The sequence below is a fragment of the Pithys albifrons genome, chromosome 4 (assembly GCF_047495875.1).
Source record: "Pithys albifrons albifrons isolate INPA30051 chromosome 4, PitAlb_v1, whole genome shotgun sequence".
In the NCBI taxonomy this organism is placed as follows: Eukaryota; Metazoa; Chordata; class Aves; order Passeriformes; family Thamnophilidae; genus Pithys; species Pithys albifrons.
In genome coordinates this window covers 79,986,584-80,274,941 of record NC_092461.1, presented here as the reverse complement: position 1 = coordinate 80,274,941, position 288,358 = coordinate 79,986,584, and the positions used below count along the sequence as shown (strand labels likewise).

At 40.4% G+C, this 288,358-nt stretch overlaps 2 protein-coding genes across 26 annotated transcripts; both read left to right on the top strand.

Moving 5' to 3' along the window:
- The first annotated feature begins 20,303 nt into the window (after window positions 1-20,303).
- TMEM200C (transmembrane protein 200C) lies at window positions 20,304-24,863 on the top strand. Its single transcript, XM_071553134.1, has 2 exons — window positions 20,304-20,635; window positions 22,688-24,863. The coding sequence occupies exon 2, from the start codon at window positions 22,730-22,732 to the stop codon at window positions 24,356-24,358; it is 1,629 nt and encodes a 542-aa protein (XP_071409235.1). The 5' UTR covers window positions 20,304-20,635; window positions 22,688-22,729; the 3' UTR covers window positions 24,359-24,863.
- Window positions 24,864-122,195: 97,332 nt separating this feature from the next.
- EPB41L3 (erythrocyte membrane protein band 4.1 like 3) lies at window positions 122,196-270,384 on the top strand. Of its 25 annotated transcripts, none has more exons than XM_071554769.1 (26): window positions 122,196-122,301; window positions 198,396-198,586; window positions 203,736-203,933; window positions 228,254-228,358; window positions 230,605-230,647; window positions 233,581-233,656; window positions 235,524-235,742; window positions 236,038-236,125; window positions 239,664-239,816; window positions 241,764-241,861; window positions 243,183-243,358; window positions 245,471-245,691; window positions 249,102-249,668; window positions 253,684-253,737; window positions 255,577-255,612; window positions 255,780-255,845; window positions 256,318-256,509; window positions 259,856-259,930; window positions 260,350-260,451; window positions 262,440-262,562; window positions 263,069-263,461; window positions 264,475-264,606; window positions 265,036-265,134; window positions 266,154-266,234; window positions 266,501-266,617; window positions 267,856-270,384. In XM_071554769.1, exons 3-25 carry the CDS (start codon window positions 203,880-203,882, stop codon window positions 266,609-266,611), a joined length of 3,264 nt encoding a protein of 1,087 aa, XP_071410870.1. In that variant the 5' UTR covers window positions 122,196-122,301; window positions 198,396-198,586; window positions 203,736-203,879; the 3' UTR covers window positions 266,612-266,617; window positions 267,856-270,384. The 25 variants fall into 25 exon arrangements, with proteins under 25 accessions (XP_071410870.1, XP_071410856.1, XP_071410860.1 ...); XM_071554755.1 differs by lacking the exon at window positions 122,196-122,301 and adding an exon at window positions 167,469-167,609 and having other exon boundaries at window positions 198,375-198,586; XM_071554759.1 differs by lacking the exon at window positions 122,196-122,301 and adding an exon at window positions 167,848-168,043 and having other exon boundaries at window positions 198,375-198,586; window positions 245,525-245,691.
- The last annotated feature ends 17,974 nt before the right edge of the window (window positions 270,385-288,358 follow it).

The window sequence follows — 288,358 nt, the reverse complement described above, 5'->3', positions numbered from 1 at the left end:
CAGAAGCCAGAGGGAGAACGTCTTAACAGTTATGGTGAGGACAGCTCAGAAATATTGACTGAATAATTCTGATGAAACCATCTGTGTACCAAACTCACAACGAAAACAAATGAAAACGGTGAGTAGTTTCTCAATTCTGTTCTAGTCTTCTCGCAAAAGAGAGAATACCAAGGTGGTGATTTTAGTTATTTTGATTCACATGGTATCACTGAGGTAGCTTGATCCTGCAGAAGAATAACAAAATAGAGAAATAGTACAGAGAAAGAAACAAGCTTGCTGAAGAGGCAGATTAAAAGATAAAAACTTGTCTGCCTCATTTATTTATTTAGAGCTATAAAAACTTTCAGAAACACCTTTTTCTTCTGAATTCCATCTCATGAATTAAAATAATAATATGCACTGTAGAAAGGACAGCTCATCACAATTCAGCACATAAATATTCAACAGATATTATGAGGAAAGATAAGCTGAAGGCTGTTCATCTTTCTTCCCTAAGAGCCTGGAGAAAATACAAATTTTGAAGGTTAAAAAGACAAACTAAAAAAGTGTCCTGAAAATGGTAGTAACAGCACTGAAGTCATGAATACTACATAGGATGAAGCACTCAGAAGGTCTTGCTCAGCATGGCACTTGTACATAGGCTTAGGGGTGAATGAGAGGGTGATCACAGGGAATATTCAGAGCTATTCATCCACCTCAGTGCCTCAGATATTGCTCCTGAATGCATGCTTGGTCATAGTAAGGAACTTGAACTTAAGGTATGCAGCTCTTCTCCTGGCCAATTCTCAGTCCACTAGAGAAAATAATCCATAATGAGGATGAGACATGGATTTTTATCCTGTGTGTTCTATGTGGTCTCTTTGATATAGCAGAAGGTACCTAAAAATTTAATTGCCAAGAAGTTTCTTCTCTGGAAACAAGAATAGTTATCTTCCAATCTCCAGTCAATAGTCCTGAAAAAAAAATTATAATTGTGTTGGTTCTTTCTGCAATCCATTGCAGTGGTAACTCTCATTAAACAAAATGGGACTTATTCTAGTTTATTGACATATTGCAACAGTTGCCACTTGTAATGATATCAGGTGATGACTTTTCTCCACAAATGCTTGCTCCTAGTGCACAAACAGAAAAACTATGCATTGGAAGGCAGCAGTGGATCAGCTTATTGAGCAGCCATCTCTGAGATCACCTATCTTAGATGCGGGGATAGCAGTCAGCAGTATGGCTGATACTTTTTTTGCTTTTGCCCATGTAGTTCTTGTTTGAGTGCACAGTTAGCTGGCTTCTCACTCAACTGAAGTTCAAGCAATTACTTCATGTTCTTGTTTTGCTAAATGCCATGAAGTGACAGGTCTCTGCTCCATATGTCCTAGTTCAGCAAACTGGGACCAGTTTATCAATGTGTGCGTGTGACCAAAGCTGTATATTCTAAACCCTCTATGCCATTTCCCAAGAACTGTTAACAATGGACCATTTGCAGTAGCTGCCCAGGGCACACCTGACCTCTCAGGATGTAAGATGCATGTGAAGGAAGCCTGTGAGATAAGAGCTGTGATAACTCCCTTCCAGGAAGTTGTTAGCACCTCCACACCCAGTCTGAGGGGTCATGTCTGCTAATGGGCCATCAATGATTCCAAAATACCCCATGACTCACAGAGTGAGATTACTCATTGTGTAGTTCCCTGCCCTGAAGGAGGTACTGGGCAGTCCCACCTGGACCCGATGGGATATAATCTTGGGGGTTCTGAGACTTGGGGAACCACTCGGTGGAACCAGAGTAGGACCAGAACCTTGACAGCAGGAGACCACCACTCTCGATCAGACTGCGACCACCACTCTTGACCAGACTGCAACCATCATCTGCACCAACAAGTTTTTTACCTCCTTTAACTTTGGACTCAGGGGAACCACATGAGTCTCAGCATCCAGGCTAACAAACCTCATTGTGTTTGTGCCCCAGGGTGCTGGGTTATACTTCTGGGTTTTGTGGGTCAATCCCAATTTCTCTTTGTGCCATTGCATTTATTGTAATTTTTTTTTAAATTGTAACACTGTTTTATAATCTCTCTTGTGATGAATTTGTTTCTCCTGCTGGTTTACCTTTAAATCAGCACAGCATAGCAGGCAATTCAAACAGATCGGCATTATAGCATGAAGGTACTTGGTGCCTACTTTAAGATCTGTGACCTTCCACTGACTTTTTGACGAATATTATTGTATCAGTGGAGAGATATTTATTTTAGAGTTAGCACAAGCTAGAAAAACACTGTGCTCTGTGACATCATATCTACCAACACTGCAGGAGGAGGTATTCTTTACTGTTAAAGTCTGAGCCATGCAAATGTCCTCATGGGGGAAAAGCAGTGATATCAATAATGCTTCATGGCTTATCCTTGAAGATATCTTTTGATCAGAATTTACTGCATCCATGGCTTAAGGCAGAAGTTCCTGAAGGAGTGTAATAAAGCTGTGCTTACAAGGTCTGTGCCACTACTAAATCATCAACTTCTGAAATTCCATTTGCTCATTGCAGCACTCTCCAAGCCTTAGCATTTCAAGGGTATGAGCAGCTTTTTACTAATACAAATTTACCCATTCAGTCTCTGCTATAAGAAAACTACAATAAATTTTATCCTACTCCTGGCTGGCATAATACCAATGGTGACTTTGTCCCTGTCTCTTTAAGATTGTATGTCCTCCATTTAATTTCACTTGCACTTAGATATCTGTAGAAATTATTTCATCAATCCACTTTTATCATTCATGCTATTCAAGAAAATAAAGTAGGTCAATGGTCAGATAAATCTGAGAGAAAAATGAGAAGTATGATCCTTTTCTCCCCTTCTTTCGTTTTCAGTCTCATTTTGGAACTGGATGTTACCAGTCCTTGGAAGGATGCCAAAATTCAATATTGTGCTGATGGGGACATGAATAATGTATAAAGAGACACTTCAAACAGTGTATAAAATTTGAGGCATAAAATGTCTAACAAGGCTAAACCAAAGGCTTTTTAAAAGATACAGCAGAACCAATTGTTCAAGTACTCTTAAGACTGTTCCATCCTATTCAAGCACAGATGCCAATAACAGACATATTTCTTTACAAAAAAAAAAAAAACCTGTTATGACCCCAGTAAACCATAAAGTGGCATTAAAATCTCTGAATCTAGACACACAAAAATGGTAGCCATTAATAAAGGTCACACATACAAAGACATTCTAAAGTTTTGTGGTGGTTACTGTTTTCTTGTTTTGTTTGTTTGGGGTTTTTGTTGGGGATAGAGGTGTCACTGAAAAATAAATTCATGTTGCGTTGGGAGTCCCAAAAGCAAAAGGCCACAAAATAATAGGTGAAACTACTGAGTAAAGCTAGTTATTTTCTTCAAAGTTTTACCCACCCCCCCAAGTCTTTTGTTTCATATGAGTACCAGTTCTACACTCAATCCTGCAGAAGAAACAGAGACTCTTCCTTCTTTATAGCTCCTTACTCCCTTCCACAAACAAATATGGCTAAATGTTACACACCCAAAGGTATGGATGAATGCATGAATTTTTATGTGAAGTCTCTTAAAATTATATGTTTTAAATCTGTTCAATTGTACATATGAATGGGTAACTGAATATCTAGGTTTAAAATTCAGGACCCAGTTTAGAGAAATAATAGATATATCCCCCAAAATGTTTCTTTCTTTTTCCTTTTTGTCTTTTTTTTTCTGGGTGTTTTGTTTTTTGACATTTGTTTGGTTTGGGCTTTTTTTGTTTGATTTGTTTTGTTTGGTTTTTGTGGGTTTTTTTAAGAAGAGGAAGGAAAGGCTCCAAATACTAAAAATTGTCTTATTGGTGTGCTTCAGGAAGAATTATAGACTGTGTTATCCATGAAATGCTTTGGTGACATTCACACTTTTTCCTTTGCTTTGGACTAAGATGACAGGTCTAGAACTTTTCATCAGACTTCCTGAGACAAAATTGTGCATCTCTCCCTGTAAATTAGAGCCACATTGTGAGATACTCAGAGAGGAACATGGTGACTGTAAATGTTAACTTGAGCCTGCCTTTTCCAGAGCTCAGACTTACTTCCACATGAGTGAATGAGAACATGTAGAATAAGAAATAAGAAATAAAGAAAAAAAAAACAAAAAGGAGGTGAGTGGGTTGGGGGATGACACACTCTTCCAGAACCCCAGTAATACATCTATTGCAAGGCGCTGATGCTTGTCCCACATACTCTCACTGTATATATATATACACTCATGGACTCAGCACAGGTGAAGAGATTTAAGGACTGGCCAAACTTATTGCTACACAGGCTAATATCAACTTTCTAGACAGATAAAGGGAAAAAGAAGGGAAAATGTGCTTTGTTGGAATGTCTCAAGCATGTAGTTTCCTGGGACTACCCTTGCTATGGCACAACAGATTGCAGCATCTCTATCTGAAGGCTATGCCCAAAGGCAGAGTGTAGCCATATGAAAATAAATGCAAGTGATATTATAAATATTGTGGCCCTTCACAAGATATCACTCAGATGAAACAGATAGAAATAAAATTTAACACTCCAAAAATGTGAGTTGCGGAACACGTTTTGATGATGGAGTATGACAACAAATTAGGAACCTACGTAGTAATAGCTGCGAACAAGACTGAACATCATCAGAAGATTGTATCATCAGATTCACAGAGCTGTCACTGAGGGTCAGAAGCTGTTTCCTTTATAAACAGTGTCACTCACTATTTCACTATTCAGCTGTTTTCAGTCATTGTAGGCTGAAACTTGGCATTCATATAATCAGCTCAAATGCAAATCTGTCACTAAAAATGACTTAAATGGGTTAGGCCAAATTTAGTACTGGAGCAGTAAAAATAATAATTTAGGTATGGTTACATATTGACTGACAATAGAAATATTACTTCTAACCAAATGAAAATTCAAAAGTTTTAAAGTATAGCAGCCAAAAAGTGTAGAAGGTGGATAAAATCTTCCACACCCCAGTGCATGTTGATATTAGAAAAAAAAAAACAACAAACAAACAAAAAAGACAAGCACATGATTGTTCTTACCCCCATGTAGTAAAAATAAACCTTCAAATTACATCAGAATTGACAGCAAACTGTGATACTTTCCTCCTGTATAGCAAGGGCCAAAATTTTCAGGATTACGGTGTAACTGAAGTCTTAAGGGACTACTTGCAGCAAGGCTCAGGTTAACTGCAGGCAAGGACCCTGCATTAGAGCATGTATTGATTACAAATTCAGGTATTATTCCATGTGATAAAACGAAGCCTAAGGCAAGAGAACAAGTGTATACTAACCTTTGAATCTTCCTGCCTTTTGACAAGGTCAACTCAAACAAAATAGGCTCTATGCTACCAACGTTTCACCATCTGGTTTTTACAGCAACTTAGCCTGCTGCTGGTTTACAAAACATGCAAGCTTGGAGTCTAAGCCTTCTCTCATTTATACCAAGGTAAATTTATATTTGATACAGCGCAGTTGTGAGTGCAACTAAAGTATGTGAGAGCTGAATCGGATGCAGTTGTTTCCTTTTATTTTCATCTGAATACCAGTTAAATCTTTATTCTCTAAACTGCAGCTTTCCCCAATGTGCTTTTCAAAAGCATTTGAGCAGGATGGCAAAAGAAAGTTATTGTCAAGATCTCTTGTAAGATGCACACCTCTTTCCCACCATTGTTTTCAATTACTTTCTTGTTGAAAATAAGAAGCTCCTGAAAATATTTACCAATTTGGGAATAGCATTTGATTTGGACCTTCAAGGAGGGCTTTAGGTTGGAAAAATTATTTATAGTAAATCAAACACTTCTTTTAACTGCTAGCACCCACTTCCATGGCTCTTTCTCACCACATTTTCAACCCCTTTGTAACGCCCTGGAGAGAAAAAAGAAAAAGGTTGGGTTTGGGGTTTTTTTAATTAGTATTGTAAGTTGTGACAGCACAGAGTTCATGACTCACCTCGCCTCACCACCATTGGATTCCCAGTACTCTTTACCATAGTTTTTTTTTTTTAAAAAAAAGGCAATGTTGTCAAAAACAGCTAATAGTATGAGCAAACTCCAGGCATTTCTGAATATGATTTTTTTTTTCCAAAGTTACAGAACCTGTGACAAATGACCACTATGATTAATTGCTCATTTTCAGCCAAGCAAAACATTTGAGCTATAATTAGTTATAAAGGAATAGTCCCATAGAATACTTATTCAGCTGCAAAAAAGGTCCTGTTTACATCACTTGAGACAATAGTCAAACAGAATAATATAAATGGATTGAAGGGCAAATAGATTTTCAGACTGGCATATTGTCCTTGCATCCAGTCCCCCACATATATCAGTTGGTGTCATATCTGATATATTAATAGCAGGCTCATTGTTGCCACATGTTTATTAGTTTTCACAAGTAAGATTCTGTCTTATTAAAATCCACTGTCAGTAAGAGTTGTTTGGATTTAAAGTCTTGCCTTGGGAAATAACCTTTTGTAGTAGTTTTGGCTTTAGTCAGCATAGGTCCCCATTTAGGCCTCAGTTTTTAGCAGGCCTCAAAGGTTGTGACACAGATTAGAGGGGACAGGTATCATCTGACTTAAGCAGCCATAGAGGTATTTCATATCATCTGACATCATCAGGAAGTGTCGGGGAGTATAACAAGCAAGGTGGGAGGAGTCTCTGCGCTCTTCGGTCCATGCTTCTGACCAGGACGGTTCCCGCTCCCTGACTGCTGATATCAGGCCCTGCTGCCGGTCGGCACGTCTGTTTAGCCAGGGACGTGAGCACATTCCTGTTAATTCCTCTTTCCCTCTTGCTGGGAGGTTTCCTTTGGGGAGGGGGTTTGGTTGGCTTGGAGTTTCACCTGTTAGCTGGGGCGACCTCGGTGAGCCTGTTGTTGTTTCCTGTCACTATGTGCTATTTCATATTCTGTGTTAAGCTCTCCTCTTCTTTGTATAAATATAAAAACCTCACTGTGTCTAAAGCCTCGTTTCTGCTGTTTTCCCTCACTCTCCTGCTCTGGGAGTGGACTTTTTGACTGGGTACCAGGCAGTTGGCATTTTGCCAGCTCAAATTATAACACCTTTTATTCAAGCTCTGACCGTGAATGTTCATGTCATGACTTGTTTTTCAAAAATTAAATGGTTTTTACCTCATTTGCAGGCTACTTAATTTTGATTCACTCATTCTTTTAAGAAGTAAGTCCAGCAATTTTTTGCAATAATGTAATGCATTGATTTGTCTGTTGTGCTCAGGGCAAATAGCCACAGCAAGGAAAAAGTTAGAAGGATGATTTTAGAGCTGGGACAGTAATTACCTTCCAATCACCTTCTGAAGATGGATGAGTTTTGCCACTTCTGCTGATACAAAGAACCACAGAAGACAGACGAGGTAAATATCAAGCTTATAATTGTGAATGCTCCAAACTCAGTAATAAAATCTCACATTATTACAGCACGTTCAGGAAGGTATGTTAGCTTAAAGGCTCTACATCACTTCTTGAGTTTTTCTTTCCTCAAAATAAAAAGTATTCTCTTTGAATAAGCAAACAGACACTTTTTTGACCCCAAGCTATTATACTGGAAAACATGAAACAGGTATTTGAAAGAAGAAAACTAGGACTTTAACCTTTTTGTGCAGGCCATTTTCCAGCTGGCATTGACCCTAAGGCTGTGATGTAGACTTGCATTCATTTCAGGGTCACACTCTCAGGCTGTCCCTTGCCTTTGATTGTTCATTTTATGCTTCTCTGTGACACATTCTATAACTTCTGCTTGTCCCACAGAAACAAATGTGTATAAAACCACTGAACAATAAATACCTAGATAAATCCCCTTGATTAAATGGTTATAAATGCTTATATTTAAGTTGGAAGCTGCAAACATGTTTTCGTTCATGGATTAAAAAGATGATTCTTATGCTTATCAGCAATGTGGGGAGTAGCTACTTTTTCTTCACAGGAGGCTAGGTAAGCTGATAAGTGTTTTGGAGATACAAATTATGTTTTTAGAATATGTAAACATTTGCCCAATATAAGCCACTTGCCAAATGGATCACTTTAATCCATTTTTAATTCTCAGATTTAAAGAAGAAAAGCATTATTATTGAGAAAAGTATTAGAAAAAATATTGCCATGCTTTCTGTTTTTCAAGACAGTGTTTTAAGAAAATATTTTGACGCTTCTTTTGAAAGGTTAAACTAGTTTTTCCTAGTTGGTTTACAAGACAAATCCCAGCTATGTCTTGCAAAGCAGTGTGGAACATCTTCACAGAAGGTTTCTATTGCCTTTGTATATTTGTTTCTTACTATGTTTTGTTGTAGTCTGATTGAAAAGTTGCTGCAAATTAGGTTACAAGTGCATTCAGGCTTCCACTTCATGTCTGCAGTTATTTTCATATGAAATGCTGGATAATTTTTCTATGAGTTAGAACTAACAACTACAGCTTTAGAAAAACGTAAGAGTGGCATTAGAAATTGCCAGTCCCATGATATCCTCATTAGATCTATAAATGAAATTCTTCATGCTGATGCACTGAAATGGGTAGACTGTCAGTGGAAGAACAATGTAGAAACTGATCACTTTCCATGTCATGAACTGTCTGCAGCTTCACTGACATCACTTCAACAGAGCATCCCAGCCCATGTTAAAATAAACTCCATGCTACAGTTGCAGAAGATTTAAGATGACTGTAGCAGGATCCTGCAACCCTGTGGGTCTCATAACAGCATGGATGACCCTGGGTTTCCTTGCAGATGAATGTGGCCTGTCAGTGTCAAGGGGTAGAAAAGTTTTAAGCAATCCACAGGTTTGGTTCAACAGGAGCCACAAATTTCAGCTTCTTCTAGAAATTTTGCTTTAAAGTTTCTACTCTTTTCGGTGATTATATCCCACATAAAGGTTCATTTTATATATTATTCATTAATATGTCTACAGTCCACTTGAAATATCCTCAGTTCAGTCTGTTTCGTATTTAAATTTGGTTCATCCCTGGCGGGAGTTTAGAGTGGTGTATAGATCCACATACAACACTTTAAGCTATCCTTTAGGTAACATAAATTACAAAAGGTGTTACAAGAGGTAAACGAACAGCATACAGGTTTTGAGATTCACTTGTCTGAAATACAAAGGCCACCTTCTGTTACATCAATTTCATTGCTCATTGAGGTAGTCCTGAAGATTTACACAGGCATGATTAGGAGCAAAATCCATTCCCTGATTTTTTTCACATCAATTAGAAAGAAGTTGATAAAAGAAATCTCTTACCTCTTCCACTGGCTCCCCAGACTACCCTTCCATAAATGCTAATTATCCATTTATTTCATCATTAACTATAAAATATCTGCACAAAGCTCTGGAGGACAGAAATCCATCACAGAATCTTATCCCCTCGGGATTTAATACTCTCTGTTGTGTTTTCCTTGCTCATAGTATTTTCTGCATCCCTTTTGTCTCAAATATCATACAGGAAAGACATTTGTATTTATTTCCATTGATAAAGAACACAAATCAGCTTAATTTGCTTGCAACACAGCTATGTTTAATGGACTAGTACATTCTAATTTCCAGAATACATCAGCAAGAAAGTGTATCCGAATCAGCCTTGTTCCATTATTCTGTATTTCAATGAAATTAATTGGAAAACCAACTGTTTATGAGCTGTTAGGTGTTACTCCACCTAGATTTCAAATCAGAGTATCGATCCCTTCCATGATCCTTCCGTTTCCTCAGACAATTCCTCAGCATCTTTGCCTTAGTCACTCACAGGCTGATGTGTGAGACAGGGTAACTCTGGGTCCAGAACAGTTCCATGAGCATTGAGGATTAGTGGGTGCAGGTGGGGGCTAGTTATTCAGTTAATTCAATAAATTACACAAAATAAAAACTATTAAGCAATAATTGGTTAAAAAAAATCTTTCTATTTAAGAGGTTTAGATAAGCATGTCCTTTTGGCAATTTTAAACATTCATTGAGTCACTTGTCAGATTCTTGATTTTTTACCTTTTTAGTACTTGGAGGGGAAGGGAAAACAAGACAACAGTTTTTCCCTTCAGGCTATTATGTAAAAGACAATACTGAACTCAGCTGATCAGTTTTCTACTTGATCCCATTTGACATCTCATGTTCTTAGTAAGACTTTACCCACCATTAGTAGTGAGAAACTTTTTAAAAAATGAAAATGAAAACAACCAAAACAAAACACCAAAAACCAATCACAAACCAAAACCAAAAACTCAGCCTCTCTGCTATGTTATATTTGAGGCAGAGAAGCATCAACCACAGAGGGACAAGAAAGGGAGCCAGGGTTTTATCTCAATATTCAGAATGAGGAAGGACATGTTTTCTTGATATACAGAGATCAAATACTTGCACTTGCTGCAAACCAGCATTGCCCTCTGTGCTATGAGGTTCCTCTAGGAAAGGTACAGTCATAGGAGCCTTGGGAACCAGTATGGTTTTGGGAGACAGATAGTGGTGCTCAGATAGAGATCTTGTCACCATGAAGTCCCAAGAAATGAGTTCTTCTTCAAGCAAAGTAACAGATTCTTTCTTTTTGAGATGCAGTTCCTGCTGAGAAAGGGCTTACATACCAAAATCTAAAGTTAAGACAGTTAAGATTTAAATTTTCATTCACCAGGTCATGTTTACCATGTTTACCTTTCAGATGAGGAGAGCATGTCTTGTCTCCTGCTTGATGAATCCTGTAACATGGTCTTCAGCTGGTCCCACCTCAACTTTTGGGATATTTTGTTTTATTTTTACAACTCAGTTAGCCATCATAGTGTGAACATTTCATAATCTTTGTAGGTATTTGAGTCCCCAATATATCACTTAAGCCAGTCAAGAAAGAATAACACTGCCTGCACCTTTATTGCTAAAATCCACTTTATGCACCTTCTTTTTAAAGTTTTATAGTAAGCAAAGTAACTCTGGTAAACTCAGCAGCCTGTGGGTACTGATGGAATGAGAACTCTGAGTGGATGAATAACTGGGATAATCCGAGGAATTTCAGAACCAGAGTAAGTGTCCATAGGCCACACTTCACATTTGGTACTGTTTCTAACTCAGTTCAGAATAATCACCACTTCAAATTAGTCTATGTAACACTTACAGGATCACAGCCTTTTGAATAAGGGCATGCTTAATCTTATACAGATGGTTACCTATGACCTTCTCCATGGCTTTCACAACCTCAGGCATAGTGCCTACTGAGCAACAGTAAATTAGATAGCAAGGTTTCAGAGTGCAGTCAAACCTCTTTTCCCTGTAAACGAAGCACCTCTTATTCTGGTATACAGGCTAAAGGGCTCACCATAAAACTTCAAGGATATGTCTATCCACACCCAAGTGTTCTGCAACTGCTTCTTATTATTGAAGTCACCACTTACAAAGTGATCCACTCAGGAGTTATTTGATGTTCTCAGATTATTTCTCAGTGAAATGCAACAACCTGCCATTCTCCTGAAGTGTTTATCTTACCCATTCTTCTCCCTCAAAAATTTTTGCCTACACTTCAGCACACCCATCAGTCGAATTTCTAAGCAGGACTAAATTTAATTTCTGGCTACAGAGGAAAAACACAGCCAATCTAAAAGGCAGATGCAGAATTCCCTCGAGGATCCATAAGTAAAAAGAGATGCATGAAGTCACTGAAGGGTGTAAATAGCCAGATATTGTGATGTAGAAAGTGTTATGAGATGCAGAATAGAAATTTACAGAAGACACAGAAATCTAGTACTTTGTTGAATTTTCATCATGTCAATGCAAAAATGCTCTAAAGGAAGTAATGTAAACAGTAGAAGTAAGTAGAGGTAAGCAGAGGGGAAAGTCTGAAGTATAAAAATCTGCAACACCAGAAGCTAGAGTTCAAGTTTCTGTATAATCCCTAGGAGGAAGCAGGTAATTGCAGAAAACCACTCCTCTCAAACCGCCGCTCAAACAGAAGACCAGATCTGTCATTCCTCTAGAAGTGATGTAGGCATGTCACAGCATTCCAAAGTTAGGTGAGATAAATTCCACCCACTTGAGATGGAATATGTTATACTTGAGAGAGGAGCTGACATGGCCTTTTGTGGTGAGAACACCGAGGAACAACAAAATTAACAAAGCATGTAAGTGCTCCAACTCTGGTTGAGACCTCACTAGAAGCTCTGATAGAGACAGTTACTTGTTTTGTCCAGTACTGATTTATACCTGCAGGTATTACTTGGAAATACCTGTATAATATTTTCTTCAGCTCTGATTGGTTAGTTAAAAGATAAATAAACTGTTCTTAATGCATCTGTGATCCCCATACTTTTGGCTATGCATAAGTAATAAGCATTCACCAAAAAAAGAACGCATAATAAATGGAGATATGGAGGCTTTTTAACCAGCATACATGAAAGCTTCCTTTCACACCCAAAATATTCAAACAAGCAAAGAGGAAAACGAACACGAAAAGGCTCTTCCCATCCTTCTGTTCAATACCCAAATGTAATAACAAATAAATTTCAAGAAAGCTAAATATTATTTCAGGTTCTGTCTCTTTGAGTGCTTTAGGGTACAATTACCTTATCTGCACTATTAATATCTATAAACAAAATTCAACCAAATAACTCTTTAAAAACAACTAGAGATACAGAACAGACTGAAAATCACCTATGTTCCTCATCACAAGATAAGGCATGCATTTCCTCCGGCCTGGAATATCTGTGTTTTTCAGGAACGCTCAAGTCTATAGAAGCTCCCAAAGCTCCTACCTCACTACATGAACAATACAGTTAGTGCTTGACATTTGGAGCCAAAACTTTGTTGCTTTACTCACATACATAATCCCCCAGCACCTGCAGGTGAGATTTTCCTTTCAGTATCTCTGGTGAAACTTCATAGCAAGTCAATTGTTTTTTCTTCAGATATATAGAATAACTAGGTCATAACCTACCCCAGTGGGAGTGTTGAAAAGACCAGCGCAAGCAACATCATTATAGCCTGAACAATTAAAAGGCAACCTTGGCTTTATCCCTTTAAATTTAAAAAAGAGATTTGTGTGGTAATGAAAGTAAAATAATAGCTAGCAGACATGATGCTGCTAATTCTTTTTCATTTATTCTGCTTCACTCTTTCATGGTAATGTTTCTGGTAGTAAAGAAAGGAAGATTTCTATTGGTTTTCTGCTGTGACTATTCCCTGGTTTGGGCAAAAACATGATGTTTCCTGTAGATCTACTTAATTCTGTAAATTTAGCTTGCTTGTGTCAATGTAAAAAAGTAATTTAGCAAGTTGCACTTTATTTTAATTATAAAATTTGAAACCTTCAAAGTTATAAATCTGGTTGAGAATGATTAGGCATTTGACTAACATAACTGAATGTTGCAACAATAACACTGAAAATCAAAGCAGAGGTACAATATGTGTCATATATACCAAAAGAATAACAATCAAGTCCTCTACATATAGTGCTATGAATTATATTTAATAAGCAATGTCCTACAATCTAAGTCACTACATGTAGTGTAATTACAGAGTTCGAATTCTAGTTCTGAATAGAAGCCTTTTTTACTGTCTACTTTTCGTTCTTAATGCCTATTGATCACTGTTAAAACCCTATTCTATAACTTGAGGGCAAAGTTCACTGTTATTTATGAAAATATCCTTTGTTACTTTTGACAATTAGAACAATTCAAAATACAACTTACGTGTGACTAAAGAGAAAATATATCAGCATACTGATCCAGGCCCTTGGGTCCAGAGCATGGTGTAGCTCAGAGAAGTCTACAACTCACTTTTGTGCCACTCTGAGCTTGAGAAAGGTTTAGCTCCTATCACACATGTGAAACCCACAGGCTGTTCACACCTATGCTGATTAGGAACAGTACCTAGCACATTTAAGATGTGCTTTAAGATGTTCTATTGACTTTACATCAGAGACCCTTTTCTAGAAAGAAGCTGTAGAAGAACTGGCAGAAACAAGTGACAAGATGGCAAAACAAGGGTTCATCCAACAGACTCCTAATATGTTTTCTGTGTTCCTTTATGTTCCCAAGATGTATCATTAAAACTTCAATAAATTTGACCATGACTTTTGAGCAGACCTTATACCACTCTGATGTTGATAGCAATGAAGCATAGAGCTTTAAGGGTGTTCACAACTCACCAGGGCAAACCGTGGTAATAGTCCATAAAAAGTAGTTCTGTTGGGTAAGTACTCTACATTAGCTTATTGTCTTTCCACAATGGTGATTGGATGTCTAGTGTAGAGTAAAAAACTGATTGCACATCATAGAGGAAGGGAAATGACAAAACAGAAAAACAGGTAAAAAATTCGTCTCTTGACAGCATATAAAAAAGATTCTGTTATAGTTCCAATTTATTAAATGCCAAGTTAATCCTTTAATAATGTAGAGCCAAACACCTGCCAAACTACATAAGTATGTAAGTGGAGAGTGCTGGCCTGAGAAAAACCTTCTCTTAAAAAGGAAGTATGCAATCACTGTTTTATTCTCCTGACTGACAGACTGCGCTTTCATGCATATTGCTGCAAGTCATATTATTATTAATTCTAAGTGTGATTATGCTTGCTTGCTTCATTCCAGTGTCTCACAAAACTAGTCAGGAATTTCCTCAACTGATGCTGGCATTGTATATTTTGTATAATGAAAAGACAGCCCTGCTCCCCAGCAGCTGCCTGAGAATATGCTGGAAAGCAGCAGGATGCATCCCCAAGAAACATTGATATAAATAAAATTGTAGAAGATCTGTAAAATAGTCAGGCTATATGTGATGGTGGCCCCTTGTGGTTGACTAACCCAGCTCTTGGACTGGATGGACTTATTCCACCCACTTCATGAATGTCCTATGACCATGTGGAGGAGACAAACTGCTCACCATTCCTCTCTGAGCAATTCTTGATTGAGCTTTTTTTTCATATCGCCAGACCCCTCTCATGTCTGGATTTGCAATGAGCAATGCAGATAACAGGCATGAGCATCTTTCCTCTTGATGAAAAAACCTTTGCACAGAGTTGCAAAAATTCTGGAATCAAGTTTATTTTTGAACATCTACAATTTTAAATTACCAAGGCTAAAAATCTCTATAGTGTCTACTGCCCTAGAAGAAAAAAAGACAGCAGGAGCCATATGTTATTGGTGCATTCTAATGTTCCCCTTCTACAACAAGTGTTTTGGCATGCATGTACTGTACTTTTAATATAGTTTATAATAAAATAAATTTTCAACACTCTGTCCAACATGTCATTATTTCTCATAGACTAGTATCATCCCAGTGACTCCAATTACTGTTTCTGAGGCTTGAAGATGAAATGAGCTATTTTATGAAACCTCACATAATTTGCTGTGGACCTTCAAATAGGCAACAAAAATGTTCAAGAGACATGAAGGTTCTTGTAGTGAAACAGTTGTGCATGGATATCTCATTGCAGCTAAGGTCAAGTTGCTTTGGGATCACCCCTAACAGTAACCAACTGAAGGGAAACGGCTCCCCAGTGAACACTCCACACTCAGCATGGGAGTGAACCAAAAAGCAGTTTATTAATGAAAGAGCAGACCTATAAATGGTCAGTTAGGGGAGGTACTCGGAGCTGGGTGGAAACCCAAAGCGGATTGGGTGTGTCAGCAACCATTAGACATCCAATAAGAACAGAGTCCTGGAAAAAGGACTGAGGGGAGGGCTTTGGAACTTGGGCGTGATTGGTCAAGGGAAGGAGCAGAGTGGTTAACTGACAAACCAAATAGCCAATGAGGAAACACTCTTCAAGTGACAGGAGAACTGACCAATAGGGACTCAGGGATTGAGACAGGCGGAAGGAGCAGATGCATTTCCAGTGGCTCGCCAGCAACAGCAGAGGGATGATTGCCTTGGGAGGGCCTGCACCGGTTTGGACTCCCTGGTGGGCTCTGGATGCTGTTGCACAGCAGCGACTGTGCTGACAGTGCAGGGCAGGGACTACGCCTAGGTGGGGCCATCCTGGCCCTGGAGATTGCCCCAGCACCTCAGTAGCGCCGTAGTTCATGAGGGAAAAACCACAGGGGGAACACAGGGGGAGGGAATGAACGTGGGGTGTGAAAACCACGGAGGGGTACAGAACTTTTCTGAACTTAAAACCATACAGAGAAAATGCATTAACTTTAAACTCCAACAACCAGTCTCCCATGCATGCAGCTTGTAGAGTACAGGGTACCTTTCAGCGCTGTCTTTCTCTGGGGTCCATTTCACAGCATTTTCCCACACGCCTCCATCTAAAAGAGGGGGCAAGGAGGAAAGGAGGAAAGTGGAAGGAGAACAACAAGAAGGAAAGTAGAAGGAGAACAACAAGGAGGAAAGTAGAAGGAGAACAACATAAAAAATTTTAGAAAAAAAGTAATTCCAATTCTTTGGGAGCACTGCACTGGTCTTCTCTTCCAGGTAAATAGTTTGGGAAGTCCTCTTGATTAACCTTTATGTAGTTTTGTGTCCACGAACAACACACACAACTTTTTGCAGTTATCTTGTATCAACAAACCAGAAGTGAAGGCAAATAACATGGCTGAATGGTTCCTGCTTCTTTTAAAACCATCTGAGAAGTCATGCACAGAACATCTAAAAGAAACTGAGTGACATCTACCCCTGAGCACTGTTCACAATCTGTGGGTGCAACCATCACAGACTTCCTGCAATGTCACAACTGATCCAGGGGTGATTCACATTCAGTCTCCTCTATTTTCAAGCCTTTTACAAAATATCAATTAAAAATACATATAATTATAAAGTGGTTGGTGTCACTAATGCCTCAAAAATAAAAAAATCTAATGGAGAATGACAGTAAGAACTGAAGCGAGATAAACCAGTAGTTCCTTGTCCTTTTGTTTCTTTTTCTTTTTGTGAAAAAGCTTGTTCATCTGAAAGCATTCATTCCCTCTACCTTTCAATCACCAGATTTCATGGCTGTGTATTGCCTTCACCCAGGCAAATGTTCCCAGCAATGTGTGTGTCTGCTATAATTAATTTTGAAAGAAGACCAGACATGCAAATTGCCATTCACTCTCAGTGGATTATCTAGACCCAGGCTTCCTACACAATGAAAAGTTGCCTCTGATTCTACCACATATCAAATAAGATTGATGAATCTAATACAAAATGAAGATTCACTGTGTTTGATGTAGGTCTGTAAGGAATTCAAACATTCATTTTCTCAGTGAGGATGATTTCTCTTAGTTCATTCACAGTGCTGCTCTTTTCCTTTGAATAAGCTACCAAATCATCATTAACTATACCAGAGTCTCTACCATTAATCATATTGGAATTTCTACTGTCATGGGAAACAAAGTATATGAGGTTAAGATAAGAATAAAATAAACAGACCACTCACCTTTCTGAGACCAGTGGCCAGATTTGGAGTGATGCTTTTGTGCTTTTCCTAGCTATTGAATACAATGAAGCTATGAATTCCAGCAATAACAAGTCAGGAAACCTTGGCATTTAGCACAATATACTCTGAAGTAAATGTACAGAATGTACATCAGGTTTTTTATTAATGTAACATATTAGCTAATTAAAAATAGCTGAATAAGCTATAATTAAAATGGCTTTTCAGGCTAGAGCTATGGTTGTGACTGGAACTCATTCTGCTAGGAGGGTGTAAGTTGTCAATGACCATTCCATACTTTTCGTACTCTGTGTCTGAGAAATTGCAAACAAAAATCACTGGGTAAACCCCGAAAACTGCAAAATGTCTCTCTTATGCTTTTAATATTACTCTAAAGATAATTTTTCATGTTTATCCTTTTAATCTGGTGCTCAGATTTGAGTAAGAGCCTTCTCTCTCCTTTTTAGGGTCCCTACACTGGGAACCACAGGTCCATGTTTGGAACCCATAGATGTTACAGTATTTCACAGAAGTACACTAAATACTTTAAGTTGTCTTTTGAATTGCTTCTGGACGCTTGGCCTGCTGAAGGCTGAGATATATTAACTTGGCTACGTATCTCCTGGATTAGAGCTGACATGTCCAGCCAGCCAGAGGTGGAACATATTCAAGTGGATATACTAAAATGGATGGCATTGTTGTTTTGGAGCACATCCTGAGAAGGATCAGATGAAGGTTACCATCTTAAGCTCAAACAAACTAACAAAAGCAAGTATATCCTTCAAAAGTAGCAACTTTTATGTAGATATATGGAAAGGAGGGGAGGGGAGGGGAGGGAAGAGGAAGGGGAAGGGAGGGGAGGGGAGTAGAAAGGGAGAAGAAAGAGAGAAAGGCAAAAAGGGAAAGGATAAAAAAGAAAAGGGAGTGGGGAAAGAGAAAGAAAACTCAGCTCTAATAACCATTTTGCAATTCCTAGTATTTACATTCACCACAGTTTAATGATAAATGCACAGTATCATGTGGAAAGTTATAAAAGTAAGGCAGGAGCTGAACCTGTCAGCAGCGCTCAGTAGTCAATGTAAACACACACAGTTACAAATTCACTCAGGCAACCAGTAAATCAGATCATTAGGAAAGCTGCCTTTTGCAGCCACTTCACTTTAGGGAAAACAAAAATCCATATCAAATAAAAATAACCCTAATTAAAAAAAAACTAAAAACTTAAAGCTTCCATTGTACCTTTTAAACAAGAAGATCTACAGGATAGGTAGGTATATGCAGCTTTGCACAACAGCTTGCTCTGAGGGATTCAGCCTGCCATCATACAGCTGGTCCTTACCATATACAGCAAATTAAGATTACATTGATAGCTGCTGCAGAACACCTTCAATAGCTTTTCATCTGAGAACATATTTCTTGTTTGCCAGGATTTGGCCTCACCTACAGCACATTTTGCAAAGAGTAATGTGAAAACTGTGAATGTGATGATAGCCTAATCACTCAAAACTTTAGCAATAAAAATATAGAAAAAGAGGTTGTATAAAGAAGATAGCTAAATAGATTGGTTAGTTTGACAGAAATAGAAAATATGACTCAGATAGGGAAAAGAGCTCTTTGCCCTTTAAAAAAATCACTCTTGTTCTTCTTCTTTCTCTTACAGAGCAGTCTTTTAGGGAGAGTCTGGTGATGCTGCATTATTGATGTGATACAGGTCTCCAGTGGAAACAGATGTGAAACGTTTGGTTTTCTCTGATAGTCGGGGCTGAACACAAAGCAAATTACTGAATGTCAGAAGGCTTGGGTTCATTGAGACTGTTCAAAGCACATGTTTAAAAGAAGTTCTTAAATAATAAATCTTAAATTTCAAGCCTGTTGCATAACCGAAAGTCATATATGTACCAAAAGAAATGTGTCCCAAATGATTTTGCTGAGACAAACTGCAAATGATATTAAAATGCAAATGTGCAGCTTTGGGATTTGCTTGTTCTCAAACCAGGCACTGATGGTTGGAGTGAAAGACACAAAATAGCTTGGTTTGGGTGAACACAAAATTGCTGAACTGCTGAGGCTGGAATATATACCATTTAAAGAACATGTGTAATCTCTCTGATGATTTTCCTAACCCATGTTGGATCCTTTATTTTTTAAAAGCACCATTAGACACCATAAACTTTTTCTTTATTGGACTTTCATTTCTGCCGGCGTGTTTTACTCACAGTCTTGCCACACAGGAGGTCATATAGAGGTAGAGGAAAGCTGGTTTGGGCCAGGCTAGGTCACAGTCCAGCTTCAAAAGAATTGTAAGGCTACTGTACAAAAAAGCAGGTTTTCAGTCTGTCCACCCCAGTGAACCTTGCTATGTACATTAGGGAGGAAACCCAAGCCAGGGGATGAGTTTTCTGTATTAACTGTGATACCAGCCTCAAATTTGCCTTTCCAGATCACAGTGGACCTGTAACATGTCTTGACTAAAGCAATCAGCAGCAATCTGCTCCCCAGAATAAGTGCAGCAGGATGACGGGACATGTTAGGTTATGTCTCACTTAGGTGATACCTTCAATTTAATCGGTTTTCACCAAGTAGCTCCAAAGAGAACGTTGTTTCCTGGTCTCTGCTCAAACTGAGTGATTCCGGGTGACACCACTGATGGATCTCAGCTGCCACTTTGTTCTTCGTCCTCTTGCTTCACCTTTTCACCTGCTTCTTGACTTTGCTCCCAGGCATTCCGGCAAACTTGGGGGGCACAAACACCAAAGGTGAGGGGGCCGAGCCCGAGGCCGCCAAGCCGTCCCTCGTGGCAGCGGACCGACGGCTGTCGTGGCGATGGGGCGGGGCCGGCACGGGCGGGGCGGTCGGGGCGAGGCGGCGGCAGCGGCCGCAGGTGCGCAGGTGGCGGGGGCGGCCGCCCTGCCGCAATTTCCCTGTGTCACGGCTCCTGTCGCTTGGCAACGGCGCCGGGTCCGGCCGGCATCGCGGAGCCGCGCACCGCCCGCAGCGGCGGCCCTGGCACAGGCGGCGGCGGCGGCTCCGGCTCCGCCGCGAGGGCGGGCGCGCTGCCGCGAGGGGCGGCCCCACGGCGGGAAGGATGCGGCACGGCGAGGGGGCAGCGCTCCCGCCGAGCTCCCTGAGGCGGCCGGCCGCGGCGGGGCCGAGGGGGCGCCTGGCGCTCGGCCCAGTCCCGCCGCCCGCCCGCCCGGGGCCGTGAGCGGCGGCGGGGCGGGGATGCCCGCTCGGGCAGGAAAGTTTCTTCCCCGCGGCGGCTCGTCCGCTTCCCGCGCGGACTTCTCCCCGGCCCTCCCCGGTAAGTCACTGCCACCGCTCCGGTCCTCCATCCGCCGGCGACCCCTGAACGACGCCCCCGGAGCGGCCGCCCCGCCCCGCCACGACGGCGGGGAGCTGCGGGGCCGGAGCCAGCGGCGGCCGCCGAGCCTCGGGGGCTGGTGCCGGGGCTCCCGCGGAGCCCGGCGAGCCCCGTGTCTGAACCCTAGCGGGGGAAGGGGTTAGCTCGGGTCCCGTTAGGACTGTTACAGCTGTATTTGGGCTTTGCCGGGCAAGGTCGTGGTGGTGCTTGCGGGCCGGCTCCTGCGGTCTGGGGTGTGGATGGGGAGTCGCTCTCCGTTCGTGCGGGATGTGGCTGCAGCCCCTTGCGGGTCGCAGCCCGGTGGTTTCATGGCACTGCGGCCACTGGCCGTGCCTTCCTTCGCCTGCCGAGCGCTGCTCTCGCCATCGCCGAAAGTAAGTGCCAGGCGATGCCGGACTGGGAGCTTTCCTCGGAGCTGATGACCATCTGTTATCGCCGTGGAGAAGAGACGGGCAGCTGGCTAGTGGGGCAACAGAAAATGAGATAAAGGAATCGGCAATTAAATAATCAAAGCAAAGCATGCTCCGGTAATTGCACTTTTGCATCAACAAAATGCTTTCTCTCTCTTTCTAGTTTCCTTTTTTTTTTTTCATAAATAGTTCAGCGATAGGAAAGAGAAATCTCTGCTCTTTGTTTTGAGCGTACAGTACCTCGGAGAGTAATTTAACAACGTCCTTTCTGACAACACCCATCGTTTTTCTGGGAAAAATACAGAGTAAATGGGACACAGTATTACTGTATACGCAGCAAATCTAGCATTAGAACAGAAAAGAGATGAGATTTAAAGGCTGAACAGGGGAAGAGGAGCAAAGTAATTTTTTTAGATGCTTACTTAATCACCTCTCAGTGCAATTCATTGAACTTTGTGAGTCGTGCTGTCATCTTTTGCCCCCTCAGTGAAAATATTCAGAAAGGGGGGAGGGGATCCTTGGTAGTGTGAAGAAATAGGTTTCAAAAAGAATTGCAACAGTGCAGGAATTGCTCTTCCACGCTGTATTTTAGCTTAGGTCACTGGAACAGAGAGATGACTTCTGATGTTCAAGTAAGACAAAAGCTGCAAATATTCAATGTTTGTCCCTTGCCAGTTTCCTTGCAAGCACTCCTTACGGTTTCCCCAGGTGACTTGCAAGGGTTCACTCCTCCTTTAATAGTATTTGACCTGTCATCTCTTACCTGCCAGCCATCATCTCTCCTTTCTGAGAGCGGGAGGGGGTGGGGCAGTGGGGGATGTATTTACTGGCGTTACATAACGGTTACCTGGAGCATCACACATGTTCCCAAACTAGGGATGCCTACTGGACCACTGGCAGGAGATGAATTTCTGTAATACTGCAGATCAAGTGCAAATGGCTAGGAAAAACTTTCACAGGGCACCACTGGCCAGTGTTCAAATGTTTCCCTTGTGAATTTCGCAGTAATTCCTTTCCCCCTTATTTAAGCAAGACAAGTAATATGTTTATAACACTCCCTCCAGTAATGTGAAAGTAGTGTAATGAAACAAATGGTATCTATAGATCAAATATACTGCCTTCCTGCTTTTATTTCCCTCATCCCCTCAAATCCTGCATGACATCACTAACCATAGTCAGTGTGCAGTGTAACACCACAGCATATTAGGAAGTGGAGCTCAGCATCTTCTGAGCTCAGGTGCTTCGCAAACTCCTTCTGAGACTAGTAAAATAATTTTTTTTGTTCACACTAGCTGATACCACTATCTCTATTATTTACCTGGAGTCTAAAAAAATTAATTAGCTGTTTGGCAAGTGTATAGTGGGGCATGTGGCTGTTTTGATGCTGTTGGTCTGCCTGTCTCTCTCACACACAGGAGCTGTGTGGGCAAGGGAGATCATTGTTGTCTGTTGGTGTCAACTCTTGTCCCACTTGTTCAGAGTTTTAATTAGCAGGAGGAAGGAGGAAGAGCAAACAGAGGCATCTCTTGTGTTGTAGGTCAGCCTGGATCCTCATCCTCTTCTTTTGTCCCTTTCATTGCAGGAACTGGAGTGGCTGTAGGGGGCAGTACGCTGATAGCCAGCCATGATCGCCACTGGAGGCCTCCTGAGGATCTCTGCTAGGAAACAGGACCCCTTGCGACCCCAAAGCCAGGTTCCCAAACACAAACGCAAGGCCAAAAAGAAGCGCAAGAACGACGTGGTGGTGGTGAAAGGCAAGCTCAAGCTGTGCTCACTTTCAGGGCTCATTGCCCTCTGTGGTATCCTGGTACTGCTGGTGGGCATTGCCTTGGCTGTGGTGGGCTACTGGCCTAAGCCCAGCCAGGTGTACAGAGAAGGCAGCTTCAGTGCGGGTCTCACCCCCAAGAACCGCTCCCAGAGCCAGGAAGGGGCACAGGCAGGGATCCATCCAGAATCACCCCCCAGAGCCAATACCTCCACCACTGCTGCCACTGGTGGGTCCCCACAGTCCCCCCCAGCGTCCTCATCCCCCCAGGCCTCAGTGGGTTTCCTTTTCCGTCTTTTCTCAAGCTACTTGCATTCAGACAAGCTGAAGGTGCTGGGCCCTCTCATCATGGGCATTGGCATCTTCCTCTTCATTTGCGCCAATGCGGTATTGCACGAGAACCGCGACAAGAAGACCAAGATCATCAACCTGCGTGACCTCTACTCCACCGTCATCGATGCCCACAGCCTGCGGGCCAAGGATGGAGGCACCCCAGCCTCAGCTCCTCTCAATGGCTTTGTCAGCTATGTGCAGCACCGGGGCCTGGAGCTAAAGCCTGGCAGTGAAGGTCTGGGTGCTGCAGCCATGCTGGCCAAGAGTTCCTGGCCACCAGGATTGGGTATCTCCCTTTCCCCACCGGATCTGGTGTCTTCACCACGACGTTCCTCCTTCTGCCCCCCACCACAGCCACCCAGCCTGGCTGAGGCTGTGTACAGCATCTGCCGGGAGCGTGCTGCCCTTGCTGGCCACACTGTCATCAGCCCTCCCTGCAGCCCACCAGAGAGCTGTGACCACTGCAGCACAGCCAGCTCCATCATTGGCTCCTCGCTGAGTGCTTTTGCCCTCCTGCCCTTAGGGTCAGGCAGCGGAGGGGGAGGATGGCGGAGACCTCCTGGTGAGCGAGGAGCCCAGGAGATCCCTCGGGGGGAGTTTGAACTGAGCCTAACTGACCTCAGCAGCAGCCACATGGAGGGAGGCTGTGGGACAAGAAGGCACAAGCTGGTTCTCAGGAGGCAGAGCACCAGTTGCTTGCCTGATGCCAGGCATCCCCTTTTCCCTGAGCCACCTCGGTCACCAGCTGTCAGCAGGGTCCTGGACTCCAGCCTCTTGGTAAACACATCATCTAACTATTCCAAACCTCTAGATCTGGGGGAATCACCTCGCTCAGCCCCTCCTGCCATCACCAGGATGGACTCCCAGAGCTCCCAGTCTGAGCCTTCCAGCAGCAATAAGGGCTACAGCCACCTGGAGGAGGCTGGCACCTCATTAGAGTCAGTTGCCAACACTGCAGCCAGTAAAATTCAGGATTGTGAGGAGGAACCAGTTGAGAAGACGGACCCCCTCAAGGCTACCAGCAGAGAACAAACAGGGGAACAATCTCAGCAAACTCAAAGACAGTACACAAATAAAGAGAAACTCTTTATGATTTCTAGGTCACATGCTGCATTAGGGCTGGAGGTTGGGGAACTGGAGAGTACTGGCATCTAAATAAAACGAAGGAGGCATGAGGACACCTTGCATCCCTCCACACCTTTCCCCCTTCTTCATCTCCTTGAGGACTTAGGAAACCAATCAATATCCAAAGAGCTGCACTATGTTACCCTTGAAAATTGAATTCCATAAATCCTGTAGATGACTTCAGGAAGAAAAAAGAAAACCCTTTCTGTCTGATCGTGATGGTATGTTTCATGCAAGCCAAATTGTATTAAATATCCATAGTCCAGGAAGTTCTTTGGATCAGATTAATACAATTTCAGATGGTATAGCTGTGCACTTTACTGTTTTGATTTCCAAGTGCCCCTTCTTCTCCTCTGATTTCTTTCTTGCTGATTTGCCACTAGACTGCTTGAAAACTGCAGGCATCTTTTTAAGCTCAAAAGCAACGTGGTCTTCAGAAAGAAAGCTAAGCTCTATCTTTGTTTTGGTTCAATCACTACAAAGTTTGCAAGGCCTTAAGGATGACGTACCTTGACAAAGAATGAGTTTGTTTAAATTCTGGAAAAAAAATAAGTTCAGAAGAGACTGGAGCGGAACAGAGCTCTTATGATTTAGTTAAAACCATTACATTCCTGATCCAAAATACATATTACTATGTGATACTTTATTAAAGTATTATTACACGTGTTGAATAATAGCATTAAAAGGGTTTTTTAATAAAATATTTACAAACAAAACTTCTATAAGAAGTCCTTTATTCTGGTAAGTAATTATGGGTATCAGAAGCTGTTTGGTTTTATACTGTGAAAGATTATAGGGATGCTATGAGGCCAAAGGTATGCTTATACTGTTAAGTTGGTAATTAATAATTTAGGTGTAATTTCAAAGTAGGTACTGGTTCAGTCTCTGAGAAACCACACTGTAATTCCGTTAGCAGATTGTCTCCATTTCTGACAGTGCTCTGTGACAGACAGCTGAAGAAATGTGAGCTTTTGACTTGCTAAGGAAAAAAAAAATTAAAGGTTTGATCTTGTACTCAGATTAGGGAGTTTTGTGAGTAACAGATTAATCTTGAACTACAGGATCTTCTTTCTCGATTTTTCACTTCCTTTATAACTGTTTCATCAAGTGTTTCTGCTGTTATGGTTCCTAATTGTGAATATATGTGCATAATCTTAGTTTTGAAGCATAATGATAGCCCGGTCAGTCTCTTACCAGTTGGTCACATTGAAGTCAGCAGAGGTTTTTTACTGAGTTCATATGGTGAGGATTTCTTCCTGAATGAGAAAAGCATCAGGTTTCCTGAAGAATGCTTTGTCTGTAGGCAGATTTTGGGTAAATTGATGAGCTGTTTCATTTTCATAACTGCAGCATCCAGGCACTCGTGTTTTGCCAAAACAGCTTTATGCATTCAGAAGATTGTGTCAATACTTCAGATTTTAAATATGAATGTGGCATTTCTCTACTATGGGAAGAGAAATCCACATTAAACAAACACAATGTGTAAGCAGACAGAAGTATTTTGGTTGCAATTTTTTTCTTGTGGTTTCATGTTTTAAAATACTTAGTTACATTTTTACTTGCATTACAGTACCTTGTGACATTGAATAAACTACCTCTAAATACAATTGACTTTAGTAATCCCACAAAATTTTGTAATAAATAAGGCTGATTTAAGAGAAAAGAAGAAAATAAAAAGAATAATTTGCCATGTCAGAATCTTGAACCTGGAGAGGCATAAAGTGCCTGTACTTGTTTTCTCGAGCAAGAGAGACATCCAGGTGTCAATATCTTTCCTTCTGTCAGTGGTAATCAGTGCACTGATAATATGAACATCACTGTGGGATTTTTTGCTATCAAACTGCTAGCACACAGCTGGCAAAAATCTGTTGTAAAACTGCCTGGATTGGCATGGGCTGGATTAGGCACTGCAGGAAGTGATGAGAAGGTGGCTTAGCTGGCGCAGACATTTGCACGGAGCTTTCCTTTCAGTCCTCCATGGGCATGTGCTGCATCTCATGTGATTTCCAGAAAGATTTATGAGATGTATCTTAGCAGCATTACCTAGTGCTGATGGAGATGCTAGTTATTGACAGAGCTGAAGACATCCTGTTAGTTATTTTCCACACTAAAACCTTCCATGGAGTTGCAAGGAAAAAGGTGAGATGTGTGAGACTTACTGGGGCATGGAGTCCTTGTGAAGATGTGGCAGGGGTTTGTTTTATTCTGAAAGAGGGTAAAATATGCTTTTAAACATATTCTTTGTAAATGTTTCTTTGGTCATCCAAATATACAGTGTGCTCAGAAAAAAAAAAAAAGGAACTTTATAAAGCCTCTGGTTACTCCTTAGATTGGTTTGAAACAAAAAGACCAGTACTTATTCTAGTGATTAATTTACTGCAAAGCTTTCTGAATGACAAAATTATAACAGAGTTCAGGTTTAGTAAGTAAAATTATAGCTCACTCCTGCTTTGCCAAAAAAGATGTGAAACATCAACTTTCATCAGTTGAGCTGGATTTTTTTAATAACAGTAGCTAGAAGTGATTTATAAGCAGAAAAAGCTACCTCTTTGTCTTTGCAAGTCTTTATTTTTTCAAATTTATTAATTAAAACTATTTGGTGAGCAATTTATGCAGGGATGGAGTTGTAGTCAGAAATTTTTGTTTAAAATTCAACATGGGCAACATGTCTAACACTCCAATGTTGGAAAATGACAGAGATTCAATGCCTGTGCACCAGCTGTGACTGCTGTTAGTGCCATTAGCTTGGAGAGAAACAAAACAGCTAGTAAAGAGCTGGAGCCTTTCCTGGTGATACCCACAGGTGATGTAGGTGCTGCGGTTTGTACTTTGACTGTTTTTTGGTCTCTCTGTGCTGGCTCTAACTGCTTCTCTGGACTGTAAGGCTGCCTCTTACCCATCGTTTGTATATCCTGTCATATACTTAATGCATTTTCCTCTAATCCAGTCTGTTCCTTTTAACCTTCATCTCCAGTTTTCTGCCACCCAGTGCTTCCTGCACAGTCCTTGTCAACAGCCGAGAAGCTGCCTCTGCTTACCAGTATCCACCTGCCTTCTTGTTGCAGAAATAGATGGGCTGACACACTTGTTTATTAAGAAGAAATGTATTAATTTAAATTAATTTTTTAAAATGTATTAATGTTTATTAAGAAGGAATCACTAGTCCCTGTATTTAAAAAGTGATATCCCTGAAGGTATTTTCAGCTGGAATACCTAGCCATAAACTTTTGCTGTGGAAAAATCATATTTTAGTTTAGAAATGTGTATTTTGGTTTCCTTTTTTTTAGCATAGAAGTGCTATAATATTTATATAAAATTTTTAAAGGAAATGTAATTTCTGCCTGAATCTTCAGAATACTCCCATCACTAGGTAGAAAGCCATGTCTGTTCATTATGAGTATAGATGCTCTTTGGAACAGTGTGATGACAGGCAAATGCCTTAATTGTACTTCAGTCGTGCTGCTGTTTGTTACAAAATCCTCAGAACTCTGGAGAAGCTGCTGACGAGATTGTCCTGTAACCTAGTTCTGGCTCAGTTTTCACTGGCTAGCAAAATATTTAAAATCCTTGCATTATCCAGGCTTGCTTGGCTGGACTGATTTACCAAACTCTACAACTGTTTACTTATCAGCTGATCTACTAAACCAGATTTATTACCCTGTATTGTTTAGGGACATTTTAACAGCCTTTTCAAAGACTTGTGCTGTCCAACAGAGAGCAACAGTGCCCGTACAAAAACATTGAATTGGGTAACTGTTAACACAGTTTTACCTCTGCAATCTGAAACAGAGATACTATGGACTGGAGATTTTCATAACAGCCAAAACAGTTGACAGAGAAGTAGCAATATGATCTCAATTAAACACCAATTTTTATTAAAAGCATTAGATGTGGCAGAATGATAAATCTTACTTGATTTCAGTAGGAGGAATACCTTTAATAATGCTTAATGGTTTTTCTTTCTACAAAAAACCCACACAAACTAGAAGTGCTCGGTGACAGTTGACTAGTAAAATCTTAATAGTCAATAAAAGTATAGATTTTGGGGGGCATTTTTCTCTTCTAGAAAAGAACCTTTTCTATCACCTCTCCAAGACTGTCAGTAGCAATAACATAATGCTTTAGCCAGGTCACTTAATTACTGTTTTTCTGTTTGGGCCTACAAACAGCGAACGAGATGCACAGCATGTGCAGGCACAATCTGAGAAAGTAAACAAGGTATCACAGCCACAGGAAAAAAGTCTTCCATGGAAGAGTATACTGTTATTATTTCATTTTAGAGGCCAGACTTTCTATTTACTGCTTCTAAAAGCTCAAAACCAAAAAGTCTAAGTGAGCACACTAAAAATTACCTTCTGCCATTTAGCTTACACTGTAAACATGGAGATAGAGGGAGATCCTGGAGGTCTGACAGACACATGCAGCATCAGGTGAAATGGCATTGCAGTTTGGATGAGGGAACTAGGCTACCAGAAGGGATCTGAGTGGATCACAGGATAATTGAGGAACTGAAGGAGCATGGCTTGTACTTATTCACTGCTTAGTCTTTTATCTACATTTTAATTAGACAGAAACAAACAAGCCACAGTAATACTTTAGAAGTTTTTTTTTATTTTAATCCTTTGTTATTCTTTTAAAAATACATTGCAATGAGAAGAAACTTGTTTGGTGAAAGTATGAAAAGAGACTCAAACTAAACAAATGTCAGAAATCACTATTAAAAACGCGGTCTGTGAGGTTTTCTTCACCTTTCTCTGCACAAAGAAGTTTCAGTCAAAGACTTTTGAGTATTACTTTTTTCCTTTCTCCCCAGGACAGGTTTGGTTCTAGTGAGGATATGTAGCTGATACTCTCATACTAGAACATAGAAACAGGAAGAAATTGTTTGTCTTTAGAGAAGCACCTTGTTCCATGCTAAGCTTTACAGCTAAAGAAAAAAAAGTGCAAGTAAAAAGTGAATATTCAGCATCCAAGTGATTAATATATTGTTTTCATAAAAGTTTAAATGAACTTCAGCTTTGAAGAAAACATAATCCACAAAATCAGAGTATAGTTATTGCCAAACAATGGAAGAATGATCACAATATTTACTGAAATATGTAAATGTATTGAGATGAATCATGGTTCATTTTGTTGGGGTTTTTATTTTTATTTTCTGTTATCTATAAAAGATAACACATTGCAATATTCGCCACTGTATAAGATAATATGATGTAGTATGATCACACAACCTCAGATTACATTTTGTTCATCACTCATAAGACTTGGCATGAACATCTGTGACCTGCCAGAAAGCAGTCTGAGACCATTCCATACAGTTCCCACTTTATTGCCAAAAGCTAAGTCAGCCATTTCTAAAGGAGCAGGACTTCAGAACATAACCATCAGTTCTGGCAACAGTTGGAGCTGCTAAAGGCTGCAAACAGAAATGGCTTGGTACAGCTTGCAGTGCAGCTCCCTTCACACCTCGGAGCAGCACAGAAATCTGTGGCAGGGTCTCAAAAAAACTTCCTGCAAAGACACCTAAGAGTCACCAGAGTCAGCTCCATAAGGATAAATCCCCAATGAGCTAATAGGATACTTTTTCAACACCATACACTAACTAGCCTTCCTCCCTCATTCCTGGAATGTACTTTAGGTCTCTCTGGGGGTTGTAGCATGTTTCTACTTCACTGACTTTACAATCAAAACTCATTTTACAGAAATGCAGTTTGATTTCAGAGTCTAATAGAAACTATTATTTAAAATGCTTATGGAGTCCCTATTAAATTAGCATCAGATGACCTCACAGTCATTAATGTTCTTCTCTCTAACATGGCTGGGTACAAAGCGTGACTGTCTTCCTCTGTAAAAACAAGACACAGAGAGCCACAGAAAAAATGTGCAAAGACCAGATTTTTATTTTTTAAAAGGGAGAAGGGTATAGGTGTCAGTATGCAATGATGACAGCATCTGGTATCATGCCTCTAGGTGATGTTTCCAAACCATGCAAGTAGCCTGCTGTGGAGCTGAGCCTTGAACACTTGTCCTCCAACATGAAATCCATGCTTTTGCACTGGAGGCACTGAAGTGCTAATCTATTTCACTGTCTTTCAGACTCATCATCACAATATTACATGAAATAACTTAGCAAGATTTTCCAGCAGAATATTTAAGGACACAAGTGACACTAGGCAGCTGATGATATTCTGTTTCAAATGAGGAACTTAGAATAGGTAAAGTCTGACACTGCTTATTACTTCACTGGTAACACAGCATAAGGTGATGATAGTAGCAACTCTTTGGGGTTTGGAAACTTAAAATGTCTTCTGGCACTGCTAACATAATTAACACTACAAGCTGCCTTGTGGCTTGAAAATGCAAACAGAACAGTTCTTGCCCTTGTGTTTGTCTTTGCAATGTGTACAGCGTCTGGAGCAGCAGAACTGAAATAAGGATGGGTGCTGAAGCTGCATCTCTCACCATCTCTCACCATAAGCAAGCTATGGAAGGAAGTTGTTTCTTTTAAACCATTAGACTAGGGTTGGTGCCTCTTAATGAAGCGGTTGCACGCTTTAGAGTACTGTTTGGGTCTAAATGCAAAGGAAAGGCAAGGATATCTTCCTAGCAACATTCTTTTGCAAAGATATGCTACCTCTCCTTTCTCACACAAAGGGGAAAACCTAAATAGCAGCTGTGGCATAGTTCTTTGATCAGTGAGCTCCTGGTGCTGCAACAGTCTTGTGACTTGGTAACCATTTGGTTACCATTTGTCACTGTTAATCTGGGAAAAGAGGAGAGTCACATGATAAGCTATGGAAGGTCAGCAGCTTTTAGCCATTACCAGCTTGTTTGTCAGTTGCTAGTACAGTGCCTAATGAGCCTTGGGAGTTATCCAAAGAACAAAAGAAGCTAATAAGAGTGCCGGTTGCATCATCACTGATGTCACCAAGAAGACACTAATGAAGATGGAAAGTGAAGCAACAAGTCACTGAGTTTCTGTTGGACTTTTCCTTGCAGTTTTGGGTTGTCCATTGTGAACAAAAGGAGGAACCACAAAATGTTGCAGTTGCACCAGCAGCAGTCAGTAGCACTTCGCTGCTTCCACCTATAGCTGGCTCTGTCTTCACTCATCACTGCCTCTCTAATAGTTTTCTGCATTTCACTGGCAAGCTGGTCCAGTCCTCTACTCAAAAAACCATTTTGTGCTCACTAATGATTCACCAACAGGTTGAATTCTCATACAGTAAACATTCCTCAACAGCAATGTTTTCTGGCAAACTTTATTAGGTATATATCTGTCATGGTTGAACCCCAGCCAGCAACTAAGTACTACATGAAATGTTGTGTAGAATATCTTGGATTAGTTTACAGCTGTAGATAAATCTCACTGGCAATTTAGGCAGATATGCTCAGATAACACTGCTGCCATAAAAATAATAGAATTATGTGTTTCAGGAAAACTGATAAAGTGAACTCAAATATTTTGTTTAATTCCAGCCTAGAGAAATCATGGGAGACAAGAATCAGATATGAATCAACAACAGATACTTTTCTTAGAATTGCCATTTTAAAATTCAGTTTCTTGTAAGACATGAAATCTGTCCCATCAGTGTTCAGCCATTCAGAGATGCTTTGGTAGATTCAAGATGGCCAAACATTAGGAAATTAAAGCATAAGTTATTCAAATTATTTTAAAATGAGTTGTGAATTTCTCTGAGCAGTTGGAGTACTCAAAAGATGCAGGGGAAATAAAGATTACTCCTTACATATCTTTAGATGTTCCTAAAACATTTCTTCTTTAACACAAGACCAGAATACCCATAGAAATGTGGGGGATGGAGAAGTTTTTTATAAGCAGAAGCTTCAAGTGGCCTGGGTAATACATCCATTTCAAAGACATGCTGATAAATGTTCCATACTATAATGCTGGATTGCCAAATCCTTTTTGCTTCCATTTCTACCACATGAGATGATAGATTATTTGCATTACTCATAGTAAGTGGAAGCAATATCCAGTATGCAGCTTTCTCTTGAAAAATCTGTGTTTGATCAACACAGGGAGTGTAGTTTTCATGACTCTAACATAGCGATTAATGCACTGTTTTTATCATCTTAAAATATAGAAGCACTAGCAGGACTCATTCTATCAAGAAGAGTCTTGAGAATTGCTCTGTTTCTCCTCTGTCAAGGGCTACAACTTAATCAGCTTTTGTTTAATTGAATAATTCTGTTGTGGTAGAGAGTGAAAGCAATTGTTACACGGGCTTGAATCTGCATACTGCAGCAACACAACATAAATAAATCATCCTGGCTATGCACATTGAAGAGATATTACTTCTACATAGCCCAAAGAACTAAGCCAAATGCTAAAAATTGAAATTCTGGTGCAACATGGAGTAACGTATGTACTTAGAGTAAAACAGGTGTCATAGATGGAGATAGCAATGAGGAAGAAGCTGATCTCATTGCAGCAGTGATTTAAAGGTATAGTCATAGTAATCAGAGCTGTGGCAGCTGAAGGCAATGCTAAGAAGCCCACCTGCAGCCCAGGTGCAGCAGCACTTCAGAAGAAGGAGGTCTCCCCACCAGTACCACATCATAAGTTGGGCACATGGGAAAGGGCACAACTTAAGGCAAAGGCGATTCCCATGGCAGGATGTCTTTAGTGCTAAGTTGCTGCTTTAAGGACCCACCACTGTGGCTGGTACCCCTCCAGAGACTGCTGGATCATTGTCTAAAATCACAGCATGGAGACTATCCTTCAGTAAGTGAGGAACAGGGACACTGGTGGCAGCAGAGTCCTCATCATGCCTCCTGCAGAGGAGCCCAGCACCCTCAGGAAAAGGAGCATGGAAAAAGCATTTCATAGAATGGTTTGAGTTAAAGGGTTAAATAGTGTAAGGAAGGGACCTTCAAGATCATCTGGTTTCAATCCCTCAGCCACAGGCAGGGTCGCCGCCTTCTAGACCAGGTTGCTCAGAGCCCTATCCATCATGGCATAGAACACTTCCAGGGGTGGGACATCAACAACTTCTCTGGGCAACCTGTTCCAGTGTTGCACCATCTCACAGTAAAGCATTTCTTCCTAATGGCTGATCTAAACCTGCCATATTTCACTTTAAAGCCATTCCCCTTTGCTCTGTCATTACATGCTCTTGTAAAACACTTCCCCCACCTCCACTACCTCCTCATTCCCCACACCCGTTACGCACATCAGTACTGTCTGATAGGTTTGCATGTCCAAGGTTGGAGCCAGCCTAAGACAGGACAGCCCCTGACACCAAATCCTGCAATTTGCTGCTGCTTCTTTGCCTCATCTTAGTAAACTGAAGACTACAGGGAGAACTTGTGCCCTTTCGATCTTACACCTTCCTTTGTGGATGCTACTTGTTTAAGTGCAAGCCCCTGATGTATGCTTACCAGTACATTTGCTGCAATCCCATTTTGTTCTGGCCCCACTTTCCCTTTACAGTAAGTCAATGGTGCACTTGCTCAGTTATTCTGAGTAGAAATAGCTCCATGCTGCCATTGCAACAGGGACTTTGCAAACCAGAACAAAATGGCCATACAAGCAGCAGACTAACAAGCTGCCAAAGCAAACTAGCCCAGAACCTTTACTTAGTACAAAGAGGTGATGTTGGACATCCTGCCCTGAAGCAGCAGGCTGAGCAAAAGGTTCCAGCTGGGAAAGGCAGTCAGAAACACTGTGGAAGAGGTGGAAGTGTAGAATTCCGTGCCAAACTTGATAATTGGTTTGGGTGACAAATAAACTAAGATTAGCATAGAAAATAAATAGCTGTGGGAAAAGAATTCTCTAGGGAAGGTCTAGTAATGGGGCAATGAATCAACTTTGCAGATTCCTCAAAGGCATGTTCCTGATAAAGAGAAAAGGAAATGCACTTTAATTTTTAGAAGCAAATTTAACTGTGTGTTTCTCCTGGCTAGAAAGGGGTTAGGGAGACCTAATTTTAAACACCAACTTCACTTGCACTACCACCTGGTTTCTATATACAAAAGTATTGGTCAGTCAAGCAATAGCTCCTCTTTTCTGCTCTTAAAAACCAGTATGATGTTGCTGCAAGTCCTGCAGCCATCAAGATGCATGGCAGCACAGGAGTGGGGTGGTGAATAGGGCAAGTCAAGACATATGGTGTGCACATAATGCTCTCAGTGAATATTAAGACATGGAGAGGAAAATAGAAAAATAAAACCCATACTGCCACGAGGGTGTCCATCTCTTATAAGATGAACACTTTTTTGTTAAAGCTTAAGATCCTGGCACTGTGATGTACATTTACATTACTTCTTATGCATTTAAATTTTTTCTTGTGCCAGCAAAACTTAAAATGCCATGAAACACATCTAAAATTATAATTTTAAGACAAGCTTGAGATTTGATTGGGCTTTGACTGATAATATTCCCAAACCTGAAAAATAAATAAATGTATTTATAACTCACATCTACTTTGTGAAGGGTTTCATAATAGTACCTAAAGTGTTTCGGTTATTCAGGCTGAAATGATACTGCTTCAATATAATTTTATTTCAATTATGTTTTATTTGTTTAAAGATAACTTGATTATTTCTGCAAATAATAATTTCAGGGCACTTTTTGTGTGAAATTAGTAGATAGGGTAATTTCAATATCAGCCTCAGAAGCTGTTTAGGGGGTTTAAGTGAAGTCAGTCAAGACTGAAAATGTCTTTTCCACAATGTTAAAGCTGAGAGAAGAAAACCTTGTTGCCATCAGAGCTGCAGAGTCTCCTGGAGCGCCCTCATCCTCCTCCTTTTCTGGCCAAAGTCCCGGCTCAGACTGCATTTCCCACAGGTCACCAAATACAAGGAGATAGCACCCCCTGGGATAAGACTGGAGAATCAAATCCGTAGATTTTACACATATAGAAGAACTAATTATTCTGGGAAGCACTCTCAGATCAAGCTACTCTATTTGAAGCCAAAGCATTAAAAAATATCTGATTGTGCCAAAGAATCTCTACATTTCTCAAAGAAATTCATTTCATTAAACAGAATTCCAGGCAATTATCAATAACAGTCTTAAACATGCTGGAAGTTGGGGTTCTGTTTTGAGCTCAGTAGCCTCAGCTAAGACCTTGGTGTCATCAATCATACTATTTCAGCTGGAATCTGAGCAGGATTTAACCTCAAATCAATTTAATTCTGAAAAATACTTAGGAACCACAGAGCATCCTAAGCTTAGCCCTCTACCTAAATAGCATTTATTGAATAAAACACCAAAAACAAAAACAAACCAACAAAGCACCCTCAAAAGATCTTTAACTTTTATAAAGTGTTTAAGAAAAGATTGGATGTGGCCTTTAATGCTATGGTTTAGTTGACAAGGGGGTGTGTAATGTGTTGACCCTGGCTGGATGCCAGGTACCTACTAAAGCTGCTCTCTTCCTCCTCTCTGCAATTGGACAGAGAGAAAATACAATGAAGGATTCATGAGTTGCCTACTGATCACCATCACAGGCAAAACAGACTCAAAGTAGGGATATTAATTAAATTTATTACTGACAGGATCAGACAAGAAAATGAGAAATAAAACTATCTTCAAAACACCTTCTCCCCCATCCCTCATTCCTTTCAAGTTCTACCTCTTCCCCTCTAAGCAGTGCAGGGAGATGGGGAATGGGGGGGTTACAGTCAGTTGTTGTTTCTGCTGCTATCAGGGAGAGGAGTCCTACCCCTGGCTTCCCATAGGGTCCCTCCCATAGGAGACAGTCCTGCACAAACCCCTCTGCCTTAAGTCTATCCCACTGGCAATAATTGTTCACGAAACTGCTGTCCTGTGGGTCATTTCTCCCCAGGGTGCAGTCCTTCCCGATCAATCTGCTCCAGCATGGGTCCCCCACAGGACCACAAGTCCTACCAGGGAAAGCCTGCTCCAGCATGGCTGCCTCTCTCCATGGGTCAGAAGGTCCCTGCCAGGACCGTGCTAGAACATGAGTCCCCCACAGGGTCACAGCCTCCTTTGGGTACCCAACCACTCTGGCATGGGCTCCTCCACAGGCGGCAGGTGGATCTCTGGACCCTGATGGTCCTCTATGGGCAACAGGGACACAGCTGCTAAACCATGGGCTGCTCCATGGGCTGCAGAGGAACCTCAGCTCTGTTGCCAGGACAACTCCTCCCACTCCTTCTGCACTGACTTTGGTGTCTACAGTGTTCACATGTTCTCACTCTGCTCTTCCCTTGCTGCAGTTTTCATGAGCTCAGTAACTTTCTTTCCCTGCCTTAATGCATTATCACAGAGGGGTTACTATCATTCCTACTTGGCTTGGCCTTGGACAGCAGCAGAAAGCCCATCCTGGAGGTGCCTGGCACTGGCTCCACCGCATACAGGGAAAGCTCCTCCCAGAAGCCACCCCTGTAGCACCCCAACTGCCAAAACTGACAACAGAAACCCAGTCCATAGGCTGGACTCTATGATCTCAGAAGTCTTTTCCAACCTAGTTGATTCTGTGACTTTTGTTTCAGAGCTCAGCAACTTCTTTGGTTCAGAAAGAGGCAAGTCCAACTTCCCATAAACTTTACAAGTGTATTAGAAACTTAGTGCAATCTCCTCTCCCTGACACATTTACTTGACAAATGTGTCACTGTTTAATGCTTATTCAACATTACTTTTTTCTTATTCCACTGCATAAAAGCTGAACCAGGCACCTAACAGCAGATCATAAATGCTGGATTCCCAGCAAAGAAGAATATAAACTATCATATACAGGTGCTCATATCTTTACATTAAGAAACTGAAGGTTCAAAGGCTATCAAACAACCACCAGCAATTTGCTGTTTGGTTTTTGGTTTGTTGTGTTTTGTTTTTTTTCCTTTGTGAAGACAGAATTACTTAAGTGGCATGTCCAGTTTAAGAGTTGTTGTTCCACTTCTGATCCAAGCACTGGCATACCACATCTTGCAACTTGAATAAAAATAATTTTAAATGATGTTTCTGAAAGCAGTTGTCAATCTTTTCAGCTGATCTTAAAAAATCAGTTTCCCAATTTTAAAATTAAAAACCAGTCTACATAGTGGAAAAGAAAAGGCCCGGGGTAGACATTAAACACCTAATTTTTTTTTTTAATGAAGTAATTTATTTCTCTCTCATGAACTTGAAATTTATGCTCTGATTTAATATATAGGCTTTACAGGACTCTCCATATGAGACTTGCTTCATGTTTCTGCTGCACAGGTCAGTAAACCAAATGCGTGGTCAGACGCCAGCTTCAGAGGTGTTAAACCTACACAGTGCCTGGATTTAAGCCCATCTAGAAGTCACTTTTGTGAAGGAAACTGTACAATACAATCACACTAAGTTGCTTAGGATTTATGGGCCCTGAGATATGTCCTGGTTTTAACTCTGAGTAGCCACTTCCACAATAAGAATATTTACTGAACTTTAAAGACATTTTTTCTATTTGTCAAACTTGTCTTGCATTCCTGCAGCTGCTTTAAGTTTCAAGACAATGTGATAAAAAAAGAAATGAAAGATTTCCTAACAGAGAAAAAAAATATCCATAATTTTTTGTCTAATCCATCCTATCATCATTCCAGACTGCCATAAGCAAACCTCTCTCCTGGAAAAGTGACTGCAGCTTTTCAGCTGGGGGTCAGGGTGACAATACAAGAGCATAGGTCTGTACAAAAAACTGCCTCAAGTTTCTTGCCAAGTAGAGGATTCCCCCCCCCTCCCCCTTCCCCCCCCATCAGATATTAAAAGGAACAGCAGCAAGTTTTGGTAAATGTTTCAAATTGAGGGATTATTTCCTTGTACCTGCATGCAAAGAGACACTGCAGGCCTTCTGCCTTAGTAAATAAGACACCATACTATAGAAGCTATGGCCAACTACAGCAGAATACACACATGAAAATAAGATGCTTCAAGAAGGTCAACTTGGCACTCATCCCTAAAGTATCTTGCTCCTAATTTAAGGATCAGGCATTTGATATATCTGAAGCAGAATGATCATAGGGCTCCAGTGTGAAGCTACCCCCTTTCTGCTGGCTCTATTGTGCCAACAGAACAGGCTGGCATCTTTCTGACATGAAGTATAGGTAAAAAAGGAGGTGTCTCTGCTTTCGTCTGCATATGCACAAAGTACAAGACTATAGGAAGGGAAAGGCAGCTGGACTAACCAATATAATCTTTATTTATTTCAGCACACAGTTATAAAGCTCTTGCTCAGTTGAATCTAACCTGCAAAATACATAATATGTAGAAAAAACCCTGCCCCATCTGATGTTTAGTGCTTAAGAGCAACGAGGAACAGTATTTAGAATGAGATAGTTACAGAACAGTTCTTCCTCTGGCTTTGGCATCCTGTTTATTAAAATAGCTAGTTGAGGAAATATCTGATTACAACCAGTCAAGTCACAGGGAGATGCTGTTGTCAAAGCCTCATCTCAGCTTGTTAGGGTAATGCTCATCATTGCAGTGCAATTCATCATTTAGTACTTTTCCAAAGAGAAAAAAAATCACATTTAGTGGGTAATATTTATTGCAAATTCTCTCCAATCCCAGTCTTGTGCCATAACTCAAGTTATACTCAACTAAAACGCAATTTCCTGATTTCTTCTAATTGAGTTATCTTCTACATAAACTACTAGTGCTTATAAAGAAAAATACTTAAAGCAAAAATAATAAGCAAGTTAGAGACCACAAAGAGAAAAAAAAATCAGAGAAAAAGAACAGTGAATGCAGGCATCATAAAGAGTGAATCAAACTCCCTTCTAGACCTAAATTTCACCATGTAATTTCCCTGCAGTCGTCATAAAGAAGGACAATTAATCTGCTCCAGTACTATAAGGACATATTCATTTCAGATACTGTCTCCCACCTGCCTCACATCATAAGTGTCTAATAATCAAATATATTACAATTAATTTGAATAAAAAAATACCAGGGAACAAAAACATGGATCCCCTTCACTAAAGCAGAGCACCAACAAAATCTAAGACCTGTATAAGACTTATTTTATATTCTCCATCACAAAGCTGAAAACACACTGTTATTATTTGAAGAGCATCATGAAAGCTTATTTTGACTTATCATTAGAGACTAAAGAGGTGAATTTGGTAGATATTTGGTTTTAAGTGCTATTCTTAATTGTCAAGATTAATCACAATAATGCAACATAAGTACTTATTTTAACTTAATGTACCACAATAAGTATACTATGTCCCCAAGATAAGTGAAATTAATTACTCTATATCATAACAATAACCCCAAAACAGAATTAAACTTAATTGGAACCTGTACACATTAAAACCTCAAATGTTTATGAGCTCAGGTTCCCCATGCATTTGCTACACTCCAGTGCCATCTGTCTATAAAAAAATAATTAACATTTTCAGTGAGAAGAAATACAGCATGTTGTAAAGTGTGTTTGGTCCTAGGCCATTGAATCCACTTCAGCTCCTATGATGAATGACACTGCTACTCTTTTTCTGAATTAAAATATAAAAAGAAAAAAATTAAGAAACACTGTTTCCTCAGTGTATATTTAAAGCAAAGTTTTGTGAAAAAAATCATCCAGAATGCACTAATACAAAGATAGTCTATGAGGTCTCACTCTTAACTACTCCCCCAAATTAACCTTGAAGTCTTCCTCTAACTGAACAATGTAGCTGCATTTCGAAGACCCTAGAGAAGCTGGGAATAGCTACCCTGGAATTTGCATTTAGAAGACCATTTGGGGACAGCCTTTTGAAAGTCCACAGCCTTCAGTGGAGGGACACAAAAATAAATGCTCTGCCAAACTCTGCAGCACAAGGGATCTAAGACAGACCCCAGTGGGAGTACAAAGCAGGTTCATTAAATGCAGAGCCTTCCCTTTCCTCCTGCACAGTGGCTGGCTGGGGAAGGTTGTGTCCCCCCCCCCTCCCCTCTCCCCGTGAAAAGGGCACAAATACTGTGCTTTGTTCTTTTTTTTTTTTTTCCCCGAAGTCCGGTAACAAGTTTCAAAGCAGCCTGATATTAATTTAACAGAGTGCATCCTAGCTGTTCTGTCTACAGGTGTATTCTTACACACCTTGTAGGAAAGCAAAACGCTGTATGCTTAATGCTACTACTGGTTTTTTTGTGCGTGTGGAGGGAGAGCTGCTTCTTGATCACACACTTTTTCTGAAATGCACGCATTTTCTTCCAGAAAAGGAAAAAAAAAAAAAGAGAGCTTTTACAATACTAAACATCCCTTTTCAATGTGCAATTAGAGCAGAAAAGGGAAGAAAGACATTTTTCGAGCGCCTGGCTGACTCCCTTCCACCCGCTCTGAGGATGCCCGAGGCTGCTGCGAGCGCGGGGCAGAGGCGCCAGTCCCTTCCTGCCGCAGCTGGGCTCTCCAGCGGTGCCATCTACTGGTGTCGCTGCCGCGAGTCTCCGTCGGAACATATCTCCGTGCGGGGAGGGAAGCGGGGCCGCGGGAGGCACAGCTCAACTCGGGCCTCAGCCAAAGAGCAAAGCCAGGAAACGTCAGTCTGGCCAAACTTCAGTTTAGAAAAACACTTTACTCCCTTGTGTCCTCCTCATGGCATTTCACGAAAACAAATCATTAGATATTGAGAAAAGGAGAGGAATAAAATCCAAAAAGATAAGTATTCAGTGTTATACCTTATTTTCTTCCAAAAATACTATTTCCATAAGTCAGGTGAAATAATTTTCTCTTTAAAGTAGCTACTAGGTCAAAGGAAAGCGTGTACTTGACAGAACACATTTACCAGTTCTCGACACGCGGTGAAGGATGGTGTTGTAATCGTGGTTTGGAGTCGCAAGTCAGAGCAACTGTAGGTATTAGGCAAGAAAAGGCATCTTTAGGCAGTACTCAGAGAGGAAGAAGCAGGCAAATGAAGGAGCAAAGTTGAGGCTGCAGGCTCAGGGCGAGGGGTGAAGTAGTGTAAATAGAAATTCAGCCAAGGAAGCAGTGTTCATTTGGGCACCAGAGGTGTTTAGCAACAACTTTGTTATCAACCCACGACTACTGAAGGGTCTGAACCCATAAACCAGGGCACACTTGTCTTTATGGTACATATGCTCACATCCACTTGGGGAGTAGGTTTAGAGCTAGACATTTCTCCATTACAATATTCACTGATATTTTCCTCAGATTTTGACCTCTGTTATGCTAGTCTTCTAAAAAGACTGTTTTCTGGCAAAAATGGATTGACCTGTGACCTCAGCCCAGTGCAGCTCAGCTCCACTGTGGTTAGCTGCCTTCTCCACTGTCACCAAGCGTGGGTTCAGTTCACCAACGACTGCAACAGCTTTATCCCAAACTTGTTGGCTGATCAGGTACATATTCCACTGCTTCAGTTTTATACAAGCTACCATCTGTTATCTTAGCTTTTTCTTGTTCCATTTCCATGCTTTTCAACACATCTGAACTTGCTGGCAACAGACCAAGTACTGACTTTGAGCAGATCTCCCCAGCTGTAAGAAGAGTCCCATCTGTAGCTTCAGGCTCTCCCTTTGCCTCATTGATTTCTTTTTCTTTAATTGCAATTGAGGCCTCAGCAATATTTTCAGATAGTTTATCATCAGTTACTACTGTTGAGGCAAGCTTACAGCTTGCAGCAGTTGCTCCTATTTCAGCCTTTACTACACTATTTGGAAGGTCTTCACTAGGCATTTCTCCCACATCTTCTGTCTGCCTTTCTTGTTCTTTACTCTGTTCTGTACCACTGCAGCTCACATTAATTGAACATTCACAATAGTAGTAACCAGATTCCTGCTTCTTCTTACGCATGGCACAGAGATCAATTTCACTGAAGACCTCTGTGCCAAAGTATCTGTCTTCATATTCTTTATACAGATCTAAACAAATTTTTCTGAAGCCCTAAATATTGAAAGAAAAAGTTGACATTGTATGTATATTACATGTACACAAATACACACACGTTAGAAAGGTGTGTCAAGTGTTATCTAAACAAAACTTAGCAAAGAAAGTATCACCCCACCCCTGATCAGGATAGCAATATCAACTTCATTTGGTAATATTTGATACTGAGAGAAATCAATCATTACAAATTAAAGATACAGGAAGTTTGGCTTTTGCTGAATCCTCCACCTGCCCCACCCTCTGCAAGAAAACAAACAAACAAAACACCCCCCCAAAACTAAAGTTAAAACCCAGATCAATTTAACCTACTGTTATTTAAATGCATCCACATAATTTTAGATATTTCAAACAAGTTCAGTCACCACATCAAGTTCTCCTGAATTGCCTTTAGGAGGGATTCCTTATACTAGAGTTTACTTTGCTCAGTTTTATCCCACTGCTGTCTTTACAGACTGAAAAGTTAGCCCTCCTTCTGGGTGTATGCATTCCACAGCAGTAATTAGTGTTCTAGAGATAGGTTAGAAATAGAGCTCATGTGCCTTCTTCCCTGTGCAAAAAGTAGTATTCAAAAGAAATTTAACTTAGTGACTTACTGTGAAAGCAAGGTCATTTCAGCAAGCCAGAAAAGAAAGCCACAGTAGCTCTTAGCTACCAAGCACTGTCAGTATCCAATGGCCGAACCTTACACCAGTCATGACATATAAATCAAAGTGTATATTCCTATAGGTGTGTTTTCAGATGTTGACATGTTTTTTTCAGACTAAGAATAGTAATTTCCATTGTCATAATCAAAACACAGAAATCATTGTGGTGTATGACTGTCAAGACTAAAAATCAACAGTCTCTCACAGTAATTTCTTTGCAGTTCTCCCCTTCAACATGTTTGCGCAGAGGGATGGGGAAACAGTACAACAATTCTGTGGTTCCTATCACTTTAATCCAGACAGCAAAAGGCTGCCAGTTTACACAAGGAGCTCCCACAAAGCATTTAGCTTATAGGAAACCACATATGTCAGGAGCACACAAGGAGAAGAAGTGAAGGACAGATGAATCGTTAAGCAACAGGGAATAGTTTCCACCTTCTCTTAATCTAATGAGCATGCAAGCTAACAAGGCTCCAAGGAGCTCCTGGCAGCACATTGCCTCAAAGAAGTCTCAATCAGTTTTTCAACCCTGCTCCCAAATGCAAAAAGAAAAAGAAGAAAGAAAGAAAAAGGTCTCTTTACAAGGTTTCTTCCTCATAATGACAGCCTTTTTAGCAGGTGGATATGTATGGTTCATGGTATAGGGGAGTGCGGGAGGCTGGCCAGAAACACGTATAAATAGCATCACAACTAAACACATCAAGCCATTAGACACTGCTGCCCCAGGCCATTAAAATACTTGAGAAAGTTTAACTAAACAAATGGCACACCTTGTTCTGTGCCCCAGAGATACCCATGTGTCAGTCAGAGCCAGGCTGTTCAGGAGCCAGGAGCTGTGTGTCACCTTAACACCACCAGGTTCAAGTTCTGCTGAAATGCAGAGATACACTGCGCATGGGCTGTTTTCTGGGTAATTGGGGACAATAATGGAAACTTGAGTAAGGTCACATTATTGAAGATAACTTATCAAGTAGCCAGAAGAGGCCAGGATTAGGGTTGCCCTTCCATTAAAAGTTCCAAATATTTTAATACAAATGTGTGACTCGGCAGGATTGCTACTCTCTCACCACTCAGGCTAGACCACAGCTATTTGCAGACCTGCACAGAGTGAATCTACTTGAAAAAGCATAAAAAAGAATGAACAAACACCTGCAACTTTACCCCAGAAGCACTTGATCCACACTTTTGCTCTAGTACAAGCAGTGCCCAGCACTAGAGGCTAGCCACCCACCCTGGAGAAGGCTCTTACTACAGTACTGAAGTGGATTCTCCTAAGAGGTGAACTGTTCCCTTTTGGCTCATTGGAAAGACATCAAAAACTCTGAAGATCCCATACGCTATATTTATTCCAGGAGCACACTGCACATTTTGAACCTCATCTTCAAATAGCATTCACTGCTCTTTTGGTAGGTATTCAAGACAAAAAGCACACAAACCAAGCTCTCTCCAGATCCTTGGGATATTTAGACACACATTTAAAGTCAAAGACTTGTAATTTCCCACGATGAAAGTTAGCACTTGTAGAAGTCATTTTAAAGAAAACCAGGTCTTCTTTCCTCACAAATTAGAACAAGGTCTGAAGCTACACCATCAGTATTGTCACATACCTATCTGGTTAACAAAGTATTTTTGAGATGTAAATTACACATATTTTTATCTTTTAAGCTTCAGATAAGAAGCACTTAAATTGCATGAAATACTTAAAAAGCACTCTAAGAAGGAAACAATTATTTATGGTACAAAGAAAGTAATTACAGCCAGTAGATGGCATCATAATAACTAAAGTGATATTTTGTCTTGCTCATACTTTGGCATCTTCTAATGTTTAAGAAGGCTGACTTCTCTCCTGCAGTATTTAGCAACAGAATACTACAGAAGTAGTCTGTCATCCTCCTTTTTATTCCCATTATATTTCAATCTTGAAAAAAGTATATAAGTTGACAGTGTCAACTTACATATCAAGGTATGTGTCATATCTTAAAATACATACACACTAATCTTCCAGTTTGATCTTTGAGGTTAAATCCTATGTCTAAGTTTGAGCCTTACTAACCTCAGGGAGATGGGTACATAGACATAAAGAGTCCACGTGGCCCTCATAACTAACTTAACATATACCCCCACTCCAGTTTCACAGCCCTGGTATTTTAGGACCCAAGGTTTTGAGGTGAAAAGAAATTTGAACAGAAATGAGTGATGTGTGGTAGACAAGGGAAGAGCAGTGAATATTGTCTACCTGAATTTTAGGAGGGTTTCTGTCACTGTTTCCTGGGAAATCTTCATAGAGAAGGCTGATGGATTATTGGCCATTTGAACAGTGAGAAGTATTGAAAACTGGCTGAACCGCCAGGTTCAGGTGGTAGTGATTGGTGACACAAAGTCTAGTTGGAGTCTGGTAGCTATAGGTGTACCCAAGGGGCCAATATTGGATCCAGTACTGTTTAGCATCTTCATTAATGGTCTAGATTTTGGGGTAGAACACACCCTCAGCAACTTCAATGATAACAAAACTGGGAGGAGTGACTGATTCACCAAGGGTCATGCTGCCATCCAAAAGTATCTCAACAGGCTGGAAAAATGGACCCAGAGAAACCTTGTGGAGTTGAACAAGAAGCACAAAGTTCAGCCATTGAGGAGGAACAAACCAAGGCAGTAGTGCAGGCTGAAGGCTGACTGTGAAGCAGTTTAGCAGAAAAGGACCTAGAGGTCCTGGTAGATACCAGGATGACCATGAGCCAGAATGTGTCCTTGCAGTAAAGTCAGCCAGTGGTATCCTGGGCTGCATTAGGAGGAGAGCAAAGGAAATACTTTCTTTCTGCTCAGCATTTTTGAGGCCACACAGCAGTCCATTTCTGGGCTCACCACTCAATTGGTAGTCCAGCAGTCAAAGATCTATACACTTGCATATTTATATAGATGTGTATGCAAGGAGATAGCATACATGGATCATGTTATGCAAAAATAAGCCTAGTTAGTGCTAGAGATCAAAAGAGGATGAGAACATGCAAGAAATTAATTTTTTTTTTAACTTGATAGTAAAAAGAAGTGTGAAACTACTCTGGACAAAAGTCAAAAGTAATTTCTACATACCTACTGCATACTTTATTCTGCTTTAGACATTGCCAATGCCTGCACTCATGAAAATCCCTGTAGGTAGCATAAAAGAAAAAGCCTCCAGCAGAGAATTATCAGTCCTATCCAACTTTGATTGTATCACATATAAAAATAAAAGACAAATATCAAGTCAATATGAAGTACTTGAAGTGCAAAATACAAGGTCATTTTCTTCAGCTATTATAACATTTTTTATTTTCTTTCTGTTGCTTCTCTAGTATTTCAGATTTGTGATATATTGACCTCATAAATATAAGTACTATTCCTGGAAATAGGCAGGACAGTATTCCACTGGGAAATGAGCAATCTAATCAGAGTTGTTTTTTACTTTAATTGTTTGTGATAAATCCCATACAATGCTGCAGTAAAGGTTAGAAAAGCACATCACAAATTTCTAGCATAAATCAAGGCACCAGCCTGACTTTCCAACATGACATTAATCTTGCTCTGAGATAAATATTACTCAGAAGCCAAATATTGCTCAGAAGCCATCCTGCCCTATGGAAACAGCTTGACATGGTTTTTGTGGATCTGACTAGTCGCAGCAGAAGGAAAGCAGTCTGCACTTTACAAGAGAGCCATACAAAATATAAGCAAGCAACGTCATTTCTTCCAGTTGAATGTAAGCAGACAACTGTGTTAACCAACCTATATACAAGCTTTATTAAATAATAGAAGTTATATTCTTCCTGGTTGTAATGATTATTGCCTAAGTATAGATGTTCTGAGAACCTCATCAGAAGGAAAATATTCACTAGAGCAGATCCCCCAAAAAATACTTTTAAACCCATTTACTTACCCTTCTTCTCAATCTTGATGCTTTGGAGAGCTTCAGGAAAGTAAGATGGGGTTTGAAGTCCTTACTTCTCAAAATGTTGAGATTCATTTCCATAAAGCATTCTTTCACAGCTCCTGGTAAAAACACAAAATAAGAAAAAAAATGAATAACAGTTGGGAGGCAAGGAAAAATATTTACAAGGACATTAGACAAAAAGTCACTATGCCCTTCTAGAGCAAGATGCAGTTAAACATACATCAGGTAACCAGTTATCTATCACAGGCAACAAACAAACAAAAAATACACAGAGCTAAAGTTGTATATGATATACAGACATATGTTGCAAACCTGATAATAAATCCAAACTTTGTAACAAAATTCCTTTCAAATTCAGTCTCCTACCACAATGCTGAGTTCAGGAAAGTATATGCCCATGGCAGCCCTACCAGGAAGGAGATGCATCCATCAGTGGCCATATCTGGAGCCTGCGATAGAACAGATTCTCCCCAATTATTGCAAAGAGCAATGTGAGAAGCAAAGTGCTTCCAGCAAAAAAGTGACTAGATTCCCAAAACTGCTACTACTCCACAGCACCCAGAGCAATTCAGGATGGAATATCATGCAAACATAGTACTCCTTCCCCAGATAATGTGATACAAACTGTTTACAATGGTATTGGTTTAAAAACTTTGGTCATATAATTATAAAACTGTAAGGTTGTATTCTGCAAAAGAAGTGTCCGTGAGTAGCTCCAGGATTTATATTCCTCAAGGGCTTTCAGGCAAGGATTGTAAAGACAAGTCAAGCCAAGCTGAACTAGCCATGGTTTTCACAGATTTGAACTGGAGGATGCAGAGTCTCAAGAATAGCAAGGTGAAGTTTGCATGAGGCAGAGCCCTGCAAGTCTGGCAAATGCAGATGATGTCTTGTTCAACAGTTGCGGTTAAGCAGTAAGAAGTAATTCCAAAGTTACACTGAAAGCCTTGGCTAGGGCTACAGTACCCGCCAGCAACTTTTCTTATTGCCAGAGGTCTTTTATCCTTTGGTTGTATAAAGGTGACAAAACTGTGGAAGAAGGAGAGGTGGGGGGGATGCGGGGAATCAATCAACATTTTAAATTGGACAGCTGCAACATTTGTGGCTCTTCTTGTCAGACTTCCCATCTTTACACCTATATTTGTTACTCTTATTTGCTTAGGCACTGAGAGAAGCAGGTTCAATGTTAAAATTGTGTAAAAAAAAGTAGCATATCACATCTGATAAGTGCCTTGTTTGAAGTCACCCTACTTCTGTTTTAATTTTCTACCTCTCAGTAAGTTTAACTACATGTACATTTACAAGTTTGTCGTATGCATTGATATCAAGACCAAGTCTCTGGCTCAGAATTTAGCTAATTAGTACTTCAAAGTGATTCTTCTCATAGTATTTATGAAGGAACAGCAGCTGACGTTGTCTGGTCACTTTGCCAAGGTGTGTAGGGGGATAGACCAATTCAAGGCCATGATAATTGTTCTGGAAACACCACGGCACCTGGACGGGGCATTCCCAGAAACCATTGTAAGTGGGTAATGTGTTACACAAGAAGGGATAAAGAGACCCCAGTGACTTCCCAAAAGTCCTTAACAAAATGAGGAGTCTTCCCAGCAACAGCCTGATGGGATCAATGAAGAATGGAGTGTTATGGAAATAGCATGGCCTTTCTTCACAACGTCCTCCAGGAGCACAGGGAGTTGACCCTTAGGCCCAAAAATTATTATTGACTACAGTCACTAAACTTCCTAATTAAAAGAAAAGGTATAAAAAAGAGATCAGACATGAGCAAAACTGGGGGAGAAGTTTCATCATCTCTGCAGGGGTAGCCGTCAAGCTGTGTTGTCTCCTCCTATACCACTGGACACTGTAGGGGTGACCAATCATTTACTCTGCTCTTCTATGCCTTAGACCTTATAAATTACTGTCTTCACCTTTACCCCATAGATACCATATTTACTATTTGTACTTTGCTACTTTGATACTAATTTTACTTGCCTTACACGTTGTAACTTACCAGGTATGTATCTTACTTTACATTCTTTTTTTGTTATCCTACAACATACTTTGTTGCCGACTCGTTATCCATAGTTTGTTTTAAGGTGTGTGGTTTCTTATCTTAGTGAGTTAAAATGTGTGTTAGTGGGAAGCAGCTATATTCTTTCTTTTTACTTGGTGTTAATGAGTGTGTTTAGATTTCATTCTCATCCTTGTAAATTGGTCTGTCATGGAGGGGGGCGTTGCTTGAGTTTTGTGTCAAGGTCGTTGTGCTGGGTTTGGGTCTTTGGTTATTGGTCAAGTGCAATAATGCAGTTAAATGTTATCACTGGTGATGCAAACTTGTATTAATAAAAGTTATTCCGTGAACTGCTAGTTAGTCTGGTTTGTTTCTGGTGCTGGCAGCGATGTAACTTGTAGGAGAACTTTACAGAGAAGCTCCTCCCTTGCTATTAAGTGCCATCCCCATATCAGGATATCAAAAGTCCTTTACATCACAGTCAATATGTCTAGTGAAAGATCTCTTTAGGTGAGATACAGGCAGACTGTTTTGGGCTTTAAAAGGCTTTGATATTTTGAGGACACATAGCCAATAAAAATATATTAATACAGGTGGGACAAGAAATCTTTGCATTTCTGTCCCTTTTCATATGACACAAGATAACCGCTTTATATATTTTCCATATGGAAAACAAACCAAACAGGATCCAGCTGTCCGAACAAGCATCTAATGCTTTTAAGTGTCCTATGGGATGCCCACCTGGCCTCCAGCTGCTGGTGCAGAAGGGTACAGTCTAGCTGTAGATCCAATGTGAACAGTGAAGATACTTTAGGGCACCTGAAAGTGGTCCTAGGTGATTATGGTTAGGTATGAAACAACCCCTAAAGTGCCTCTGGTACTTCATCAAATAGAACACATTAACATGAAGTATTTCTGCATATGAATAAGTATTCTTGTTCTCATTCCAGTAGGTCAAAACACAGCAAGACCAGGGAATAAAGCACAGCAATTAAGTGTCTAAGCTTGTTCTAGAAGAAAAACAAAATGTCCTTCCCCACACATTACCTGGGCAAATAACACCCTCTGGATGCATAAAAAGAAGCATACTAGAGCTTAACCAAAGAATGCATGGAAATAACATCTCCTCCTGTATACCACCCAACAGTAATCCCACAATATCAGGAAGGACTTATTACTGGAAGATGAAGGTCTTACTGCCATGAGCAGATTTTCATCAGAAAGGCGGATGGTGGAAAAAAAGATCAAAGGCAGCAATCACCTTCAAGAAATCAGTTTAGGAACAAAGTTCCTGGCACAGGCAGGACTGAATTTTCCAGACACTATCTTCTCTAGCTTACTTGATAAATATCCTCAGAAAATTTCAAGGCATCTTAAGCAGTATCTCTTCAAAGAGGATGAGGTCACTAACAACAAGAGAAGCACAGTAGTGCTCAGTATTTACCAAATAATTGCAGTTAATTGATCAAGAAATAGGATAACCCTCCACTTTGAAACTAAAGTTCATGGTGTAGAGGAACAAAAGCAAATGAAGGGCCAGTCATCTGTTCTTATATTTTCTAATGTGAGGAACACTTCAAAAGATTCAAAAACTTCATTAGAGCAAGGAGAACTCTTATACTTGTTGACAATCATCAATAAGGGCATTATGAGGCAGGGACAGCTGGCAGGACTATCTTAACCTTTATCAGGCCCATCATGTTGCTTGAAAAGGTGGCGTTTGAAATCCCCACCTACCTCATGAGCAATAAAAAATATCGACTAAAAGATAAGAAAAAAAATCCCTATTCCTTGTATAACAATTAATTCAATTGCTGTCCTGAGGGAAAGGAGAGGAGACAAAAAAAAAAAAAACAAAACAAAACAAAAAAAAGCTATTTATTTGGAGATATCATTGTAAGGACAGACTTTGATACACATTTACATAATCCCCAGACTCATTAAGTTCTAGAAATGATCAGAAGTTATGAAGAACAGGAAAACACTGGAAGTTACATCTCTCTAAAAAACAAAATCTTTGGTAACAGAGTTAACAGCTTGAAAACTGGCAGTTTTTCTTTCAGTCAAGGAATTATTTCAGGCAGTCAGTGAACAATCATATTGCATTACAAACATGAATACTGACAGAATTTTAATGGGGATTGCAATCAAAATTTTTCTCTGCTGATTAGGAAAGAGGCTCAGATCAAAAGCTCGACATCAGGCTTCCAGAACCCTGGAACATTACCCAGCCAGAGAACATGGAGGATCTGCCACTCACTGCTGTAATGGCTTTTAGAGTTAATGTGGCTCCAGTATGATATTTAAGAAGAGCATCATAGCATACATTCTGCAGAGACACAATTAAACATTTCTGCTGGTGATAACATCACATGATAAAGATTGACCTTATATGCTATGATTCATTGGGAACAAAACTTTCAGTGAAACAAAACTGTGAGTAGAGGAAAACCAGCAAGGTTCAGACATGAGAAATGAGGCATTCACTTCATCTTTCAGGAGCAGGGAGAAAGCCAAGCTACAGCTCTCAAAACAGTCAGATCACACATCAAAACAGGTAATCAGTCCCTTCGTTCAATGGCACCGAATTATGTATGTGTTATGGACAGGCATATAACAAACATGATCTTATAAGAAAATTGCATCATCTGCCTTCTACTTTATCTTCCAGTCAAGATTATTTCTGTTAAAGGCTTTAAAAGAAGCAATTTGTGCATAGGCAAGTTTGTTGAGGCTGTAGCCCTAATAAATGAGGACAATGTTCAACAAAAGCACAGTTGTCTGGAGGCAAAATTATCTTTGGGACAGATGAAACAATAAGAGAAGTGAAGGCCAGAGTCAAGCAAGAGGTAAGGGATAGCAATGTAGCTAATTTTATTTAGATGAGGCAAAGAAGCTGTTCATAAGAGACATCTTCTGTCTTGTTGCAACACTGATGACTTAAGAGGGAAAATAAACAGGAGGATAAGAGAGCAGAATTATTATATCAACGCTGAGAACTGGAGGAGGTAGGAAGCAGCATCAACAAAAAAAAAAGCAGACTGTTCTGAGAAATCATTTGAAGATTACAGTGTCTTTGTATTGCATGCCTTTTTGAGGAGCATTAGTTGAACTATGCTTCCTTTTAGCTTAGTATGAAAATAGCAAGGAAAAATAATGTATATTGATTATTTTTTTCTGTTGGAGTAGAATCCCAGGACATAATTAGGTTCTGCATCACAGGCTAAAGCAGCTCCTAAAAGCAGAACAGAGCAGCAAGGAAGAAGAGAGTATCAAGCCCTTCTGAAACTACTCAGATGCAGGTAAGCAGGTCAAAGACCTGAAACATTTCCATGAAACCATCAGCACTTTGGGAAGTTAGAGCAGAAGACAAGCTACACTTACACTTCTGTTTCACCTTGTACAGTGGAAGAAAAAGACTGATTTGTTGATTCTACACATGTATATGCAGAGAAGTACTGCTTTTTGTTACCTTCTGCCCCAGAGGTACTCGTGATTTCACACATATTCCTATTGAAAGGAAGTGCTTGTATACTCAAATACGGCCAACGCTTAGTAGGCTTTGAGTTTATTAGAATAAACAGAGCCCCAGCTTTAAGGTGTCACTTTGAAGACAATATACACCACAGGTCTGTGAGATCCTGACTTCAGGGAAGGCTAGGACAGTTTTGCTCTGTGATCTTGACATGCTGAATTTCTGTGTATCTCATCTATCCCAAATTAGTACAGAAAACCTTGTTTAGCCATAATGCAGGGCTAACCCAGTTGTTGGCTTCACACTTAACAACTAAGAAAAATAGGAGACAAGAGGAAAGGCAGCATGTGACACTCATGCACAATAGCTTGGGCCAGTGCTTACCAGAACTAACAAACTCTGAGGTGATTTACCACAAGTGATAAAGATTCAGGTTTGGTACTTACCTGCAATTCTGCTCAGCATTTTCTGGTCTTTCTCCAACATTTTTATGTAGAACACCTGGTTATTAAACTGTCCAATCCCATGAAATGTCATATTAAAGTTTTTACCCTGCAAGATGTCTTCCACTTTAGTCTTGCTTTGCTTCAATGCCAGAACAGCCCTTAAAAATAATATATAAATGCTGAAAGTTAATAGCTTTTATTCTTTGCATATGGAAACACTGTTGTATTTTTAATACTAGCCAATATACCTGGTTTTGACCACTCTGCAGCACTATGCATAGTGTAACAGGCACACTGTATTTCATTGCTAATGATTTTGTAACAGTTAAAAGATTTTAAATACATTTTGTCTTTCACATCAATCTTTGCTTAAGTATTAGAAGTGAGTTTTGCTAGTGAATGCTCAAAAAACAATATGTCAGAAAAGGTACATGAATATATGCTGCTGAACAATCAAAAAGAGTAAAACTGAACTTACACTCATATCATGTAATTTAAAACTTTATCACTGCCATTTTCAACTGGTTCACTAGTTTCATTCTTCTCCTGTGAGGACCTGGGCCAGCTGTATCAGCAGTGCTGTTTGCTTGAGATTGAGAAATACTCAAGCCAACAGTGTAGGGCACTCATGTGACACCACAGACCAGTAGCCACTTAACTACAACATCATTTAGAAGAACTATGTAGGTAGCTAAAAGATACAGAATGAAAAGCATTTGGCAAAGCAGATCTGCTTTTCATTAGGTATGCCCATTATTTTTATATTACAGACACATAGTCACTCTTAAGATCATTAATACTACTTAGCTCTACTCACCTCTCTAACCAATTGATTCCTATTTTTATTGCTGCTCTCAACTAGCTTCCTGTCCCTCTGGATGACAGCCTGCCCAGTCAGCTGCACTGGCACAGGTTTTTTTACTGAATTACTGTACAATGTCTTCTGCACAAGGCTCCTCAGCCCATAACACTCCTATCATTTCTCTCCCCCTCAGACACTCCAAAACATTGCCAAGAATGTACAATAAAACAGGTAACTTGAAAATAAGGCACACACAAGGTATATTAATCATGTTTAACTGATGCTGCCTGTATGGGCACATGGGGTTTCTTTCTAGTAATATTGGTTCTTTTGACACCTTTCCAGCTAGGCATTTTGCTTTACACCCAAGCAGGTCTTCTGTGACACTCATATGAGGTTGAGGCCTGTTCTTCATTCCCATGCTGATGTGTGCCAAGGCCCCTGGAGAAAGAGCTGCTCTTAACAAGTTCCCACCTATACCGTACCATGACTTCCCAGGCACATAAGGGTCTTTTTTTTCTGTCTCCTCATGTGAAGAAGTCTCAGGTTTCTCAGTATGGTACAGTAGGATAAGACTTAGGGGAAAAACCTGTAGCATAGAGGCTCTATTTTCTGGACCTTCCTAAGAGTTCTAGCCTACCACAGGGTAGCTTTCCTTAGTCAGCTTTCAATATCACCTTCTTAATTCATAGGCCACAGTGACAGCCCACAGCTTGAATTAGACAAGAGAGCAGTTTGGAAAGGAAAAAGGCAGATTTTTTTTTGTTGTTTTCTGCTTAATGTAACATATCCTAACAGCTAACATTTTCCAGCTGACACAAGTATGCTTGATCTGAAAAGCTGTGGTTTCTCAAAAGACAGCAGCTCAAGGAAACTTACATCTGTTGAGCTAATTCGTGACAGTGATCTAGTAAGAAAATAGTAATACTATTTACAGAGACATTGCTTTTTTTCTTCACCCCAAGGCAGATACAAAATTTCAACCTTTGATGCATCACATCTAGCTTTTGAGAAGATCTTTCATGAGATGTATTGAAAGCAAGACAGAAACAAATTAAAAAAAAGTCTAAGAGAAATAGTGAGTAGGCTCTAATAAAATGTCATTATTCACAATAGCAGCAGTAAGGCTATCACATTTACAGGAACATTAGCTGCACTTAAATTTTACAAGATCCTTACTTTTTTACTTCTTCTTCTGTTCCCAAGTGAGATACTAGTATAGTAAGGTGCATAGTTTGAATAGGAAGAGCAGCTCTCCGCAGGTTAGGCTCTTTAGACAATATGTGCTCCTGGATGTCTTCAATTCTGTCCAAAATCTGCAAAGCAGTAAAGAGGAAACAGGAAAATAAATTTTCATTTTGAAATGCTCACATATTACTGGAAAAATTCAGAATGCTGAATCCTTACACACCAAAAAATGCAACTCAATGTTTAAGTCAGAAACCCACAAAAACACCCCACTCCACCCCCAGATCCCACATATAGCAACTTCCAATCACAAACTTCATTTTTCAGGAGTTGATTGATTGATCTATTTTCCTTTTTTAAAAAGCTTTCAGGCAAAACACAGCTCTCCTGTGAAGCACAATCTCTAGATCTTAAAGTAGGTGTGAATCTGACCCTAAGCATGTTAGATTAAAGCTCACAGCACTGTGTAAATATTAATGGTATCTTCATGCAGTTGTCAGTTGTTAATAGACTGTGAAAATTGAATAGCATTTCCATAATTAATCTTGTGCCATTTTCTGATTACAAGTTTGATCACAGATTAAACTGATGTCTCTTCCCAAAAGGAAAATGTAGTAGCAAACAAAGTAGATCAACCAAGTAAACATGCTATTTTTTGAGCTGGTGTTTCTTAGAGCTGTGTAGCCAGTTTCTGGTTCTTGTGGATCTGTGCCTTTACAGAATTGCCCCCAAAGATGTGGGGTTTTTTCAATATGATGTATTAAGTTTTATAAGTGTCATGGGAACAGGCAGAAGGGAGAAGTATTCAATCACACAGGGACTAAGTACCTAGTGGAAGCCTTTTGCAGGCAAGTAATTTATAGATTTTCAGATTATTTCACAAAATTAATTCTGTCTTATATGCCTAAGTGCTCACACATGTTGGAGCTCTGCCTCATTCTTACATAGATTAAAACAGCTGGGTCAATATGGGTTTTTTGCTATCTTTCTACATAAAACCTCAGAAGCCGTTGTGCAATACAGTAAATAGTCCCACAACCTGCATGTCAGAAGAGATTAGTATAACAAGTCTCTGATAAACATGAGAATAAAAGCCACACACAATTAAAACAATTAAATCAACCATTTGAAGTTAGAAACTCCCTGAATTCACAAACACAGTACATTTGTCACTGTGAAAAACACATCACTGAAATGTCTTACATTAAGCTAACTCCTACTGCAACTGAAGCACAATTTATTGTAGCCTGCTATTTACAACATATGTTTAGATTGTGCAAACATGTAGGAGGAATCAAGCCATCAAGTTGTTTGACCACACAAACTGTAACCTTTGCTTCAACAGACTTGGTTACGTATTAACAGTAATTCCACAAAATAGCCTCCTTTTTTCTCTCTTGCCCAATCTTTCCAAGACTATCCTTGAAATAAGAAGATCCTTTTGTATTCTCAATTTGAGGCAGAGGTTTCTGGGAAGATGAGTTTGAGTGAAATTCCTTCATGTAGCTCTATAACTCTGACAGAGCAATATTAATGTCATTTCTTACCTCTCCTTGTCAGTTTCACATATGGGTCTTCAGAACTTCCTCTCCCTCTCCCACAAGAATGGTCTACCTTATCTCTACACCTTTTCTGGGGGGCAAGGGTGTGTATCAGTCTATAGCACTTTTCTATTAATGTTGTCTATTTGATGGGATAGCTGTTTGGGGTTTTTTTGTTGTTGATGGGTTTGGGTTTTGTTGTTTGTTTGGGTTTTTTGGGTTTTTTTCCTTTGGAGGGGTGGGGCGGGGCAATGTGAGGAACAGGAAGGAAGCACTTGTAATGGAGTATTGAAAGCCTGAAACCACAACATTCTTAGATCCAACCCAGTCTGGGCCTGGTGTGCAACCTCCTGGAGTCCTGCTTAGACAAAGAGGAAAGGGCTATGCTTCCACCAGAACTGGAACAGAGCTTTCCCTTTGTCCTCTTTAAAGCGAGAAAAATGTAGAGATCCCTATGCTCTGTCATGTGGAGAGGTCTCTTAAAATATAATTAAGGCAAAATAATTACACCTGAAAAACTAACATGTTTAAAAAACTAGCATGTTTAAAACTCTTCGCAATATAGCAAGTCTACAGTGTAACAGGCAATCCCACTGTATGTTCAATAAGGTCATGAACCTCTGCCTTATAGGTAAAAGCATATGAAATTGTGAAAAGACTATATTATATGTGCATATATGTGTGTATACACATGTTTAGTCAGCAGATTGAGGAAGGTGATTCTGCCCCTCTTGAGACCCCACCTGGAGTGCTGCGCCCAGCTCTGGGACTCCCAGCACAAGAAGGACATAAGCCCATTGGAGTTAGACCAGAGCCAGAGGAGGGGCACTAAGATGATTAGAGGGGTAAAATGGCTCTCCTGTGAGGAAAGTCTGAGAGAATTGGTTTTGTTTAACCTGGAATAGAGAAGGCTTAGGAGTGATGTAATTGCAGCCTTGCAGAACCTGAATGGAGCCTGCAAGAAAGTTGGAGAATGACGTTTTACAACAGCATGTAGTGACAGAACAAGGGGAAAATGGATTCAAACCAAAAGAGTAGGTTTATATTAGCTATTAGGAAAAAAAAATCTTTACTGTGAGGGTGGTGAGTCACTGGAACAGATTGTCCAGAGAAGTTGTGGATGCCCTGTACCTGGAAGTGCTCAAGGCTAGCTTGGATGGAGCTCAGAGCAACCTGGTTTAGTGAAAAGTGTCTTTGACCATGGCAGGGAGATTGGAACTGGATGATCTTTAAGATCCCTTCCAACCCAAACCATTCTATGATTTGTTTACTCACCCTCTGCATATAAATATACCCGGCTTACAGTACTGCATCCTTCAATTTCTTTCAGAGTTTCATGCAAGGCTGTCTCAGGTCCCTACCACCCATAAAGGCAGCATATTTAAGAGGAGTGTGAACTGAGAGTGTCTTGGGCAGAGTATTCAGCCAGGGATGTCAGAGCTTCCAGATTACTAGAGCCACTGTGAGAGCAGAGAAACATGGAAGAGGAAAATTGAAAGAGACAGAAGAGAAGGAAAAAGAGAAGGACATTCATAGAGCTGTACAGGATGTGGTCACAGGCCATATATTAGGACACTCAAATCTCGTTAAAACAGCAGAATAAGTCAGGCATTCATGACCCTTCAAGCTGTTCCATGATCTCACTCTTCAGATAGCAGGAAACTTTCGAGTTTCCAGCTTAGATTTATTCTTTGCCCACTTCATACCCATTTGTTCATCTGCCAACATTGTCTTCAGCTTACAGTTTTTTCCCTTCCTGGCATTTATCTTCCTAATGTGCTCTGCACTTCTGTTCACCTCTCAAAAGCCAGTCATATGTAGGAATCACTGAAAGTTATATGAGGGCATCCTCCAGATAACCTTCAAAGATCATTCTGCTCAAGACAAAGCCATAACAAATAATTGCCTACCAAGAGGAAGGCACCTTTTGACGTCTCTGTCTAACACATACATAAGTGTTTTTACACTTAACTAAGGTAAAAACAAAAACTCAGAAGCCTGCCAAGCCAAGTTACTGTACTGCAGCTGCTTGTCACACTGGGGGGGAAAAAAAAAAAAAAAAAAAAAAAGAAGGAAAAAAATCTGTACAACAGATACAGCAATCTTATTTAATTATTGCCTTTCAGCAGCATAAATACACTCATGTCAGATACTGCATGGAAGCTTAAACTACAAAATAAAAGGAATCAAGTTATATATTGTAACAAACAATACCCATTTGGTTCACTGGGAAAAGAACCATAAACTAATATCAGAAGCTGGTAGTAGAGGGATGTATTTTTACCCTATTCAGAGAAGTCAACATTCAGGTTTTACCTTTTACATTTGCTTTATAAGAAAAAAACCCAAGCTGCATATATATTTTATAAATATTAATAATTCACACAATTTATATACTGTTTCTCAGTTCTGCCCATGCTAGTTGGGACTCAGTAGTTACTGAATCAAATTCAGACTTTTCCCTGCCTATCTCTGCCAGGTGGAATGGTATGCTCCTTGTCTTTGCACCCCAGAGCTTTTCTTTCTCTTCATAATACATTTGAGTGCACAATCACCTAAAGGGGCAGTACCAGACAAGCCCAGTACCAGACAGCAGGTACTGAGACAAAGCGAGAGCTCTTTCTGCTTTTGCATACTCTGAGCAGCTGCAAATAAAATATTGCCATCAGCAGGAAACGGTTGTCTATGAAAGGCTAAAGGGTAAAAAAACCTGTGAGTAGAGGTACTGATAAGTGCCAATTTGAGATGGAGACACGTTGTATCCTTCTTTCAGAAAGTTTTGTGTGCATTTCAAAATTCATAGCAACAAAATGGGAATAAGCAATTCAGGGTGAGTTAGTATCTTCCTACTTATAAGTACAAAGAGTTATGCAGAAGTTTTGTATGATTTGTTTCAAACTCCTAATTAGTAAATAAAGTTTGGTTCACTGAAATCTGCTTCTACAGCTATTGTATAATTTTTGGAATTTAATTCTATGGATCTTAAGATAGTGCCTGTAGTAGCCAAGCCCTACAAGGCTGTATTGACGTAACTCAGAAGCAGCATTTAATGTGGTAACAGGAGTGCTTTAGGTCCCTCCTGCAAAGTGTCTAGAAGAAAATATTTCTATTTGGATTTCCACTGTTTACTGTACTTAGGTTTAACAGTATGGAGGTGAAATGACCTGTTGCTTTTTTCAACACTGCTTAAATATGGGAGTCACAGAACATAGCAAACCTGGATAAAGAATGAGCATACAGACTCTACACATAGGTTCTTGAAATTAACTGTCTGAATGAGATCTCAGGGAAGTTTGTTAGATAAAAGATGGAGAAAACAGATCAATTCTATATGATCTTCTCTAGAAGAGAAGGAAATTCTCATTCTTCATTGTGAGCTACCATGGAAAAGAAGATGAACAAACAAATCAATACCATTGCACTAAATACAGACCCAAGACAATGCCGGATGGGAAACTGCAAGATGATAAAAGCCACTGCTTTTATTTGGAAAAAAAAAATTACAGAATAGAAGTTACTATTGATGGGAGACACAACACCTCAGAATGTTTATAAAGGGTAGTAGCAAATCAGAAAGTCTAGGGTTTTTTCCTAGCAGTAGCTGAAATATTGATATGTTATAGACACAGGTCTATCTACAAAACAAATCACGACATCTAAAAGGGCTGCTATAGCAAAGTTTATTCTATAGCAGCCAGACCTAATAGACTACTTAAGGTAAGGGAGCAGAATTTGGTCACTCTTGGCTTATTAAGGAAGTTTGCAATCAAGATAAAGAAATTAAGTGTAAGTTTAAAGGTAAGGGCGTTTAGTTTGTTTTTATGGAACAGCTACTCCATAGTACCTGATCATTTGTTATTGGAATAGCAACAAAGTAATTCGGAGCCTCTCCTGGACATTTCCTAGACACTTCTTGTCCTAGGTCTTCCCTCTGGTCTTCCACCATGCCCTTGTGCCCTTCTCGAATATCACCTTGCTCCTGCCTTATAGATATAGTTCTTTGGCCTTCCTGTTGAGGAGACAGGTCTGCTTTTAGCTGTTCAGGCTCTTGATTCTGGTCCTGCATCTTCTCCTCTGTCACCATTCCATACAGGTTTGCTTTGTCTCCAGCCTGTAGCTCCAGTGCTTCTGCTCTTTCCTCTTGGTTCTGGTTCTGCTGGGGTTTTTCCACTTCTCTTTCTTGATCCTGGTTTTGGCTCAGAACCCCCTGTGGCACCAGCTCCACCACAGCCAGCTCTCTCTCACCTTCAGATCTTTGTTTTGGAGTCCACTGTTCTCCATTACCTAACACTTCCTCATTCTGGTCCTGGAGGCAGGTTACCTCCTCTGGGTCACAGACCAACTGCAGCTGCACTGTGACTTTGATGCCAGCCGTACTTTGTCCCCATTCCTGGGGCTGTACCTTTACAGTTACTTGGGGGAGAGATGGTCCTTGGCACCGCTGCTGTAACTGCGCCTGCACAGTCACTGATAGGGCCTCCCACCTTGGGCTTGGCTTCTGAGGCTGCACCTGCACAGTCACCTCTGGACACTTCCACCCCTGGCTCATGTTCTGGGGCTGCACCTTCACAGTGACCTCTGGAGCTTCCCACACCTGGTCTGGTTGTTGTGGTCCCATGTCTGGGGCCATGCCCCCTTGCACTGCCTGCCCCTGTGGCTGCATATGGATATCATTCCCTTCCTGGGGCTGCTGAGCAGGAGGCAGTGGCTCTGCTGCCGAGAGATGGTCTCCTCCTTGCTCCAGCTGTCCTGGTGAGCATAGTTGCTGATCTCTCTCTGGACTTCCATCCACCTGAACCTGCTCCTGGACTATCTCTTGATGGCGACTCCTACACAACTCCCGTTTTATCACATTCATCTTATAACATCGAAGCTTTCTTCTCCTAGGCTGGGGTTTCTCCAAGATCCTCCTGCTCTCTCCCTGGTGCTTGAAGTACTTATTTAAAGGAACTGGAAAAGAAAAGAAAAAAAGATAAAAGCCCAACAGCTAGCAAAAAAGTATTTCTTACAATAGTTCAGTCTGGGTTCACCTCAAGTTGCACTTACCACAGGAAAATCCAACCAGATCAAACAGCTCAATCTAAAAACTTCTGGAGAGCCTGCCCAAAGACTGAACCACTGCTTCTAGTCCCTTTACTGTGGTCTGACTTATGCTCCTGCCTTAATTATGGACCATAACATTCCACAGCACACAGCAGTACAGAGACAAAGGCCTTATCAAGGGATTGGAGGTATGTTGCCTAGAGGTAGTTACTTACAACAGTCAGGCTTAGAGAATAATCTGAGCCAAAGACTCAGAAGCTGAATACATACAGAAAGAAGATAACCAATGAAGCTCTAGTTCCTGTAACTGTAACCTGTTGCCATCTAATCAGACCAGCACACACTACTTTTATTTTTTCTTTCCATGTTTACATTACAGTTTTTTCTACAGTAAACTGCTGCCACATCCTCATCTATGTCAACATCTCCCATTCACTCAGTCTCATTTCCTTATCTTCTGCAGTAAAGTTGCGGAGATGTTATGCTCATCCATACTATTTGGATAAAAGAAATGAAGGCAATGAAAGAACAAAGGAATATTTTCCCCCCACTTGTTTCAGAGGAAAATTCCATGGAAGTTCAGAGAACCAAGAACATTTCTTCATCAGTCAGTGCAGCTCAACTATACTGAACAGAAATGCCACTTTTTAAGGAAGACATCTAAGCAAATAAATTCTACAGACCAAACAGGATTCATTTGTATGGAGAAAATACTTCAAACCCCAGATTATGACCTGCCTTGACTTCAAGTCTTCCAAGTCATGGCAGCACTGAGGTGTTTTCCTCTGAAGTTAAAAATGTAGGCAGATATATTTTTCATATATCTGCTCTCCAAGACAACGAAAATGTTCGTTCAAATTTTGCAGGAAATCTAAATCCCTTCCCACCCCCACAAAACCCACAACCATGAAAAAAAAGTAAAATTAAATAGAAAAAGCCCAAGAAATTCACACACAACCTACATATTTTAATGTTGGGTAATCCAAGACACATGTAGTACAGTTATCTCCTTATTAAACAAAATAACACAAAGCCAATTTATTTTTGCAGTGGGCTAAAGATGAAATGCTTAAGAAACTCACACTTAATTCACATGAATGCTATTATACCTTCTTTCTAGAATCCAGATATAGGAGTGTAGTTCCATAGAATAGGCTAGTTTTAAAAAGGAGATTTTGATACCTGCATATATTTCACATGGAATTTCACTGATCAGATATCTACATTTATTGTATTCTATTACACTTAAAGAATTTTGTTGACTGTATGTCAAATCTGAAGCCTTAAAGAGACTAGCAAAGATTTTTAAAATGCAAAAGGTCAAATGACCATGGAAAGATATCAATCTTACCTCTTTGGAGATGAAGCACTGTGGTCATAAACTAATTATAAAATCAGCTATTACCCATGATATTTGTGCCTGGGCTCCAACAGAGGATTTTGTCCTTCTGGAAGAGTGTTTAATCAGGGATATGATGAGTCCCTGATCAGCTAGCAGAAGATCCTTAATGAAAAGCACAATCTAATGTAGTACTTTATCCTGAAACAGCATGAAACTTACTTTCAAAGGTCCCTGTGATATTAGCTTCGACAAAAAGAAGCACCATCACTGCTTTCATGTCTTCATTGTCCAAGTGAGGAACTGGAAGAAAAGAACAGGACTGAAGTTTCCCCAGAGAATCCCTTTCAACCATGCAACTGCTGTAGAACACATGTACATTCAAGTACTTGTAATTGGATAGCAGCTGCTGAGAAACCATTATACTCCTCTACCTTCCTCACAGTCAAGATATTTGAGATAGAAACCCCCTTTTTTCTTTCAGAAACTGTCATGTAAATTAAGCCTCAAGGCTGTGCAAAGCCTTGGTAAGTAACTATTACAGTAGTTCAGTCAGATTCAGCAAATGCAGCACCTAAATCTGCTGTAAACAAATATTTAGATGCTTGAAGGTGAATCAGAAAGAGTTTCATGCATGCACTGTTACAGAATTCATGCCACTAAAACTTCATAAACCCCACCGAAGTGTCTTATTAACAACTTGCATTTGAGGCATAAGTTAAGAAAAAAAAAACTTGCACTCAGCTTAAGTTACTGTGAAAATTTATTAAAACATGTAACAAGCTGCCATGATGGTGAATATTTGTTGGTGGTTTCATTGGTCTTTTTCTTGTCCCCTGAGCTAATACTTAAAACATGTCATCTGTTTTGCATTTGTGCCTGCACAGTAGCCTTTTGTGGGGATCTTACAGACTGTCATCAAAGAGAAATGCAGCAGGTCAGGTTGAGTATGGAAGAATCTCATAGAAAGAAGCTTTAGAGTCCTTTGCAAGGTAACAGATAATTTTTGTGGGTTTCAATACATAATATCAAGGTAATCTCAACCATGTTACAGTTCTTTTCCTACACTATTTCACTCTTAAATCCATATTGCTTTGTATGTGCACATTTACCACAGAATTTTCAGTTGATAATCCCACTACCCAAAAAGGATTAAAGCTGCAACTGTTACCCAGCCATCTCTACACTATGGGCAAGTCCTTACACCCATTGTGAGGCTGTCACCAAGTCAAGAATTATGGGCTCTGGGTTTTTCTGCCTTGCCTTGTACAACCTGAACTCAGAGGCTGATGAAGTGAAAGCATCTTAATCCTTCAAACATTTCAGCACCCAAGTGAAATAAAAAGCAGCTGGAGATCCTGAGTGCCAGTAGCATACCAGAAACCCCCAAGCTTTCCTCAAGTCTCCCCTCCAACTGTTATTCTGAGCCCTGCCAAGCCATTTAGCTCAGGTGACAACACCAAATACTTGTCCACCTGCAACATCTCCAGTGCAAGACAGGCAGCCAAGAGCTGAAGGCTACAATCTATACATATAAGAAAGGTTCTTGCCCTCATGATACTTAAAGAGCCCTGAAATACACCCTTAGGAAATCCTGCAAGAAGCTGGAAGGCCACCCACTTGCATCCCAAACATTTACACTATGAAGAAAGTTTTCTTCAAATAAATTGTTTATTCCATTTTCAGCCTTCTGACAAACAGAACCCATGCAGACACTTGTATCCCAGCTAGCAGCTCAATAAATGCACAAGCTCCCTGCCCCCTCAGCCCCACATCAAAGTCTGGAAACCAATACTAACAGTGCCTAACTAGCATTATCTTTGATCAAAAGGGTCCAGAAACATCCAGAAGAAAAGATGACCTGTGTCATGCAGGTGTAGGCAGCATTTAGCCAAAGACCTCAGTCTTTCTGATACTTCTCACTTCCACAGTCTCAAAAGAATCAAATGACCCACGTGGATGACACTACAAAATTCAACTCTGCTGCTCTAAGCTTAAATTCTAGTGTGAGGCAATTCCCCTTTGCCCAAATTACTCCATTGCCAGTGCTAAGCTCCTGTACCATACAGAACCCTAGAAACCAGGCAACATTTACTTCTATCCAAAAAGATTTTTTGCACTCCAGAGAAGTGCCGCAGGAAATTGATGACTGGGTAACACTGTCTCTACCGCTGAGGGATGATGTTCAAGTCTGCTACAACTTCTCCTCATGCAAAACAGCCTCTCTGCACAGAAAATAAGCCATGAGAACAGCTTTTACACAGTTCTGCTTCATCAGGCAGGTCAGAAACTCCTCGACTGTGACAGTAACATGAAAGTTTGCTGGCACTGACCTGGGAAACCCAAAATAAAAGTCTATTTATGGCCTTCCTTTCTGTACAAGTCCTCTCCCTTGCTAGCCAGTGGAGAGCAGGATGCAGATGCAGTTCAGCAGCTGAGGGGCAGACTTGCATCCCAGATACAGAGAAGTAGCTTAGACTGCTGGGGATAAAGGGAAGATTTACCAGGTCCTGGTCAAGGATAGGCACATGGCCACTGTAATAATTCACCTCTTGTGCTTTACCCAAGATCTGCATAGCTTCCTGGGCCCTCAATATCAACCCCTCATCCTGCATTCCTCCTCCCAATAAAACTATCAGTTTACTGAAATAATCTGTTCTACACAAAGCAAAAGGCATCTGAAGCAAACAAACCTGGGTGCTGCATAAAAAGTCTCTCTCTAAACAGCACTGCCCTCTGTCAACCCACACCTGAAACATCTGACTCATCCTACCATGCTAGGATGTTTTTCTTGCTAAGATAGCTTTTCAGCCTTTAGGTCCCCGAATGTAAAGGGGAAGACAAAGCAACAGGGCAGGGAACCTCCCATAAATATTCGTAGAAACAATATTTCTGTATGAAGTTATGTCATCTAAGTCATCACGGTATGCCAGAAAGTCTCTTCATTTTTTTTCTCTGTCAATTAAATTAAGGTAGATCAAGAGAAAACACAGAAATTATTGGTCCAAAGGTTCTCCCTCCTTACCATTTATTACCCCTTCATGAGCTTGAAATTCTGTTGCAGCTGATGACCAATGGTAGCAAGAAGAGAGGAACCAAGTTTAAATACAAAATTCATCTTCACAATATGATGTCAGGTAGAGAATTATTTCACTGAGGCATATTTTATCCTGTCTTATCTTACCTTTAGCTAGAGCTTTAGTACAGGTGCAACAGGAAGGAAGCTAGAGCTTTAGTACAGGTGCAACAGGAAGCTTTAGTACAGGTGCAAGATGGGAGGGAATACAGAGACATAGTTAATTAACCCAGAATAGAGAATAAGTGATCAAAAATATCAATACTGCCTTGCCTGTACCTACATGTTGCTTCACAGTCTAAACCCAACGCACTCACAGTGAAGTAAATTCTTCAGTTGTCTTCATGTGTAGCATTACCTGTTAATCAACAGGCACCGAAGTTCAAGAATTTGACATTTTATTAGCTTCATTTTCCCAGTATAAAAGTAGCAAAATGAGGCAACTTACACAACTCAAAACTGATACTGTGTTTGGTGATGTCTATTTTTTCGTGACTAGTAGCTGAAGTAACAAATGAGCATGGCATTCCAACAATAGGCTGCTAAATCCTTACCAAACCTAGATTTAAAGGGTTTGTTCACTACAAGGGTGAGGCCAAGGAAAAGTGGTAGAGGGTGAAAATAAGAAAGGGGAGCTCTGAAGTGAATAGTATTTATGTTTGGTGGAAAGACATGGGAGGCAGAAACACCTACCCTTCAGAGGCAACTTTGTACTTTACAAGATACTTTTTCCTTAGTGGCTAATTACAGTTCCACACTTTGTCAGACCACAGTGAATGAGTTGTTCTCAGAGTACAGATGAAAGATAAGAAAGGCTTGACTTGTATTTAATGATCTACTATTATCATATCTGTATGTGGATAGAATTTCAGCTTTTAGCATGCAGTATGCCTATGATAGTGACTACAGTGTCTTAAAGACCATCACTACTTGGTGGAGAAGGAAAGCCAATACTACCACCGTTCCTCTCAAGTGGAATGCAATTACTAACTTTCAAATGACAATGTGTATCTTGCTTTATTAGCCATTGTTTAAAACATTATAATTAGAAAAAATGTTAGATATGCAAGATAAACCATCTTCCCTCAAATAATGCATGCTCCCCTGTGAGTTACAGTCATTATACATTCTGTTAAAGAGGTTTTGTAGAAGTTTTCTTACATTGATTAAAATAATACAATGATCATGCCACTTTCCTACTGCAGCAAAAAACCCAATATACCCATAAAACAGGTCCCAGTCATTGCTTTTCTTTATGAAGATCTCTGAGCAGCCATTAAACAGCAGTTATCTTGGATGCTATACTGATCTTTTCGGTGTAATAGAAGCAGATATTCTGTACCTTCTCAGTTAGTTTATCTCTGCTTCTCCCTCCTCTTCAGCCCAAGTGAAGAAAAACTCAGCTAAGGTGCAATGCATCTGGCCACATTAGTCTGCATTTTAAAGTGCATCTTTATACTCCCTAAAATAAAACAAGAGTGTTACCCAAGATAAGCTTAAGACAATTTGCATAAGATAATCAGCACACCCTTGAGATTACTTTGATTTTTGGTAGGCATATCATTTATGTGAGCAAACATCATTCTTTAAAAAGGTAAGATTCAATCACTTCTGATACATGAGGAACTGAAATACCAGGTCTGAAGAAGTAATAACTAAAAAGGATGACATTACACACAAAATTAGCTGCTTTTCAGCACACCTTGCAGGAATGTCCTGACTTCATTACTGCTTCACAAAGGCAGCCCCCATTTAAACAGACAGGTAGGAGGGCTAAACTCAAGACTGATTTGTGAGAAACTCATTCTGGTAACCAAGGTTTCCCCTTCACTCAGGCAAAAGTCAGGCCCTCCACACCTGGACACACTCAGCTGTCACCAGTTCAGCCAGATCTGGCACTGCCACCACCCTTTCACACCAGCACTTCTGAGGCACCCATGGACCAGACAAGCTCCACACAGGAGGGATAGCTTCTCCACAAGTGCTTCTGTCTTTACATGAAAGCATTTTTTGTGTGCAAAGGCAGGGCTTAACATTGTCAGATTTACAAAGCCTGCAGCTGTGGGTTTGTGAAAGCACAGTCCAGATGCCTTACTCTGTCACAGACAACTTCTTGTTGCACTTCCACAGATTCCTTTATCTCAGCAACATTTCACAAGTCAGAATACTTTAAGTGTCTGCTTTCCAGCTATCAATTAAGGAGACAATCTTTAATCCAAAATACAGTGCATTACATCACCTCAGCCTTTGCTTATGATGGACTCCAGTAACATTCAGCCACAGTGACTGCAAGCTAAAGGATTTGCTCAATAAACTAATGGCTTTTCTTAAGTATCTCATACCCACTTCAAAAAGAAAATACAGATTATTTGCTGCTTTAAAAAAAAAGTTTTCTACAAGTGCACAAGAATATCCAGAAGACTCCATCTTAAGTGATTGAATATCTAACCTTGGAGAGAGAGAATACCCTATCTGAACAGCTAAGCCTTGACAAGTTTTAATTTACACATGTTTCCAAATCCTGCATGAGCATCCTAGCCACTTACTGTCAGGTCCTTAGTTCACACTTGCCTAAAGGCTTGATAATCAGCCAACTACACAAACACTATTCAGTCAACAAGTGTGAAAGGACTCGGGCTAACAAATTCTTCACCCTCAAAGGCTACAGACAGAACACTGTATAGCCAGGGCACCTGTCAGCTGCGCAGCAAGTGCTGCAAGAGAACATCTAACCACTACACAGCATCCAATTCTCCTTCAGCCACAGCAGTCTAGCCTGCAAGGTGGGCTAGAAGCAGGCATGGAGCAGCTGGAGATCAGCATGTTTCTCTGCAGAGGAAGCAGAGATAGCATCTCTAGTCCATCAAAAAACCAAACAAACAAAAACCAAACCAAACCAAACAAACAAACCCAAAACAAAAACCCCAATCATCTCATTTCTTTTTACTTGCTTGAAGTCTGGAGATTGTTTTAGGGAAACGAAACAGCACTTATTTTATAAATATCCTTAAAACCCCCAAACCTGTTATTTAAGTAAAGAATACTAAATGATTTTGGTCTTGAACTTGGTTGCTAGACTTTCAGTTGGCCAAAAGAGGTAGTAAGGCACTGGTTTTGACACTATACATTATGCATAATGAGGTCTGGTTTGTACGTATTGTATAAACAGAAACAAATGTTAGCTGAAGACTTCAGTTATGCAGAATTCAAGTTATTGAAAAAATTACAATTTTCATATTTAAACAAGGGGTTTAGGTCAGTAGCTTAAATATTTCTTTGCAAGTTAACTGCCTTTCACTTCTTTATTGAGTGTTTGAAACTGTATTTTCCATTCTTCTGTTGGAGAAACACAACATGTACCTGACTGCAAATCTGAATATTTTTCAATAACATTTAAGAACCTGTATTATCAACACCCCCTTGGGAAATTTTTAAGCATGTTTAATAAAAATGATCTTGTGTGTTGGTGCACACAAACAGGATGAACCACTGAATCATAACAGGGATGATTTTTCTGCCATGCACTTCTGCAGAGTCACGCTCCTGTTGCACTTCATCCTGCACTGAGGGACTGCAGATCTAGTCAGATATGAAAGGGTAATGTTCTTTCTTCCCTGCCTCCCTAACTGTACCCTCAAGGGAGAGCTCAGGAAAAATCAATGTATATGTACAGTCCAAGAAAGTGCTTCTATTTCAATAAGTAGCTCACATTATGCATGCCTTCTGTTAGAGGAACACAGATCCTTCTTCCAAAATTACATAAAAGCATCTGAGCAGGGGGATGGAAACTGTGACGTAAGAGGCAGCCAGTGGAAAGACATATGGAGGCAGAGAAATCAGAAAGATATCAGCAGTTGGCAAATCTCCTCTTACATTTCACATTCATATGCTCACCACATTTAGACACAAAGACAGCATCTAACACTCCAGCACCACAAGAGAGGCTGTTGTTTTGCATTCTCCAAAGCACCACATGCTATTATAGATATAGCCCCATACAGCACAATAATCCTACTCTGCTAATCTCAATTTTGTGTTTTATCCAGAAATAGTGACAACACACTGGACTGTAGTGAAACTATACAAAATACTACTATTGCACCAGCATGGAAGTATGAGTTGTCAACTACTATTCAATTATACCTTTGTCTCCTGAAAGATGAGCAGAGCAAAAAGTGTTTGTGATACTTGACTATTATCAATAAATTTTCTTCTCAAAGTGAAGAACAATTGTTGGATATAAAAAAATCAGTTATCCTTGAAGCTCTTTTCTCTATTCACTCTAGAAATATGGTGTTTATCAAGTTTTCAAAGTTTTTCCTGTGTTTTAGTCTAGTTTGGTTTAGTGTTTGCTTTTGGGAGGGTTTTTTTGCTAGGTTGATTTTGGGTTTTGTTGGGGGGGAGGGGGGTGGTTTGGGGTTTTTTTGGAGGGAGTGTTTCATTTTTCTTTGTTTGTTTTTTTTTTTTTATTTTGGTGTGCAATGGGATTTTGTCTTTTTTGTCTGATTAAGGATTTCCTGGGGGAGGGAAGGAGCACAGACAGGTCTGTAACAGAACATATTTCCACCTGCATTAGTGTAATATAACCAATGTAGAGAGGCAAGAACTACTGCTCTTATGCCACAAAGTACATACCCTACCATTCTTCTACCAAACTGTCCTTGTGGTGCTTATGCTTTTCCGTCAGAAGGACAAAAAAAACCCACCAAAAAACAAAAAACCCACCAACAAACAAAAAACCCACAAAGTAATTTTCTTCAATGACAACAAAAGAGCTACAAGCAACCTACTTCCAGATATCATTGTGAACACTGTACTTCAACTGCAAATCTAAAAAACCCTAAAACCTCAGTAGTGAATTTGTTCTGGTTTGCCTTTTAGCAGGATGTGTTGGGCTAGAATGATCCCTCCATGAATACAAGGAAATAACTACCCACAGCATCTGCACCTGTGTTCTAGGGATGGTTTAGGAAAGGAGCTTGCAGCAGGATAGAGAGGAAGGTTGCCTTTGACTGCCTCCCAAGCAAGCTGCCACAAGAAAATGAAAATTTGATGTAGAAATTTATTCTGCACACAATGTTTTACTAAACAACACAATCTATCCAAAGTTACAAGTTATAGGATGAGACATGGTTTTGGACAGAGCTCAGTTCTTTACTTAGTTATCCAACATACTGAGCTTCAGAAGCAGTCCCATTCAATGCAGAGGTTTTCTCCTTTTCATCTTCCAACTTTTTTTTTTTTTTAAAGCATAACACTGGGACATCCCAGGTAACTTATCTTTGACAGTGAATTCCCAAATGTGACAGCAAAAAGCTGACCTTTCACTGCAGCCTATTAACTCCATTAACTAAACGCATAGGTAATTATCAACCACAACATGTTGAGAGCCTTCTGCTTCCTACAGTTATGAACACAGACACAACTTCTTAAGCATCCACTAGGAAACTATTAAGGCACATGCTCACAGACACTTGAGTACAGCAGGAACAAATTAACTGCTTTGATGTATTTTGTGATTGTTGTTCAGACTTCAAAGAAATGGCAAGCCTGAAAGATAACTTTTCCATGAATGAAATCTTAATTTGTTAGGATCCTCCTGGGGAGGAACAACAGTTCTGGGTATATATTATGCAAAAATTTCTTACATGCTGTGGCTTGTGCAGCATGTCAGAGTTATTGTAGGCACTTACTACCCTCATATTCAGAGAAAATTAAGATGGCATAAACATCTCAGAGACATGTTAATTTTCTATAGCTGAATGTGTCTTGTGCATTTTGATGGATGCCCACAGAAGAGGAGGCTTTTTGCAGGTCAATCATCTCCACTTCAAATGTGATACAAACATAAAAGGATGGCAGGAGCAGAAAAGGAAATATACAGCACTTGCTAGATAAGATACTTTAGGGAACAAAGAAATGAGAACTTCTGAAATGTCAAGCTTGTTTGTGTAGAAGTTCTAATGAGGCTATTACTCAGAAGCATTCACAGGAAAAGAAAATATTACTTAATGCTACAAGATAACCAATTGTAATATATTTGTGGAATACATCGCTAGCATATGTATAGACTCTCTTCCTTTAGAAACTGCTTTGAGTTTTGTTCAGTAACTGAAGAGAGAAGCCGTACTATAATTAATTAACTGCTCAAATGAACTATAAAGAAGGTGTTTACAGGAGTTATTTTGTATTTATTATGGATTTTTAGGAACCAGTTATTCACTTTTTTATATCAAGAAGGAGGCAGAAGAAAGCTATAAATTTTATTAATTTCAGAGTAAGGCACAATATCATTAAGAATTATGGAAACTGTCCCATCTTCTTTATTCCTTTTGCCTCTGACTATCAAGTTTAAGAGAAAGAGTAATTAAACCATTCCATCAAAATCCTGGTGCAGTTTAAATCCTTGCCAGGAATGAGCTAGTATTGATTACTTATAAGAGTTAGCAGTTTTACAGGCAGTTTAGAGGCATAGAATAATCTCAGAATCTCAGAAGCTGGGCTTTGAATGAACAGACAGCTGTGCCACCAGCATGAAGGACACAAAAGCATATGATCAGTAGCTTCAGAAGCAATTCAAATAGATTGAGACAGCAACTGTAGTTGATCTATTTAAATTCATGAGATCATTTTTGGAAATCTGAGAGAGATATGCGGGAATAATACATCTCTTTGAATTAAGTCTTATGGAAAATTTGTCTTTTGAGAGTCTGTCTTAGCATCTCAGGGCAGACTGACACCATTACATACTACATCAATAAGACGAATAAAGACCTCCACAAAAACTAATGACTAATAAAGAAGCTCTAAAACAAAAAATACTCTGGGTTGGAAGAGAGCTGATTTTCAAGAATTAAACACTATGGCAACGAGAATCTTAAGTTACAGCTAGTATACATGGATATATATACACACACACCACATGCATGTACACACATGTTTATATAAGCTAAACATGCATTTTACTTATACACTGTTGATACGTGTCAGCACCAGAGTACAAATCAGACCACTTATTCCTTAACTATGGAAATCCTTTACACTGCATATCCATAAGATCCTTTCAGCTGTAAAGGGATCCCAAAAGCAAGGAAAGGTTAACCAATGGAGAACAGCAAGGACTTATCCCTGCTAGCAGTCTGCAGAGGACCCACAAATCCCTTCTGCAGATCAGAACAAGCAACTTAAGGAAGCTGTTTTCCCCTTCCGATATCCCCCTTTTGGCTTCCCAGATTAAGATATCTCCCAAGGCCGCACTGTTATTAAAGCAGTTAGAAAGCCCAAGGAAAGTCACAGCATACTTACAGCATAGCTAAGTGGAAAAGACACAAAATTGGACTTAAGACAGTTATTCCATAGGTGAAAAGGAACAACAGCCACAAACAACCTCTTGGGGCAGCAAGACGGAACAGACAGCAGTCAGTAGCAGACAAGCATGAAGCCATCACCTCTCCTCACTGTATTTTACCTAGGCAGAGCTCCCCAGTACCTCAGCAACGTTGCTGAGCCAGGAGACATCTCTCCAGAGGTGATGAAATGCTCTTAGCTACAGGCTAACCTCCCTCAGGCTCTCTACCGAGTACTCCCAGGGCAAGGTAGACCTGCATTACCGGCACTCATCTGCACTTCTTGGGCAAACAAAACAGGAGATTTACACTTCAAAGCTAATGACTTGGCATTGGTCCAGTAAATACCAAGCTCATATCCAAACTGTTATCAAAATCACACGGCAAACCCAAAGGGCAACCTTAAGGTTGAGAGAAATTTTACTGTCATGTTTCTTTGAAAAGCATCATGACAGTAAATGCTAAAGCATACAAAAATAATACACACAAGTTACAGAGAAGTGGGACACTTGTCTTAACTACTCCCAGTGGTGGTAGCTGATTAGGCCTGTAGTCACTCGGTAGCAACCTTAGATTTAGGTTATCATTCAAGCTGCATGTCTTTGGAGGCCTATTAAAGGGAACAACAGAATAACACAGCACACTAAATAGCTATATCTAAGAATGCCATGTTTTTACAAACATACATTAATTGATAAGTTGATGTTTGAGGTCAGTTTGTTCTGAGGACAGGTAAACAAATTTTTAAAAAAATCAAATAGAAAGAAATAATTTTTATTATCAGCTCCCCTCCCCTTAAGAAAGGGGATACACATTCAGTTCAAATAGACTTAGGTTCTGCTCCTCTTTAGTTTTCCAATCACTTTAGCACAACAAAACAGCAAAAAAAATAAGGAGCACCATTTTAAAACAGGAAAGATATAAACAATTCATAACTCAGATTCATAGCAGACTGATACCTCCTACCAGCACTAATGGACAGCACTACAATAAATCTTATACCTCAAGGAACATATTTCAAAGGGAGACTCCCCTAAAAGTATAAATAGGGCCAGAAGGTACTATATAGAATTAACATAAAAGGGGACAATACAAACATGCTGAGCAATTAGATTTTCCTGCCTATAATAGCTGCCTCTTTACTCTCACTAATATCAAATTAGGTCAGTCCAGACAATCTCCTATTTCCTCTTTTCCAACTCACAAAATCTTATTGCCCTTAACTATTTTCAAGCACATTAGCAGGAGCCATAACTTGCTGCTTCTCTGTGCATAGCACATTTGCTTAACCAATTACAGCTCTTTAAACTTGAATGAAGAAAAGCGCAAATTAAAATTTTACCACCTATTAATTCACCTACCTGCTAGTAGGATTACTAACAGCTTACACAGACATCCTTTAAACTAAATACTTTGCTCCACAACAACTATGATGTTTGACATAATTAAATCTTGCAATTTAGACTTTCACTACTGATAGGCAGAACTGACTGCTACGATGAGGTTTTCTACCAAATCCAATTCACATGACTGAGCCCTTTTTCATGAATGTGACCCATCTGCACCTGTGGTGAGTAAAGTGATTAAAGCTGAAGCTGAACTACGACAAGTTCCTGCTTATCTGATAGATTGGGAAGGCAGCAGGACAAACACTGATACAGCTGAAACACCTCAGTAGATTTACTACTTCAGTCTGTTTTCTTACACAGAACACCTGAGGCTCTGGAACACTTTTAGGTAAGTGTTGATGAAAAACTACTAGGGTTGGTTGTGACCTACTTATATAAAAGCTTCTCTTTTACTATGTTATCTTTCCTTTTTTATTTTGCTTCTGTATGTGCTTTGAAATTTGTTGAGAAGACACTCTTGGTGATATTTAGCTATGGAGGTAAAGTGAGTGGGATAAAACTTTTCAGAGAAAATGGGTTCTTAACATGTTGCTTCTAAAGGGAAGGATCCAACTGGTTTGAGTTGAGGCATTTCCAGCATTTTGAAATTAATAAATGGACTAATGTTAAATACGTGCCCCTAAGTAAGCAATAGGATTAGATGAAAGAGTGAGTATTTAGGGAACAATTCATAGAAGACCTTTGCAAAGGCAAGAAAGCTAAAGTACTAAATAATGGCATTTCACAACTTGCTGGTGTTACCAATTCTTATTTTCTTGAGTTGTGCTTCAAAGGAAGAATGCAGATTACATTGCAGGAATGCCCGAGTCTTATACTAAAATCCCTAATTATAACTCTCCCCCAGGTATATTAGGGCCTGTGTATTTTTTTAATTCTAAAATAATAGATGTCATGTCATTAGGTCACAATATCTAATACGGTCTTTATACAGTATGGATAGGTATTTTATGAAAAACATTTAATTCAAGCTTTGTTATGCATCAAATGAAAGATGGGTTGACCAGTAAAACAAGATCCTGAAATCTTCTTACACAATAAATCCAGAAAAGAAGGCTATTTTCTTTTCCTAAGTAAGTACCGTTGCTGAAAGAATTTACTTGTAGCAGTGGGCCCAGCAGATTTATGCCTAGGTTGTTTCTCTTTATCCTGACTTCTTAGCCAGCTTTCCCTCTGGTTAGAATATTGATGCAGCAGATGCCTGTTGTCAGGGATTCTGTACCACCATCCCTTGGCATCCATCTATTGCTAGAGTCAAGGGAGAAGGACCCATGTAATGTTCAATGCAGGGATTGATGATATAAACCCTATATAGTGAAATAAATCTTGTGGGAACAGATCCTCATGGGATGAAACACTGGACCCTTATTGCTAGACCTGAGATGAGACTACTGCCATTTGGATTGTCCTGGCATGACCTTATCCCTATCACTGTCCTAAGCCAGGACATCCTCCTGTGGTTCCCTTTTGGGAAAGTGTGTGGGACCCCGATTTCCCTGGGCACATACATGGGCTGTAGCTGTAATGGCTTATTTTGCAAGTGAGAAGCAACCACCTTGTGGGCTGAGAGTGTTATCAGGGGTCATTCAGGTAGATGTTTTCTTTAGTGTTATTGACTTTTGAAATTTGATTGTTTATTTTTGTTAATTTGTAGATAAATGAGAATTTGAAGCAATCTGTATCTGTAGTGCAGTCACAGGATGCTAACGAAATTTGATGCCTTCTGCATGGCTAGAAGGCACTCATGGTTTTAAGAGGCATGAAGGGACATGCCCTGGTGGGCAGTGAGAGGCAGTGATGTCCTCCAACAAGTTGCTGTATCAGAAAAAGTCTGAAATTTAAAATGCTCACAAGAAATAACCTTGTGTTAATTTTACTTTTCTTTTTTCTTCTTTTGTCCAATGACACAAATATAATCCTGAATTTGGACTTGCTCTGCAATAAAATATTTTTATGGTTAAACGGGTTACTCCAGTTTTTAATCACTCTTTGAAGACTCATCCTTTACCCATTGTGAATGCTGTCACTTGAATAGCTGACTCAATTACCTTTCAGAAAGGTAGTTTTCAAAAAAATGAATTGTTGGAAAAGCATGCTTCTATTCCCCTGTGTTTTAGTTTGAATTAACTATGTAGGGTGTCTTCCAGAAGTCTATAATGATTAGTTGTTTTCTTGTTCTCTCTTTTGAAAATATTATTAGAACAATCCTTTCCTGGAGAGAGTGTTTTCATATGAATCCCCTGGTTTTGTGTGGAAATGGTATGCCCTTTAAAGATTTGATGTTGTTCTCTACCATTTACAGATGCTGTGGTGTACATTTAATCTCTGGGATGTTAACCTTTCTAAACCTTGAAGTGTAAAAATCTTCTATCTACAGGCTGTTCTCTCCTTAAAGGAAATCCTTTGGGTTTTGCACATCTGGTGCCTGAACTGGCACTTTTCTGTCCAAATCAACCTCTGATGGGTGCTGGCTAGAAGGATGTCAGCACTTTTACTCAGGAGAGCCCCAGATACTCATCTCAGTCCTGACGCTGGGCTTGCAGAAACAACTAATGGCAGATGGGCAGTTAGCTGTGACTCATCAGTCTCTCTTACTGCTGTGTATGGGGTACAGGTTTCATAGCTTCTCTTCCAGCAGGCACAGGACAGGATATGCTTGATGGTCTAAGCTTAGGATTTTCTCTGTGTAGACTATGTGTGTTTGGGCATGAGCCTGAACTTAGACCTCCACCAGATGCACAAGATGAACTAGCCATTGCAATGTGCCTTATGGAGACATGCTGGAGAGATGATGATGTTGGTGCTGATGTCGAATCTCCTACATATTTTCCCACTAAGTGATTGTGCAGCATGTGTGAAAACACAATCAAGTTAGATGTCTCCTACCCATAGCTGGTCATGATTTGAGCATCTGGGCAAGGAAAGAAAAAATAAATCAATATCTTTTCTAAGCTTCTGGAAGTGGCAGGGGCCTAGATAATAAAATACACTGGTGATATTTTCAAAGCTAATGTAATTGCCAAGAAACAATTAGAAAAAATATTTTCTAGTCCTCATTCCTTCACTCAAAAGCATGTTCATTTCTTAAGCACAGTCTTGTGAGATAATCCTTTAACAAACAGCTGGTTTGAAACTGCTAGCCTGTAATACCTGGTGTCTTTTCCTTTCTACCCTGAGTCAGTGCTCAGAGTCCTCTTAATAGCATATTCTTTTGGAGCAAATTTCTTTGCTTTGGCTAAATAGAATGACAACTTCATGGCCTTATGTGCAGACCAGTCAGCCACCTCCTGCCCCAGTGGAGAACAGCAAATGCACAAGGCTAGAGAGGCAAACAAGTGAAATACCTAGGAGCTAATATATGTGTGTATGTGTATATATGTATATATACATATGTATGTATGTGTGTGTGTATAAATATATACATATATGTATTTATATAAAAGATTCTTGACATCTTCCATTCAGGTACAAATAGCCAAAAATTGTATAGGAGACCTAATTGTTATTTATTCTTTAGTGGTCTGTCTCTAGGGATATCATTCCCTGACTTTCTTCAGTTAAAAGAATAATAATTTGGCTAACTGTGCAAGCTTGATTTGAGTGTGATTCCACAGCTGCAGAAACTCATTTATATGTGGTGGTGAGCAAATCACTGCATTTTTTTCAGGGCTCAGCTGTTTAAAATATACTGAATGCAAAATCACTGGTAAGTTACAATGTGTTTAAATTACTCTAATTAATGCTTCTGTAGTATGGCACAGTTCACGATATTTCATTGCAAATTATAGCTCATGTACCTACCATGGCAAGTAGGCATTTTCTCTTATCTCTTTATTCAGAAACTAGGAAGAATGGGAAGAAACAAACTTTTTCAAGCTCAATTGCAGACTAACTAGCTGAAGTCTTTTGACAAATTTTTTATCACCTCTACAATGAGACAAACAGTTAAATTATGGGTCTAAGGAGCTTCATCTGATGGTGGGAGAATGAGAAATCCTTCCTTGGGATGACTTTAGTCTGTTTCTATTTTTACCAGCTTGGCTTTATCATACAAAAGAGTGCAATTAATATTGCTCATCATGTATGTGTACCATACTAGATTGAAAGTCTTCCTGCTGCAGACAGGAGCAATTCAAACCCATTAATAGCAAGTAGATGTTGAACTTGTTGGGATGGATGTTTGGGGAGGGTTTATTTGGGGATTTTGTATTAAGATGAAGACCAGCAAGGAAAATCTTAGAAAATGTTTTTCTGGTTTGACTGAAGATATATGTTACAGATTTTCAGGAGTGCCTTTACCATATTTCTTGCTAAAGCTTGAATTGCCTTCCCGGTATCAGCATAACCAAAGACAGGCCTGTGCAACTCAGTGGTTCATTGTAAAGAAACTTCAAGCATGTGTCAACAGTGGTTTTCATCCAGCTGAGTTGCAGTTACCCAAACTGAGTATGGAATTGCCCATTGCTCCTGGAACTGTTGCTGATGAATCTGCACAGTATAATTATACATTTAAACTAACTAATTGGACTAACCAATGGTCTCAGAAGCCTTAGGAACCCTGTACATGACAAACAGAACCTGAACTGCTGAGTGTGCAAGGCACAGATTTGACAAAGCCATGCTGGTAAAGCATGGCACCCCTGTTAACATATATTTACTGGCTTAGAGTTTGATGAGCACGTACTGCATCTAGGACTCATCTGGCTTGGGATGGGTGTGTAGAAGTTTGTATCTCTGCTTATGCCAGCTCAAAGACAGACTCTTGTGAAGAATCTTAGTTCCAAGTCTATGCTGGGAGTTTATAGAGTATCTTTCCTTTTGTATATTGAAATATAAAGTGATGATGGAGGGAGGAAAAAGGGGAACACAAACATCTACAGCATGGGGAAGGAGATACTGGGACCCCAGAGCAGCCCCAGAACTATGGTGTCTCTGGATGGATTGGTTTGTATGACTGCAGCATAGTAACCAATGACTGCAATCTCATCAGGAAGGACATTCTAGGTAGATGAGGGGATGTTGCACACCATGCAGAAGAATCTATCAAATGCACAGGGGACTGCTGTGAATGAAATACGTAACAGGTTTGTCCAGACCTTATGGGTAGGAGAACAGAGCGCACATTGTGGTGGAGGCCTGCAACACACAAGATCAAGCACAGCAATTGAGCAGAGCTAAATACCTGAAAGAAGCCTTGTAGCCACATGGAATACTGCCCTTAAAGGCAGAGGAACTTTAAAGAACTGGTTGATCTTCTTAGGCAACCTTCTTAAAGGGTAAGAAAGAATTGTTTCATTGCTCAAGAAAATGAATATGTGTCAGGGTGCCAGATGAGCTGTGTGTAACTCCCAAGTGAGCCCAAGAACAAGGAAAATAGTTGGAGGCAGGGACAAACTATCCACAACTACCACCCAGAGTTATTTCAGGGAGAAAGTTTGGAAAGGCAAGAACAGCTGGATTTGACACTGCATAGATGTGAAGGCCAAGAAGACAATCTTCTGTTGTAAGTACTTTGGTAGCAAAAAGAATACCAAGGAATATGGTGGCTTACTGCTGTCTAGGATCAGGCAAACTAGTGGTAAAGGGCATTGTAAGGATTTAATTTGCAAAGTCTTCTTATCAGTCTTTATTGGCAAGTTTTGATGTCAGATCTCACAGTTTCTGTCTTAGTAGAGACATTTAGAAGTGAGGTAGAGGAAGTCAACCTATATATCGCCACCTTGATAGAGGAGATTTGAATTCCAGGATGGAGCTGAAGGAACTGGGCCATGTCATGCAAAACTGCTTTTAGTGTTGTATTGGGTCTGACTGAGATTAAGTTAATTTTTCTGTCAAGGCCCTGACAGTGCTGTGTTCTGCATTGTTAGCTAGAGTGGTGTTGATAACACACCAGTGTTTTGGGTACTGCTGACTGGTGTTGGCACAGGATCAGTGCTGTCTTCCCAACATTTCCCCTCACAAATAGGCTGGCCATGGACAAGATCCTGGGAGAGGGCAAAATTAGGCCAGCTAACCCAAATTAACCAAAGGAGATATTTGATACCATAAGATGTAAGCCCAGATACCAAAGCAAAGAATAGCAGGAGAATGCGGAGGGCATTTGTTATTTACAATCTTTGCCTTCAGGAGCAACTGCCATGCGTGCTGAAGCCCTGCTTCCCAGGAATTGACCAGATATCACTTGCCGATGGAAAGCAGAGAATATTTTTTTTCCTCTTTGCTTGTATGCATGTAAGCTTTCATTTTTGCTTAAGAAAATTGCCTTATCTCAATCTATGAGCCATTTTCCATCTTATTTTTAGTCCCTTGTCCAGTTGGAAAGGGCGAGTGATAGAGCAGCTTGGTGGTTACCTGGAATCCAACCAAGGTCAAACCACCACAAGTGTTCAGGAGAGGTTTTTCATGACTGGGAAAAGAGGAATTTTATTCCAACTTTCAAAAAATAGTAATGAAGGAACAGCTATAGCCTTGTCAGACTCTTATCAAAAAGTGGGGTGGGAACATTATGGAGCTGGTTCTCACAGAAGCCTTTTCCAGGTACATGAAGAAAATAAAGTCTTCGGAAACAGCTAGTAGAGATTTATCATGGGCAAATGGAAACTGACCAACCTGATTGCATTCTGAAGCAGAAAGGAAGGAGAGCAGTGGATGTTCCACATACTTACTTTGGCTTTTACCTTGACAGGAACTTCCATAGTAAATTTATAGGAAAACTGAGGAGATGCAAACTGTGGGGCTTTATTGCAAGATGGACAAAAAAATGGTTGTATTTAAGTAGCATAGTGGTAGTCAGTCATTGGAAGGCCTGGTAGCCATGTAACAGTAGTATTCCTCAGGTATTACACTGTATAATGTCTTTATTGATTATCTTGGATGAGAGGAAGGAGTGTGCTTTCAAAAACTGGTGGGTGACACACAATTTGGGAGAAGCAGTTGAAAGACTGAAGGCCAGGACTGAAGCCAAGGACCCTCAGCAAGCTACAGCAGTGAACTGACAGCATCCTCAGGATGCTCATTAAAATCAAGCATGAGTGGGGTAATCTATCACATGCATTGAGGCTGGCTATGGAGCAGCTCTGCAGAATGGGACCTGGAAATCCTGACAGGCAAGCTTAATATGAGTCAGTATGTTTTTATGGCAATGGGAACCATCTGCACAGATGCATTACAGGATGGAGAAAAGGCTGAGGAAAGTTCTTCCTTTTCCTCTTGGCACATCTGAGACCATATCTGGACAGTTCTGTTCATTTTAGGGCTTTCCAGTATGAGAAATACATGGACATGATGGAGCATATCACAAAGATGTCTGGAGCCAAGACACAGGAGAGGAGAAGGAACTGTCTTTTTCAGTCTTAAAAACCAAAGGGCAATGAGATTAAGTTGCTGTCTGTAACTGCCCATGAGGGTCATTATAGAGGGGATGGGGATATATTTAGCAGTACACATCCACAGGGCAAGAGAAGATGCTGCAGCCTGGGTATACCCAATGGTTAAGCCCTGGAGCAAGCTGCCCACAGCATATGAACAAGCTTCAACCTTGGAAACTACTGAACATTAGCTTATTCTTTCCTGTCATTTTCCTAAAAAGCACACAGATCATTTGCTGACTACAATCTTTATAGCAAAACTTTTATATTCTTGGCTAGTCTCTTCTGTCTTGTCTTTCTCACCTAGTTCTAATCCCTTTATCCTTTTGACTTCAGGTGTTTTAAACTGATTCTCCCTGGGTACTTTTTCTCTCCTTGTAGTTCCATCTGCACTTTGTGGTATCCAAAACTGGACACTGGGCCCTAACTACTGATACCAAGAACAACACGAGGTGAAAAAAACCCAGTCTGCTGTCTATAACTTGGGTATGATGCCTATGTTGCAACTTACAAAAATTTAATTATTTTGTTGAAATAGCATCACAACATCAGCATGTATTCAATTCAAGATAATTGTATGAGCTAGGTCAGCTTCTGCACTAGTGGTATTCAGCTGCATGGTTCCTACTCTCTGTTTTTCATTTCCTATCTTGCTCCTCTGCACTTCCATACACTGAAATTAATTTCACAAATTTCAGGCAGTACTTCTAGTTTTCAAAGGTGCAGAATTTGTGATGCTTTTTTTCAGAGGGTCCCAAAATGGCATTTGTTTCTGCTCTGAGATGGAATTTATTAACAGAAATGCTGGAATGTGGCAGTACATTACAAACTACCCCTAACTTTTGGCTAACATCTCATATAGTTGCAATGACAGATCTCTTCAGCAGTGAGGGCAAGTAACCAAGACCACAAAGGGCCCACCATTTCTCAACACTTTTGATTTGTTCTTCCTGAGTCTTGAACTTATACTTTGTTTTGTTCCACAAAAATCTGTTTCAGAGATACAGTCTGAACTTTTCCTGTTCTCAGACCTTCTTTGTCCTCAATGAATATTTGAAGAGAATTGTTCCAAGATTATTTTGGCTTATTTCCCTAGACTCTTTCCTGGAATTTCAGCCATCCTGACAACCAAAATACTTTTAACTCTTTATGAATATTAAGTATTTTTTCCAGACTCTGGTCCGTATCTTAATCCTCTGTTTAAAATTGCATTAAATGTGTGGTCACATATAACCCTAATTGCAGATGTGATATAGATCTAAAGTACATACTCAGTTAAACCAACTATAAAAAATATAAATTGTCATTGGTTTTGTTGATAACTGGTGTTTATTTATGTAAACACCTAAAATTAACTCTGGGATCCTTCTCTTTACCTTTTTTCTCTCTACAATCTATATTAAGTATGTAATTGTGTTTATTTTTAGTGGCTTTTGCTTTTTTTCTGTTTTGCCTCAGAAATACCCTTCACTTCACTTTGGTCAATGCTTAATCTTCACATTGATATTCAATTCAACTGACACTTCCTCACTGTTCCAGTACAGTCATTTACTAAACTCTTCTCCAGAAAGTAATCTGACATAATGTATAGCTCACAAGCTCCATGTAGGCTGACATTACTGAAGCGCTGCTATACATTGTTAAGGTAGAAATTACATACTTGTTTTCAGAACAAAAGCTTGCTCTAAGTATTGATAGGAATTTTTCAGGACAGGGATTTGGTCTACATATTCATAACTGAGCCAGTTCTACAAGAAGATCAAGAAAAAAAAGTCCATATGCATCCTGAAGACTGATATTATGTACTTTTTTAATTAAACATTCTGATTCGATAGTAAATATGTAAAAGCTATAAACAGGTATTGTTTAGAAATGTATTAGTGTCCTAGTTTAGCAGGTGGGACAAGTTTATCACTGTGTGGATGATCAAAGCTATGTATTCCACACCCTCTATTCACTTGCCAAGCACTGTTAACAATGGACTATTTGCAGCAGCTGCCCAGGGCACACCTGACTCCCCAGGGTGTGAGCTGGATGTGAAAGACATCTGTGAGATAAGAGCTGTGATAACTCCCCTCCAGAGAGTTGTTAGCACCTTCACACCCAGGCTGAGGGGGTGTGCCTGCTAATGGGCCATCAACAATTCCAAACTACTCCCTGATTCACAGAGTCAGATCACCCATTGTGTAACTCTCCACCCTGGAGGAGGGACTGGGTGCTCCCACCTGGGCCGGAGGGTACATAATCTGGGGGTTTGAAGACCTTGGGGAACCACTTGTCAGACCGAAAAGGAGGACCAGAACCTTGACAGGAGAAGGCCACCACTCTCGTTCAGATTGTGAACACCACTCTTCACCAGACTGCAAGCATCATCTGCACCAACAAGTTTTTTACCTCCTTTTGCTTTGGACTCAGGGGAACCACATGGGGCTCAGCACAGGGGCTAACAAAACTCCTTTGTGTTTGTGCCCCAGGGCACTGGGTTACACTTCTGGGTTTTGTGGGTTAAAAGCAATTTCTTTGTGTCATTGTATTTATTGTAATATTTTTTATTAAATTGTAACTCTGACTTATAATCTCTCCTGAGCTGGGTTCCTTTCTCCTGCCAATTTGCCTTTAAACCAGCACAATTATGTAAATGCAAATATTCAGATACTAGTATTCACATTACATTTCTTTCTATCCACTGAACAGACACTGCATAATAGCTAAGGACAAGAAACTCATAGAAGGGAAGCATTCTTCATGGCTAGCTTAACATGAAGCAGAAGGAAATAGAGAAATAATCTTCATAGTTCTTATTGATCTCTTTTTATATTGTTACGAGTTAGAAAGTCAAGCTATTTATTGACTGAACTTTGGATAGCCACCTCTGATTAGCTCAGCTTTCATGAGCAAACCTTACTGTTCAGTGAAAATGCTGCATGCTGTCAAAGTGTAGGAAGATGTGAGGTTACAAAACAGATGTCATTTTTCTTCTTTATCAAATAAATTCAAAAATATTCAATGTTAACCTTATCACAGTTAATGACAAAACAGAAGGTGTTGACATACGTCTGAACTTACACTTCTCTCATTTTTATTGACAAATGAGCTAAGATATTTGTCAAAGATTGACAAAATGCAAACTTACAAGCAGGGAAATATTCAAGCTATAATAATTTATCTGGATGAAGTCCTGCTTGCCTATCCAAATTGTCAGACCAAGTGTAATGATGCTCCTACATTTGTTTCTTTGGCAAACATACTTGCACAGTAATATCACTTTGGTTCCAGCCTGTGATCCTCTGGTCATGGACGTTTCTCCCTAGAAAACTCTGAAATTACAAGACCTGCAAGTTTGCATTCTGCACTGGCAAATTTAACAGGGCTGTGGGACCTGCTCCTGGGGTGGTCCTGTGCCATCTTAGGCAAAATTTCTAGGGACGACAATGCAGCCCTTGATGTGTCACACTCCATAACTTCCCAGCAATCTATAACAAAGTTAGGAAGGAAAAACTGCAAATGCAGCTATGCTAGTAAGCAAATCAAGGGTCTTGTATGTCTCCCAGATCTGTTGCATGGAAGAAAACTTCTGTCTGAAGACCTCTGGTTAGAAACCAGACTGTGCTCCACAAGACTAGTGAAAACAAATCTCCAACACCCCTTTGTTGATTCATGCTGAGAAGCCAGAAGTTTTCTTCAGACTCCAGATCCAGAGTTAGGCATAACCATGAATTTCTGAACAGACTCATTAACTAGATGTCTGGTAACTTGAAAATTATTAGAAGTAAATACATATTCTCATTTTAAAAAATATTTGAGCTCAATTCTACAGGATAAGAATTGAGGAAAATGGAATTTACAAATAAGTGGAGTAAAGTAGAAAAAAATGGAATTAAGACTAATCAAAAAAATTAAAAGCAGTATCAACTGGCAAGTGTCAAATCTTCTTTTAAAATTCCCTAATCAGACACTCATAATCTCACATACCCAACTTTAGCTACACAGAATAGATCCTGGAGTTAAAAGTTAAGGACAGCTAATCTGCACTAAAGCTGTTCATGCAGCTTTTCCCCACAGAAGATCTGAAATACCTAGCCGTCTCTACATTCTTTGGATGTTAAGAAAACACCATGAAGTTTCATATCTAACCTTTATGACCATTTATATTTATCTAATTGGACAAAAATTTAAGGCCTAGGGATTTTCCTATTCCAGGGGATGCAGAGTACTCAGTTCCTTCCCTTGGGATGATCCGCTACAGAGGGATCCAACAGGTTTTTCCCCCTCTCCCTTCAGACCCACAATGAGCATGCACAATTTCCAATGCAAGTTGTCTCTTCTGAAAGAAATCCATTTTCAATTTGTACTGCATCAGTTGCAGTGCTAGAAAGTTGGTGGACTTTGCTGGCATTTTCCTAAGCTTCTTAAATTCGTATCTTAAATCCAGCAGATAAATATTCACAGGATTTTTGGTTTTAAACTGCTGCTTTTGGGGTGCTTTTTATGATCAAACTTATAAAACTGCTGCCTGGAATGAAATGGCAAGTAACAGCGTCTTGGTTTGACAAACATCCATTTTAAAATTAGCTGCTTCTGATTGCTGAGCTCTAAATTAAAAACTCAGTACAAAATCCAGAGGTGCTTTTCTCTATTGAATGTGAATACTACCTAAAAGTGAGATGACTTCTAACCCTTTAATTTACACCTTCTAGGGATATTTCTGAGTCATGGTTTAAACATCTCCTTACTTTTTCCTCCATGGGTTGCAAAGCACATTTCGAAGCCTAGAATAACTGAAGAGACCTGATTCAAAATTCCTTGGCAAATCTCCCTCCTATTGTGAGAAATATTGGCTGCCGAGAGTCCAAGACTGAAGTTTGTAAGCACAAAGTTTATCCAACACTCCTTGGTCACTTCAAGTATCTCTTGAAAATCCGCTCTTCATATATGTCTCAGTTTAAAAGAAACTAAGATGTCCATCTGGACTGGAAAGGGGACCTCTTCCCAAAAACCACCACAACCTTTGAAATTAAGATACAGTTCTTTACTCAAATACATAAATGTATATAACCAAAACCAGAACAGAACAAACAGCAAAGCCGTAACCAAAACTTTCAAACAAATCAAGTCCTATCTCTGCCGCTTTGGTGCAGTTATATTTAGACAGCAAGAGGTGATGCTGTGGCAGCTCCTCTGCAGATGGTGTTAGCCCCTCAAGGAGTCTGCAGTGAATCCACGAAGTGGCAACTTCCCACCAAACAGTGGCAACAGGGCACACAGACTCAGAGAGCAAGCCAGAAAAAGAAGACCCTCTCTCAGTGTTTCCACCAGCCCAGCAAACAGTGGTCAGCACCCACACAGACCGAGGAGAGAAGTGTGTCCAGCACCAGGAAAAACCTCTCTCTCCCCGCCATCACCACCCCCAAACATCACGTTGGAATGCAAAGCTATCAGCCATGCCTTTGTTTGGGATTTTAGACAGTTAGCTGGTTCTGGGAGCAGGTAGTGGGAGGCTGGGCTTCAGCAAGTAACCTCATCCTGGCTCTTCAACTCCAAAACCGCTGTGTTGGTAAGGGAGAGAAAAAAAAAGTCCATGAAAGATTTCGAAACTATATCAGGTGTTCCTGTCTGTATTGTACCACAGTGGCATTCCTTTACCCTTAATTTGGTCACCCTAGAAAATGTGAGGCATGCTCAGTTTCTTCGTGGCTCTTGTATCCAGAACATGAAATCTCTATGTGCCCCAAACTCACATAGAAGAAAGGGTTTGCATTCAATGTTACCATCATTGAGCTCTTGTATTCCTCCCAAAAATACAGTGGAAGGCTATTATAATTATGTAAAATTTTTTGCAAGGCTCATAGTTTCAGTGTTGCTGCTACAATGCTGTTTCTGAGATGAATGAAATGGGTTTCACTCACAACAGAGACAAGTTTCATTCAGGTATTTTTTACATCCTACTGATGACTCATAGCTTTCAGCAGGTGAGGCCTTTCTTTTTTAAGTAATAAAATACTTTTTCTTAGCTGATAAAATATTTCTTGACTATGATATTATCTGAAGCCAATTTACTCAAGAGGTGCAAAAGGCAAGCAGTGTGGTGGGTGTCTGCTAACCTTTTGACAGTACATGGTTTGGTAGGGGGGAACATTTGTTAAACAAACAATGTTAACTTGACCTAAGACTGACTTTGATCTCTAGCAGGAAGACCTATCTAATGATTAAACCATGGAATTAGGGTCTTAGGACCATAGCTAATAAAAGCCTGGGGTGCTCATAACTGGGATGCTGCAATTCTTCATTTTAGACACATGCTGACTGCAGTGAAATCCAAGGACCTAGGAAGATGATTTAAAGCCACTCACTGAGAAAAGAGCTGCTTACAGCCAGCCCAAGGAAAGGATTAGTGCAGGAGCAAAGGCTGGACTCTGACCTCTTTAAAGGCTAGGTGCCTGAGGGAGGCATATGAGGTGATTCACAGCAGGGCAAGATTCATTGAACCAGAAGGAAGGTCTTAAGGAAGCTGACTCTTCTTTTCTTAGCTCTGTGGTATTTAGCTGAGAGCAGGCAAGTTCTGTTTTTGAAGGGCTATTTTCCCCTACGTAATCACAGAAGAGTTGAAATGACCCTGAGATCAAAGACCTGAGATGAGTGGAGATCCCTACCCTATCAGGGCTGTGATTTAGACAATGAGGTACTGCCCAGGAAGACCCAGTCTGTTTAGGAGGAGAAGAAAGAGTCATCACTCAAGCCTTTGCACAGCAGATTGAACTGGCTGAATGAGAGTACATATTGCTGCCTCTTTTTCTCTTCCTCTACCTGTAACACAAGTCTTTAAAGAAGCCATCCTCCTGCAGTGACATGATAGGACTCCCAAAATTGCTTAGCCCAAGAGAAAGGAAGACAAAGCATAGTGTTTAATGTGTTCTAATCACTCTTTAAATCTTTTCCTGTAGCCAAATATACAGTCTTTAACATGATCTACAATGGTTACAGTAAAGCCAAGGAGAGAGCTTTGAAGCTTAAAAAAACCCAGCTTTAAAATATGCAAATTTGATGAGACTTTGTTTTATAATGGATTTAGAAATACCCTTACTGTTCACAGTACTGTGTTGCATAATGATTTTGGTGCCACCACCAATTTGGCATGCTGAGGCCAACATGTTTGAAGACTGTTAAGTACTCAGTCCTAGGAATGCAGAAGGGGCTTGAGATGAGATTCAGCAACCTTAGCTCAGATGAACAGAACCCTCTCAGGTGCCTGATGGTATCCAGATTATCTTCATGGGGCAGCCAGACATGACACGGTACCAGCAGGAATCCCATACTCTGCAGGAGAGGCAGCTGAGGAGGACAGCCTACGGACAGTCCAATGACTCCAGGCATCCACAACAAGGCACCTGAACCACTTTCTTGGTTGTTGAAGGCAGTGTTTGCTGCAGGCACAGAGGTGCCCACATGGGCTCTATCTAAATGCTATACTGAGCAGTCTTCTCAGCCCTCACTGGGGACTTCTATGCCCCACTGCATTTTGTGGGGGAAGACGGTCACAGTAGGGAGGATTTGTGTCCAAATTCACCATTTTCCAAGGAAGGAATATTTTTTTATACTGATCTGTGAAACCTAAGTAAAAATTTGGGTTCTAAAATTATATTTTATTATGTGTTGATAAAGCACTGCAAAGATTTTCACTGCTTTATTAAAGGTTTTTAATATGGATGATTGCATATATCTCAGCCAAAATCTTCTCCATCCTACATAGGTATTTATCTCAGCTAGCAGATTTTGTTTGCTCAGATCCAAATTAGAAAGTATTTAAAGCAGATAGCACATCTCTAAAAATATACTGAATTTACAATGAAGCTTTAACATTCTCTTGCTAAATTTCACACATCTCATTTGATTTCTGAAAAGGTAAACACAGAAATTTTCTTTACCAGTTCTCATGCGCTGCTTGTAACAATAAAAATTATTTCTCATGTTATTATCATGCTTCTTAAATAGAGAACAAATGCCCATTCCCTTTACAAGCAAGGATGTCAAGTTTCCAACCACAGTTTTTGCCATGTTTTTTTCTCTTTATTGGTAATGTAAGTTCCTATGCAAATTGAATGGCTGCTGTTCAGACTCACCTGAATACAACAAGCAAGGATGGAACAAAATTACTTCTGTCTGTCTTAGCAAGACTTTTTAATAAAATGTACTTTATACAGCCCCAAATCTTGCCAGGTTAAATTTTCACTTTAGCCTTGTTCACATTCTTGATAATTTATTTTAGCTTCATCACAAGAGGTTAGGGTAATGGGAAGAGCTGGAAGAGCAATGGTTACAGTGAAACCTGATTGCTGCCTGTATTTAGACAATTTTCCTTCCAAGTGACAGTCCATTAAATCTCTGAATTGTTTTATTTGTTACTTAGGGAAGTTATTTAGTGTTTGGGTCTCAAGAGCTAATAGACACTTTAGAAGAAAATCAACAGATTTTGTAAAAATAAGACTAATATGACATGGGGAGCTTGTGCAAATATTAAACCATTTGATTTTGCAGAAAATGACATGATGCATCAAAAAGGTAACTCTTTACAGATTTTAATTCCTTCTTTAACTTTTAAAAAAATAGTTTAAAAAAAACATCCTCATCATTACTTTAAAAAATCAATTTCTACATTAAATATAATTGATATCTTAGTTCAATTCCATTATTTTTGCTACTGAATAAAAGAATATAAAAAGGTTTTCAGTTTTAGTATCATATCTCTACTTTGTTTTTTATCACAAAATATAAGATAATGTTTTGAACTACTCAGTTATCCAAAACTTTTAAGAACTTCTGTAAATCAGTGTATATGACACCTTCTCTTTCTTACCCCTTTTTTCTCTTTGCCTGATACAGCCTCAGAGATGCTAGCTCCTCACCTCTTCTCCATCTCTTGGTTCTTCCAGCTACTGCAAATAATCTTAACCTAATTGGAAAGATAACCGGAATTACTGCAACAATCTGATATGCATCTCCCAATTTATGTGCTCATAATCAATTGTTATCAACACATCAGCTAAAGACTTAAAACTGTCATTAAGTTTTTATGTTTGAGTACATTATGCTCTCATATTTGTGTACAGTTTTATGTATAATTTCAGTGATGTCCCACTTGGGAACGAATGTAGCTATGTCTGCTTCTGTGAAACATTTATGTTTGGTGAGAGAGCCTCAGCTGTCCGAGTATGTTGGGGTTTTCACATTTCACGCATAGGTCTGGCTTTCTGAAACTACTAAGAATGTACTCCTGTGGAAAAATGGAGCCCTGAGCCATCCACAACAGGTCTAAATTAATGAAAGGGAAAAAGATGACTTTGTGGTTTAATGTCTGTGCTTGGGAGTATGAGAGATTTCAAACAAGGAAAATTCAGGGTGACAATATGATACAAGAAAGTACATGCAACAGATTTTAAACAGAGATCTTAATTCACTACAGGAGGAAACAGTATTCAAAATACGTGTTCCAGGCTGCAGAAGAAACTTTCAGCTATTACGTTAAAAACAAAACAAAACAAAAAAAACATCATCTTTGCTTTTTATGACAAAGTGGGAAAGTTCCAGCTTTGTTTACAGTTCTAGAAATATCTCTTCTCAAATTTATAGAATATTTTTAGTTATAGCAATTTTTTTCAGAAGAGCCTGGCCCTAAAAATGTAACAATTTAGTAAAGTAATTTGTTGAAAATAGTATTTTCCTCATATGTAACACAGGGTTCAGTTTGATGCTTGCACTACACAAAGGGCTCCATTCCTCTCCTAGAACATGTGGTGTTTTCTACCATCGGCCAAGACAGATCTTGGGGATGGTGTGAACTGCCTTGACTAGACATCAGTGAGGAATTTTTCAGGTAAAATACAGCATTATGAAATACATATTTTATTTCATATTCTGTCATTAAATGTGAAGCTATGGATCTTAATGAAGCACCACAAATCAACAGTGTACATGGATGTAAAAAAAAAAAAAGGGAAAAAACAGGCTATTGTCTTCTTTTTTCTTTTGTTTCCTTCTTTCTTTTTTTTTTCCTTTTTTTCCTTTTTTTTTTTTTTTTACAATGAGGCAATTAAAGTTATGCTGATGAAAAGACACAAACTTCCGTGTTTTTACACACACACTTAGTGCTGATCTGAGGTATGATTGTTACAACTACTGCCTCAGTAGTCATTGGCTGCATTTTAATATAAAAATTAAGCAACATGTAAAAATTTGCACAGTACCAAAGAAAGAAGACTGCTCTAGAAATTTAGGGTATGACATCTGCAGGCCTTTCAGTCTGACCTCCCTGCTCAAGCAGGAACACCCAGAGCCAGTTGCCCAGCACTATGTCCCAATGGCTCTTGAATATCTTCTGAGGTTGGAGACTCCACAACCTCCCAGGACAACTTGTGCCAGTGTTCAGTCACCCACACAGTAGAAAAGTGTTTCCTGCTGTTCAGAGGGAACCCTCTGTGTTTGAGGTTGTGCTTGTTGCCTCTGGTCCTGGCAACAGGCTACACTGGAAAAAGGCTGACTCTGCCTGCTTTGCACCATCCTCTCAGGAGTTCATAGGTATAGGCACTGATGAGGTTCCTCTGAACTTTCTCTTCTTCAGGCTAAGAAGCAACAGCTCTCTCAGCCTTTCCTCACAGGAGAGATGCTCTAGTCCCTTCATCATCTTTGTGGCCCTTTGCTGAACTATCCAATATGTTCATCTCTCTCTTGTACTGAGGAGCCCAGAACTGGACCTAGCACTCCTACTGTGTCCCTACCTGTACTGATCACTTTGGCACAGATTCTGTAGCAGAAACCTCTCATAGAAAGCTTCTTTGGGACTGTTTTTCCTCTTATCATAAAAATCATTTACTGCTGTCAGTTTAAGGATTAGTAATGCTCAAATGCTCACCCCAAAGGATGGGAGGGAAAAATAAAGGGGCTGTAGGTTTTATTATTGACAGGGCTGTTCTGTCAAGAACAAAACCTTTGTTTCCTCAGTTGTACTTAAAAAGTTTTGAATACAGATTAAAGTTATTATTCTGGGCAATTTGACCAGCCTAGTGTTCAAGAAACTTCAACATATTATTACAAGTTGGATTTCCTATAGGCTTACTGTAGAGCAGTTTGAACTGCTGAGGTTTTCTCCTTTTAAGTAAGAGGCATGTGTGCTGTGTGCCATTTTCCTAATTCATACATCCTATATAATCTGTATGAGAACCTTAGTATCTTACTATGTGAAGCAATTTCATGAGCTATGAAACCCAAAAGTCTGCAGACAAAGTCAAATTCACTTTCACAAAGCAAAGCTGTGTTACTCAAACACATGTTCAAATATGTTACTCAATTTGGAAGCAGCATTTGCAGCATGTCATCCCTGAGCTATCCTCTCACCAGAAAACAACAGGGTGGAATTCTCAGTAGAGACAACTTTCTGTAAGCAGGAGCACAATGTCTCACACTGCTGAAAAGTTTTTATTGTTTCAGAGTTTGGAGTACTTAATAGGAACTTCCTGGTCAAGAGTGATGCCCCACAGATTCATGGTCTCCCATGGGAGGAAAACCCTGCCTGCTATTCCAGCTTGGAACAAAAGTGGACACTGCAAGTATTGGGTGGACATCCCATTCCCCTGAGAGAACACAGCCTTTGGGGAACCGTTTCATGGGACCCAAAGATGGTGAAAGCAGAGTCTGTTCTCCCCAGCCCTGCTCCACCAGTCAGCTCATTCAGCTGGGCATGCTGGTCACAATGATTAATAGTGTTTCCTCTGCTTCTGTAGTTAGGCTTACAGAGATGTTCAGGAGCTTTGGAACACTTCCTCCTAGGCACAGTATGGAAAATTGGTTCTCGAATTATATGGCGAAATTAAGTGACCAAATTGCTGCCTATACTTTCCTTTTATGTAGCACCACATCAGAGGTTAAAACACTTGCTAGTGCCCCAGTGAGCAGCCAGCCCTGTTAGGTACTTCACCTGCTGCCTCTTGCACACCATGGGAAGTGAAGTAGGCAATGTAAATACCATACATTTGTGTAAACAATGTTGTGCTGAGATGGAATCATGCTTTCAGAGTTTCATTTTAATAGTAATATTTTCCCCCTAAGAAAAGATAATCAAACTATAAAACCTTACTATTTACAATGCAAGTAGCATGGAGCTTTTCCTGCATGAAATCTGTGCCCCGATCTCAGACCTTGGAATAAAAAAACCCCCAACAAACAAGTGTCAGCCCAGTAAATATAACTGTATTTATTGCTACAATAACCTCTTCTTCATGACACACCATTTTCCTTTTCTTCCTTGCAATTTCAAGAGCTTTGGAAAACATGTTTTTGAAATACCTCTGTGTGTGGAGCTTATTAAATTAGTCTGTTCCTTTCAGTATAAAAAATAGATTAAAACTCAAGTCATTTCATGGTCTGAAAAGAGTGTCAATAAAAGTGAAATAATATTTGTACAGTTTAGTAAGGCAGGTTAACCTTTTGAAGAACACAGCAAATGCTTTGTGGAAAAAGAAATTACATTTACATGTTCTCTTGGCTTTGCAGAGGTAGTTTTCTAATGTATCATGAAAGAGCTGCAAATACATGCATCGAATGGCAAGTATGTTGATGGTTGCCCTGTAGCAGGTTTAAACACAGCAGAATGGTTGCCATGTCGGTTTTGACATCTGTTTTGGAAGAATTTTGTCTGTCTCTAAAGCAGTGTGATCCTCAGTGTACAGTCACTTTGGAAGTGTTAGCTAGTCCATGTTCTGCCAGAGCACAGTGATGCTTTGAACTGTCAAAAGCTGCTCAAGATATTTTAGCAATATATAAGCCCATTTCCTCTGACAGAAGATTCAAGACAAGGCTGTGGGAAAGTGAAATTTCCTCTGGAAGATTACACCAATTTCTATATTAAGTGGTAGAAAATCTTCCAGTCACTCTAGCCCTTGAAAATTATGATCTAAATTCTGAGTTGATATTCTTGTATTCTTCCCATGACTGGGTGGATGAGGCTCAAGAATTGTATCCATTGAAACAAACTGAAGGTTGCTGTGAAAGATGAAGCTCTAGGCTTGAAAGAACCTAGAAGAATATCCAAAATGGGGAAGGCAGAGGAACATGGTACAGCGAGAACGTCACACAGTTTGATCATTTTCCTCTATACATTTGTTCTGTTTCCTGTAATAGCTTATTGTAAACTAAAATTCAGTTAATTATGAATGTATTTTCTTCCTTTCAGTTAATCTGAGAGACGGTGACAATTAGAATTCTTAAATCAAACTCATTTAATGTTCAAAAAGACAGAATTGTGGCTAATTAAAGATAACAGCAAATCAGCCACATGCTGTACTGAGTATGATTACAACAGCCAATGTATTGAGTACTGTGAGATATATCTTCTGTTGCTGATGGGGAAATATGCTGTGTCTTCTCTGATACTGCAATTTCCCTTCTTTGCTCAGGTAACATTTATCCATTTTTTAAAATGCTGTCATCCTGCAGATTAGTTGCAGGCAACAAGGCCTTTCATAGTCTGACTCTAATTCCCCATTATGATACAGCACTGTGCCTTAGGCATTGCACTGCAAGCAGTAGCAAAGACTTACTTTCTACCAGTAAATGATGCACAGGCACCAGAGCCAATCCTGGTATTGACACTGCCTATTTAAACAGCTAACCCATCAACCCTCTGTGCTAACAGAGAACAGCATAGAGCTCTCATCATTATTTTTCTTCCCAGTTTTCTTCATCCTCCAATTTCATCTCCCTTATTGAAGATTTTAGCAAGCCACAATGGAGCTTATCGGGTTAATAAGCAAGGCATAAAACAAGTTAATTATTTAAGTTTGGAAACATGTTAACTCAATAAATTTGAGAGGAATTTTTAGGTACTGAAATAACTGATTAACATCCAAACTTGCGTATAGACAGAGACAAATATTATCAACATGTTGGTTAAAACTTGTTTGTAATAATGCCAAGGTCATGGGTTCAATCCCCTATGTGGGCCATTGACTTAAGAGTTGGACTTGATGATCCTGTGTGTCCCTTCCAACTCAGAATATTCTGTGATTCTGTGAAACGTCAAACCAGATGTCAAATTAAACTTACTAGCTGAACTCCTCCTCTTAAAAAAAAAAATTGGAATATATGAATAGATGCTCAAAAAGAAAAACCCTCAGAGTCTGTTGTTATAACAGTGATGACACTGATAGTGCCTGGATTGAAGCTATTCAAGATTCCACTATTAACCTCAAAGTCTGAGCTTAAGCTCACTTTACTCCATATAAATTAAATGAGAATCTGGAGAGTCATAGAGAAGTAGTCAAGAGGGTCTACTTTCGTCTCAAGACTGACCCTCATTAATGAGGTTGTGGATATAGACTTGAACCAGCATGACATGAATAGTCAAACAGAAGTGTGAATTTTTGGAGAGCCAGTGACCTTCGTATTTCCCACCATTGCTACTATCACAGAAATAAAATAGTAGAACAAGGATAAAGCTCCTCTCTTGGAGGACTTATAAATGTTTCAGGATATTTTGGCTGCTGCCAGATGCTAACTAAGCTAAACTGATAAACATAGCCTTCCTGTGCTTCTCTTTGTAGATAGTGTTGTTCTGCCCATCTTGATGTAGCTAAACTAGAGCAAAAGCCAAAGCTTTGCTGAAGACATAAAAGTGCTCTTGTGCAAAGAATACCTTTGTTCTCTTTTAAGTAGCAAAGCTACCTTTATTCTCACTTATAATGGACTTATCCTGAACGTATAGGAGCATGAAAAAGAAGTGCAACTTTCTCTTGCCAGTTTTACTTTCTTTGAGGGCTCCTTGAGCTCTCAGAAGGGGACAGAAACTTATTGGTCATAAGAATCAGGCCCACTGTATTTAATAGCACAGACTATTCAAAAATTGTTCAAGAAGGAATAAATCAAGTAAAAAAACCCCTAAGCATTAATTAGATTTGGAATATATCAGTCATCTTCCAGATCAAGGACCTTATAATTAAAAATGAGTATACAGATTTCAGTTTTCCCTGTATGAAAAGTCATCCATTCTATTTTTATCTACAGTTGTTCTTGGCAGTCCATGCCAATCTGGAAATACTCTGGAATTTGGTCCAAAACTCTCCAGTAAATGACCTCATTAAAAATATAGGAGTTTAGTATAAATTGACAAAAAATTATTGCTGCTCCCAAAAGGTTTAATCTTTCAATATACAAAATTAGTTTGGTAACTGGGGCCAAATGCAGGTATAGGTAGAGGATCTCTGCTACTTATGGACAGAGAAGTGTTAGGATTTAAGACCTGTTTCTGTCCAGATTTATTCTGGTTTATGCTGTCAATTGACTTAATGAAGGTCCTGCTAGGGTTTTTTTTTCAAAAATAGATGTTTAAAACTTATGAGGGTAAGTTGGGAAAACTCTTCATTTTGTTGATGTAGCCTTAGATTTATAACTACTTTTAATTATCATTATATTTGTTGCAGAGATTCAGAAACGTACATAACATCATTTATAAAAGATGTCCCAAGTCACATCCCTTTACAGGAAACAACAAAAAAATTAGTGTTGATCTCTTTCAAATTTTTTTTGCAGGAGAACACAGAACTAGAAGCATTGCTATAAATAACAAGGGAAAAAAGTAGATTGTTACTAAAAGCTAAGAACTAATTTTTCCTTAGACTAGGATTGCTAGCATACCAGTGTTCCTGGTCTTCTGTTGCTCAGAGCTACAAAATATAGCACTTTCAGTGCAAACTGCTCAGAAATCATGATGTTGGGACAACATTTAAAAGTTAAGTTTTCCTCTTGTATTTTGTATCAAGTCAAATACCTTCTGATATTTTTATAGGTTTAGAGGAGAAGATTTGTTTTTTAAAAGGCCATGATAAAATCTTCATTTGGAAAATGTGTTTACATCTTCAAACAGAAATGCCTGCACTTCTGATTATGTGAAGTAATTTTTTTCTGCAAAATTTTTTCTGTGCTCTTGACAGTCTTTTTTGGCATAATTTCTTTCAGTATTTCCCATTACAGGTAATTATTTTAGTATGTCAGAGTAATACCCTGGAATCCCTCTGAAACTGAGGTTTTTCTGGGCTTAGAGACTGTTTTTACTTTGAGAAGCTAATTATTCCATTAAGCAGGATGCAGTAAGAGCTCAGAAAACCCAGTGCAGGCTTTGTCATGTGCCGTAGCAGTCCTGAGGAAAGCACTGGGATGTCCAGCCACTCAAACAGGATCACCTTGCTGACTGCCAAGGAGTGCATGGCTTCCTCTACACTCCAGTGTGGTGTTCAAGATTGCAGGCTGAAGGGGACAAAGATGACAGCCCATGTCCATGTGACTGTCTGCTTGCTCCAGCATCTTGTGTTGGAGGGACAGCCCAGAGGCTTCTATGCTTGTTATCCAACATTCAGTACAGGATTTTGGGCTGCACTGGTCTTGGCATGCAGAAGTGCTGATACCCTGGTCTCAGAGTGTGGTGGGTCAACTTTGACTGGCTGCCAGCCACTTACAAAGCCATGCTCTTGCCCTCCTCAGCAGTACAGCGGGTGATGGATTAGTGCAAGGTGATGAAGCCAGTGGAGCAGTAGATTTTCTCCTCAGTTGCATTTCTTTCATTTTACCCTCAGATCTACCCGTCACTCCTCTCACTTGATTAAAATTAAATCAGCTAAAAACTGTTCTTACTGTTAGTTCTTCTGAAAACTGAACTGGGGCCTCAGAGAGCTTCAGTCTAGTTCATTCACAGTCATTTATGTTTCTTAATTTTTGTTGTTGTTGTTTTTTTAATGAGGCTGTCCTATAATGCATTCATCTCTCCTCCACATAGAGCAATAATCCTTTGCCACTCAAGACAAGAGTTACCCCCAGGGGTCTTCTTTGTCCATGTGAGATACTATACATCATGGACACACTTTGAAAAGAGGAGTTTAAATGTCAGCACACTTCCACAGTGCCTGTTGCTGCTCAGGAAGGGCAAGATGAGATCCTCATCAGTGCCAGAAAGAGTCATCATATATATTTTGTGTTTCTAAAATGAGATAATATGACTGCACTGCTTAGTCTGTCTTCTGATCATCTACATGCCTTCCTACCCTCCCTCCCTTATCTCCCCCATTCTCCTAGTCCACAACACAGCTGAATGAGTGGCAAGCTTTTGAGGCAGTAAAGGAAGGGAGGAAAGAGAGAAGACTTTGATGATGATGGAATTGGTGCTATCCCTTCAGCATGTGACTGCCAAATGTAATGGCCTACATAACGCAATTCCATCCCTTAAGTTCTGTTGGGGAATAAAACAGTCTTTCCACCTTCTTGAACGAGGCAGTGCCTTTATCTTCAGCATTGACATACCAACTGCTGTGCCAATATGCAGAGGGAGCCTTGGCTTGGAGACTAAGTGTGAATACTACAGGTGGAGAAGAAAGGGTGAGGTCAGGGCAAGGGAGATGTAGGTTGTCCCTATCCAAGCACACAGTTTTTAGGAAAACCATGCCTTGTAAATGTATTGACTTTTTCACAGCATGTCCCAGGGGAGGTAGAGCCACAGCTGCTGTGCTGGGTGAGTGCCTGTCTGGATTGCATTTGCTCTGCCACCTGTTGCAAGTGGGAAGTTATATTGTCTATTGTAGAACCAATGACAGACTTTAATAGCAAGTAAAAAAGCAAGGGCATGGCTGCAGCTCTTCTGGCTCCATGTGGACCAGCTGCAACTCCATGAAGAGAATGCCCAGGGGAGAAGAAAGTATTTAAGCCCTGGTAAGAGACTTTTTAGTACAAGAGTAAGAGAAAATTCACTGTTTTTCCATACAGATAAAGAATAAGGAAGTAAACAAACAAACAAATAAATAATTAAAGGAAAGCTCTACATTCATTCTTTCCTTCTAGCAAAGAGACATATCTGAATTCCAGTTTTAGTTTAGAGGTTTGCAGTTTATTTCTAGATACTGAAATTTATACAGAAACCACCAGGTTTTCCTGTCTAAATAAAGTATGGGAGAAAAAGCTGTAAGCATACGGTAGCCTCTGAAATCCTATATTCATGTTGCAGTGAAGATGGGAGAAAAACAGCTACTCTTTCTGAACACGTCACTGAATAATCCAGTCCGTTACCATGATAGCCGCACTGGTACCTTGAAAGGAATCAGGCTTGTGTTAATGTGGCATCATGAATGACAAAAATAACCTTGGATCCTCAAAGAGCTGGAGAAGGAACTAATCAATCATGTTCTGTTTCATTCTTTCTAAACAACTACTATTGCTGATAACAGGTAAGTAAATAGAATTTATTATCCCAGTGGAGGAAAGCTGAATTAGCTGCCTGATGATAAGCTTCCATACTGTGAGCAAATTGACTGCAGATACTTCAAGCTCGAGGGAATGTGTACTGTCAGAGGTATCCTTTCTGACCAAAACAGTGCCTTTGGTTTTTAAGGCTGTGTTATCCTTGCCCAGCAGGGATTCACAGGCTGCATTTTGGGGCCTCCTTCTCTTAAAAACTTGGATTGGTAGCACCAGTGCCTTTCATGTGACCAGGCATTCCCTGCCCAGGAACCCAGGATAAGGTTTCACAAATGTGAGACTCAAACTTTTCTGAGCAAATCCAATGCTATAGACACTGGAAAAAACCTTCTGCAAGCTGCCATATATGGAGTGAATCTGTTTGGCCCAGACAAAGAGGGCTTGGGTGCTCACACTGATTAACTGTGAACAATTGTGAGTGTGGGCTGGGGAAGTCTGTCTCTCAACTGACATACTTGCCACTGGCCAGATCTGACAGCAGGTCTAAAGTTATGCAGTATTCAGGTCCTGAAAGTTTCATGAAAATAAACAGTAATATAGGTCAAAAGGCCACCTTAGTGCTTCCTTCAAGGGGAAGGCTGGTGGGTAATTTCACCCCTTACTACACATATATACCAGATAAGTAAATAAAAGCTGATTCACTCACTAAAAAAACCAAAACAACAGTGAAGATGAGGTAGTTCACAAATTCAGAAATCTCTGAAGGAACTGTCACTATAAGAATTTTATGAGTGATTAGTTACTCATCAAGTCATTTTTCGCTTCTGTTTCTCCTCGAATAGTTCCCCTGTTAACTTACTACAGCTCAATAAATACATTTAATTACTGTAGAGCAAAATAAAATGCCTGGTACAGAAGTGTGTTTTACAAAAGTAGCAAAAAAATTTGAAGAAATTTGCCCTGTGTGTGGGATCAGGCAAAGGTCAGGTGGATGAAATATTACATGATCACCTAATTAAACACTGTCTCACAGTGAGCACAAACATGGAGAGTGTACTCAGCCTGTGAATTTTGGATGCTTTTCTTAAATTCTGGGTGTTTTGCTCTGCAGCCTATTTTTTTCCCTTAATAAAAAGACTCACTTGAAATTGTTTTGTAGGGCTTAATGATTTCTTCAAAAACCAGGCATGCATCATTTGAACTTTAGCAGCAGTATGGTATATCCCGATGAATACAGCATAAATCTTGGCTTCCTGTTCAATTTTGCTACTGGAACAGTGGGGGGTTGTGCTAGACTGCAAGCCAGCCATTTGGAAATGATGGAAGGTGAGATTCACACATTGTTATTGGATTTCTTAGATATCGACTGACAGCGGAAGGGTGGTGAAGCCCCTGGGATCAACCTGGCATCTTGGAGTGCAGAATACCCCAGTGGCTACAGGTGGTCTGTCTCCATGCTCTCTCTTTTCACTTCAGTTGTCTCTTACCCATAGTATTTGCTCTTTTATCATCACCCACCTTCACCACACGTCCCTGTGTCCCACCGTTCATACCGTATGCACTTATTCTTCTTCTCCAGTCCTACTCTAGCACTCTTTTCCAATGAATGGGTCCTCCCTTGGCCTTGATACCCCCTCAGATGCACCAGCTTTCAGGCCCCTTCCTACCTTAAATCCAGGCAGAGGCTTCTGCACATTCAGCTGGCAAGAGCCCCCATACCAGGGTAATCAGTTCCCTGCTTCCAAGACTTGGACTTGAACACAGCCACACCTGGCTGTGAAGTAAACTGGCTGCAGGCAGCATTTCAGAAGACAAGTTGCCTTCTTCAAAGCCGTGACAAGGACATCTAAACTGAAATAATGCATTTGTCATGTGGGCCAAAAGTACAGGAGAAAAATAAGAGAATGATTGTAATATTTCTTAAAATGGGTAAGACAATAGATTTTTTTCTTCATGTCATCCACCAAAGCTGTTCTGTTGCAAAAACACCGGGGGAAAAAAGGCAGCTGGCAGAAAGTGGTTTTTTTTCACATAGATTGCTTCCCCACAGTTATTGCACACAGCAGCAAAACTGGCCATCAGATGGAGACTGTCACTCTGTGTCACTGTGGGAGCAGCTCTCCATCCTGCCTGGTGGAGCAAACCTCTTACAGCAAGGGGACAAATGTCTTGAACAGAGAATAATGGCAAGCATTTACTCTGCTTCTCCTACAATCTTTTTGCAAAGAAAATGTTTTGTATTCAAATGTCCAGTACACTTTCTGAGACATCTAGATAACTTACCTTCCCTTGAAAGGGAGGTGTCATGGCCATATTTGCAGACAGTACTTGCAGAGGCAGTGTATTGTGGGGCTGTCTCACTAGAGGAGCTCTGAGCTTGGCTAAAAGCAAGCCTTTCGTGATTTCCATCCTCATAGAGCCACAGAATAGAAGAGGACTGTGATCCAAAAGCTAAGCTTTCATTAATGCCAGAATAAAACTCATATAAATAGAATATGAACCAGGTCATTCTTGCCAATCCAAGTTGGTAGACAGTCTGAAATAATAGCACTGAGCAATATATAAACTGTTCTCATTCTTCTCAATATGGTGCTAACTTGGAAATCTAATTATCACAATTTAAATGTCAGCATCATTAAATATTTTGCTACTGAATACTCTAACAGAAACATCCAGCTAATATGCTCTTATTACATTCCCAAACTATTTCCCATATTTTTCACTGTGTGCCAGATGCACCACCTGTCTTCTGCCCAGTCACCAAAGCCTCCACATTGCTCCCCACAGTTCCTAGGTTACAAAGTAATTTGGCATTGTCAGTCTGCCAGCCTAAGTTTGGGAGAAGGTAAACAAAACTTGGTACTGAAATAAAGAACAGAAGGAATATTTTGCAGGCAGCAATACTAATTTTATTCAATATAATGCTAATTTTAATATTTATTTTATATTAGGTTTGACACAGTAAGACATTCATGACTGCATTTATCTGAATCTGAACACTTTTCAGACAGTTTCATTCCAGTTTGTTGAGGAGCTGGTAACAAAGGTGTTGGCTAAAAAGATAATGCAACACATAAGGGTAAATATTGGTCAGAAAAGTAGTTGCTGCTGGTTTCTCAGTACAAGCACTTTTTACTGATTCTTGCTTATGCTATGCCAGAGGCCCCTATTGCACCTTGAACAAATGACTGTTAAAAAGTTCCAATAAACTCTTGATTTCATTCACCATCCATCTAAAAGTTTTTTTTTCACTTGAAGAACTTTGAAACACTTGAATCAACTGATTGTTTGCAATAAAAATTGAACTTTCAGACCTACTCATGATCACAGAATATTAGAATTATTAAAGTTGGAAAAGACCTTGAAGATCATTGAGATCCACCACTAAACTATGTCCTCAGGTGCCACATAGACACCTCTTTGGAATACCTCCAGGGATGGTGATTCTACTAATTCCCTGGGCAGCCTGTTCCAATGTTTGACAACCCTTTCTGTGAAAAAATGTTTCCTAATATTCAATCTAAACCTTTTCCTATTGATTGTTATCTGGGAGAAGAGACTGACCCCCCACTCACTATAACTTCTTTTCAGGTAGTTGTAGAAAGCAGTAAGGTCCCCCCTGAATCTCCTTTTCTCCAAGAGAAACACTCTCAGCTTCCTCAACAAGTCCTCATAGGATTTGTGCTCCAGACCCTTCACCAACTTCATTGTCCTTCTCTGGACACACTCCAGCACCTCAATATCTTTCTTATAGTGAATGGCTCAAAACTGAACACAAGATTCAAGCTGCAGCCTCACTAGTGCTAAGTAAAGGGGGATGAACACTTCCCTGGTCCTGGTGGCCACACTATTTCTGATACAGGCCAGGGAGCCATTGGCCTTCTTGGCTGACTGGGCACACTGCTGGCTCATGTTCATCCGGCCATCAACCAGCACCCCCAGGTTCTTTTCCACCAAGCAGTTTTCCAGCCAGTCTTCCCCAAGCCAGTAGCACTGCATGCAGTTTTGACCCAAGAGCAGGACTCAGCACTTGGTCTTCTTAGAAGGGCAGTGAAGCTGATGAAGATGAGAGCACCCATCCACACCACAGGAAGTCAGTTTCTCCAGGAGAATGTTGTGGGAAATAGTGTCAAGCACTTTACAAAATTCTAGGAAGACAATATACACAGCCTTCCCCTGATCCACTAAGCAGATCATGTTTTCACAGAAGGAGATCAGGTTGGCCAAGCAGGACCTGCCTTTCACAAAGCTATGCTGGCTGGGGCTGATCAACTGGTTGTCTTGCATGTGTCAGGGCGCTCAGGATGGCCTGTTCCATGACCTTCCACAGCACCGAGGTCAGGCTGACAGACTGACAGGGCTTTAGTAACAAGCCTGTAAATGACCTAGATTGTGTGCACTCCAAGTGTGGAAAAAATAATTATCATGAAATGCACACTGTATGCATGAAAAGATTGAAAGATGAGGAATAAGAGATGAGGTCATAAAAGTGTCGTAGTACAGCTCTGAGCTACTGAAGAGTTGGATACCCCTACAAACCATGTGGTTACTAGTACACAATGCTGAACTTTTTGTCTGCTGTCATGTCCAAAGGGTGCCCATGAGTGGCAGTTCCTGTGACAAAATAAGTCTTGCAGCTGGGGCAGGTTGAGTTTCCAAACATCTCCTGAACATGCCTGTAGCCAGTGGATGAATGGTTCTGTCCATGGCACTAGCTGAACTCAGCTCCAGACACCTCTGATATCAAATGTAACATTGGTCAGTTGGAGAGGTAGAGCTAGAAGGAGCAGCCAAGGCTGTCTGAGGAAGGGCACAGACACATAATTTTGTACGCTGGCAGAGGAAGGTGTCCAGATTAAGAACCACAACCTGTAAAATCTTCAATAAGTGCATCCATCCCAAAGGGACCACCAGTGGCCTAGGCAGGGAGCTTGCATTCCAAGCCATTACTTGTGTGAGTGATTGTAATGTTCATAAAATAGCATAATATTTACTAAAATATATCTCTTGAAATCATGGGGTTATGGTAAGACTATGAGCTAGGGCTACAGTCCTCAAGAGAAAGGCTGTATCTGAATTTCTGATGGTGAAACACATGTGAATGACACTGGACATGCTGCAGAGATGGCAGCAGTCAGTGACACTTTAGGCTGATTCTTCAGTTTCCTTTGCATCAGTGGATGTGTAAACACCTGCCCCAGGAACTAGGCAAATGATGCAAACTGAACAACCAGGTCTCTCAACTACAGCTTTCTTTTCAGAAGTTCAGGTGAGATCCATATTACAAAAAATGTCTTCCTGATGATGTCATCTTAGACAGGAAGATAACAAAGAGCTTTTTATGTCAAGGCAGCAGTACTTGTCGCAGTCTGTTGTTTCTCCTTTAGACAATATCACTACTGTCAAAATCAAATAAAATGCTTCGTAGTTTTAAATCAGGAAACACAACTGTCTTCTCAGAGCAATGTCTAGATGAGATTCAAATTTCAGTTCTCTTCAAAATGGAGGCCGCTACAGTCTGTGCAGTTGTGCCAAACTTTTTCAACTTCACAATTTGCTTGAAATAGGGAAAGCACAGTTCGGACAACTACTCACTGCACTGAAAATATATTCTAGTTACAGAGTCACAGAATATGCCCAGTTGGAAGGGATTCAAATGCATCATCAAGTCCAACTCCTGTCCCTGCACAGGACCATTCCTGTGAGTGACACCATGTGACTGAGAGTATTGTTCAAACGCTTATTGCACTGTCAGTCTTGGTGCTGTGACCACTACCCTGGGGATCCTGTTCCAGTGCTCAACCACTCTCTAGGAAAAGAACCTCTTTTTAATATACAACCTAAACCACCTCTGACACAACTTCAGGACATTCTCTCAGGTCCTGTTACTGGTCACCACAGAGAAGAGATCAGTGCCAGCCCCTTCTCTTCCCTTCAGGAAGTAGTTGTAGACTGTGATGAAGTTTCCCCTCAGTCTCCTCTTCTCCAGGCTGAACAGACGAAGTGATCTCAGCCACTCCTCATGAGGCTTCCCCTCAAGGCCCTTTACCATCTTCGTTGCCCTCCTTTAGACATTCTTCAATAGCTTAATATCTTTCTTATATTGTGGTGAGCAAAACTGCATAAAAAATTCAAGCTGTGCTTTTGGAAATAACCAATCAATGAGCACATTAGCACAGAGACTTTATCTCCCATCAGTGTCATCCCTCCATAAAACTGGTGTACTGCACTTCAAAAATTCTCTCATTTGATGCTCCAAAGAGGCCCTTTATTTACTCAAGCAGATCATTTCAATATCTCCTTTTCAGGTCTTGGTGTCTCAACCAAAAAATACAGCATGGGCTACTGGTTGTTTTGGACTAACTCCAAGGACTAATTGATAGTTCTTTGGATGCAGCTTTACCATCAGTTTTGGAATGATAAATCAGTGTGTGTGTGTGTGTGTGTGTGTGTGTGTGTGTGTGTGTGTGTGTGTGTGTGTGAAATAAAAGGATTAATAGCCAGGCCACGGAAACCAAAGATCCTAAATTTTGGAGGCTCAGTGAGGAACCCTATAAAAACAATTCAGATGGGAACAGCATTGGGTTTATAATGATATTTTGTTCTTGTTCTGTCTCTTCATTTCTTTCCAGTCTGCTAGCTCTCAGAGCGGAATGTGTGAGGTCTCATTGCAGCCATCCAGAAGGAGAAAATTAGTGGGCTGCTCCATGACACGATTAAAGAAAACAGACTTGTAAAATAAATGCAAGTTTACTGGGACATGAGCATTGTCAGTGGGAATGAAAACCGACTTCACTTTCAAAGTAGTAGTTAAAAAGTACACATTCATAGAGGAAAAGACTAGAAAAATAACCAGATATTCTGTAGAGGGTCAAATCTGGTTTGCATCAGTCTCTTAACTGTCTCCAGGGAAGAAAAGTCTCCAGAGGTGAGGGGAATTTTAGCTCCCGGAGTGAGTCTGTGGTGGGATCTGGAGCTGATCTGTGAGTCTCACAGGATGGTGCTGGCTGGAAGTGCAGTAGGCAATGCTTTATTGTGTGCCATACTGCAAATACTTTTGCTGTTCTGATCTTACCAGACTATGAACTATTCTCTTTCCTTTTCCTGGGGGATCTCACAAAGGAGAATTATAAACAAACAAACAAACCCCTTCTCTTTGTTCCTATGTCCTCTGACTCTTCAGCAAAGTTCTTCTGTGAAGAAGAGGCCTGAACTGGAACTGAATGGGTAAGTTGAGCTGAACTGAATTTTAATGACCTGAGATTTCAGAAGTCCTCAGCAGCAGAAAGTGCATTGATATAGATCCATCAAAGCATTTAAAAACTGTGCCCAAGGCTCTTAGTACTGGTCATATTTGACCTATAATGAAAGTCTTTACTTGGCATCATACCTTCCATAAAGAAAACACACTAATGGCTTATTATTTGATAAGTGATTTCAGTGGAAACATTTCTCATTCTTGAATAAAGTTTTTATCCATAAAAAGAGTATCAAATCAATGGTAAAGGTCTTTGCTAAAGTGAAAAAAGGATTTGGAGACTCTTTGAAAAGTCTTTTGCTTAGCTCAAATGGTTTGTATAAAGCAACATGATGATACTCCTACTTTCAAAATTATTTTCACTGAAAATAGGAGAAAATTTTAAACTTGGAAGTATGTTTTACCTGATATAGCTTTTGTTCTAGTATGGTATTTCCTCCTGCAAATGCTCTATTAATCAAAACAGAAAATGAATGTGCTTCATGTATGTTACTGTAATTTTACTTTGTTCAGCAACTATCAAAAGGACTTCTCTTTTCCTCAATTCTCTTTCTTTCCATTTGAACACACATATATAATATATATTCAAAATACATACTTGAAAATATTGCTTACTTTGAGAATGTAGAGGAATTAATATGGTTACTGCATTATTTATTTTGCAAGAGCAAAAGATGTTGGCCAGAAAGTAGCTGAGTCATATTAGCCTCTCTTAGGTGCCAGCCTGGAAGTTGAAGATGCTCAGAGATGATTGTAGGCAGCTTTAGAGTTACACCACGTAACTGCAGTGCAGAACTGTTTGAGGTAGACTTCAGTAAAAGGAAAAGCACATAATGTCTGGATAAATGAGGGAATTCAATGGACGTTTTTTGGACTTAGAAGGAAGATTGTTTCCCAAAACCTCATGTTTGTGTTTATCAGCAGGACAAGGGTCACTGGTGGAATGTTTTATAGAAACACCATTCTTAAATAAGTATTTGAAATTATTTATAGAAAGCCATTTTGAAAAAAATAAACAGTAGCATATGTAACAGCTAAGGAGCATAAACCTCACTGTACCTCACAGTATTTGTTTAAACGGCTAGTAAAGGGAATTCAGATGTATTTTCTTAATTTTATTAATTCATTTTTATTTTATAACAAATGCTATTTTCTTGTCATTTTTACACAGTGGAATAAATCAAGACTAATGAGAATGGCCATAATTCTATTCAGTAAAAAAATAAATAAGAACAAACAACAGGAGTCATCACCATCTGTAACAGGGGGGGTTCTACATTTGCTGGAAAAGTGAGGCTGAGCACCGTTGAGAGTTCAGAAAACACAGTATCTTTATTAACAGAAGTGACCAAATAGTAGGAACCCAAAGAGAAGGGGGGGAGAGAGAGAGGGCTGGAGACTAAAGCAATAAGCCCAAACATGTAAGCACTCCACTCATCACAGGGTTATTTATGTAAGGTTTTCTTACCAACTCAGGACACTACCCCGAAGGCAGGGACTACATCCTCTAGGCACTGGCAGACAGCAGGCATCCCTGCTGTCTTTTGGGGGGAAAAAACCACCAACGACCAGAGCATGAGTCCTCTCACCTTTATTAAGCCTGCTGGTGATGTCTACCTAGGGAGGTGTGGCCAGCACCCTCCCAAGTAGAGGTCCCCAGCTCTGTTCTCTTTCTTCCTCCTTGCTCTCTCTCTCCCCCTCAGCTCTCCTCCAAAGGCTGTCAACCAACAGGAGAGGCTCAAGTAACTTTAGTTTATGCAAACTCTGTCTTCAAGGACAAACCCTTCGCTATATCAGCTTTTGTTCCCTAGAACTTGGCAGGAAAAGGATAAATCTTTTTCACAGGTGGCATGAGCAAAAAACACAGACCAAAATATCAACACTTAATTCCTGATACACTATTCTAGTAAGAGTTACTGTTTGCTGTTTGCTTAATAACCAGAAAATATAGGGTTTTCCATTTTGCTGGAAGCATGCACAGTGCTTGGAAACATTCTTTATCTCTCTGTGCCCACAATGCTAATGTGGGAACAAGGAAATTTTCCCTCCTATGACATTCATGTGGGAGATGGTCAGAAGTCTGCAGGAGGCATTTGGTTGTGCCAAGCAGTTCCTGAAACTCTTAAATCCTAAAGGGTTACTGTCCAAAGTAAACTGGAGGTGTCCAAATCCATGTCTCATAGCCTGGAGGTTTCAGAGTTTTTCACAGGATTAATTATTTATTGGGACCTTGCTTTGACCTGGAGTACAATGAGGGAAATTGTGTTTGCGTCTGATGACACAATATTCACCTCTCTGATGTCTGAGCTTGGTCATCACCATCTGTGTAAGCTGCATCAGCCAGCCATCAAATGGGAATAAAATTTGAAATATACTTTAGAAGCAATTGCTGATGGTTTCCTGCCTAAAAGCAAGATAAAATAGATTATATCTACAATTCCAAGGCACTCTTTTCATTCCAGAATTGCAAGGTTTTTTAGACCAAAATACAGTTAAACTGAAGGATAGATAAAAATGGATGGCAAATTATTCTAGTTTATCATATTGTCTTTTGATTGAATTTGCTAGAGATATGTTTGTAGGACTGAAGCTATAAATCTACAATTTTAATTATAGAATTATGAAGTTAAGAATATTGAGTCTATGCTGTTGAATCTGAGTTGTTTCCCCCTTGTTAATAGATGGAATGATTTTATCAAAAGTGCCTGTTTTCCATTTTGCAATTCAGTCAAAAATATTTTCATTTTTCAGAAAAAAGCGTATCTGCATCAACAAAACTTGTTTGAGAGTTGAACTTCTACTGTTACTTCTGTTGCAACATCCTTCTGACTTCATGGTAAACTCATTCCATAGGATTTACTCTCTGTATAATGACTTACTTAAAGAAGGATAATGAACAAAAAATCATGCAATTCTTACAAATATCTGATAATGTGGAATGTTTCAATGCAATATAAATGGAAAGTTTCTATGTAAGACTTGAGAAAAGTTATCTTGTTGAATATGCAACAGTTCATAGTATCACAAATTCATCTTCAGTGTGATGAAGTTTCTCAGCACCATTGTGCTGATAGAACTCTGTCTCAGTCTTTCTCTTATATCACATTAACCTTTGGTAGTCAATATCCATTAGCCATTTTCCTTATGTTTTGTTATAAATCTGAATTAAAATCTCAAACCCTGTTCCAATAACCTGCTTTCTTAGCTTTATTGTAGGCATGAAATTTCATCAATAATGTTCTAATTCAAGGGAGCACTTAATGGTTACATTTAAAAGTAATTTTGTTCTTTTGGATGCTTTACTGAGCAAGGTGCCTGAGGACTAAAACTGCACACAATGTTATCAAAAGAATGCAAAACATATTTTAAAAAAGTTTTGTGATTAACCTAAAACTGTGCCAGTTTCTTTTATCATGCTAAAAGGTCACAGAGTAAATGTGAAGTGACAAGACTGACTGCAGTACTACTTTTGAAGGCGCAATATATCCCCTGAACCAGCATAGTCACAGGCTTATAAGGGAAATGATAACACATAAAACATATGATAGATCTTATTCCCAAACTGCTGATTACACTTTTAAGGCTTTGTGGTTTCCTGTTCAGGTGTCAGACTCTGCGCTCTGCCAGGGTGAATTGTGAGTGCTCTCCATATAAAATCAGTGCAATACACCCTTTTACACTACCCATGACTCTGGCATATGGTGTGTGTGACAAAGAATGGGTAGGTGTGGTTGAGAGCAGCTTAGGAAAATTTTTAGAATATAAACTTAATTGTGAAAGCCTGACAAAGCAAGTCTTAACCACTGCAAGCAAGACAGCCTGATAGATAATGTGTGTAAGCTATAGTGCAGTGGGACTAAATGCCATAAATAATTCATAGAAAAAAGTTACAGCTTTCAATACAATAATACCTATATGGGAATGTATATTCTTTTTCATTCTTTTAGGATTTTATATATGCTTTAGTCTTTATACAAATAACACCCTGAAGTCTGAAGACATGTAGCACTTTCTGCATTGCTAATATCCCAGGATACAACCGTGCTGCCCTTTATATGCTCTTTTCAGTTGCCTCACTGGAGTGAGGACCACAAGAAGTAACCATTCAGTCTCATCTATACAAAGCACACTATTTACAGGTAGGGTTTGTCTGTGTGGTTAGATTTTTTTTACACCTAATCTCCACATTAAGATTCATACTAGAAATCATAATTAGCTAATTGCTGTCTTCTGTTGGGTCAAGTTTCCAAAGTGTATCCTTTGCTTACAGCTTCACTGTCTTTCCAGCACCACTTGAAAAATTATCCCCTCAGTTATGAAAAGCTATTTTCCTCCACACATATGATTAACAAAGATTCTACTGGTGTCAGAAAATTACTGAACTTGGACATACCCCTTCTGTTGCCTTTGCAGTTGCATACATTTTATTTTAGTTTTTGGAGTTAATAAATTGCATAAAAGGAATCAAATATGGCAATGGATTTGTAGTTACTGATCTAATTGAGGCTATTCTGTAATTCTTAATGAATTACCTATTGTTTGCAGGATCTATTTCATCTTTTAGCTCATTTGAAGTCTATTGTTTTTTTAAGTAGGGCCCTCATGAATGTTAATAATCTTTTTTTAAATGTAATAACTAAGAAGTCTATTTGAGGTCCTATTTTAACAATTAGTTTTGATCCCTTTACTTAGAATTGAAAATGAAATTCCAAGAAAGATATTTCATGTTGATATTCACCCATGACAAACATTATCTCAACAAGGAATTATTATCTCCTGTCTTTCAGCACTGCTGTGAATAGGCTGGACTAATTTTCTCTTTTTTTTTTTTTTTTTATTACAATACCTGTACCACTTCTTTTGTGAAAACTTATGCAGCTGTCAGGAGGTTCAACCTTTCCTCTTGAGAATTTGAAATCTGTGATTCAGTCACGGAGAACAGGGTGGTCTCAAAATATGTGTAAGTCCATTAGACAGTCTTGCTTCAAGTATTTTTTTATTTTTGAATATAGCATGCACTGCAGATTATGGATCTTAAGCATGTGCCATGATCCTTTAGTAATCAATCCATGATCCATGCTGTAAAATCACAAACAATAACCTACTGGGTTGTAGTAGTAGCTGTCGCAGTAACTCTAAATGTCATTAAGGGTTGACATAGACAAAATAGAAAGGCTATCAGGAAGCACCTTTACAAATTTTCTCATCCTCAGAATGTTTTCAATTTACTTGTTGTCTTTATTTTCTCAACTATAAAAGACAAATCTCTAAAAGAAGATAGTAAAAAGGCAGTCATACGATCATGTTCTGCATAATGTCTTCTTAGGCTTGTGGCAGCTCACATAGAAACAAAACCTACAGCTGGACCTAGGTCTCCATGTCCATCCTAGCCCACCTATGCCAGCAGATGCAGTGCCCACCTGGCTGGAGGTTGGTTCTCTGAGAACCACCCAGCTGGAGATGTGCCCAGCTACTGCAACAGGGAGGGCACGGGCTCAGCAGAGCAGGGCAAGCCCCACAAATCACAGGACCTGCCTTAGCACCAGCTCTGATTTCTAGTCCATCTGCACAAATCAGGACAAATGAGTCCCAAAGCAGTCCTGGCAGTGGACATTTCCAGCATCAGTGTGCACAAGCCCTCACAACAGGAAGTTCTCAATGCACAATGCAAGGCTAAAAGCAAGGATTGCCCTTGCAGCCCAGCTATCATGGGAAATCCACCACAGAACCAGATGTTGGGGGTCCTGCATCATGGTTCAAGCTCCCACTGCTGCACCAGGACTAAAACACAGATATAATCACTATACCAAAATGCAATTATAAGCCCCTACTATTGCACATTGTCAGGAAAAAAGAAAAAAAAGCAAGAGAAAAATCAAAAGAAATAGAATTTACAACTTGAAAATGTTTGTAAGATTTCAATCTGTAGGCTTATCCCAAACTCCTGAGGATCTGAATCATTTTACCTCTCCTTCCCTCTCCCTACATGTCAAAGCTTACTTCCCACCTCCAAGGGCTGTGCACACTTCCCAGCTCAGCTACTGATGACACAATATTCCCTGTGCCCCACAAACCAGGTGCACAAGAAGACAAAAATGGCAAAGCTGCCATGCTGTACTTTCGATATAAGTCCCTAGCAATGCAACAGGGTAGTAAAGGCAGGGACTTATAGGGGATATGCCAAATAAACATGCCAAATAAGTATTCATTTGTCTTTAACTCTGAGGCACCTGTTTGTTCAGAGGACTAAGGCATATGTTTTTATCCCCCTGCATTGCTAGACTTCTGTGAGTGTTGGCACAGAAATGTGGGCTAGAACTTTCACCTTCAGATTGGAGCTATTTTTGTTGTATCAGTGAAAAGCCCAGATTACAAACAAACAGCTAAGAGTACAGAATCACAATTTCCACTGTCAAATTAAAAAAGGTTTAGTCAGACATGACAAAAAGAATTTTCTGTGGGCTTCATAAACATGTTCAGAAGAGAGGATGGATTTTCAACAAACTGAAAAGGGAGACATTAAAAGCAAATGTAATAAAGATTTGCTGCTTTGGTACTGTATAACATCCTGAAGGGATTTATCATGTCATAGGGGTAGAGAGCACTGCTTCTCTTGAAGAATTTCCACAGACAGCCCCAAGAAATCAAGCTGTGACACACATCTGGATAGCTCTGTACACAAATGGAATTGCATTTAGAGATGAGGAGTTGGCTAAAAAAAAGCAGTAGTCCATGCACTACTATTCACTACTATGCATTTCTGCAAATTCTCAGTTCAACAAAGAACCACGAGTAGACTGAACAGCTTTGATAGTAAGCGATTTTTTTCATGCCACAGATCCTCAGGCATAAAACCTTACCTGGAGAACCATCTAAAGGACAGTTGGCTAATATTTTACCATTTTGAAAAAGCTGACAAATCACAAAGCATCAAAAAGGATATCATAGAAGGAAATGTGAAATTCTAGTGCCATGGCATGATTTAGTTTGCATGAAAATAACAGGTGTGGAAGATTAATACATTCAGAGAAATCAGAAGAGCTTAAAAATTCATCAAGCTGAAAGTATTTAAGCATCTGAAAGAGTTGTTCATACAAATTAGATGTTGCTTTACTGTTTATCCCTAAAGGAAGAAAGGTTTCATAACTGTGGGAGAAGCTGTATTGCTCTGAGGCTGCAATACACATCTTTTTCAATCTGTTTTGTGAGAGGCGTTCTAATTGATAGTGGGATGGGACTCTACCCTCTTTTATGGGAGACTGATTTAAGCGCTGTAGGGTATATGGTGTTGCAGTAAGATAAGGCTGCTCCTTGTAGGAAGCCAAAGTTCACAGAGTTCTATGGTTGCTTCAAGTCAAAATTGCTTTTACAAGTCAGGTAAAATCTCTTTGTTAAAATATAAATATTTCTTTCCACTGAGACACGGAAGGATCAAACAGTTAGAAGCTGTCTTCTTGTTTGAGAGATGTTTTTCTGGGCTTTTCAGGGTTGGAAAGGAAAAAAGCCATTCTTGGCTACCTTTCTAGGGCCACACACACACTCTGCCTGTCTGGTTGCCTGCTTGCATTGTGTTTCTTTTCACCCACAAGCTAATGAAGAGCTTCAACCAAATCAATGCCTCATTTCCTGGTTTTGCAACCAATTTCCAGTGAAATCTCTCTAGCCACATGACCGAGCTTTCAATCTAGCCTTCCTATAGTGTGTTGCACCTTGGGCAGTGGCTCTTCTTGTTTCAATTACCCCTGAATAAATGAGGCTTTAATTCTTCTCTCATTTAATTTGAAAAAAAAAAAAAAAGATGATTGGCATGCCCTTCCACTTCAGTGTGGTCTGTGACTGTCCAGACTTCACACTTGCAGGAAGCCATCAGTCCCATCCAACAACACAATATCCTCTTGAACATTCATGTCAAACAGACCAAGGACAGATGTTTCTCTGGTTTTACTGCACTTTTGGCCTGGACTGATGAGCCACTATGGGGCAGAATGGCCAATCTGCAATACTGTCATCCCCTTTGCCTTGACACAGCGTTCTAATTCAAAATCATCTAATTTGTTTTAATTTGAAACCTAGGAGTGTACATATTCTGTCTCAAACTTTCAACAGAAATATTTTCATTTCAAACTAAAGAATATGTGTACTTGGCATCACTTACTGGGAGATTCATGTGGATTTATTTCATTTTTCAGATTAATGCAGAAATAAATTTGATAGCAATGGATGAAAAAAATATTCTTTATTTTACAATCATAATATGGTTTTAATATGCTAGTATGTTGTTAATGATGCATAACATGCTTTCGTTCATCAAAGTCAGAAAATGGAATTGCAGTGGAGTAATTTGCTGTTTTCTCATTGAGAACTAGGAAAGAGTGCACTCTATGGAGTATCTGCATTACTCACAGAATCACAGAATAACTGAGGTTGGAAAGGACCTCTGGAGGTCACCTTGTCCAACCCGACTGCTCAAGCAGGGACACTTACAGCAGATTGCCCAGGGCCATGTCCAGATGACTTTTAAGTATCTTCAAGGAGGAAAACTCCACAACGTCTCTGGGCAACCTGTGCCAGTATTTGACTGCCAACAATGTAAAAATTGCAGGGTTTTTTTGTGTTCAGATGGAATTCCTTCTGATTTAATTTGTACTGGCTGCCTCTTGCCCTGGTACTGGGTATCAGTGAAAAGAGCCTGGCTATCTCATCTTTGTTCCTTCCCCCCAGGTAATGACACACATTAATAAGATCCCTCTTCTATTCTCCAGACAGAGCAGTCTCAGCTATCTGAGCCTTTCCTCACACCTCAGAAGCTCAGGTCTCTTAATGATCTTTAGGGTCATTAGCTGGATTTCTCTCCAGTAAGTTCATATCTTTCCTGTACTGGGGAGCCCAGAACTGGATCCAGCACTTCAGCTGTAGCCTCACCAGTGCTGAGCAGAGGGGAAGGATCACCCCTCTAGACCTGCTGGCAACACTCCTCTTAATGCAGCCCAGGATACCACTGGCCTTTTTTGCAGCAAGGGCCAGTTGCTTCAATGAAGGCCACATTGCTGGCTGGTAATCGGCTGCTCATGCATCAGAATCTCCAGGTCTTTCACTGCAGGATTGTTTTCCAGCAGATCAGCCACCAGCCTTTACTGGTGCCTGGTGGTGTTCCTGTCCAATGGCAACACTGCATTTCTCTTTCTTGAACTACAGAAGATCCTTATCTGCCCATTTCTCCAACACATCAAAGTTCCTCTGGATGTCTGCACAAACTTCTAATGTATCCATCACTCCTCCCAGTTTTGTTTCATTTGCAAATTTACATTCGGTCCCATCATCCAGATCATTAACAAAGACGTTACACAATATTGGCGCCAACACTGAGCTCTTGTGCACATTGCTAGTGACTTGTGCCTTTGAACCTTGAACCTTATGCCTTTGAACCTACTGCCTTTGGTCACAACACTCTGGATCTGGTCATTCAGTCTACCTCACTGTCCACTTCTCTAACTTGTACATCGTCAGCTTATCAATGAGGGTCTTATAAGAAATAATGTTACATGCCTTTCTAGAGCCAAGGAAAAGAGCATCCACTGCTCTCCCTTCACCCCATGCAAGTCATCTCATTGTCAAAACCTGTCAGTCCACTTAAAATGTTAAATAAGTGTATTTCTTGATATTCTTTTCAGGGGCCAAGCTATGGAGGCTGAAAACGCAGCATCTCATATGACATGATCATAATTTAGAATAATTTATTTAAAGTCTTTTCTGTACAACTTGATAGATATGCACTACAGATTGTTACTATTATAAAATTCATTCAAATTACTCACTAAATAAAGATACAATCAATAAATAAGAGAATCTCAGGAGACATAACAATGTCTTTGTCATTTGCAATTTTTAAACAAAAAATGACATTTTCTTATCAACAATGAAAAATTGCTCTTGTGACATGGGAAAAGAACGATGTTAAAGTAAATTTCTTTCACTGAATGAAAATATGGTGTGGCATGAATTCAAAATTTTAAACAGCACAATGTGGACATGCAATTACAGTCATGGCAGGTTATAAATGACCAGTTAGATAATCTGATCAAGTCCCTCATCAATACCAAATTGAATTTTGCAGGCATTTTGTATATTTTTAGGAAGCCTTCAGTAAGTGTGATAAATATATTTTTAAATAAAAGTTATTCTGTGGTGTCTTAGAAGACTAGAGCGAGAAATAAAGAGAAAGAGAGAGAGGTATCACCTCAGACCCCTCAGTGTTGCTACATCAGGTTAGTCTCATTTCAGCTTTACATGAAAAAGCTGACAAGCTCTAAGGGAGGCCTCACTGCACAAAGAAATCAATGGTAAAGTGCACATTGATTTCAATAAATCTGTTTCAGTACCCAAACCATGTATTTGCTGGAGCAGGCATGCTGCCTTTTTCTGTATTTTTGTCTTTTAAACATCATGTGTGCTGATGATAGTATAAAAATGAAGCTGGGGATACCTCTAATCTCAGATAATGGTCTCCAATTTGAAAGCAATCCTCAGGGACTGGCAAATTATAACAAACACTGTCCTGGTTCCCCTAACCAAACCCAACAATTTAAAATGACCAGGCAGGGGCAAAGCTGCTTCTGTGGTGTAGAATTTCATTTACTGGAAACAGAGCACTTAAACAAGAGCTCTTGAGTTTTGTTGTAAGCAGGTAAGTTGTCAGACTAGAAATTTTTTCAGGAGCAGATTTCCAAAGAACAGAAGTGAGGACCAGTGCCATGCTGAAAGGTGTGCAGAATGCCCTTGAGGGCAGAGGATGCCTATAGCCTATGTTGTCAGTTGATGTGCCAATGATGGTGGGGATGCAGAAATGATTCAAAAAGGTCTTTCTGCAAAGAAAAGACCATCTTCGTGCTGTTTTACTGTAGTATTTATCACTCCACTTATATGGACCCAACCTTAACTGCAAATCTGTACCTCTGGCCTCATCCTCAGAGCTCAGGAAGTATGGAGTTCTCTTTCAGAATATGAAGTGGAGCAACCACGAGTTACTTCTCTCCCACCACCTGATCTCTTGAAAGTGTGTTAATCAGCAGTGACAGGTGAAAGAAGTGCTGGTTTAAAGGTAAACTGCTGAGAGAAATGAATTTAGCTCAAGAGAGATTACAAATCAGAGCTACAATTTACTAAAAAGATTACAGTAAATACAATGGTACAGAGAAAACCTGTTCTAACCCACAAAAATCAAATCTATAACCCAGCACCCTGGGGCACAAGCAGAATGGTGTTCATTAGCCCCTGTGCTGAGCACCATGTTGTCCCCCTGAGTGCAAAGGAAAAGAAACCTATTGCGGAGGATGATGGTCATAGTTTTGCGAAGAGTGGCAGTTGCAGTCCTATTGAGGTTCTGGTCCTCATCTGAATCCCACAAGTAGTACCAGAAGTCCCAAAACCCCAAGATTATATACACTCAGGTTCAGGTGGAATTGCCCAGTACCTTCCCCAGAGCAAGGAGTTTCACAATGGATGATTTAACTCCTTGAGACATGGGATATTTCTGGAATTTTTGATAGTCTAGGTAATTGCAGCTGCCTATCATGTTAATCTCTAAAGGTCCATTAGCAGACATGACCCCACAGGCTAGGTGTGAAGGTGCAAATGCCTCCCCAGACAGGAGTTAGCACAGCTGAGTCATTGGTGTGAAGACAAAAAACACTCCCCTGTCTTGCAGGGTTCTTTAACACCCAGCATGTAGCCTGAGGTGTGCCCATGGCAGGTGCTACAAATGATTCATTTCTAATAGTTCATGAGAAATGATACAGGGTGTAGAATACACAGTTTTGGTTATACCCACATAGTGATGAACTGCTCCTGGCCCCTGTAAATAGAACAAAGCATCAATTATGTTCATTTAAAGTAAAAAACCCACTACTGCCACACAAATTCAGAGTGTCCATGAAAGTTTGGATATATAAGGCCAGTCCACATTAGGAACTACTAAAATGTGTGGAAATAATTATTCTCTCTGTTGTAAATGGCTCTTTAGAGCGATGCTGCACATACTGCCCCTCATTCATCACCCTGTGCTCATAAGCTCTGTGTTAAGCCAGCCCTCTCTGGGACTTCCTCTGATGACATAACGGTCAGAGACGAATATCCTCTCTGTCACAAAGTTTCAACTTTTTATCACCTTTTACCACAAATTTTCATGTCAGGTTACCATAAATCAGATAACATTCTTGTAATGCAGCCTTTGCAAGGGATACTTAGCAGGGGAGTTTCAGAGAGAGTTGCTTAGGATGGTAGTTTTAGTAAGGAGAGACTCCTATACAATGTGCTAAAAGCATTAACCACAATATAAGCAAAAAAAAAGGTTCAGAGCTGTTATATCCTCCTAAGTGGTGACATAACAAACGTATGTAAGCCACCTCTCAAAATGTGGCTTTGGAAATATGAGCAGCGAGTATGACAGAAGGGTCAGTGTGATTTATTTCTGTTTTACCTACCCCAGAACACCCTCATTTCCTGATGAACACAATGACTTGGCACAACTTGAAGCCCAGCAAGTCAGATTTCTCTCAGCAGACATCCTGATCACCCCGATAGATATTTTAGGAACTCTCCATTAGTTTCTTTTATTAATGTCTCCCCGACCGGGACTGGCGTGGCCTTTTCCCTCATCAGCAGAACAAAATATGTTTCAGCCATTTTGTCCAATAAAGCAGGGCTGAGTGACTGCTTATGAATTACCTGACGCCAGTTCCCCTAAAGGCCCAGGTAGCCGCTGCCACCCATGGCAGAGTACTAGCTTCCCCCTGGAGCCTTCCCATGCCCACCATTTATTTCATAGCACTTTTGCTTCACAGTTGGCTTCTTCCCAGAGCCAACTTTGACCTTAATGGAGGTAAGCATCGTCAGTTCATTCCACGATAACAAGTGGAAACCTGCGTGGCATGACCTAAGCTACTTTCCTGCTCACAGCTTCACTCCCTTGCCTTGCAGCTTTGCTCCCGCTGGGAAGCCTGACCTCACCGTTCCCAGCTGGAGCTGTGTCCTCGCTGTAACATCACCAGCCCCCAGTCAGTGGATGCCTCCTGATGCACTGGCCTGGGTCACATTCCAGCTCCCTCACCTTATCATATGCATCCTGACATAAAGACAGGACTTTAGTTTCTGTGAATGCTTTGACAAACAGCAAAAAATTAAGTCAGTCTTTGAGCCCATCCCCTCTTGCATATCATTTTGCAAAGCTGTAAAAGTCAATAACTGTACATAGATCCCCAGTTAAAAAAAAATGCAGGCACCCAGGAAATTTGCTTGCTGCACAACTCCCTGCAATAGCAGGATGTTCTTGCTGAGCCAACCTAAGCATAACTTATCATAGAGAATTATCTTGTGTGCTGAACAAAAATTTCCCCACTGGAACTTTAACCTTTGCCACTGGCAGCTGACACCCTGTGCCCCCCCTCACAAGGAGCTCTCCCCCACGGGTATCCTTTGAACTCTTAAGACTACATCTAGTGGATCTCAGCAGTTATTTGTACTGCGGGCAAACTTCAGGCAGAGGCGCCAGCAGGCGCTGCTGGCGGCACGCCAAGGGACGCCGCAGCCCTTCCTACAGCAGCCTGCACCGTGGCCTTTAGGACACAGCCCGTCTGTCCCTGTAGCTTGCCTCCGCGAAGGGAGACTGCCTTCGCTGCTGCTTGCCGAGCAGAGGGATTTGTTGGGCGTTAAGCGTCAGAGCTGTATAGCCAGCAGGCTTTCTAAATGCGGCGATTCTGGCTGCCTCCCACGGGGGGATAAATCAGCCTAGGCGTGACTTACAGACCTCGGCAGGGTCAAGTATAATCTTGGTGTTAATGACTTAGGGATGACACCCAAAGCGGCTGGTCTAGGAACAGTCTTCCCCTCATCTGGGGGGAACATCTCACAACCACTTTGCCCAAGACAAGTCAGCCGTGAGTGGTTCTGGTTCTTCCCCGGTCTGCTTTGATCCAGGAAATTCTCACTTCTGAGTGGGTATCTCCATCAACCGCAATGATGGCTGAGCGTTTCCCATCCTAGGTCTGCTGTGTTGCCAGAGCTGCAAGCTTTCTTCTCCAAAATGTCAGGGTGGTTGCTCCCAAATGCAAGGGGGGATTCCCACTATCTGGAAACTGCCTTTTCCAACTCCCACCAGTGCAGTTATATTCTTGTTTCTGTCCCGCAGTTCTCCTACATTGTCCTTTTCTATGTCTAGAGCACACTTGTGCAAGTGCTACCTATAACCTGAACAGGAGAAAAAAAAGGTCAGAAATTGCAACGGGCTATTGAGGGAAGGAGACTGAAAGGAGGAGGTGCTCAGTTTTTTTGCGGGCAGCATTGCTCAGGAAATCCTGATGCTGCTCACCCGGCCCTATCCTCTAGCTGTTGCACAGAAGTTTGTGCTTTCCCTGGCTCTGTCACGGAGTGCTCGCTTTGTGGACATACTACCTGGGCTGCCGTTGTATGCCCGGGGCAATAGTGACCATGTTCAAATGGTTCGGACCGGGTGGGAGCGCCTGCATCGAGGCCTCTCAGCGCCTGCTGAGGCAGCGGGCTCCCCGTAAGCCCAACAGTACGAAGCGATGGCATAAAGTAACGTCACAGACCCTCTTTTAGCATTTTCCCTTTTCCCCAGAAGAGAAAAAAACAAACCAAACCAAAAACAGGGCCCGGGTGTGCGGGTGACAAGAGGAGCCAATGCCTCTCACCACTCCTCACCCGCTCCGACCGCCAGCTCCGCGGGCTGAGGGGTCCCAGCCCCGCGCCCACCGTCGCCCCGCGGACGCTCCGGGCGGGCGTGCGGACGAAGGCGGGGCGGCCGTGGCTCCAATGGGGAGGAGCGGGGCGGGCCAAGCCGTGCGGTGCCGAACCGAGTCGAGCCGTGCTGGCTGCCGGAGTCTGACGGGCGCTGCAGGTGGGAGCCCGGCTTCGCGACGGTGCGTAACTTCGGCGGGCCGAGGCTGTCCGCGCTAGCTTTCTCTGTGGAGAACGGGAAGGAGCCGCGTCCCTCCCGCAGCGGCGGTGGAGAGCACCTCTTGGGGCAGGCTCAGGTGAGGAGCCGCTGGCCCCGCTCCCCTCGGTTGCCCTGGCCGCCCTTGCTGCCGCCTGGCTCTGCGCGGTTCAGCGGGGCCCGCGGGTCGCGATGCGCTGCGGGACCGCCGAGATGTCCTTGGCTTGAGGTCAGCAGGGAGGGCCGAGGGGCGTGCGCTGCCCCCGCGGGGCGCGCTGTTGCTGCGCATCGCTCCGCGCCGCTGCGCGAGGAGGAAGGGCTGGGGGTGGCGGGTCTACGGTGCAGGGGCGCCTCCTCGCCTGTTTCCATTCCCCTCTTCGGGTTTTTGCTTCTGGCCGTATGGGCTGTCCCGTGCCCCCTCTCGTCCCCACCGGGGCTCGTTTCAGGGGTCTTCGGCCAGGGCTTGCCCTTGCTCCGGCGGCGGGGCGGACTTGCTGCCCGCGGCGCTGGATGCGGGGGCCGGGCGGTGCGGTGCGGGAGTGCCGCAGGCGGGCTACAGCTCTTGCGGGGGCCTGTCCCTCAGCTGCCCTTCCCGCCTTTCTGCCCTCCGCGGAACGCGGCATCTCCCGCGGAAATTCCGCCTGGGCGCTGGGGCGCGTCGGCGTCTGCAGAGTTACGGGCGCTGCGCGCGGGGGCGGGTTGCGGGGGCGCGGAGGGGCCGCGCTGCACCGCGCAAGCTGGAGCGCGGCCGGGGGAGCATCCGCTGCTAAGACCAGCCGGTGCGGATGGGTCGCTAAAGCCAATTTTTGGGAAGGTTTAGCGTAGGCTTGGGATCAGTCCCGATGAAGCCGCAAGGTGTTGCGGTCGGGCGGCAGGGTTAAGTGCGGCTTTAGGGTTAAAAATGTTTAATAGTGGATATTTCTGAGGTGTTCCCCACGCACCAACCCGCACCACCCCGTTCTCTACCTTTTCGGGTGTTTAAAAAAATCCCGAAGTACTCAGCTGGAGATATGTACATTCTGTAGTAAAAACAGCTCATTAGAAAAGTGATACTAGCAGGAAAATTAAAAGTAGTAGTAATGGAGCCCTGGAGGTGGCTGCAGATAGCGCCGAGGGACCTGTAGCCCCCGGCTCCCCGGCAGCGGCGTGGTGGGGCCGGGGGTGTAAGGGAGCATGTGGGAATGCGGGGGGCTGGGAGTGCAGGGTGCAATGCAGAACTGGAAGCGCCGAAACTCTGCATTTTATGCATAGTTCAGTGTTGGGTGGCCATTTTTCTAATTTTTTCCTCACAGACTATTAGACCCCCAAAATGCTCCTTTGGGACTTGAAAAAACACCCCCTCACACTCCACTGTCCCTTTGCTAAGGCTGTTCCGATGCCAAATACTCGTATTTTTATATTCCAAATGGGTGATTCTTCATCAAGCTTTAAACCTCACTAACACATAGCTAACAATTTGTGAGGAGGATTTTCCCCCCCTTCTCTCTCTGTCTGTCTGGAGTTTCCCTGCTTGTTTCTCTGTTCTTTCCAAGGAAGGATTCAGTCCCTGGTGTGATGGCTGAAATGGTGGCATGCAATTCAATGTGCTGCTAGATGCTTAACCTTCTTTCAGAGTTTGGGATAGGCTCACAGAGTATTAAAAGCTTGCCAAGAGAATACACTTATATGGTTTCCTCCATTTTTGCGTTCTGTTAGAAGCAGTCTAAAAGTACTGAATCATCATTTCTCACACTCGCAACTACAAGACTTTCAAAGAAACATTCTAGGATATGAGCCTTTCCCTGCCCCTCCCCCCTGCCTTTTTAACCTTGCAAATTATTAGTCCTGGTAGATAATAGGAGCTACTCTGATATCTTTGTTCTTGTAACTTGGAGGCATCACTATTGATTCTGAATTGAAGTTTTTAATATCAAATTATCATGGTTACACATAGTTAAGTAATTTAACTTGCTGAAGAGAGATCCCCTAATGTTCCTAGAAGCACCCAATTGTATCCAAGTGCCATAGACGTGCAGATTTTTCAAGAAAATGGCCTTTTCTGTGGACCTTTTTTTAAAATTGGGAAACAGATTATCAGTATCTCAGTATTACTCCTGTCCCTTCTGCAGCAGCATTTATTTCAGCATATGACATTTCTTTCAGAGGTAAATACTATAGAAGTCCTTTGCTCAAATATTGGTTGCACATTACTGCCCAGAACTAGCTTAGGAAGGCACTTTACTATCTCGTGCAACCTTATCTGCCATTCCACAACTCCATAACAAACCCATTGGAACATGAAATGACCTTGGAAAGGTATCTTTGAATCTGACATGAAGCATTCTCTTACAGGGAACAGCACTGCTCCACATAGAGCTGATGTTTTCAAATTGTTGCTTCTAAACTGATTTTTTTATCCTTTTAAGGGGGGAGGGAGATGGGTGGAATATTGAATTTGTATTTTTTAAAAACAAGTCCACTCAGTTGCAGTTGAAACACCACTCAGCTGAAGAAGGTGGTGTATTAAGAACGTACATACGATAGTGACACTTAAGTCATGGGTGAACACAAGACTTTAATTTTAATCAAAGGAAAACAGCATTTCCTCTGCCAGTTCTGATTTGCTCATTCATAAGATCTTCAAAAGCCCACATTATTAGTGGGAATAACTGAAAGCTAGTTGGGTGTATTAAAAGAAGAAAAGAAGTGATGAAGTCTGAAGGAAGCTTTACTTTTAATTGCATTGTTCTTGACATCATAATGTGATACTTCTACATCGAAAATATTCCAGGACCCTTTCAGTCCCCAAAATGTTGCTCCTCTGGAAAGGCTGCTAGAGCACTTGAGAATTAGCAGCAGTGAAGAGAGGGAGTCTAGCAGCTGTCAAGAGAATTAATGGATGGGATGCCTGGCCAGTAAGCTAAATGGGATTTTGACCAAGATGCTGGACTTGACATACCAGGGCTTGCAAAAGAGTGGTGAATACTTTCGTGCCTATAGTGTTTTACCTCTCATAGAGATGGTGCCTCCTGTTGAGCAGTGCCTGCTCCCAACATCCCACCGTACTGCAGGCTCAGGAGCTCAGGGTATGAGTGCCACCTGCTGGGTGATGAGCCTCTCTATATCAATTATAGATAATTTATATTTATGTATGTATGTATTTGTGTGTGTTTACATACATATACTATGTTTATATATATATTTATTTACAGACAGGCTTTTTCAGAGATGTTCTTGGGTGAAACTATGAAATCTTGCTAATACCTGAAGTTCCTTACTTAGTTCTGAGGACCTATGACAGCTTATGTTTGGTGACACTCAGCACTCAGGTTTTATGTTTCAGGGATAAAGGGGAGATTTTGATACTGCTGATGATTAATGCTGCCTTCGTTTTACTGAAGGCAACTGGGAATTTTTCATGTTAACAACCATATTTCCAAAAGTTTTATGAGCATCCCACCTCGATACACAATATCACTTCTCATTCAGATTAACTAAAGATGCTCAGAATTTGCAGAATATTGCTGGATGGGTTTTTCTGTTTTAAAGAACCCAGTTCTCATATTCACTCTTTAACATTTGGATAGAAGAGTAAAATATAAAAGCTTGATCTGACCTAGAATTGCTACTGGAGGTGACATAGTAAATCCAAATCTGACAACATTCACAGCAATGGGTTTCCAATTTCCAGTAGTTTCAATCTCTCCTGGCATGCTGGAGCATTGGCTGTAATGCTTTTTAAATACCAGTTTGATTCAGCTGGATCCAGAGTGAAATCAGTTGTAGCAGCAAGGGTCGTAATTGTTTTGTGTTGTACTGACAGTATTAGGGAAAGATGCATAGCCCTAGTTTTTGGGGTTTTGTTGGACAGCTAATCTCATTATTGCTTTATTTCTTCTGTATTTCATGGTGTGCTGGTGCCAGATGAGTCTTTTACCCTGTCTGTGGACTAGGAATGGGTCTAAGCTGAACTATAAAAGTTTTGAGGAAACTTTCAAATGCTTTCAGCTGGAAAACCTATATTGATGTACTTTTGTGATAAATGGATAAAAACGCTTAGTGTGGTTTTGAAAGCATATTCCACCACTTGAGATCTATACTCTGGAGAGTGCATAACGGTCAGGAATGAGTTGATGGAGAATGTAATTTCAGAGTTCATCTTACAGTGTGATTCTAGGAAAAAAAAGCATACCTGCCATATCAAGAGGGATTGCAAGATAGACTTTTGAGTGGAGGGACCCAGTAATAATATATACCTCAAGAACTCAAGTTCACTGTCCCCTAAAACACTCACCGTTAGTTTGATGCTTGACAAATTGTGATTTCAGTGTCTAGTGAAGAAGCAATTGACCCTGAAATTGCTGCCTGAAGCTGAACCAATGTTTTCAGTTTCATAACCAATGTGATGCAAAAATAGTATGTATGTGAAGAGGAACAGGGGGAATGCAAAATGTCTCTGGTCTTGCTCTTATGTATCTCTTCTCACCCTGACCCAAGCAACTGGCATGTAGTGTAGGCAGTGGATGCTGCTACAATGCTGAAGGCAGTTTAAATCCCATCCATTCATTCATCTCATCATGACATATTGTGACTTTCTTTTCCCCCACAAACCTTCTGAGCTGATAATGGAAAGCTGCCCCTTATAACGTGTCAAACTTCAACAATCACCTTTTGTTCTCGCTGAGAAATGTATATGCAGTACTGTCAATGGGCATGCAGGTCTGTTGTCCGCTCCCCGCTCTAAATAAACTAGTTCAGCAGCTCTCCTGCTCAAATTCTGCCAGTTCTGACTCATTCATACATTTTTGATTTGTTCCTTCCTCGTCTTTTTGCACACCATGTTTCCCGCCATTCCCACCTACTCAACATCTGCTTTCCTGTGGCCTTTCATACCCTGATAAATTCGTTAATATTAAGCTTGCTCCATGCCACCATCAAAATCTCACTTTACTTAATATGAAACCCTGTGTTTAGTCAAGTCACTCAATGACCTTTACAGTCCTTGGGAGTATCTTGGAGTAATATCTGCTCCAGTATAAATGTCCTCCCAGTAATCTCAACTTCCCTTGCAGAGGTAAAAGACAGGTAATATCTTGCGGGCAGTCTGTAAGTACAGTCACACTGACAGTAGTGGCGTATGGCTGCTGCTCTGGGGAAGGACTGTGGTTCACAAGAGTGACAAGAGAAATCAGAAATGAAGGGAAATCCTTTGCAATCTCTTTTCCCTTTCCTCTTCAATATCCTTCATATGAAAGCGTTGGAAAGGCTTCTACTGTAAAAGCACTCATACAAAAACAGCAACAAAAAAAAAGTTGTTTGCTAGCAAAGTGGTAAATACATGAGCAATCATCATCCCTTTTCTGCAGTCTTTTGTGCTGTCTTATTAATGGGCCGTGGAGGCAGAGAAGAAGGTAACTCATCAGCTGCTACCCATCAGTGGGGCTGCAAATTGGTTTATTGTGCCAGTTCTGTTTTCTTTTTTGACACCAACAGAGACAAATTTGCCTTCATAGGATATGGTTTCTACAAGGATCAAGTAGAAACCACATCAGGGGCTGTGCTGATGGCTCTTTGCCCATCTAAGCTGCCTTGGGATTTCTGGAGGCCAAAATGCTGGTCTGGGCTCAGGCCCTTTGTTGTGAGGTTATCTGTTCCTGAGAACAGCTGGTTTGGAGAATTTGGATGGTTGAAAAGCAGGAACTGAGAATATATCCCAGTCCATTGTGAGGGACTTTGCAACAACCTTTAGCTTATTGGCATATCATCGGCCTTGGCATGATGATCAATATGATGATCAGAGAGCTGCTGGGACAAGATGCCAGCATTTTCTTCACTGCCTCCTTTCCTTCCACTGCAGGCTTTGGCAGTCTCCTCACCTGCTGTCTCTGTGCTTGGGACCTTGTGCACATCCTCAACTTGCACACAATTGGTTTCTCACAATTGGTCAAAAGAAGAGCATGCCTTTCCCTGCCGTTACATACATGCATGTGGTTTGTTTAGGCTAACTCATGGCAATTGGCATTTCATATCAATGTCTTTGAAGCATTTCCTCTGCAAAGAAGTAGTAATGAAAAAACCCAACCAAACAGAAATTCAAAAAACCCCCCAAATGCTAAATTGGTCAAGTGTTTAGGAGCAGTTGCCAAAAGAAATCAATGCTGAGCCTGGGAAAGCTTTAAAATTCTTTCTTGGGTTTTTATTAGTAGGAGAGAAGTGACACACACTGGGTTTGGTCAGTCAGACACTGTTCAAGGTCCAAATTAAAAAAAAAAAAAGAAAGTTATTTCAGCTTGGGTGTTCTTGACAGTTTGCAGATGTGTAACACTGCATAGATTGTCAGCTGTGGGGTAGACTGCAGGCCCCCTTAATTGCAAAGAATAAATTATCAATTCCCCATCCTTGACTGAGGAGTCTAAAAATGAGCAGTCACTGGGGCCTGTGGCACTTTTGCCTTACTTCCTTGCCAAATGTTACATCTCCTCATCAAGGATTTAGAAATGTCAGCAGTATGAGAAAATAATATACCTTTTCCATATGTGATACTGCCCACCTGTTACTGCCTGATGGGGGAGGTAGAGTAGAATGTTTGATTTTTTTCCTTAAAAATATCTTTTTTTTCCTTCACAAAATGTTCCTTATAAGATCAGCCTTGACAGATTTTTATTAGACTGTAATTATTTTATTAATGTGGCATTGTTATTGTGCTTATTTTATTTCCTTTTAGAGTAAGTTTGGGAGGTGGGTTTATGTTCAGACCATTTAATTACGTTAAATGAAAGTTAACTGAATGAGAGTTATCTGAAAGTGTTTTGGAGTGTGTACTTTACAGAAAGCAGTAGTTTGTGGTATTTGTTGAATCTCAACAGTTGTTTTTTTCTTCTTCTTTTTCCCTTCGTTCTCCTGTTGATTGCTCTGACTGTGCTGCAACCATGGACTTCACAAACTGGATGAACGGCTGCCTCCTGGAATATGGATAATTTTGGTGAGTCTGAAAAATGAGTTTTACTTACTTCTGTCTGCTTGGGAGAAAGATGAAGAATATTACGTATTGGAAGTTGGGCTTGATGAAAGCTAAGGCTGTTTTTGCAGTGTTCGTTTTGTCAGAGCAACAGGCAAAGCCTACTGAATTTCAGCTTATTTTTGATGGAGTGTTTTTCTTTCTTCTTCTGTTTTATCATTGGCAAAGGTAAAGGAATTAACATGCATTGGATTAATTTGGAATAGTGTCATTTTATAAGATTGAGTGTTATTGCCTTGGTAATAATTTTTAAATTACTTTTCTGTAAGACACACTGTGAAGCAATGGCTTAGAACATTATAATTTTTCTTTTCTGGCTTATTCAGTTGTTTTGCAAGTAGTTCAGACAGAAAATGATTAATTCATTGGATGACTTTTGGGAAAATCACAGTGTCGTTCTCCTTACTGTTCCTAATAGTCCTGTTGCCTGTGGTGTGAACTTCAAGAGATGATGTGTTGATGGTATGTTTGCATTAAATATCAAATTTTTCCATGAAAAAGTCCTCTATCCCAAGTAGTCTTTGGTGAGGTCTTTTTTTTTTCTTTCTTTTAATAAAATGAAGGAAGCACAAAGCTCTGTCAGGATCATACCCTTGTCTCATGTGCAAATGGTTGACCTGCAGAACATCCATCTGGGGGGTACCCACTGTTGCTTCCTGAGGATGAGGTTTTGGCACTGTGGTCTTTCAATAAAGATGACTGGACAGCTGCAGGGAAAACATTTGTTTTGAGCATATCAGTCTGGAGAGCTACTCTAGAAGCATGATTGGAGGTAGTAGTATTTACCCGGTGTTGTCTGTAGGAGTAAAGCTGCCTCTCAGCACTGACAGGAGGTGGTTGGCAGCTTAGCAGTCTTGGGATTTATCTCTGAGCTATTTAGACCTAGCAGGAGTGACTCGTTACTACTAATAGGCTCAATTAAGGAAAACAACTTGCTTCACCTCTCATTTGTGTGGTGACAACCTTTCTTATGCACGGCCTTAAGTTTTGAGGGAGAAGGTAGATGTGATTTGGGCACAGGTTTGGCTGCTTCCAGGAAAATGCAAACGTTCCTGGATAAGGTGTGGGAGTGAGTGTAGGGCTGGCACTGGCCACTTGCTGACAGATTGCAGCTGGGTTTAGCTGGTGCACACCCCTTTGTGTTAGGGGTTAACTTTGGCTCTTCCTCTCCTTCTTTTTCCTTATCTTGAGTATGCACAGTCTGCATCACCTGCATTCTTGCACTGATGTAAAGAGCTGAGAGTGAAAGAGTGTTTCTTCTCAGGCACAGCTTTAGCCTGATATTATACCCCTGAGCATTTCTGCAGTATTGTTCCTTAATCTTTTTTATTGGTCCATAGTTTATGCTAGAAAGCTCTTGTCTCAGGGCAACTTGCTGAGTCCTGGAGGATAATGGTACTAATCACATTTCATATGACCTTTCAGAACATTTGTTGCACTGCTGCATTTACCTCCTCTCTTAGTTCTGGCTATATGTCTTTTATTCCTCAGTTGTGTGGCTTAGGAGTGCAGTTAAGAAGCCTTCTGCTTGACTGGTACACAGTAATTTGGTGACGGAGTAGCAGTAAGGTCTGCTGTGTGGACTGCTGCTTCGGATTGCTGTCCTTTGATGTGCTAGGAAGCCTTCAGCAGCCTGAGAGCCCAATGGCTTTTGGGCCCAGGAAGTAATGCATATTTGCTATGATGGACACACAACTCAAACTCTTTGAGTCTGAAAACTAGTGGAGTGCATTCCTCATGGCTTTGCTTCAACATCTATCTTTTTTTTTTGGCCTATTTTGTAATCTATATGAATAATTGGCTGTTGTGTTGCACCTATATAAAGAGATGCCACTTTGATATCTGGAAATGCAGTAATGAGTGCTGAAGTGCTGCTGTCACCATGGCACATCAGGGGAAGTTTGTGATCACATGGGCAAGCGTTTCCACCCAAGTTTTATTCTTAGATTTGTTTTTCACTTTCACTCTGATTTGGTTATATTTGAATTTTTGGCAAATGCTGCTAGCAAAGTTAAAATCTGAAACAGCAATCTAAATCCAAGAGCAAAGCATGCTTTGCAAAAACAGATAAATAGCAGAGCTAAAAGTGTAAGGAATTATTTCCTTTCTTTTCACTAAAAGAGTTATGTCATTCTTCCCAGTGGTGGAAGGCCAAGAGACAGTGGACACCAGTTGAAATGAGAAGGTCATGCTGGTTACAAGGAGAAATGTTTTCACCCTGAGGACAGACAACTGGCTAGGGAGGTTGTGCAGTCTTCATCCTTGGGAGTTTTCAGGACCTGACTGGACAAATCCCTGAGCAACCAGTTGGATCTCATAGCTGGCCCTACCTGGAGCAGATGCCTCAACCAGAGACCTCTTGATGTCCCTCCTAGCCTGAATTATTTTGTGATCCATTAAAAACCACTTGAATTTAGAGGGACATTTATGCTGGGAAAAAGAATAAGGTAGGAAGGCTAAAGTGACAAGGTCATGGAGGGCAGTGTGACAACAGCAAGGCTGGTGGTGGCTGCTGTAAGATGGGGAGGGATGCAGGATCTGGCCAGACTCACTCTGGAGTGCAGTCTGGAACTGTCTCTGAATGTTTCTTGCTTTTGTATTTTAATTGAACAAAGTAATTAAAACCTGACACTTGCTGCTTCTGAAGAAGCTGTATGCTGTTTGTTTTACAGCAACAGTAGGTGTATAACTAGTTTCCAGAACTTTGGAAATAATCAGTTTACTTTTGTTTATATGGGTTAACACACCTCACTTACCTTGTGGAACCAGTCCTTAAGAGAAGTAGTTTCTTCTTTCAGAAGGCTTCAAGTCTTTGGTGAACTTTTTGTCTAGGGCTTATTTTCCTTTTTCTTGGTTTTTTTTTTTTTTGTTGTTTCTTTGGTTTTTTTAGATTGATATATGGCTATTTCCAGTTCTTCAAAAATTGTGTAGGACTGCAAATAGGAGGCAGATTAAAATCTGTGTTTGAGGGACTGAACATGAGTCATCTCCCCAACGTGAGTTAGTGCTTGTTCGTGGTGATGTGAAGCCAAACAGAGCTTCTATAGAGAAGAAGACCACTGTGACAGTCTTGTAGAATGAAACAGGTGAGCCTGTAAAGAGAAGTGTGCATGAATCAGAGGTGACCACGGTGCCTCTGGGGGACCAGAGCAATGCCAATGGTTTAGACAACCCTCCAAGTGTGTTTTCCTCTGCATTTTCAGGAAGATGGCCTTCACCATTGGAGTCAGTTCAGCAAATACTTGAAAACAAATAGAAAATGTGCAAGTGAATGAATCTGAGTATTTAATCCAGTCTCAGTTTTTCTATTTTGGGGTTTTATTTTTGCTTGATTTTTGTTTCTCCTGAAAGGCCATCAGTTTGGTTTACAGATTGGCTTTCCTTCTTTGTGTTTGGAGGCAATAGAGGTGAATATGGAAAGCAGCAGCTAGTAACACCAAATGGGATTTAAAAGGTTTTCACTTATTTTTGCCTTTTTTTACTGCTATTCTATCTGCTTCCATCCACATAATAAGTGAACTGTCATTGCTGGCTGTCATGCTCCAGCTGTGATGGGCTGGGTGAGTTCCCAGTGAGGACATGGAGTCTTGTCCATTCCATATTCTGAGTCTGAAACCCATCAGGATTATTGCTGTGAGAAACTGAAAGCTTTAGATTCTAGCCTTAACTTTACATTGTCTTTAACCACGCTGCTCAGTATTGTCTGCAGGGTGTCTATCTTTAGAGTTACATTGGTGTAGCTGTTGCAACGTTGTGTCCACTTTTGCTTCAGCATCAGATACTTCACTGAGAAATCTGTCTTTTCTTTTGGTTTCTTCTATACGTATGCAAAGCCTTTGTATTCTCTTCTGTGTTTTTCCCATGGATAGTTATTTTCAGCTCTTGCATGGATAATAGTGCTGATGAACAAGTATTTAGTCTGACACATTAAAGCATAGCTATAAAGAAAATGAAGCAGAGAAAATTACAGTGGCAAAGGTTCCTAAATTATAGTTGTACAGGAAGATTGTGATAAGGAAGTAGTTAAATATTACTATTTAGTCAAACCTGCAACTGTGGCTTGGCACTTCGATTGTCTTCTCCTTTTGTTGACACTTAATTTGTGCAATTGGTCAGATACTCTTTCTGCTAATAAAGTCCCTGTTTTATTGAACCAAAAGCTTGTGGAAGTACATGTGTGTGTTCTCTCAGATGGTTTTAGGTCACGTGTCGACCAAATGCTAATTATATTCAGATTTAAAAGAACTTTTAGGTGCTTGCTATAACCACTGTTTTAAAAAAAGGTAAATAAACAAAACCAAGACACAAATCACTCTTCCCATCTGGGAGCAGGTACACGTTCAGTTTAGATATCCTGGAAAGCAAACATAATGTAATAGGACTGAACCAGGATATTCACAGACAGAAGAATTAATGTTTGAGTTTGCTATGTGCTTGCTACAGCTGGAAAGCCCGTTGCTTTTATGGCTGCAGTGTGTTTGCTCGCAAGCCTCAAACACATGTGATCATTGTCCTGTGCATGCTCTTCAGTGAGTTGAGCAGTCGCTTGTCAGTGTGATGATGAGTTCAAGCTACAATCTCCTAGCAGCAGGTCTCATGTTTGAAGAGCTTTCCTTGGTTTCAGAGCATCACAGCAGCAATTTGCTAGATTCCAAAGACCAGCTTTCATCCACGAGGATGTGGGACCAAGAAAACGTGCTGTGTAAGTTTTTCACAAAAATAAGGAGTGAGTAGGGCCCTTTAGGGAAAGCTTGCACTGATCACCATAGACACTGTGTTTTTCCTTCTAGAAATAGCCATAAGGTTCCATGTTGGCTGTAGGTAATAACTTCCTTTTTCTCTCCTCCCAGCCAATTCAGATAATGCCCACAGGCAACCTGGGTTAATTTTGTTTTAGTAGGATGGATCACTGTGAGCAAAAGGTAGTTTTCTGTAGTAAAGCTAACTGCCTCTGTGCTTATCTTAACCTTGATGAAGCTATTACCACAGGTTTATCAGGAAAAGAGTGAGGTGAAGGCAGTGGCCCGGACTGAGCAAAGGTTAAAGCAATCAGCAATAGCTTGGCTGTCAGCAGAATTGCATTGCTGGGAATGGTGCCTAAGGCTTTGCACAACTTTATTGTCTGCTTGGCTCTTAGCTGTTCCTGTGAGCATGTCCTTTGACAAGCTAAGGAAGGGCCAAGGGTTGTCTGCCTGCAATTTCTACCTGCCATTTGCATTGTGAGGACAGTCCAGAATGTGGCCAAAATGCTGCAGAAATGGCAGTTGTTTGTGGTGGAGCCTAAGATAAATGGATTTATCCAGTAACCCTGAGGCTGTTCAATTTGGATCTTGGCAACTTGACTCTTTAAAATTTTTTTCTTCTTTCTCAGCAGAATACTTATACTGAGGTTTGGTATTGTTGTATCCTATTTTTGACACCAAACTTCACTTATCTCCAGTTGAACGTGTGGTATATTTCATTAGAGAGAGAGGTGGCATTTTATCATGTGTCATAAATGAGCTTTCATGCTGGAATTAATTCAAACCAACCACTGAAAAAGTATTCTTCCTATTTAATATAAATTTATATGTGCAAAATTCTCATATAGTTGGAATCAGTAGACTTAATTGTCAAAATAAAGAGATGTCAGACTTGGTCATAGTTCTCTCAACCCAATGTTATAGTATGTGGCATTACAAAAATCCATATGAGCCTAGTTTATCCCTAGTACTGTGGGCCTTTTACACCAGACTAATATATCTGTAGACGAACATAAATTCTTCTGCAGTTGCCCAGTACTACAGGCTGTCCCTTTATGCAGAGATATAGTTTCTGACCAGTATATCTTTTTGCATTAAGGACAGTCACTGCAGCTGTTTGAGTCCTGTCATGTTTATGCATGACCAGATATTGCAATGGGCTGAAAGAGTTTGCTGCAAGGAATGCTTTTATTTTTCAGTCTTGGGAAGTGGGCTCCATCTAGTGTTTAAATTAAAGATTAGATTCCAGTTCCTTTTCTTGAATGCCCTTGCAGCATGGATAAAGGACGTAGAGGAGGAATTGAGATAGGCATCTCTTTCTTTGATGATTATCTAGAATGAGACATTTCTCAATACAGTCAGTATGGGGAATGGCACCCTGAAACACTTCTGTCTTACACATGCACTTGAAACTAAAATAATCCATTTATGAAAAAGCACACAGATAGAAAGAAATTAAATCAGTATGGCAATGATGTGATCCTGAAATATTTTGTGGTTAGTTCCTATATATACCCTCACAATATTTGATGTGGCAAGTTGGAAACCAGCCTGTTTATCTTTAAAATCAAAACTGGAAAACCAATTCTGGAGCTCTTCTACGAAGTAACAAATTTTGCAATGTTCATTGGATATTAGTATCCAGTCAACAGAATAGTTTCTAATATGTAGTGCTTCTCTAAGGAAGCATGTGGGATTCCATCCTTTATTTTTACTGTTTTCTTAATAATTCAGTTTTTGTAATAGTTAACCCTTTGGCAAAGGCTACTTAATTTTTTTTTTTTAATTAAAAGAGATATCACATTTTGAACTATTTTAAACTAAAATAGCAAAGTATTTGATAGTGAATATCTCATGTCTCCAATGCCCTGAGGATAATAGTGCTGTGAAACAGAAACAAGAAACATCAAGAAGAAAAATGGTTTTTCTTGCAATCAAGGTGGTGTGAATTCATCCAGCAATTTTTTGTTGTTCTTTTTAACTGAAACAGACTGAGAAAGTTTAAATACTTAAGACTGAATACAGATTTACCTTCTACACTCCAAACTGAAGAAGTAGGGACTCAAAATATTTAGTCAGAAGGGCATGACAGCAAACCTGCAGAGAGGAAAACCTAAGATAACTTTTTAATTATTAGTACAGTGGGGTTTTGTCCAGTTGTGTTTTTTCCTCTGGTTAGAGGGAGATTTGAGGCCACTTAAATAAACGTTTTAGCCTGAGCAATCTGGCACCTTGTACCACTTTGAGACCAATGAGGGAAGGGGCAGGTGGACACCGTGGCTTTACTGAGTGTGACTGCATGCCTGAGCCACCACGCATGCAGGAGCCACTCGTGCCTGAGCCCTCCCTGCATGGGGATGTTGCAGACCTTTGCCACAATTCAAAGGCATGGTGAGGTTGTGTGACTTGCCCCCATGGTCACTTACACTGGGGGTCAGAAAGCTGCAGAGCTGCCTGCTCTTGCGAGGTAGAGGAGATACCGCCCACACACACAAATCCAAAGACAGCTCTTGGCTTATTTTCCACCAGTTGCTGGAGAAGTGGCTGAGATCCAGGCCTGAGTCATTGGCAAAAAGTCTGTTGTTGTTTCATCTGTGAAATATTTGGAGTCTGGGCTTTCCAGCTGACACTTGTGAGCTGAGTGTGGACAAAGTTAATGAGAAACATGTGGTGCCAGAAGGAATGGCTACGTCGGCCACATGAAAATGGGGAGCTCTTGTGGTGGTGTGCCAGGCTGCCCACCTGTCTGCAGTGTGGGGGAAAGGGTAGGGAACGATGGCTGAAGAGGGCAGCCATGGAAGTGGGATATGGGTGGTGAAACCTTCCTGGGCACTGTGCACTGCTACCAAGCTCTGGGCACGGATGGCCCCAGAGCCTCCCAGTGTAGATCTGTGCTTGTTTCTCTTGGCTAAGGAAGGCAGCCAGCAGTTGTGTGGACGTGCTTAAGTATGTATACATACACACACTTTTTTAACAGCTCGTAATTGTTGTTGTTGTTATTGCTTTTGAGACACTGGTGTAGTTGGCAACCTCTCATCTTCCAGTCCCATATAGATGTAAATTTGGTCTCTCAACGCTGGGTGGACACCTGGACTTCTTTTACCATCAAATACTGTCTTCTGTAGGGGGAAAATACCCCCAAACATTTCTTTATCTTTTGAATTTTTGAAAAAATTAAAATTGCACATTGTTGAGTCCAGTTAACTTTTTCATGTTACTTAATAATTTCACATTTCTCTTAGAGGGGACAATGAAAGCAAACATGTTTGTCTCACTTGATGCTCCTGGGTCTTAAAATGATCCAGCAGATCACTAAATATTTTGTGTTGTTTGTTTTTATTAGTTACTTGCTTAGAAGCAGTGGTTATATTTCAATTTCTAAAAAAGAATGTGAAGATATCTGTTTCCTTTAAATTCTGTAAAAACCCTTTTGTCTCTTCAAACAAAATTTAAATTGGTTCAAATCTAAACTGCCACTGTACCTGTAAAATGTATTTGTAAAATTGCAGATCAAAACCAAAAGGCAGTATTTTTTTGTTTTGGTGCCTGATACCACCGTGTCATCAACTCAAACACTAAACCACACAAAAACCCCCTTTGCATGGTAACCAACAGTCCAGAAAGCTGAGGCTAAATTGACCACACCGGTCTTATAGATGGCCTTTGTTGTCACCCACCACGTAACAGGATGGGACACCTCACTCATACTGTTGCTTTGAATCTGTGAGAGATCAACTTCAAACCATGTCCAACACCACTGGCGATCATGCTGGTGGTACCTCACAGCCAAGAGAGATGGTTTGGTGCTGGCAAGAGAGGGAAGGTCCCAAAATAGTTGTCCCTGTACCCAAGCATGGCCTCATGGCAGAATTGTACCAGTACTTCCTGGCTGGGTAGAAGACAGCATATGGTATAGTGCAATGGAGGAGGGAGAAACCTCAAAAAGACTGGATTTGGTCATGATGCTGAACTGCACGAAAAGGGGTGTCAGCACCAGGGGAAGCTTGTAAGCAACATGAGTTGTTGCTGCTGCTGCATCCACCGCGTACCTCTGATGAGCACAGAAGAGTCTAAAGGGATGAAGCAAATGCCAAATAGTCCCTCTGTACCTCAAAATGGTAACATGGAGAAGAATCTAGAAGAGAAGTTCTTTGCTGTACTTGGGAGAGCGGTTGCAGAGTTTGACAGCAATTGAAAAAGAAAGCAAAGTCGTGAGAACATAAGGTCGGAAATGAGTTCTGGTACATGAAAATTGGATTTGGAGGTTTTTAATCATTCCTGTTGCCATGTTAGAGGAGGAGCTAAAATAGAGACAGGGAGTGGAAAAGAACAGAAATAATTCATGGTTTCAAGTAGTGCAGGTCACAGAGAAGATGTAATTACTCCTAACCTATTTAATCTGAATGAAAAAGAAAGCTATAAATAAAAGGGGGAGGTGTGAGGTAGGGAAAGTGATTGACTATTAGGAAGACTTGACTTTTTTGGACTTGGTATTTCCAAGTAAAATTATGATATAAAATGTGATATCAAAATATCTTGTTTTCTGTTATGTTAAAGGCAGCAAATAGTACAGTGTGGAAATAAATAGTAAGGGCAGGCAACTGGCATCGGCTAATTGGTGGTTTGGGCCATGCATTTTGAGAGAAAGAGAATACACTAAGACATAAACTAACTAGATTAAGGCTGCTAAAATGACAAGATCCTTAATTTAGATTGGAGGTATTTGTAAGGCATGTAGATGTGACAATTAGGAGCATGGTTTAGTAGTGGGCTTGGCAGTACTTTGTTAACAGTAGGACTTAATGGTCTTGGAGGTCTTTTCCAACCTAAACCATTCTATGATCTGTATTTCAGACCATGGTATGGTCCACTCCTGTCAGGCAGTTAAATGCCTCCCTGACGTCCGATCCCATCAGATTTCGGAAGCTAAGCAGGGTCAGCCCCGGATTAGTACTTGGATGGGAGACTTCCTGGGAAATGCTAAGTGCTGTAGGTTCTAGTCCTGAGGACTTCACTGGCACTGTCCAAGCTTGCTCGACCGTGGCAGATGAACCTCAGGACTTAAACGGTGGGGCCAGTTCTGCGCACGCTGAGCCTCACGTAAAAAATCCACTGTGCAGGCTGGAAGGGCACACCCACGTGGGGACAGCCCTTCCCAAATCTTCGTTTGCGAAGATGAGCCACACACACATGGTCCACTCCTGGCTGTTAATATTCCTCGGTGTGATGGGCACAGCACTCCTGTCACGGTAGAGTATGTTCACTTTTCCTGTACTTTCATCCCTTTTGCCCGCACAAACTTGAGCCTGCTGGTTTGGGAGCTGAACCTTGATGGCATCTACAGTTTTGCATTCATTTTGATTACCTGACTTGAACTGCTTACTTGCTCTGCTGTGTATTGATGTCTTTGGTAGCTGCATGACCTGTTGGGTCTGTGCCTTGGTACTATGTGACATTGGAAGTTTGAGCCAGAAATGTGCAAAAAGGACATCCATTTAAACTGGAGGAAGATAAATTGGGAAGGTAAATTTACTGTCCTAAGATTGAGAGAATTGGTTTCATAGCCTGAACTGTTGCTTTTATATTTTTTTTTCTTTTATTAGTTGGGGAGGAGATGCTATCATCCTTCCTTTTTAATGTGCCCCTAAGAAATAATGGCAAACATCATTATATTGTAGCTCTGTTCTCATGAGTTTGATGTTATGAAGTGATTTGCTTTTGGTTTCCTCTATATTTACAGAGACATTTCTGAAGGAAAGCTTTGATTTGTAGACATGAAATCAGTAAGAATTTGCCTATTGTCACTGATGGAATTTCTTTTTTGTCTGACCTCACCTGGCATTAAAATCATATTACTGAATCTTAGTTTAAAAATTGCTGTAGCTAATAGGGAAAACCTTTGTTTTAAGTGTTTTGTTGGCTTGATCTAATCTGTGTCCTTAATGTCCACTGTGGGACTGGATCCAGCTCTTCAGTGCTGACAAGGGCCTTTTAACACCATTTATTTATTATGGGGAAAACAATGTAAACGCTTAATCATTAAAGCCTCTTTTCGTAGGGGAAAGTAATGAAATTGCCCAGTCTGAAAGTAGAAGTTGCACAACTTAATATCTAATCTTGAATAGCATTATTAAAGCCCAATACACATCATTAAAATCATTTAAGATTTACTTTGTTACAAAATCCAACCAGAATGCCTTTTGATATAATACTTTGTAATGCAATGTCCAAAAGTTACTGCTCTGTCCACAGTGCAGTTTGCAGGTTATCTGTAAGCCAGGTTTTATTAGCTTGCTATGCCAGACTGCCTGCCCTTGCCGCAAGTGTCCCTTGTGCTCAAAGCCTGAGCATGTTTGCAACTATTCTCCTTACAAAAGTAGGCATGAGGTCAGAGTTATTTTGGGTCCGATTGCTGTGTAAATAGTAATATAAAGCTAGATTGAACTGGCATATGCAATATCATTTGTAATGGTTTTTTCCTTCTCAAATTTCTGCTTTGCTCTGAAGTTACAAAGGGACAACACATACCTAAAATTCTTTGATTCTAGAAAAATTGGGATGTGATCTAAATTTGTCATTTAAAAGACACATGTTCTCACACACCAAAATAAATTTTAGAACTCTTTTTTTTCTTTAGAATGCACAATACAATGTTGAATTCTTGAAGGTTTGGTTCTCTTGATGATTCTGGTTAAGAGAGAAGTTGTCAACTAATCAATAGTGTGGAAAAGAAAGTGTTGAATTAGTATTGTAAGAGGAGAAGAAGAGTTTTATTAATTTGAGAGATGATTTTTCTTTTTGATTTGATTGCTTTTTGATTTGCATTAGCATGCAAATATTTCTTCCTTGCTGTGCTCAGTGTTGAAAGAGATAAAGCAAAATACAGAAAAAGCGATGAAGAAAAAATTTTTTCTTTCAAAGGAAAATGTAAATGTTATCAGTACTAGGAGAAATAATAAAAAAGTATGCTTCTCAGAAAAGTGTATTAATCAGAGTTTTGAATATTTTAAGAACCGTTTTGTCATTACATCAAAATAGCTCAATCAGAGCAGGAAAAACACAATATTGATAAATGATGATGTCTCCAAGGGAGATATTTCGGGTAGTACTGTCTCGAAAGTGTATTTATAGAGCTCCCAGGAGCTAATCAATACTAGCACTGTGCAGGAATGGTATCTCTTTGCCTCCTGCTTAGGCTTCTTTTACATTCTGCATTTCAATATGTTTATTTTTGAATTGAAAATAAACCATTACTTCTGGGATTTTTGGAAATTAGAACTTTGACATCCATTCTGAAACATGCTGTGACCTTTTTTTTTTTGGAAGAAAGTGGGGAAAAAAGAGTAAGGAAACTATGATTGGTTTAGATCAACTAATGATGATCTTGTGTGGTGGAATTACTTCATTTCTTCTTGACCTGTACTGAATCCTAGTATCTGTCATTTTATTGTTGAGAGAAAATAATCTTTTTACTATTTTACAAAGGAAATGTTCCTTGAAAAAGCTCTGACTGCACTAAGTCTCAGATCAACCTGTTCAATAACATTATACATACTTTGTAGTACAAATATGATTGGCTTCACATAAAAAGTTTAGTGCTGCTGATGTTACACTGGTAGTAGTACTCTGTATATTATTAAAATATCTTGCTGCAACATTTCCAGTTTAAAAAAAGTAAAAAGGAAAACCCCTGTTTCTTGAACTCTGCTGCCGAGAAGGTAGGTGAGAGAAGGATATGTGCATAAAGAGGGATCACAATCTAGAGGTGAAGCAGAAGATGTAGAGGCTATCATGCAATTAAATTAGGCAATGTTCATGCACATACTCCACATTTGCTTAAGACGGGGTATATGAGTGGTCACAATGTCAAAAGGCCCTCTTACATGCTTGAATTTAAGCAAATTTATAATAGTTTGTTGGATTATTAGGAAGAAATTCTTTACTGTTAAAGGAATGAGGCACTGGAACTTGTTGCTCAGAGAAGCTGTTGCTGCCCAATCCCTGAAAGTGTTCAAGGCCAGGTTGGATGGGGCTTTGAGCAACCTGATCTTGTGGAAGGTGTCCCTGCCCAAGGCAAGGGGTTTGGAACTGGATGATATTTAAGGTCCCTTCAAACCCAAACCACTCTGTGTTTATGTCCCAATCTGTCTTGGAAAAATACTGCTTCTAATAAATTCCTACTGCTTGATGCAATGAAAGAGGAAAGAAAATCCTTGAACCACTTATCATACTATTAGTGGAAGGAAGTAATAGGATAGAAAAAGGGAACCCTTGTATTGACAAATGCAGGCTGTTCCCCAAAGTGCACCTGTGACTACTCAATGGGGTTTCCCCTTGAAGCTCTGCTGTGGTTTTGCCTGACCTGCTGCTTTGTTACAACACTCAGATGCACTTTTCCTGCCCCCCTGCGTATAGTTGTGTCCTTTAGATCTTTCCCCTGCCTCCTGATAACTGCTCCTGACCTCCCCACTTGCCATCGTGCTTGATGCCTCCCCACTACATCCAGCTCCTCCTGTCCTTCTATGCTCTCCTGTAATGCTGCAGGAAGCTCAGGTGCCCCCCACTGTACTCTCCTGGCTCTAGCAGGTCTCGGCCTGTCATCTCAGCCCTGTGCTACGTGGATCCTACCTCTCTGCCAACTTCATCCTTTTTTCTTTTTACCGCCCCTTTGCTGGCCCTGGGCAGCTGCATGGGGTGCTGTGCTGACGAGCCTGGTGACTCTCTTGGCACAGACTTGCAAGTGGCTGGATGGCTTCCTGTGTTTCCCATTCTTCCCTTGAATCTCACTTTTTCTAATTTAAATGCTGCGTTCACATTTACCAGCTCTTTTCATTTGCCTCCTGCTCTGGTTTTTGTGACTCTCCTAAAGCTGAAGCAGAGGGCTGCAGACCCACTGAAACTTTCTGATTGAGATCAGAATGGAAACACAAGGCCCAGGACCCAAGGAGGAGCATTGAAAAGCTTGTTTCTGGTTGGATACTTTACCAGGACAGTACTTTTGAGCTGCAGTAATGTTTTAAAAAATGAACTTCCCTTTAAAAGCCTTGCAGTTTCTCATGGTTATAGGCTGAGAACTGACTTGGAAGTGTCCCAGAAGTGGAGCCATTTGGCTTGCTGTTGCTATCTTGAGTGGTCACCAAAGACAGCTTTCACTTTTTAACCTCTACAAAATGTTCCCCCTCTCTGTAATAAATGTCTGATGCCAACCTTAGATACGTACGTGATGTCTCAAGGGGATAAGGAAATCAATGTAATAAGGTTGCCATTTTAGCTACTGATTTGTACTTTCCAAATGTATGCATTTACTGGAAGAAATTTTAGTTATTTCATTTTAATGCAGTTAGATTTTTTCTTATGTCCAGTCACAAAAAAATCTTTAGGTTTCTGGCTCATCACATTTATTCTGTAAATATTTTTCTTTTTATGTCAAGTTCTCTAAACTTTTTGGATATGAATACACTGAAGTACAGTGACTTAACTGTTTTTATTTTCATTTTGAACATGCAGCGTGTTAGATAAACACATCTTTCATCCATGGTGGAGGGTACTATATTTGTACTAAGAATGGTATTTTGACCAGCAGTGTAATGATCTAATTGCATATTGAATAAATATATCACAAATGAAACATTGCCACCTCCACATGATGTGCTGCTGCTTGCTCCTTTGCTGGTTAGTTTCTGGATATGTTCTTTCTAAGCATGGTTAAATGGCAGCCTGGAGATGGCCCAGGTTTTATTGTCACCACTGAGTGGAATAACACTAACATATTGTAAAGTGTACCTGGCAGATAGTGTACAGCCGTTTTGACTCTTCAGGATAAATAAATTTTTTCCTCCTTTGGTATGATGGTTTTAGCTTGGAGCTCTACCAGTCCAGTGGGAGCACATCCTTCCCTCAACTCTCCTGCCATTGCTGTCTCATGCTCATGATCAAGCTCATTCCCTCCCTCTGCAATGCATCAGCTTTCACTTGGAAATTTCTTCCAGATTGACAGCTGATAAAATACTGAATAGCTCTCTTTTCTATGTTCTAGTCTTTTTATCTATCCAACAATTTCTCTGCCTTTCTCTAAGTTTTCCTTTCCCCTGATTTCTATACAAAATACAGCCAGAAAAGGGCTTTTAATATCTGTCAAGTTTTCAGACCAGTACCTCAAATTCATGAATGGCTCTTGTAAGCTTTTTATTTTTCTTAAAATTCCCTTTTGTGGTGACACTGGGAGAAATGCAGGGACTGCTAATTATGGGCTTGCTGGACATCTGTGGGATTCTCCTGCCTGCCCTACTGTGTCTTGGGAACCAGCTTTGTCTCTGGTCCTATGCTTCAGTTGCAAGCTCTTCCTCGAAGCAGCATTTGGGAGGGATGCAACTGCTGCTCCTTCATGCAGTGACATATGTTCTCCTGAAAATGAGTAATAAACCATTAACAGGCCCTTGTATAGGAGAGAAAAACATTTTGCAGTTATTAATCAAATCCAAACATCCTTAGCTCCAACAGCAGGAGGTTGGGCTTTTATACCGAGAGAAATCTTTTATTCTTTCTTTTACAGGCCAGAGAGAGATCTTTTCTGCAAATACTTAACAGCTTCTTCCATGTGCTCTCTCTGTCTGGGATAGTGTGCTTTGAATCCACTGAAGATGATTATTATTTTGGCTAGAGACTTGTAAGAAGTATATTTCTATCCCTTTGGCTTAGGTTGTACTTGGAACAGAGCTTTCTCTTTTTGAGGGTCTCTCTTTTTGTGTGTCTCTCTGCCTGTTGGTAAAAGCAGCAGTAGTCAATGGGAGAACACTATAGCAGCACAAGTCATAAAAAAACCCCAAAACCAAACCAAACCAAACACAACATCCCCCCCGCCCGTGCCCCCCCCCCCCCCCCCCCAAATGTACTGTTGATTTTCCCAGTATCCCATCCCCAGAGATCTGCAAGGTCCTGCATGATGTCTGTGGCCTCCTGCCCAGCAGAGCAAGCTTGTCTCTCCTAATAACAACCATCTGAGAGGACCCTTTGAAAGGATTCCTAACTGTTAATTATCTTCCTTCAACATCTTTTCAGTCTTTTTCTGGACTCAAATGTAAGTCAAAAGCAACTGTCCAAGAATTTTTCTTTAAATGTTATATGTGAGATGTTACTTCTGCCAAATAAACTGCATTATGTCTGTTGAAGCCATTTGTATTCTTTTTTCCTTAATTTCATGCTGTGTACTAGAATTAAGTAACTCCTGCTGAGCTGCTTTAGAAGTTTCCATGTAAGATTAAGTCTGTGTATACTAAATAATAAATCAAATTCAATAGGTATAGTTCTTCACTACACTAATTAACAAATGATGACTTTAGATTCATATGCTTGAAAACTATTAATACACGATGCAAACATAAGTAACTTTCTGATGTGTCTACCTGTTGGCTTACAAGCAGTTTCTATAATTTCATATTGAAATATGTTTTTCTACCTCCCTATATGGAAGCAAGACATATGGTATATACCAAGAAGAAATGTAAACAAATCATCAGTTCATAAAGTCCTCTGATGCTTGATTTTTAATATGTTGCTTCCTTTCTTTTCTAAAAAATTTATATATGGTAGAGTGATTAAGTCTCTTGTTCCCTCTAGAATCCTTCCACCTGCCCCAAATTTATAAAACACCTGCACAGAGTCCACAAAATGCTTTGGGCAATCACATTAGCAGAGGTGTTGCTCAGGTTTCTGCATTGCATTTGATGTCTGTCACCCATGGTGGCTGCAGAGGAGAGGGTGAATAGAGCAGTTGGTGGTCAGTGGCTGGGGCTATCATCACTGAGGGATGGAGGTAGGAATGCTTTATGAATGCCAAGTAAGTTCCAGACCTTGGTAGCTTCGCAGGGGAAGGATACTGCCTTTATTCAATTCTGCAAACACTTCAGAGAGTCATCAAAGTCTCCAAAGCTCAATAAGTTGTTCTAAAAACTATTTAACTCTTTACTGTGCCTATTTGGTATAAATATAGCTGTTCAGATGAGAAAAAAGGAACTGATCTGCATGCATTTTGTTCCTGAGTTAGGTTTCTAATTATTACAGTTTTTGTTCCCATTCCTCGTTTAGAAGTAGTCTCCCACCCTCCTTGCAAGTGTAAATTGCTCTCCTGTAATAAGATCAATGGACCTTCACTGATTTACAGTAGTAGAGAATAATTTGGCTCATTATGCATTTGATGAGATACAATTTGTGAGGATATCTTTGCATGCACAAGTAGTTAAACATTAAGAACTAATAAAAAATGTCATATTCTCACACACTGTGCTCTGGGTGTGTTTATGGAGATATATCATTACATGTAAGTGGAGGAAAGGTATCCATGGGTCAGCTCCATGGATTCCCTAGGTGAGGGCTTTTCCCTACTTGCTACTTCTGTTGTGTGACGCTCTTGTCAGTCAGAGGAATAGAGGCTCAAATTTAATCTTGAGTCCAGCAGATGTCCTGGCAAAGTGCAGCTGGTCTTTACATAGGCATAACTGGAGGGGTTTTTCTTGTCTAATGGAAGCACAAATCCTAATGAAGTCTCTTACAGTGCTACCATGCTGTTGTTGAGGGTGGCTGCTTTGAGTCATAACCAGGATTTAAAATCAAGCAAATCACCTCAAAATTGGTTGTTTCTGTAACTTGGTTGAGTAAGTAATCCATCACCCTTTGACAGCCAGCTGACTACAGGCAAGGCTCTTGCATTCCTGCAGGTTTGGTGCAAGTTCCTCAAAACCTTTACCCCTGTGACAGCTCTGGAGGCTGTTTTGTGCTGCCTGGCATTCTCAATCCTTTCGGAAAAAGTTAAATGTGCTTTCTTATTTTTTTTTTCTCCAAATAAAGTATGTTACAATGGTATTTTCTGTGATATTGATGCATGTTCTATCCCTGGTGGTGGAAATTTTTGAATACTTGAGTATAAGATACTTATAATTGAGTATAAGATAAAATTGACTGTGAGATGTGAGGAGTGTACATTAAAAGTACTAACATGGATTATGCGCAGGTCCTTTTCCTTTTCTGCAGCTAGTTTTAAGAGTTAAATTATTTTTATTTCTCAAGTTTCTACATGTGTCAAATTCAGAATTAATTAATATAGGAAAGTGAATTTTGCTGAAAATCTACTCTTAAGACTTATATTGGAAAGTTAATTTGAAAGAGCTCTGCTGCTGTCTGGCTGGTTACTGCATGTTCTTTTCCAAGTACTTGTAAAAGTACTTTCTTTCCTCATATGCAAATACTTTCCCCCTCTATAATGATTTAGATGATGAACTAGTTTATTCACATCTTGCATGTAGAGTTTTTTCGACTGCCTTTTTGCCCTATACAATACATGTGATGCTTTTACCAAATGCATTAAGAGGAATGGCCATAAAATATCTAAAGAGATCACCTTGAGCTTATAAACTTCATCTTTATAGTGTAAAAATTCAGAGTGCTTTGAGTTTTTCACTCCACAGTTCTCTCCACAGGTGAGTAGGGTTTGGTTTTCTCTGTTCTTAGCAATGGCAGAGCTTTTTATTGGGTTGGGTTTGGTTTGTTTGTTTTTTTGTTTTGTTTGGTTTTTTTTGAGATTGTGGGGGAAGAAGGGGTAAGTGTGGTTTTGGGGTTTTTTTAATAGATAACTAAATCATGCTTATAATACTGGAAGGCAATGTATTGTACACAGTTTGTGGGTTAGGAAGCACTCAGGAAAACAAAGATGGCTTTGCTTCCTGCTCAGGAGTCTTGGCTTAAATTTCTAGGCTATACTACTTCAAAATAATTATTTTCCTCCCCTCAGTTAGTGCTGATGACCAGACATGAGTGTTTTGGCTGCTCAGTGAGGCTTCCCTGCTATGAATCTGAGACATGTTCTCCGGTGGCGGGAATGACAGATGAAATAATCTGTGAGGGCATGGCAGCCCTTTGGCATCTGGAGCTGCACACTGTGGGCACTTCATTTTATTTATCCATGAACTACTTTGAAATAGCTCGTAATAGCACTGTAGTCTGTGCACAGAGTGGATGCCCAGGCTGTGGGAGTGGTACTGTATGAACCTTCTATGCTCCAAATCTGATGGTGGCATCTCTGTAAAGCAGAAACCTTAACCTGATTAAAATTATCTGTATTTTGCATGATTCCATGGCTTCATCTGATGAGGGATGCCCTCTTGTCTGCTGTCACCAAAACCTTCCTCTGGTATGTGGCCATGATGCTTGTGAGAAACACACATTTCCTAAAATGGTAGAGGTCCTTCTTGTCTGATGGACCAGCGTGGGATCATCTTGAAGTAGATGGGAGCCTTGTAGGCTGTCTGGCACTTGCAGAGGTTTTTCATTTACACCATAAAGATTTCCCTCTTTTCACAGGATTTTATTTTGCTGCACATTATACCAATTTCAAACTAGAGTGGAAAATTAGAGTTTGGGGTTCTTTGCCCACACCCCTTCTGCCAACAGAAAGGCTGTGTTCCACTGGGAACTGTGAGCAAAGGGTTTCAGACCTGGTTTCGTCGGAGTTGTAGCTGGACTACAATGCACTAGCTTTTTTTATTATTTTTTAAGAAAATACCTTTTTACCTAAATGCCTCATTGTACTGTTGATAGTAATGGGAGGATAAATGCAGCTCAACCAGGACAAAGAAGCCCCTGGTGGGTTTTTGAGGTTTGCAGTTTGGTTGGTTTTGTTCTTTTGGGTTTGTTGGTGTTTTTTGTTGTTGTTGGTTTTGTTTGTTTTTGGGTTTTTGTTGGTTTTTGTTTGTTTTTGGTTTTTGTTTGGGTTTTTGTTTGGTTTTTGTTTGTTTTCTTGTTTGGGTTTTTTTTTTGTTGTTGTTTTTTGGGGGGTTTTTTGAGAGTATGCTTCACCTCAACACAAATTTCATTCACTTGCATTGCAAGTACAGGAATAGAAAATCTCGTCACAAGTTCTGTAGAAGATTTGTAACTAATATGAATCAGCATCCTAGTAGAGTCTCTGTGTCCTTGGCATTGTTCTCCAGTAGTGCTCACGCATGGCAATGATAGTGGTCTGAAGCAGGAAGGATTTGGGATACTGAAGGGATTTTGTGTAGCATGTTCTCAGAGAGGTGTTCACAGGGTTGAAGCTTCAGCACCTGCTCTGGTCTCACATATGACTGTGGCAAAAAAGAGCTCTTGGGTAAGGTGCTCCATAAGCGTGGTGCTTTTGAAAGTTAAGCCTTTTACTTTGAGTTATTCTCTGAAACTACCCAAAACCTAATGCAAATCTTTTTAATCTTTGGTGATAAAGTGATGTGATATGAAATTTCACATGTTAATTTCACGGCTGCATTTCTTCTTGTTCTGAAAACTTCCCAAGCTAAGGCTGTGCTCAGAGCACTGTCTTGAAGTTCATCAGCCAGTCTTAGTACCTATGGCTTAACATTGTCACAGGGCTGCTCTTCTCAAGTACATCTGAAAGCATAAAATGAACGTGTATGAGAATATGCCAAATAATTTTGGGAAGTGAATAACCAGAATGTTAAAATTTTCAAGTAAGTTTCATAGGTCCATAGTCTTTATGATGTCTAAAAAGGTTATTTTCAAAATCTTTTATGAGAAGATGTGTTTTTTTAAATTTTATTTTACATGTCTTTCATTCCATGTTGCATAAGATTTCACAAGTGAACATGCTCTGCTTCTGTGGAAAAAGTTAATATAAACTCCAGATGTGATTTCATTCTCTGCAAAGGTAAATTTAAACCTAGTAATTCCTTACAAGCTTCAAATCAGCCATTTTTCTTTCTTTTTCCTTAATACCTAACTGATGAATTATAGAAGTAATTCAAACTTTGTTTTCCAGTTCTTTTCCTTTTCTGCTGGCAGCTGGAAATTCCTTCACTGTGATAGATATCAAATCATGGCTCACTGAGACTCCTCAAAAATGCAAGTGCAAAGCTCTCATTTTGTAATGTTCCTCAGGATTTATACCTTTGGTATGAGAATATGCTGATTGAAGAAGAAGCCATTGAGGACTATTGATTTGAGAAGCCTTAGGACATTTTTATTTTGTTATTAAAAAAAAATCCGACTACCTCTGACTTGCTTAGAAAGTCATTACTCTACTGCTGCTTTTTATGCCATTTGCACAACCTTTCAGAATAATTTGCTTTAGAAAATTGTACAGTGAGTCTTGACAAAATCAGATTGAAGGCTCAAATAACAAAGTGTGTGATTGCAATGTTTGTACAGCCAGTGAAATCTAATTTAACGAGACAGTTCAATAATTTGCCTCTGAACTCCAGAGTAAAGTTTCATTCAGTGACTGTCAAATTTAAGATACCCCAAGCCTCACAGATGAAGCAAAGACCATGTTTATAGCCCATTATACTGGAAGTCAGACTGTCAGCTTGGGACAGATGAGCATGTGGCTCCCTACAGAGAGAATGTGATCTGTGGGTTTTGCATCTAGCTTTTGACCCTGACATCCAATCCAATAACCACAAGTGGAGCTGAACTGCTAGCTGAACTGCTAGCAAGTTTTTTTTTTCTTTTTATTATTTGCTTCACAGCAGAAACACGTTGAGAACAGATAGTGAGGTTCACATGCTGTTACTAGCGTGTTCAGGGAGTCTAGGCAGCTCTCCTCACACCACTCTAGCGGAGGGTGAGATAGGAAATGCAATCACACCAAAAACCCCATAGAGCAGTAGTATGTGGTGCTTTGATGCTTTGGGAAGGGGCAGAGGACAATTAGGAAGCAAAGCTGGCCAAAGCAAGGACACCATTAAAGTATTTTGTTGGATGACCAGCACAACTGCAATGCCCTTGGCTTGAGTAGGTGATTACATTCCAGCTGAGATCATCGTTAGCTCTTTTGCTGTGAGACCACACAGGAAGAAGCCAGTCATATAACTTACTGGTTCAATTAAATATTGCAAGGACTTAGATGGCCATTAGCATTCTAGCATCAGAACATTGCTTCACTGGTGATGGATGGATTGGATGGATGGATTTACCTTCCATGAACTTTTTATTTGAGAAACAATTCTTTCTCCATTGTGGGCAAAGTGTAATTAAATAGGAATCTAGAGGGATGAGTCAACTAAATGTATTCCTTTCTCTAGCTTCCTGCTTTTTCTTCATCTTTCATGTGTAATATTAATTTGATTCTTACAGAGACAGACATTTTAACTTATTAAGTAGACCCTAAAGGTTGATGATGTGTTGCCAACATTTTTAACAATATGTTCCTTTAGAATATCATCCATCAGCTTTTGCTCTTCTCAGAGGAGTGGAGAAAAAGAAACCTGTTCATTCTACATCCTTCACTTTGTTCTCTAAAAGATCCATCATTTCTCCTAGTTGCGCATCTGGTTTAGTACTTCCTAGCTTGCATTGATTTTTTTTGTGTGTGTGTGTGTGTGTACCTTCATATATGGGTAGTTAATGTTCCCAGAAGTGATGCTGGAATAAACATATCCTGTCCCTTCTCTGGGAAAGTAGTTTAGGGACTTTTTCTAGAGAGGGCTTAGTGCAGAGTTTGCACTGCATCACTGAGGCTGCCTTTGAAAGCAGTAGGTATTGAGCAGTTCCCTGGCTGAACAGGAATGTCTCAATCTTAGGCTTTGATGCAAGCTGTTAAAAGGTGCGCTAGGATCCAGGTCTGGATGGGAATTCCTGCCAGGTGACTTTTTGCCCCAAAGTGTTTTCCCTTAGTAAGCGTAAGTGACCTCTATCTACTGTTGGTGCCATTCAAAGGAATGAAGGTTTTAGGAATTAGTGAGAACTGCAAAATACTGCATTGGTCGACTGTGAGGGAACTCTGAAGCTTAGCAAAGAAAAATACAGAGAACTGCATCTAGGAGGGAATAAAGAAAGGCTGGGACAGCTGCCTTAGTTAGCAGCTCTGCAGGAAAGTCCTTTTGGTGGACAAGCTGGATGCAAGCCAGCAGTGAAGGGCAACCACAGAGTCATAGATCATAGAATCATTTAGGTTAGAAAAGACCCTTAAGATCATTATGTCCAACCATAAACATAACACTGCCAAGACCACCACAAAACGATGTCCATGATGATTAAAAAGAGCACAGACAGGAATGTCAAGGGAAGTTCCCCCTAATCAGCAACAGACAGACTATCTCTGAAGTCCTGTGTCTAGTTTTGGGTCCTGCTCTCATGGAAGAAAGATTTCCCATTTTAGAATAAATGTTATAAAGACAGGAAGGAAGCTGAAGGATGGAATGACAGACCAAGAGAGGTGGGAAGTATGGCTTTATATATCCTGGAGTAGAAAATTGTTAAAGGGGAATCTTATGAATATAAGGTGGATCAGACTCCTCTTGAAAGTGCATGGGAGAAAGGGGATTTCCTGCTAGGTGTAAATAACCAATTTTCACAGTAAGGATGATCAAATATCAAAACAGGTTGCACAGAGAGTATGCAGACTTTCCATCCTTGAAGATATGCAGAATTTGACAGAAGAAACACTTGAGCAAACTGATCTAACTTTGAAGTTGACCCTGCTTTCAGCAAGGAGATAGAATTTGATGACTTTGAGGACACTTCCAGTCTGAATTATTTGATTATTCAACTAAAATCTTATGCTTTATGAACTCTTTTGATTTTTAGCAGGAATGACTGCTAGTATGGTGTTTCTCATGGAAAACGTTTTCCAACCCATAATTACTCCTGTTTGGAACATTTCATCTAACCCTTTCATCCAAAAAGATTGTTTGCCTTACTTGGATTGGAAGAAAAGGATTTGTTTTTTTCCCAAGCCAAAATGATCTTAACCTTGTTTTCAGGAATTAAAGGATTATATATTAGTTTACCTGTACAGTCCCATGTCAAAAAGTCTATTATTCTCATGCTTTCTGGCAAATCCTATTAGCCTGGCAGGCTGCATGGCTTTTCAGCAAGGCCATACTGAGTGAAGTACTGCACGACAAGTTTGTGTTCAATGAGGATTTGAACAAATTGGTAAGACTAGGACTGAATGGGAGGGAAGCCTCAGAGTAGAGAGTGCAACGAGGATCAGAAAGGGGAAAAGAAGGGAGCAGGACAGAAACAAGTCAGGGGAAGGGACTGCTTCTCACTAAAGAACTGAGATGTAGTTGAAAAATATTGGGATTGTGCTAGAAGACACCAAGTGGTGTAACTGCTTTTCTCTGGGTGGCACAAATTGGGCATCCCAAATTGATGGATGCTTTTGACATTAACGTGTGTGGCTCAGTCTCCTGTGTAAAAAATGTGGCTGGAAAGATGGCGATTATCAGTATTGATGGCTATTCTTGCAGGGATCGTTTATCAGTGTTAAGCACCACAGGAAAGCAAGCAAGGAAATGGATAATTCTGTCTTCATAACTCAATTCCTTAAATACTCTTCACCTTTGCACTGGATAAGGCACCAATTCCTTCCAGGACAAAAAAAAAAAAAAAAGAAAGAGGGAAGTTGGACATAATGCATCAGGAGAAGGCACCTTAATTCTGACATTTCTGTAGTACTGATTTGTGTAATGTTAATGTATTCTAGTGGGTAATTTTTCTCATCAAATTGTGTTCCTATTTTTTGGTCAATTTTCTGTTGTGTTGACCCTCATGACATGTTCATCTGAAGCTTCTGAGTCTGTTTGCACCCTCAGCATTACTGATGTAAAAGGGAAGAAGTCCAGCTTGTCTTGTGTAGCTCTCTCAAAGAAAAGGTAAAATGGTCTTTCAGAGACCAAGTGGGCCTTTCTGCTGCATAGGCTTACACCATCACTTTCACCTCACTGATAGCAAATACATATTTCTTCTGAATTTTGGCTCCTGCTTGTGATACTGTTGGAGCCTTTATTTTTAGAGTTGCTATCTTTTCTACTGCTGCCATATCTGTCTGCTGAGTGTTGCACTCCTGCCAAGTTACACTTGCTCTAGACACAACATAAACATAATTACATGTAAGGAATGTGAAGTTGCTTCGATTCACTGTGAAAAGGGGTTTTAGTTTCAAAATTATTTCATTTTAATCCTGTTTCTAGTCTTAATACTGGCTGTCTAAAGCAAGGAGTACCTATTGTTGATGAGTACAGGGTATAGTGGGCTTTACCTCTTCTCACTGCCTGGAGCAGGAGAATTAATGTGACTTAAGTGTATTAGTGGAAAAAATCTTTCTCATTTTCATATTGACATCTGAAAGAGATCACTACAACTGTGAAATAAATTGGACACCTTTAAGAAAAGGTGGCCCAAACAGTAGATGGTACTAAGGACAGAAAAGATTTTATTTAAGGTCCCTGAGGTCTGTGTTCATCCCAAGTCTGTTAATTCTTGATTATTAAGACTATAGTGCAAACCACAAGGAAAAGTTGGGCAATTTTTTTAGAAATTAAAATATTTGTGCTTGAAGACACATTACTTTGATGCTAAGAAAAGAAAAAAGGAAAAATACCCAACAGCAAAACAACAGCAAACAACTTTGATTTCTTCAGTTCAGAAAATGCCTGTTTTGAATTAGCTCTGATGAATAAAATTTTGAATCTGAACTTGAATAACATGCATTACTTTAACATTGCTTTGATGATTATTTTTTTCTTTTTTAACTTGTGGAAAAGTCAAGGAAACAGAACTGAACTGGTAATTTGGATGAGTTCTGGTATCTGATTCAGTGCTGGCACAGAAGGATGTCGCTGCACATCACAGCTATTGTGGCAACAGAGTCACATTGAAAGCAAATTTTTGTTAAGATCTGGTGTATATGTTTTGCAAACACATATACAGTTGATTTAAAAATTAAAAAAGAGAAAAGTTCATTGACAGACACAGAAGCTGTTGAATATAATTAAAATTTTAACCTTATTCCTGCTTTTCCTCTGTGTGATGTAGGACTGTCTGATATTTGGTGGGACTAAAAAGGGTTTGATTCTCCCTCACCTAGATATTGTTCTGCAGCTGGGAAATAAAAGTGGTGCCACAAGCAATAATGAAGAGAAAGAATTGCCTTATATAATTGCAAAGCAAGGTACAGGTATACCCTAGGCCAGAGGACTAGGCTCCTGGGGAGGCAGGGAGCTCCACAGTTCATGGGTGGTGTTCTCTAGAACTCGTTAGAATAAAAGGAGCTTTAGGGAGGAGGTCCCAAGCCATTCTGATCCTCAGTAGTGAGCCCAGGAAAATGTTATATTACCCTTGAACACATGTGGAGCAGTGTCTTGCAGTGATTTAAAGCAACGTCCAAAAAAATCCCAACAAACACTCCCTCCCCGCCTCCCCTCGCCCCAAACTCTCTGGCCATTCATGTGATTCTGTGAAGATTGGCAATGTTTTTGCTGGCCTGAATAAATTGCAGGTTCATTTCTGAAGCTCCTGACAGAGCAGCCCTGGTGCTGTAGAGGGTACACCCACTTCCCTTCCTCTTTAGAGACTGGTGGCAGCTCTTGCCCTGCTTGCACTCATCCTGACGCCCTGCAGAAAGGATACTCTGTGTATTTTCTCTGTGGCAGGGGACAAAAATTAAACTTGGGAAAGAGGGATCCTCCAGATCATGCATTTTGAAAGTTCTCTGCAAGAAAGGATTAGTGTGGCGGGATTGGTGAAAACCTGGCTCTTCTGTGTCTGCTCACTGCATGCCAAGATAAGATATAGTTGTGAAGTGGAGCAGCCTGTTTAAAAATATTCTTCATAGTGTTAGAGAAAAACACAGGTAGAAAAGAGGGAAGGGCAGGGCTGTGTTCTGGTCTGGTTGTGCTCTTGTAGCACCCATTTAAATTCCCATGTATATTTTCATAATATGCTTGTCTCCTTTTTGCCTCAGAGCTATTTTAATTGAATTGCTTGTGCTGTCTGCCATTTCACTGCAAGCTGCTTTGAGTAAACCCAGTTTCAATGCAATAACAAACTAAGCTGTTTCACTAAATTTCCAGTATTAAAAGCAGCTGACCTTCATAGGCTGCAGGGATCTAATGGATCTAATGCTGAGAGATGCACACAAAATCAACTGCACACATAACTTGCATGAGAAATTATTGTAATTGCATTAACTACCCATGTTAAACACAGTTGCTGCCTTTTTATGTGTGTGTGTGTGTGCGTATAATTTTCAGATATTGCCTGCATTTGAATTGAATTTTCAAATGGGCTGTAATATTAGGCTAGAATACTTTTGGGATAAGTATGTATTTTGTAATAATTAGTTCATTACTGGGCATAATGTAACTGTTTCTCTTGAAAGTACTTTTTTCATTTTTTTTGAAAAAAGAAAAAAAGAGTTATTTAAAAAACTCTCCAGTGAATACAGTATTGCTACTATTGGGTAAAACACAAAGGGATTGAATTGGAATTTAGTTTTCCATAGTACACATGTATACAGCTGTACAGCTATTAAAATTGTCTTTGTCTAATTTGTAAAACAGCAGTTAGACAATACACAGTTTCTCTTCAACACTGTATTTTTATTTGTTGGGCATGACAACCAGGAATATCAGACCACGCAGGGCAGGGACACTCTTGCATCATTAAACTGATGACTTTCCCATCCTTTTCTATGGTTGAGGATGGGACCCACTGAACTGCTGAGATTACACCTCTCTGTTGCAGAGAGGAGTATCATGATTGCTTATGCAAATCTATTGTGGCAGATAGTATAGATATAGCTGACTTTATTTTTATTTTTTTCTACCTCTGCTGTACTTTCCAGGACTCCTAATAGTCTGTTTAAGGCTCTTGTTGAGTGAGTGATAAGATTTTCAAACAGAGGTTTAGAAAGTCTCTGTTGTTTCTCAGTGGTTCAGTTGGAAAAGAATGTGTTGAGATAAGGCCTTTCAGTACAACTAATGGGTAACCTATGTGCAGAGAGAGACTGCTTATTTGTGTGTTTTATAATGTTGCTTTAATTCTTAATTTTATAAACACATCTGTTCAGACAGAGACATGGTCTTGTGAAATCCGATGTAATTATCCAGTGCTGAATATGCTGTGGGAAATCGTAGGGAGGATGCAGGGCTACTTTTGCCTGCCCCCTCCATTCTTCTCACTAACACACTCAGAACTACTGCAGCTTTAAAATCGGTTTTGAAACCTGTTTGTTAAAGCAAACTGCTTGCTCTTATTCTGATTGTGCAAATCATAGAATCATTAAGACTGGAAAAGGCCTCTAAGATCCATGAGTCCATCCATTAACCTAAAACAACAAGATCCACCACTAAACCATGTCCATAACTGCCATGTCCACACATTTTTTTGAACACTTCCAGGGATGGTGAATCTATAACTTTCCTTGGCAGCCTGCTCCAATGCTTGTCAACCTTTTCAGTGAAGAAATTTTTCCTGATATTCTACTCTTGTTTATAATAACTTGAGGATAGCACTTCCTAAAATCACTTACTAGAAAACATAATACATGCTAAAGTAGATGGATGCATTCTTAGTCTAATAATGACCACTTGGACAAAATGTTTTGATTTTTTTTCGCTTTCTCATGCACATGATTAGTTTGATTTTCTGTTTTGCTAGAAAGTAAACTTCATCGTAGTACAATGAAGACTACAAAAAGTAAAGAAAATTATAGTCTGTAGAGTCTATAAAAACCCTGGATAAGAGGAAGTCCAAATACTGGCCATCCACTGGAGAGTCAGAGTTGTACAATGCTACTATTAATTAAAAATGTTTAAAACCTTATTTTTATTGTGATTTAAGAAATATCACATGACTCAGCATGATTCATGCCACCTCTCCTTTTACATTTATTTTCTCATTCCAGTAGGAGACTGTTACAACATTCATTTTCCCTTCCACAAGTTATTTTATAGCTCTTTGAAGCCACAAGGCTTAAGCAAAATGGAGTTGTACAGATGTGGGTGGGAGGAAGAAGGGGGAATTGAAACCCTCAAAAGACTTGGTATTTTTTATTTCCCCAAATATATGTATATATATATATAACATGGTATAGAAACAAGTATAGGAACATTGGAAATTTGGGTAGGAGAATATGCAATACAGTTGAAAATTATATTGCTGCTACACTGCAATGCTTTCAAAATGCTTTCAAAAATGCTTTCAAAAAGAGTGTCAGGCTTGTTTTAGTCTGCTCTGCTTGCAAGTATTTGCAACTAATCTACTGCACAGAACTTAGGGTTTTGGGGACAGATTCATTATTGGTACTTCATAAGGAACCCAATTGAGTACTTAAATACAGTCTTCCTGCAATGTAATCCTGGTATCCTCTGGAGTCATGCTCAGGCATATATTTGTTCAGAACACTTGGCTGTGTTCTTCATCTCTCCAGCTCCCTTGCTGTTGAGTGTGGCAGTTGTGGAGCTGAGTTCCCACTACAGGTCGCAGCCTGCTGGCCCACAGGGCAGAGATGCTCCCTGGGCTTGTCCAAGTTCAGCCTTGGCTGCATGGTTAGAAGTAACTGTTGTTTCTTTCTAGTGCCCCACTTCAAATGTGTCATCTCAGTGCACACAGAGTGCCACTGTTCCCCGTGTGTAAAGCCCTCAACTATTAGGAATGCCTAAGTATAGCTATAACTACTTTCTATGGACTAAGGAAATTGCACCCAAAATATTCTTTACTTTTATCTTAGCAAGTTTACATTTGGTAAACAACTGCTGTACATGCTTTAAAAGTGTCTTTATTTTTCATCACTTTCTTTTGTAAATAAGTAAAAATAATTGAAATTTTCCTTACACACTGCAAGTGTTTTATAGGTTTCAGGCAATAAAAGAGGTAACAAGAAGTGGTTAAGGGCAGTTGTACTCCTGGTACAGAAACTGAGGATATTAAGGACTTAAAAGATAAGAAAGATGTATCTTGCTACATAATCTTGCCATAATAGCTCAGTTTGCATGTATATAATGCACAGTAACTGCTGTTTTATGGCAAGTTTTTCAGATACTGTAATTGCCTGATGAACATTGCTCTGCTGCATTCATTGACTGATGAATCCTATACAAACTTTAACCACACCACATGATGGGATGTCTGAGAAGTTGTAAAGTGAAAATTTTATTTGATTAGCCTAAACAAAATTGATAAATAACAGGGAACATAGTTTCAGCTTTAGAGAGGCTTTGAAGAAGGTAAGTGAATAAAATATCTGCATTGCTGAATTCAGCCTTTGCAAGAGACCTTGTAATTCACATGCATTTCAAGATCATAGTCAATTACTGAAAAACAAAATCTCAATTTCTTTACTCAGTAAGTTAATCATTGGAGAGTTTAACTTCAAAAGTTCTTCCTGTAATCATCATAGGGAACATATGTCAGAGTATTTGATTTAATGGATGTTGTGGAGTATAAAAAATGTATTTCTCTCAAAGACTAGACTTTTTGTCATGTTATTCCAGGAAATGTTTATTACAAGTTTGGGTTTAAAATTACTATTATTATTATTGTTGTAATTATGATAATTTTATTTGTTGCTAATTAAAAATAAGGGAAGGAAAACAAACCCAAAACCTGCCAGTGAGGAATTTACTGATGACATAAGAACACTTTTTCTTTGAAGCTCATTTCAGAGTACTACATAAAAATGATCTTGCACTCTGAAGGGTGTTGACACTCTTCTAACCCAAGAAATGTGTCACTACAATTGTGGTGGAAACTCAAGGTTGAGTTCTCCAAAAATAAGCCACTCTATCTCCTGCCTTTTTGCTTGAGTGGAACATGAGAACAAGAGCTCAGGTTTCATCATCCATCTGTATAATCGCTCTCAAGTTCCTTCAAAGAGTAGCAGAATCCCCCCCAAAGGAAAATAAAGCAGGGCTTTGTATGCTTAATGCAAACCAGAGGGCGGGTGACACAGGGAAAAACATGGAGACTCTACACCACAGGACGGTACCACTGCATCTTTGAAGCTGCACATTCAAGTCTGCCCTGTGTAGTGGTGTGAGAAATAAAGAAGAGCGGTGGTGGTATAGCCATGGTGCTCTAGGAGAGTCTAGAGGCAAACCTTGCCTCTCTGAGGGACATGTTTTGCTCTGGCATGAGCTCAGCCATTAAATGCCCTGTGTGGCCATAGCAGGCAGGTAGCCTGTTTGATTAATTGGAGCGTGTGTTGTGATAGACGATCAGCATGTGCAGTGCTGCCTGTCAGCATGCATACAGCTACTGCATATGCTCTCCCCTGCCTCGTGGAAATATATAAAGATATATTCAGAGTGCTGGGCTTGGGGGGTAAGGATGAAGTAGAGAGGACAAGGAGCAGTAATAAAACCCTGTGAATACAAGCTTCCCCATACTTAATTTTCCTCTTTCCAATTTTTCTCCTCCAAATATGAAAGGAACATAGAAGAGCAACTCACTGAAGTCATCTGAACACTCTGAAGGCTGTTTTATGAGTTCATTTATTTGTCTTGTTTACATTTCTTTGAGACTTCTTTTTTTCTGCAAAAAATAACTCTTAGGCTATAGATTAGCTGCTGTATGAATAGCAGTAAAATGGCCCAAACTTTCAAAAATTGATTCAATAACAAAGTCAGAATTGGAGGGGTTTGGGATGTTGTATTCCAAACTAATTCAATTATAAAATTTTCTTGCAATTGCAAAAGGAACAACTGTGTGCTGCATATTGTGTAAATGTAATGCTTTATATCAATGCAACCATGTTTTTCCTTTGAGAAACTATTTGTAGCATTCATTATTTCTTCATCTGTGAGTCTTGTCAGGAGAAAACGTCTTAAACCGAAAACACTCTTCCAGCCTTATTTGCCCTTGCCTGGCCCCTCAAGTGTGAGCAAAATTCCAGATAGCACAAGATCTAGTTACTTTCTTTAAGAAAGGATAATTCATGGTGTGTATTAATAGTTGCAATGGCGATTGCAATTTTTTCTTAAGCAGATGGATTCAGATACCAAAGTGAAAACTGATGCAATCAGTCACCATGGTCTCATCAGAGTCAAGCAGGCCAGTTGGGAAACTGACTTGTTTTTAAGCTCTGACACTATTGATCTGATTTTATCTTGCAACAGAGATTCTAGCAGCACTTTTTCGGTTTGTTCCTTTGTTTTGAGAGAGGAGCTAGCATTAAAACCTTGAAAAGTGTGTATGCTTGGCTGCTCTGATTGATGTGTTAAAGTGGACCTGGGAAATAATTGGCCTGAAGCTTAAGCAAAAGTCGTTCAAATGTGGGAGAGAAGGCAGCCTGGATTTCTTTGGTTCACAAGCTTTTCGTAAATACATTATTTTAATTGTTCTTTTGAAACAACTGACGTGCTTGCCTTTAGCTGTCACCAGCAGTGCTGCCTCAGCCCCCAGGTACACTGAACGGATATTTGCTTGTTCCTGTATTTGAGTAAGAAATGGAAAGGCAGTGTACACTTTTTCTGTTGTTGCCCAGTACACAGATTGTTTAACCTGAATATTTATTTAGATTTTAGTTTCCACATTAGAAACTTTATTGGGTTTTTTTTGTTTGTTTGGGTTTTTGTTGTTGTTGTTGATATTTTTTGGGGGGGGGAGATGACAGGAGTTGTTATATCTATTTTACTACCAAGAGCTTTGGTATTAAATTTTGCACCCAAAAAATTTCTGGGAAAGTGGCAAAGCCTTATGAAAGCTTGTGCATTCCTATCAGCCTTTTTTCTAAGTAACTGTTTAAAGCAGGCGAGTCGGCCTGATGCTTCAGACATCGAGGGTGTTGCTTGGCAACTTTGGGCTGTTCCTGCATTTCTCTGGGAGCAGCTGGACAGATGTTTGCCCACAGGCTGACTGGGAGCAGCACCTGGTGGCGACTGAGCAAACCCAGTCCTAAAATTACTGTTTCAGGGGATGTGTGATAAATTAAACATTTGCACTGTGAGAAGCTGTTCATGATACTCATTATTTGCGAAGTTTAAAAAGCTTTTGAAAAAGGGTGAGAGGGTGAGATGCTTTTCTTGGGTATTCCTCACTGCCTGGGGGACAAATACATACCATTTGTCATTTGAGTGAAACTTGTTTAGTTCCAAGCTGCGAGTTGAAGATGATGGTTTGTTTAGGTGTTGTTTGATCTCCCTCCCCCCTGTGAATGTTAACAGTATCATTTTCATGCTATTAAGAGGATTTACCCTTCAGAGATACAAACCCAGCTCTCCCAGGCTGGTCTGTGTCCAGTTGGCGATTGGCTGCATTTCATTTAGAAGGAAACCAGAGAAATGTGCCACTTTCTATCCCATGGTACAATTTGCTTGGTGTACACAGGGCACCTAACTTTGATATGCCACTCTATTTGCCAAGGGCAAAACACAGAAAACCTGGTTTTCCTTTGATTTTAGTCCGTGAATACTATAAGTGAGAGCAAGATGCAGGAGGAGCAAGCTGTGGAAGCAGAAGAAGATGGATTTCTCCTCACTACCAGTGTCCCATCAATTCAATATGAGACTTAAACTGTAATATGAATTAGAGCATATTTTAGTGCATTTTGAAAGCATCTGAGCAGCTATAAACACCAGGTGCAGGAGCTCCTGGCTGTGTACAGAGGCTGGCTGTTAGCTGAAGGTGGGCTGGTCCCAGGGAGCCTTGTTCAGGTGGGGGATGAAGGCTGGGGTATCATTTTGAGCAGCTGCTCACATAAATAAAGGCCATTGGCCAACACCACCATCTGATGCCAGCACAGGCTGGTATAGCCCCCAAAAGAGGAAGCCGCCATCTTCACTGCTCATGTCGTACCACACCACCCATTCCTCAGTCTCCCATTGATGAGATCTCATGGGGAATTGTGATGAGGAATTGATCAGATTTATCATCTCTCCTCCCTTTTTAGCTTTAACTTGAAAGGGTTTGCCTACTTCTTCCCATGGCTTTAATAAACACTTGTAGTGACCTAGTGAAAGGGGCAGGACAGAGGTGGGAAGGAACAGCTGGGAAACTGGGGGAAGGATGGAGACTTTTCTCCTGTTAGTATTGTAGATGTTTAACTGATGACTGGAGGAATGTGGCAGACTGGGCCAGGGACGATCTGTGAGGAGCAAGGAGACATCTGGCTGGGGCCACTGGGCACAGCCCCAGGTCCTTGCTTTGTGAAGAGCAGCCACTTCTGCTGTAAAGTTTTGTGCAAGGAAAGAAGTAAGAGCAAGATGCGGAAGTGTACTGGGAACAACTGTTTGCTTTTCTAACTAAAGACAAAGCAATTGCACTGTATATATGTTGTGGTTTTGCTTTCCCATTGTTTTATTCAGTAAGTATATTTGGTAGGTTAAGAATACCAGCCTTTTTCCCTTTCTGTGAATTTACTTTTTGTGAAACACTGGATCTGGGTTTTCTGTCACTTTAGAGAATAAAAATGGGGAGGGATAGTTTGACAGGAAAGATAGCCAAGGAACCTAAAGTTCTTGTTTAGACATGCCAGGTCAGAAACGTTTTAATTGTAAGGAATCCTTGAGCCTAAAGTAATCTCAAAAGCACTAAGAAACCTGTGACATGTTAGCATTTAAGACAATACAGATAAAGGATAAAAGTGTTAATTTTTGAGCAATAACATTTTAGTATGATGATGAGCATAAACATTCATTGTACTTTAAATAGGAACATACTAACACTTCCCTTAATTGCTATTAACCTTCATTAAGATGAGAGTTGAACTGTGTTGGGTGCTATGCAAACACTCATTAAAGTGCCTTCCCTCCCTGGTAAATCTTGCAGCTAACGAAGACAAATTATGTAAGAGCAGCTGGGGGCTACACCCATTAACCTGGCCATTGAGAATTGTTTTATTATAGGTGTCTTGAGGAAGAGGTATCTTAAAATGGGATTGTAGAAGGCAGTTATGATTCAGGATGACATTTCCATTTCTGATAGTACTTCATAAATATGAGCATTTATTCTCCTTTGTCTCAGGAAGACTTGAGCTTATGCTCAAGGTAAACTCCTGCTTAAATCCTTCTCTGAATTAGAAGAAAAGAAGACATAGGAGAGCTAAAAATAGTTTTGTAACTAAAATGCAAGACTGGGTTTAATGGTACGGAAAAGGGTGAAGGAAGGCATCTGCTTTCCTGTTTTAGCACCCCACAAGTAGAGCAAAACAGCATGCACTGTGGGCATGGTGACAAAAAGCCAGAACTTCATGGACTGAAATGAATGGACTCAATAGAAAGCAACCCAGTAAAGGAGAATGCTCTGTGTTGACCTCCATAGAGATGGTTACCATCTGGTAAGCTTGTGGTCCTAGAGCTGCCAATAGAAAATGAGAGTTGTCCTTGCCTCCCTCACTGTTAGGCTGTTCTGGAACCCTACTGAAATTAAAATAAATTTGTGCTAACTGTATATTGAGTATCTTTGGTATTGTAAGTTTGCTGTAGTCAGTGTATATTAAATCAGAGTAAGTGAAACCATAGTAATGATTATGCATAAATAAAATAAATTAAAAATTAAAATCTTAACTGAGATTAAAAGCTTCAGTTTATTATTCTATCCGAAAACTAACATTTGTATGTTTTGGACATAGCCTCAGGTACATCCCAAAGCATCATGTATCCATAAAATGTGGCTACCTTAGGTTCACAATGAGGGCTGGAGAACAGCAGAAGGCAATTGCTTGATAATCCAGTTAATGCTCTCAGTTACAAAGTAGCTACAGATATGAAAGTGGCAAAGGGCAGTGCTGAATTAATTGCAGTAAATCTTCCATAGGCAGGATTTCAGTTGCAGAAGCACTGGAGCCAAATTTACTGGTTGTTCCTTCAGTAGTCTTAAAATGGGGTGGATTTGGCACTGAATGACAGTGAGACTTATTTCAGATGACAGACCAAATAAATCTCTTCACTGGGGTCAATAAACAAGAGCCAAGAATAAATCTGACCTGCAGTGTCTCTGAGTTGTGCTAAGGGATATCTTACCTGAAGGTTTACTACTTTTGTATTTGAAGGCAATGGTAATATTGGCCAATTAGTGGGCATTATATGTTTGCAGTGAGATAAGACAGAAATAGAAGATTTGGTCTGATTCCTAAATCTTACCTTCATCTGCTCACAGTGATCACTCTTAATTATGAGAATTTTGTTCCATTGCCATGCAGAAAATTAAGCTGTATGAGTCATGGGCAGAACAGTTTACTTCTAATAAATGAAAGTGGATACGGTAATAATAAAAAAAAAAGAAAAAAATCAGTTTGACTCCAAACCCATCTGCCTGTCTAGACGGATAGTGCCAAGCTCCTGTCTGCTAAGAAGTATCTTCTTAATAATGCTATACTAATGCTACTACTTTTACAGTACTTGCCGTTTTTCAAAGTGCTATACCCAGCTAATTCGTCATTGGCTAGACTTGAGACAGTCTTTTGCCGAGTTTGATAGCATTTTTGTGTCTTACTTTTCTGTAATGTGCTATTTTGAATGCCATGTCTAATCAATTAGGGAATCACAAGAATGTTTTAGGCATTAGTTCCCAGAGCTGGGCAATAAGCCTTGTCCCTGTTCTTCCAGGGTTGCCTATTCATCTTTTTCTGGCAGAGACCATGTGTCTCCCCATTCCCCTCTCCTATAAAAAAAGTCCTTGTAGGGGCCAAATGCTCCACACAGGCCTGTTTTTCTTACAGCTGTCCTCCCTCTGATTGGAAACACATGCAGAAGGGTGTGTGTGCGCATGTGTGTGTGTGTGTTGGCACCTTTTCCTTACCCACCTCTGATGCACCTGCTTCATGTCAGAGGCTGTCTTTGCCTTTATTCTTCCCTGGCTTTTTGTGCCTTTCTCCCTCCCTCCTTTAAAGGGCTTTCCCAAGCACGTTGCAAGTGTCCACCAAAAGGAAGAAACTGGAACAGCAGAAATGATGGATGGATAGAGAAGAGAACAGAAGGCAGAGCTTGCCACCAGTTTTACCCATTTCCCCAGCTATGTGTCAATGTCCTGACTGACTCTGACTCTTGCTGGTATAGTTGAGTCCTGGTGTCTCATTAGCTACATCCCTTCCTCCCCAAAGGATGGGATGCTGCAGACAGCCTGGCTTCCAGACCAGTGCAGAAGCAATCTGAATATGCATCAACCACTCTTGGTTGCAAGAAGGGACTGTCTTGGGCTGCACCAAGCGTGATGGAAACAGAAACTCAAACAGAACCCATTGCTCCTGATATTCAGATCTGAAGCATCACCTTCAGAAAGGTGAGAAGATAGCAAAAATGAAATAATTGTCCCATAGCAAGGCAGGAAATCAGTCTCTTCATTCTACTTGGACTTCTCATACAGACTTTTTGTGTAAACAGACATTTGAGATAATTCCAGTGAAGTGAAGAGGGATTATTCATGTTTCCCACCTGTGAAAGAAGACTATAGATACAGGCTTGCTATAAATTACTGATTTTTTTAAAAGAAATAAATAATATTAAAAGTTGTTGATTCGTGGAAATCTAAACTTCCATGGAGTTCCCATCTGACAGAAGTCACAGCAAGCTGAGCAACTAACCTTTGGAATTAGTAACATTTGAAATTGAAAAAAAAATTAAAAATACTGTGACTATTGAGAACTCTGAAACTTGGGCCCATATTGGTAGTCCAGAGGTACCAGCTACCTTTTATCTGTTGCAAAGATTTCCTGCTTGTAGGAGCAGCCTGTTAATACCACTTGATATTTTGATGTTAAATTAATGTGCCAAAAGCCTTCTAGATCCTCAGATGAGAGATGACATTATATATGCAGTATATCCACAGAAGGGATTACAGAGGATAGTGTAACTATGGGGCAAATCTGCCGACAGTACTGCTCAAAGACAAGTGTGGCTGGGGAGCGCAAATACTTCAACAATATATCTCTGCTTAAAAGCGGTGTCAACACCTTCCTTTGTAATGGACAGTGCAAGAGATCCCAAAGGTTGAGCTGGTAAATTCTTGCTGTTTTTTTCAGAAATATTTCTGAAGTCTCCTAGCTTCTTTTGAGGCTCAATTTGATTCAGAACAACTCAGAGATGCTGCTAATTAAACGAGATATTCCTGTGCTAGCCCACATCTTCCCGGCCCTCCTGATTCATGTCAGAATCCTGACATGAGTATAATTTGGATTTCATAAGTTTTGGGAGCTCTCAAAATGCCTTATATAAAGCGAGAATAAGCCCATTTTATCCACTGTGCTATACCAAATTGAAGGTGCGGCATGAGAGCACGTTTATCTGTTGCTCTGCTCTATCTAAGCCATCATTGTCCTTCCTGTTGTCAGTTCCTCCTCTGGAAAAGAGCAAGTTCAGCTGCTTCTGGTCTCCCAGAGAAGTAAAGGAGTAGGTGCCTCTGGATGCTGGGGTGTGACAGTCTCAAACCCAAGAGCTGTTCCCGTGTGTGGAGAGCTCAGTTATGTGCTCTAAGAGGAGCTGCATACTTACCAAAATGGAATGGTGCAAGTAGGATAAATCCCCTCCCAAATGGCTTCTGCATGCACTAGAGATTTTTGATGCTTTCTGACATGTGGCATGTTGTGGTCTGTACTGGAATGGAAATTCAAAAGTCATATTCAGATTTTTTGGATCGGCAGCTGATATGTGGCAGGACCTTTTTTATTTTTTCCTACTTAGGCAATGTTGTTGAGGGGAATGAGGTTCAGATTTTAAGAACATGGGATTTGTCACTGGAAATGAAAATTGAAAAGGCTGGTACCGCCCTCCCTGCCGTCAAAACACCCCAAGTGTAATTCAAAGACAGCCCTTGCCCGCACACAGTTAGCTTGCTGCTTTTAAGTTGACGGGGAGCCTCTCCATCGCGGGCGTTTGGCTGCAACTGCCGCAGCTAAACTACTCTCTCTAAACAGACGGATTCATTTAACTGAGCCAAAAACCGGCCGGATCCCTCCGGACGCAGGTGGGGATCCCTGTGCCGGCCGGGAAGGGTAGGGGGGATTCCCTTTCCCTGCCGTGTGCCTGAGGAGCAGCCTTCTGCGGCGCGGGGCGTGCGGCAGGCGGGGGGCCTGGCTCCGCAAACCTTCCAGCATCCAGCTTTTGCCGTTCTCCGCGGCGTACGCTTTTTCATTTCCCCCCCCCCAATCTGCTTCCCCCCCGCCACCCTTTTTCCCTCCCTCTCTCTCTCCGGAGGAGCCTCGGCAGCGCTGATTTGCTGTGGAGCGGCGGAGGCTCGCTCTGGGCAGAGCCGGGCTGCGCTGCCGCTGCTGACGCGTGGCGGCGGGAGCAGCCCCGCGCCCCGTGCCCGCCGCCCCCCGCGCCCCCGCCGCTCTGCGCCGCCGACAAGGGACCTCCGCGCCGCTCCGGCCCCGCTGCCTGCGCGACGGGAAGCGGAGGGTATGCCCAGGGCGTGGGGGCAGATTGCATCCCCCCCCTTTTTAATATATACGTATTTATATCTATATATGTATGCATAGTTTAAATATATATATATATATATATATATATATATAATATAAATATATAGAGAGACATCATTCTTAGAAGCCATATTTAAGTTGGGGGGGAGGGGGAAGGCGGCGTGTGCCGTCGGCCAGGCTGCCCGGGGGGCCCCGTGGGTAGCAGAGAGCGGGGAGGGTGGCGGGGTCTCCGCGGGTACACACAGGCTCGGCTGCTCTGCCGCAGCTCTGCTGAGGTGTGTGTGTGTGTGTGTGTGTGGGGGGGGGGGATTTGCAATTTTATATTTTTTGGGCGATACGCATTTCTGTGGGAAACTTCTGTAGGCGGCAGAGGCGCGGCAGAGCGTGGGGGTGTCTGGCGTGGTAGAGTGCACCCCACGACTCTCCGGGACCGTGGCTGCCCGAATGCCCGCCGCCCCGCTCACCTTGGGAGCACCGCACCTGGGCGGTGCAGGGGCCCGGCCGGGGTTCCGCGACTGGCGGTGGCGGGGGGGCTTAACCCCCTCCCCGGCCCGGGCCGTGGCTTCTGCAATGCGGTGGGTGTGGTTATGCACGGAGCACATCGCATCCCGGACCGCTGCAGTGGCAGCGCTGCGCCGGTCCCTTGCTGGCCAGCAGCGAGGGGGCGCCGCCAGCCGGGACTGCCCCGCCCCGGGGGGGATCGCGCGTCCCTGCCCGGCGCGGGCTCCAGGTGCGCGGAAGCGCGGACCGGTCGCCGCATCCCCGCACTGCTCGCCATCCCCACGCCACTTTCCGCCGAGCGCGGAGTGGAAGTGTCGGTGCTCGGCCAGGTCTGTGGGAAAAGGGGAATAGAGAAGCCGCGGATGCGCCCAGTTCAGCGGGTCCGTCCGTGCGCGGGCATCCCTGGAGCGGCCCTCTTGCCCTTGAGCGGCCGGAGAGTGGCTAGGGTGGGTTGGTGGAATAGCGTTTTCTTCTTCGGTTGTCCCATCTTTCTTTCTTAGTGGTTAAACTTTATCACATATACTGAGCAAGCTTAAAAACTTGCACTTACATCGTGATCGCAGTAGGAAAGCATCCCTGTCTGGCCTTGTGTTGTCTTGATTTAATTTCTCTTGGGGCTGTGCTGGAGGAGGAAGGTGCTGGCTGTTATAACTCTCACCGCTTTTATCCAACATGTGCCCGTGTTTGAGGCAGAGATGGAGAATATTTTCTCCACTGAACGTGCATGTTGCCTGTAAGTTGAAGGGAAACTACCTTTTCTGTCAAAATGATTGCAAGTCAGAGGCCTGCTTGCCAAAAAAAAAAAAAAAAAGAGCTCTGGCTTAGGTGTGTCTCATGTGCATCCGTCCTTTTATAGCCTCTCCATAGAAAGCTTTCTCCATGAAGAAAGCAAGTATAACCAAATCTCACAGAAAGTAAGAATATAATCAAAATGCTTAAGATTTTTGACTAGTAAAGGTCAGATGCAACCAAATGTAAACGTTTTCTCTAAATCTATGGAGAAGAGTCCTTTGATAGAGTATTAAAAGGCCAAGTTCATTGTACTGCATCACTGATGTGCTTAAATTCACTGGTCTTGCTGCACCTCTGTGTGTGTACAAGCATAATAGAGTATAGGCAAATACTGCTGTGCTGGTTTCCTTGGGTTGGAAAGTTTCAGCTCTAATGTGAGAATGAGACCTGCATGGCAATAAGGGGAGGAGAGTACAGACCGAGGGCACCGCATTAGAGTAAGAGCCACTGGAAGTTTATTCCTTACGGCACCTCAAGAACAGGAGGGCTCCTTGAGCCGCTAGCATGCTGCAGACCTGCTTGCTGCAGCCCAGAACGTGAAACACATCGGCAAGCATTAAAAATACACTGGTTTTATTTAATCAGACCAGTACAGCCCGTGCCGTTCCCCAGACTGACTGCTCGCAGTCGCATCCCTCCATCAGGGATGCAGCTGCCGGCCTTTTCTCCCCAAGGGCTGCCCCTTATGACCGAGGAGCTGGTCAGATGCGTATCAGGAGCTCATGCCATGGAGCCCGCTGCCGCGGTGGGCAGGTTTAGGAGGAGGAGCGGGGGGGGGGGGTGAGGGGGGGGGGGCAGGGTGTGGCACCCATCGCCAGCCTCCCCCTGCGCCTCTGCTTTGGCAGCTCCTCACTGGGTAGGGCTGTGTCTGACTGCTGGAGAGCTGCACCAAAACTGGAGAGGTCTGGTTTGGGTCAGGGTTTTAGTCTCTCTTCCGAGAAAGGAGCAAGTGAAGGTGAAACTGCAACTTACGTAATTTTTCAATTAAACAGGGTGAAATCTTTTCTTATCAGTAGTGGAAACTTGCTGAATATTTAGTCTTTGATGAGAAAGAATTACTGCTAACAGATTTTTCTTTGAAGTCTGGGGAGGGGTTTATAGGTAAATGGTTACTAATGGTAGGTTTGTCCCACAGCAACGTGGTCGCACCTGTGTTTGTTAGATTTGTTGTTTGATGCATGGTTGTGAATTCCATGGGGATTATGCAAGGTTGTTTTCTTAAAATATGTCAAATGTCATTTCTTTGTATCTCAGACATGATCTTGAGTTAACAGAAAGTTCTTGAAATGTGGTAAATGTGTTACTCATGGTGGATGACATTCAGACTTGTTTCATGGAAATCTCATGTACCAGTAAATGACTGCTTGTTGTCTGAGGGAAAACGTCAAACCATTTATAAGCAGTTATAAAAGACTATTTGTCTCTCATGACGTGAAGCATCTGCTTTATTTCTTGAGCTACAGCATTTTCAGCACAAAACTATTAAAACTATGTGACTTTTTCCCAGGAAAATACATCCTTGGGTGGGAATCTCTGTATGTTTAAGGCATGTCAGGATATGTTAGGCATTGAAAATGCAGGGTCAGTCCATGCGGGGAGGGCTGTTGTGAGCCTGCAGCATTGTGTATTTTCAGTGTGTGTAGCATGACCCTATAATGTCGTGGTTTAGCATCTTATATATTACATTTTTACGGGAAATATGTTACGACTGCAGTGGTTGAATGTTATATGAATATGTTACGAATGCAGTGTTTCAAAGTGTTTTGTTCAAACAAAATTTTTCTCTTAAGTGAATGTATCACATGCATTTAACTGAAAAATATGACTGCTGTGTACTAAGCTCAAAATTAGGCTGAAAATGTGTTTAGTCTGAAGAATCACCATAAGTTGTTTTCATTTAGTGCACAAATTATTGAGTATATGAGCATTACCCAGAACTAGATTTAAAAAAGCATCACTAAACAGTTTTAGGCAGTACCATAAAGGAAGTCTTTAAAAGAGATGAACCACAGAAAGAACGATATATTATCTAGTTTTGTGGCATGTTTCTCTAAATTTTCAATGTCTAGTTTTAGCCTCTCAAAATTGCTGGGGAATGGTCCCAGTCTAAATGTGTATATGAACACATAGCACTTCCTCTCGCGTTAGCTGGCTAGAAACACCTGAAGAGAAATGCTTGTTTTCTTTGGAAAGATCTCCATTTCTTAAAATGAACAGCCCAGGTAGTGGAGAAGAGGAGCATAAGCACTTATCTTGGCTTCAATAAGAGAAAGCATACAGGCCCTTTGCTCCTGCCTGTGCCGTTCTCAATCATCGTCACCATAAGCAACGATGCAGGGGAAGCTCGTGAGGATTGCAAGGACTAAGTATCTGGAAAAGCAGAAATGGGTCAGTATTTGGGACAGCTGAGTTAATCTGAGACAATGTGCTGTATGGATGGCAAAATCAGTATCTTCTGCACCCTTTCTGAGTAATTGATATAATGCAATTTGAGTAACTGTCAGCTTTTTATCTCTGGAGAAAAAAGAAATCTTTACTTTTTACTTGTTCTTTGTGTTAACAGAGCTGGCTGTTCTTGAATAAAGTGGATAAAAGCAAAAAGAGAAATTATAATAATCTATTTGTATCCTATGGGGTGCAGTATACAAAAGGGTAATAAATGAAAGCTTTAAAGGTACATAGAAGTAAAAAATGACAGTGAACCTTTTTACATAGACTTCTTAAATTTTTTACACTTTCCTTTATTCATCTTAGAGAAATATTTTGTGTACCACAGACAGAGAATCCTTTTCAGCGACTTCACTACTTATCAAAACTGATCTGTTGGCAAGCTGAGAAACAAAAGAAGTACTGGAATCTGCATGAGAATCACCCACCAGATGCTTGATCCCACTGAGAAAAGTCTTTCACTTTAGAGGACTAAAGAAGAATGTGGAAACTGGGCACTTGGAGCATGTGTCGGGGGTAAAGGGCTAGAATAAATGGAAAGCATATGTGAATATAGAGAAATATTTTCAGGAAGAGGGAGGGAATGTGAAGAGAAAAAAGCAGGCTACAATTTTGGATACCTGCTCACATGCATGTATTTGTATGAAACAGATGTTTATTGGCAAATGTGACAGAAGGAAGTAGTCATAGCACTGCTCTAATGAGTGAGAGTTGGAAGAAGAAATCTGTGTGGAATAGAGAATAGTTGAGTTTCTGGTTTGGGGCTGTGTTAAAATTGAGACTACCAAGGTATAGTGTGCATCTGTTGCTTGGCTTCTACTGCAGTCTTTTTCCTAAAACAAGGGTTGGGTTTTGTTCCCAAATGGGCTGCAGGTAGCAAGGCGGGGGATAGTTTGAGAAGACAACAGCTGACCCTGGTGAGCTCTTGATTGGAGCCCTGTTGATGAATGGTGGGGTGTTCATGGAAGAGGTGGAGAAAACACCCATCCCTGGCCCGTGTCACACTAGAACAAGCTGCACACTTAGTTTTATGATTTTACTCTGCTCTTTGGTTGTGTCCTGCGCCTCCAGTCACGCTCTTGGCTGTCACTCCCACCACATGTCCCCTTTCCCTGGCTGTGGTCACTGGCTGGGTGATCCTTTCTTTGGGCTTTGTACAGGGTCCTTACTGGGACAGGAGCCTCTGGCACCATCCATTCTTCTTGTATATTAAGGAAAGTGGCTGAGCACCTGCCTTACTTCTCCTCCTCCCCATTTAGGATTATTCCTTCATGTTCCTCTTCCTCAGAACTTCATCCCTTGTAGTGGCTCAGCCTCAGCACTCTCCACCTCATGGAGGAGATGAGCAAATCCTGGGAGGCAGCCATGTGCTGGGGAGCACCAGCAGCCCTTTCCCTGGTGGAAGGAGGTGACACTGTTCATGGCAGCCAGAGAACATGACACTGCTGGTACCAATGAAGCAGGAGGACTCCCTGATGCTGGAGGTTACTGTGTTTACTGCTTATGAATCTGAGGGCAATTATATCTAACGCCTCCTGTTTTCCAGGATGTCCTGGCTGCAACTAAAATCTTGTTTAATAAGCCAGCAAATGTAAACAGGCTGCAAAGAACAGCAGAAAGAAAAAATCCAAACCAACTCTTCCAGACCTAGGAAACATATGTTTGTGCTAACTGAGAGACCTGTTCTTGCACCCTGACTCATGTCAGGGAGGGTTCTTAATCTGCCAGTCTTCCCGTGGAAATCGGTAAGCATGTCTGTGAAGCAAGGCTCTATTCAGTTTAAATAGAGGTATCAAAATCTGACCCAACCAAACTGAAGCTTAGGGCAGGAAGCTGTTATCTTTCTAAGGACCCCAGAGATGATTACTTCACCAGGCCCACTGAATTTATTGATGTTTTCTTTCAATTAAATTACTGCTGTTATAGAGCAAGTGTTGGGGCAGGCAGCACTTAGCCCCTGTGCTCCTCAGCACAGTATGACCACTGAGGGTGCCCCACAGATGCATGGGAGTCAGTACATGGACATATTCATCTCCACAGAGAGAAACATTGATGCTTGCCTGTGGAAATTATTTGTATCAAGAAGCCTAGTACCTCTGGTTTGTTCCTAGTGATGGTTCTTAACCTTTCATATCAGTAAATAGGAGGTTTGATAAAGGTAAAGATAGTTGTTGGTGTATAAAAGTGTGTGCTCAGGAAATCAGGATCTTTTTAGTTTTATAGTCCAGGCACTGGTTGCATAGAGCCCTTAGTACAGGGCATCTGGCACCACCACTGCCAGGGAAGTTGGGGAAGCTGCCTTTTTGGGGGTCAGCACATCACCTTGTCTTGATGCAGGTGTAAAACACAGGTCTCACTTCCACTTAAGGGACTGGCCCAAGGTTTACTGGCCTCTTGTTGTAAGCAGGTTTCTTAACTGATCGTTTTATAAGGAACCGCACCACACAGTTTGCTGACAATGTCAAGCTATTTTATTTAGTGCAGTTGACATGCTGAAGGGGAGGGATGGCATTCAGAGGGAGCTTGACAGGCTTGAGAGGTGGGCCTGTGTGAACCTCATGACGTTCAGCAAGCCCAAGTGCGAGGTCCTGCACATGGGTCAGGACAATTCCAAGTCCAGGCTTAGAGATTGATTCAGAGCAGCCCTGAGGAGAAGGCATTGGGCGTGTTTGTGGACAAGAAGCTCAACATGACAATGTGTGCTTGCAACCCAGAAAGCCAATTGTGTCTTGGGTTGTATCAAAAGCAGCATGGCCAGCAGGTTGAGTGAGGTGGCTCTGGCCCTTTACTCCACTCTTGTGAGACCCCACCTGGAGTATTGTGTCCAGTTGTGGGGTCCCCAGCACAGGGAAGGTGTACACCTGTTGGAGCAGAGGGGGGCTGCAGAGATGATCAAAGAGCTGAAGCACTTCTTCAGTGAAGACAGGCTGAAAGAGTTGGGGTTGTTCAGCCTGAAGAAGAGAAGGCTCTGGGGAGACCTCATTGCAGCCTTCCAAGAAAAGATGGAGAGACTTTTTACATGGACATGTTGTAGTGTGATAGGATATGGGGGAATAGCTTTAAACTGGAAGGGATGGATTTAGATTTGATACTGGGAAGAAATTCTTTATTGTGGGGATGGTGAGACTCTGGAACAGGTTGCCCAGAGAAGTTGTGGATGCCTTGTCCCTGGAAGACACAGAATCATAGAATACGCTGAGTTGAAAGGAACCCATCAGGATCATTGAGTCCAACTCCTGGGCCTGCACAGAACATGCCAAGAATCTCACCATGAGCCTGAGAACATTGTCCAAAGCCAGGTGTTCAAGGTCATGTTGAATGGAGTTTTGAGCAACCTGGTCTAGTGGAGGGTGTCCCTGCTCCTGGCAGGGTGGTTGGAACTAAATCTTTAAGATCCCTTGCAACCCAAACTATTCTGTGATTCTAGGGTATGGCCGTACATGACTGCTTTAACCCTGTGTGTCACTAGGCAAGTGCTGTTGTAAAATCTCAAGAAAAGCCCTGAAGGAGAAGACCAGCTGCAGGGTTGAAAGGTGAAGTGAGATGACAAGGGTATTTTTAACCTTGGAATTTGTCTTTGGCATTTCTTCTCTCTCTCCTATTTGGGTCATGCCAGAAGCTGTAAGTTTTTGGTCAATTATTTGTGCTTAAAGAGAAACACTATAATGTAGTTTCCGTGTACTGGAGCATTATTCTTGTACAGCTGGAGCTGGCAGCCTTTCATTCCCTTACCACCTCCTTTTTTCTCCTAAAAATAGCAGCACACTACAGCAGTATTACAGGAGAGGCAGAAGAATGTTTCCTGAGCAACAATTTTTGCCGGATGGTGGTTGAAGTAGCATCAAGAGCAGATTTGGAGGGAGTTAGAGTGAGATAAAAATAGGAACAGAACAAAATGGGACTGAGGCAAAACTGGTGTGGAGAGGATGAAGCTGGTCACTGAAAAGCGTATGGATGGTGAGGTTCACTGGGCTGTGGAAAAGCCTGCCTGGGGAATTAGGAGAAATCTCAGCACTTGAATCATTTAAGAGTTGTCGAGACAGAGCACTCAGTAGCACTGTGTGGATAACAAACTCACAGTGTGGATAGGAGTCGTGGGTGACATGACCTAATTTCCATCTCTGACTTCTATGATTTATTAAAGAGTTTTGCAGACTTTCTCTTAGCGGGCTTAGAGCTGGAATTTGAGGCATGGCAATTAGGCAGATCCTTTAATACTGTGCCAGCACTCTGTTGGGGTTTCATCCATTAGTTGTAGGGGTAGCGTGCTAAGTGCAGCAAACAGAGGTTGTGGACAGGCTCTATGCCAGTTTAGATATGGTCTTGACACTTTGCATTCTGTGTTCCATCCTGTCCTCAGTACTACCATTATTCATATTTGTAGATTATAATCATCTGTTCATGGGCTACAGTAGATATTTGGAAAAAGTGAAAAAAAAACCATGACTCACAACCATTTCTCATGTAATCCTATTTAAGAATACTCTCAAGTGCTACAGAATAGCTGATTTATCTTAGTTTATTCTGATCTTGGGAATCCCTTCACCTCTGTAATGGGTTGGAGAAGCAGAGCTAGCAGATGATGTGTACACCCTCACTGGTTGTCCAAGACAGGGCAAAAAGACAGCACCCATTGCCTTCAATATACTTAAATATATTCAGCTAGGCTTTCTGTCTGCATAAACAGTGTTGCCTACTTTTATTTGCATAACTAAATATGCCACAAAATTATTGTGATGGTGAAATGCTGATACAACTAAATTACTTGAAAATTAAACTAAACTTAACTTACTTGAAAAGCCTTCCTTTTAAGTGTTGGTGTTGAAGTTGTTATGTCTGGTCTGTTACCCATTGACCACAGTTCTTGTGAAGTCAAACCACCCAGAATTTCATACCTAAAGTATGGAATTGTTTTATCCTCATCTGCTAGTTCTGTGACTCAGATTTCTTGTACTTTATTGTGTGAACCCCAAACTGTTTCTCTTTGAGTTGTATCATATATAAACCATGAATATTGTACTGTGCAGGATCTCTGCCAACATGGTAATGCAGTGCAGTAAAGCCAGTCATTTTCTCAGCCTGAGGGGACAGTGATTGAATTAGGGATTCAGAGCTGAAGAATAAAAAAGTTCCTTCTTTTTAAATTTTTACCAGCTTCCCATTGCTGTTCTTTAGGAACGGGGATAAAATGTCTCTTGCCAGTATAGGGCAAATTACACGGTTTTGGGGTTACCCATGGACGCAAGGTAGCTACACTGACCAGAAGGACATCAGCAGCTTCTGTAACAGGAGTGTCTGTATTAAACTCTTTACCTGGCTTAGGACTACCACCCTCTTCAGCTCCAGTTTTGTTTTTACCAGTCTGCTGTGCAGACATGGTAATTGTGTTTTCCCCATTCCTTGTTCTGAATCACTTCACGTCACCACAGTAGCAGTTTGGTTATTGTACTTTATTTTCCAGTTTCCCTGTGCCCGGCATTTTCCATTACCTGAAGTGCCTCTTTTCAACTCCTGTCAGTGTTTCTTCTATCTAAGAGCAAGATAGCTGGTATCAAAAAAGATGCCCTCTCATGACCTTCGGATCCTGTGATGTTTCTTTGAAGAATGCAGGCAGTGTAGTTATGTCTCCTTCTTTTAACTACTTTGTATAAATCGATAGAAGTGTTTGATATCTCCACAGATTTGCAAGAAATCTTGCTGTGCTTTTTTTTTCCTAAGTAAAAAAGTGCTGGCATGCAATAGAAGATGCTGCAAGAAACCATCACGTGATAAAGTTACTAATTATCATAAGAAGATACCCATTGTTCTCCAGCTTCCAAGCTAAAGTAGATATATTAACTACATACTACATTATGCATTTTACTGAAATTCCTTGTTACTTTTCTTTTAAGGCATACCAAGGTTATCACTCTTCCTAACCTGCAGAACTGCGAGGGTGCTTCCTTGATAGTGTCCTCTGTGCCTGGAATGTTGTTGTAAGAAGAAAAATCTCTGCAGGATGGGACTTGGCAAACAGATCAAGGTCTCAGCCAAGGAAATACATTGGCTGTTCATTTTCTAAACAAAACTTGTTCAGCTGAAGGCGAGTGTTTTGTATCTGGTTTCCACTGGCTGTATTTTGATTTTGTAAAGTAGATGTGATAGTTATTTCTGCATACGTGACATTGTTTAAAAAATACTAGTGATTAAATATTTCTTAATTAAATGTTGGCTTCTGAGCCTGAAACAAACTGTCCAGAAATTCAGGAGGGATAGCACAAACATTAACAAGAGTCTGAGTAAGAGTTTACATAATGAATGGAATTATTTCCTACTTGAAAAGATAATAGTTGGAGATGTAGACTGAGCAGAATTCACTCTTTGACTAGAGGCATGTTTAAGCCCAACAGCTTTAGATTTCCAGGCAAGGATTTCTGCTTTTGGCCATCATTTTAAGACATTGGATCACGTACTCTAATTTAACCTTTTATTCTGAAATTGTGGTATATGGAACCCCCATTTCAAGTTACTTTGCGAAGATTTTTAAAACCTTATTTCTTTTTGGTCTCTGGTTAGACACATAATAAGTGAATTATTGATCACTGATAGAAGAGAGATGCAAATTAGTACATAAGAGTAATATATAGCATTGCTTAAGATAACAGTTCTGCAAAACACATGGTCTCTTCCAGAACTGAGGTGACAAGGCATCATGACAAGTGGACTCTGTTAGAAAAAGGGAACTCCTTGAAAACTTAGTGTGAGCTTGGAGTATTTATTGCCTTCCATAGGCAAATGAAATATTGATTAGCAATAGGTAAGGCTTTCATTCAGATACAGGTAAAAAGCTCCTCAGGCTCCTTAGTCCTGTCTGCCAGAGACACAAGTACAGAACAAAGAGCTCTTTCCAGGCACAAATAAAGCCCTCAACTTTGCTTCTCCGTTGCCTTCCTTGTAAACCACAGCATTTCTTATCAGTGGGGTGGCCCAAGGTCCTCCCTTGCTTCAGAAAACCAGAGGTTAGGAGGTAGCAGTGGGGACAAGGACAAGGTCCTAGGCCCTCCTGGTTGCAGTGCCTGCCGGGGCAAGATTTCACTCTGGGGAGCAAAACACAGCTTCCCCTTCTCAAGGATGTTCTGTAGTAGGTCCTGGGGCTGGTGACTGACTGACTGCTCTGCTTGGTCTTTTGTCGTAGGCACCACAAAGATGAATAATTTAGTTTGTCAGGTGAAAATTTAAATTGCATCAGTCACACCTCTTCTAAAGCTATCCTGTGATTAAAAATGACAAACGGGCTTCAATGAAACACTGTTTTCACATTCTCCTAACCTCTCAACACATACGTATTTGAAGCTTAAGAGTGTCATGCGCTGTTCAAAATTCACCCTCAAAATGATATGTTTAATGTAAGGAGGGAGAAAATTTTCACCCATAGTTTAGATAGAACTGAAAGTGTATTCATTTTTGCTTAAAATGTTGACCTTTCTTGCCTTGCTGCTAGGAGCAAGCCATAGTTGCCCAAGCTTTGAATTTTTGCACCTGTCTGCCATGATCTCTTTGCTGAGTAGTGATGCTTTTAGACTTGACAAAAACTTGAATGATTAATCTCCTCGTAGCCTACAAAAATAGCCTTACGGTAGTTGATAAATCCTGCACAGTTATTGAAATACATTAAAACCTTACTGTTACATGGTTAACCTCAACCACTGGGATAACACTAAAAACCAATGCATTCCTTTTCTGAAAGTGCCTCACTTTTTTTAAAAAGCACGTAACTCCCAGCCTCCCTACCCTATGATAGCAGCCCACAGTTTCAGAAACAGGAAGGCTGGATCTAAGCACTCAATTTTTATCAGCCACATGAGGAAAAAGGCAAAGCCAAAGCATGCTGTGACTCCTAAGCATGTTGAGGGTGACACAGAGGTCTCTGATCCTAAACATCTCTGCGTCTTTATCAGCAGGTGATGTGGTGGCTGTGGACTGTCAGGATTGCCAGTCAACACTTACCAGTTGTATTATGAATGGAGCCTGCTTGCAGTGATAATGCTTCAGCAGTCAAGCAGATGTTGTCCTACTCTATAACAGATAGTATTTGAAGATGTAGGTTCCTGGTTTGCGTTATGTGGAATTGCAGAGCTCTGTGATTGAGGATGCTGTGCATGGTTCTCCAGCCTTCAGGTTTGGGTTGAGGGAGCTTTGTGGAGACTCAGCAGATGTCCACGACATTTGGGGCTCACAAAAGTAACAGGGTTTTATGGCTGTCTGGTGGGGTTGTCTTGCCCTGGATCTGAAGGGCTTGTATATGATGTGTCTCCTGAAGCCCAGGCTGTGTGTGCATTGGGTGTTACACTGCCCCAACCTGCTTTGTTCTGCTGCTTCAGGGTCTTGTTATGTCATGTCACCAAAAAATACAGCATTTGCTTCAGACATCTCTCTCTTCCTTTTTCAACTGTGAAGCTAGTAATTTTCTCATAAAATATCAAGTCCTCTTGAATACTGCAAGAATAGCACCAGACGAAAATGTTGCCAACCAGCTCTGCTGTTCAAATAATCACTTACATGAATGTGAGAAACACATTTTTCAAGAGTGAAGTGCTAACCCCAATTTGCTGTTGCAATCTAAAGTAAAATACTAGGTCTTTTATTCCTTCTGTTCTGGTGTTTCCAAATCTTAATTCTTTTGTCACAGAGTTCCTGTTCACAGCTCTTCCTAGTGTATTTTCCATACAAAATGTGTAAACACGTGTTTATCCATCAGTTTTCAAGCTCTTTGCATTCCACTTATTGGCACTACAAAGATGCATTACTTTAATTACTAAGATAATACTACTTTGCCATTTAAATTTCCCTAGTAAAAGATGCTAGAATTTGTAAGCAAATGGAAGGTTTTAGTCTAAAACCTTTAAGTGTAAGAGGCTTTGGTCCTAGCCTATGGTCTTGGAAATCAGAAAAAGAGCTTTTTAGGGACTACTTAGAAATAAATGATGGGTAGACATGTCATCTCTGAGTGTGACAGCTGGAAAGTTTAATTATAGGATGGGAAGTCAGTTAGGGATTAAGGAAAGTGTTAACAGAAGGGTTGAATGTTATGACCGCTGTGCTTTAGGCTTCAGGGAGGCAAAGCACATATAGAACGTAAGTGTAAGGCTAAACATATGCTGACTTTGAACATCCAAAAACTCACGGCCATTGTCCCTTGGCACGTGAACCCAGTTTGTATCACTTCAACGTCTTGCACACATGAAGAAATATGTGTAGAATTGGGGAAAAATTCTTTAGTTTCAGAGTCCTCAGCGCAGGTGAGCTTGTGTTCACTGGTGGAAAACAGCACCTGGGCCAGGGATAAATATAAACCAGGAGAGAAGCATACACCCATGTCCTCATTAGGTGAGTGGCATTGGCCTGAGAGAAAGAGATCCATACAGTGAAACGTCTGGGCTGAGGCCCTGAGATCCACATGCTTTGCATTGGCTTTGCTCTGGTCCCATAGAGCACTCTGCCTGTGCCTGCCAGGAAGTGTGAATTAAAACAAGTTCAAAAACCCATGCTATGGTGTGTAGGGTTTGTAAACATGCTGTAGCTTGTGTTGCAGTGCTGCAACAGTGTTTTGAAGGAAAATTCCAGATCATTTTGCCTTTAAAAGTGATAAACTGGGAAATAGTCCAGCATCTGCTCAGGGTGCCTATAAATCCTGTTGCGTAGGTCAGGCACCACTGCCGAGGTTAGTAATGGCACAGCCAACATGGTGCTATGGCTGAATCAGTCTTCCCTTTCTGTCATTTTTGTAGGAACTGAGCTCAGATTTTTTTCATTCAAGTATGTTCAGTCTGTTCTGAAAATAGCAAAATAGAAGGTTTTTTTTCTTCTATGGCACAGGTTTTTCACTATATAAATTTTGTTTGAATGACTAATAGGTGGAAGGGTTTTGTGCAAGACTTAAGCTTGCTGGGTGCATACATGGCTTAAAGAATTGGCTTTGTAACATGCTACAGTAACCAGAGGTCGTCCTGTGAGAGAACAAAGAATGATAACATGAGCCATCTTTTGGGGAAAAAGAAACCAAAGGGCATCCCACCCCCCTCAAAAAAAAAAAAAAAAAAGAAAGGAAAAACCACCCAAGAAACAAATTCCCAAGTACCCAAAGGCAATAAAAAACCCCAACCAGCCCACAAATTCCAAACCAAACCAGAAGTCCAGCCTTTTTGTCTAAAACAGATGTGCAGTTATGACTTGGTGCCTCTATTCTTATATTGAAGCATAACAGTCTATATAGATAAGTTTGGGTTTATCCCTGTTGTATGTGAATTTTAAAATGGCCTTTTATTCAGCTGCAGTAAAGCATCTGCTGTACCTTACAGAGTGCTGTGGCCTGGGCATTGTATGAATAAACTAAGAGAATCATCTTCTCTATTACAATCAAACTGATTGTACCTGTGGCATTTCTTTATAGTACATTTCATAGATTTATAGCTGTACATGATCTTCCTTGACAATGAAACCTTGTAGAACACAAAAATGTATTTATTTTAATATGCTACAGAACTGTCTCCTATGAGACTTGTGGGTGTTACAACACCGAGGTTGTTGCAAAGAGGTAATAACTTAGCTTTTCTGCACTTAATTCCATAATGAATGTGTGGCTGTGATATATAAGGTAGTATGGTTAGCTGCTTGGAAAATAACTGAATGATCTTCATATAAAAAAATTGGTAGCTTTTGGGTGCTTACCAGTTTTGGTTACAGCTGGAACTGAGTGGTCTAGTGAAGTGGCTGGTTATCAGCTGATGATGTTTTCTGTCCTTGCTGGCATGATCATGGGTGCTGGGTGGGTGCTGTGGCATGTAAGGCCCGTGGGCTCCCTCTCTGGCCCAGCTGCTTCCCACTCATGGAGGAGGGACAGAGGTGTTTACATCTCTTGTTCTTGGAGAGCTTCCGGTCATGGGAAGCAGTCTCACATTGGAAAGAAGGCGCTTCATGTGGTATTTAAAATGCTGGACAAGAATTCACAGCAGGCATTTCCTCCCTTCTGAAGTGAGAGTGGAAGAAGAGGAAAAAAGAAAAAAGCCCTAATAAAATAGAGCTCACTTCAGGGATGGTGAAACTGCATATTTGAACCTGTTTTACTTAAGGTTATGTCAGCTGAACTGCAGAGGAAATAATAAGAAATAAAAAGAATCTTCATCTTTTTGAAGGCAGCATGCTTTTATAAGACTATGAAAGATTATAAATTGGGTGAAATGGGGAAGAACCTCAAATATGTGTGTTTTGGAAGTTGTGCCCTTGATCGTATGCTTGCGTGTGAACAAGAGGAGAAATCCCTAACTTGCTCAGGCTGGAGGCTGCTGGGGTTTCTGGGTGGTATTGGTTTAGGGTTTTTTTTCCCCAATTGATTATTCCCTTCTTCCACCCAACTTGGAAAACCCATTATTTCAGCTGTAATTCTGAGGCTTAGATGCAGTTCTGGGCACAGATGACCCTGCCATGTTCCTGGTCTTACTTAATACTAATGGATTAGACAAAAAAGAAAGTCTGGGAACTCCACCCTGAAATACTGCAAGCTGCTTTTCTTCCCAAAAACTCCTCAGTATCCAAGTCCACACTTGCATCCACTTAAGCCAGCTTGAACTAGCTTCTCTGCAAGTTTCCAGTTGTCTGAATGCCAGCCATTGTCTAGCAACTGGTTGGAACAAAGCAGTATCCTATATTGGCCTGTCAGCCTTTTTCATGGCTTCATGTCCCCATGGCACATTTACTGCTGGTACCAAAGGTAGGCAGAGACAATCTTCTCCTTTGTGGTGTAATGTAGGCTGGGGTTTGGTTCCCTCTTGAGAAATCAATATCAAAATTGTTCTTAAAATACTTTTTAAAGGAATCAGGCTCAATCAGTCTTTTGATTTTTTTCTTTGGTGAAGCTGAGCATGTAGTTCATTTCATGAGTGTATTTTGATTCCCAGATTAATCTGAAATTGCAGTCTTTCCTCACCATTTAACTTTTGGTTTGGTAAGAATAGAGGCAAACATTTGCCAGCATACTGAAAGGAACCTGAGACTTCTGTTGCAGATGACTTTTCCCCAATAGCACTGTTTGTGTTGAAACAGTTTGGGCTCTGGCTTGCAGCCATGGGTTCACTAAGCATATTACAAGAAGTGACAGGTAGACAGAAGTAATACATATTTTAATGTGCTTGACTCAGCTAGAGACCATAAAAAAAGGTAGACTAGACTTTCCCTTCCTAGCAGATGTGAGCTTGCTCTCAATTTATTAATAAGTTACGACACTGCCAGCACTGCCACTCAGGTCACCTTAGTGGCCCCAAGGCTCTTGAAAATGGGCAAGAATGTCAAGTTCCTGTGTTTTTTGGAAGATGTCCTCTGCTCCTGTGAAACCACTACAGCAAATGTGCTGTGGGGGGGTCAGCCTAGCTGAATTGCTAATGCCCCAATGACCTGTCAAGGAGCTGGAGTGCATATGGCAGCAGTGGATGGAAGCTACAGGTGAAATTGGAATTGTTTCCATTTGGTACTCCCTAATATTTTAATAAATGAGAAAGTACCATGGTGTGAATATAGTTTGGATCCAGGGAGCTGCAGTTGTTCTAATATAAATTATGTGCACTCTGTCACTGGAACTGGATCTTGTATAGTAATAAATACTTCACTTTTTTGAATGATACCCAGCATAACAGAAGGGACTTTTTAAGTATAAACTGAAAAAAATCAGATAATATTTACCTAGTAATGTTTTTTTCCTTACTTTTTGTTGAATATAATGCAGTTAGGGTAGTTATCTTCCACTTGGGAGATCTTTAGGCAGGAGTTTGGAGAAAACAGTGTGGGAATTTGAATGGATCAAAGGTTAAAACTTAAGCTGATAATTGTCATAATATGATGTAAATATTGAACTCTTTGCTAGCAGGAAATATAAAGAGGAGTATTGTTTTCAGGGATAAAGCCATCCTTGCAAGCTGTTCAGAACAAGTAAGTACCGTTGATCTTCAACTGAAAGTAGGCTTTGGATGCTATTGCTCAGGTAAGAGGTGGACTGATGGGAAAGAGAACGGAGGAGGGGAAAAAGAGCCTCAGAGAGGACTAAATATAGGATTTGCCAGAAGAGGCAGAGAGTGGTCTGAGGGACTAACAGCAAATTGCAGAGCCATGTTACACATCCACTGTTGTCAGGGTGAGGAGGAGTGTGCCTACATTTCAAGTAGGAAGAATTAGGTCAGACATTGGAAAAATTTTCCTAAACAGTAAGGCTAGGGAATCAGTGGAATAAATGGCCTGTGGGGAACATGGAAACTTCAGCATTGTGGGATTTTGGTAACAGGTGACATAAATATATACAAGGTGGAGTTCAGACAAGGGGAACTGGGAAGGGGACTGTGGAGCATTGATGTCAGTACACAAGCCGAGCCCCTAATTAGGATCCAGCACGTATCTGATGTGCTTGATTTGTCAGTGATGCTTTTGGCGTGCTTGCATGGCTGTCTCCAAAAAACTGATGACTGCTGCTGTAGGGATAATTAATGCTGTTCTGGATTTGGAAGAAGAATTAGTAGTTTTTTTGTTTCAGTGCAAACCTTTAAAACAATTTCTTAGGGATAAAGTTTCTGTGGCCCCAGCTGTGGTAAAACACATGAATGTAATGAAGGTGACAGAGAGCAGAGTGGGTTTGAGCCCAGCTGCAGGGTACTGCTTCCCTGGGGCATTCATGACATCCAGGGAGGGGGTGGATTACCTCATTCATTTTTTAGTTCAGATGTAATGGCCCTGAGAATATTGGCATGGAGATTTGTGTCCCCACAGAAAACAGACTGCAGATTGAGCAGAACAAGGGAAGGAGAGGTGAAATGCAACTCCGTTCTTAATCTAGTATCAGGCATAGCTACTAGAAGAAATTTTTGGTTGTTGAGACACCATTTATGATGTAACACTGTATTTTCTGAGTGTTAATTAGCTCCTGAGAATTTTGAATTGTGCACTGAGTTATCAAATTTGTTTGATACATTAGACTCTGAAATTATATATAAATTCTTTGGCAAATCTTACCAGTAAGAAGTGAGATGGTTACCCAGTTACCTCTTTTTTATTCCTCCACACTACTGCATAATGTGGAATTAAGTTGGATTTTATGTGCTGTGACATGGAGGGTACTGAAAAAAATGAATTGGCGTAAAATAATCATTAGATAGAAATGCACAGCAGTCCTTTGTCACTTGCCAGGAGAGTCTTGTAGTGGGTCCTGTACAACACCAGGAGGAAGTATGAAAAAAGTTACTGTTCATGGACTTGTTTCACTGATTTGGGCACTTACAGATGGTTAGCACGTGAGCCAAGTTTGAAACTCAGCACACTGAATTGGGTGTGGTATCAAGGTATCAAAGTCTTTCACTTTGTTTCTGAATTGCAGGATTCTCCCTTAAATTAAGGTAGATTGGATTTTTCAGTAGCTACAAAATTTGTGGTTTCTAGCCTTAAAAATAGACCATCAAGCATTTAACAGAGATATGTATAAGGAATAGCATGTAGGGAAGAAAATAATTCAGGTTGTAAAGTCATTTGTGCCTTAGTTAGGGAATAGCAGCACCTAGCTTAATTACCTTCACTTCTGCTTTTAAATTATCATCCTGATACAGAATAGATTTTTTATTATTATTTTAAATGCCTAATTCCTGTTGAGTAACATAGATTTACCTGACTGACTTTTTTGAAAACTCAGTGATTTAAAAGCTGCAAAGAGCTTTTCTTCCTCTTTTATGCTGCAAGAGTGTGTCCATTCCCTCTCACTCTTAGTTTTTGTGATTAAGCTGCATTGCTGTAACTTTCTTCTTTCTTATTCTTTACCTCCTCATACATTTTTCCGACCACTGTCTTGTGGGGACACTTCAAGCCAACTGTCTGTCCTCATTGCCTCAAACCCTTTTGTCCTCTCTGAGCTGCTGTCACTTCTATGTGTCTGAACTCCAAGAAGGTCATACACGTCGTGGAGGAGTTGGCAGATCTGGTGACATCCGTCTTCAGAGACAGCATAATCCAGCAAAACACTGGGTCAGGAGTATATAATGTAATTACTATGTAGCTGTATGTAGAGCATTTCGGGGTTTAATAGGCAAAAAGGGTTAGAGCCTATTTAAAGATAGCCATTTTCTTTGTCAGGCTGTATTGGATGCTGGTCTGCAAATCCTTGTAGTTTAGCTGCACAGATGGTGAAAGATTTTGGCTTTATTGGGATGTTACAGGAAGATACAGAAAGCTTGTTCTTTATACTGTGTAGAGCTCATCATGCATAGGACCCTTAGGACTTAACTAGTATGCATTGGGACAACATATGTGTGAGCTTCCTGTGCTTTGGAAATGTGTAACTAACACAGGCCTAAAGCATGTAGCCAAAGTGTAACTGAAGCTGGGAGACAATCCCGCTTACTCTCTGTTTTGAGGTGAGATCATCCTACAGATGCCTGGATCCACCATAAATCTTGTCATCCATGCCTTTCCACTCTGACCAATTCATTCCTAGAAGTCCCTGCTCCCACACCATCCTCAGATCTTGGTTTGCATCCAACACATTATTTAACAGCTGGTGGCTATGAGGCATTAGGGCCGACTGCTAGTATGTGCCTTTCAGTTTTGGGGGTGAGCATGTTGGACCGCATTTCCAGAGGATGCTGGGAGAATGTTTTTGCAGTGCCAGTGTAACCTGGAGCACAGGTGTCATGGGCTAGCTGCTGGTGCCAAATGAAGAGCATTTTTGTAATCTGTAGCAGGTAATTAAAGCTCTGGGGAGCATGGGGATCCCAGAAGAGTTTAAGTATAAAAAGCTAGCTGTCTGATGCGGCGGGTTTGGTTGTTTAGACTCACAAGATTTTAATTTGGGGAGCTGCTGGTTTCCTGATGTGGTGCTCCAAACTTGAAAGTCTATTACTTGATATTGCAGGATGTGATTTACATTAAAAACTGACATGAACACTCATGAGATTAAATGTAAAATGAATAATCCATTTCAGAAAAACAAAATGTGCTATGACTAAACACACAATGATGCCTCATGTAGCCTTACTGCATCAGACCAATTCAGAGCCTTCAAAAGTTGAAAAAATGGATGTAAAGTAAGTGTTAGTATGGGGGTGGGGGAGGGGAAGAAAGATGGAGTAGGAGTATTTTTGTCCCCAGCCCTCAGCACATTGGCTCTCCTCACACAGAGCTGCCTGTATTTAACTAGGACTCAGAATGGATTCAGGGTGGTTCCTCTTTGGTTTTCTGTTTTGTTTTGGGTTTTTTTTTTCTGCTGCCTATGACTTCTTTCTTCCTTTTGTGTCTGCCTTAGTTTTTGAGGTTTTACCAATTGTTTTAATCCAGTGTTCAGGAGCACCTGGAGCTCCGCAGTGATGCAGAGCAGGCGCTGCTCTGGGATACTGTGGGGAAGCCATTGCTCAAGAGCCTTGCCTTCCATGACCTGTGTCATATGTCTGCCTCCACAAAGAAATGATTGATGACCCCTTTAAAAAACTTAAAAGACTCAGTTCTGGGGAGGTTTATGGAAAACTATGTTGCCTGCTGAAGCTGTGTGTGCTGCAGGGTGGCAGTGCCTGTGAACCTGAATGTGGCTGGGAGCAGAGATTGCAGCTGCAGTGCTGATGTGTGTCTTGCTGGGACAGAATAGCAGTGGACAAGGGAAATGGCTGTGGCCAGCTGAAAGAGGTGTTAGTCAGCTGACTACAAAATGCTCGTCTTCTCTGCTTCCTTTCTTCCATCTCTGAAGCATGCTGGATTGAAGAAAAAGCTACAGAACTGTAAAAATAAATCCATTCCAAACCATAAAAATGGAGGAAAATATCCAGTCACTGAAAAAAAAAAAACACCAAAAAATTACAATACTATATTGCTTTTACAAGTAATAGGCTGGGAAGGGTTTCATTCATCAGTGAGCAGTCCTTTGTGGCTTTTTCAAGCACTATTCAGTAAAATAAAGCAAAAAACAACTGGTTTTGTTGTTGAATTCCAGTTTTTAAAATGTCCAGGGAATCAGAAAAGTCAGGTTGATGTTTTAAATTACAGTTAATTTTGTTTTACTTAGTAGGTTTTTCCATCATCTGAACTGGAAAGATAAATGTCTGCTGGGATGGAGTCGGAAGCCCTTGGAGGAAATGGGCTTGGTGCTCTGATCTGTACTTTACCTGTCTGATTCCCTTGTTTCTGTGAGGTTAGGCAGGTCACCAGCTTGGGAGCACTGGAGCACAGTCTATTTAGGTAGGATATGAAACAGAAAATATTGTTCACAGGTGTTACAGTATTTTGGCCTGAGGGTAGTGTGATAATGTAGCACACCTGCCATGTGTCAGCAACTCGTGCAATTCTTTTTTTTTTTTTTAATTTTCAATTGGTTCTGTTTTCTGCTCAATATGAGAGAATATGAACTTTAATGATGTGATGCCTGAAGCACACTCAGCCTCTGTGACATTAAATGTAACTTTTAAATAGCGAGTGATGCACAGAGAGCCCCATGTGAATATTTGGCTCCAGAACAATTTAGAAAGGTCAAAACTTAATGTAAATGTAACCCAAGTAATCAAAATCACTTGTCTGCAGAAAATCAGGGTGTCCCATTGAAGGCTCTTTCTTACCTTTTTAGTTTCTGAATGAAATATTTATCAATTGGTTGTAATCACAGCACTACAAGCAGCTTTAGTGTGAGGTTGTTGGTTTTCTTTTTTTGCTTAGCTTTTTTTTACATGAAATGAGGAACGAGTTGAAGTTGAGGGTGTTTCTAAGCAATTCTCTGATGACCAACATCTGTTGGATGCTGCTGTAGTCTCTACTAGCAATTCCTTCATTTCCTTCTCCTCCTCTTCACATCTGCCTACTCCTGTAATTCCCTGTTGATTTTCACCATACGTATTTATTAAGTTATTTGTGTATTATTCCTGGCTCCCCTTACTTTCCTGCAATTGTAGTATTTATGTGGGTTAAAGGTTTTTGGTGAGCAGATGCTTTGCTGAAGTCTATTATAAGCAGCAATTTATTGTGTTTCTCAGGAGTTCCCCATTTACCTTTTGGGGTTTTGGTGGGGTTTTTCTATTCTGGTGGTGACACTGGTTGTTATTTTCTTAATGAATGAAATAACTGTCAGGTTTAGGTTTAATCACTGTGCACTTCTACAGTTGCACGCAGCATTCACAGAAAGGTTTGTGTTTGCCAGCTCGTGTGTATGTGCTCCTCCAGATGGGAGCTGTCTGCGGGAGCTGGCGTGAGCACTGGCTGTGATCAGCCTGCTTTCGGAGCTGCTGGATGAATCTTGGCAGTAGGGGTGAGGGGGAGCCTGAGCCAGCCCCAACTCTGAATGCACGAAAGGTGTAGCAGCAACTGCACGGTATGTCTGCAGACCTGAACAGAGAGTTTAGTGGGAGAACGCAATTCTCTTCTTCCTCTGGTAAGTCCATATTTGCCCATGGGGAAAGCTGCTTGGATCAGCAGGACAGGAAAAAATGAGCCAAAATGTGTTATGGTGGCCTGATTTTTCTTGTCCTGTTCAGAAATTAGGGTAGCCTTGGAATGCTCTTGGTGTTATGACCTCCAAAAGATGATCTGGTGTTTTCAGGAAACCCAGTTAGTCATACTCTTCATAAACCTTGCAGGAAGGACAGTAGAAATGGCAGTGATTCTGGGTTTTATTGAGGTGGGAAGAGACCCATCCAGAGAGCAAAATAGACCCAGGTAATTTCACTGAATCATAGAAATGAAAGGTAAACAGGAAATAAAAGTGTTATCCTGTGCATCTGGGTGCTCTGAAACAGAATCAAATATATGCATTTTGTGAATTCAGAGTTACCAACCCAAATGTAAGGGGTAGCAAAATCAAAAATATTTTAGTATGTCATGCTTTATAGAGTTGCAAACAGAATTTGCTGCCGCTTTTTTACCTGTACATAAGTGTCCCGTGATGGCTTCACACAGCTATAGATAACCTTTTCTTGACTGTCCTTATAGTTGATATGCCATCTACTCTAAATCCCGTTCGATGCCAATCAAGTTTTTGCTCCACGGTTAGCAAATGCTTGATTAATTTCTGTCTGCAAGAAGCTTGTATGTATTGCAAGGCTTTTATCAGCTCCTTCTACTTTACCCTTTCCCAGAGTAAACAAATCCAGCTCCTTAAACCTTTTTCCACAGATCACATTTTCAAAAGCTACTGTTTTTCTTCCTGCTCCTTTCTTGACACTCTTTAATGCATGTTTTTCAAAAAATGTGAATAGCAGGCTGAAGTTCAGTGTGCTGTATACTTTTCCCTGCTGCTGCAGAAGGCAGAACAGCTCCAGCATTATTTTCCACAGAAATTTGTCTTGCTTAACACATGACTTCAGACCCTCAAGTTGCTTCATTCTTGCTGCCAAACCCATATCTTCCTCATCACTTTTCACTTCTGAGGTCTCCACTGCTGCTGCTGTTACTCTTACAGGAATGTAGTCAAATTCAGTATATATATGATTTTCTGTCAGACTGCTTTTCTCTTCTTTAAACGGGATGAGGATGCCAGCAGCGTATCCCAACCTCCCCAGTTTGATGCTGAGCATGGATCAGACACTCTTCCATCCTTCATTTATTCTCAAATGGCTGTGATTCGCCAGTCAATAAATTTTCACAGATTGTTATCATGGTGCTGATAACTGTAGGCTACAGTTTAGGGGGTTTTAGTAATTTGTACACCTTCCCCCCCCTCCTTTTTTTCCTTGTAATAGTATAAACTATTTCTGTAGTTCATGCATGGAAAAGTCAAGTGGGGCTGTTTTAAAAGCCTTTCTATAGATAGGCTCTGTCATCTGTACTACTCTACTCCCATTTTATCAGTTGGAACAGATGTTCTGTCAGAGACAGCAAGAAAGACAGTACTCTAGTTTGACATGACTTTTTGATACATTAGTGCTGGCTATTTGTTTTGGCTTTTTCCTAATCTCATTGTTTTTACAGAATTGGAAATCCTTTAACAGTGTGCTCTCCTAACTTTGGTATTAAAAGTATACTGTAATTTCTGGCTTTTCTGACTCCTTTTTAAGATTGGGTGCCATGTTCGTCTGACTTGAAATCACCTGGCTGACTTGTGTGTTTGCTTTGTTCTTTCCTTTCTCCATTCAGCCTGTGCTTGCACATCCTCTGTGTCAAATGAAATGTGCCCCCATTATCTGGTCCCAAGTAACTGCTGTGAAATGAGGCACTGAAGAATTCATCCTTTCTCATGTTCTCTAACAGGCCTGGTTTTCTTTCTAAGGTATTTATAGACTCCCTTATTCTTTGCAACAGCTCTTGGTGATTTTAAGTCAGTTTGCAACCTAGTCCTTATTTTTCATTTTACGTTCATACCTGAGTCATATGTCCTTGGTCCTGCTTTGATGTACAATCCCTTTTTGGTATATTCCCTCCCTTCCCAGATCCTTTAAGAGCTTCTGAAACTTTCTGTGTCCAGCCTTGCTAGGTGAAGGATAATCTCTCCAGAAACACTCAGCTGAATTTTCATTTGTTGGTGATGCTGCCATACAGGTGCCTGGGAACGGGGAGTTTTAGGTCCTGACAGGTAATTCACATCTTCAATCACTTTTTTGTCCCCTCTGAAGGGTGTGTCTGGTGGTTTTAAGGTGTCTTCTCCATCTCCTCTGGATTACATGACTCCTTCATTACCTCTGGTTTTCCTTCTTTCATCTTCATTAAGAAACTTTAAATAAATTTTTATCATGCACCTTTCTAGAAGGCCAAACTAGTATTTTAACTCATGCTTTGTCTTATAGCTCCACCAAGCAACCTTTTTTATTGTTGTTGGCTAACATTTCCCTGCCCTCTGACCAGTCTCCCTCCTGCACCTGTGCTTGGGCCCATGTCTGGTGCCACCACATCTGTTAAGTCATTTAACCTGTAACATGCTTTGCTGGCACCATGGTGCCTCATCCTGATGCTCAGCATCTTTCTTGGGCTTCCTCTTGTTACTGTCTTTGTGACTGTTTTTTACTTTCTTTTCATGATTTTTTAATGTGCTGACTCTAATGCTTTTGTGCTGTCTATGGATATATTTAAGGTGCAATGCTAAACTCTCAGTACAGCCGATGTGTTTGTGTGTTGAAGACTAAGGGTTGTACTTGCTGTGCTGGAGCCTTACAGCCATGTCAAACAAATAGGGTACCCACTGATGCTGGAAGGAGAGATTCTGCTTCCCCCTCTCCAAGCTAGGGAGGTTAAGCCTTCCCAGCTGAGCCTCCAGGCCCCTCAGATTACACTGGTGCTGGCATGAGAGAAGTGACAGGAGCATGCAGTTGGGAGGGGGCACCCAGTTGACCTTTTTAGAGCGGTTTCCCACCCATGTTCATTCAGGACACATCTCTGCAGTCACTTTGGCTTGTTGATATCAACTAGAGTAAATGTAGTGCCAGGGAGTCACCTCCTGTGTAAGGCCAGGCTGGCACTGAACGACAGTGATGGGTCAAGGAAAAGCCAGTTTTAACTCCTGGGGACCCTGCCTTGGTGGCTTGGTGTCCTCCTGCACATGCGGGTAAAACTCATCCAACTTAAAGAGGATTAACAGAAAATGGTTGTTTTCCTAAAAAGGATCACAACTGGAATAGAGTGAGCTGAGACTTCAGGCAGTTTGATGAAAACAGTTTATATTTCAAGCTTAGAAGTTGGCATTCCGGTGTGTACTCTTTTCTTGAAACATACATTGGCATTTCTGTTCCTGCTCATTGCAGCAATATTGTTCTCCATATGCTCTTCTCATCAGCATCTTGTCATTATTGGATAAATATGTCTTTCATTATGCAGAACATTATTTTTGAAGTATGAAATCATTATTTTGTTGCATAACTTCCAAATTTGGACCTTTGCAAAGATTTATAACAATCTTCAGAAATTACTGTAATGAAAGGAGAACTTTCCACAAAGAGAATTAATTTGATCAAAGAAGCATTTAAATGTAAATCATTAATCTTTGCATTGCAGGAAATAGTGACTATGTATAGTTCATTTAATTATACTTGGTTCAATTTTGTTTTCTCATTACATCACAATTATTCAGAATTAATTTCTTCTCTAATGTGATTTCTGTTTGCTTAATATAGCATATATATTCACTAGCTTGTATTTATGTATAAATAAAAGTTTATTAATGACTGCTTGGCTAATTAAACTGGACTCTGCTGTCAATTAGCTGTGAATTTTTTTGCTCTGTAGATGCAACACAGAAGATCTGTGCTTTGAGAATGGGAGGTAGGGTGTCAAATAAGTATTCAAATGTATGAATATGTACAGTAGGTTGGAACTGTCACTTGCTGGAGAGGACCAGGTGACATAGAAGACAACATGGTTTTGGTTCCCTTATGGAGAAAAGGAAATTAGGTGTTTAATAGGTTGGTTGCTGAAAGTAACTAGGTCTAGGTGTGCTGTAAGGTTTTAGGATGTAGATTTTTTGCAGTTTTGGTAATCCTGTGTAATGTCTTTGTATAGTGTAAGGGTAGAAAAAAAGATTTATTTTCTGTGATTTTGTCTAATAAAATTATTTTTAAATTTTATGTTGGTTTTTGAAGTTGTGTTTTAATACCTTGATAATATATTAATATTTATACTCTTTTACCTGTTCATCTGCAGCACTTAAACACTTATATTTTAAAACTTTACACTGCCAAAAGTACATACATTTTTAACTTAATATTTTATTAGTAGATGAAAATAAGCTATTTTTGGGCCTTTCACCCCACCTTTTAATCAAAAGACTTGATTTTTCATTCTGATTGAATTTTGTAGCCGAATTTACTTTAGCGTCATACTATCCAGTATTAACAGCATCTGTGTTAAGTTTGAAATCAGCTAATCTTTTGGAATCTTTAAACACTGAGTTGTAAGCCAAAATGTAGCTATCCAAGAGCACATCTGTCTTGCATAGTATTACCTCATTTGTACAAGGTAATGCTCCAAGTTTCTTTTCCTTGGCTTGTTTTCTGTTTGCTGGAAAGGGGAATTTGATATGGAGGCTGTGCTGGCAGCAGAAAAGGTTTAAGGAACTTCAGTGATTTCTTTCTTCCTGTACTGAAATTCACGTTAGAAGTCATGGGTTTGGTACATAGCCAGGTATAGTAAATAAACTAATCAAATAAGAATAAGAAATTCTCAGCCAGCTACATGTTTGATAAATGTTTAGGCACTACTAGCTCTTCTGTCAGGTGTGCTCCATATAAACAAAGGTACAGTAATATTTTATGTTGGTGAATTTCTTAAGATTAGTGTTATTTCTTCTAGGGAGTGAAATTACCTCTTCCTAGGGGGGTTGTTGTGCTGGTTATAACAAATGAAATGCTGTCAGAGTTCATGTGGATAAGCAGCTGTTTGTAGAGGAAGGCAAAACAAACCATGGGTTTGCACTGAGAGAGGAATGTTGTTTTCTGTCTTGTAATTTAGGTATTTTCAACCTGCACTAGATAGAATGAGATAAATCTTAACTATACAGTCATCTGAGGAGTTTGTAAGAAATTGGATTCACAGTGGGTTTGCTTTGCTTCTATTTTCACGTGTAAGATAACAGCATCAGCATGAAATGAATAGTATTTTGTTCTTTGTTATTAAACATGTATACATGGGGAAATAAAGACATTTGCAAATGGGTAACCTTGGGTTAACAAAATCCATCTGCTGTCTGACTAATGACAGTAATATTGTATCCAGGGAATCTCATACTAAAAAATTTGATAATGCACACAAAGTTTTGGAACAAATCACTCTTGAAGTGAACAAGGACTCATGGAACTTGAGAGGAAACCAGTCCTGGAGAGTAATTCAGTATTGTAAGGCTACGCTTTGTGCGGGAATGTCCCAGAAGAGTGTAAGAACCACAGTTGTTGTTCCCTGAGATTCAAAATTATAACTGGCAGAAAAAATAAAACTTGTTTTTATCTCATACTACATGTGGTAGTTGTGGTTTATGGGACTAATTTAAATGGTTGTGTTTCCATGCCCACAAACAGCCAGGATACAAATGGTCATTAGGATAGAACCTGCATAGGGTGCAAAAATGAGCTTTCAGAGACATGGTCATGGCAGCTGAAGGAAGACAGACTTTATATTCATCTTGGCTGGCAATTCTATGCTATAGAGACCTCTTTCTAAATGGCAAGTATAGTAGTTACGTTTTATTTACACTGTCCTAACTCATATCAAGAAGGGGAAGAAAAGACTTGGTACTACAACTTTTATGCATTAGATATTGTATTGTTCATAGGTGCTCTTTGATCAATGATTTTTGTAGCTGTCAGTTAGGTTTTGGTTACTTCCTAATTCATAGTCTCTGGAAAAGAAAACTGAGTACATAGTTTGAGTTTATTGAAATAATTATTTTATTACTTCGCATTTCATATATTCATACACTTGTGAAAAACATGGTGTTGGGGAAAACTTGGGACATTGGTGGAGATCTGTGTGCTTTTCAAGCAAGGCAACCGCAATAGCATCAGATGAAAAATAGTTTGTTCCACATGTATTTGACACATGGGCAAATGAAAACTCTGAGTGATTAACTTTGTTCTGCAATTTAGTAGTTAAAGCATACAAAAAAATACGGCTTACGAGAATTGAACATGGAGGATGGGTTGTGTGATCTACATTGGAGGAACTTGTTTAGGCTTCCTTTGTAGCGAGTAGGACAAAGTTGTGCTACTATGTGATTTATCTCTGCATAGAGCAGGAATCTAAAATAGGTCAGATGAATCGTTCTCTGAAACGTCTGTTTTCCTCCTCTGTGTTTAAAATGACCATCTCAGATATGGGCAGCTGAAGTTTGATTAGATGAATGCCTTTCTGATTGTCACATTTTAAGACCCATGTTAATTATTATTTTTTGTAGATGCTAAAGATAACTTGTTAAAGAACACATTTTAAAAGGTGTTTTTTAATACAGTTGTGCTAGTTTGAGTGTTGAAATTTATGATGTCTTCCTAAACAAGTGTGTCACACGTTAGTACATTGAAAATGTGGCCTGAAGCATAAATCTGCCATGTATGCTTTCTAGTTCTGCCTCTCTCTTGTGCTGTTTTGGCTTGCAGGGGGTAGGAACATGCACCGCTGTCCTCACATGGAGTGCAAAACCTGAGCACAGGCTGAATGCTGTGACTTGCTGTGCTCTACAGAGACATGTATTGACTGGAGAGCTTAGCCTAGAAACTGCAGAATACATAAGTGAGTTTGGAAATAGTAACTGGCCTCATGTAAAACATTTTTCTGTCAAGCAATTCAACTTATTGAACATGTAAGAAAAAAAAAAGATTTTTACTTTTTCTTGTGATCTATAATAAACCTGCTTCTACTAGTAAACATTGTAGTGTATGCTAGAAGTTGATAGTGAATTCCTGGCATATGAGTTAGCAGATGTATACTCTGTGGAGTCACCTACAATTACACAGTAGCTATCGTTACCAGGTTAAAGAAATCATGTCCTGATGATGAACAGAAATAGACTGCAGCACACTGGTTTGTTTTCAAGTTGCTTAAGCAAAATGCACAAGAATAAGTTCATGAGGTCTGAGAACATATGAGAAACAAACATAAAAGCACACTCCCTTTGCTGAACTGGCACACTGTCTGCTTTTTCAAATCCTTGTTTTAATACAAAATCACAGTATTTTTTTGAAGTTGGGCTTTTCCTGTATGTAGTTTGAGAATTGGGTGCCAACCATCTATTTGTAACAAAACTATTTAATTGAAATAATTACAATTTTGATGAACTTTACTATGTTTTCGTTTTTATTTAGTACAGGACAATGTTAGATACAAACAGACTCTCTATATTCAAGGAAAGTTTTATTCACCTCATTTTAAATCTAACACTTCAAATGAGTTAACGGAAGTATTTTTGTTTTATTTTTGATTCTCTGCCACTTAGAAAGAAGTGACAGAAGTGTAGATGAACTGAAGTGGGGAGAACAGAACTGGACTTAAAGGCAGTTCTGTGTTTGCACAGGTGATGGGCCCACTTCAGAGGTTTCTAGCATACACAGAATCAGAGAATCCTTTAGGCTGGAAATGACCTCTAGGATCTTGGAGTTCAAACATTAATGTGTTGCCTGGAAGCATCAAAAGTACTCAAGTACATTTCCAAAAGGGAGTTCAGATGTTGAGGAGGTCAAGCCCTCTTGGCTTCACTGTAAAGAACAAAAGATTGAATGTTTCAAAAGTTTCCACATGGTTTAGAACTGCAGTGGATTTTGTTGGCTTTAGGGCACTCAGTCATACAAGCTTTTTTCAATGTGTTGCTCTCCTTTTATGAATGATGAGCTACATATTCTGTATTGAACTTGAACATAAGTCCTACAATGTCTGTGTATTACAATGTAGAATAAGATTTTATGGCAAACCACTCTTCTTTAGATTATGTATGCATTTAGACCTGGTCTTTTGCACCAGGGAAGCTCTCCTAGGGATTCTGGTTGGACCAGTGTGATAGCCACTTTAGCTTGAAAGTCTAAGCATATTAAATCTTTCTCTCTCATCTTTCTTCATTTTGTAAGCCTAGCTTACAAATTCACAGCCATGAGATTGTACTCACTGGGTCTACTCACCTTGTTTTGCAGAATAACCAATCATGACTACAGAATCGGGATCGGACTCCGAGTCCAAGGATAAAGAGCAGGATCAGCAGGAGAGCTCTGCGCAGCAAGGGGCAGCTGAGGCCCAGCCGCAGGGCCAGCAGCAGCAGCAACAGCAGCCAAGTGAAGAACATCAAAACGCACTCGAGCAGTTCTCAGCTGTGGCAGCACACAGCACACCAGTGAAAAAGGAGGAGGTAAGAGAGCCTGTGCACACATGCTCACCGCACGCAACTAACTGTGTACCCACTTACTGCTTCTGGGAAATAATGAGTCTGGTATGTTAGGAGGTGAAATATATATTTCAGATATGCATGGAAGGATGTTTGATGTGATGTTGTATGTCTTGTCTGGTTGACCTTTTGCATTTAAAGAATAATAGTTCTCATGCGGAATGTTTTGAAGTTCGTGGCAGGTATTTCTGCCTCCAGTGCTTAAATTTAAGAGCAGTCTCATTAACTAAGCAGGAAACATCTTCGATCTTGCATTTTCATTAGATAGCAAACAGTGTCAGTTTTTATGAAGCTGAAAATGTTTTCAGAGTTCATTTCTTTTGACACCTGCTGAACACTGATTTCATGCTTGCTTGTCTGATGTGTGAGCCTTGAAGAATCTGTGGTCCCTTAAGTTTCTCATGGTTCTGAAATAACTGCATTATAATTACTTGAACTATTCATGTAATAGGCTTCAGAAGAGCTATTGCATGCTTTTCCATTTGGTTCATTGTTGCACTTATTAAATTTGTGGAGGCTGCTTTCTTCTTCCTGTTAATAATTTCCAGTCAATAGGATTAACAGGCATTGTGGTTCATGGGTAACTGACAGGCAATTAATGAGGTACCTGCAAATCACTTCCTTAGCTCCATAAGGTTATGACCCCCATCTGATTACATTCACCTTTGGAGAGTGGAAGAAATCAGTCTAACTCCTCCTTTCCTCTCCTCCACCTTTTAAAAATTTCTGACTGTTTGAAGGGGGCTACTGTTTTTTTACCTGGCTCAGAGAGACCGTGCTGGTGAAGCAAGCAGATGTAAGGTGTTTCTTAAGATCAGTACTAGTGCTCGTAGAAGCTGTCTGGGGCTAGCTGTGGTCTTGAGTTTTAAGGTTTTTTTCACAGAGCTACAGGCCATATTTGGTGCTGATGTGGAAAAAATTGGAGTGTAAGCAATTTCAGATACAAAAATATTTTTGTATCTCCCTCTATTAGAGGTGCATTGCCTAAATACTTGGGAGAACAAATTTTTCTGGGACTAAATTAAAACAGGTTTCTAAAATCTTATATCTCAAGAAGTAGACAGCAGGGCAGGATTTGATTGCTTTTGACTGCTATTGAAGTTCAGCTATTGGAAGAACTGGTTAGTTTTTTGAATTGCTAACAATTTTTACTATTGACAACCCTTGATCAGCATCACTCTTTGCCCACCAGATACCTCTGTGTTCTTGCTGCCACATCCACCAACATGCGCTGGGACAATTTTGGTCTCTGAAAAAATCAGAAATCGCCTGTTACTATTTTGGGGAAAAGAGGCAGGGCTGCTTGTCCACAAGAGAAAGGTCATTAATTTAAAGTATGATTCTATGAGTCCTAGGCATAAGTAGTAGTATTGTGTTTTTCCAGACATTTTCAGTAATCTTCCCACTTCAAATTTCTTTTCATCTTAAAAAGGTAAAACAAATTATCAAAAAACCCCAAAAGACAAAACAAACCGAACCCCAAAATAACCACACACACACTCAAATACCCAACTTAGACACCATAAGTATCCATCTGTGTTTAGAGGTGTGAGTTTGCAGACCTGAGATGCTCTCATGTCCTGCATGATCCCTTGCTTTCCCAAAGAAGATCACAGTGAGCTGGTGTCTGTAGAAGGCTTGATAGAAAAACTGGGTTAGTGAAAGGGATATGTGACACCTTCCTATTGCGATTACCAGATTGAACCCAAATGCAGACTGCCAAATCCAACTGCAGCGATTTCCTAGTGGCTTAAGTGTCTGTATCACACTGAGCCTCACCTAAAAAATCCACTGCACAGGCTGGAAGGGCACACCCACGTGGGGAGAGCCCTGACCAAATCTTCGTTCACGAAGTTTGGCCTTACATACAAGTGTCTGTATCACAGGCACGGACCACTTAAATGCAGCACTAAGAGACAAAGCTATTTGCAGTGGTGTCATTAAAACAGCCAAAAACTGAAGTTGCCCATTCTCTCTCTTGCTGTCTGTAATTGTAGTGAAGAAGTTGATTTTTGCTGTTGCATCACAAGAGAACCTTGAGAAGAAAGATTTAAATTACCAATCCCTTACAGTGACTTTTCTTTGTCATCCACACTGAAAAACCCCAACACTTTAATGAAGAACCTTTTCATACTGAGATTAGCAGTTAGTAGAGAAATAAGTCCTTTCTGTCAGGTGTAGTAATGCAGTCTAATTATCTGCCTGCCTTCCAGTCTGTTGGTTGGGCACCAACATTTCTGAGCAACCACCACAAGTAGATGGGATTAATGTGTTGTGCAAGTGTGGTAATATCACTTCATACCCCAATGAGAAGCTGCAAAGCATCCAAGATCATTACTGTGGAATCCTGTGACTCCAAAGGCTTCCTTTGAGAAGAGGTCCAGCTTCAAAAGGTCTTGACCATATTGTGTCATAGATGAGAGAGATTATGCTCAAAGAATGCAAACCACAAAGCAACTTCTGCTGCACTAAAATTTAGTTCCTGACACTGAAAATGCTGCAAAAATAATGACACAGAATGTCTTGGAGAAGAATTTAAAAGAAAATGCAGCTATGCTTGCAGAGTTCAAAATAATTCACTGTGTACATGGATTTTCACTGGCAATCTTTTTTCCTAGATTCCAGCATGTCAGGTTTCTTTAGGAAGAAGAGTCTTAATACAGTCTGAAAGTACCTCAATGCCTGAACATGTCAGCATAGTTTGGGAGAATCTTCTCTAATAGTTCTTGGCGTGTTTCTTTTCTCCAGACAAATGAGAGAAAATCTTTTGTCTGACTTTAACCTAGACACATTTTCCTGATCTGAATATAGACGGGAACCTTGACAAACAAAAAACATCAGAAATAATTTTTTAATATTTATAAATAAACAAAATTCTATTGTAGTCTTAAGATACCGAGTGCTTCTATGAAGGAAAATAATTACTAGTCCATTGGGATTCACAAAAATTGTTAGCAGGCTGAATATGGTTCTGAAGTGTAAATAGATGGGTGTCGTCGTTGTGGGCTTTTCTCTCAAGAAAAAGATTAGTTAATTTCATGCATCTGGGATATTCTTCTGAGTTTTTTTGTTGGAGTGGGGTTCTAACTCTCACATCAGAAATGTCATGAGCCACTCTATGTGAAAATGCTGCTTTTTTTTCATCCCCAGAATGACTTCTACACCTATGTATGTGCACATGCAACTTCCCTGTCAGACTTCTTTTAACAAAATGTGCAGAAATCATCCAAGAACCCTTCTGCCCATCAACAGCAGGGCAGCTCTGCACAGAGGCCCTAGCAGGAGGCATCTTTAGTCTTGTTTATATTTCAGTGCACTAGCCTGGACCACTTGCCAGCTGGTCAAGGAGGTGGTGGAAGGTTAGCTGGCCTCAAGCCTTGCTGTGAGCCCAGAGAGATTCTCCCTCTTCATCGCAGATGCTGTGGGTGTTCAATACTCAGTGAACAGCTAATCCACTGACATACTTTATGCCACCTTCTTCTGTCAGTTTTGAAGATATGCGAGAACCTGTGACATACAGGCACAGAGCTGGCATCCAAGTACTGGAAGGAGAAAGTCTTCTGGTGCTGGAGCTAGATGGGGGAGGAGACAGCTGGTGTGGGGCTGCTCCTGGGGAAGCAAATCCATGGCTCAGGGGATATGGTGGATTTTGAAAGCAGCTCTTGCTTTTTTATCTTTCTAGTTCCACCTTCTACTGGTCTCCCCACCTAGGGAAGGGCAGGAGTCCATCACTGTGTCCTCTCTAGCAGAGAAAGTAGGCCCATGTGATCTTGCCTTGCCTCTTTGTAGTTTGCTGGGGTTTGGTGGAAGCTGGTGCTATTGCTGTCACAGCTGGCTCCTAATTCCCCTTCTTCCCATTCACCTCAAGGCAGAGGGGAAGCTTATGGTTTGTCTTCATGAAATCACTCAGGGATAGTTTCCTCAGATTTAGCAGTACACTGTTGTTTCTGGTTATGTGATGCGAGGTTGTTCTGGTCTCAAAGCAGATTAAAGCCTTTGGATGGATTTGCTCCATTCTCATGAAGGTTTATTATATACAATGAATGGAAACAGGCTTGGAGGATTAATTTAAAATACATTTCCACTAATGCTTGTTGCTTATTCCACTGAAATAATTTAGAGGCAAAGCAGGTGGGGGTTTTTTTGCCTTGTAGTGAGATAACGGAAAGATTTTTTTTTTATTTAATTTAAGCTTTAGCTTAGGTATTACTGCATTCTTGTTGAGGTTTTGTTTGGAGTCCATCAGGGACATAGCTGATGAAAAGGGTAATGACTGCTGCATAGTGCTGTTGCTAGGAAGGGTGAAATGCCGTAGAGGAGTTCTGGCTTTCATCTAGTGATGTAGAGAGGACCATGTGCTGTGCTGCATCATGGTAACTCTTCAAATGCCTTGAGCCTCAGATAAACCCAAGTGACCGTGGTTGTTTTTTTCTTGCCACTTTTCCCTGCAGTATATTTGTCTTTCAAATAGCATCTATTTTTTTTTGCCAGCCTAAGGGACTTACTGGGCATCTGTAAAGAGCAAAATTCAGCATCTCATCCTGTACTTATCATCCATTAGCCAGCTGGCTGCACATAAAAGTTGTTTGGCCCCTCATTTCCATCCTGTTTGTTTAACCCTTTGCTCAGGTGCTTTGGAAGACTTTCGCTCTCCAGGGCACGTCAGCATCCCCCTACGAATTCACACTGTTAGAGGGGTATTCATGCCCTAATTCAGGGACTGTTTTCTCATTGACAGCAAAATCAGTGCAAACCTGATGGTATTTTTCTATTCCATATGGCACCGTGGAAGCATCATAGGATTTAATGATGGGACTTCAAAATAATATCAAGAAACTGTTGGAATATCTGTTTATTAATAACACTTAGCAATTACTCAGTATTTTCCAACACACTGAAAAAACAAATACAGGAGGTCCAAGTGGTATTTTGTACTTGTGAAAAAAGTAAAAGCCTTAAAATATTTTCATGAATGCCTCTCCTTCGCAGGTATTCTGCACATTTTTGAGTGAAAATGGACAGCTGAGAGGAGTGTGGTTGCAGGGTGCACAGTGTACTGTATGACATGATTGGTTTATCTCACTTCAAGAAGCATCTTTCTTTGTTTCTATAGGCTGCAGAGAAAGAACAAGAGTTTGCTGCTGCAAGTGTAAAACAGCTGGAATATCAGCAGCTAGAGGACGACAAGCTCTCTCAAAAATCTTCATCTAGCAAACTTTCCAAGTCTCCTCTAAAGATCGTCAAGAAACCGAAAAATATGCAATGCAAAGTGACACTCCTGGATGGATCAGAATATGCATGTGAAGTAGAGGTAAATAGCTTTTTGTCTTCTTTTTTCCCGACTGTCCAGAAGTAAATAGTGGAAATTATATTTCTAATTTAAGCAAAAAGATGAATAGCCTGATATTTTGCCAGTGCCAAGCACAGAAATGCTTTCATTGTTTTTCCTGGACATTGAAGAAGGTGCACAGATTTCAGTTAGGTGAGGCATTCTGAGCACTCCCTCGAACAGCCAGAGAATTTGGATTAATTTTTTATTGGCACCTACCACAGCAGAATGCACAAATCAAATTATGGACAACAAAGCCCAAAAATGAAGAAGAATTTTGATCCCACTGGGCTTTTCTTTTTCTTGGTACTCTGCTGAGTTGAGACTTACATTGAGTCATTGTCCATAAAGTAATTCTATTCTATTTTGGGATAAGTGAGGGCATGAGAGAGACCCTTAGTAAGCTGGGCAAATGTCAGGAGCAAATAACGGTGGGAGTGAAGAGTTCTGTGTGCCCCTCCATGACGTATGTGAATTGTAGCTGTCTCTGAATATTACTGGCTGTGATTTTTTTGTAAGGAAGCTCACTTTCCCTGCTGAGACTGACAGGAGCCTACTTTTGAGGGTCTTTGCTGCACTCTCACTTAGGAGCCATTCTGTGCCAGTGGGCAGACCCATGCTAAGAGAATGCCTTGCCTTCAACTCTAGAAGGTCCCAGAAAAGCAGCAAGTGAGCACATTGAGCATCTCAGAGTAAGCATGAGAAAATTTGGGATCTCAGAGTTTACCCATTTCTCCATTCAGTTGTTGTCATCAGGGTGATTTTTGGACAGTAGACCAGCCTGTCCTGAACCTGCTTTGGATCAGGAGGCATGCAAGGCAAGGCTGAGCCCTGACTGAACAGTGGCTGGCAGAGGACGGGTGTGTGTTGGAAGGCTTGGCAAAGTCAGCCCTCCTTTTGGTAACTGCAGGGTGCCATGGAGAAGAAAACCACCTGGGGAGAACAGGAGAGTATAAAGGCAGAGATGAAATAGTCTACATATTTGAAAGAGGGATCTGCAGGAGCATGAAGAAGGAGAAAGGGCAGATGAAAAGAGTACCTGACTGGGAGCCAAATCATGACATCCTTACAATTAGGTTGCTGTTGGCCCTTGTGTCTATCAGCTGCTTACCTCTTAAGTGCTTTGGAGAGGTGAGGAAGTATTGATTTTTATTTAACGCTGGCTTTACAGTTTGGGACAAATTTTCCTATGGTAGAAGTGAGTTGTAAACAGAAGCTGGTATTTTACTACTCTTACAGCAACTTAGCAGTCCACTCTATCAAGTATCTTTTAATTTCGCTGGCTGAGTCCTATGTTGATTCCTTCAGTCCAGGACCAGCTATCTGGCCACATACTTTGTGACTATTAAATGATCATTTCTTGAGCTGTGGTCTCAGTTTTGTCTCTTAGGGATAGTGTGTGAGCCATTAAGCTGGAAGAATGATTCATACTGGCTTTGATGTAGAGTCAAACTTGTTTCAGCTCTTGCTACTTGCTTATAAAATGTGAGTCACTTCTTAGAATACAATCAAGCAAATTTTACCAGATAGGATTTCTGTGGCAATCTTGTCAACTAGCAGGCTGAGCTTTATCAGAATCTAAGATGGAGTAGAAAGGGAGATTTGTTACATCAGATTTTGACTTACACAAAAAATGTAGGTAATACTCTCTTGTAGGAAGTTTCTCTCTTCCGCTAAACTTGAGCTCTTTCGGAGTGTCAAAATGCTAGCATATGGAAGCCATTATTGCTTGTCAGATTTTTCTGCTTTGAAAGTTCTGAATAACTCTTGAATAATGTCCAGTTTAAGTTTTGTATGCATTTTTTCTACTTACATTGCTGAAATGTTTTTACATTCTATTGACTGTCATCAGTAATCATTTTATCTGCTTCTAAGATGATCAGGCTTCTTATGCAGAATGTAATGTTGATGAGAGTAGAGCTTCTAAAAGGATGAATCGTCAAATGACAAAGGACTATGATGATGAGCAGACCATTGAAATAGAAGTTAGTTAAAAGGAACAAATATTTCAGGAAACAAATGCAGCTGGAGAGACCTATGCACTTACTTGCCTTAAATGGGTGATTCAGAGTTTGCATCCTTCCTAGGTGGTATTGTCAGTATATTGTGTGTTTTGATGATTCAATGACAGGTATAGCCCGCTCCAGCCCATGGGAACCCTTGATAGATCACTGGAGGAGTCCACTTCCTGTGTGCATGGAGTTTAGCTACAGCAAAAGAATACAGAGTCCAACGAAGAGAAAGGATGTGACTTTCACTGTGCTTTTTCTCCCAGTGAGGAAAAAGTATATACAAAAGGAGTTAGTAGGGCAGGAAAACTGATGGTCTGTCTGAGCAGACATCTCAGGAAATCATGTAGGAGGCTGAAGGCTAAGTTCTCCCACAGGAATTTTGGGTGGTAACAAAGTTTTGTGGCTTTTCACAGAAACTCAGTGCTGCGGCATGAGAAATAAATCTGCCGTGTTGCAGAAAAATGCTTTTATATTTGAAGGCTCACCTACAAGTGAACTTGCTTTATCAACTTAAATGGGAAAAAACCCCACACATACATATATATATATATATCTATGTGTGTGTATATGTGTGTATATATATACATATATAGATGTATATGTGTGTATATATATATATATATATATATATATATATATATATATAGTATACTGAGACATCCAATAAATTATGGAGGCTGGTAAATTCCCCAAAATCAGTTCTTTAAAAGAAGGGGGAGAGGGACAAACAACACATGACAACCAGGTATTTAATACTTCCATTACTTGTGTTCAACCCATTAACTGCATCTTCTGGAGTGGACAGTGGACCCAGGGTAGGAATGTGACCATTGGTAAGTATGAGTCAGAAGTGTCATCCCATGTTGTCAGCTCCTGTTTTCAGCTCTGTGTGTATCATGCTTCTTTATACTAAAGGCTGTGAAGCAATCTAATCTAGAAGGACCAGAAACTTAGACACCTATTTTTGAGCCAGAATAATATCTCTGTCAGTGAATCTTGGTTTGGGTATGGGCCAGGTATTTATCTCTCCAGAATTGCATTCCCTAGTCTGAGAGCTGGGGTTCATTATAGAATCCATCAGTTACTCCATAGAGTGATTTGCAAATGACAAATGCTTTTTATATATGTTAAATATTAATGTCATTTAAAGGAGCTTATTGCTCTCCAGTAAAGCGCAACCTGCAGCTTATCCATTATGTGTTCATCTAGTTAATGACCTGGCAGCTGATGTTGCATATACTCTCAGACTGAAACACTTCTGAGGCAGGTTTGGTTAGTTCATTGTCCCCTTGATGTCTTTTATTTCAGAAGCCCTTCTTTATTATTCCATATTTAATTCTGAGCATCTTCACTGCTTCCTGCTGTATCTTTCAGTCTCTCTCGCATTCAGTACTTTGCATTTGTGACACTGGGAGTTTTTCATATTGTATGAGATATATCTATAGGGAAAATGTAGTGGATCTAACTTAAAAGCTGAGATTAACTTGGGTTCATCTAATGTATCCATTCAGTGAATGGCTCTTAAGCAAATGCCAGGTAAAATCTTTCCCTTGAGGCCCTGCAGTGTTACTGCCTGTGTGCTCTGTCTGTCCTGACCTAGAAAGTCTTTCATGCAGTAAGACATTACAGGCCAAAACCAGATTAAGTAGGTAACCCAACCTGTTCATTCATCCTCATCCAAAACCATAAACCACCAGTGCTCCCATCTGTACCCCCACTGCCACTCTTGTCCAAAAGCCTACAGATGGTAGTGTTGGCCTTATTTCAGAGGAGGGTCTCCTTTTGGTGATGGGATGGCCACCTAATGGTGCTTCCCCTGTCCAAGAAGTTGGCTTCTGGAGCAGAAGTATTTGTTGTACACTGACATTGTCCCCAGCACTCTGTCAGAGAAAAAAAGCTCAGAGGGGCTGTATGTTTCTCCCATGTTGTGAACAAGCTGGAGGTTTCTAAGGGGTGCTCAATCACAGGAGCTGACACAGTCTGCTCAGAGGAATGCTGAGCAGTGGTTTCCATCTAGATGTCCACCCCTGCTGTAAATGGTTCTCCCTGGCCTCTTCACTGTGCTCTCTCAGCCAGCATCAGCCTCAGAATTGTTGATTGATCAAAGCAGCTGAAGCCTTAGCTGTGGTCAAAACTGCACTGTGAAGAGGTAGCTGAAGATACCTCTTTTAAGCAAGCTAGGCCTGTGCTTTGCATTTGTTGGTTTGAAGAACCAAAGATAAAGTAAGATCCAAGACTGCTAAATGATTTCAGATAACTTTGAAAAAGATAACACGCTAGTTCAAGTTTTTTCTTAAGATATGAGAAAACAAGCAAAGTAACTTATTTCTGGTTTTCTTCAGCTTTATGTAGGGGTTTTCAAACACTCTAGTACCATTATGCTTTTTCTAGGATTTATTTCCCTCCTTGTCCCTTTCTGCCTCATTTCAATTTTCTGTTATCTAGACTACTGCATTTTAATTAAAAGATGCAAGTGGAACCAGCTGTCATGCTCTCCCTTACACGTAGCCTAATTTAAAGCATCTTCCTAAAACAAGTTGGAATTTGTCTTTGTTTCTGCTCTAAACATATACATGTTATCATCCACGGCGTAAGATCCAAAAGCTATAACTTAATCTGTCTAAATAAATGGTAAAATAATTCGATTTCATTTTGGTAGGCTCAGCTGTCTGAACCCATTGGTATTTTATACTCTTTCATAATTCCTGTACCACTCAGACTTTCTTATCGTGCAGGCCACCAGTAAATGAAAACAAATGTTTCCATGGCAGCCTGTCTGCAGCATCTCAGCAGCCCTACATCAAACACAGTGAGCTGATGTAGGATTCAGATAAAATGCAGAGCGCATGGAAAGCTGACATCTCACAAAGCATTACTGCTACCCCAACTTCTGCATGAGCGAGGGTCAGCTGAGGTGGGAGGGGTCTGGTAAAAATACATTGTGTATGTTTGGTTGCGGTTTTTTGCCTCAAATTTTCTCAGTCACATTGCCACTGAGACTTGGGCAGTGGTTGGGTGTCCCATGTCATAGCCACTGCTATGCCTCTGTGATGAACCTCTGGTGACTTCATCCCTGATGGACACCCCACTTTCTTAATAGGTTTCCTCATGTCCTCAGGTAACATCAGAGTAGCATACTTGAGTTGAAATGTGAAGCCATTTCATTTCCATGCATGTGAAACCAGGATTTGGAACATGGACAGGGGCAGACTCAAGAGAAAAAGCCCCTTTCTGCACTATTGCAAGCTTAGGCTGACACTCCTTTTCGAAGGCAAAATGGAGGTGAAATTAATGGATTCTCTAATAGGTTGAAGTATCGCATTTTGCATTAGTTTCTCTTTTTCCTGTCAAAAAGTGAGAATACATGGATGCTTCCTGAAAAATAAGATGTTAAAGATTGTCATAGGACAAGCTTGAAATGTTGAGAACTAGCAGACTTATTTCTGCACTGCCACCACTGTCAGAAATGAAAGAGAGTGGTGGCTGGCCTCAATGCTACATGTCTTGCTTTTGCTGCTCTGCAAAACTCCCTCTGGAGGAAAAATCCTCCTGTGTTTCTGTATGACAGTGGTGGAACACATGGCCTCATGGTCCTCTTCCCTGCACAGTGTCCAAGCCTAACCCTTCTCTGGGAGCTGCCTCAGTGTGGACCTGCTTTTGCACAGGGAGTTTCATAACATTGAATTTCTCATCCATTTTGAGGCTTTAAGGTCAAGAAGGAAACCTCTGTAATAGGATGCACTCTTACTTATAAAGGATACAGTTTCAGTTACCCCCTGCACATTTTAATTGTTTAATGAATTCCATAGTCTCTTGCAAATGGCTTTACATGTGAAACTGATTACTGAGTGCAAGATGGAATTTTTTTAGTAAGTCTTTTCCTTTTGACCTACTCACTGCTTACATTTCACTTAATTAAATATGAAGACCTTTATTTTGGGGTTTGTTCCTTCCCTGGGATATGTTTCAGTAAAAGTGACTGGGTTGAGAGGCATTATCACTGTTACACAGCATGTTTTCTGTCTCCAGACGTTCTGATTAGGGCTGACGTGGATTAGCCAGGGGATTCACTTAAGATCTATGTTACCTGACACATGTCAGTAGGAGTCTGAGTATTGTCTGAATTTGTTTCAGCTGAATAAAGTTAATATGCAGTTCTTTTGGTTTGCTTTTTCCAAATACCATAGGCATCTTTTTATGTCTTAAAATACTTGTTGTTTCAAGAAACACAATTATCTGAAAATTGACATCAGTGTTATTCAGCTCATAATAATCAACTATGAGGCTGAGCAGAGAAAGGTTTTTTGCTTTAGCATGGTCATTGAAACAAAAATGAAAATGCTTGGACTCACTTTTAGTGTTGTTTCTTATTTCGCTGAAGCTAAAGAAATCTTAATCAAAACAAGTCACCTCAGGTTAAGCTAAGCCTTTTGGAAGTGCCACTAGGCTGAGAGAGGATGCTGGCGTGGGATTGGAGCATTTCTTCCTCACTAGGCAAGGCTCAGCTCCCCAACAGCTTCTTGCAGCTGGGAACACCTGGGCTGGGTGGTATTCAGAGGGAAGGTTGCATATAACCTTAGTAGGAAAACACCTAAGTAATTAGACAGATGTGGTCTTTTGCGTTTCCTCCCGATAAATACAAGTATTTTAGAGACTGAATGAGAAACCATGAATTAAAACCAAGTCACTCTTTTGGATGTCGTACTGAGTGATCAACAGATTGGGCTTTAAATTCCACCTTTTGACACAGGAGAGGACATGGTCACAATCACATGTCAGAAGCTTAAAATAACAACAACACCCCCACACACACACGCACATTGTACATGTCCTCTTTACATCCATTTTCTACATATAGTCCTCTTATCTCTTGCCTTTTGTTAGTGGTTTCTGAAAAATGATCTGTGCAGTGAAATGATGGATTTAGGAGGCAAAAATCTTCATTTTGATACTTTGGGGGTGCCAGCCATTTTTTTGTAATGTTGAAAACTGTTGAGAGGGGTCCACCTACTTTGACAAATAGTTTCAGCTGCCCTGAAGCTGCATTTTCTAGGGAACAAATGGTTAGCTGAAAACTTCCTACTGAAAAATTGCCTCTGGGCCCCTCTGCCTGGGGCACCAGTTGGGCACCAGCTGGGCAACAGGAACTTGTTCTCCACCTGGAAAAGTTTTTTAAAAAATGGTCTTCGTTGTGCACACTCAGACTGAGGTACTGCAAGACTCATTGCTGGTTAATCTGTTTGCAGGAGCTGGGTAGACGATTATCTTCCACCTGCCTTTTACCCCAGACAGATACATGTCTGTTGGCTCCAGGAGTCCAGTCCTTGTCATGGTTCTTGCTGATGGCCTCAGCAGGGTGGGACTGCATCACTGGCTTCGTGTTTGTCTTCTCCAGGCTTATTTCCTGGGGTGGTCCTTGCCTTCAGCTTCTTACTGGGGTGCCTAGTGTAGCCAATACTCAACCTCTGCCCAAATTTTTTAAGTGCTGCTGGACACAAAGAGCGGATGAAGGCCTTTGCTTATCCTTTTCCCTTTCCCAAATGTATACTCAGATTTTAAAGCTTCTGTTTCTGGACAAATCGGTACATTCCCTCATCTGCCTCATGCCTATCCAACAGAGAAGTGCTGATTTTCATGTCACTGCCCAGTCACGCTCCTGCCAAGCCTCTGTGCATTTTGTCATGTTTCCTGTCCTATTTCTGTGTCACTGAAATGCCTACTACTTGCTCCAGCTCCCAACTGAGCCGTCTAATTTCATCATCAAGTTGGTTGCTAGTTGCTCCAGTTTATAGGTGCTGTCCCCATGTTAACACTAGGAGTTTCTGTTTCCAGACCAAAACCAAGTAAAATTTCACTTTTTTATCATTCCCTAAGTGCTTTAGTTTATCATAAAATACTAACGCCTCATATGGGAGATTTTTTTTTCCAACTGAGGCCCATGCAGTGTTCACTGGGCAGCTTTTATGTTTTTTATCCTTGTCTGTTGGTACAGTGAACAAAATATCAGAGACAGGACTGGGTGATGAGGAAATACCTGCTTGCAAAGCAAAGTATTGAGGGACAGCAAGGTCTGTCTCTCATGGTTTATCTTGCTCTGGCAGAAATGATTTTGATCTGAGGTGGATAAAGCTTGGATGTAGCTTGAGAACAATGTCAGTTTTCTTGACAGCACCATAGATAGTGTAATACTATCTAAGGTACCCCAAATAAAAAGCCTGATCATCCTGCTGCCTCTCCTTCCTCAAGAGCATCTTTCTGTGTTACAGTTTCTGTGCAATGTCCTTTTTTTTTTTCACTTCAGCCTGGCAATATAGGTCAGGGAGAGCTCTGTGGCTTTTAAATTCATATGGCAAGATTACTCTGTAAATCGGACTATGTTGGCAGTGGAGCTTTTTTCAGCTGAAGATAAACAAAATGTTTACGGTTGTTTTTTGTTGATGTATGCCAAGAACTATTTATATTACAAGTAGTGATTGGTTCCCCTTGCTTGCTGTGTTGGTGCTAGGCTTGTCCACAGTTAGTTAGCAGTTACACAGGAGAGATGAATGTTTGCTGAATTCGCTCGAGGATCGGTAGAATAAGGAAAATATTTATATTTATAACCCCCTGGAAAGCTTCAGTTGACCGTACTGAATCCCAAGAGACCCCCCTGAGTTACTGCAGAGTGTCTTGCAGGAGGCGGTAGGGCAATCAGGAGGCATTAAGCCAATGGATCAGCTGCACATCTAGCTAAAATCCAAGCCCAGACAATCTGTGTTCTCAAGAAAGCTGTGTGAGAGGGTTATATTCTCTGTTGAAAAGCCTCCAGAAATGTGGAATATTGTTTATTAGTTTCTGTCATGATTTAGCAAATGTGTGAGACTAATCAGTGCTGAGAACAGAACTGCTGATTGAGAAATTGTGTACACTGTTTTTGTATTCATTTATCAGAGCAGTGCTCATAAGCTATTACTAGATCTCAGTTTATACAGTATGCATTCTGTTGATGCACTTGGGGTGCATTTGATAATCATCACATTTGACAGGTTTTTCTGTAGCCATTGTGTACATGCAGACATGGCTTTTATGCTTGCATGTATAAACTCATGCTCCAGAGTGTTTATTATTTCTCAGGTGCCCCCAAAGCAGTTGTGTTGCCATGAATGAATGGATGCAAACTATGTGGTGCAACCATCGATTCGCTTAGAGCTCATGTGATGCCAGTGCTGGTGTGATCTCTGCTGCTGATGTAGAAGGCAAAAACCCTAATTTGGCTTGATGCCAAAATCGGGACTAGGTCACCAATCTTCTTACTGGGATTTAGCAGTCCTCTGGGTTTTTTTAGATTAGTGCTAGCTGTTCAGGACTGCAGGCTCAAACAGCTTTAAAGAAGTTTGCCCCTGATAAAAACTATGTCATATTATACAATGTCATTGACATTTGCTGCAGGTATGTAACTGCAGCATAGACAGTGTTGTGTATTTATCTGTTTATCTAAATACTTTGTTATCGTGTGTCAGAAAAGGTTATTTTCAGGAATGGTAGTACCTTTCAAAATGGTATATTGCAATAAATTTCAATAAGCTGATAAATTATAGTACTGCCATAATGGGGTAAAAAAGAAAATGATCAGTCATCACCGTATGTCAAATAACCTTCTCATCTGCTGGAATTTTCCTTGTGTGACTTTCATTTATATGTGCAGAGCAGTACAAGATAGAGTTCTAAATTAAAAAGCAGAGATAAGCAAAATACTATTTAAGATTTTATTTCAAACTACTAGAATGTATTAGTCACCTACCATGGCATTTACTGCAGGTTCACATATAAAAAAGATAATAAAGAAATAGGACTTTTGAGAGCTTGCATAGGCATGTAACTTTCAGAAAAAGCATTTTCTTATAAGAAATATATTCATATGAGGTAAAAAAAGTCTCTATAATTCAGCTTTTATTCAACAAAATTTTTCTGAAATTGCTTCATTCTGAGTTCTCCCCACTTTTGACTAAATAGTTTATTCAGCAGATTGTATTTGGAATTGTGACTAGGGACATTTCCAAATACAGTTTACCACTGAAGTATGGAAAACATTAAACAGTACTTTCCTTTTGAGAACCAAAAAATTAATGTCTTTTGCTTTGAACATTTTCTTTTTATTGAATGTACTGACTGCATGAAAAGCTGTCAGAAATGTCTTGTTCAGTATCTCCTACATGTGCTGGCAGACTGCTTACAAACTGGATGAGAGCATTCTGTCCATCCTAGGGATATATGTGTCCTCATAAATGCTTTTATGAACATTTATTGTTATTCATTACATGTTATATTATGAACATGTTAATTTATGAACATTGATGTGTCCTCTTCATCCAGCGGAGGGTAACAAAGCGCTCAGAGGGCTGGAGCACTTCTCCTATAAAAGACAGGACTGAGAGAGTTGGGGTTGTTCAGCCTGGAGAAGAGAGATTCCAGGGAGATCTCATTGCAGCCTTCCAGTAGTTAAGGCGGCTTACAGAAAGGAGGGAGAGAAACTTTTTTACACAGGCAGATAGTAATAAGAAAAGGAGGAACTGTTTTAAACTAAAAGAGGGAATATTTAGATTAGGTGCTAGGAGGAAATTCTTGACTATGAGGTTGATGAGACAGGTTGCCCAGATGTCTCGGTTTGAGGGGAAAAACCAAAATGTTTTACCCACAAGCAGGGGAGGGGCCTCCTCCACAATAATCACACCACTCTTTATCAAATTTAAGAAAAGGAATTTTAATACAAGAAGGATAACTGCTATATATATATATATAATATATATATATATATACATATATATTTTATATATATATATATATATATATATATATATATATATGTAAACAGACTAGTGCAACCCACTTCCCCAACACCATAAGAGAAAAAAAAAAAACAAGAACAAAACCCAGCAGGTTTTCCTCCGGGAGAAAAGGTTATACTTAAGTGTCCTTGTCACAGCCCGGCTGGCTGCAGAGTGAGTTTCAGTCCCTCTCCAGCGAAACAGACGAGCAGTGGGCTTTCAGATGGACTCAGTCTCTTCCCCCTGTGTTCCCCGTCCAAGAAGCAGAAAGGTACGAGCAACCAGCAGCAAATCCAAGGCAGGCAGCAGCACGGCAGGAAAAAGTAGTCCGAAGTAGGCAGCGGCAAGACAGCCAGGGAAAACCCCAGCAGTAACCAGCAGGGCAGCCTGCCTCCTTGGAGCCCCCACTCCCCCGTTCCGCCGAGCCAAGACTGAGGAGAATATCCAAAAAAAAAAACCAAAAGAGACAAACCTGCCCCCACCCCAGCGATCACAGTTAACTGCTTCTTTTGTTAACCGCTGGCCTGGGCAGTTAAGTGGCAGGGGAGAGAATTTACATAATAATCCCAAACTACAACATTATCCACCCCTAAATTCTCTTCCATGCCGATACTCTACATTAAACTTAAATTTTCTTTCAAATAATTAAGTGTTTACAAATACAGTAATATGAGTCGTTTACCCAGAGATAAGTTCCCCTTGAGGTACACATCGTGTCTCTCCATCTTCCTGCATCACCCACCAGGTGGAACCAGATCCTTGAGCAAAGACAACCCCACGAATGGGTTTGCCTTTGCCTGAGGCAGGGTTGATCCAGACTGTTTTCCCTAGCATACCTCTCAGGTGTATTACAGGGACTTTGTCTCCATCTACAGTGTGAAGGGGTTCTGATTGGGCAGGGCCGGCTCGATTGACAGAGCCTCTAGTGTTGACTAGCCATGTAGCTTTTGCTAAGTGTTGATCCCAGTGTTTGAAAGTCCCTCCACCCAACGCCTTCAAAGTGGTTTTCAACAGTCCATTACACCGCTCAACTTTCCCGGCAGCTGGTGCATGGTAGGGAATATGATACACCCACTCAATGCCATGTTCTCTCGCCCAGGTAGCAACTAAGCTGTTTTTGAAATGAGTTCCATTATCTGACTCAATTCGTTCTGGGGTGCCATGTCGCCACAGCACTTGTTTTTCCAGGCCTAGGATGGTGTTCTGGAGCCTCACCCTTCTCCAGTGCAGTCTGGATCAGTCCATGACAGATGGTGGGACTGTGTTTCCACCCCTGGGGTAGTCGGTTCCAGGTGTACTGCACGCCCCTCCAGGTAAAAGCAAACTGTGGCCTGCACTCTGGTGCCAGAGGAATGGAGAAGAACGCATTAGCAATGTCAATAGTGGCATACCACTTTGCTGCCCTGGACTCCAGTTCATACTGGAGCTCCAGCATGTCCGGCACAGTGGCACTCAGCTATGGGGTAACTTCATTCAAGCCACGATAGTCCACAGTCAATCTCCATTCTCCATCAGACTTATGCACAGGCCAGATGGGGCTGTTGAAGGGTGAGTGGGTTTTGCTGACCACCCCTTGGCTCTCCAGTTCACGGATCATCTTATGGATGGGGATCACAGCATCACGGTTCGTTCGGTATTGCCGACGGTGCACTGTCGTGGTGGCAATTGGCACTTGCTGTTCCTCAACTTTCAACAGTCCAACAGCAGAAGGACTTTCTGAGAGACCTGGCAATGAGTTCAATTGTTCAATCCCTTCTGTCTGTACAGTGGCTATTCCAAAAGCCCATCTATGCCCCTTTGGGTCCTTAAAATATCCATTCCTGAGGTAGTCAATGCCCAGGATACATGGGGCGGCTGGACCAGTCACAATGGGGTGTTTCTGCCAATCTCTCCCTGTCAAGCTCACTTCAGCTTCTAGCACAGTCAACTCTTGAGATCCCCCTGTCACCCCAGAAATAGAAATAGTTTCTGAGCCCACATGTCCTGATGGCATTAATGTGCATTGAGCGCCAGTATCAACCAAAGCCTTATACTTTTGTGGGTCTGATGTACCAGGCCATCGAATCCACACAGTCCAATAGACACGGTTGTCCCGTGCCTCTACCTGGCTAGAGGCAGGGCCCCTCTAACACTGATCCTGGTCATAGCGGTCAGAACCTTTTCTCGATGAGTACACCTGGGAGGTGCCCTCCTGTGGGTCAGATTCTTGCCCGTGGGAAACTGGGACTGCACTTACTCTCACTGACCTTCTTCCATTCTCCTTCAGTTCTTGTACTCGGGCTGCAAGGGCACGGGTGGGTTTCCCATCCCACCGTCCCATGTCTTCTCCATGTTTGGCCAGGAAGTACCACATCTCAGTTCGTGAGGTCTGTCCACTTCCTCTGGCTGGGGGGCGTCTGGCTCTGACTTCAGAGGTTCTCATTCGCACTGGTGCCACTTGGAGACTTTCCCTAATTTCCTCTCTGATCGCTTTTACCTCTGCAGGCAGCGTCTTGAGACTCTCAACCAATGTCTCTACAGCAGAAATACGGGCCTGCATTGGGCTGTGGGTCATGCCTTCATATATCCGGAGCTTATTTGCTACAGCGCCCACTGTTTCTTGGTTCTCTTCCCTATACATGGATGCCAGGAAATCGGTGTATTCAGCTGGCCCCGAGCGTGAAAGGTTCCACCACATATGTGGTGTGCATCTGACCTTGTCAGGGTCATTATTGGCTTGCCCACCTCTTCCAAAAAGCACGTCCATCATTGCCATCTCCCTCAGACGTAAAATTCCTTCTTCCATCGTCTTCCAAGTCTTCCTAATATGATGTTCCTGCAGGATTTCTCTATAAACAAACTTCTCTCTTACACTCGTTAGAAGTCGTGCCCAGAGTGAAAGGGGCTTTGATTCCCTCACGAACACCTGTTCAATAGCCACATCCTGGGCCAGAGCCCCCAAAAACCTGGCTTCAGCACCATCCAGTTGTAAGGTTTCACCCATAAGGTCCCAAACTCGGATCAACCAAGTCAGGATGGGCTCACCCGGGTGTCGAGCAATGTCTTTCCGCAAACTACGGAGATTATCAAATGACAATGACTCAGTGATGATCTCAGGCTCTGGGTCTGCTTGCTGTGGAGGTGCAGCAGCCCCCTCATCGTCCGCTGGATGGTCTAATTTGGTCTTATATTTCCTTTTCTGAATAGGGGCAACTTCCATAGGCTTGGCCTGTCCTCCTGGTTTAGCCTCATCCTTTTCTCCCTTCACTGGGCTAGGTTTCTGAATGCATTCTGGAAAAACCCTGGCCCTACCTTCAAACATTCTGTAAGCCGCAGGGATACAACCTTGCAGAAAAACCATAAAGAGCAAGATATCTCTGGCATCCAGGGAGAATTTAAACATCTCAAAAGCTGTTGTAGCAGACTTGAATGGGGAATGGACAAAGGGTTGGGAGAAGAGATTCCCCTTTGTTCCTTCCCAAGGGTCCGTACTATTATCACTGAATCCCCAGAGGTAGCAGCTTAGGTTGCGGCAGGAAAACAGCCTGGAGAACACCACCCACATGACATCCAAAGGCATCGAATTCATGGCACCATAAATCCAGAGTAAGAACTCAATAATAATTGCGGCTATTTGAGTTTTGCTCATTGATTTGTTGATAAGACTTAAACCTGCCGCTCCTTTTGGCATGAATTTGTACCAACAAAAAGCCAATATATTATACAGGATGGTCCTGATGAACCCTAAGCTCAAGACCCACATGGTGCCACAAAATAGCAGTTATCCTTCTTTGTTTACAAGCCCCACACGTTGGGCGCCAAGAAATGTCTCGGTTTGAGGGGAAAAACCAAAATGTTTTACCCACAAGCAGGGGAGGGGCCTCCTCCACAATAATCACACCACTCTTTATCAAATTTAAGAAAAGGAATTTTAATACAAGAAGGATAACTGCTATATATATTGTTGTAGTTTGGGATTATTATGTAAATTCTCTCCCCTGCCACTTAACTGCCCAGACCAGCGGTTAACAAAAGAAGTAGTTAACTGTGATCGCTGGGGTGGGGGCAGGTTTGTCTCTTTTGGTTTTTTTTTGGATATTCTCCTCAGTCTTGGCTCGGCGGAACGGGGGAGTGGGGGCTCCAAGGAGGCAGGCTGCCCTGCTGGTTACTGCTGGGGTTTTCCCTGGCTGTCTTGCCGCTGCCTACTTCGGATTACTTTTTCCTGCCGTGCTGCTACCTGCCTTGGATTTGCTGTTGGTTGCTCGTACCTGTCTGCTTCTTGGACGGGGAACACAGGGGAAAGAGACTGAGTCCATCTGAAAGCCCACTGCTCGTCTGTTTCGCTGGAGAGGGACTGAAACTCACTCTGCAGCCAGCGGGCTGTGACAAGGACACTTAAGTATAACCTTTTCTCCCGGAGGAAAACCTGCTGGGTTTTGTTGTTGTTGTTTTTTTTTTTTTCCTCTTATGGTGTTGGGGAAGTGGGTTGCACTAGTCTGTTTACATATATATATATATATATATATAGCAGTTATCCTTCTTGTATTAAAATTCCTTTTCTTAAATTTGATAAAGAGTGGTGTGATTATTGAGGAGGAGGCCCCTCCCCTGCTTGTGGGTAAAACATTTTGGTTTTTCCCCTCAAACCAAGACATATATATATATATATATATATATATATATATATATATATGTAAACAGACTAGTGCAACCCACTTCCCCAACACCATAAGAGAAAAAAAAAAAACAAGAACAAAACCCAGCAGGTTTTCCTCCGGGAGAAAAGGTTATACTTAAGTGTCCTTGTCACAGCCCGGCTGGCTGCAGAGTGAGTTTCAGTCCCTCTCCAGCGAAACAGACGAGCAGTGGGCTTTCAGATGGACTCAGTCTCTTCCCCCTGTGTTCCCCGTCCAAGAAGCAGAAAGGTACGAGCAACCAGCAGCAAATCCAAGGCAGGCAGCAGCACGGCAGGAAAAGGTAGTCCGAAGTAGGCAGCAGCAAGACAGCCAGGGAAAACCCCAGCAGTAACCAGCAGGGCAGCCTGCCTCCTTGGAGCCCCCACTCCCCCGTTCCGCCGAGCCAAGACTGAGGAGAATATCCAAAAAAAAAACCAAAAGAGACAAACCTGCCCCCACCCCAGCGATCACAGTTAACTGCTTCTTTTGTTAACCGCTGGCCTGGGCAGTTAAGTGGCAGGGGAGAGAATTTACATAATAATCCCTAACTACAACACCAGAGAAGGTGTGGATGCCCCTCCCTGGAAGTCTTCGAGGCCAGGTTGGATGGGGCCTTGAGCAACCTTGTCTAGTGGAAGGTATCCCTGCCCATAGCAGTGGTGTTAGAAATAGATGATCTTTAGATCCCTTCCGACCCAAAGCCATTCTGTGATTCTTTGATCTGTAATACTCTTCATATGCCAAACCCAAATTTTTCGTGTGAGAAACTTAAAATAATTGGAATAAAAAGACAAGATCAGTTAATTTCTTTTATCTTTGAGCTTTTCTCTGTTTGCCTGTGTTGATATTTGTTGTTTGGTTTGTCACTCTGTATATCTTACCTCTGTCTTTGGTGTACAGTGTTGTACTTCTAACTTCAACAAAGGTTTTGTTCCATAGCAGAAATTACTTTCCTGAAAATGTTTTGTATAATCCTAGAACATCACTCTCAACATACTGAACTTTCAGATGAATTAACTGTTGATATTCCTGGAACTGCCATTGCCATTTTCAACAAGCACAGCAGAGGATGTAGAGGTCTAAATTCCAGTGGTTAGGTCATGTATGCTTATAAAAATTTTTATCCTGCACATTACACATGTAAGGTTTACTACAGTAAACTAGAGGAAAACTTGCCAATTTTCTGCCACTTAATACTCCGTGAAGGATTCTCTGTCTTCTTTCTGGATACTTCTCACTTAGATTCCTGCTGGGGACTTCAGTTGAGAAATGACAGATTTGAAAAAATTCAGGGTTTCTTTTCTATCGCCTTTCTGCTTCATTTTCTTTTCCCTGTGGAGAGAAATTGTGGAGAAGTGTAAACAGCACAAGAGAAACTGCTTTGACAATGCAAATTACAAAAAGTGTGTAGAAGTGAAAAGAAGTTACACTTTTTTGGAATTACTTTTGCTGCCTAACTTTCTTGGGGGGATAAAAATGCTCTTTTTTTTTCACTTTTAATCAAGACTTGTTCAAAAACCATGTTCTCCATATTTGGAAATTTTCTGGCCTAAAGTGAAATGATTAGCTTCTAGAATTTCTCAGTTCTGCTCTTCCCATCTTGACTAGTTCAAGCTCTTTTCAGGGAAAAAAAAAACAAAACAACAAAAACCCCCACCATGGACAATGTCATAGTCTGTTGATTATTATTCCATTCACAGATAAAAATGTGCTACTTACCAGAATGGCTGCATGAATTTGGGATCTCTGATTGACTCTCCATAAATGGAGAAGCAACCTGATGTGGCCAGGGGCTTTTCTGCATTTGGAAACACTCTGAACATTCACTTATAAATTTCCATCTGTCTTTATACACATATTGTGTGCATTAAATTACATACATATTTGCCTATGCATGTTAATTTATTACAGATATGTGATGTTCAGATTTCTCCCCCAGAAATGGAGTTTTCGAAACAGAAGTGGTCTTGGAAACTTGGCCACTTCAGCTTGCAAGTAATGAGTATTTGCAGAAGTAATGGGAGATTTTTTTCTGGGATGGGGCATATTTTTGTGTAAGCTAGGTAATTGATGAGGAAAAAATGAGAAAGTCCGTTGTCAGAAGGCTGAAATTCAGCCTCTCAGCTAGGGAAATTTTGGGGAGAGAGTACTCACTGCAGTGAGTACAAAGTATTCCTGATAACTAGTTAGTTGTTTCACTTGTTTGTGTTGCAAGAATAACTGCAGAAGCTGCAATGTGGAAAGGGAGAAACTTCCACTTGTGTGTGCTAGTTATTTGTTGGCATATACATTTTTAACTTGTGTTTGCACAGGGACTACCACGCAGCCCATGGAGTGTAAAAAGCGAAGGGTCAACCAAAATAAATTGCAAAAAGTAATTTAAATTGAAACAGTAAAATTAAATTAAATCAGTGGTCTGGACACAATTGGAATCTTTTTCATCATGCACATTGCAAATGAAAAAAAAATCACCTAATCCTTCCCCATCAGAAAGAACAGGGGAAAAGGAAGAGGTTAGTACAGCCACATGCCAAAATACATTACAGCATGCAAGGCTAGAGCCAGCCCACACATTTATACAGTGCATTGTTAAGATTCATTGAAAAGTGCAAATGCTAATTAGGAATGTGAACTAGATAACCTCAACATCAGTTTGAGTCCAATTATTCCTACTGGGATTTCATGATACTGATCTGTTTGTCCCTCTTCCAGTGATCGTGCCCAACTAGAGTTATTACAGTAATTGTATGGAGTTTGATGCCAGGCTAGTGCTGGTGTGACATTGCTTTCTGGCAGCTTGGCAGCTTTTCTGAGGAAAGTGACAATGTCATGTTTGCATATGTATTTGTGCATAAAGATATGTGCAAACGCCATTTAAAATCCAGGCCCACAGCTGTGATGCTTGTTTCTCTTGGTGTGCTCCTTGACTTATCAGAAAGAGAGGTGAAGTTTCAGTTCAGTGGAGTGCCCTGACCTTGCAGTTACTGTGCAGTGGAGATGATGGTTATTAGTGGCAAAAATTAATCCTGTTGTAGCTGTTTGGCTGTGGAACTCTCTTTTCTCTTCAGGTTTTCCCTAGCACTGCAAAATTTGGTCTGAATGTGATCTCTTGTAATTGATTCTCTGCTGCAGGCAGCCCTTGCTCAGCATTCTGCACCCACATGAGACTGCAGCATCAAATGCCAAAGCAGAACCATCCCAAAGTGTGTCACTTTGGAGGCTGCTATAGTTTCATTTCTAAGAAGTAGGGAGGGCTGTTTGCTACTCTTCAGCTCTCCCCATCCTGTTTCCCTATCAGTGAGAGGAAGGTAGTCTGCTTGTGAGCAAAAACTGAGCCTTGAGAGTAGACTAGCACTGCACTGTAATCATGTACATGATGGTTAACTCCTTAGCACCTGCAGAGGTGCACAGGGATCCCAGCATCACGGCTGCGCATCATGATTTGAGGGGACTGGGAAGGCCCCTGATGTGAGCAGGGCAGTGGCTGGTGCTGGGTCGGGCCAGCTGTGGCACTGCCTGGCCAAGGCCTTGAAACCTTCTGAGAACTGAGGCTCTTTGGCCTTGCTGAGCTACCAGTCCTAGCATGGCATTGCCCCTGCTGGAAGGTCTGTCAGAGAGAGGGTTGAATTTTGTCTGGAAGAAGCTCAAGCATGACAAGTCCTCAGCATGGATGCCTCTCTGCTGGAATAAGGCTAGGAAGAGTGCCTGCGCCTGTAGGTTGGAGGTTACCCCAGCGAAAGTGGGTCATCCAGGGTGAGGTGCATCGAAGAGAGGCTCAGGCTGCATCCTCAAAATGGGTACCAAAATACCCTGGAGGAAGACTGCAAATGCTTGTGTTTCAGGGGCAGGCCAGACCAGGATTCACACCAGCTTAAAGGAGGCATTTGAGAGAGGTTGTGCCTCCTGGCATGAGGCAGTCAAGTGTACAGCCTTGCACAGAAACAGTATTTGTCCCTTTGAGGTGGCAGTTCTGGATCCTGATAAATTTTGCTCTGGCACAACTGGCTTCCAGTCTGGGAAGCACCGTCCAGCACATAACATTTAAAATCTTTCTGATGTCTTCCCTGTATCTTAGTAAATACCAAGGGAATTTCCTGGGGTCTTAGTAACACCTGTATGACAAGAAAGTTGGTGCCATATCTTTATATCAAGTTGTTGGTTACTCATTTTCTATGTAATTTTCATTGTTGCTTATCACAGTATGGGAACATGGGTTTAGTAGATTGGTTGCTGCAATACAGGGTTTTTTATTACCTGAGGGTCCTCATGGGCAAAAAGGTGAACAAAAGTCTGTGATGTGCCCTGACAGCAGAGAAGGCCAGTGCCATCCTGGGCAATGTTACCAGCAGGTCAAGGGACATGATCCTTCCCCTCTACTCATCTTCTGAAGTTCTGAGTCTGGTCTTGGGCTCCCCAGTACAAGGAAGACATGAACATTCTGGACAGAGTCCAGCGAAGGGCCACAGATATTATGAAGGCCCAGGAACATCTCTTTCATGAGTAAAATCTGAGAGCTGGAACTCTTCAGCCTGGGGAAGGGAATGAAGTGTGCTCAGTGGTACCCGTTTGCCCAGACAAGAGGCAAGGGACACAAAGTGAAAGACAGGAATTTCCATTTAAATGGAAGGGAAAAAAAATTGCAATCATGGTAAATGCCATCTCATGGTCAAACACTGTCACAGGTTGCCCACACAGACTGTGGAGTCTCCATCTGTGGAGATATTCAAAGCCCAAGTGGACACAATCCTAAGCAACCTGCTTTAGGTGGTGCCTCTCAAGAAGGGAGGGTGGACTAGGCAATTTCCGGAGATGCCCTCCAGCCTCAGCCAGTCTGCAGTTCTGTGATTACTGTGCCGTATATATTCCATGGCTGAAGTTCTAATATATCAATAACAAAGGCTTGCATTTTTTGACTTTAATAATGTCTGTGTATTATAAGTACCTGACAGCTTATGGACTTAATCATAATAAAGGAAAACTTCCATATTATTTTTCTGCATTGAGAAATACTGAATATTGTACCCAAATGTTTGCCAATGAGAATAATTTACTTCATAATAATCTTGTTACCCAGGCAGAGCTAAGACAGAAGTACATAATTTTTGAGGTCCTCACTCTGTGTTAACACAATGTATTATCTTCTTGTGGCTATATTGTTAAGGGGATAGAGGTGTAATGGAGGGATAGGGGCTGAAGAAGCTGATGTGGAAAGATGTGAGCATGGACGGTTTGTGGAGAACACAATCAGAGGACAGGAGAGCCTTTTGTGGCCTTCAGCCTTCCCGGGAGGGAGAAGTTCAGTTCTAAAACTGAGGAGAAGCTGGTGAGAAGGGAGGCTGCTTCTCCTTTCCCTTATGTGTGGGAATTGCTGGCAGGCACGGGCTTGCCAAGTTTGCTGCTGCTGGCTCCTCTCACCAGGAGCTTGACCAGGAGGCTGTTTATTCCCATTCCAGCTTCAAGAGAGAGCCTTGGCCTTTACAGAGCTGTAGGGACGAGGCTGTGAAAAGTGTAAAGTTTTTGCTCCCAGACCTTTGTGTTCATTTATACCATTTAATCTAAGCTTTACATTCTGTTTTCTTGATTTCCCAGAGCTTAAGCAAAGTGTCTTTTTTCACATCTGCACATTTTTGTTTCATCCTGTTCATGCCTGAAGTATATCTAGGAGTATTTTTAGTGGACCTTCTTGCAATATTTACCTTTCAGAAAATCTATTCGTTTATAGAGCCAGTATTTTATAGCTCAAAGTATTTTTTCTTTTTTTTTTTTTTGACTGCTGGTAATTGGCATTTTTGGGTTAACTTGTGATCCACAGTAACCAGCAGACTGTCAATCTTTCATCACACTAGACTTGACATTCCAAAATGATGGGAAGCAAAGGTTTAGGATGGATTGAGGAGCTGTACGGATTTGTAAACTGACCTTTCTCTCCTCCTCCCATTCTCTCCCTGCCAAAATAATGATACCCGTGTCTTTCTTGGCATGGTTATTTGGGCACACAGTAAAATAAAAGCAATTAGCAAGAGCACAGGAGGTCTGTTCACTTTCTTTAATTATATATTCCTAACTAAACCTCTTAATTTGCTATGAATTTATGCACTAGTTTCCCCTCACTGTGTTTCTGTGCAGTGATGGTTTAGAAGCAGTGTCTGCTCACACTGCCTGGGTACAAAATGGCAGTGCTGCCTCTATGCAGGTGCATGAGGATTTGTTTTAGCTTTTGCATTAGGAGGGCAGTGGGGTTGGCTCCATTGCCAGACAACCCTCACTTGCCAAATTACCAGAGTCTTGTAAATTTGGCTCCTGCAGGTCTTTTCTGTCCAGGGACAGTGGCTTGGCTGTAACATGAGGCTCATCTGTCTGGACACTGATGGGCATTTCTGTGGATAGCGGGAAGAAAAGTGGTTCTAGTACGGCTTCCACTCACCCATCACTGGTTCATACCTTGTGATGGTGAAGAGAGCACCATGACTGAGAAGGGCTGTCAGTTACATACTTTATTCTGATGTCCTCTTGCAGCAACAGCAGAGTTTTCCCATATCCTGATGCAGCAGGAATTTTGTGGAAAGTGACCGAGTACAACTTGGGCATCTTCATACAGGGGAAGGAGGAGGGGGATATATTGCCATGCAAATTATCCAGGGTTGCCATAGTTATTCTCACTTGCATGCGATGTGTAGCCAAACAAGAAATCCTGAGCACTGGGGTTTTCTGATTGGTTGGTTTTTATTACAGCATAGCCCCACACAACTGTTTCCTGTAGTTCCCTGTTGAAACACCATATCTTGCAGCTGCTAGCTACTATTTTTCAAAACAGACACCTGTGTAGCTACACAGATTGGCCACAGAAACCAGTTCCTGTGTTGGACTTAAGTGACTCTTAAAATTAAGAGAGCACTGAAGTATCACAATTCAAATACACATAAATGGTGCGGTGGTGCTGACATAGTATTTTTCAAAGCTGGTGTTCTCTAGAGCTAACCTGCTTATTTCTCTCCATTCAGTATAAGTACTTAGTTCGTAAACAAGTAAAGAAGCAAGGAATTTGGCAAAATGCAGCATTACTTGCGTATAGCAGAAATGTGTCTGTTTTGACTCAAAGATTCTTTTGTTCCTCACCACACACCAGTAGTGAGGTCTTTTTTATCCACTTGTTCCTCTACATGGAGCATCAAGTATAAAACAACCAACATCTTATTATCTACTTCCAATTTTGGGTTGTGAAGAATTAACTAAACATTTGTTTGACATTATAAAGGAGCTGGGGCATATTTATGCTTCCTGCTACAGGGTAGAATGCATGTGACACACGGAACAAGGCCCTAAAGCGGTTTTCTCAAATGATGTGGAAGACACAGTAAATGAAGTTAGAGCAATACACTTGTAATGCAGTTCTGGGCCTGTTTATTTTCCTCAACTGGAGTACACTTTTTAGACTCAGCCACATGCTTCAGTTTCCCCATTGATAAAAATGTAAAGGATGTTTCCCAGTGTCCTTTCCATTATACCATCAGAACACCAAATTTAACATAAATTACATTAAGCTGCACAACTCCCTCCATTGTCTCTTGTAATGTTTTCACGGAGTGTTAGGCAGCAATCCTCAATTCTTTTCTTTTTTCTCTTGGCTTGCTTACCACTTCTGAAATAGTTTGAGGCCAGTGTTGGGCTCCATGGGTTTGTTGGCATAGCTATGTCAGCTTGGATTGTGAACTATCCTTTCCCGGCCAAGAAGCACATAAATTTGGAGGCAGCATTCTCTCCTCTTCTGTGTCAACTGCCTGCATTGCCTTTGAAGCAAGCAGTGTATTTCCAGTCTGCTTCAAGTCATATATGTGCTACAGACAAAGAAAATGCTGTCCTGACATCAACTAAAATATTTATGTATGTGTCTGTTTGGAATAAAGTGGGGAGGATTTTTTTCCTTTAGTTGAGTTGCACTGAGGCAAGTAGACAGTGATGAAACAGTGGCCCAAATAATTTTGAATTGATTATCATAATTAATACATATCAAAGTTGGCACACATAGCTTGTAAAGAGGACATTTCTATCTGTGTTTGGTTTCTTGGAGATTTTTTTTCTCAATTTCACATGCAGTGCTGAGAACAAGGATGACATGAATATTTACTGTCCATTACAAGAGATGCTACAAAGCTTTTGCTAAGGGCTCTGGCTGGTGACAGTGAGAGATCTTCTTATCTAAACATGTCAGCAGTAAAGAAGGTTAGTGGGATACTGGAAAGCTTTCTTACCCAGCTGCATTCCCAGTTAGATACTAGGCTCCTTCTGTGATTCAGTAGATGGAGTAATCAAATTTCCCTGTGTATTAGACAAAAATGGGTCCTGGAATCAGTCAATGTTGTTATCAAAGCAAAAAATATCTCCATGTGTGGTTTTTCCTCCAGTGGATTGTGCACCCCCCTCTCCCTGCCCCAGCCACATTTCGATACTCCATGACCAGGAATATTTTGTGCTGCTGTTTGTTGCTGCTCACACACAAAGAATTGTTCCAGTTTGCAGAGATGTGATCTCTGAATGCCCTTGAAGTTGCCATTTCTGAAAGACAGAAGAGATCTTCTCATTGAAACTTGAAGCTTCACATTTATGACTTTATTTTTTACTCTGCAAGAAGACTTGAGCTTTTAGGGGGAGAGGATTTGCCCCATTTGGCAACTTTGTAGGAAGCTCCAGGTCAATAGGTTTGAAAGATGGATGCATTGAATTGAGTGATTCTGAGGTTTTTGATTTGACTGAAGAGGTGTTATTTTAATGCTTTATTACTTTATTTTGCAAACATAATAATTTTTTGTTTGTTTTCTGTTCATTTCCCACAGAAACGTTCCAGAGGTCAAGTGCTATTTGACAAAGTGTGCGAGCATCTGAACCTTTTGGAAAAAGACTACTTTGGACTAACATACAGAGACACAGAAAACCAAAAGGTAATCCACAGAACTGCAGCTGGCCTTTGGTATCAGAGCTCCCTGAGACACTCCCCAGACAGTTGCAAACAATCCAGAAGTTGGTTTTATCTTCTTTGATGAGTTCCATAGGCATAGTTTGAGCAATTGTTTTTTGTTACTCTGCTTAAGAGAATCTCCTGTGCTTCCTTGGCTTCCCTCTGTTTTGACTGTTTATGACATGAAGGAAGTTAATCATATAGCTGGTTCTCTTTCTAGTAAGATTTATTCCTTTGCTGCCATAGATGAAAGTCAGATTTGTATTCATAGATACACTGCTAAATATATAATACGAAAATATGGCTTAATAATACAGTGGTTGGGACACAGATAAGCAGGAGATGATTGACAGCTCCTCCTAACTGTTAAGATAAAGTAAGGCTCTAAGTCTTGACATTCTTTATCTTAGCATTATTGTTGATTTGACTAAAGACATAAGTCTTCAGAAGCAGCTGGTAGCAATAGTGAGTCACATTCTGCTTGTCTGCATCTCAACTTTAGTATGAAATAAGCTGTGTATCACAAGTGTCAAAGATGATCTAATGTGCCTGTGATACGTATATATTGTTTTGAACATGTTAGAGTGAAATAGAGAGTATCAAAGGATAATTTAAAATATGCTGTGTGATTTTGACATTCTAAGATAAATATTTTGAAAGAAACCAGTGCAAGACTTCTTAGTCATATGTGCAGTAGCCCAGCAGAGCTCAGCAGGTGAAGGTATTTTGTGCTTCACATGGTCTGAAAGGTCTTGGAGCTCCTACTGCTTTTTTATATTCTTTTGGTTTTTTGGGTTATATTTTCTAGACTTCCGTTTGATTCTGTTATATTACAAAAGATGTCAGTCTTTTTATCTCTCTTTTCCCCTTCCTTTATGGGCTTCTTTGTTTCTGATTCAAAAAAATCACTGAAGCAGATACATGCTCCATGCCAGTGCAAGGTAACACTTCAGCATATGCTTGGTTTTGAGCAGATGTCCAAGTGCATTTCCAGATAGGTGTGCTTTTCTGTACTGGAAAGAAAAGAGGGGATTTGTTACTAACAGGTGGTTTAGAAGCAGAAAATATTTATAGATCACCAGTTACTTTACAGAACTAAACACTTAAAAGAATAACTGCCTGCCACCATGTTTATTCATCAAAACAATGTATATTTTTAATGTCAAAGTACTTAGCAATTCACCTCTATCCTCTGCCACATAACTTCCAATCAGACAACATATTTGCCCACATCACATGACGTTTTTGTAAACAAAAATCCTGATGCATCTTTAATGTTGTGGTACATAGTGTGCTTTTGTCCTCAGCAATAGCTGGAGTTCTTCAGGCTCATGGTTTGCGCCACAGACAAGGTTTGGACAGCTGTAAACTGATTGTTTTTGTTGGGGAGGGATTGTTGTGTTCTGCTTGTTTGATATTTCTTTAGAGTTTTTTTTTCTTTGATACATTTGTTTAACTTTCTTTGGAGAAAGTGGAACTTTCCAAGAGGAAGCAAACTTTGTGTTCAGGGCTATGACGCATTTTAAATATTAATTTGATTCTGTTAGAGGTCAAGGCAACAGTGGCACTAAGAGACCCCAAGCTGCTATGTGCCTCCTCCAGAGGAATTGCATCTGCTCCTTGGCATCCATGGAGTACTAACACATCACTGTGATAATTCTCCACCTCCTCACAAAGGTTATTTCTTGCATAGTCACTGTACGTTGCACGGTGTGGATGGGGGCAGAGGTGCTGTGGTTCTGCCTCTGGTTTCTTCAGAAGAGCCCCTCATACCCACACTGGATTGCAAATGGAGTAGTGCTCTACTCTGCACTTGCTTATCCTCTAGCAAGGCTTTTCAACCTTTCCAGGATTAGAGAAAAAAAACCAACCAACCAACCAAAAAAACAAGCTTGTAGTGAACAAGCTTGTAGTGAACAAGCTTGTAGAAGTATAGTTTCCCCAGAAGATACTGTGGAAAAAGATTTCTGCAGGCTTATTTTACCACTTTCCATTTTTTTTTCTCTTTTATTTAAAACCATTCATCTCCTCAATGTCTGAGAAGGTTAATAAAAATCTTAATTCTACCCAGGGCCACATCTTGAAAGTTAGTGTTATCCCAGCCTGCTGCTGCTCCAAGGAGAACGTAGACCCTCACGTGTTCTAGCTTTGACTCATAGCACTGTTTTAAAAATAATGTTTATTGTGTTTTCTAATTCAAATTGAAAAAAGGAAACACTTTCTTTGCAGAATTGGTTGGACCCTGCCAAGGAAATCAAGAAGCAGATCCGAAGTAAGTTTGTTATCGTTGCCCCCTTCTACATGTCTCTCTGTGGCAACAAAGCCTGTTTCACAGTTATCTTTTGTATCCTGTCCCAAGTCTTTGGCAAAGGAATTGCTTGCATCTTTTAGATATTTTACCCCATAATGAGTGTGAGTGGTTACTGAGCCTCATAAAAACTGAACTTGCATTGCTGAAAACAACTTGACATTTGCAGAGAAGCAGAAAACTGAGGTTTGGCATTAAGCAATATGACTTTAGGGACTAGGCCATGCATATGAATTATTTCTTGTGTTACTGATATTTATATCATATCCAGAAACTCTACTCAAGTCCCATACTTAAATATTTCACTGACAGAAAGGTAACATCCTACCTAAAATATATCTTCTTTCTGCATTTCAGAAGCTTGATCTTTGATGCTAAGATGACCATTCTGCTGACAGAGAAACAGTCGATTTTCTGATTCTCATGAATCTTATAAAAATCTCAGTTGTTAAAACTAGCCATATGCTACATTAGAAATTCAAAAACCTCTCAAAGGAAAACCTTGTCGAGACTGCTGGGCTCAAAATTTGACCTGCCTTTTTTAGTTCCCCTCACTTTTAAAAATTGATGAAATTTTATGTGTGAGATTTCTATACACAGGAAAACCTCAGTTGTTTTTGTCTTTATACATTTTGTAAATGACCTCTTCTATCACTTGTGCTTTCACAAGCAAATGTATCTGGTAGTTCACATTTGTTGGATCAGGCCTGGCAAGTGAATTTCTTCCTTTTCCAAGATTTAAAGGCTTAATTTACACTGGAAAATTTTCCCACTTACCAAGAGCAACTTCACCTTTCTTCCAGTAGTATTTTCATTACAAGTAAGTGATCTGCAATTCAAAGTAACAAAAATTTGCCTTTTCTAAATCTCATGAGATGATGAATCTGAGGAGGGAGGTGCTTTAGACCTCAATGAGTCAGGTTATGCTGCTGGTCCATGCAAGTCAAGCAGCTCAACTCCCCACTACAGATTTGAAATGCATATAAAATGTTCCCATGCCATGAAATAGACAATAAAAGGTTGTGACAGTAGGAGATTAACCAGGGCAGAGGAGTCTTGTTCTGGACTTGAGGCAGTAGACAGTTGTAGTTGCAGAAGATGACACTAATAATTTGCTTGTACAATTCACCCCAGAAGTTTGGAATAGGACAGTCGTGGAAAAGTAACGCTGTTACCTGTGATGCTTTTCAAACACATATATATAGTTCTGCTAAACGCTGATTGAGTTGTACAACACTCATACTACACTGCAGACCACAGGCATTTCATCCCAGTAGCTGAGAAGGAGCCATGTGTGTGACCCTTCATTTGCATCCTGTTAGTTACAACCCACTAACTTGTACAGTGTTAGGTTTTGTTTAAACTCCTGTAAGTATGGAGTGAAGACTTCTTACTCTGGTATCTTAACCATCTGTGCTATATGGTAGGCTTTATCATAGGTTTGATTTAGTTAGTATGTGCCAAGGAAAATGTTTATGGGCCATGGCCCTTTCCATCTGTTGCGGGACCTGGTGTCACCCACTGGCTGCACTACCACCTTGTGTCTGGTCCACTTCCTGGTGGGACTATGCTGTATCTTTGCTGCTAGCCAAATCTTCCTTTCACCAGCTTTTATGGCCCAAAAAAATAAAAAAGTTCCTAAAATCAAGTCACAAACAGCCAATTTGGAGAACTGTACAGTATTTCTGGCAAGTAGACCTGTCCAGCAAATAAGCTATCTTACGAGAGAGTGCACGAGATATACTTTCAAACCCCATACACTTTGGGGGGTACCTAGGCACAACGTACCCCTGAATTGAAGATCATGCCCTGCCCTGGGGCAGTCGGCTCCAGGTGTACTGCACGCCTCTCCAGGTGAAGGCGAACTGTGGCATGTCAGGTTTATAAGGAAGAGTCCTGGTTTTCACTGTTGATGGCACTACCTTGTTATGTGGCCAGTGTGGATTTTTCAAGAGAGGTGTTTATTTCTAGTTAGATTTGTCCTTTGACACCAGTGCATTTCAGAAAACAGAAGTGACATTACTTTGCTTTTGGTTTCTGGACTACAAAAACACTGTTCATGCGGTAGAAGTAGATATGAGAGTTATATCCCACAACAGAGACCTTGGTGAAAAGTCTTGTTACTGTAAAACCACCTTGTTGCCTGTAAGAACACTGTGGTTTTGTAATTGCTTTTTATTTGCATTCAAGACATACACTAGTGTAACCTGACCCTTTTTTTCAGAATAGCTTCTATATTTACATACCATGTTCAACTCTTCTTTAAAATCTTGATTTTCTTTAAGCTAACACTCCAGAAATAATTTCACCAACTGTGGTGGTACAACCCAGAATCCATCCTGTGGGTCACCTAAACTTACCAAAATAACTAAATAAGAATTCCCTGGTGCTATGTACCTTTTTTCAGTCATGCTCTCTGCGTTTGCCCTTGTAGTTTTGTCTGCACAATAATTTATGTCTGCTGAAGAAAGGAGCTATGTGCTGAGGCAGCACTCCGAGAGGATGCTGTGAGCTGGTTTGGGCAGCTAGACCTTGGCTCATCACCCTGCTCCGGAGCCCATTTTGGGTTATTGTTTTTTAAAACTTGTATAGACTGTGTTTTCAGGTTATTTGCAATAAACCTTGTTTTCATGCTGAGGTGTTTTTTTTTAATATTAGTAATAAACTACTGCTCCTTTAGAGTCCTTGCTTCAGTGGAAGTCTTACTAAGTAAGAAAAGAGCTGTAAAATCTGATCTAATACAGTGTCTTCAGTATGGAGTGTGGGAAAACGATACTAAATCCTGTTCCTATTAATTGCTTGGCTGGGATATTTTTAAGTCTGTTAGTGCTCGAACAGCATGAGCATCTTTGTTTGCACTTCCAGTGTACTTTCAGTCAATCTGTGTTCTTTTCCAGGTGGTGCTTGGCAGTTTGCATTTAATGTGAAATTCTACCCTCCAGATCCTGCCCAGCTATCTGAAGATATTACCAGGTGTGTTAAACATTAAATACCTTTCTAGAAGGGTCTTAAAAGCTGTTCCTAGTAATACTTGCACACTTGCACACTAATTATCCAAGAAAAGGAATGTTTTTTATTCCCATTGTCTTTCTTTCTTATATGAGCTTATGGGAAATATGCAATGCTTTGGCAGAAAAGACAGTGTGAACAGTCTATCCTCTGAGCTATGAAGACGTTTGTATACTGTAACTCCAAACCCCAGATTTTTCAATATACATATTCCTGGGACTTGCTTTTAATTTTCACAGAGAAACCTGATGCCCATTTTTTCCAGTGGTAACCAGTTACCACTCTAAGTAAAATCATGGCTATGAAAGGAAAGAAGTGAGATGATGTTGTGATTTAAGCACCAAAGCAGAGCAAGCACTGTAACAGCTACATATGGAAAACAGTAACGCTTTCCCAGCTGAAACCAAAATAGATGAGAGTAAACATGCGTGTAAATTTTGCATGTCATTTGGCAAAGTAAGCAATCAATGTGCGTGGAATAGAGAATATGATGATAATGAATGGCTGCTCCTTGCTCTTCAAGTCACTTAGCTCTGCCATCTACACCTCTGCTTTCTGGTTTTATATTCAGATTGCAACCATAACCAAAACAACCCTCATCTGTTTTCCTCGTTGGCATAAGGCGCAAAAACTTTTAGCCATAAGGAGTTTTGTGCCATCAGCAAACTGTTCCCTAGCGTGCTGGAACATTTCGTAACCTGTGGATGTGTTTAACAGTGCTTTATGGACTTACTTGTTACGTCTTCATGAAGCCTTTGGCCTAGATCAGAGGTCCCCTCTGGGTAGGTACTGTGGCAGGAAGACAGTGTGCCAAGAGTTCACTCTTGAACAGTGGACTTCCAAAGGAAACGATAGCTTTTTTTCTCTTGTCACTCTCAAATGTCCCTTGGGAACTCTGCCACCAAACTCTAGTGCTCTTCACATTTTTTTTCTGTTTCCTTCTATCTGGTCACCCCTTGCACTGCTTATCTGTGTGATTTTAACAGCATTTACTGTTTAAATGAGTTTTTGAGAAAGCACAACAGTTTGCTAAAGAGACTGCTTATGTTTTTTAATGACTTGAAGTTCAGCTGCCCTTTAATGAACAGTATATGAGATTTTTAATTATTTTTTTCTCCTTAAAGGAATGAATTGTCAGGTAGACAAATCTTAGTGATTTATGATAGCAATCTAATACGTTTAATGGATATTTCTGCATCTAGGTCACTAAATAAAGGAATAACCTATGTTATTAAGAGATCTACACTCTGCTGTATAAAGATAAATTAAGTGTTACTACTGATAAATTAGGCAAGAGCTTGGTGCTTTGGATTTTTTTCCTATTTGGCTGGTTTTGAGATTTTTTTAAAAAATTATTGTATGTATGGCCAAACTTCGTGAACGAAGATTTGGGAAGGGCTGTCCCCACGTGGGTGTGCCCTTCCAGCCTGCACAGTGGATTTTAGGTGAGGCTCAGCATGCACAGAACTGGCCCCACCATTTAAGTCCTGAGGTTCATCTGCCACGGCCAAGCAAGCTTGGACGGTGCCAGTGAAGTCCTCAGGACTAGAACCTACAGCACCCGGCATTTCCCAGGAGGTCTCCCATCCAAGTACTAATCTGGGGCTGACCCTGCTTAGCTTCCGAGATCTGACGGGATCGGATGTCAGGGAGGCATTTAACTGCCCTAAAAAATTATTATTATCCTTGTAAATACCTGAAAAGCTCTGGGCTTGGGAGCTGTCTGCAAATCATTAGCAGAACCGAGACCTCTTGATGGTGCTTGGATGGTTCTTCTTCGAGGGCAGAGGTGGAGGAGCACTGTATGAGCCACCTTGGTGCTGTGTTGCAGGTACTACCTCTGCTTGCAGCTGAGAGATGACATCGTGTCAGGTCGGCTGCCCTGTTCGTTCGTCACGCTCGCTCTGCTGGGCTCTTACACTGTGCAGTCAGAGCTCGGTGACTATGACCCGGATGAATATGGCAGCGACTACATAAGCGAATTTCGCTTTGCCCCGAATCACACTAAAGAGCTGGAAGAAAAAGTAATTGAGCTGCACAAGAGCCACAGGTAAGCAGAGGGCAGCAGTGTAAGCTATAACCTGCTTCAGGTACCATCAGAGATATTAAAAATCTGCTGTGGTATATTTTTGGACAAGACTCCTCACTGTGTCTTTGGGTAGGGAAGAGCTTTGCAACCTGGAAGTTAACAGGGTCTGCACCACAGCTTTGGCTCCAGGAGGTACCCAGCTACCTGAGGGGTATGGTTGTAGTTCTGACAGGCTGAAAATGTTTTAGGGCTGCTGGATTTTGGTTTAGATTCTGCTTCCTTAACATTTATGCTAGAACTGGTTGCTTTTCATCAGGGGAATGACACCTGCAGAAGCTGAGATGCATTTCCTGGAGAATGCCAAAAAACTATCAATGTATGGAGTAGATCTTCATCATGCCAAGGTGTGTACTTCAGTTCTTTCACTGGTCTTATTTCTCTTGTGACATAGTACTTGAACCTGTGTGGACTCCCTGATTTATTCTTTCATGTATTTTTGAGACAGGAATTTTGTGGGATAAATCATGTATCAACATGAGGAAAGGTGACTCATGGGATAAGTATAAATATATCTTGCAAGTGTAACATAATTTAGCCTATAGATTCAAAGATGCTGCACATCAGCTTTCATATTGATTAAACAGCTAACTCCTTGGGAAAATACTGAATGGATGAAGTGATGAGGAAGGATATTAGAGGCTGTCCAGAGAGTGATCTGTTGTCATTTCATTCAGCTACATTTTCCAATATAATAAGGCCAACTATGCTATCTAACTAGATAAGCAGATAATTTCTAATGTGCAAAGAACTTTCAAACAATTATTTAGCTGTGCTGAAAACCTAATCAGATTGATGATAAGAGGGAGACAGCATCTTGTTTCTCTTCTGAAATGTGGTCATTGTAGTTGACAGGAAGGGCAGTAATTCTCCCACAAACATTCTCCCGTGATCAAGTAGTTTCTCTAATCATCATCAGGTTAAGTTATGAATAAAACATAGTCATTCTTATTGTGGCTTGGGAGAGCCAGCTATTAGCCTTGTGTTGCTTGTCTGACTTTTGATTTTGGGCTGGGTTTTTTCCAAATAAATAATTACTTTTTTCTTCACTTTTCAAAGTAAGACTATGGATTTTAACATTTTTGAGGTTAGCAAGCATCCTTGGCAAATAAGTATTGAACCAAAGAATTCTGCCCTGTGGAGAGCACTGCATTTTCTGTAAAAGTCAAATTATTGTAAGCCTGTTTTCATGCTGCAGCAGATCCTTTCAAGAAATGAGATAAATTTGCAGCTTGGATCTTGAAAGAGCCTGCAACCCTGCCCCTGAGGCATTTCACAGGAGCTGTGCATGTGCATTGCACAATTCTCAGCAATCTTTTGTGTTCTGTTAATTGTCTTCAATAAAAATGAAAAATCTGGGTACAGCTCAGTGGACAGCAGTCTACCAGGAGGGATGCCACTGCCTTTCCTGTATCTTGCAGATAGGCACAAAATCTTGAGGCACATACAGAGCAGAGAGAAGCAAATTGGCAAGTGTCATTCGATAGCTTTTTTTCCAACACAAAGATGTCCACAAACCAACAACAAAGTGGGTTCCGGTTCCTAAATATGTTGCAGGCTTTGTGACTGAAAATTTAACATAACACAGCATCAAGGCCTAAGTATTATTTTCAGAATATTGGAGAAAGGCTGAGAAATTTAAGATAGGATATTCTGAGATAACCATTTGATTTATTCTTTTTTGAATAAAATATTAGTATCCTGGTTTCCTCATCTTTTTTTTTTCATATGAAAGGACTCCTTTTTTTCCATATGGAAATAAGCAACAGAAATTGGTAGACAAGCCAATCTCTCTCTAAAGTGATTCTCTTAATTTAAAAAAGCTGTGGTGGTAACCAAATTGTGTCTGTCTGTGGGTTAAGAAACCCAACAGTGATCTTGGAAACTGAAATGGAGGTGGGAAAAGTAGACTTTGCGTGAGAAGTCATGTTTAGTTTTAATTAAGTCTGCCAGTGAGATCTGATGGTGTCAGGCTAGTAGAAAGTATCTCTGTGGATGCCTTTTGGAAGTCATGCTGTGGCAAATGTCTCTATGTAAATGTCAATTCATTAAGACTGTGCCAATATCTTAGGTATTTGACAGATGCTGGACTCGCGAGCTGCTGTTAAAACTAGTTCTCAGTTATCCAGTGCAAGACTGTGCCAAAAAATGTGTTCAAATAAATGGGTTTGACCTCTGGGCTGTCACTATTCTGAGGAAACTCCCAGTTTGTGTGCAGAGCTGCAGGGATGTGCAGCTCAGCATCTCATGCCTCAGATGTTACAGCTACAAGTTTTCTGTTCCATGCAACCACATCACTCCTGAAAAAAGCCAAATTCTTCTATTCAGGTTTTGTTTTACCTCTAGTATCACATTGAAAACCAGCCACAGACACTGACAAGAAACAGAAGTCTTGAATAGACATAGATCCACAGCAGAGGTGGAGATAAGGAAAGAAAGCATTTCTTAACAAGTCTTTGAGAAATTGTATCAAAAGAAGGAACCCCTTGCACCTGCAGCTATGTGGCATGTATGAGGACACATGCATTTCAGGGATTTGCCAGGCAGTGGGATTACTGGCAATGAGACTTTCTTTTTTAGAATGTATTCAGTGTATTTAGATGTCACTCTTTGCTGAAGAAACTGAAGTACACTGAAAAAAATTAGTTTTGTCTCTTCTGTAGTACCTGACTGATACCACACAAGCTTCATTTAGAAAAAATGTGCCTTTAGGGGATGATACCATCATCATTGAACATATATCCTCTTTTTACGTGTTTTCTAACACTGGAGTGACTTTGTGGCACTATTTCTATGTTGTGATTTTAAAACATTGGGGTTTTTTTTTTTAATTCAGGGAGGGCCATAGTCTTTTCCTCGTGACTGACCATGTGTACCTTTGTGCTCATCTCAAAATGTAATCAGATTTTCACCATATGCCTAAAAGATGGCTGATTGGGAAAACCAGAGGAAAGTGATGAATTCATTTCATATTTATAATAGCCTGACATCTTCATAGCTTCTGCTGTCAGATTTTTATGACTTCAAGTTGTTCTAAAATAATTTTTGGAGTGTTTTAGTGCACTCAGTGCTATAAGGTAGATTCTTCTTTTCTCCAGCACTGCTACTACTTAGCTAAATGAAAACAACAGTGACAGAAAATATTGAAGATTGGTTTTGGACTATTTGAAGACTTCTAAAGGAAGTCTTATATTTCTTATTTTAAAAATATGGGTATATTCTAATAAGATTGTGAACAATTCTTTTGTAGTAATAATATCCCTGACCCACAGCTTCCCTGTCAAATGTAGGTTATAGCACAGGCACAGTCCCACACTTGTAAAAAAGAATCTTTTCTGGTCTTAATGCCCAACTTTCTGCCCACTGGGCATTTCAAAGTGAAAGTACTGAGCATATGCACAACAGCATTAAAGAAACTAGCAAACCTACTAAAGCAAGTATGAGCAAACTACAGAAGAAAAACCTATGTAAGGATTCACAAGGCTTAGTCATGGAGATGAGTGATACCAGAAGTAAATTTGTATGCTGTCCTACTTATTTTCAATCTGGTATTTATGCTAATAACCCTTTTTTATTATGTTAACAAAATTTTGCTAAATGATTGATACTTTTTTTTTAATAACATCTGAAATTTCCCACCTCCTTTTGGAGTCTTTACAAAATATAAGGAAACATTGGCAACCCTCAGTTTCTTTCACCCTGCCCAACCTTACTATTACTTGCATGAATGCATTCAGTGAGTAGGGTAGCGTTCAGAAATCAGGTCACTACAGCTGATGCATTAAAAAAACATAGCTCAGATAGAAACACAGGATACAGGACTCTGTAGTACTGTAGGATGCAAGGATAGAAGTACTCAACAAAGTGCATTGCTTGCTTTTCCAGGATTCTGAAGGAGTGGAAATCATGCTAGGAGTCTGTGCAAGTGGACTCTTAATATATCGAGACAGACTCAGAATAAATAGATTTGCCTGGCCAAAGGTTCTGAAAATTTCCTACAAGAGGAACAACTTCTACATCAAAATCCGACCAGGGGAGGTAAGGGCAACCTGATACTCTTTAGTGAATGAACCTCTTGAAAACCATTGAGTTCTTGTTGATTTGTCCTGTCTTACAAGCCCTGAATATTCCTCTCCATTTATGTTTTTTAATTAATGCTGATTTTCTTAGGAAAGGTTAAGTCCATACTTTCTTTAAAATACAGGTAAAAACGTTCTTTGGTGTTTTCCTGTTGTCATCCATAAACTAGCATAATAAATATGGCCATCTGCACATAAAAAGCTCATCCGTGTTATGAATACTTTGGGAATTTAAGTAGCATATTTCTTATTCACGTTATCCTCCGTCATGTTGTATATTAAATTGGCATCTGTTTTTCTTACTCACTAAGAGATGTAGAGAGACCATACCCAACTTTAAACCTCATACAGCGAGTGCCCTCTCGTGGCTCAGCTGGATGCATAGCAAATACCAACCTCAGGGCTGCGCATGTGCTCACCCAGAAGTCATAGAATCATGGAACTGTTTGGGTTGGAAGGGGCCCTAACAGTCATCTGGTTCCAACCCCCCTACTATGGGCAGGGATATCTTCCACCAGACCAGATTGTTCAAAACCCCATCCAAACCTGGCCTATAAGGTGGTGCCTCTTAGTAAAAATCCAGGGAGAAGTTCAGGATCATCACAGGCAAAGGAGGATTTCAGTTTTAAATGCTGGTACAATAATTGGTCTGTGATAGATGAAAACCCCATATCCATTTAGAGTGTGGAGCTGTATAGCAGGACAGAAATCACTTAGATTAGGGCTGGTGTTTATCCCTTAATGCAGCATGGCAAGTGAAGGTCCCAAGCCGGTGTCTCCAGGACTGACTTCATAATTGGCCTGAGAAATCTGCTGGGGCCCCCCCCACCCAGAGACTATTTAGAGTCTTGAACCAAAATCCGCAAAAAAATCTCCTGCCTCTCAGCCGACACAGTTTCAGGTATAAAATTCCTCGTCTTGAGTTTGATTTTTAAAAAAATGAATGAATAGCCACCGATATTCCCAATGCCTGCACTGACGCTGTCCACCACTGATGCTCTGTTGAACTCTGCTGGCCTTGGTATGTAGTGTCCTGTGACCAGGCTATAGTTCCATATGTAAAATAATCAATACAGCCTCTTTACAAATTACATTTCGTGATAATGTGAATCACCATCCCACGTGTCATCTTTATTATTTTGCTATTTCCTGCCTTGTTTCTCTGTCAGCTTCCCTAGGGATCCAGGCTTCCTTATAAGCACCTTTCTGCCTACTTTCCCCCATCACAGCAACTGTTTCACCTACTCAGCTATCTGCATGTAGCCATCAACATATTACAGCTGATGTAGCTGGAACAGATTCTGCATCAAAAATACAAATTTGCAGCACAACCTTAAAAGGTCTCTTACTACCCCAAACAATTCTTTTCAATCACCTGTCTTTGCCTCATCCTCTTCAGGAGATAAATTAGATATAACTGTTGTGATTTATTAACTGTAGTTCTTTCACTGTAAATCTCCTTAATCTAAGGCTGTGTGAGATCAGATCAGTCCCTAGGGACTATTGTTCCCCTCCAGGTATTACCAAGCTTCCTACTGTCATTTATATAGGTGAAATTAAATCAACAGGGTTAAAAAACTTAAATGATGTTTTGCTCAGAAGTCTCCCAAGTGTTACCTGATCTCGTTGTTAGTGTAGGATATTAGACATCGCTGTCACCATAAAAAACCTCCTGCTCATTACAAGTGTTAACCTCAAAACAACCCTCAGAGGTTGCCATTTATTATCACTCAGCTCCTTTTCCCAGACAGTAGTTTGCAGAATATGTACATTTGTGGTTATATACATGAGCATATACATTCACCCTTGCAAAGAGCTGATACAGACGGAAGAAATGAAGATGAACCTGTGTACACTGTCTAAAAATACATGCACAGCATCAAAAATATTCTTTTTTCTTACCTAGTTTGAGCAATTTGAAAGCACTATTGGGTTTAAGTTGCCAAATCATCGTGCTGCAAAGCGCTTATGGAAAGTATGTGTTGAACACCATACATTTTTCAGGTATGTTGATTTCTTTTCCTAAAGGTGTGATATAAAATGCAACAGAAAAGATCAAATCTGTCAGCAGAGACAAAACTCTTCAAATCAAATTGTCTTTTTGATCATGAGGTACCTCTAAGCAGACAAGGAAAGGTTACTGCTTCAAAATTTGAAATGTTGCACCCAAATTTTTCATACTATTTCAGATAGATACTGCTTAAAATCACCATATGGTCCTAATTAATCATTTTGCTTTATCTGTGCCATGATATTATCAGTCACTAAAATTAAAGGGATGAAGGACTCTGCTGCACTTCTGCACATAAGCTTGCATAGGGAGAACAACTTATATGGAAGATTGCTGGGGGATGTGGGTAAGAGTCTAAAAAGAAAAAGGATATTTTTATTTAATTACGTAAGAAAGTACAGTGGTGTATTTTTGGTCACCTAAAATACCCAATCCATAACTGTAATTTTTTGATTACTGTGGAATTTTGTAGCTATTTTTGACTTCTAAGAAGACCTAAGAAAAGTTTGGGATAGTGGAATAAACACTGTAATTACTTTGTGCTAAGATAGTCATGAAAGAGATATTTAACAAAGGAAACCCAAAAGGGTGAGATTTTCAACAGCTTGAAAGGGTATTCAGTGCTTAAAACCCTTCTGGAGGATGTTTGGGAGGATTGAAGAATTCATCTCCTTTTCCTAAAACCGTTGGTTCAGGCTATTTGTACATTCATATGAAATGCAGTCTTAGCAGCAAAAGATCTAAAGAGAAATGGACTGTGCATTTTTGGGGTATTTTGTGATTTTTAGTGAAAAATCAATGTCTGAAGCATAAACTCCATAGCAGGAGAATGGCTTCTTCAGCCAGTTCCCATAGCCAAAATGCAGAGGGTGGGAGAGCTTTAACCTGAAAAATGTTTGCAACCCTGCAAATAAATACTGCGTGGCATTCACTTGAAATCTGTTCTGGCCCTGTCCTCAGCATAGTAGCACCATGTTAAATTAGAAATATAAGAGATACATCTGTATTTCAGCCCAATCAGGGTCCCTGATACAAGGAACACCTTATTTTTAGTTTTGGTGATTAGAAAATAATAAATCTGAGGAGCTGAGTTAGTCTTGACTATTAGGAAGAACTCATATCTTCAAATGCATTAGCTAAATGGTTTTGTCATGCTCTATGAGGGGCAATCCTTTGATTCCCTTTTAAGACACAGACTGGTTAGGCACGGGTTACGATGGAGAGTGATACACAGTTGTCTTCTCTCCTGTACAAAAATAGTGGACTGATTTTGGAGAAGGGGGAATAACAGGTTCACTGCTTGGTGTGTTTTAGGCTCCTGCTGCCCGAAGCGCCTCCAAAGAAGTTCCTCACGCTGGGCTCCAAGTTTCGCTACAGCGGCCGGACACAAGCCCAGACGAGAAGAGCCAGCGCCCTCATAGACCGTCCTGCACCTTACTTTGAGCGCTCTTCTAGTAAACGTTATACCATGTCTCGCAGCTTAGATGGGGGTAAGGTTCTCTTGACTCACTTTGTCAAAAGCTGTTGTCATGATGGTCACTGCTTTGCATTAGGTATAAACCTCTTGTCATCTCATCTCCTTGAGCTTCAGTTGAGTGGAGGCTGAGTACGTGAATGTTCACTGCAAGGGTAGGAGAAGATGTAGTGAAATTCCATGGTAAATGTAGTGCTGTCATCCTTAAAAAGTGTTTGCCTAGAGAATGTCCTTGGGAGTCCTCTCTTCAGAGAGCCCCAGCCCCAGCCTCACACCTGCAGAACATCTCCCTGCTTTGGGAAGCAACAGGCTGATGGGACCTGCCTGCCCAAGAAACTCAGTCTTCAACACTTATTTCTGAGTTTGCACAAGTGAATCTTTGAGTTTTAGTTGAATCTGACTTGTTTTTCCTGTGGAGGTTTTTCACTTAAGCTTGTTACAGTTCAGAAATTAATTATTTCCCTTGAGTAATAACACTTGCTTCCAATTACCTCACGTCCTAGTCAGATGAGCACTAAGAGACTTTTTTTGAAGGCTACTTTTGAAGGTAGGAGATGGAAAGTAACATACACAGGTTAAAAGCATGTTCTTTTTCTCTCTTTATCCTTGGTTTGTGGAGGTCATGGTTCTGCTGCTTGCTTAGGTTAAATCAGCTTGTGATTCAGAGTATCAACTACTTCCATCAGCTGTTACTATTATCAGCTGTTCAGTAAAAAGAGGTTGTAGTTTTGTAATTGATTTTGGTAGAAAAAAAAAGACTAAGATGAAACTCAGAATCATTACAGATTGAAAAAAAGTGAGTTCTTCTGCAGAATATCACAAGTTGTAATGAATATAGTTGGTGGTGGGGAGGGAGAGAACCTTTGATTTAAAACTACAAATGACAAGCCTTTTTCTCTTCCCCTAAAGGTGCTGCTTGTCATTAATTATTTTGGAATCTTCTAATTCTGATGTGCTTCTTGCTCGTTACCAAGCAACTGGTGACCTGATTGCTGTGCATGTGTTTCAAAGCAGAAATTATTCTTCTGCGATATTTTGTTTGTAACATCCAAACAAGATGTCTCCCTCTACTCCCTTTGCTTTCTCCAGCCTCCTAAGCTCATTCCCAAGGGACTAGATACCTGAAATGCTTTTTCCAGCATTTATTAGACACTGCAGGATTTTTATGATATTAATTTGCCTAAGTGCAAATGCAGGAAAGAGGGTTTTTTTAATCAATGCTTATGGTTTGTTCACTAGTGTTGTTACTCTAATGCAGATGTGACTGTAACATTCTGTATTGTGATAACACTGTGATCCAGGCTCTGTCGTTTGTTACAGATGCAAGTAACTATAAATTTGAATAATCCTATTGGCTTAAAAATCAGTTCCACAGTAGTCAAGAGCAGAGGCTGGGTATATGTTAAAGTTTTTATTACATTCTATCTGTAAATGTACTATTTATTTAAAAATTATTTATATATATTTAAGTTTGCTAAATTATTGAAGACTGCATCCTTAATTATTCTGGTTGGGTCCACTGAATTAAATGTCATCACTTCCCAGAATTTTTTGGGATAATGAGCTCACCTAACTGGTAAATTTTAGTACTCAATAATATAAGGATCACATTTCTTTTTTCTCAGGTATTATGCCTGTGTTACATAAATATTGCCATTTCCTTTAATGCAGCATGTTACTAACTGTGCATTTGATCTGCATTGTTATATTCTGATAGATTTTAAAAAAACCATCTCTTCCACCCCCGTGGCTGATGTCATAGCTGGTTCTCCTTATGTTTCCTGCCTGATAAATGTGGCAACACATTGAATTCTTTTTGTCTGATGTTTCACTACAGTAGTACTTTTAATGGCTTGCTAACATGTAACAACTGTGTAATACACACATTATCTACAGTAATGTGTGTATACACATGCATAATACATGTTTATGCATATAAAAGCTGCGAGCTTTATTTCGAGTGAACAATTTATTCAAATGTATGCACATGCTTCTGTTTTCCTGAAACATGACATATTTGTTTTTTCAGCATTATCTCAAATGTTTTTCTAAACCTGCTTTTTTAATTTTATGCAGCTTCTCGGCAAAAGCTATTTCAGACTTTCCCTCTTTAAATATTTGCTTTTAGCATCAGTGAATGAAAACCATGAAATGTACATGAAGGATTCTGTGTCTGCTGCAGAGGTTGGTACTGGCCAGTACGCCACAACAAAGGGCATCTCTCAGACCAACTTGATTACCACTGTGACTCCAGAGAAAAAGACAGAAGAGGAGAAGGATGATGAAGAGGGCAAAAAGAAAAGAGCAGAGGAAGTCACCCCAATTTCAGCAATACGCCATGACACCAAGGTAGAGTTTTCAGGGTTTTGTATCAAACAGAGCTGCCTGGAGAGTGCTTAGAGAAATGCAAAATTTTTAGGGAGGGAGGAGATAAATGAAAGCAAATATACTATGTGTATATACATGTCTTGAATCAGTATTTCTGTAGTCCTTTCAGTTTTCATAGGATGTCGTAAAAGTTAGTTCCTGCCTCAGAATACTTTTTAAAATCTGTTTAATAGTCAACCTGCTATTTTTCACATAGCATTCAAGAGTTCTTTAGGAAATACCCAAAAGTAATCTGGCAGTCCATGTTTCCTCTTCTGTTCTTCAGTTGTATTTTGACTTTAGTATGACAATAATGTTTTTTATTTTTTGACAAGACAACAAAATAGTTCTGCATTCTTGCATGTAGCTCTGTGCTTTAATTTTTTCTCTTATACTTCCCATAACATTCTGTTTCCTTGCATGAATTGCAATCGGCATTTTTTCTCTATTAACTTCCAAGTATTAATCTGCTGTTACAAATTTTTTTCCTGGCTTACAAAAGCATTGGCTTCCCTTGTTTAAAGTTTTGTATTGAAGAAAGCGTCTTTGTTGATGATTCTCTTCTCATTTGTTAGATTTGAGTAATCCCTTGTCATCTCCAATCCCACCACCGCCACATGCATATACACACATGGTTGTGCATAGTATCTATTCAATTATTAAGACAGGATAAATCAAACAGGAGGACAGAGAAAATAGTGACTAGAGTTTGGCTGTGAAGTACGGCAGAATCACATTCAAAAAGTGTACCTTGGAATGCACTTGCTAAACAAGTAAGGTTTTGCCCTCGTCATTTAGGAAGAAAAACCTTGATGTATACTTTTACACCCACAGAACTGTCTTTATCATATAAGACCACAATGAGTTACATGGGTAAAGGATCAAGTTCTCAAAAAGATTTGCAGTTGAAGTACCAAAAGTCAGAAACAAATTGAATTACTGAAAATTGCAAATGAGAAAAGATTTTCTTTTGAATGTGTGTACTGTAATTGTAGCATTAAAAAGATAATCTCTACAAAATTCAGCTGGGGTCTTCTTAAAAGTCCATTCTTTCTGCATGGGGAAAGATTGATTAAAATAAAATATGCAGAAAACATCCAGTAGAAGCTAGTTCTGTCCCAAATGTTTGTTAATTTTAGCCAATCCTTGTATACAGCTAGAAATATTTTAGGAGACTATTTTGATGGAACTTAAATATAATTTTTACCCCCAACTCAAGAGGTGGGTTCTGTTTAAACCAGCCATTTATAGATCTTTAGTTATGTAAGCCTATAGAGATCTTACTCCTGCTTCTGCACAGGCCTGCCAACAGTTTTGTTATTCATCATAAAGACAATAGGATCTTAAAAAACACAGGACAACCTTGAAATCAGAGTCCTGTTTAAAGGTATATAAGTTTTATAGGTAGGTGTTCAACTTTTCCATCAAGATATTTTGCCTTTGTTTTATCCATGTGTATTTAAGTACCAGAAGTTATTCTAAATATTAACACTGCAAAGATGTCAGTAAGTGAATAGTCTGTATTAGCAAATACGTTTACTTTGGCTTTTTTACCTTCACAATATAAAGAGGAGGTTTGTGTATTTAGCTCACATAAGGATCTGTGAGTCCAGCAGCATTAAATTTTGGCTTGAGCTTACTGGATTAAACTCGTAAAGACATTTGTAAGCTGTTTGAAGCTAGGCTTGGTTTTGATTGCTTAATTTGGGAATACAGATTGCCTGAACTGATAGATGATTAGAGAAGAGAGAGAAGCAAAATATTAAGAGGAAAGAGTTATTTTGTGTAATCACTTGGCTTAAATCCTATTCCTGGCATTAATATACCTGGCAAAGATCAAACTTAGTAGCTGTCATTGATGGATTCTACTTGTTGCTTCCAACTGGACACCAGCCTGAGGAGGCAAATGCTGTTTTGGCTTTGAAGTCATTTTGCTTTTGGGAGCCTGGAGTGGCAGTGGAGTTGGAATGGCTTTTATAGCTCCTTGGGGAGATGTGCTGTGGATTCAGCAGTTTAGGCACTTAGGGTTTGGTCATGGAGCCAATGTGCCACTCAGCTAAGTGCACCTGGTCAACTTTGGCCAGAACATCTTTGCTCCATCAGCATTGTGGCAGATGTGTTGTACTGGGATATGTATTTTGGTGATGGTAGTGGTTGTTGTCCTTCTAAAGAGCAGTTGTGGCTGCCCACAGGGATCATGTGAAATGACAGTCATCATTCCTGCTGAATCACCTCCTTCCTTCCACCAGTTTTTGTCCTCAAATGACTTCAAAGATCATTTAAATGCCCTACCAGTGGCCTATCAAGGCAAATCCTGCTTCTTGGTAGCCAGTATTCTTTACTGGGGTAAAATTTGTAGCAAAAGCATTGGGTGCATTTTTACCTCTTCCCTATAGGTAAAGTACCACTTTTTAACTATGAGGATATGTGGCTGTGTGGGGCACAGACTTCTCTCTGGTCAGCCCCCCTTCAGATCCCCAGTGAGAGAACACAGGGTCTGCCCAGCCACAGGCCACATCTCCCTTCTTTCAGTGTGCTGCTAAACTGGTGGCACACAGCCTGGAGGGATGGCCAGAGGCATGGCTGGGAGGGAGTGAGCTCCCAGCGCTGCCTGCTCTGACTCACAGTGGGCAGAGGTGAGGGCAGGGCTGTGGGGATGCCCAGGAGAAGCCAGCCTGGGCAGTGGTGGGAGCTGTGCTGAGGAGCTTGCTGCTTGGGTGGGTATTGAGATAGCTTTTCTTTCCATCAGTAGCAGCTAATATATGTATCTATGCCACATTAAACCAGAATGTATTTTAGTTAGGTTTACGACCGAGATTTTTTTTTTTAATTTTAAAATATTTCAGTGGAGGAATGTGGGCATGTAGAGTTTTAAAATTCTTGGAATTTTAATTATTCCTGCTGAGGTTGTCTAAAGCATAGATGAGATGCATCTGGCCCCCACTGGGTCTCCTCCCGACAGCAGGAATGCTGTCAAAAACTGTGTTGGTATTAGAAATACGTTCCCTTCTTTCTTTGTTGCTCTCCATGTACTTGATGTTTGAAAACACCTTATGATCAGAAGCCAGTCTAACAGTAAGTGGAAACTGGCAGAACCTGAAACTCCACATGTAGCCATGGAGGCTTTTATATAAATCCTGTGCTGAGGGGACTAGACAAATGTTGAATCAAGAAGTTGCCTTTTGTAAGCTGGAAGCCCGATTCACTCATACCTGTGGTGTGTGGCATAGGAGCATGCACCATTTATTTCAGTGGAAAGCTGTGGTGTTAAAATACTGTTTATAATTTTATATATATATTATTTATCATCGCAGAAGAAAATTAACTAATTACAGTTTTCTTTTTGTCCTTTTGCTTTTGCGCCTTGTTTGCTGCTCTTTCTCTGTCACCAGACATCTGTGCTTGGCACTGAGTCCCCCTACCCCTCGCCTTCCTCTCAACCTGGCCCCCATGTATCTTCAGCAAAACTTCGCAGGAGATGCAAGGAGAGTGCTCGGACAAAGTCCTTAGGCTATGAGGCGCCCAAAGAGAGCGCTCCAGAACACAGCGAGTCAGAGCCAGACTCTGACAGAAAGGGGCGAGTTTGCACCGCCGAGCAAGACATGGCTTTCAGCTACAAGCAAAAAGCTGGCAAGGGCAGAACGCTGTTTTCTTTCTCCTTGCAACTTCCAGAGTCATTTCCTTCCCTCCTGGATGATGATGGCTACCTGTCACTCCCTAACCTCTCTGAAACCAACCTCCTGCCTGCCAGTGTGCAGCATTACCTCCCCATCCGCTCCCCCTCCCTTGTGCCTTGTTTCCTCTTCATTTTTTTCTTTCTGCTCTCTGCCTCTTTCTCAGTGCCATACGCCCTCACTCTCTCCTTTCCTCTGGCTATGTGCCTCTGCTACCTGGAGCCCAAGGCGGCCTCCTTGAGTGCCTCACTTGCCAATGACCTGAGTGACAGTTCAGAGGAAGAGGTGTGTACCTCGGCATCGAACACACTCTTTTTCGTGTTCAGTGCTTCAGTCCTAACCAGTGTTAGATTGCTGCAATAGTGGTCCTACTTTCAGAGCCTCATTTCTGTCTGTGCTGATATGTTAGAAGGGTTTTTTTTTGTTTGGGGATTGTGGTTTATTTTTTCTTCTTTTTTATTTTTTTTCTCATGCTGGGAGTGCAGCTTGGGGCCCAGGGTTAGGCACAACACTGTGTGGAAGTGGCTTGGTTTGAACTGTGTGAGCTGGTGCAAAGCGACTTGCACTAAATAAATTGCCACCAATAAGCTCTGAAGTTTTGTATCTGAACCCACTAAGACCTGTTTCTTCCTCTACCAATTTATACTAGGGTTAGAATAATTAACCAAATATAATTTTCTGCGTAATTACTGAAGCATGCATATATATGCATATGTATCTACATTTATTCATATAACTAACTACCCAACAATAATGATCATCCTCACCAACTTCAGCATATTCAAAATGCAGATGGACTCATCTTTTGCAAAATGCTATCAGCTGTAGCCCAACTCCAGAAAAAGACTTTCTGGTCCAGCAAAACCTGGATCTCAATTTTCAGCCTTGATCCCATCTCTGCTGCAGATTAAATTGTTTTCCCATGATTAAATCCAATGTATCAGTGAGAGGTCAGACTGGGACAGCTGTTCTGCAGTTGTTGGGGGAGCATGCCATGTGGGCTGTCTTGACATTTGCAGTGTTAGATTAGCACTGCCAAAACTGATGCCTTAAGCTGCCAGGGTCATCACAAGCAAATAAACCAACTGCAGTAAGAGTCCACAGTAGTTCTGGAACTGTGGATGTGATGATATATCCAGAAGTAGGAAAGGAATCTGCTTAAGTAACAAAGTAGATGGCATCTCAGTTTTTGCTGGTGCCTGGTTATTCTTCGTTGACAGAATAATAATAAGTTCATTTTTCCCTCGATTTTCTTTTTTCCTCTTCTTCTTCAAATACGAAAGTATGGGTTTGCTTTTTATGTAAATCAAAAAGCCCCAGATCAGATAACCATAGACCAGTTGGCCACTTGTAAAAAAGTGCCTTGGCCTCTTGTTGATGCCATTGCAGTAGTTGTCTTCAATAAACCAGCTTGCACATCTAAACATTTGTGTCATCTGCCGCTGTTGGTTTTGTGAGACTCGGTGCAGGATTTCATTTTCCTTTATGGAAAGCCAAAAGTTGCATCAATTTGTCTTGTAAAAACATTGTCTTTAGATGCTTTTGGCTCTGTGATGCCTAACAACTGAAAAATAATGTGGAATTCCTGATAAAAAGCATAAGTGCTGCTGTCTCATTTTGTGTCCTCATTTTGAGATAGCATTTAGGTCTAAATTTGCATTAGTTCTGCACTTGGATTAATCTAATAGCAATAACAGCATTAATATAGTGCCAGCTCCAGAGGCAATAATGAGGCAGAGTTTATGTAATGCATTGTGCTCATTCAGAAATGAGCACTTCTTTTCATTAGTAAAGTTAGGAAGTATTGAGCATAAAAACATATAAAATAGGCTTTTCAGTATCACTCTTTTATGAGGGTGATTACTCTGGCAGTGCTTCCTAGCAGACAACACAGACTTGTGCCTAATCCACCGGGTATTTCTTGTTCAAAATATTGCATGAAAAGTGAATATGTTTTTAACTCAGGCATGTCTGCATTACATTGGCAAAACAAATCACAGCAATTACGATCACAAGTTAGGGAAGGTGCAGCCACAGCATCTAAGCAGACAGCTGTCTTTCATCCTGCTCCATCCCGTGCCCGTCCACCAGCCCCACCAGCAGCTGTACTACAGCCCATCTTGGAGCTGAGCCTGATCTTTCTTCCTCTCCGCTCTGGAGACCTGCCTTGCTCAGCCTTAATTCACCATTTCCCTGCTTTGTGATAACCCCAGATCTTTATTTCAAGTAACTCAGTAATGCTGACTTCAACTCCATGGCTGTTGATTGGCTTATTAGCAGATATGTATGTAGCAATAAAGCAAATTTTATGCTTTAATTAGGATTTCATTGCTCTTATGGCTAAAGAAACAGAAACCTTTTTTCCCCCTTCAAGTCACAAAACATTCGACACAGAGATACAGAAGGCTACAGACAGTATCCTGAGCCAATCTCGTATGTTGTTTTGTTCTCCCTCGAGAAATGCCTCTGGAGACAGTCCATGCAGTCAAAGACAGAATCTCACCCCTTAGAATTCATTAGCTTCTGTGTTTGTACCTTAGCAGCTAGTATTTCTATTGACTTCAAGTTCTTAAATGAACCCTATGTGCCAGACTTGTGTTACTATGCCTTGACACAAATCTTTTAATTATTTTTAACTGTTTAGATTCATTAATTCCTCTCTCTCTTTTTTTTAATAGGAGTGACAGAGCATAGATTTTTTTCTCTCCCCATACTTTTACAATTGCTCATAATGTTATAAAGATGTGAGATCCTTCACTAATAAAGAAATCATTTTCTAACGCTTTAGTGAAAGCAATTGGGCTAGCCTATTTTGTCATTACAGTTTAATTTAAAAATAGAAGCAGTCTGTCTCACAAGTGGTTATTACTTGAAAAATTGCATGTAACTTGCATTCATGCACTTTCTAAATAGTGCAAAATGCTTGTTTATTCTTCTACCTGTCATTGAAACTATTAAAAGGAAGGAATAATAGAAAACAAAGCAATGAGAAATATCAAAAAAGCAGTTTTATGAAACCTTGGAGTTGTCAGAAAATGATAAAAGATTAGAGGAAATTCAAAGCTAAGACTGATACTCCATCCACCAGTAGGTTGGTTTCTTTTTTGGTGTACTGATGTGATTTGAGGAAGAGATGTATTGTCCTGGCTTTAAATTACCTGCCTGAGTTACTTTAGATTATCTAAGGACCACAGAAAATCACTAATGAAAACCAGAGCTTTTGCTGATATCAAAATAACTTGGATGTGCCAGTCTGGGGCAGTAGGGAGCACTTTACTTACTAGTGTTCCATACGCTTTGATAACATCAAAGTAGTCTTTTGAACTCTCTTCTCAGCCTATAATAACCTACACTCCACTCTCTGTTAAATCTTGTCACTTATTTTCTCCACTAAAATGTTCTTGGTGGTGTTGACCAAAGCAGGGATAGATCAGTCTGTACAATGCTGTGCTTTGTTTCATTTTTATCACTCATACCTAGTAAGTGTTTTGGGGGGATGGGGGGAGTTACTTTTGTTTTTCTCCTGCTTTCATCCATATTCTTAAATGGAATGAGAAGTATTTTTTATTCTTTTAATGGCAGTTTTCTTTCTTTTTATTATTATTAACAATTATCAGCTGCTCTTTATTGGAACCGAGTGGGATCTGAGCCTTACCATTACTCCACAGACAGACAGTAGATGGGCTGGGGATATGGTTATTAGAATTCCTTGGTAATGCAGACAGCCTCATGGTGTATAAATATGGAGACAAGAACAACTTCTGTACAAATGAGGGACTGAAAGTCAGGTGACTTAAAGTAGCCTTTTTTTTTATTTTTAATTATCTTTTCCCCCTCTGGATAAAAATTCAACCACCACTTTATACTGACTAGAAAAAGAATCTGTTTAATAATTTTCTTTAAAAAAAACATTGTGGGAGGAAAAGTTTGTTCAGAAAATATTAGCTGCTTTTTTTTCCCTTTCTTTTTTAAAGCTACCTGGCTTTCATAAGGGAAAAAAAATCTGCTATTCAAATAATATTTTTCCAGTAATGTTTTGTTTGGCTTATAAATTTGTCCCAGTAAAGCCATATACTGTGGACAGTACGCCTCAAGTCTTCCTCTGAGTCTGTTCTGTTTACTAATATAGCATTTTTATTTTGCTTCTTTGACTTGTGCGTTGTTTGAAAAGCAATGCTATGCAGTTCACAGGGATGTTGAGTTTAACAGTTCCCTGTGTGAGCCGCGTGTACTGATGAGCTGGGTTTATTCTTTATTCCTGCCTTCCTCTCGGGATCCGGTTTCTTGTCTAACCAAATAGACTGACAGTGAGCAGACGGATACTGCGGCTGATGGTGAGACCACTGCCACCGAGGTTTGTACAGTCACCAGCACCCAGCTGTGCCAGGGGAGAGCTTTTTGCCTCGTCTTCCCAACCCTGGGCATCGGGGCTAAACCGCATGTTTACTACGGCAGCTCAGGATCCCTCTCTGCGCGTGTGTGCATGTGTGTGCCTGCGAGTGGGACAGCTTTTCTGGGGGAGTTGAGTTTTCATTGCTCCCTGTGGGTTCCTCTTATTTCTGAGTTTGGTTTGGAAACTGCACATTGTGTGGATACTGGGGCGGTGGAAGTGTCATACACCAGTGCTGCCCACCCAGATGGTCATGCTGGCCAGATCATGCCCTGCGGTTTTTGTTTGCTTGCTGACTCTCATATTCTGCAGCCTGAGTAAGAGAGTGTAGAAAAGACAGTTAAAAGCAATTTTGAAATTTACTGAATGAGGATGTTTCCATGTTCTAAATATCTAAGGTTCTTCTTGAATTTAATTTCACATTGCATTTTCACATATTGCCACCACTAGTCCAGATATTGTCTTCAGAGGAGGAACATAAAATGTTTATATTTTCCCTGCACTGAGAAGCCTCATATACACAACACGGTACATAGACTGTGTAGACAAATTTGACCCTATGTGACTTCATTGAAGTGCATATAATACTTTCATAATTAATATGGTTGCAGCTGCAAACATGAGCTGAATTTGGTGTGGCATCTGCTAGAAGACAAAGTCTTACCACAAACACTACTGCAGTTTTTCAGAAGAATCTCATTAATATTTGAGACTGTAAAAATTACTGCCAAGGAAAAATTTTCTGTATGACATGTCAAGACAATTCATACTCGGCTGTAAACAGAATAGATTTGAACTGAGTTATAAAGTAATCAACAGATTTTCCTGTGAGTCATTTGACTCATTAGGACTATATGAAAAATTGGTGATAAAATATCAGCATGGGCATTAAAAGAATTCAAATAACCATATAAAGTTTGTTGAGACGAGTCAGGAGTACAAAATGCTTTGAAGTGCCTCTTTCAGTCCTTTGCTTCAGGCCTTGAGCCCTGCAGAAAGTAAAACAATCATAAAATTGTGGCATTTAAAATATTCAGTTTATTACTCAAAAAATTTGTGTAAATCTCCCTAGTTGCTGTCTTTATTTTATAGGAGAAGATATAGCAAACCTTAGTTTTCCTTTTGGATATCTGATTTTCAAAATGTGTGGTATATTTGCCACCTGAAAATTGTATCCTCAGAAACCAGGTTGCCAGTGCAATCCTTACTTTAGAAAATGTGATGTATGTGCCATTCCAGATCACCATTGCAGATAGGTCCCAAAAGAATATATACAGGCTAAATATGAAATAAAATTACAGAAATACAGAAAGGGACTGAGGTTAGAGAAATACCATTTTAAGCAAATAAAATATGCTTCCTTCTGTAGAAAGTGTTGTAGGGGTTTTTTCCCATGGTGAGTTTATGCAAAGCTTCACTTATGGCCCAGATGATGTCATATGTGTAAACTCTAGGATTATGGAATTTCAAAGAATTTGCTATTGCCATTTGGTAATAGACTAGCCATGACCTTGGTGAGAAGGTGCGATTGCTGTTCCATAGATGGAGATCTAAGAATGTGGAGCATAGCAATTTTTACAAAAGGAAAACGTTTAATATCCTTTTGTTAACAAATAACAAATTTGAGGAGATTTCCTCTGAGTTAGGAAAACCATGTAAAGGCAGTGTGTCTATTCCTCCTTAAGCCCTTAATGTAGAGGAAATGGAATTTTAACCCAGTGTGTACCTCTCACCAATGTCTGTAAAGCCTTCATTCATACAATTGGGTAAGGTGTTGTTTTCCAATCTTTCTCATGCCGGCAGTCGGATCAAGAGGAGGACGGAGATCTAAAGGCACAGGTACAGAAATGAAAGGCCTAGATGTTGCTCAGGTATCAATGTTGGAGGTGTTCACCTCTTTCAGCATGTTACTGTTGGTTCTCTGTGAAGAAATGTGTAGAAACAGCATTTTGTATCCTTTCAATACTGTGTCCCTTACCTTTCCCTTTCTTTTTCACTTCTTTCAGAATAGTCTGATTAAGCGAATACAGGGTGAAAATGTGTATGTCAAACATAGTAATCTTATGTTAGAGGTTGGTATTGGTATATACCAGTGCATGTACGTACATGTGTGTTAGTTTTAGTGGTAAACTGTGGATCTGCACTATGATGCATGAACTGTGTACTCCCACTTCCTAATAGATTTTTTTTCTCAGATTATGACGAGTCCTCTAACTTGTACTATAAATATAGATATATGCGTGTGCGTATATGTGTGTGCCTCCACGCGCATATGTATGTTTGTTTGAAGCCTCTTTATCAGGTGCAAATTATAGTGATACAGATAAGCTCTCTAAGAGTGTATTTATACTCACTTGTACAAGATATGCTATGCTGTTATCTTTCAAAATACCACATTTTCACAGAGTGTTGTGTTAGTGCTGTGCTCCCTGGCTCCCTGAGCTGTTACTTCCCTCTATACTAACCAAGTTGTGTGTTTGGGCTCTAGAATTTGGTTGGCTTAGAATGTATCACAAACTGCTCTATTCTTTTAAAACTGTCCAGGATCTAGACAAAACCCAGGAAGATCTGATGAAACATCAGACCAATATAAGCGAGTTGAAACGCACCTTCTTGGAAACCTCCACAGAAACGACTGTGTCTAATGAGTGGGAGAAGAGGCTTTCCACATCTCCTGTTCGGCTTGCAGCAAGGCAGGAAGATGCTCCTATGATTGAACCACTAGTGCCTGAAGAGGTCAGCGTGAGCTGAAAGGCTTCATTATGTATTTGTCTATTCAATTTTTACTTATAGCAGCCCTCAGTAGATTAGAGGTCAGTTAGAAGCTATTCCCTGCTTGCAGGCACTCCTTTATCTTGGACTCAGGCTCTAGGAGCAAAGATGCAAGGAGGAGCAGATGCCATAAACATATATATATATATATATATATATATATATATAATATATATATGTATAAGAATACATAGATATGTATTTAGAGAACAAAATTCACTATAAGCCATGTGGCAGAATTGGGTCTCTTTGAGGGTGCAAAACTCAAGCGTTGTTACAGGTTCGGTGAGCTTGAGGAAGTCCAGCCATGCATGAAAGAAACCATGAAAGTGATGGAGAGAAAATTTAAGTAATGGTGACTGGTTTGGAGCTGCAGTGTAGTGAGATGGATAGGGGTATGGTGCCAAGCTTGAGAAGAAAATACACAACAAAGGGCAAAACTCTTTCAGTCTTTCAAGACAGGAAAGAAATAATGATGATAATTAGACCTTCTTGGGCAGTTCCATAAGGGAACTGATGGTTGCTGCAGTCTGCTGGATACCATTTCATTGAAGACCCAATGCAGATTGTTAAGTGTTTGCATTTTCATGCAGTGGCCATGTGCGAAAAAATTTTGCTTACTGTGCAGTCTTGAAGAGTTTGTAAGAAACCTGTCAATTTTCTTAACTTCTGGATAGATAATGACATGTAGGGGTAGCAACGTAACCTTTCATGTTGCAGTAAAATACATAGATTTAAAAAAAGACAGTGTCTTGGTTTAAATCCAGTGGCGTAAAGAGAAATAAGCTTGTGTGGTCTGCGTGAAAGGTAATTTTTTTATTCTACTGTGAATTGTTAATCTGATTTTTGTCTCAGAGGAATAATCTTTATGGTTACTTCCTGGTTTTAGCATTACAGACCAATAAATGGTCATGAAATTTGCTTCTGTGCCCACAGAACTGATGTAATATAGTAAGGAACTCAGCAAAAATTGGCTAGAAAGTATAATTTGAACGGGTGTTTTACTTTCCCACCTCAGAGGTTGGCATTGCAGACCCACAACTCTCTGGGGAAGGGAGTTCATGGACACGCAGATATCATGTGTCAGCTTCTCCCCTTAGGGAAAGGTATATTGCCAAGAAAAAGGCCCTTTTCCTCTCCACATTATACCCATCTAACCAGTGGTTGATATGGGCATGAGACATGCATTTTTAGCATGGCCATTAAGGTGGCTTAAAATACCTAAAAAAGCAGACTCTGTGCCCAAAGCTTCCCTTTTGTGGGGAGCAGAGAGGAGACTTAGCATTGCTCCGACCAAACAAATCATAATAGACTCTAGAAAAAGATTATTTTGGTTGTAGTGAAAACATGGGGTTTCTTTCATAGAAGTAAAATTGTAAGTATAATGAACAGCATGCATTTAACATACTAAAGATACAAGGAACTGTTGAACAGCAAGCAGCTGGCTAGCTGAGACTGAAAGGGAAGCAAGCTTAAAACAGCACCACCTTGTTTGTTTAATGCATTTATTAGTTTAGAAATATAATAACAGTTTTTAATTGTTATTAAATTACACAAGCAGTAGCAAAGTATTACACAGTTATGTAGGCTTCACAGTGGGGAAACACATCCAAATTTAACCATTCATTTGTAAAGGAAAAGGGCAAGAATTATCCTTATCTCGTATCTCTTCTCTTACTAGTAAGAAGCCAGCTTGCTCCAAAGCAATGTGCAGTTATTAAATCTTGTATGCGTGTAAGTAATCTACAGTTATTTCACAGAACCTCATCCAAATGAAGGCACTTCTGTGGAACATTGAGAGAGCATTTAAGCTATCAGAGCGTAACTCTGAAGTGATGTCTGGCATGAAGGGGCCCCTGCTGTAGATAACATGTGGCCATCTTTTTTGGTCTCACTAAGTGGGATGGTTTCAGTCCTCCTGAGAGAGGAATTTTTCAGGAAAATATGAAGCCATCCATAGGTCAAAATTACCACCTTGGCATTAACTGAGGACTGCAGAGGCAGTCAGGACAGAGAGCACCTAGAACTGCATTAGGCAGTGCCTTCTGCTAGTTAAAGACGTTACACATGTAATTTAGCATATGCACTTTAGAAATGTACTCAGTACTGTCACCTGTAACTCTTTCATATAAAAATCCCAAGAACAGAAGGAAAAGCAGGCCTTTTCAAAGTGTGCTTTTTGAGCATTTGGCACCTTTGTTGTGACTTCAAGCCTGTTTAGTCACCACATGGTTTCTTACAATAGGAGGGGAAGTGCTTCATTCTTCTTTAGTGATGAAAAATACAGTTTGAAATACCTGCTGTGGTGGTGGCCAGATCGCTACAGAACATAAAAGCAATCATATTAACAAACTTCTGGACAATGTTTAGTCTGACCTGAATTAAATCAAAGGAAAGCTTTAGAAATAAAGAAGTTATACATCTCATCACAGTCAGGGAGATGAACTTTTATCCCTTTCTCTTTCTAATTTCATGTCTTTCTTTAAATTTCTGCATTTCTTCTGGAGTACATGAACACCTTTTTCATGCCAGTCATAACACTTCCACTGGCATGCCTATCAAGTGCATTAGCCACTGAAGTGGCTGGAAAGGTTTTGGCAAGTAACTTATTTTGTTCTGTAGGGGCTTGCTTTCACTGGCCAAATGGCAACAGTGGATGGCTAAGAAGGTGGGCTTAAAAGGCTTAGGAGGTTGAGTCTTACCAAAATTTAGAATTTTCCCTGTTGGCCAAGTTGCAGTGATACTATTCTCACAGCATTGGGAAGGCACTGATGGGATAAAACTGAGGAGTTTGGTGTTTCACTGTAGTGATAATAGAGTCATGGTTATTTTCCTGTGTAGGAAAAGGACTTTTGAGGCCTCATATCAGCAGGGAGAAAGGGAGAGCTGAAATCTTTCCAAGGCACACTTTGTGCCTGCTTCAGCAGGAAGGGCTGCAAACTCAGGACACCCTCATCCAGGGTGAAGGTGGAGGGGCCTGTTCTCAGCATCAAAGTTAAATAAATGATATGGGATGAAATGAACACGGTGCATCATGAACACGGTGCATCCACACCTGGGTGTTATTCAATTTAGTCAGGTTTGTACTACACAAGTGGTTTGCTCGTATCTATTTCGCATTGACCACAAAGAGGCACTGATTTCACTTCTCATTGGAAACCTCTGCTGTAAAATGATTCTCTTTAATTCTGTTTCCTAATTTACCGTGCAATTACTAATTTGTAGTGTAGAGAAATATGATGAGCTACTGTAAAGTATAGTGGACTTTATAGCCTCCATTTACTAAAGTCATTTATTCCCCTGACATTAGACCAAAGAAGAAAGAGAAAAATCAGAAAAACTCATATTTTTGCAGAAGGGAGGTACTACATTCCTTGAAATGCAGGTAAAAACAAACAATGCTTTCTTGAAATACAGTCAAGATAGGATGGCAATGATTTATTATTTTATTATCTTTTTTCCTTTCCAAGCCTTCCCATTTTTAATATTTTTTATTGTTATTATTTCTTAAGTTTCAGGCAGAGATGTAGTAATCTGGGACTGAATTCTGAGGAATGAGTCCCTGCAGAGCTTATGTCTTCCTAATGGAGACTTACTTCTCTGCTAGTTAGAAATCTACTTGCACGGTGCTGTTTGTGGATGTTGTTTGCATTTATGCATGCATTTCCAGCATAAACCTCACTGAGAACATTGTGGTGAATGGTGCACTTCTGTCACTAGAATGAATTTCCTTTATATTATCAAGTGAATCTAGATTATGCTGAGTGATGGTGAACTTTGTGTTTTTATTGGTTTTTCTATTAGCCAAGTGTGATAGAGAAGAAGCTGCAGGAAGGAGAATCTGCTGGCACTTTGGTTACTTCTCATCAAATCATTATCCAGAAAAGTATCCCATCATCCCTAGAGGTTATTTTTAATTAATTTGATTTTAAACTACCTAATTTGCTTAGTTAAATACAAAAATTATGGGTGGATGCTGATTGCATAGTCAACGAAAATCAGAAAGCATATTTGCATGAGTAGAATAAAAGACACTGCAATTAATAGTTCCATTCAGAATGTTTAGTAGTATGTTTAGTTTACACAGTTTACTGTGTTGTACTGCTCCATTTAAACAATCTTGATAGGGGTTGATGTTAAGCTAATAAAAAGAAGGAAATACAGTGCAGGCTGCAGCTATATACAAATGCGTACTATTCCAAAACCTCATCAACAGTGTGTTTGCGACACCTGGGCAACAGTTGGGTGGGCTTATTTGCCCTGTTGTTGTAATCTGGTTTTGACTGTAGCATTATGAACCACTGTGACAAGTGATTTTTAACCACAGCATGATTCCAATTAAAATTTTAAAATATGCCCCGAAATGCTATTCCGCTTTACATGAATGCAAAAATAGTGAGGCAAAAATAATTTTTGTGTCCACATTATATGGGCCTCTGAAGCGAGACAAAGAAACCATATGCCTAAGGTGATTCTGTTTATTTGTTTGGTAACTGCTTTAAGAACTACAATGGTAAAAGTTACTATATGGTTTTGGAAGAGGCAGCATTGATTTCTTAAAAGTCTGCATACTTTAGTGTTCCTGAAGTACAGATAAACCTTCAGATATTCTAATTTAGCTTTTATATCTCAAATATAGGGCACTGAGGATTGGGTAATAATAGAAAAAATACCCTCTGAGGTAGTTGATGGTGAATCGGAAAAAAATCTGGCATACAAAGTAGTGACTGTGAGCAGTAAAACTGCCTTTCCACCTGAAATGTTAAAATCCAGTACCATTCTAATGCAGAGCTTTGAGGACTTGGAAAACGAAATACAATCCAATGAGGAGAATAAGCAGAAAATGTTCACCCTAGGAAAGTCCTATGATACCATATCTGGGAAAATTGTAACCATGACAAGTAAAGCTAAAGAGGGTGAGAAAGCAGTACAGCCTTCAGTAGAAACTTTGCAAAAAACGGAAAGGGAAGTGCAAGAATCTGTGAAAATCGTTCCAGTAGTGGCCAAGTATGACATCCTCAAGCCTGTCACTGATGAGAAAGCCAGGTGGGGATCCGATGTGCAGAGCACGAAAAGAAAGCTGTCCGACTCTCTGACACCCATAAAGGAAGCAGAATCTCAGTTGCAAAGTCCTGAAGAGGAGAGTTTGAAAAAGACACTAAAGATGGACCAGGATTTGCAGTTACATGGTACACTGGGAAGCTTACAGCTTGGCAAAGCAGAAAAACATCTTGGCAGTGAAACTTTAAAAGCAGGGCAATTTGCCTGGACAGATAAGAGCCTGTCTGAGTGGAGATATTCCAGAGAACAGCCATTTACCATTGCTACTGCTCACTATGTTACCGAGTCGTCTGCATCAAAAGTGGTGGTAACAAGGGGCTTTGACTTCATGCCACGATTTAAAGATAAAAGCATGACTTCTTTTAGGCAATCCCCTCACACCACCCTATCTTTTGGTTCTCCTGCTGCCTGGCTTTATGTTGACAGCAGCCAACCCAGCTTATTTTTTTTTCTCTCATACTTTGAATCCGTCCCACAGTCTGAAACAGACATTATATAAGGCTTTTAACCTTTCTGGTTTATTTTAAGATTCATGTTACTGAAATGTAGTATTGCTGCTGTGGCTTGTTAATAAAAGGGAAAAAAAGGTTTGCTTGAATCAGCAAAATGCCAATGCTAACAACTTTTACGCTTTTTAACTATTGCTTACTACAGCCATTATGAATTCGCTCTGATTTATTTTCCCCTTCTTTTCCTGTTTCTGACTTCTCTGTGCCCTCGCAACCTTCTCTCCTTTTCCTCTGTCTCTGCCTCCAGTTTTGGCAACTAATATGTCTGTTCATGTGGGTCTGCCTTTCTTCCATGTATGACTCTACATTTCTTTGTCTATTTAGACTAAACAGTCCACCAGTGAAAAAACCTTGGATGGTTCAGATATCTTCACTCTAATAGAGTCTGCCAGAAAACCGACTGAGTTCATAGGAGGGGTTACTTCAACTTCCCATAGCTGGTCTCAGGTGGCCATTTGATTCCCTCCATCAATGTTATAACTACACAATAATTACTTTTGTTTTTGTGTTGTTTCCTGTTTGTCTGCACAGTTTGGAACTATATAACCAATGCATGTATTCGTGTGCATTTTTCTTTGTTACAAGAGATCACAACAGAAACTTCACCAAAAAGAAAAAATTAAAAAACAAACCAGGTTTTCTCTCATTTCACTTTATTTTGGTCATTTTGTAGGGTACTGTATTTTGCCTTTGTAAAGCTCACACAAAAATACCAATGAGGAAAACACTGACACTGACATTTTTCTTCATTTTTAAAAATTGTGATTCTTACTTTGTTTTCTATTTCTACTACACTGATAACATCCTGAGGAAAAAAAATCTATGCAACATGAAAGGAAATGGCAAAATACAATACCCATTCTTTTATTTATGTTCACAGTACATTAAGCTGAGGACCTACTGCAAATAGTGTCTGCTTCTGATGCTGAGGGTTTTTTCCTCCTTCCCTGCAGAGAATAGATACGACGACATCTCAGGAGATTGTTTCCAGTGACATGAAGCAAGCAGTTGAGCCACAACAGGATACAGTGAAGAAGGTTGTGCAGGAGACTGTAGTTGTCAAGGAAAGACATGGGATGGAGGTGCATGCAGGCGGGGATCCTGCTAAAGTGGCCGGACTTGTGCTGGATGCCCAGGCTGAGGCAGCGTCCGTGGTGACTGCTGGCATGAAAGGGAAGGAGGGCTCTGCTGGGACTGAGGGGGCGAAGGAGGAAAAAAGGGAGGAGGCTGAGAAAGCCCTAACCAAACAGGAAGGAGTCACTGCCGCTGCTTCGTGTGAGCAAGCAGAGGAGCACAGAACAGCAGTCCAAGTTTCAGAGTCTTTGGAAAGAAAACCTCATTTTGAGGTAACTTGTTATTAAATCGGTCATGTCTGTGCTGAATTGCCAATGTAGCTAATAGTGGACTAAGTTAATTTCTGTCATGGAAAATAAAGTGTACCAAGCCTGCATGATTACATCTTTACAGCAGGCAGTTTGTTTCTCTTCTTATTTCCTCCTTGTGTGACACCTGCAAGGCTTGTTGCTGGTTTCCATCATTAGCAAAATGCCATGCATGTTTTACCTAAAAGTGCTTTTCATGCAACAGTGAATTACCAAATTTCATGGCATTTTATGCAGCAGATAATAAGATCAGTTGGCATTCTCTTTGGGAAAGTCTGTCAAGATTGGCAAAGTTCATATGTTCTCAAAGACAGGAAATAGATTGTTTTTTCATGCTTGGTACAATTATAAAGAAGTGTACTGTGTCTTAACCCAGATGTCTTGCCTTAGCCCCATTAGCAGCATTTCAACAGCTTTTTTTGTGCAGAGTTTTTTTCTGAGAGCTTAACTGAAGACTAAGCCTGAACAGGATTCATTCTCTAGACATTAAAAAAAAAACGTAGAATCAGAGAATAACAGAAAAGTTGAGGATAGAAGGGCCCTTTGGAGGTCATCTGTTCCAACCCCCTGCTCAGTCAGAAACAGTTGCTGCCCAGGACTGTGTCCAGAGAGCTGCTCCTGAGCGTCTCCAAAACTGGAGTCTCCACAACCTCTCTGGGCAATTTGTGGCAGTGCTCTGTCACCCTCACAGTGAAAAAGTGTTTCCTGATATCCAGAGGGAACCTCTCCTGTTTTTCTGATTGTGATTATTGCTTCGTATAGTGTTTAGAATGTTTTTGAACTTTGTTTTCTTGAAATCCAGGGAAGTGATAAATGTCACCAGCATTATATACATATATGTACCACTATAATGAGGAGAATCTTCTTTTTTTTCTGTTTTGTTCAATGCAGAGCACTTTTCTTTCTTTCTTTTCCCCAAGCAAAAAAAATTGTTCTGAGAAATTCATATTCCAATTCCTTGGTTTTTGTTCATGCAGTCGCCAGTTGTGAAGACTGAGACTATCAGTTTCAGCACTGTTCCGGCTGGTGGGGAAAACCTTGAAATTTCAACAAAGGAAGTGCCAGTAGTCCATACAGAAACAAAAACCATTACTTACGAGTCTTCTCAGGTAGGAAATTCTGCAAAAGACAGCGTGTAATTTAACATGCTCTTAAGGAACTCATGTTTCTTCACCCATTTTTAAGTGTATGCTTTAGTGTAAATTGTTGAGTTGTTCAAGTATTAAATATTAGCATGAGGAGGATGTACATAAGAATAACTCTGTGGGTGACTCTCATGTTCTGGTGTAATGCCTTTCTAAATAAAACTACAGATTTAAAAATCCCAGCTTCTCATCTGTCCTTCTAGAAGTGAAGGGGAGCCTCCAGAAGCAGAGAGAAATACTGACAGATGATCATCCTAAGAGCAGTTATTTCCCTACCATTAGATACTCATTTTATGAAGAACTGTAGAAATAGGGAAGTTTAACTGCCCAGTTCTTGTCTCCTTACACTTGGGAGCATTTTTTCGATGGGTTATTTTCCATTCTGGTTCCTAGGTGGATTGCGGTGCTGACTCTGAACCAGGTGTATTGATGAGTGCACAAACTATCACATCGGAAACCACCAGCACTACAACTACTACACATATCACCAAAGTAAGTCCTCAGAAAACAGGGATCTCTTTTTTCACCAGAGTGCATGCTTTCTTAAGTTCAGTTCCATGATTTATTTCAAAATGTGGACACATACTCTCTAGGCAAAATATTGAATGCTTTGGGTACCTGTCTTCATTCACCTGTCTTTCACTTTACTGACTTAATTAACTTATCACCCAACAACTTGACAAGAGTCTTGAGAGTCATAAACCCTTGGAGTATGTCTATGCAAGCACAAAACCTTGCAGTGCAGACACTTGATTTGGCTGCAAATACTATCTGGAACAGGAAGCAGTATAACCACATTGCTATCATATGGTTGCCTAGAAAGAATAATTTGCCTGAACATGAGGTGTGCATGGTGTTGAAAGCACATAGTAAATCTGTACCATGTAATCATAAGAGGACATTCAATCAGCTCAGACACCATGGCTGTGTTTCTAGATGGTTCCCTCAGGAACTCGTCCACAGCCAGCCTGAAAGCTCATAGCTGCACAGACAAAAGATACTGAGTCTTACAGGTTCCAAGACAGCATCTAAATAACAGTTCCTCCCAAAGCAGAAACCCTCTTAGTGCTATGACACTCTCCTGCCATTATTCACTGAGGACAGGTTTTCATCTTTCCGCAGTGAAGTTCACCCTTTAGTAGATGAGTTATACAAAGGCCATACCATCCTGTATGTTCCACAGAAGTGTACAGTTGGACTTGAATAAGTCTTAATATGGGCTGTCTGTATTCCTGTTCTGTTCTTCATGGAACAAATTTACTATAAATACCTGCCATTGTTCACATACAAGCATCTCTCCTGATATATGTGCAGATTGAGCAGAATCTTAAAATTATCTGTGTTGGAAGGACCTCTGGAGGTCATTAGTCCATTCAGAGCAGGCTGACCTCAGTGCAGCTTAGGTTGCAGTTCTGTGTTGCCCCCTCTGTGTATGCTGTTTGAGCCAGTTCAGTCCAGATGAGAAGCACTCCAAAGTAAGTTACTGACATGCGTTTGTCTCTCCCATGTAGACTGTGAAAGGAGGCATCTCAGAGACAAGAATTGAGAAACGAATAGTCATCACAGGAGATGCAGATATTGATCATGATCAGGTAAAATCTATAAACTGCTAAAAAGGCTACCTTGAAGACTGCCAAAGAGAACATTTCTAAATACTGCTGTGACAGATACTATTCGTACTGGCATGCCTTAAATTAAACTGGATTAGTAGTTAAATCATTGATGGTATATTTCATATTTTAATCATTTTTCCCATTTGTAAATTGTGTAATATCTCATGAATCTCTTCACCTTGCTACTGATCATGCATGTTCCACCTCCTTTTTGTTTTTGCCCTTCTGTGGTTTCCTTGGGATAGGCGCTGGCTCAGGCAATTAAAGAAGCCAAAGAGCAGCACCCTGACATGTCAGTGACCAAAGTAGTGGTACATAAAGAGACAGAAATCACACCAGAAGATGGGGAGGATTGACCACAGGTAAGAGGACTAGATGATTTTCCTAGGCATTTACTGGGCTGGCATGTTGCAAATGTTGTTTTCCTACCACGTTTCACCTCTAATGCTTCGCTTTCTCTCAGTGGCATTTTCCAGTTGCATTTGGCTTGTTATCAGTTCTTGTTTTTGAAAGTAAAACACATTCAGCTCTAAACATCTGTCTTAATTTAACAGTGCCAGCTGGAGAAAGAGAAACTACTCACTTGCTTTTGTTGGCTCTCTGTAAAGTCCTCATTGTCCATGCTTTGTTACAGTCTAATATTCTAATTCTGAAGTCATAAAAAATCTATTGTCTGCTTTCATGTCATTTAAGGACAAAAATAATTTGTTCTTAAAGGTGTGCATTTTGGCTTAAAAATGTCAAGATAAAAACCTACAGCTGCTTTTTAAATGTCCCTTGCAGATATGTTACAAGTTATGCTTCAATACTTAACTTGCAAAGATATGGTCCAACTTGCTTTTAAATGCAGTGAATTAGTTTGTCAGTATTTGGGTGTCTTGGCTTTCTTGTATTTGAAAGAACATTTTATGTTTTAAAGCAGCATTGTTTATCAGGATGAGATGATAATGCAGCTTTTATTGCGTCAAGCTTTTTTTCAGTAAAGGCATGCTCTCCAATAGTGGCTGGCTAAAAAGACATCTTAATATTCCTATATTTATTCTCTGTGCAGAAACATGTCATGCATACTAACCTGTTATGCAAAAGCTGTTAATGCCAGCACCATTGCACAAATTGCTTTGAATGCTGTATGCAGAAGGGAAAGAAAAAGCTGGTTGTCAGATTTATTTGAATCTATAGCAGCATTTTATTCTTCAAACAGTATGTGGTCCCTATCACTTGGTGTAAGTAACAAAATGTAATGCACAGCACCTTTTGAAGCTGTTTGGCTCTCCTGCTTTTGTATATGCAGACCCTAAAGAAAACTGAATTTCAGTGCCAGTTATTTATTTGGAATATGGAACCAGTCACTAAGGAGTGAGTAGCTGTGATTCTTGTGGTATTCTGCTAATTGTTCCTGAGACAGCTCAATGTGGCTTGTTTAAAAGTTTATTGATGTTGCTAATTCTTTCCATTGGCATCAGTGGGCTTTGGATTTGGTCCAAGTTGCTTATATTTGGATGATGCCATTTTCAAATAGCTTTTCTTACACAAAGTTATGAAATCTCTTTTGCAGAAGAGTAGTGGCTTGCAATAATTAACTCAGTTTTCTTTTCTGCAGGAATAACGTAGATTGCATATGAATCCAGACATCCATACCAGTAGGAATACGAGAGCCTATATGGAGTCTCAGTTCCAACCTGACTGACTTGTATCTGTCTATGGAAAATTTCAGTACAGAAGAATTGATCTTGACCGTTAATAAAGAAACTGGCAGAGACACCTTCCCATAGAAAGCAATCTGAATCAGCAGCAGTTAAACAATATTGCATGAAGCAACAATAAAATTACAGAAAAGCAGAATTTTTAATTTTCTTAAAATGTCTAAGTTTTCAGCTATACCTGCACGTTCATAAACAATATAAACAGTGATCTCATGTAACACATAAACAGTTCATGCCTTTCACAGTTTCTGAAAGTCTAAACAAATTACAACTTGTTAGGTGGCAAGCCTTTTGTTTACGGATATTGTAAATGAAGATTACCCCCAAAACGCTAGAAGCTGTATAGGTACTGTGTATAATGTTTTACCACACACTAGATGTGCCAATAACACAGTTTATTCAGTAAACAACTTGAATCTTATATTTGTTCATCTGGTTTTATTACTGCCCGATAAACAATGATGAATCTTTACTCTTACGAAAACATTTAAATGCTTACAAAGTGTGCTTTGTATACCTGACTGAATACCTTATGAGGTAGTAATGATTTTAGAATATTAACCTTAACGATTTTTGTCAGCATTGTTCAGAGTCAGCTTCCAGTCACTCTTCACAGATCCTAACCTTGTAAATTGTATGTAGTTATTTTGGAGGAAAAGAAAATCTGTATTTTACTTAGTTTTCAGCTTTAGAAAATTATTAATCTGAAATAACCGTGATGGTTTTCTATGATTTCCCTTTTGTTCTCAGAGGAAAAAAAAATCTGTTTGAGAATCTGGTCAGCATTTACTATCTAGTTCAGAGTCAAGCCTTAACCTGTACAGAACATCCACCGAAAACTCGTTAGTGTCCAGCTCTAATACTCACTGAAGGGATAGCATCCATTACACTGTCAGCTGCATCACAACACATGGTGAATGTATGTTTCTGCATAGTGAAATAAAAGTGGTAAATGCATCCGAAATTGTATTGTTCTGTGTCTAAAAGCACCTAGAGGTTTTTGATATTCAAAACATCAAAATGTTACATTTGTAAGACACCACAGGTTTTACTCATGTGCAAAGTTGATGTGTTTTGTCTTCAGTGGCTGACACTGCACTGTGCAGACAGTGGGAGTTAGCAGAACATCCAAAGGGATGACAGTGTTCACCTTTGGGCATATGATGTTAGCAAAGGAAAAGGACTGTTTGGTTCCTTCTGTTTTCTCTGATTGTGTAACCTTTCATTGAAGCTAAATGAAGGATTTTGTCATTGCTTAGAAAGTAAAGGCCAGTAGCACTTGATCCAGACCACTCTCTTTTTGTACTTTTGCTCTGAAACATGGATAAAATTCTCTTTAAAGCAGTACTTAGCAGTTCCTTTTTTTTGCTCATTTGCCATATATAATTGACAGTCCCCTGGTAGTTTAAGATCAATAAGTAATTAATTCACTCTTCAATCTGTATTTCCTTGCAGGATCAAAAGAAAATGGGTACAAGTAGACTTTTCAGGACTAAAAGGGCCAAATTTGCCCTTCATTGTTTACACAGGGCTCCCTCCCATTGAAGGCAATGGATTTGGCTTCAGTGGAGAGCAGGATTTGACCCAGTGACTTGTTAATAAATGTTTATTTTCATAATTTAGAAAAAAAATAGTATATATAGAGAGAATAACCTGTAGATAATAATTAAAATTAATATCCTGAAGCTTTTAAAGCTTTGCCCTTAGTTTCTAAAACATCTTCCTTCCACCAGCCATTCTTCATGCCTTTAAATCCAGAGTGCTAATGATGTAACCCCTCCCCCAGCTGTTGTCATTGTTCTTCGATGGCCCTCTCCTCCTCCTCTTAGTCCTAGAGCATCTGTGTTCTCATCCCTCTGGGTGACAGTAGGCTCAGCTCTCTGGTGCTGCCAGCACCCAGCTGCGGGCAGGGGTGGAGGAGGTCCTCACCTTGTCTCAGCAGATGGCATGCCAGGTCCTCCCTACTGCATCAGGAGTTTTAAAACAGACTCCGAAGACATATCAATCCTCCCTCAGGTGCCCTTCATGTTGTCAGCTAAGAAACAGCATTGTATTACCTCAGAGAGACACGGTGATTGCACAGCCTTCTCTCCCGAGTTAGCATTATATTTTAGCATGGCTTGAGGAGACTGTATTTTGGTGATCCTGCACAGTATGTACGCTGTCTAAAGATATTTTGTCATAAGAAGTTAGACTCCTTCGAAAAGACACTCACCACTAAGATATGACCTAAGTGCATACAAACTATGAGGAGATGAGAGTGGACAGGCAAGAACATCTCAGTGCCATTGTTGGTAGCAGACCCTTGTTTGAGGGACGGTTCGTGGAAGTCATAGCTTTGGTTTTTGTTAGAAACTGTTTCTTGGGTTGTCTGCCTAAAGCTGTGCCACATGAAATAAAGAGCACCTGCCTGTTTCTACCAACCATCTCTTCTCGTCTCCGTCTCTTCTCATTTATTGTTCGTCTTTGTGTGGCCTCTCAACATAAAACAGCTTAGAAAACAAACCATCAAATATTATGTTACTTGAAAGCACCATTGCCAACACAAACAGCAGTACAGTAGACAGTCTCACTTGCTACAACTGGAGTCACAGATCCAGCCTGATAAGAGCTGGCTGCTCTGCACCACTGTGGCAAGGGACCCAGATGGTCAGGCAGGGCTTTGCCCATCATGCAAGAATGGGCATAGCAAGTTATCACAGCAATTGTGACCATCACAGATACAGAAAGAGTGAATACATCGCCTTGGCATTTTTTAAGAGTGTTTGGAATCCCTTAACATTTATACTTCTGAAGTTTGTTTTTAGGCTTGTCTCACCACAAACAGCAAGTAATGGTGTTTCTGTGCTCATGCATACATGAAATATTTAGTGAGTTTCTAAATCCATGTCATATATTTGAGCAAGGGTTTAACATCTTGGCCCTATTTCTTCCCAGAGCAGATTTAGACAGCTGATGAGATGATGTGGTTAACCTTTACAACCATTTGTATCTGCTAAAATGATAGTTCTTCATGACAAATAAGTTGAACATTGAGTCCAAACTTCAGTTTGGCAATCATAGTGGCAAGTGTTGCTGCAGGTTTCTTGCCTTCAACCAAAATGGTTTGGTCAGTTAAGATCATAAGGCCCGTTTACAAAAGTTCACCTTTACATCTTCTCTCCACAGCTAATAATGGTGAGGTAAAGAAATGTGTTCCCCTTTTTTATACTGGAACAATGATTTTGCAGAGCTAGGATTCAAACCTTTATTTTTAATCATTTTTTCCTAGTTACTAAAAATCTGGGACATGCCCAAGGCAATGGTGAGATATGTTGCATGATTTTTTTGTTTTAATGTTTGTTGAGCACACCAGAAGTACATACTATATACTGCATTGCCCAGAAAAATCCTGCAAAATCAACCACACATTAGATCACACTGTCCAGCACCATTTTTCTATTGTTATTTTATTGCTATCTGTTGTTTTATATTGTTAGTTACCATACAGTCAGAGACCCTACACAAAAAACCTGTCGCAAATAAAGTTCAAACTAATACTAAAGGAAAGGCTATTTTCATTTTACTTTAGCTATCATAAAGCATTAAGAAAAGCATTTTTCAATGTACATATGTTCCACACTTTAGCTCACTGTTTTGAAAATGGATCTTAACTCTCTTTATTGTAAACTTTAAGGAAGATCCTTAATTGTGCAATTTCCCATTCCCCAGTCTTAGATCCCCTTTTTTCTGAAGTACATGAAAGAGTAAAAATTGGCAAATGAGAAGAGGTTAAAACCAATTGTTAGATTCTCTTTTTTCCTATTCCATTACATAATGAAGCAGACACTTGTTTTGAAGTATTTTCTGTTGCTGCTGAATCTCCTTAAGTTGACTCCATTGATCTAGTCTCTTGAGATGTCTTTGCAATTTCTTTTGCTCCTGGAACTCACTGTCTCTAGTTACAGGCTTTCAGCGTTGATGTTTTCTATGGCCATGTGCTTCTGAAATGACACCAAACAAACTCTCCATTGAGTGGAATAAGACCAAAGTCCTCTCAAAAGATCTGGGACTGGATGGATATGAAGAAAGGGTTTATATGATAACAGGAGCTGAGCTGGACCTTCTGCAGTCCTGTATAGATCCCAAGGTATAGTGGTGGTTTGAGGTACTATAGATGGGCTACAGGTGAACTCATGCATTGTGGGAATTGGTTTACAATATCTAGCATGGAGAAAATCCTGCCAGAAATGGATTTGTGAAGATGAAGAAGCCACTGATAATGCTTTAACAATTGATGTTTTTAATGATGTTTAATTGTACAAAATGTTTGTTAAAATGTCTTTTGCAAAGTCACTGCTTCTTCTTCCCAGAGTACCCTGTTATCTCAGGGCTCTGGAGGAAGGTTGTGACATGCTGTTACCTGAACCCCCCCTATTGAATGTAAATCCCCTTACTCTAATTGGCTCAGAGCCAAACCCTCTTCTTGTTTACTATTGGTGGGTTTGAATCCCTCCAAAGTCCATATAAACCCCGACTAGCAATAAACTTCCTCTTTTCCTTCTCCATCTCCAGTGGTCCCTGTGTGTCCTTCTCTGGGGCTCTCGAGGACGACGTGGTCAGGGAAAGTGGGGAGCACATTTTCTCCTAGGTAATGGACTAAACTCCAGGACCAGGAGAATCATCCATACCGTTTCAGATTGCATCCCTACAACAGACAGCACCAACAAGGCAGAAAGAACCCCCAAAGGCTCAATGCATGACTATAAGAAATACTAATTCCATTGCTTATATTATTTTTAAAGAGAGAGGAAATTTGTCAAGGTGACAGTGTGTGTGTCTATCACCTAAGGTCTGAGGTAACTGATGAATGCACTCTTAAGGAGCAGGAGCGACCTGTAGAATGTACTTTGTGATACTTTGTACCAGTAGGATCTTTCCATGTATGCTTAGTGAACTACTAATAGTGCGCTGGCATGTTATATACAAAAGAGATAAAAGTGAAGCTGTAACTAAAAATAAAGTCCTTTGTCTTTGGTGTAAGCTTTCTGATCAAACTGCAGCCTAAGTTTGTCTCTGCCTCGTCTGACCGCCGCATATCTACTTTACCCCGACAGAAATTAAACACTTTTCTTACATCTATAGATTCCAAAGGCTGTATCAGTCTTACAGTGCCAGTAGTGTTTTGCTGTGTCTTTTGTCACTAGTGTTATGCCACATCAGCAAAGAGTCTGTCCATGGTTGCTCTGGTCCCTCAGGAAAACAAAATACCAGCCTTCCTAACAAAATCTTAGTCATACACATTAAAAGACCATTTTTAGTTATGCATCTTTTAGTTCCATCTCAAGGATTTACATTTAAATACAAAGTCAGCCATATTTCTCTTAGTTTTCATACAAAAATATTTTCCACAATATTTTCTGTATTCATTAACTGAAACCAAATTATTCCAGTATCTTGGAAGTACTGTTGACCCTTGTTCATATTGTATGTTACTCTGGTTTATGCCATTTGATTCCACATCCACCTTTTTTCTGTCTCCAATTCAACATCAGTCTTGCTTCTCAGCTAGAACTAATGGCTCCTGTAAAGACTGTTGGAGCAGGATTTCAAAACTCCTTGTTCAAAACAAAACCAGTATGCTCAAATTACGCAAAAAAATAAGTCAACTCTTTTCCATCATCTCATGTTCCCAAATGCATCTATAACCTCCATAAATCAGTGACCTCACTCTTGCAGCTCAAATGACCATCACTCACTGTAAGTAGGATTAATAGCCTCTCTCTGAGAATGGCTACAGTGACATAAAGTGGAAAAGAAAAACGGAAAAGAGCACTGACACTAGGACTTGTTTGCATTCTTAAACACATTAGACTTTTATCTCTGCAGTCTACTAGCTCTGTTTTTTCCAGTGCAAAACTTAAATAAGAACTTTTTATTCTTGGTGGGTTGGCTTGTTTTTTTTTTTTTTCAGAGTTTACTAGGCATTTCTCTTCCATTTTATGGAAGTAACTTTACTGTGCTACAGTGTACCATTACTCTTAACTTCTGTGCACAAGCAAAGCTCAGGCAACTGGAGTTAACTGGAACTGCAAAATGCGGATCCCAGAACATGTAGAGCTTTGAAGCTGGCTGATTACAACCCAGAGTGGTGTGTTTTCACACAAGCCCTGCCTTACAGTGCACATGTTAAGTACTGGATGTGTGTTATTTGGTGGATAGTCCTGGGTGACTATAATGTAAGAAGAACAAAATTAGATGAAGCACATTAAAGGGCTCAGGGAAGGGTGCCTCATAAATTATACAACAGATCAAAGAAAAAAATGTAAGTAATATATCTGAGTGTACAAAAGCAAAGCATTAAGAAACCTTCAAAGCCTCTTCCATTAGGAAGAGTCCAGCTAGTATGATGATACTGTTTCCTTAAATCAAGAGCGTTACCAGCACAGATGTCTTTCCTCAGTGGATTTAGGAGGCTGTTTCTCAGATATTGGTCATTTCTGGCCAAACAGTTGGTGGATTTGGCATATGAAGGTTTCTAAAGGCATTTATATTCCTTTAATCCAATCTCCAATCTACATACAACTCACATAGACATGAATCTTTTTATAGAGTCACAGAGGTGTTGACAGTTTAACAGCTCATAACGCCTAAATCCTAAGTTACTGGACTAAAACATGTCTACAGAAAATTATTTGTTCTAACAGCATTTTGATGAAATTGTCCTTGAATATGCATTAAGCATTAAGGGTTTTTCATTTGGTTTGGGTTTTTCCATTCAAAATGCCATCTGGTTATTGACATGTAACAAGACCTTTTTTCCTGCAATCAAATGAGATGTCAGTACAGAGGCTTTTTGTCATATGGATCTATAAAAGTGAATATGTAACATGAAAACACTACAACATGTGGCCTGATACCACAGAAATAAAAGACTGCCTTGAATATCTGTGATGTCATTCTGTGATGAGCAATCTTCTGCAGACTGAGAAGAAAGCCTGTTAGTTATCCCATCACTTCTCAGTTATTTTAAATTTCATCCCTTCTTGCTTGCTTTCATATTCTCCAACTTAATCAATCTGTGTTTGATCTATCAGGCTCCTCTCTTGAGCATCTTCTCTCCCTTCCAACCTCCCGGCTTTTGAGCAAACTGCATCTGCTCCTTCTCTTTCCATTCATTCTTCTATCTTTTCTCACCTTCAACCTTCTTCAAAGTCTTGCTAGTTCTCTCTGTCCTGCAGTAGTCCCCACTCATCTGTAACCACTTCAACACCTACAATGATGATCATCCAACTCTTAAGTGCATATTTTTTGCTTTCCTATCTCTCTTCAAATTTCAGTCTTAGTTCATTCTTTTCATCACTGGTGTCTTTCCCATAAGTGATTTGATCAAGCAGTACTCTCTTTGATATTTTTTTATAGCCCTTTCTCCCTCTTCAGCCTTCATCTGTTCTCTTTCAGCATTTGCCCATTTTCTCTCACATTGACACTTGGACCTTTCATGTTTTCTGGTCCGTTAGCTTTGATGGGTTGTAATCTGCTTTCAGACCTTTCAAACCCGATCCCTGCTTTCTCTGCTCCTCTTTCTGACCTGTCACTGAAAAGCATGCATGATGAAAATCCTGTAAATAGTAATCCTTCAGTACAATAAACATTTCTCTAATAATGTTAAACGACACCCTTGTATTTAAATAAATCCTCCCTCCAAGCAGACAATATATGTGCTGCCTGTTTTGTTTACTTTCTGCATGAGCTCCTTCCCATACCTTCCAAGGATAGCATAATTAACAAGCAGAATAACTATTACCACCCTCTCAAATTTCTCATCATTCTCATCTTCCACTTGCCCTTTTCATAGACATAGAAGTTTTTTGACTACTTCTGACAGCCTCAACATGTCCTCATGATTGCATCCCAAGGGATCTTTCTTCTCAAAATACCAGCTTTGTTTCCCAAATTTTTAGTTCGTCTCATTGTCAAAATGTCCGCTCTGATCCCCAAAACTCAATTTCACATCCAGGATCATACTGTTGGCATTAAGTAGAGCTGCTCTCTCCCATTCTACAGGCCAGAATGATTTCACCCACAGCAGCTCTTCTCCAGGCTTAGGCCCAGTACTTTTCTGTTGTCCTCTGGGACTTGCCCTCTCTGTAGACACATACCCCACTTTTCCTGTCCTCTCTATTCTCACTTAAGTCCTTCTGATCTTCTATCTGCTCTTTAAGCAACAGGCTGTCCTTTCACTCCACTTTGCTGTAGAAATCTTTGGCCCTCACAATGTGCATCAAATCTCCCTTTACACTGCCTTGCTGTAATATTCTCCAGGACTGTGGATTCAAGCAGTCCATATTTCTGTCCAGCTTACTGAAAGTAAGTGTTGCTTCTCTTCAGCCAATGTGCATGTATTTACAGCAGTACTGTTTAGTAGAAACAGCTCTCTCATTTGCATTGCCACATTATGACTTCTGTGTGAAGGCAAAATGGAGACACCCCAAGGAAATGTGCTATTTGTTTGTGTATGAGAATAAAGAGGTTACATCATTGCTATGTTGGTGATGAAACTATTTTGGAATAAGCAGCCATTTTTATTTCTACCTATAAAGATGACCAAATGGGCATCTTCACTAGGATGCAGCATTGCACAGTCTCTGAACTGGAGCTGATTCCTATCTGATCTGCTTAGAACAAGGGCTGAGAAATGTGAATGTTTCTTCCCATTCTAGTACACATGGCCCTTACATAAAACCTAGGAATGCAGTGAAATCTTCTGATCCATGTGAGGCAGGCTGCTGTGACACAGGCTGACCAAGTCATGTATCAGTGCACTTGTACTGAAATGGTGCATCAGCATTATTTATTCAGTCATGCCACTAAGCTCTCCTTCGGTGCATATAATGCTGCAGGGAGGTAGACGAGATAGCAGAAGAGAGACAGGCAGGGCAAAAGCTCTGCCATAGCCTTGTGGGTAACAGAAACCTTGTCTGACACCCTGAATGTTCCATCTGTGTTGTCAAGTACATCAATCACTCCAGCAATTAAAGCTAATGGATGGTGGGACCACAGCAGCACCAGTTGGCTCACTACTCAGATTTTATGTCCTTGTTTGCCTAGAGATATATGTACAATGTGGGGAGCTGATTCCAGTTTCTCCAGTGAAGTATGATAATGTCCTATTGACACTAACCCTGTAGTGTCGGGAAAGGCACCTGGTGCTGTGGGAGGCCCAAACCCACTGATCTAGTGATTTGGAATGGGGCGGGGGAAGGGTGGCAGGGGGAGCGGGGGGGACTGTCACAGGAAAACTAATTTGGCCAAAACTAAAAACATGCCAGTCACGGGTAGGAATTACCTTACCAACAGTCTTAACAAAATTCCTCCAACAGCAGCAGTATTATTCTCCTGTTATGGTGGGGAAATCATTCCTTTGCTATGTATGATAGAACCTATTTTTGAGCCTGGGGAAGATGAGGTGTCTTAAAGGTAAGGTAGTTGGTAATAGCTCAGGATCAAGAAAGCTGCTTCTTATGACTGAGTCTCACTAAAAAGCCTTTGGTATCCCATCAAACTCTGTGATGTGTCTACATAATTAATTCTGTGCTTTTTTAAGGCAAAAAGAATGGTGGCAGAGCGTTAGTAAAATCTTGTGGCTGTTTATAAGAGAACTATCATGTAGAAAAAAGAAAACCTCCAAATACAGGCAGGTAAAAAATAAGGGAGTAGTGTTAGCACAGGGTTATTCAGAACAACCAATAGCTATGCGGGTTTTGTAAAATTTCTTTGGCTTTTTTTGGTTTTTGTTTGTTTGTTCAGTGAGGGGGTTTTGTTTGGGGTTTTTTTAAGGAAAAAAAAAATAAGGTTGGGGTGCAATGCTAATCCAGGACTTCTGTAGAGGGGAACACAACCTATTTGTCTAAGTGACACTTGGTAAAATAATAAATCAGATAAAATGTTGTACTGCAGGAGTAACAAAATGTTCATGTATGCAGTACAAAATATCTCTTCTGTTAGCATGTATCCTATAAAAATAGCTTGATGTGCTATTAATGTTCATAGCAGTCATGAATTACTAATGTTGCTGTCACCAAAAGGATAGTGATGGACTAATATACATCCACCACTGAAACAGGCATATTTCACCTTTACATGCTTTTTCTTGAAAATCTTGATGAATAGAAATAGGAATAAAAAAGCCATCCCCATAATGATGCTAACTTCCACAGCATATCTTCAGTGTATATAGTACTAAACTATATCTCTAAACATGTCTTTAGATACCAACAGCTGTCTTACTATTTGACGGTATTTTTTAAAGCAGATCAGCCTGAAGAGCTCCAGTTGCTGTGAAGCTACTGATGGCTCAGCCACGAGCACAAATATCAAGCAGATTCATGATGCAGTAGTATTTGCATTTGTATTTTCCCCTTCATAAACAGGCACGAAGTTACAAATTGCATGAGCAAGATTGAAGTATTTCAACACTGAACCAGTAATACCTCCATATCTACATGAAATTATGCAAAGCAGCTGTTGCTGAGACTCTTGAGTGATCTGATTTCAGCTGTACATCCTTTGGTAACGATCCACCTTAAATTCTGTACTTGGTCAAAGAAGAACTCTGCATGCTCAGCTACACTGGCAAGTATATGTCTTATATATCAATCAGTAAAGCAAACATTATTTGTTAAAAATTATGTGCACTGTTTTGGCACCAACAATTAAAACTCCCCAATATCCTTCTCTGCCCTGGCACTGTTTTGCTACCAGAGAAAGAAATAATGATCTTTTGAGAGAACAGCTGTATCTAAGACTTTCTAATATAGATGCCTCATCCTCTACATCCATTTATTTCACAAGGGGAACCAAAAATGGACAAAGAAATCAGGATTTTGCTCTTTATTCTCTTGGGAATATACTGATGGATAGAAGTCAATAATCGTATCCAGGTCTTTCTTCTGACAGGGCAAGCCATTGTCTTCAGAAGATGTGATATTTGAGAACACTTGATCTTTTGGCATCTTTTCTACCTAGTTTGCACCAGTTTCCTCACCAGCCTTCCCTACCCAGTTACACTTTAACTAATCTCGAACTGCAACAGAGCAAGGGGGATTTCTGTATCCTCCCAGCTATTCTGCAGTGTTTCTCATTATGCATTATGGAGGCCTTGGCATTTATCACCCACCATCATCCTTTTTCTAAAAAAGTTTTCAGCTTCATCTCAATCTTTTGTCTCTGGGATGGAGTCATGGCCAGGCTTCATGTTGAGCTTCACTGTCATCTTCCTGGTAAAAGAAAACGGTGACACAAGTTACAAGACCTGATGACCTGATCTTACTAGACTTATGGATTCAACACACAAATTCCTATTCCTACTACCCTGTTGACAGAAATTTTCATAGGCATCCATGTCCATGTGTCGTAGTTACAGTGGCTGGGACCAGTTTATCACTGTGTGGGTGTAACCAAAACTGGATATTCTACAACCTCTATGTCTTTTCTCATGAACTCTTAATAATGAATCATTGGCAGCAGTTGCCCAGGAAACACCTGACACCTCAGGCTACAAGCTGGGTGTTAGAGAACTCTGGGAAACAGGGGAGTGTTTCTTTGTTTTCACACCAATGTATGATAACTCCCTTCCAGGGAGTCGTTAGCACCTTCCCACCCAGCCTGAGGGGTCATGTCTGCCAATGGGCCATCAAAGATTCCAAAAATATTACAGTGTAAAATCACCCATTGTGAAACTCCCTGCCCTGGGGGAGGTACTGGGCATTCCCACCTGACCTGAGCATATATAATCTTGGGGTTTGGGGACTTTGGGTACCATTCATGGGATGCAGAGGAGGACCAGAACCTCGACAGGACTGTGACTGTCACTCTCAACCACACTGCGATCATCATTCTCACCAACAGGTTTTTCTTTTCTTTACTTTGTACTCAGGGGGACCACGTGGCACTCAGGACAGGGACTGACAAACACCACTATGTTCATGCCTCAGGGTTCTGAGTTATACAACTGGGTTTTGTGGGTTAAAACCATTTTTTTCTCTGTATCTTTGTATTTACTGTAATCTGTTAAGTAAATTGTAACTATGACTTGTAATCTCTCTTGAGTCAGGTTAATTTCTCCCACCAGTTTACCTTTAAACCAGCACACCGTGCAAGGTGACAGGGAAACTCTGCATGTGGAATTACTTGTCAGCCAATACCTGCAGCCTGCTCAGAGCCTGCTATGATGGCAATCAGAATTTGGATCTTTCCGCATGGTTAGTGCCCATTATTGGGTCCAAGTCCCTTTGGTGGATATGACTGAGCACTAATCTTTCTGTTAGCAGAACAGAAGTGCATACTAAATCTACCTAAAGAACTTAAAATATAAATAATGTAATGCCCTCCTTTACTATTTTCTATTTTTATCCACTTATAGATGGAATATGTCTATCCCCATTTATTGACAATTATTCCCTACAAAGGCGCACGATTACTCACAGCTTTTTATACCCTGCTGCTATGGCTGATGAGAAGTTGACAAATGCAGGGTGTGTTAGTATTATTGCCAGCTAGAGCCCCTCATAAAACTAATGTCAGTTTGTATTCAATGTATTCCATTGCAAATATTAAGGTATAAATGATTAATTTCATGGCTGATGGAGAATAAATTGAATATTTCCTTCAATATATCTAATAGGAACTTCTTTTAGACTGAGTTCAGTCATTTGATGTACCAAAACAGCCAGCCCTTTCCAATTCACATGAAGGTGACTTCAAAGAAAAAAGCGTATCACCAACTCAAACACAACAAAGGTGAAAAGAAGGCTAGTACCTTTCCTCAGAGTTGCGTTTTTGCCCATACAGTTCACAACAACATCTGCTGTCATTCAGAAGTTAATTCCTCCACATGTCCATGTTGTATGTTATGCTGTTCAACAGCATGGTTTGTCAGAATCTTGCTTTTGCAGATAGTACGACAACCAGAACATTTAGAGAATTTCTTTTATTTCTCCTTTCTCTTTACTGTTATATATCATGTCTTAGATAAAATTATCAGGTAGTTCTCAGATCAGACATACCAAATGACAAGAAAGCCTGTCATTTTTATTTGATATTATTTTCTGTGTCTGTCCCAATGCAATTACAAGTGAATTGAGCATGGCAGTGGCAGTGGGAAGGCAACAGCTTCAAACATGTGAAAGGAAATCTCACTGAGAGATGTTGTCTCAAGACATGGAATTGTGTAATGTGGGTATTAAAGAATGCATATTCCTTTCAACAGTACATATTCCTTTCCACAGTGCCAGGGAAAGGGTTATGACTGATCTAGAAGAAAGTAGTACCTGCCTATATCAGAAATTAAAACCAGAAATACTTGTCTATAAAAAGAGATGTAATTTGGAAAAGAAGGTATGTATAACCTGAGGTCTAGCAGCTGAAATAACACAGAGGGATCTGAAGGATGTAACCCCAGAAGAAGGCTAGAGCAAACAGCACATGTATAGCAGATACACCAGGTTGTAGTGAAAGCAGGAAAAATAAATTGGAACTGAAGATTTACTATGTGTTTGCACTGTAAGAACCAAACTTGTGAACAGTACTTGCAAGAGATGTTATTTTTGTTACTAGTGAAAAACAGTTGAATGTTGACTAGAAACCAGATGAGAAAAGAGAAAGGAATTCTGCTGTGGCAAATTTTTTTGAGGCAGCAAACAGAACTCTGCAAGGTTCTCCCATTTCTAGATCCAACATTTTGGGTTTTTAGTGAACTTTATACAGAATGTATACATTCCACTGTTAGCAGGAACTGTAATTATCTCTTGGAGCCCTCTTGCCCTTCAAAACCATAGGACTCCAAATGTTTCATGAAACTGTTTGTGTAGTGTTTCTTTGAAGTATGCTATTGCCTCAAAATTTTACCTCAGAAGACCAGTATTACTTTAAACAGGATTTCTCCATTCATCATCTAGCAGCAGCCCAAAGCAAATCACTAGAACAATGTCAGAGAAGCCTCATAACTACAGCACAGATTTCAAATGAAAACTAAGGTCTATGGACACCACAGATCCTGGAGGGCCTGAACTAGTGAGGCTGATTTGACTATGTGAAGGTAATTTATATGTGCTTTAAACTGTGCTAATACTTTTTTCTTCCACAGGAAACTGTAAATACACAATCTAGAATCTCCTAACCATGCCCTTAAGTTTACACCACTGTACTGAACACAAGTTGTATATCTGACATGATCTTTGCTGACTTATTTAATGCTAGAACACAGTACAAAGAGAGCAATTAATAACAATTATGTTCATCATCAGTATAGTATATGGTTTGTTTTAACATACTGCCTTGAAGTCCCAGACATGGTCTAGGACTTCATTTTGCAAGTTTACCACACATACAGAACAAGAATGTGGATTCTTCCACCAAACAGCTTACAGTCACAGTAATACAAGAGATGGCTGGGTAAAGACACAAAGGGATATGAGGGGTAAGGGATTACAGTGTACATGGCTTATCTACTATCAAGAAAGGGGAATTTTTAAGCAGGACTTCAGATATACTTTATTCATGTTTATAGAGAATTTCCAGAACTAACTCAAAATAGTTCCACAATGGACTGCCCAAGACAAAATCTAAGGTAAACTAATAGAAATTACGACACAGATTTTGATGGCTGGACTAGTGACAGGACATGATGATGGGGACCAATGATGCAAGAAACTGAACTGTACCAAGGTGGAATGGAGCCAAAGATCACGGAGAGTTTTGTTCAGTGAAGACACAAATGGGGTAATTATCCTTGAGGGGAGTTTTGAGCTAAGCTTCTAAGTTGAGCAGAGGTGAGGATGAGGAAATGGGCAGTTAAGGTCATCTATCAACAAGGAGGTCACTGATGTCTGACCATGAGGAGCCTTGAGAAGAGGAGTAAGACTTTCAACAGAGTAAGTCAAAATTAGACAGTGCTCTACAGGGTCCAGGTACCAGGTATTCAGGAGATAATAAGAGTCAGGTGAGATCAAGTGCTCTGCAAGTCAGAGGAGGTGAGAGTATTTGAAAATGAGGCTGGAAAGTAAACGCTTTCACATCCATACTCTGGTCTTTCTGCACCACTGATCTTATGAGGGGGAAAAGGCACCTGAAGTCTTACTTGAGTTACTGGTTTTGTGATACTCCTGTGAGCAACATATTGTATGTTTATGAAAAGCAAAGTAATTGGCTGAGCAGAATTCATGGTTAAATTGCTTCTGCAAAACAAGCTAGACAAAAATTTTAAGTTTGTTGGAAGACAACAGAATATTTCTGAATCAAAGCAGCCTGCAATGCCTAAGGCTGTTATGACATATTTAGCCTCCGTATTAATCATACATAATCCTGTTGATCTTGTAACTGTGGGAGCAAAACAGGTAAACATATATAATAATGTTAACACTTAGTGCACTAGGTTAATAGACACCATACTGATCCAAAGGCGTAATAGAAGCTCCTGACTTCTATGGTGCATGAAATACTTAAATATTTTCAGCATAGCAGCCCCACCTTGAGTACTCCGTGCAGTGTTGGGCATCACATGAAAAAGATATTAAGCTATCAGAAAGTGTCCAAAGGAGGACCATGACAATGGTGAAGGGTCTGGAGGGGAGCCGTATGAGAAGCAGCTGAGGTCACTTGGTTTGTTCAGCCTGGAGAAGGGGAGACTGAGAGAAAGGAAGACATCACTGAGGTTTAAGAATCCCCACGAGGGGAGGTGGAGAGGCAGATACCAACCTCTTCACTCTCATGACCAGTGACAGGACTCAAGGTAGAGGCATGAAGCTGAGTTAGGGAGGTTTAGGTTAGATTATCAGGAAAAGGTTTTTTTGACAAGAAGGTGATCTAGCACTTGCACAGGCTCCCCAGGGAAGTGGTCACAGCACCAGTCATGACAGTTCAAGAAGCATTTGGGCAATGCTCTCAGGCACATGGTGTGATATCAAGTGTTGAAGGGAAGGGAGAGGGGTTCTCTGCTCTCCCCTTTGTCCGAGGGAGGCAGAGATGAGAGTCAGAGACAAGGAGTTCCAGGCAGTTGCAAGGCAGGAGAGTAGAATCTTTATTCCAACAATCCACAGGTATTAACAGATCTTTGGGGGTGGTCCCCTGATCTGGCTGGATTAGGTGAAAACTGAGGAAAAAGCAGGGTCAAAGATCCATTAACCAATGAATTTGGAACAGGGGCAGGGCTGGCCGGAGCCCTGGCCCTACCTCCCCAGCCACAAGGCACAAACAGGGAGGGGAGGAGGGCCCAGGGACCAAAAAAACAACCAACCAAAACAACAACAGAAAAGAAAATCTCCAAAACCTAGTCACTTTGCTTGGAATATTCTATTGTGGCAATTCCTTGAGATGTGACACAAATCATGTAGTCATATAAAGGCAAAATTAATAGGTCTCTACAATGAGAGGAGAACTTATAAGTATGGCCAGACTTTACGAATGAAGATTTGGGAAGGGCTCTCCCCACGTGGGTGTGCCCTTCAAGCCCGCGCAGTGGATTTTTTAGGTGAGGCACAGTGTGCGCAGAACTGGCCCCACCTTTTAAGTCCTAAGGGTCCATTTGCCATGGCCGAGTGAGCTTGGACAGTGACAGTGAAGTCCTTGGGACTGTCACAGCACCCGGTACTAACCGGGGCTGACCCTGCTAAACATCCGAGATGTGACGGCATTGGATGGTAGGGAGGCATTGAACTGCCAGGTGACAGTCCCCACTGAGACTCGAACTCAGGTCCTTGGGACTCACAGTCCGAAATGCTCTCCTTCACACCATGGGACTGCCCAAGAGGAGAACTTAAACCATTGTATAATGCCATCCCTTGAAATCACTTGTGGACACCTGTCACATCTGTCACTATGGTCCATACTTAACAGTGGAGGAAAGTGTTTTATTTTGGTGGATTTGGGGTTTTTTTGCAAATACTGAGGAATTTTACAAGCCTCTGGAAGATGCTGAGTAGCCAAGAAACAAATGAAGGAGGAGAAAAGGGAGGAGATGCTTAAGTTGTGTTACCTCTTTACCCTAAGTTAATATTTCATCATTTTGATATACTTATATCTGGATCTCTTAGCAATTTATAAAACTCTGGCAAAGCAATTTGTTGAAGATTGCACAACAGAAAATGTATTGGTCATGGTCAAAACCTATTACCCTTAACAGACACCACTTTTGAATGTTTTTGAATTCAAAGTCAGAACTATTAACTTGGATGTACTCAGGAGATTATTCAGACAGAAACGGCTAGTATATATAAAGTAAGGGATTGACAGCTATTTTCCATTACCTATCCTTGCTACAGTTTTCATTTAATATGGAACTGATTTCTGATCCTATGAAAAGCTTTTCAGGTGTTTGAGATGATGAAAATCATTTTTATCTACCATATAAATACCAGCATATCACTAAAGGTTTCTCTGTACCCATCAAATCCCACAAATAACAGTTTAAGTCTCTTCATACTGAAATATCATGAGGCCCAAAAATGAAAACAGGAAGTTTTTTTATCAATGTGGAAGACAATGCTGTTGATGCAAATGCCTCTTCTGGTAAACTTTACAAACTATTCATCAAAATGAGAAGGAAAGAGAAGCGAAGTGACTGAGGTCATGACTTTTTAGAGAAGAATCAAGGACAGAATGCTGCTTTCTGATTCATGGCTACGTTCCCTATCCACCAAAATAAGTACTTTTCCTTTTGTATAACTCTTCAATGCTTATTAGTAATTGTCCTGATTTCGCAAAGGACAGGGTTAGTTTTTGCAGTAGCCAGTAGGGGGCATGTCTAGGACTTGAAGGTTATTCTATACTACTTTACATCATTTTCCAGAGACAGGGGAAGGGGTCTCCTGTGGTCAGGGTAGCATGGTGGCAGTTTATGTATTACCAGGCTCTGAGTGGTGAGCAATCGTGTGAATCATTCACTTTTTTCTTGTACATTGTTATTAGTATTGTTGCTGTTATTGTTAATTTTCTTATTTCATTGCTGTTTCCAGTAAACTGTTCTTATCTCAACCTATGATCTTTACCTTTTGTGCCTCCAGTTCTCCTCTCCAGCCCTCAGAGGGGAAGGGGAGGGAAGAGGGGATTGAGTGAGCAGCACATGGTTTGAAGTGTTTCAGTGGGAACACTAAATTGAGGAACACTACTCCTAAACTATGATAAACATTTACTCTTTTAATTTCATGTAAGAAACCAATGGTCTAATTATTTTATTTCTCTTTAGAAAAGCAAAGAAATGTAAACTTGTATTACTTATGTTATCCTACACTACTAAGGTAAGCTACTAAATTTTGATGTGATAGTGATTTAAAAATAATGGATTTTTGGAATTCTTGGGGTTTGTAAACTTTAACAGAGGGATGGATCCAAAACCACCAATCAATTAATGCATTGTTTCTTTGGGGCAAGACAAGTAGCCACATGATATAGAGGTGAAGCTTATACTAATAATGAATGGGAGGAGATCCAGACTAGTTCACAGGGGACTGTTTCTGTTTTAAACAGTAAACCTGATATGATTCAACATAGTCATTGCCTTTATTCCACAAACACTGTTCACACTGAGTATCACAGGAGGATGCAAGTAGTTCAATACATTTAATAGAAGTAATCAATTAAATACTGCTTTTTGCAAAATCCAGTCCTAAGAAAGCAGACAAGGCAGTAAAAATACTTGTATTGATTCTAATGCAGGATTTTAATTTTTCCAAACTCTCATCAAGCTAAATGGAGACCTAGTTTTTTTTTCATATTATAAGAAATGAGACTGATAGTTTACATTGAAATCTTTGGATTTATCAGAATAAAACTTCACTACATCTGAAGAGACCTAGAATATGTTCAATTATGTCCTTAATACAGCTTGACACTGTCTACCATTGAAATCAATGGGAGCCATTCTAGGTACATTAGTGATGTTGGATGTGATCTTTGAACACTGACATTTGGCAAGGACCTGAAAAATAGAGGAGTGCAGTAGAAAAAAACCAGAATGTCAGTTTACATTTTTCTTTCATACTCTAACATACAATTGAGACTGCTAAGAGGCAAAGGCAGGAAACATTATAAATTAAAACTCCCTTTTGCCTCTCCCCTAGAAATGCATTTACACCACTTCTTTAATTTATAAATTTATTTCCTAAATTCTTTGTTATGTACAGAGCCATAGAGAGGGATATTCTTAATGGGATTAAAAGATAATTTAATAGCTCTATGATTTTTTCTCAATCGAAATTTGATTTTTTTTTTCTGAATATGAAGTGATGTGTTCAAAAATTAATGTTAGTCAATAAGCCAGTTTTATCTATACATAGCATTATAAATTATGGTTCACATCTACTTCCCTAATTCATGGCAATACTCCTACTGACTGTAAGGAGAATGAGTTCAAGCAAACTGCTGGGCAGCAGTTTTTTTCATTCCTTTTCCTAACAGGCACATAGTTGTCTCATGATGTTTGCATTCATCTCAAGTAACACAAATAAATATGAGAAAGAAAATCCTCCCTGCAAAAACCCCATTGTTTTCCACAACTGGGGAGCGATCAATGCTCTGCATCTGCATTTATGATGAGAATATTGGTTCTTAATATGCAGGGTCATGTTCTCTCCTTAACTGTGCTGTCTTTCAGAATAGGCAGTTGGATGGTCTAATGGGGTACCCTCTTTTCTTGAAGGTAATGTACTTTCTTTAACTTGGCATTAATACAAAGGGCTTTTCATTCTATCAGTCCTTTGTACAATTATTTGTTCATTGCAACCCTCACAAAGGGCTGAATCACCTAAAAAAGCAAGAGATTTTTTTTAGAGATCAAGCAATACAATAGTTTGATTTATAGGAACTTAGGATTATAGCTTTGGTAATGGCCCATGTTGTGAGAAAAATGACTTTTTAGAGAAGAATCAAGGACAAAACACTGCTTTCTGATTCATGGCTAAGTTCCCAATCCACCAAAAATCTTGAGTGACTGAGCAGCTAAGACTGGATCATAATGCAAATACACAGAATATAATAGTGAAGATTACTAGGGTAACCTCAATTCTTCCTTTACCCTTGGAGTGCTTAACTTCAAAGCACTACTTTTCTTTTAATGCTGGCTTTTGGCAGTTGCAGCATTTCATAGACTGTCAAGCCAAAGAGAACTACTATAACCATCTAATTTGACCTCCTATATAATACAGAATATGATGTCACTTGCTACACCCTAAAGCGTTACCTGTAGCACTTTTAGCTTCAGCACCAGAGTACAGGATTCCAACTGAATGAGGAAGGAAGATAACTACACAAGACTAAGGAAACATGGAGAGAACACCATTGGAGAGGAAGAGAAAGTAAAGTTTCATTATATTCCTCTGGTACTTGGCTTGGAAAGTGGCATCCATCCTTCATTCACTATCCATATGG

Bases quoted from the DNA above. Each gene is read 5' to 3' on its own strand.
- TMEM200C (XM_071553134.1), top strand. From the start codon at position 22,730: ATGATCGCCACTGGAGGCCTCCTGAGGATCTCTGCTAGGAAACAGGAC.
- EPB41L3 (XM_071554755.1), top strand. From the start codon at position 198,386: ATGACTACAGAATCGGGATCGGACTCCGAGTCCAAGGATAAAGAGCAG. The intron at 241,862-243,182 runs GTATGTTGATTT...GGTGTGTTTTAG, and splicing joins GAACACCATACATTTTTCAG to GCTCCTGCTGCCCGAAGCGC. The intron at 262,563-263,068 runs GTGGCCATTTGA...CCTTCCCTGCAG, and splicing joins CTTCCCATAGCTGGTCTCAG to AGAATAGATACGACGACATC.